Source organism: Pecten maximus, chromosome 11 (assembly GCF_902652985.1).
Source record: "Pecten maximus chromosome 11, xPecMax1.1, whole genome shotgun sequence".
Lineage (NCBI taxonomy): Eukaryota > Metazoa > Mollusca > Bivalvia > Pectinida > Pectinidae > Pecten > Pecten maximus.
Window position 1 is genome coordinate 25278306 of NC_047025.1, and position 284075 is coordinate 25562380.

The 284075-nt window shown below is 37.7% G+C and overlaps 9 protein-coding genes and 2 long non-coding RNA genes across 16 annotated transcripts in view; 7 read left to right on the forward strand and 4 right to left on the reverse strand.

Annotated features, from left to right (window-relative positions):
• Window positions 1-2471, forward strand: part of LOC117338648 (neuropeptides capa receptor-like) — a 6462-nt gene extending 3991 nt beyond the window's left edge. Inside the window, exons 1-2 of the mRNA XM_033900008.1 lie at window positions 1-2050; window positions 2091-2471. The exon at window positions 1-2050 is cut by the window's left edge and continues 3991 nt beyond it. The gene's annotated coding sequence lies outside the window, so the exon portion shown is untranslated. The remainder of the gene's footprint in view (window positions 2051-2090) is intronic.
• Window positions 1-59983, reverse strand: part of LOC117338520 (RAB11-binding protein RELCH-like) — a 238637-nt gene extending 178654 nt beyond the window's left edge. The window contains 21 exon segments of the mRNA XM_033899876.1: window positions 10106-10244; window positions 14201-14264; window positions 15091-15173; window positions 15767-15866; window positions 16697-16803; window positions 18285-18376; window positions 18685-18733; window positions 21860-21983; window positions 24052-24208; window positions 24420-24600; window positions 28510-28668; window positions 30052-30192; window positions 30925-30996; window positions 31394-31484; window positions 53989-54077; window positions 54312-54500; window positions 54963-55129; window positions 56808-56879; window positions 57214-57303; window positions 59694-59739; window positions 59741-59983. Of these exon segments, the coding sequence (XP_033755767.1) occupies window positions 10106-10244; window positions 14201-14264; window positions 15091-15173; window positions 15767-15866; window positions 16697-16803; window positions 18285-18376; window positions 18685-18733; window positions 21860-21983; window positions 24052-24208; window positions 24420-24600; window positions 28510-28668; window positions 30052-30192; window positions 30925-30996; window positions 31394-31484; window positions 53989-54077; window positions 54312-54500; window positions 54963-55129; window positions 56808-56879; window positions 57214-57303; window positions 59694-59739; window positions 59741-59983 (2455 nt within the window).
• On the forward strand, window positions 51024-52483 carry LOC117338649. Its single transcript, XR_004535006.1, has 2 exons — window positions 51024-52069; window positions 52429-52483. It is a non-coding gene; the product is annotated as an uncharacterized LOC117338649 (long non-coding RNA).
• Window positions 59984-60186: 203 nt separating the features above from the next.
• On the forward strand, window positions 60187-72793 carry LOC117338650 (DNA replication factor Cdt1-like). The gene is made up of 10 exons (XM_033900010.1): window positions 60187-60877; window positions 63747-63968; window positions 65325-65506; window positions 66039-66236; window positions 66847-66989; window positions 67210-67316; window positions 68659-68847; window positions 69560-69706; window positions 70015-70216; window positions 70575-72793. Exons 1-10 carry the CDS (start codon window positions 60323-60325, stop codon window positions 70730-70732), a joined length of 2103 nt encoding a protein of 700 aa, XP_033755901.1. The 5' UTR covers window positions 60187-60322; the 3' UTR covers window positions 70733-72793.
• Window positions 72794-90970: 18177 nt separating this feature from the next.
• Window positions 90971-93518, forward strand: LOC117338523. The gene is made up of 3 exons (XM_033899877.1): window positions 90971-91001; window positions 91536-91684; window positions 93253-93518. Exons 1-3 carry the CDS (start codon window positions 90971-90973, stop codon window positions 93397-93399), a joined length of 327 nt encoding a protein of 108 aa, XP_033755768.1. The 3' UTR covers window positions 93400-93518.
• Window positions 93519-96042: 2524 nt separating this feature from the next.
• Window positions 96043-101306, forward strand: LOC117337868 (proteasome subunit beta type-5-like). The gene is made up of 7 exons (XM_033899003.1): window positions 96043-96211; window positions 96767-96911; window positions 97732-97843; window positions 98846-98945; window positions 99584-99613; window positions 100095-100299; window positions 100872-101306. The coding sequence occupies exons 1-7, from the start codon at window positions 96071-96073 to the stop codon at window positions 100967-100969; spliced, it is 831 nt and encodes a 276-aa protein (XP_033754894.1). The 5' UTR covers window positions 96043-96070; the 3' UTR covers window positions 100970-101306.
• Window positions 101307-103044: 1738 nt separating this feature from the next.
• On the reverse strand, window positions 103045-119446 carry LOC117338123. The gene is made up of 18 exons (XM_033899332.1): window positions 119025-119446; window positions 116979-117068; window positions 116294-116416; window positions 115936-116043; window positions 115352-115429; window positions 114690-114776; window positions 112881-112964; window positions 112555-112647; window positions 111744-111860; window positions 111463-111576; window positions 111191-111364; window positions 110592-110684; window positions 109565-109654; window positions 108367-108486; window positions 107250-107369; window positions 106696-106797; window positions 105448-105528; window positions 103045-105016 (listed from the first exon to the last, which is right to left on the reverse strand). Exons 2-18 carry the CDS (start codon window positions 117066-117068, stop codon window positions 104483-104485), a joined length of 2208 nt encoding a protein of 735 aa, XP_033755223.1. The 5' UTR covers window positions 119025-119446; the 3' UTR covers window positions 103045-104482.
• Window positions 119447-119648: 202 nt separating this feature from the next.
• Window positions 119649-224736, forward strand: LOC117338122 (genetic suppressor element 1-like). Of its 2 annotated transcripts, XM_033899330.1 has the most exons (16): window positions 119649-122338; window positions 122891-122981; window positions 207375-207587; window positions 209370-209560; window positions 210070-210218; window positions 210357-210548; window positions 211058-211267; window positions 211522-211820; window positions 212493-212680; window positions 213989-214931; window positions 215663-215887; window positions 221043-221102; window positions 221625-221882; window positions 222436-222639; window positions 223555-223658; window positions 223911-224736. In XM_033899330.1, exons 1-16 carry the CDS (start codon window positions 120125-120127, stop codon window positions 224004-224006), a joined length of 5637 nt encoding a protein of 1878 aa, XP_033755221.1. In that variant the 5' UTR covers window positions 119649-120124; the 3' UTR covers window positions 224007-224736. The 2 variants fall into 2 exon arrangements, with proteins under 2 accessions (XP_033755221.1, XP_033755222.1); XM_033899331.1 differs by lacking the exon at window positions 221043-221102.
• Window positions 200183-202085, reverse strand: LOC117338124. Of its 5 annotated transcripts, none has more exons than XR_004534964.1 (5): window positions 201968-202085; window positions 201691-201809; window positions 201057-201124; window positions 200849-200916; window positions 200183-200236 (listed from the first exon to the last, which is right to left on the reverse strand). It is a non-coding gene; the product is annotated as an uncharacterized LOC117338124 (long non-coding RNA). The 5 variants fall into 5 exon arrangements; XR_004534963.1 differs by lacking the exon at window positions 200183-200236 and adding an exon at window positions 200557-200593; XR_004534967.1 differs by lacking the exon at window positions 200183-200236 and adding an exon at window positions 200753-200831 and having other exon boundaries at window positions 200883-200916.
• Window positions 224737-226915: 2179 nt separating the features above from the next.
• LOC117337368 (DNA replication complex GINS protein PSF2-like) lies at window positions 226916-231730 on the reverse strand. Its single transcript, XM_033898334.1, has 5 exons — window positions 231570-231730; window positions 230067-230181; window positions 229515-229614; window positions 228834-228960; window positions 226916-228364 (listed from the first exon to the last, which is right to left on the reverse strand). The coding sequence occupies exons 1-5, from the start codon at window positions 231657-231659 to the stop codon at window positions 228245-228247; spliced, it is 552 nt and encodes a 183-aa protein (XP_033754225.1). The 5' UTR covers window positions 231660-231730; the 3' UTR covers window positions 226916-228244.
• Window positions 231731-231802: 72 nt separating this feature from the next.
• Window positions 231803-240790, forward strand: LOC117337367 (transmembrane protein 143-like). Its single transcript, XM_033898333.1, has 6 exons — window positions 231803-231912; window positions 234949-235260; window positions 235737-235893; window positions 236405-236599; window positions 237440-238070; window positions 238513-240790. The coding sequence occupies exons 2-6, from the start codon at window positions 234983-234985 to the stop codon at window positions 238770-238772; spliced, it is 1521 nt and encodes a 506-aa protein (XP_033754224.1). The 5' UTR covers window positions 231803-231912; window positions 234949-234982; the 3' UTR covers window positions 238773-240790.
• Window positions 240791-284075: the final 43285 nt, after the last annotated feature.

Genomic DNA, 284075 nt, shown 5'->3' on the forward strand with positions numbered 1-284075 from the left:
AAGATTGTATATGTATGCTGTTGTCTCCATGGCAACAGAACAATACTGCACAAAATAAGATTATACATTCATGTTGTGGTAACCATGGCAACAGAACAATACAATAGATGATGTGATGTGCTCTTACTATCCCAAGGCAATACACTAGTAAACATAAAACCACATTGTATCCCTGTCTTTCTATCACAAACATCCTTAATCAAACAGCAATTAAATTATCATCACCAGCATCAACTGGTGTCTATATATATACTAGACCACTTATACAGGGAAAAGAAGCTGTTCATCTGAATTATCTAATACCAATGTATGCTTCTTCTAACTTAAATCTAAAGCAATGAAAATTAATAGACCCTAGACAAAATTTGGATGAGTATAAACATGTTTTAATCAAACTTTTTCAGCAGTTTACTTATGTGAAGTACATTTCATTATACCTCAAACTGCCAATTTTAAGAGTCAAAACATCCTTAACCCTTGTGGCCCCAATCACGACCCCTGACCCCAATTGCATAACCCTTGACCTCAATTACATGACCCTTGACCTCAATCACATGATCTTTGACCCTGATCACATTGCACATGACCCTAATCATCTCTGGCCTTAACCATCACTCCAAATACTATATGAATCCATATCATGACCATAACACCGCAAAAATAATATATTTCAGAGGAAATTAGCACAATTTAGTTTTTGTAGCATTTTACACCAGAATATGGCTTTATTATAATCAAGGAGAGATTGGTTCATGGCATTTTCAGAATGATGAAGGAATCCTCTGTATATCTGCTTATAAGATCTTATCCATTTCAGTATGCTTCAATAGCTTTTGTACCCCATTACCATTGTTTATGAAATACTGTGTTCATCAATCTTTTAACATTTGCCACAAAGATATGTAAAATATTACATATCCTGAGAGGGTTTATATCATGTAACAGATCATGGATATACAACACTGTATATGGGAAATATTCATTCATTGCTTTTTGCCATACAATTGTTTTTTCTCAGTGTTTGCATCAATATACTTTTTTTATGTAATTATTATCAATGACCGAGACCGCAAATTTCAGTTTTAACCTCAAATTTTACTTTTGCCCATTTGCCAAGAGGGCAAAACAGACCCAACTTTAAGCTGTGTTCCCTATTAATTACACAGTGTCTATACTTCTGACCTAATAACGGTCACTGTTAAATGTAGAAGTGAGGACATCTGCCTGTTTATACCCTCCTTAATGTAGAGGTGAGGACACCAGCCTCATTATACCCTCCTTAATGTAGAGGTGAGGACACCAGCCTCATTATACCCTCCTCAATGTAGAGGTGAGGACACCAGCCTCATTATACCCTCCTCAATGTAGAAGTGAGGACACCAGCCTCATTATACCCTCCTTAATGTAGAAGTGAGGACACCAGCCTCATTATACCCTCCTTAATGTAGAAGTGAGGACACCAGCCTCATTATACCCTCCTTAATGTAGAGGTGAGGACACCAGCCTCATTATACCCTCCTCAATGTAGAAGTGAGGACACCAGCCTCATTATACCCTCCTTAATGTAGAAGTGAGGACATCAGCCTCATTATACCCTCCTCAATGTAGAAGTGAGGACACCAGCCTCATTATACCCTCCTTAATGTAGAAGTGAGGACATCAGCCTCATTATACCCTCCTTAATGTAGAGGTGAGGACACCAGCCTCATTATACCCTCCTTAATGTAGAGGTGAGGACATCAGCCTCATTATACCCTCCTCAATGTAGAGGTGAGGACATCAGCCTCATTATACCCTCCTCAATGTAGGGGTGAGGACACCAGCCTCATTATACCCTCCTCAATGTAGGGGTGAGGACACCAGCCTCATTATACCCTCCTCAATGTAGAGGTGAGGACATCAGCCTCATTATACCCTCCTCAATGTAGAGGTGAGGACATCAGCCTCATTATACCCTCCTTAATGTAGAGGTGAGGACATCAGCCTCATTATACCCTCCTTAATGTAGAGGTGAGGACACCAGCCTCATTATACCCTCCTCAATGTAGAGGTGAGGACATCAGCCTCATTATACCCTCCTTAATGTAGAGGTGAGGACACCAGCCTCATTATAATTATAATAACGACAAAGCAATAAAGGTAATGTCATTCATATACTCATAAACGGCTTCATCAAAACTCATTTATTTCATCACGAACATTATTCTGGCTTTCTACCATAACTGATACTTAATCACCCCTAATTTTTAACATGAATCATTCTCTATCTATGTCCTGGTCCTGTCCAATCTAACTCCAGGGTGGTGACAGGGTTCCACCAGTGAACATACACAGTGCCTATATCATTTCTAATGATCAACATTTTCCATTAGATGTATGCTTATCTCTGTCTCATGTTGGTATCAATATTGTTTTCACTGTTATATCTACTGACTGCTAATCTCATCCTAATATTAAAGTTCCACAAAATATTTAGCTTGTTTGTTGTTTCTTTTAGATTTTCACAGGAATAAAATTGTGAGTTTGTTGTTGCTTGATATATTTTTTCACGAGAGGATAAACCATGTACTTATGTATAATGAAAGAAAACAGTATAGATAAATACATTTCCCTGGTGATGGAGATATGAGTAACTTTATGATGTACAGGTTAAATACTGATCTGTCATAAAGAAAGTATATCTCTAAAACTGACCTCTCTAATACTGACCTCTCTAATATCGATCTATCATAAAGAAAGCATATCTATTACTGACCTCTCTAATACTGACCTCTCCAATACTGACCTCTCTAATACCGACCTCTCTAATACCGACCTCTCTAATACTGGCCTCTCTAATACTGACCTCTCCAATACTGACCTCTCTAATACCGACCTCTCTAATACCGACCTCTCTAATACTGACCTCTCCAATACTGACCTCTCTAATACTGGCCTCTCTAATACTGACCTCTCTAATACCGACCTCTCTAATACCGACCTCTCTAATACTGATCTATCATAAATAAAGCATATCTAATACTGACCTCTCTAATACTGACCTCTCTAATACCGACCTCTCTAATACCGACCTCTCTAATACCAATCTATCATAAAGAAAGCATATCTCTAATACTGATCTATCATAAAGAAAGCATATCTCTAATACTGACCTATCATAAAGAAAGCATATCTCTAATACTGACCTCTCTAATACTTACCTATCATAAAGAAAGCATATCTCTAATACTGATCTATCATAAAGAAAGCATATCTTTAATACTGATCTATCATAAAGAAAGCATATCTCTAATACTGATCTATCATAAAGAAAGCATATCTCTAATACTGACCTATCATAAAGAAAGCATATCTCTAATACTGACCTCTCTAATACTTACCTATCATAAAGAAAGCATATCTCTAATACTGACCTCTCTAATACTTACCTATCATAAAGGAAGTATATCTCTAATACTGACCTCTCTAATACCATCCTATGTAGCAACATGTAACAACAATATATCACCTATATTGAATTGTCTATGATTCTTGGTAACAATTCATAACACCAGTAACTACCATTTCACAACCTCTCCTAACCTAGATAGTCAGCCACAAGCCTTTGTGATCATCTGTACTCACTAACCTAGATAGTCAGCCACAAGGCTTTGTGATCATCTGTACTCACTAACCTAGATAGTCAGCCACAAGCCTTTGTGATCATCTGTACTCACTAACCTAGATAGTCAGCCACAAGGCTTTGTGATCATCTGTCCTCACTAACCTAGATAGTCAGTCACAAGCCTTTGTGATCATCTGTACTCACTAACCTAGATAGTCAGCCACAAGGCTTTGTGATCATTTGTACTCACTAACCTAGATAGTCAGCCACAAGGCTTTGTGATCATTTGTACTCACTAACTTAGATAGTCAGTCACAAGCCTTTGTGATCATCTGTACTCACTAACCTAGATAGTCAGCCACAAGGCTTTGTGATCATTTGTACTCACTAACCTAGATAGTCAGTCACAAGCCTTTGTGATCATCTGTACTCACTAACCTAGATAGTCAGCCACAAGGCTTTGTGATCATTTGTACTCACTAACCTAGATAGTCAGTCACAAGCCTTTGTGATCATCTGTACTCACTAACCTAGAAAGTCAGCCACAAGCCTTTGTGATCATCTGTACTCACTAACCTAGATAGTCAGCCACAAGCCTTTGTGATCATCTGTACTCACTAACCTAGATAGTCAGCCACAAGGCTTTGTGATCATTTGTCCTCACTAACCTAGATAGTCAGTCACAAGCCTTTGTGATCATCTGTACTCACTAACCTAGATAGTCAGCCACAAGCCTTTGTGATCATCTGTACTCACTAACCTAGAAAGTCAGCCACAAGCCTTTGTGATCATCTGTACTCACTAACCTAGATAGTCAGCCACAAGCCTTTGTGATCATCTGTACTCACTAACCTAGAAAGTCAGCCACAAGCCTTTGTGATCATCTGTACTCACTAACCTAGATAGTCAGCCACAAGCCTTTGTGATCATCTGTACTCACTAACCTAGATAGTCAGCCACAAGCCTTTGTGATCATCTGTACTCACTAACCTAGATAGTCAGTCACAAGCCTTTGTGATCATCTGTACTCACTAACCTAGATAGTCAGCCACAAGCCTTTGTGATCATCTGTACTCAATGACCTAGATAGTCAGCCACAAGCCTTTGTGATCATCTGTACTCACTAACCTAGATAGTCAGCCACAAGCCTTTGTGATCATCTGTACTCACTAACCTAGAAAGTCAGCCACAAGCCTTTGTGATCATCTGTACTCACTAACCTAGAGAGTCAGCCACAAGCCTTTGTGATCATCTGTACTCACTAACCTAGATAGTCAGCCACAAGCCTTTGTGATCATCTGTACTCACTAACCTAGATAGTCAGTCACAAGCCTTTGTGATCATCTGTACTCACTAACCTAGATAGTCAGCCACAAGCCTTTGTGATCATCTGTACTCAATGACCTAGATAGTCAGCCACAAGCCTTTGTGATCATCTGTACTCACTAACCTAGATAGTCAGCCACAAGCCTTTGTGATCATCTGTACTCACTAACCTAGATAGTCAGCCACAAGCCTTTGTGATCATCTGTACTCACTAACCTAGATAGTCAACTACTCGTCGTGTAACCTCTATATCCATCAACTACTCGTCGTGTAACCTCTATATCCAACAACTACTCGTTGTGTAACCTCTATATCCAACAACTACTCCTCGTGTAACCTCTATATCCAACAACTACTCATCGTGTAACCTCTATATCCAACAACTACTCGTCGTGTAACCTCTATATCCAACAACTACTTGTCGTGTAACCTCTTTATCCAACAACTACTTGTCGTTTAACCTCTATATCCAACAACTACTCGTCGTGTAACCTCTATATCTAACAACTACTCGTCGTGTAACCTCTATATCCAACAACTACTCCTCGTGTAACCTCTATATCCAACAACTACTCCTCGTGTAACCTCTATATCCAACAACTACTCATCGTGTAACCTCTATATCCAACAACTACTTGTCGTGTAACCTCTATATCCAACAACTACTTGTCGTGTAACATCTATATCCAACAACTACTCCTCGTGTAACCTCTATATCCAACAACTACTCCTCGTGTAACCTCTATATCCAACAACTACTCGTCGTTTAACCTCTATATCCAACAACTACTCGTCGTGTAACCTCTATATCTAACAGCTACTCGTCGTGTAACCTCTATATCCAACAACTACTCCTCGTGTAACCTCTATATCCAACAACTACTCGTCGTGTAACCTCTATATCCAACAACTACTCGTCGTGTAACCTCTATATCCAACAACTACTCGTCGTGTAACCTCTATATCCAACAACTACTCGTCGTGTAACCTCTATATCCAACAACTACTCGTCGTGTAACCTCTATATCCAACAACTACTCATCGTGTAACCTCTATATCCAACAACTACTCCTCGTGTAACCTCTATATCCAACAACTACTCGTCGTGTAACCTCTATATCCAACAACTACTCGTCGTGTAACCTCTATATCCAACAACTACTTGTCGTGTAACCTCTATATCCAACAACTACTCCTCGTGTAACCTATATATCCAACAACTACTCGTCGTGTAACCTCTATATCCAACAACTACTCGTCGTGTAACCTCTATATCCAACAACTACTCATTGTGTAACCTCTATATCCAACAACTACTCGTCGTGTAACCTCTATATCTAACAGCTACTCGTCGTGTAACCTCTATATCCAACAACTACTCCTCGTGTAACCTCTATATCCAACAACTACTCGTCGTGTAACCTCTATATCCAACAACTACTCGTCGTGTAACCTCTATATCCAACAACTACTCGTCGTGTAACCTCTATATCCAACAACTACTCGTCGTGTAACCTCTATATCCAACAACTACTCGTCGTGTAACCTCTATATCCAACAACTACTCATCGTGTAACCTCTATATCCAACAACTACTCCTCGTGTAACCTCTATATCCAACAACTACTCGTCGTGTAACCTCTATATCCAACAACTACTCGCCATGTAACCTCTATATCCAACAACTACTCGTCGTGTAACCTCTATATCCAACAACTACTTGTCGTGTAACCTCTATATCCAACAACTACTCCTCGTGTAACCTATATATCCAACAACTACTCGTCGTGTAACCTCTATATCCAACAACTACTCGTCGTGTAACCTCTATATCCAACAACTACTCATTGTGTAACCTCTAATCCAACAACTACTCCTCGTGTAACCTCTATATCCAACAACTACTCGCCGTGTAACCTCTATATCCAACAACTACTCCTCGTGTAACCTCTATATCCAACAACTACTCGTCGTGTAACCTCTATATCCAACAACTACTCCTCGTGTAACCTCTATATCCAACAACTACTCCTCGTGTAACCTCTATATCCAACAACTACTCGTCGTGTAACCTCTATATCCAACAACTACTCGTCGTGTAACCTCTATATCCAACAACTACTCATCGTGTAACCTCTATATCCAACAACTACTCCTCGTGTAACCTCTATATCCAACAACTACTTGTCGTGTAACCTCTATATCCAACAACTACTCCTCGTGTAACCTATATATCCAACAACTACTCGTCGTGTAACCTCTATATCCAACAACTACTCGTCGTGTAACCTCTATATCCAACAACTACTCATTGTGTAACCTCTAATCCAACAACTACTCCTCGTGTAACCTCTATATCCAACAACTACTCGCCGTGTAACCTCTATATCCAACAACTACTCCTCGTGTAACCTCTATATCCAACAACTACTCGTCGTGTAACCTCTATATCCAACAACTACTCCTCGTGTAACCTCTATATCCAACAACTACTCCTCGTGTAACCTCTATATCCAACAACTACTCGTCGTGTAACCTCTATATCCAACAACTACTCGTCGTGTAACCTCTATATCCAACAACTACTCGTCGTGTAACCTCTATATCCATCAACTACTCCTCGTGTAACCTCTATATCCAACAACTACTCGTCGTGTAACCTCTATATCCAACAACTACTCATCGTGTAACCTCTATATCCAACGTTTACTTGTTGTGTAACCTCTATATCCAACAATTACTCCTCGTGTAACCTCTATATCCAACAACTACTCCTCGTGTAACCTCTATATCCAACAACTACTCGTCGTGTAACCTCTATATCCAACAACTACTTGTCGTTTAACCTCCATATTCTTTATTTATTTATTTCATCTTGCAGTAGATACATATCTTATTTGAGACATGAAAACCAATATATTTCACTCTCATATCAAATTCCCCAATAACATGTGATACAATGTACTGATGTATCATTCTGACAGACTGTAATGGTCCCTGTATCAACATATTCCATGGCAGTTTTTATTATCAGAACTGATAACACCACTACTTTGGTGACAGAAGTTTTCTTGCTAACAAAACTAAAATCTTCATGATTTTTGTTTTTTTTTAATTTTTTTCTGCAATAAATCATTCATGTCCTCTTACTGTTTTTACATTTTACATCTGAGAAGTACAAAACTCCCACTATATTTCATAAGAGAGCATAAACTTGTCATCTGAACATATACAGCAGAGGAAAGTACAAGGTGTGATCTCATCACATGCTGCCGAGGAAAGTGCAAAATTGTTGTTCCTTAATTTACTGTTAAGGAAAGCACAAACTTGTCATCGTTATATATACCGCCGAAGAAAGTACAAAATTGTCATCCCTACACATACTGCCAGGAAAGTACAAAATTGTCATCCCTACACATACTGCCAGGAAAGTACAAAATTGTCATCCCTACACATACTGCCGAAGAAAGTACAAAGTTTAAAGTGTCATCCCTACACATACTGCCAAGTGGAAGAGTTCTCCTGGGAACTAACAATGTAGTAGTAAACGCTGAAAACATGGCAATGCTTTATATAGGGAGGGCTTATATAGAGAGGGCATGTTTTATTAGCCACAGAAATGTTATAACTCAGTATGTCACTGTGGCTATAGATTTACCCTACATCTGTTATTAGTCAAACCACGGAAAAAATCACAAACCAAGCACAAAGACAAAGTTCAGTGGTGAGCACAGGCAAAACAATGCTTTTCTTTTTCATTAAATCCATAAATAACATATCACATTTTTAAAAGTTGACATTCTGCTAAATTTTCATAAATCAATAATGCATAATTTGAAAATAGTGCCCAAAATACAAATGTCCATTTCCTGGAGAAGCCAGACGGCAATGATAGTCCTATGAATGCCAAAGCCAGGATTAACCCATCAATTACATGTTTAGAGGATGAACTGGCTATAAAGCTGTGGTAAATGTGGTACTATGTGATGTTATGTTTGACAGGTGGAACTGGTTATGGAATGTAGATTATATTCCCCATTCAATACTGACTCAGGACAATAAACAAATAATAGTGATTCCAAAAGTTAAGGAAGTGGACTCCGAGTTCTCTCTTATGAAACACACCATGATGTCCGATGTATGTCTATAGTATTCGGTGAAGTCAATAGATTAAGAAATTATGGCCCTAACATTAAAAATGAACAAAGGGCCATAACTCTGGAATTTAAGAGGACATCAGTTCAAGATTAAGAATGAAACTCTAAATCATTACCCAAAATTGAGTTGTCCCTCCTGAAAAAAATGGACTTTTTTTTTTGTTGGACAATAGATGAAGTGTTTTAAGAACACAAGTATCGATTCAAACACATTTCAGTAACTTAAAAACTTTAAAAAAAATTCTGGGTTGACCAGTTTTAGACCACAGAGAGCTATAACAACCTAATTGACCCCTCAGGTATATAAATATACCCGATTGACCCCTCAGGTTTATAAATAAACCCGATTGACCCCTCATGTATATAAACATACCCGATTGACCCCTCAGGTTTATAAATATACCCGATTGACCCCTCAGGCATATAAACATACCCGATTGACCCCTCAGGTATATAAATATACCCGATTGACCCCTCAGGTATATAAATATACCCGATTGACCCTTCAGGTTTATAAATATACCCAGTTGACCCATCAGGTATACAAATATACCAAACTGACCCATCAGGTTTTGAAATATTTGTGAGTGATCGCTTAGTTTCCAGGTGTTTTAAAATGACCGAGACATACAAAAGTGGTCTAGTGCATGTTTACTGAATCAAATTATGTAAACAGTGTATTTTTGGTATCTTATATTTCATATAACTGAAAAATTCAAGAAAATGGAGCGAAAATTGTCGTTATGCACATGACACTTGTTTAAACCCTTTCACCCTCGTTTTCAAGGGTCTTGGCCTGATTTTTCATCATCAGAGATTGGCAACACTGTTAATTGTTTGTTGTATCTATCCAAACAATAACTGTATCTTCACAGAGCAAAAATATATCTAAAGTTTACTTAATGAATCAACATTAATTCTTGACTCTGACAAACTTTAAAATCCCACTTGACACCGTGAATGATACCATAGATTGCCAGTAGGACAGATACAACAGTGTAATCAAAGTAATACTCACATTCATCTCTAAAGCGAGGCTCTGCATTCGGTCCGACGCGGGCTAGAGTGCGAATCAGTTCTGTCTGTATGTTGTGTTCGTCTTTATACGCAGGGTCATCCATAAAGGTCAGAAACTGCATGTACACACGATCTAACATCTGTAAACAAACAAACATGAACAAATAAACAAACATAAATCACACAAGTAAACAAATATAAATCAACATAGATAAAGCATTCTCTTACCCTGGACAGGGATATCCGCAGTTTTACCGGGGTGAGATTTTCTTATCTCACCCTAGGGAAAAGACAAGCTACACATGCTCTGCTCACGTTCTCAACAATTGTATTTTGTCACGTCAACAATAGCATGACGTCACGGCAACAGTACAATGACGTCACGTCGACAATTCAATCACGTCACGTCAACATTTCCTTGCATTGATGTAACGTCAATACTGTAGACATAAGAGGTTAAACAGGGTAAGAGAAAAATAATCATTCACCCCCATGGACGTGAGACAGGGGAATCTCAACCCTCGGGGTAAGATTATTAAGCTGCCAAACACTCAGCAAAGCCTCGTGTTTGGCAACTTAAGAATCTTCCCCTCGGGTTGAGATTCCCCTGTCTCACCCCCAAGAGGGTGAAAGATTCTATTAATCTTTAGTGTCTGCTGGACAATGAGGTAGGTTGCCAGAACCTAATTATAAACAAGAGGGCCAGAGGGCATGCACCATTCACCTGGATATTTCGGTAATCATGCCAAAAATATTCTAAGTTACATTACAATTATTTGTCTACCTCTTTTTCTGCATCTTCCAACTATGGATTAAAATTGTTGTTTTTTTTTGGTTTATTTGTTTCTATTTTGCAACATTTCCCCTATCAGGCACCCTCTCTCTAGCCCCAAAGGATCCATACCCTCCATTTATACAACATCAGATCTCCTTTTCCCAGTAATGCTTCCGATTAAATTTCATCAAAATGTATTAAGTCATTTAGGAATAGTAGGGAATTAAAAGATTTACTGCAATTTCTCCTTTCGGGCCCCGGACCTCTGGCCCCAGGGGGTCAGAGTCATCATTTATGCAAAACATGTTCCCCTTTCATCAAGGATATTTCTGATCATGTTTGATTAAAATCAATTCAGTACTTTATGACTATATAAGTAGCGATTTAAAAAACTTAAATCTATTTCCACTTTTGGGCCCCACCCCTCTGGCCCAAGGGGGGTCAGTGTCACCATTTATGCAAAATCTGTTCCCATTCCCCTAAGAATGTTTCTGACCAAATTTGGTTCAAATCCATTAATGACTTTATGACTAGTAGCAATTTAAAGGAATTTCTATTTCCCCTATTGGGCCCCGCCCTTTGGGCCAGATGAGATAAAAATAACTTTCTATTCTTTTTTCAGAAATGAAGAAATAAAACAAACTTTCAAAATTTGTTTGAGAAACTAATTATAATTTTATTTTGCTATTCAAGGATTCTACATACATCTTTAACTTTAATTTATATTATAAGTTATATTACATATCCACAATACTCTCAGACCTCCCGCTAGTTTAAACTAGAGGAAACTCTAAAGCTGACTAGACCACCTCCTAGTGCAAACTAGAGGAAACTCTCATGTTGACTAGATCACCCCCTAGTGTAAACTAGAGGAAACTCTAAAGCTGACTAGACCACCTCCTAGTGCAAACTAGAGGAAACTCTCATGTTGACTAGATCACCCCCTAGTGTAAACTAGAGGAAACTCTAAAGCTGACTAGACCACCCCCTAGTGTAAACTAGAGGAAACTCTAAAGCTGACTAGACCACCCCCTAGTGCAAACTAGAGGAAACTCTAAAGCTGACTAGACCACCTCCTAGTGCAAACTAGAGGAAACTCTAAAGCTGACTAGACCACCCCCTAGTGTAAACTAGAGGAAACTCTAAAGCTGACTAGACCACCCCCTAGTGTAAACTAGAGGAAACTCTAAAGCTGACTAGACCACCTCCTTGTGCAAACTAGAGGAAACTCTAAAGCTGACTAGACCACCCCCTAGTGTAAACTAGAGGAAACTCTAAAGCTGACTAGACCACCCCCTAGTGTAAACTAGAGGAAACTCTAAAGCTGACTAGACCACCTCCTAGTGCAAACTAGAGGAAACTCTAAAGCTGACTAGACCACCCCCTAGTGTAAACTAGAGGAAACTCTAAAGCTGACTAGACCACCCCCTAGTGTAAACTAGAGGAAACTCTAAAGCTGACTAGATCACCCCCTAGTTTAAACTAGAGGAAACTCTAAAGCTGACTAGACCACCTCCTAGTGCAAACTAGAGGAAACTCTAAAGCTGACTAGACCACCCCCTAGTGTAAACTAGAGGAAACTCTAAAGCTGACTAGACCACCCCCTAGTGTAAACTAGAGGAAACTCTAAAGCTGACTAGACCACCCCCTAGAGTAAACTAGAGGAAACTCTAAAGCTGACTAGACCACCTCCTAGTGCAAACTAGAGGAAACTCTAAAGCTGACTAGACCACCCCCTAGTGTAAACTAGAGGAAACTCTAAAGCTGACTAGACCAACCCCTAGTGTAAACTAGAGGAAACTCTAAAGCTGACTAGACCACCTCCTAATGTAAACTAGAGGAAACTCTAAAGCTGACTAGACCACCCCCTAGTGTAAACTAGAGGAAACTCTAAAGCTGACTAGACCACCTCCTAGTGCAAACTAGAGGAAACTCTAAAGCTGACTAGACCACCCCCTAGTGTAAACTAGAGGAAACTCTAAAGCTGACTAGACCACCTCCTAGTGCAAACTAGAGGAAACTCTAAAGCTGACTAGACCACCCCCTAGTGTAAACTAGAGGAAACTCTAAAGCTGACTAGACCACCTCCTAGTGCAAACTAGAGGAAACTCTAAAGCTGACTAGACCACCCCCTAGTGTAAACTAGAGGAAACTCTAAAGCTGACTAGACCACCCCCTAGTGTAAACTAGAGGAAACTCTAAAGCTGACTAGACCACCCCCTAGTGCAAACTAGAGGAAACTCTCATGTTGACTAGACCACCCCCTAGTGCAAACTAGAGGAAACTCTCATGTTGACTAGATCACCCCCTAGTGTAAACTAGAGGAAACTCTAAAGCTGACCAGATCACCCCTAGTATAAACTAGAGGGAACTCTCAGGCTTACTAGATCACCCCCTAGTGTAAACTAGAGGAAACACTCATGTTGACAGACTACCCCCTACTGTAAACCACAGGAAACTCTCAGGCTGACCAGATCACCCCTAGTATAAACTAGAGGGAACTCTCAGGCTTACTAGATCACCCGCTAGTGTAAACAAGATAAATCTCTCATGTTGACAGACCACCCCCTACTGTAAACCACAGGAAACTCTCAGGCTGACCAGATCACCCCTAGTATAAACTAGAGGGAACTCTCAGGCTTACTAGATCACCCGCTAGTGTAAACAAGATAAATCTCTCATGTTGACAGACCACCCCCTACTGTAAACCACAGGAAACTCTCAGGCTGACCAGATCACCCCTAGTATAAACTAGAGGGAACTCTCAGGCTTACTAGATCACCCCCTAGTGTAAACAAGATAAATCTCTCATGTTGACAGACCACCCCCTACTGTAAACCACAGGAAACTCTCAGGCTGACCAGATCACCCCTAGTATAAACTAGAGGGAACTCTCAGGCTAACGGGACCAGCTAACTCCTTGTAATTGTTTATCTAGAAATGTTTAAGACAAGCAGAAGCTCTGCATCACTTCAGGGCGTCACTGGTGACAATATAAGACTTACATGTATCCTTTAATGCCATCTCACAATTTAATTATAAATTGTTTGCGTTTACAAGAAAATAATTCATTATGTAGCTGATAAAGATTCAATCCAGTAAGCAGACTGTAGAGAATGTAGAAGATTCCCCTGACAACACTTACTTTGATTTCCACAGACAAATACCACTACCGAGACACTCAAACTGTCACAGTGATGAATGGTCCTCCTGTGGACACTTTCATAGCAGGACACCATTTATACCAGAAAATGTCTGGCAGCTTCATAATCCACCAATCACCATGGTACGACATTACACCAACAGGCTGTGTAGACTTACCTCCCTTAGATTGATGTTTTCTATTATTGCACCTAAAGCTGGAATGGTTGACGTTCTCACAGAGCTACAAAAACAAAGGTCACAGTGAAAGGGCTATACCAATAGGTCAGAGGTCAAAATTATAGCATGAAAAGGTCACAGTACAGCCAGTTTCATCAATATTCCTTAACTTCAGAAAACTCCTTAAGTTAAGAGGTCACTAGAGGTCACTAGAGGTCACAATAGCTAACATGGTTAGCGTGCCTACTACATAACCTCAGGTGAAGATCTGAGGTGTGTAGCTTGATGCTCCCTACCCATGTTGATTTGTATATCTCAGGAAGCTGAGAAACAGGCTGGTCAATACTGTCATGGTTGTGTCCTTGGACATTTTACATTTATTGCTCTAGATGGTAAGTGACGGATGTTGTTCAGTAAGGTAGTCACCAACTACTATAAGGAAACCCCACCTCGAAATGACCCTGGTGGTTCAGGGAAACGATAAACCAAACAAACAAACAAACCTTAACTGATAATTTTCTATAGGAAAGTATTACAGTATTGAAGTAAATTTCCTTAGCCAAGATTTTGTCCTTAAATCCAATAATGATTTCCTATGGACAATTTTATGTTAAGGGATTTCCTTAAGTTAATTAAGGAATGTTGATGAAACCTGGAGTCAGATAAAGACACTTATAAATTGATGGTCATACATAAGCTATAGAAAATATTATACAAATACAGAAATTAGCATAACAATACTTCAGCACAAATCATTAATCATCAAAAGAGCTTAAAAAAGACTACTGCCTAATGTATACATATACATGACTGGAACACGCGGACTGAATCACAAGTTGTACGTATCTGTTGTAATTTTATTATCTAATACTACTTCATGCCAGACTTACATTTCTGGGTCATTGCCAAGAGTGACCAAGGCAGGAAAGACTCGAGTAGACACAAGGTTCTCACCAACTCCCTTCACCAACAGCTGAAAAACATGGACTTTACTCACAGACCAGAAAAATATAGGAATTTGATAATTTCATTTAAAGTTGTAGTATTCATATCAAAGAAAAAATTTCAAATGACAAAATATAAAAACAATATGGCAGCAGATATAAACTGGTGTATCCAACTGTGTAACATAGAGACCAACCAACCAATGGTTTTTCCATAGACTTTAGTGTTAACGTTTTGGAGTATATCATCTTAGGGTCTCATATAACACTTAATCAAAAAAAAAAGTTGGGTCCTTCAGCTCAAACTTTTTCCAGGGTAGCCATTTTGAAAATACAAAAATGTAGGTGAACTTAGCAGTTAAGATTTTCAAAAATCTGAAATGTTTACCTGTTAATTATTATGACCTTAACTTTTGAAAAAAATTCAATCGGACTTACAAAATTTATATCAACATTTCCTATAGATAGTTACCTATCAGGCTACATATCTATTTTGTAACTTTCATAATATACTGGCCAATCAGTGGCTGCCAGACATTTTATCCTTGGCTCAACTTTCTATATACAGGGGATGTTTCAAAAGTCTATTTTTTCAATTGGTTGGTTGTTATCAGATACTAACCTCAAAAAGACGAGCTGCTGTACTCCGCACCTGAGCTGACGTGTGAACTACACCTTCCCATAACACAGTCAACAGTAACTCATGGTTACTAGGATTTGCACTGAAATGTAAGGTCAAGGTCTTTAACATTAAACACCAAGGATATACAGTTCCAGCAATGACACTCATTGAAGTACATGGTGAAGGTCATACAGCATCAAATATCAAGGACATACAACCCCAGCAGTGACCATCATTTACTGGGATTCTCAATGTAATACAGGATCAAGGTCATACAGCATCAAACTTCAAGGACACACAACCCCAACAGGGACCATCATTTACTGGGACTCTCAATGAAATACAGGGTCAAGGTCATACAGCATCAAACTTCAAGGACATGCAACCCCAGCAGTGACCATCATTTACTAAGACTCTCAATGTAATACAGGGTCAAGGTCATAAATACAGGGTCAAGGTCATACAGCATCAAACTTCAAGGACATACAACCCCAACAGGGACCATCATTTACTGGGACTCTCATTTAAATACAGGATCAAGGTCATATAACTTAAAACATTAAGGACATAAGTTTCCAACAGCAACCCTCATTTACTGGGACTTTCATTCAAGGTCACCAAGAAAACCACAATCTTAAAGAAGTCAAATTTATAAGACAAATGCACATAGACCAATCACATTCAATGCTTCATTATTGATTATTGCAATTTTCAAAGCATTTTTGATTTCATTACAATTATAATACTGAAAGTTTCAAAATTATAACTAATGTATTATTTCATACACACTTCTAACATTAATAAGAGGGTATACATAACGATCTAATTAAGCTCCAAACAACCTGATGGTTGTTTTAACCAGTCTCACTAACAAGATGCTGACAAGATGAAGACAGCATTCCTGACCAGCGAGTACAAAAGACACTCTACCTAATCTCTGTAAAAGCTGCCTTGAGGCTGTCGAGGGGGGCCTGGTACACCGACACCATTGTCAGCATCTCCTGTAAAAACTGAGTCAACTGCTGTCGGTCCTCCTCCTGAAGGTCAAGGTCAAACAAATTATACAGCCAGAATTTAAATCTTTGTTTTGATATTATATGTTACCTCAAACAGATGAAAAAAATTCTTCTGAACTTTAGGCTTGTCTAGATGTGACATTTATGCTAAGGACATGCTGTGACAAAAACCCAGTAAATCTGATTCAATTTAAATCTCAATCATCAATGTGCTTGTAAACAGAAGCAAATACAGCATGTAGACACTGTCCCTCCCAATCTGAGACATACCTAGGTATAACATGTAACAGGTTTACTTTAACAATGAAAACAAAAACAAATATCCATATACTCACGATATATATACAGTAAAACCTCGCTATATCGCCATCTCCACGATTTTGGTGATATAACAAGATTGCATCAAATTGTACATAGATATGCTTTGATAACATATAAATATTTCTTGAGAATGCCATCATAATTTTCATCACATGATCTACATTAATCGTATCATGATTTTCAATGTTACCTCGTTTAACTCTGCATGTTCTACCGGGTGTTGAAAAATGTCTCAACTGTCATTTGTTTTGCCTTGGATTGACCAACTACCAAAACAAACTGTTGAAGACATAAATATTTCTGAATGTCTGATTCACATGTAGAATGCTTGTTTTATAGAAATTGTCTCACCTATAGTAGGGGGCGGGGCTATGTTCTTCACTGCCATCATCATCATCCGAGGTTGTTGTGGTTACAGATTTCACAAAGTCATTTTTCTTGACAACTTCACGCAGTGCTAACTTTTTGTCTAATAAAAGCCTCATCGAGAGGCGCAACTCTGTATCTAGTTCCAGTTCATCATGAATTATGTTTATAGATCTGTGTCTGGGGCTTCCTGTTTTGTTAACGATGCGCCATCATGTGATACGATACCGCTGTGTATCCAACACCTTACTATTGTCTCTGGAGCAACAGAGTTCCACGAGATTTTAACAAAGCGTGTAGCGGTATCTCAGAAGTGAGTTTTATTCCTCATAACTTCCGAAACTTACCTGTAGAAAGATTATAAAGGACTAGCCATGGTTCATTGATTCCATGTGTGTACACACGATCACGGTGTGTACAGCTATTTACCTGTCAGTCAGGTAACAAACCATAGCATCTAAACACACATCCTTCTGGACTCAATTTGGCGATAATAATGAGGTCAAGATGATGTTATTTTAACCATTTGCTCTGGAAATATGATGGCAGATGCATATGGCAGTAGGTGAGTTTGGTAGTAAAACGGGTGCAATAGCATGAGAGGAACTCTGTTCTGAATAAATTCATGGCGATAAGCGAGTTTGGCGGTATATCGGGTGTTGAAATAACGGGGTTTTACTGTATATAAACAAACACAAATATCATATACTCATGATATATATATAAACTAAAACAACTATCCATATACTCACGATATATATATATAATTCACTACTCCTGTATGCATAGCTAAGGTATTTTTGTTTTTAACTTACACTATTGAATGCGCTGAGGACGCCACCAGCGTACACCGGTACAATACACGTTGTCACCGACGTCTGTTTGGCATTGGCGTATGCCTGGTATTCTGTTGAAAAAAAATATATATATATGAACTCATGGCAGAATCTTTTCTACGAGGCTTTATTCACCTTGAGAATATTTTAAAAGACACATCAATCGTGATCTTGTTAATTGCTATCTAATAACTACCGGTAAGACCCCTCCCACACTTCCATCTGGGCCAACCAGTGTGACTGATATAAGTTTATATAAATTGTTTCACAATTGTTTTAAATTAAATAAAGTTTACCTTTTCTATAAACTTTTAAAACTTGATATGTTTACATATTTGAAAATAACCAGCACAGGCTACTGAAAAAAACAGTTACTTACCTACATGTTCATCTGTTAGCATCATTAGTTCAATGAATTTTGGTCGGATCTTAAAAAAGAACATTTTTGCTTTATTAGTATTAAATGAAAATGTGTATCTATTTAAATGTATTCGCTTATTTTCATTGGAAAAAAAATGCAATATCCTTGTCATCTTCTTAAAATTTCTGAGATAGATTGCATTAAAAAAATTTCAAGCCTTTAAAAGAGTATTTATCTACATCATTTTAAAAAACTAATTCCTTAAAACGACATAAACCCAACTATTTTTTTCAGAGGGCTTATTTGTTTTGGGGTTTTTTTTTTTGTCATAAACAAGAAAATTTGTTTTTATCCAACTAAGGGACCTAAATCCAAAGTCTCCCTCAATATGCTGCCATGCACGTAGAACGTAAGAATTGTACCCCTGCTGCCCCCATTACATGATTTGTAAGAGGCGACTAAATTTGGGATCTTGTTTTTTCTCTTTTTCTTTTTCCTAATGTCTCCCTTCACCCTTGTGAGGAAGACGTTGGGTTATGTCCCCTGGTGGAGACATACCATTCTACAAAAATGGTAGTTGTTACACCTGCTTAGCATTTAACATTTGTGGGAGTGGGACAGCTGGTTCTCCTGTTGTCAGTATAATGTGACTGGGTGGAGTGTCCTACTGGGTGTCAGTATAATGTGACTGGGTGGAGTGTCCTACTGGGTGTCAGTATAATGTGACTGGGTGGAGTGTCCTACTGGGTGTCAGTATAATGTGACTGGGTGGAGTGTCTTACTAGATGTCAGTATAATGTGACTGGGTGGAGTGTCCTACTGGGTGTCGGTATAATGTGACAGGGTGGAGTGTCCTACTGGGTGTCGGTATAATGTGACTGGGTGGAGAACCCTACAGGGTGTCGCTATAATGTGACTGGGTGGAGTGTCCTACTGGGTGTCGGTATAATGTGACTGGGTGGAGTGTCCTACTGGGTGTCAGTATAATGTGACTGGGTGGAGTGTCCTACTGGGTGTCAGTATAATGTAACTGGGTGGAGTGTCCTACTGGGTGTCAGTATAATGTGACTGGGTGAAGTGTCCTACTGGGTGTCAGTATAATGTAACTGGGTGGAGTGTCCTACTGGGTGTCAGTATAATGTAACTGGGTGGAGTGTCCTACTGGGTGTCAGTATAATGTGACTGGGTGGAGTGTCCTACTGGGTGTCAGTATAATGTGACTGGGTGGAGTGTCCTACTGGGTGTCAGTATAATGTGACTGGGTGGAGTGTCCTACTGGGTGTCAGTATAATGTGACTGGGTGGAGTGTCCTACTGGGTGTCAGTATAATGTGACTGGGTGGAGTGTCCTACTGGGTGTCAGTATAATGTGACTGGGTGGAGTCTCTTACTGGGTGTCAGTATAATGTGACAGGGTGGAGTGTCCTACAGGGTGTCGGTATAATGTGACTGGGTGGAGTGTCCTACAGGGTGTCAGTATATTGTGACTGGGTGGAGTGTCCTACTGGGTGTCGGTATAATGTGACAGGGTGGAGTGTCCTACAGGGTGTCGGTATAATGTGACTGGGTGGAGTGTCCTACTGGGTGTCAGTATATTGTGACTGGGTGGAGTGTCCTACTGGGTGTCGGTATAATGTGACTGGGTGGAGTGTCCTACAGGGTGTCGGTATAATGTGACTGGGTGGAGTGTCCTACTGGGTGTCAGTATAATGTGACTGGGTGGAGTGTCCTACTGGGTGTCAGTATAATGTGACGCGGTGGAGTGTCCTACTGGGTGTCAGTATAATGTGACGCGGTGGAGTGTCCTACTGGGTGTCAGTATAATGTGACTGGGTGGAGTGTCCTACTGGGTGGAGTGTCCTACTGGGTGGAGTGTCCTACTGGGTGGAGTGTCCTACAGGGTGTCGGTATAATGTGACTGGGTGGAGTGTCCTACTGGGTGTCAGTATAATGTGACTGGGTGGAGTGTCCTACTGGGTGGAGTGTCCTACTGGGTGGAGTGTCCTACTGGGTGGAGTGTCCTACAGGGTGTCGGTATAATGTGACTGGGTGGAGTGTCCTACTGGGTGTCGGTATAATGTGACTCGGTGGAGTGTCCTACTGGGTGTCAGTATAATGTGACTGGGTGGAGTGTCATACTGGGTGTCGGTATAATGTGACTGGGTGGAGTGTCCTACTGGGTGGAGTGTCCTACTGGGTGTCAGTATAATGTGACTCGGTGGAGTGTCCTACTGGGTGTCAGTATAATGTGACTGGGTGGAGTGTCCTAGGTGTCAGTATAATGTGACTGGGTGGAGTGTCCTACTGGGTGTCAGTATAATGTAACTGGGTGGAGTGTCCTACTGGGTGTCAGTATAATGTGACTGGGTGGAGTGTCCTACTGGGTGTCAGTATAATGTAACTGGGTGGAGTGTCCTACTGGGTGTCAGTATAATGTGACTGGGTGGAGTGTCCTACTGGGTGTCAGTATAATGTGACTGGGTGGAGTGTCCTACTGGGTGTCAGTATAATGTAACTGGGTGGAGTGTCCTACTGGGTGTCAGTATAATGTGACTGGGTGGAGTGTCCTACTGGGTGTCAGTATAATGTGACTGGGTGGAGTGTCCTACTGGGTGGAGTGTCCTACTGGGTGTCAGTATAATGTGACTGGGTGGAGTGTCCTACTGGGTGTCAGTATAATGTGACTGGGTGGAGTGTCCTACTGGGTGTCAGTATAATGTAACTGGGTGGAGTGTCCTACTGGGTGTCAGTATAATGTGACTGGGTGGAGTGTCCTACTGGGTGTCAGTATAATGTGACTCGGTGGAGTGTCCTACTGGGTGTCAGTATAATGTGACTGGGTGGAGTGTCCTACTGGGTGTCGGCAGAATGCTTCAGTGAGGTAGCACTATCACAAGGAGACAAACACGAACATACTACAGCCTCCCAAAAGACACATATTCACCACAAACATGCACCTTACGCACATGGGAGGCTGTCCTTAAATGACAATAGCTGTTGATAGGTTGTTAAACAATACAAACTAAACCTTCCCTAATACAGAAGGTTGGCAAGCATATTGTAGCAAAGTTTTATTCACAAGTAGAAATTGCTTAGAAAAAATATACCTGGTATGAATATAAATATGTATATCACTTCAATGTAGGCCATAGAAAAAATCTGTAGAATATGTTTAATAAATATAAAGTATATACCTTCTTCTCTGTGAATTTTTTGCCAAATGTCCGACAAATTTTAAAGAAGCATTTACACTGACATGTGGTGATACGAGGGGCTGACAGTCCAGCACCCATGGAGATCTCAATCAGACGTGGGATTCTGAAACACAGATATTACGTTAATTATAATGTAATAAAACTTTACACCGCGGAAATTTATACTAAACTGCAGTAGATCAGAGTGGGCTTATCACCACACACAAGAATATTTGTATCAATCTTAAATTTGACTTCATCCATAAGACATTCAATCTAATACACTGTAGTCAACAAAGACATAAATACATCAGATGTTTTAAATGTCAATTTTCTGGTTGTTCTAGGTGAAAGGAAATGCATACTTTCTCACAGATGGTACAGCAGTAATACCTATTACAGTACTGATACATACAAATTACATACATTGTAACTGACATTATCCCCCATTTTTTACAACAAAATAATATCTTTCTATTGAAAGGATTACAAACTATGAAAGCTCTAGGTCTTCTGAAAATACTTCATGTTTGTATTGGTATTGATATGACTAATGAAAAGTCTAACATATTTCTATAAGGCCATACCAATTTGATTTGTTGTTTGTCAGATTTACCGCTCGTGTTTTGAAAAATTGAAATTAAAATAAAATTAAAAATTTACCGCTCCTATTTTCGCGTCGACAAAAAATGACGAATCCGGAAATTTATTCGGCGAAGGCTTAAAACGTGTTAAGACAGAGATCTCAAGCGTTTGTTTGACATAGACACTTCTGTCAGAGCACGAAGAAACCATGAGGTACTGGCATCAATTTCAATGTGTCAAAATGGGTATTTTTGTTGTATCTGTCACTACAGAGTCAGGTCGTCATAATGTATTGGACAATACGGCAATGGAGCTTGAAGGCGATTTATCGTTCCTAGATTTGTATAATAGGGTGAATGAAACACAGTACTTGTTATCAGAAATTCGGATCTCGGGCAATCGCCCCACTTCATCGGATAAAATCGTCATTTCGTCCGCAGAAATGTCCATATCGGTATGTCAAGATTTAGGGATGAGATTTGTTGAATTCTTAGTGAAACCCCAACACGAGAAAGAGAAATCTACCAGTGACCCGGTTAAAATGTCAGCATTTCCTGTGCTTATGGAATCCCAAAAAAAACGCTTTCTCTTCCACCCCAACCAAAAGACTCCGCCAAACTTGTCGGTCCTCATAAACTGTATTGTGATTTTCAATGGTAAATTTTAGTTTTCATTTTTTATTGGTTGGGACCATGCTTTTGTTCTCATTAATAAATATTGTTAGATTTAATAGTCCATGTTACCAATTTTTTGTAGTTGTTTATTAGTTTGAGATTGGGGAGGGGACCATGTTTTTGTTCTCTTTCCAAAATATTGCTAGATTTGATAGCCAATGTTGCCAAAATATTGTAGTTAATTGGTTTCAGATTCTAGTCATTTTGAGACCTGTTGTTTGATACTTTTACATGCCAATCAAAGATGACTTTGTTAATTTTATCCAATTTCAAATACTATCAATGTTTAAACTTAATATTTAATAAAACACTGTTGATTTTGTTTGAGCAATGTGTTTGTTTTGTAATGGTCATCCCTTGATATTCGGATTATTATTTTTTATAGATGCACTAGCCAAAATATTTCCCTTTGGATATTTTTTTTCATTGGTATCCATAAAAGAGCATGCTTTGCATACAGTTTATGAATTCAAGCTTAAGCATTTCATCATTCATGGAGTGACCAATCATTGACATTGGGTATTTTAGACAAATTTTCTACTACATTACATTGTTTGTAACTTCTGTTGTTGATGTTCTTCTATTCAGCTTTTGCTCCCGAGCAGATCCATATATGTAGTTATAATTCAGCAACATCAAATAACTAGTTTGAATGATTTAAACATTTGTTGTTGCTGTATTTAAAGAGGAAAAGACATTGTTCTAATATTGCGTCTGTGAAAATTACGCGCTCGCTCCAAAATGTTAAGATTTCAATTTCTTTTTTAAATCAAAAAAATTTCGCTCGCTCGCTCCAATTTTAAAATGTCAAAATCCGAAGAACAATTTATCAAATTGGTATGGCCTAAGCAGAGGAGTTTTTATTAAAATGACTGTAAATTTCAAACATAATATGGTTTTTCTAACACAATAGCACACAAACTTCCTACTTACAGATTATTTACAACCCAGTTAAAGTTGTCCCATGGTTCAAACCATTCCTGAGATATGTGGTTCTCGTAGAGGCTCATAAGGGCAGACAACTCTCGTCCACCTCCCACTACGGTTTTCAGATCTGATAATGATGAGCTTGGTTTTGGAAACCTTGAAGCTGTATAAGAATTAAACGGGAATATTAGTGTTGTAGCATTTCATTAATTTAAACCTGTGTGTTCATTTGTCCTGATATACAGGTAAACAGGATACGGAAATGAGTCTGACATTATTTCTAAACGACATTGACCCTGTCATATCATCAGGGAGAGTCATATCTCATGATAATATAACAAATACAGGCCTCAACCAACAGATACATGACTTACCATCCACTGGTTCTGCAGAACCTAACACCTCACTCAGCTTGCTAACAAACGGGGCGGATTTGATCATTGATATAAATAGGAAGGGCACCAGTTCCTGAAGCGCCATCATGAGCAGGAGGAAGCGTCCCTCGTTCAGCGGTATCGTCACACTGTTGGACGCCTTCTGAGCTGCTAGTGCACACTATTAAAATAAGAGTAGCAAATGGTGTTAGGGTCAGCAATATCTTTCTTTTATATTGTCATGTACTATCATTATAACGCTCTGGTTTACTCTCCTTATACAAGCTCTGTTGTCATGGAGGCATTGTAATGAGGTAACCATGGCATTATAATGAAGGAACATCTAACAGAATGTTTGGCATGCAAAACAATAAAATAACAAACAAGAGATCAATGCATGATTTACACAGTAGTATGTATGTTTGAAATCAAAATCTTAACTACATTTAATCATGGATTTCTGTGACTTAATAACTATTACAATCATTAACATGAAGTGTTATTTATAGATGAACTGAGAAAACTACTTATAAATATTCAAACACAACTGGTACTTTAAGCGTGAGTACTCCTGTGAACAACACCATCAACAACGAGTCTGCATGAACAACATCAATAACTTTTCTGCATGAATGACTTCAACCTTTACCAACCCTCACATAATGAGTTGTACTGTCCATATCAATGGGCAGTAGAGTCCATTATGAGAATTGAAGGGTGACAAAGTTTTGTCAACATGGAAATCAAAAGTGTGCAAATGAACTATACATGGAAATAGAAAGCTATTTCAAATACAAAAATAAATTATGAAAATCCATCGATGTAATAATGCTGCTAATATTCAATCAGATTAAAAAAATTTTAAAAAACAATGAAAATGCTAGTTTTTACCAAGCTTTTTTTTAGAATAAAAAAAAATATATTAGCAAAGCTACAGGCTATCTACAATGTATACAATTTTACTGAAGGCTACAATTATACAAATATTGTCTGAATAAATAAAAAAAAACTGAGAGGATTGAAGCAGAAATGTTAAACGCTCTGGTTAAAGAAATATTTTATATGTAATGACCTACAGTGTTACAGACTACATAGACTGGGATAAACTTTGGATTATTTGATCACACAAAAGAAACAGATTAATATTAACAAACTGGTACCAAACGTTAAATATGATAATTGATAATATAGGAATAATAATTGAGCCATAAAGAAAGACTTTAGAAGTTCAGACAAGGCTTGATAGAAAGTTTTTACTTTTTTAACATTAATTCAAATTAATTCTTGTCTTTGTAGAGTATATTCTATTTAAGTAGAATTATTCAGTATGGAAAACATTTTTAATCTTCCAATCTGTCAATTTAAAGTACTGTGATGACAATGATTAAAAAAAGGACTCGACATTCAAAGTTTGGGAATTATCTTCACCACTCAAACAAAATACCGATTTGATCAAATTAAAATAAACTTTCAAAAACATTTCTCATTGTAATTTCAAAACTATTTGAAACAAAAACAAATCTGCTTTGAATACTGATAAACAAGTAGCTAATTGTATAATTAATGTAAGCCATAAAATCTGAACCACTTTCAGACAAATTGTGTAATAGACAACTACCAGGTAATCCCTCCACCATAAGAACCATACCTCTATGTGATAATACTCTTACAGTTTTCACTGTATATATTACAATATCAAATCCACATTGACTTTAAGTACTGGTAAAAAGAGATGAAATTTACCTCAAGCATGTACAAGTAATTTTTTAAAATAATGAACAGTTCTCTTTCCATTCTGATATTCCGTAAGGCCCATACTAGTATTTCTAATGTAAGATTACTAAATTTCATCTTTTTTTTTAAATTTACATAACATCTATCAATAACAGGTATGATTCTTGTAAAAATAAATGGTGTCAAAAGTTGGAAGCATCGGTTTGGAAAAACATGTCTTCAACACAGAATTTTGTCACCTTGGAAACTGAAAAACACTGGCAGCAGAAAGACAGAATTAAAACATGTATACAGTAAAAATTAATTATCAAACATTGGTCGTAATCAAATCTGACAGATATACTGGAGTTAAAATGTTTTGACAGAGATGATTTTAAAGTTTTGACAGAGATGATTTTAATCTTGCCATGATTTCAGAGCTCCCACAGATTTCAGTGTTTTCAGCAAGTTCAATGATCATCATGATTTCAGAGCTTGTCATGATTTAAGTGTTCTCAACGATTTCAATATTCGTCATAATTCCAGAGCTTGCTATAATTTCAGTGTTCTCAACGATTTCAATGTTCATTATCATTTCATAACTTGCCATGATTTCAGTAGCAAATTTGTGGTTATGAGAGAAATCTAATTTTTTAATATAAATTATTTTTTAGTTGTAAAAGTTTTGTGGGAGTAAACTTTTGCAATTTAGATGCCAGAATATATTTCACAGGGATAACTTTCTTTGTAGTCACTATCATAAGATTTCTATTCTGTTATCCCTGACGATTGTTTTCACTTAGTGTTTAAGATTCGTCTGAATGGGATCATCATGAAAACCACACAAATAATAGCGATACTGCAAGAATCAAATCTCCGAAATATTTTAATGTAAAAAATTCAGACAATTTTTTTTGTAAATCTGTCAAATATGAAACTAACACAATGACAGTTTAACAATGGAACTGACAGGTATAAATGGACAGTCAGTGTTGTCATTAAACAGAAGTAAAACTAGAGAACTGTGACGGCAGTGTGAATAAGATTCCAGATATTGTGTAAAATGATAGTGATAAGAACGATGGTCTAAAGTCATTATTTATTTTTATCTGTGGGTATCAGGTACTAATATAAATATGATTGTATAATTAGTTGATGAAGTGTGAAATCTGAAACAATAGAGTGTGATTATACCGCACACAAACTTTCTGGCAGGCGTCACTACCAAATATACTATACCTGTCGACTGGCCAACTGTAGGTAAACATCATCGTAGGCGATGTAGTCATTTATCACATAACGACAAAATCTCAGTTAACAACCTCTACTATACATTTTGTACATGTGTATGACTTTGAGTGTCAAAATATACTGAAATTCATATCCTAATTTAGATACTAGTTCAAATTATGTATGAACATCTAAATTTATACATTAATCTAATCCGTACAGACCAAAATTATGGTTTAACAGATGAATCCTAGATCTAATTTAATGAAATCCTGCTTTTGTTTTGTTGCATTTTTTTTTATTGAAGAAAATTTGTTTAAGATTTGTTTAACTTCTGACCAGTGTTATTTCCTATGGGAAAACCTGAATCACTGATTTTTAACGAAAAATTATCATATTATGTTATATAATATAAAATTAACAGTTATATCAATATCATATCGCCACACTTGTATATCACAATACTTTATATACAGAGACCTTGTACATGTAGTTCCATTGTTTGTAAGAATATAAATTATATATTACATCAAAGCACAATTAGATAGATAAAAAAAATAAATTAAATTAGATGAAAATATACCACACTAGCACTAAATTAATCAGAAAAGCATCCCCCTGTGTCATCTTGTCAGTCTCTGTATCAATGTGGGCAGACTCAATGTTTTAATAAAGAGACAAGCAACATAATTTCAATAAACCACGTACTACCATCATCAATCCTGTATCTGTGGCCAAGTGGTAATGAGACCTATTTCGACCTTGACCTTAAAAGATTTATTGCATACAAATGTAATTTTTTTCTTTTTGTATAAGTTTTACTATTCCATCCAATGAAGAATGTAAGTATACATTCTACTTGTTCTTCTGTTGATACCTATTAATATATCTACATTGCATAACTTATCTATCTGTTGGTAAATATTCCATATCAAAAGATATTTTTCTTGATGCCATGCATTAAATTCTATTTAATGATGGACAAGTTTTCAAACATGCACTTTTTAAAAGAATTTTTGTTTATTCAAATTTCTTTTTTTATTAAAAACATGCATGTTTTCAAGAGCCCTAATTAATTCGGGTAGATGACACAAGGTGGCGCTGGTGAGCCAGGGTGAGAAGCAGGGATATATGGAATTGCCTTAACTAGTTCTTCCAGATCCTTAAGGATGGTATTTATCAAATTGTGTTCCAACTTGTCAAGTTCCTGTGCCCAGACAGCAAACGCAGGAAGGAAGACTTGTTGTGCTGCGGTGATCACCCGCTCAGAGTTGTCCTTTAATGCCGTCTGCAACAGCTCAAACCCCTGTGGAGATCAAATGATACAACATCTAAAAACTTGAGAAATATTGGGATGAGACTTAAACAAATGCTCTGATGTTAAGTGAGTCTTTTTTTGTCTGGAAGGTAATTCAATTAAGTATAATTTAGGCATTTCATTAAAATCAGAATATCATCAAAAAATTCTGGACCAATACTCAATACACAATGTTACATGACCACAGACTTATTCATCATCAGTGTAGTTTATATGCTATCTCCCTTCTGTATCAAGTTTGAATGAAATAAGTTGATTATGATATTATATAGGGGAAAATGTTCTTTACCAATATGGAACCTTTATTTTGGTAGATTTGTAAACAGCGACAGACAGCCAGAAAGACAGTCAGACAAACAGACTGATTCCAACATTATGGGGATAAAATAATGTAACACATTACAGTATTCCCTACTCAGATGGTTAGCAGTGGACATAAAATAACCTCTGCTTAAACAAAATGACCTACCTGTACAGACTAATGCAGAATGATCTACCTGTACAAGATAAAACAGAATGACCTACCTGTACAAACTAACACAGTATGACCTACCTGTACAAACTAACACAGTATGACCTACCTGTACAAACTAACACAGTATGACCTACCTGTACAAACTAACACAGTATAACCTACCTGTACAAACTAACACAATATGACCTACCTGTACAAACTAACACAATATGACCTACCTGTACAAACTAACACAGTATGACCTACCTGTACAAACTGACACAGTATGACCTACCTGTACAAACTGACACAGTATGACCTACACTACACAGTATAGAACCTACCTCCTGTACAAACTAACACAATATGACCTACCTGTACAAACTAACACAGTATGACCTACCTGTACAAACTGACACAGTATGACCTACCTGTACAAACTGACACAGTATGACCTACCTGTACAAACTAACACAGTATGACCTACGTATAACCTACCTGTACAAACTGACACAGTATGACCTACCTGTACAAACTAACACAGTATAACCTACCTGTACAAACTAATACAGTATGACCTACCTGTACAAACTAACACAGTATAACCTACCTGTACAACTTACACAGTATGACCTACCTGTACAAACTAACACAGTATGACCTACCTGTACAAACTAACACAGTATGACCTACCTGTACAAACGGACACAGTATGACCTACCTGTACAAACTAACACAGTATAACCTACCTGTACAAACTAACACAGTATGATCTACCTGTACAAACTGACACAGTATGACCTACCTGTACAAACTAACACAATATGACCTACCTGTACAAACTGACCCAGTATGACCTACCTGTACATACTAACACAGTATGACCTACCTGTACAAACTAACACAGTATGACCTACCTGAGAAAATTTGTCTGTATCACAGATAAAGCCGAAGAGAAGACCGAGACTCCTGACCACTGCCTCCCGAACTTCCTCATCCTTATCATCACTCAGCATCTGTTGCAGCATAGACAGCACTAGTGAGCTCAGGATTTCATTCTGAAAGCAGAGAGTGAGGTTCACAGTCCAAACCAATAACATATGACCCAATCCAATGATAAAGAAGGAGAAGGGTTTTAAACCCTTGGGTTCAGATGACCTAACAAGGGGCATATGAAGCTTCAATTTTGTAACTAGGAAGCGATTTTTCAAAATAATTTTTTTTTCTGCAGTCAGCGGTAACACTGACAGAGTATCATTTCTATAGATCTTAATGTTTTAAGTGCTTTTTTTTCTTTTAAATTAATGGCTATGACCTGTGTGTTTCACTTAAGCACCATTTGGAATCTAACAGTTTTCTGGCCTATCGAAATACAATTTTCTGTTCTAGAGATGAAGTGATAACAAGACTGTCACATTGGTCCTAAATTTTATTATGGTCCTAGTGACTTATGGTTCAGTATCAACATCCAATAATAGTGATAAGTCAAGATATTCAACATGGCTTGCTACCATTGACACTGTAAACATACTTTACCAGTAATCTTATATAAGCACTTTTAGCAGTAATCTAGTAGGTTATGTCGAGATAGGGTTCATGATTAAGCTCTATCATGAGACTCAGAATATAGTGAACTTGTAACCTTGAGTGAACAATATTACATTAAGCTTTAGTACTAATATGTTTTCCCATTACCATGTTTCACAAGATCTGATTGTATGATATCAACAATCTACAATGCATGTACCATCCTATCAAATATTAAGCATATTATTCTATATTCTACTCACAGGTAGGTAGGAAGCTAGGGCTCCGCACGCCTCCGCCACAAGTATCCTCCTTTCTGCATACTTGTGGCTGATCTGAAGTCAAAATCAGCATTCACAACTTTATATACAAAAAACAATATGGAATAAACAATATGGAATAAACAATATAATATTGAACTCATTTCATCTAATATGTAAAAGTCTCAAAACTCTAAGGAATTGCAAAAAAAATTATATAACTAATTAGAAAACACAGTTAAGGAAATGAAAATTCAGCAGTTCTTAATGACATTTTCAGAAAAATTGACATTAAAACTGCATGATTCTGCTGAATTAAAGATGTCATTATAAAATCTCATTATAACATCTCATTATAAAATCACAAATCTCATTATAAAATCTCATTATAAAATCTCATTATATAATCTCATTATAAAATCTCATTATAAAATCTCATCATCCAGGTTGGTCATGTGTAGATACTATTTACCTGTTCCCAACACTGAGGAAGGAGCTCCTCCATGAGACGTGCTTGTCCCACATGTTGGGCGAAGGCTACACATCCTGTCAGGATCATCTGTCTGTGAAAATATAATTCAGTTAGTTACAATATTTATAGTGAAATAAACCCAGGGGGGTAAAACAACACCTGACACTATATCAGAGGGTAAAACATCACTCAACTCAATATCAGGGGGTAAAACACCTGACTCAATATCAGGGGGTAAAACATCACTTAACTCAATATCAGGGGGTAAAACATCACTTAACTCAATATCAGGGGGTAAAACATCACTTAACTCAATATCAGGGGGTAAAACATCACTTAACTCAATATCAGGGGTAAAACATCACTTAACTCCATATCAGGGGTAAAACATCACTTAACTCAATATTAGGTGGTAAAACATCACTTAACTCAATATTAGGGGGTAAAACATCACTTAACTCAATATCAGGGGGTAAAACATCACTTAACTCAATATCAGGGGGTAAAACATCACTTAACTCAATATCAGGGGTAAAACATCAATTAACTCAATATCAGGGGTAAAACATCACTTAACTCAATATCAGGGGGTAAAACATCACTTAACTCAATATCAGGAGGTAAAACATCACTTAACTCAATATCAGGGGGTAAAACATCACTTAACTCAATATCAGGGGGTAAAACATCACCTGACTCAATATCAGGGGTAAAACATCACTTAACTCAATATCAGGGGGTAAAACATCACTTAACTCAATATCAGGGGGTAAAACATCACCTGACTCAATATCAGGGGGTAAAACATCACTTAACTCAATATCAGGGGTAAAACATCACTTAACTCAATATCAGGGGGTAAAACATCACTTAACTCAATATCAGGGGGTAAAACATCACTTAACTCAATATCAGGGGGTAAAACATCACTTAACTCAATATCAGGGGTAAAACATCACTTAACTCAATATCAGGAGGTAAAACATCACTTAACTCAATATCAGGGGTAAAACATCACTTAACACAATATCAGGGGGTAAAACATCACTTAACTCAATATCAGGGGGTAAAACATCACTTAACTCAATATCAGGGGGTAAAACATCACTAAACTCAATATCAGGGGTAAAACATCACTTAACTCAATATCAGGGATAAAACACCTGACTCAATATCAGGGGGTAAAACATCACTTAACTCAATATCAGGGGGTAAAACATAACTTAACTCAATATCAGGGGGTAAAACATCACTTAACTCAATATTAGGGGGTAAAACATCACTTAACTCAATATCAGGGGGTAAAACATCACTTAACACAATATCAGGGGGTAAAACATCACTAACTCAATATCAGGGGGTAAAACATCACTTAACTCAATATCAGGGGGTAAAACATCACTTAACTCAATATCAGGGGGTAAAACATCACTTAACTCAATATTAGGGGGTAAAACATCACTTAACTCAATATCAGGGGTAAAACATCACTTAACACAATATCAGGGGTAAAACATCACTTAACTCAATATCAGGGGGTAAAACATCACTAAACTCAATATCAGGGGGTAATACATCACTTAACTCAATATCAGGGGTAAAACATCACCTGACTTAATATCAGGGGGTAAAACATCACTTAACTCAATATCAGGGGGTAAAACATCACTTAACTCAATATCAGGGGGTAAAACATCACCTGACTTAATATTAGGGGGTAAAACATCACCTAACTCAATATTAGGGGGTAAAACATCACCTGACACTATACCAGGGGGTAAAACATCACTTAACTCAATATCAGGGGGTAAAACATCACTTAACTCAATATCAGGGGGTAAAACATCACTAAACTCAATATCAGGGGTAAAACATCACTTAACTCAATATCAGGGGGTAAAACATCACCTGACTTAATATAAGGGGGTAAAACATCACTTAACTCAATATCAGGGGGTAAAACATCACTTAACTCAATATCAGGGGGCAGAACATCACTTAACTCAATATCAGGGGGTAAAACATCACCTGACTCAATATCAGGGGGTAAAACATCATCTGACTTAATATCAGGGGGTAAAACATCACCTGACTCAATATCAGGGGGTAAAACATCACTTAACTCAATATCAGGGGGTAAAACATCACTTAACTCAATATCAGGGGGTAAAACATCACTTAACTCAATATCAGGGGGTAAAACATCACTTAACTCAATATCAGGGGGTAAAACACTTAACTCAATATCAGGGGGTAAAACATCACTTGACGCAATATCAGGGGGTAAAACATCATCTGACTTAATATCAGGGGGTAAAACATCATCTGACTTAATATCAGGGGGTAAAACATCACCTGACTCAATATCAGGGGGTAAAACATCACTTAACTCAATATCAGGGGGTAAAACATCACTTAACTCAATATCAGGGGGTAAAACATCACTTAACTCAATATCAGGGGGTAAAACATCACTTAACTCAATATCAGGGGGTAAAACACTTAACTCAATATCAGGGGGTAAAACATCACTTGACGCAATATCAGGGGGTAAAACATCATCTGACTTAATATCAGGGGGTAAAACATCACCTAACTCAATATCAGGGGGTAAAACATCACTTAACTCAATATCAGGGGGTAAAACATCACTTAACTCAATATCAGGGGTAAAACATCACTTAACTCAATATCAGGGGGTAAAACATCACCTGACTCAATATCAGGGGGTAAAACATCACCTGACTCAATATCAGGGGGTAAAACATCACCTGACTCAATATCAGGGGGTAAAACATCACCTGACTCAATATCAGGGGGTAAAACATCACTTAACTCAATATCAGGGGGTAAAACATCACCTAACTCAATATCAGGGGGTAAAACATCACTTAACTCAATATTAGGGGGTAAAACATCACTTAACTCAATATCGGGGGTAAAACATCACATTACTCAATATTAGGGGGTAAAACATCACTTAACTCAATATCAGGAGGTAAAACATCACTTAACTCAATATCAGGGATAAAACACCTGACTCAATATTAGGGGGTAAAACATCACTTAACTCAATATCAGGAGGTAAAACATCACCTAACTCAATATCAGGGGGTAAAACATCACTTAACTCAATATCAGGGGGTAAAACATCACTTAACTCAATATCAGAGGGTAATATATCACCTGACTCAATATCAGGGGGTAAAACATCACATAACTCGATATCAGGGGGTAAAACATCACTTGACTCAATATCAGGGGGTAAAACATCACTTAACTCAATATCAGGGGGTAAAACATCACTTAACTCAATATCAGGGGGTAAAACATCATCTGACTTAATATCAGGGGGTAAAACATCACTTGACGCAATATCAGGGGTAAAACATCACTTAACTCAATATCAGGGGGTAAAGCATCATCTGACTCAATATCAGGGGGTAAAACATCACTTAACTCAATATCAGGGGGTAAAACATCACTTAACTCAATATCAGGGGGTAAAACATCACTTAACTCAATATCAGGAGGTAAAACATCACTTAACTCAATATCAGGGATAAAACACCTGACTCAATATTAGGGGGTAAAACATCACTTAACTCAATATCAGGAGGTAAAACATCACCTAACTCAATATCAGGGGGTAAAACATCACTTAACTCAATATCAGGGGGTAAAACATCACTTAACTCAATATCAGAGGGTAATATATCACCTGACTCAATATCAGGGGGTAAAACATCACATAACTCGATATCAGGGGGTAAAACATCACTTGACTCAATATCAGGGGGTAAAACATCACTTAACTCAATATCAGGGGGTAAAACATCACTTAACTCAATATCAGGGGGTAAAACATCATCTGACTTAATATCAGGGGGTAAAACATCACTTGACGCAATATCAGGGGTAAAACATCACTTAACTCAATATCAGGGGTAAAACATCACTTAACTCAATATCAGGGGTAAAACATCATCTGACTCAATATCAGGGGTAAAACATCACTTAACTCAATATCAGGGGGTAAAACACCTGACTCAATATCAGGGGGTAAAACATCACCTGACTCAATATCAGGGGGTAAAACATCACTTAACTCAATATCAGGAGGTAAAACATCACTTAACTCAATATCAGGGGTAAAACATCACTTAACTCAATATCAGAGGTAAAACATCACTTAACTCAATATCAGGAGGTAAAACATCACTTAACTCAATATCAGGGGGTAAAACATCACTTAACTCAATATCAGGGGGTAAAACATCACCTGACTCAATATCAGGGGGTAAAACATCACCTGACTCAATATCAGGGGTAAAACATCACTTAACTCAATATCAGGGGTAAAACATCACTTAACTCAATATTAGGTGGTAAAACATCACCTGACTCAATATCAGGGGTAAAACACCAATAAACTCAATATCAGGGGTAAAACATCACTTAACTCAATATCAGGGGGTAAAACATCACTTAACTCCATATCAGGGGTAAAACATCACTTAACTCAATATCAGGGGGTAAAACATCACTTAACTCAATATCAGGGGGTAAAACATCATCTGACTCAATATCAGGGGGTAAAACATCACTTAACTCCATATCAGGGGTAAAACATCACTTAACTCAATATCAGGGGGTAAAACATCACTTAACTCAATATCAGAGGGTAAAACATCACTTAACTCAATATTAGGTGGTAAAACATCACCTGACTCAATATCAGGGGTAAAACACCAATAAACTCAATATCAGGGGGTAAAACATCACTTAACTCAATATCAGGGGGTAAAACATCATCTGACTCAATATCAGGGGGTAAAACATCACTTAACTCCATATCAGGGGTAAAACATCACTTAACTCAATATCAGGGGGTAAAACATCACTTAACTCAATATCAGAGGGTAAAACATCACTTAACTCAATATTAGGTGGTAAAACATCACCTGACTCAATATCAGGGGTAAAACACCAATAAACTCAATATCAGGGGTAAAACATCACTTAACTCAATATCAGGGGGTAAAACATCACTTAACTCCATATCAGGGGTAAAACATCACTTAACTCAATATCAGGGGGTAAAACATCACTTAACTCAATATCAGGGGGTAAAACATCATCTGACTCAATATCAGGGGGTAAAACATCACTTAACTCCATATCAGGGGTAAAACATCACTTAACTCAATATCAGGGGGTAAAACATCACTTAACTCAATATCAGAGGGTAAAACATCACTTAACTCAATATTAGGGGGTAAAACATCACTTAACTCAATATCAGAGGGTAAAACATCACTTAACTCAATATCAGGGGGTAAAACATCACTTAACTCAATATCAGGGGGTAAAACATCACTTAACTCCATATCAGGGGTAAAACATCACTTAACTCAATATCAGGGGGTAAAACATCACTTAACTCAATATCAGGGGGTAAAACATCACTTAACTCAATATTAGGGGGTAAAACATCACTTAATTCAATATCAGGGGGTAAAACATCACTTAACTCAATATTAGGGGGTAAAACATCACCTGACTCAATACTGGGGGTAAAACATCACTTAACTCAATATAAGGGGGTAAAACACCACTAAACTCAATATCAGGCTGTGGGCTTATTACAGGACCAAAACATAGCATTTGTTGTTAATTTGATTGAATAACAATAGGGTTTGGCCATTTAAAAAATACAGTAAACCAAATGGGAAAAACCAAAACCCCTCCTTTTTTAAAACTTTTAAAAAGTTCCTTGTATTTATAAAAGTAAAACAATCATGAAGCAAAGCCTTTTGGTTTCTTAAAATTAAAAATTTTTAACAGTTTGCCTTTCCCCTTTTTTTTATAACCCCTACAGGTAAATTTTCTCCCCCAAAATAACATTGTCACATAAAAGTGGGGCCAGGTTTTCTTTTGGAAAGGAAATTTACCTGAAATAAAATATTTCCCATGACCCAGCCAAAATTTTTTTTTGGGTTTTTTAAAAAAAAAAGCCCCCACCTTAAATATAACCAAGATTAAAATAAAAGCTGTAATTTTGGTGATTTAAAATTTAGGGAAAGAAAAAAATAAACCAAACTTTAAAAGATAAACATTTAAACCAAAGGTTTTAAAATATAATTTGTGTGAAAAAAAAAAGGGGGGATCCCTTGCTTTAATCCCTTTAAAATTGAAAATTAAAAATTCCCCGTATATTTCCACATCCCCTTTAATTTTTCTTTTAAAATTCATGTTTCATCCCCTTTTGGGTAAAAACCCCCTCGGGTTTTAACGTGGGTTTTTAAAAAAGCCAAATTGAAAAATTCCCCCATATTTTTAATTTCCCCTTTAAATTTACCAAAAAAGGGGAAAATTTTTAATAAAAGGGCCCTGTTTTAAAAAAATTTGCGGGTTTAAATGGAAATGGTTTTGGACAATTAAAAGAAAAATGGCAGAGGACAAATTTATTCCAAAAATTTCCTTTTTTAAATAAAAATGCCCTTTGAATAAAGATTAAAATTTTAAAAAAAGGCATTTGGTTTTTTAAAATACAAAATCACCTTGCATCCTTTTTTAACTTTTTGTTTTTAAACTGAAAAATTAACATTTTCCCCTTACCTTTTTTAACTTTGGGGACAATTTTAAAAACATCGCCCAAAAAAAACCCCATTTTCCCTTTTTTTAAACCGCAAAAGAAATTAAAACGCAATGAAAAAATATCCCTTAATTATCAAGAAAAAAAAACAAAACATATTCCAAACTCTAAGAGTTGTTAAATTTTAAAAATTTCTTTATTTTTTTTTTTTCAAAATAAAATTACAACAATTTTTTAATAAAAGACTTTTACCAACAGAAGATTTTTAAATCTTTCTTAAAATTTTTTTTTTTTACCTTTTTTAATATTAATCCCAAATTTTAAAACCCAAAAAAAATTTCTTAAAAAATAAATTGTTTTAATTTTGATAAAAATCCCTTAAAATAATTAACTTAAACTTTTTTCACAGGTCCAAATATACCCTTTTTGTTTGGTATAAAACTCATCAAAAAATTTAAAATTTGGGGTGGTATTTGAAAGAAATTTTTTAGATTAATCAACTTTGTTGTTTTTTAAGTTTCTTTTTACTTTTAGTTTAAAACCTCTTCATTTAAAAAGGGCATTTTGAAAAATTTCATAAAATTTTAAATCAAATACCCCAATTTCAAAATCCAAAAACTAAAAATTGAAAAATTTAAAAAATTTATTTTTTTTAAAAAAAATACAAAATTTCATAGACACCAAAGAAAAAATTTTAAATTTTTTTCTTAAATTGTTTCTTCAAAAATTTTTCCCCGGGGGAAAAACCCCAATTCCCCTTAAAACTTTTTTAGATGTTTGTTTTCTTTGGTAAAAACATCAGAATTCCCAAAAAAATCTTTCATGATTCGGTTTTTATAAAAAAATTCTAAAAGGCCCTTCAAATTTATTTTTTTGAAAAGAAAATGGTTTAGAAATTTAACCTGTTTAGTTTGTGAATTGGGTTTTAAACTATGGATTTAAACTTTCGTGGGAACATGACTTTTTAAAACTTTTTTCAAATTAATTAAAAATGTTGAAAATTGTTTATTATAAAAAATTTTTTGTTTAAAAATATTTAAATTTTCCCCCAAAAATTTTTTTTTTAAAACTTATGAATTTTCTTTTTCTGAAATTAAATCCTTTTAAATTAATGTAAAACTTGTGGGGTCCCAAAATTCCCTCCCTAATTTTAATTAATCCGGGAAAACTTTTGATTTTAAATTTTTTAAAAAAGATTTGTTAAATTTTTTTGGACTTTGAAAACCTCCTGTTTCAGATTGAATGTTAACCCCTGTGTTACAAAGATTTGAACCCCCAACAAAAAACCCTTGACAAAAAAATTTTTAAAACCCTCTGTTTAAAATTTGAATGTTGAACTCCGTTACAAAATTAAAGTTGACCTCGTGTTCAAATTTAAAATTTGCCCCTCTGTGTTACTGATAAAATGTGAACCTCCTTTTTATAGATTAAATGTGACCCCTGTTTCTGATGAATTTGAACCATTTTTTACTATTAAAATTTAACCCCCTGTTTTTACTAATTGAAGTTAAAACCTCCTTTATAGATTTTTTGACCCTCTTGTTTTACAAATTAAATTTGAACCCTGTTTACCATTGAATTTTAACCCCCCTTTTTTTTAGATTTTGAAATTTTTTATTTTTTTAAAAAATTTTCTTTTTCCCCTCCTTTTTTCTTCTTTCCCTTTTTACTAAAGTTTTGTTACTAGAAAAAACCCCCCACTTTAATTTCCCTTTTTCTTGTTTCTAACCTTTTTTTATGATTGATTTGCCCCCAAACTTGTTGTTAACTTTTAAAGATAATTTATCCCGTTCACTTGTTTTTCCTCCACCATTGGATTTGATCCTTTTTTTAAAGGGAATTTAACCTTTTTACCCCAATTTTGAAACCCATTTTTAAAAATTAAAAATTTTATTTTTTTTTTTTTTTTTTTTTCTTTTTTTTTTTACTACTTTGGGTATTAAAAACAATCAAATTTTTTCAGGGTCCCAAACTTTTTTCATTAACGTTTGCCCTTATTTTTTCCAAAATTAATTTTTTTCCCAATTTTAGCACCTTTTTTTCCCCCCACAGGGATTTGTCTTTTTTTTAATAGTCAAAATTTACCTATTTTTTTGACCCCCAAAAGTTTTAAAATTTTTTTTTCTAAAAATAAAGGGGAAATTTCCCAAACAAACTGTTTGATTTTTCTAACCCCTATAAATTAGCCCAAAAAACTGTTTAAAAATCCTTTTCCCCTAAAGTTTTTTTTTTCCCTAGTTTTTCCTACCCCCCCTGGGTTTTTTTTTTTCCCTGACCCCCCTAGTTTTATTTTCCAACCCCCCGGGGTTTGATTTTTCGACCCCCCTGGGTTTTTTTTTTTTCCGACCCCCCCTATTTTTGTTTTTCGCCCCCAAAGGTTTTGTTTTTTTCTGCAACCCTATTTGATTTTTTCTGGCCCCCCCCCTAGGTTTTGTTTTTTTTTCCTAAAAAACCCTAGGTTTTTTTTTTTTCTGACACCCCCATTTTGATTTTCTGACCCCCCCCTATTTTGATTTTAAAAAAAATTTTTTTGACAACCCCCCTAGGTTTTGTTTTTTGCCAATCCCGGGTTTTATTTTTTTCTGCACCCCCAGGTTTTTTGTTTCCCCGAAAACCCCCTGGTTTTGTTTTTTTTCTGACACCCCCCTGGTTTTGTTTTTTTCCTAAACCCTCCCCGGGTTTTTTTTTCGCACCCCAGTTTGGCCTCAACCCCCAAGGTTTGCCGCCCCCCCCCAATTTTTTGGGGGGGGGGGGCCTGTAACCCGGGTTTTTTTTTAACCCCCCCCTTTTTTGAATTTCTAAAACCCCCATTTTTTATTTTTCTCCCCCTTTTTTTTTTTTTTTCTCCCCCCTGGGTTTTGATTTTCCTGAAAAACCCCCAGGTTTGTTTATCGTCATCCACTTTTTTTGGTTTTCTCTTCCCCCCAAAGGGGGTTTCTGTCACCCCCAAGGTTTTTGATTTCCGTCCCCCCCCCTAGGTTTTGATTTTTCTGACACCCCCTAGGTTTTGATTTTTCTGACACCCTCAAGGTTTTTTTTTTCTGACACACCCTAGGTTTTGATTTCTCTGTCTCCCCCCAAGGTTTTTTGATTTCTCTGCCCCCCCCCTAGGTTTTGATTTTCTAAACCCCTAGTTTTGATTTTTCACATCCCCTGGGTTTGATTTTTCGACTCCCCTGGTTTGATTTTTCCACATCCCCAATTTTTTGTTTTCTCTTCCCCCCAAAAGTTTTTTTTTCTCTGTCAACCCCTAGGTTTTGATTTTTCTGACACCCCCTAGGTTTTTATTTTTCTGACACCCCCTAGGTTTTGATTTTTCTGACACCCCTAGGTTTTTTTTTTTTCACCCCCCTGGTTTTGTTTCTCTGAAAAACCCCCTATTTTTTGATTTTTTTCATCCACTGGGTTTTTTGATTTTTTTCCCCCCCCCCCGGTTTTCTGTCCCCCCCCAGGTTTTGATTTCCTTCCCCCCCCCTGGGTTTTTGATTTTTCTTTCCCCCCCCTAGTTTTTGATTTCTCGTCACCCCCAAATTTTTTTGTTTTTTCTGATACCCCCAAAGGTTTTTGTTTTCTCTGTCACCCCAATTTTTTGATTTCTCTGTCCCCCCCCCTATTTTTTTGTTTTTTTCTGACACCCCCTAGTTTTGTTTTTTTCTGACCCCCCTGGGTTTTTGATTTTTCTGAAAACCCCCTAGGTTTTTTTTTTTTCTGAAAACCCCCCTGGGTTTTTTGTTTCTTTTTTGACACCCCCTAGTTTTTTTTATCTATTCCATAACAATTAACCCGTTTATTACCAGTTACAAGTAACCCAGTTTATAAATCGTATAACGAACCCTTTTTATGTATCGTTAAAACCGTCCCCCTTTGATGTTCAATACGCAAAACCCTTTTTATGTAATGAGTTTTTTACCGGATAAAACAAACCCCATTTTGTACAAATACCTTTAAACCCAGTTTATGTACCAGTTACAGAAAACCCATTTATTTTCATTAAACAACGTAACCCAGTTTTTATTATAACAAAAACCCCATTTAAATCAAAAACAAACCAAACCCCTTTATTATCAGTATACAACTAACCCCGTTGATTTACAAGTATAAAACTAACCCAGTTTATTTCTTAAAAACGTAACCCAGTTTATGTACCAATATCAACAAAACCCCCCTTTTATGTATCAGTATACATGTAACCCTTTATGTATCATTAAAACCGTAACCCATTTAAAATTACCATATACATGTAACCCATTTTATTATCGTATAAAAACAACCCCCTTGAGTACCTATACAATTAACCCATTTAATCATAAAAAACTCCCCATTTTTTATATATCAGTATCAACGCAACCCAGTTTATAAATCATTATACAACGTAACCCTTTTATGTTCTATACACAAAAAACCCTTTTTTATTATCAGTATACAATGTAACCCAGTTTTTATGTATAAACAATGTAACCCCCGTTTATGATCGATAAAAATGAAAACCCGTTTATGTACCAGTAAAAACAAACCCCGTTTTGTATCAGTATACAGTGGACCCGCGATAATCCGGACCCAAGTCCAAAACTCACACCCGGGACAAAATGCACGGGAAGGGTTTTTCCGTAACTTTTTGTACTCACCAGCCCGGGAAATTGGATTCCATTCCGAAGCCCTTTTTGGGACGGAACTACTTTTATTATAAATTTCCCTCAATAACCGGGACAATTTTTCACCCACGGGGAGAAAAAAATTCGGGGCAAGTCACCCGTGTCGACAGCTTAAGACTTCGCTTGACCTGTCTAGTCAAAGACCGCGGGCAGGTCTAGCCCCGGGTTTTTACCTGTGTTGATGTGAGCTTTTTTTTTTTAAACGGTACTTGCTTTTCCTCCCGCCTAAATGTTACAAAATTTAGCAAAAACATACAGCCTGATACAAAATTTAATCATCAAAATACATGTAAAAAATTTTGATCGGTAATTAACAATTAACCTTGTAAAATTGGGTAATCACGGATATCGGCTTGTAAAAAAACCCCGTTCGTAAAACGCGACTCATTAAAAAGATCATGTTTTTAAATTTACACACATTCACGTTTTAAAGCAGTGATCACAAGAACTGGGTTTATTACACACAAATTGTAAATATTCGTCTATTTTTAACTAACTCAATTTTTAAAGTAAATTTGGGGTTTAATAATCGCCCTTTTGGGTATTCCCCCGCTGGTGTCGCGTACTTTTAAATAGTATTTGGGGTTTCGGGTACGTAAAACAAAAAAAAAAAACATGGACTGACGGAAAAGTTGTAAAATCCGGGATTTTTTTAAGGTATTTAACGTTTGTAATTTTTCTACTTGATGTAACCTGGGGGATTTGACCATGTTTTTGTTTTGTGTACTTTTTCCCCCTTAAAAAAAACGACTTTCCTTTTCATGTTCTTTGAAAACATATTTTTTTTTACTTTTTTTCAAAACAAAAAAGAATCATATAAAACTAAGTATATTTTTGTTAAAAAAGTCTGAAAGTCTGACGTGTTTTGAAACTCCCGGATTGTATAATCAAAGGGGGGATAAATCTTACTGACAATTTTTTTGACCTTTACAAAAAAAAACAAAACCCCAAAAAACCCCAAACCGGGCGGTTTGGGACTGGGAACGAAGGTGCGAATTACGGGGCCCCCGTAAAACAATGTACCCAGTTTTATGTCCCCCGTTACAAAAAAACCCCCTTTTGATGTATCAGATACCCAACGTAACCCCCCAGTTTATGTAAACAGTTACAATGTAACCCATTTTGGGGGGACAAAACATTACCCAGTTTAGGGGCAGTATCAATGAACCCATTTTAAATCGTGCCCCGGTGGTCAAACTTTAAGCTACCAACCCTGTCATGAAGTGTTAGAGAACTTGCGCTTTGTATCGGTATAATGTTTTGTACAAAAGCCCCGTGTCATATAATGTCCTATGTACCTGTGTATATAGTTGTTTTTTGGTGACGTTTTTTGGGTGGCGCAAAGGGTTGGGTTGGTGTGTCCTTTACCCCAGACCCTAACCCTGGCCTTAACTTTACCTGGCCTTGCCCAAAAGGGGGAGTGCAGCACAACGGCAAACCCTGCCCAACTACACGTCTGGTATAAAACCTGTTTTGCTTTTTACGGGCCACAGTGCTTCATTTAATTTATTTAATTTAATCAAATATAAAAACCCTAAATTTAAGTAAATTTTTGCTTTTTGATATTAATACTTAAACTAATTTTTGGGATTTTAAATATCTGCCCTTATTATGTTAAAATTTTTTTTTTATAACTACACGGGGTCCCCGGGCTCCATGGGTCAAAGCTTTTTGGGAAAAATGTTTAAATAATGCTTTTGAAAAGTGTAATTAATAAATAGAATAAATATAACATTAAATAACCTAAAGAATTTTAATTGTTAAGTATTTAAATAATCAAAAATTTTCAGTTTCCCCCGTGGGCCCCCGGGAGAAGTTTTTTTTTTAGGGGGAGGGGGGGGTGGCGGTTTTTAGTTTAAATAAAAACCCCGGCCCCCCCAAATTAAGGTTTTTTGGAAAGAAGGGAAACCCCCCCCATAAAAACCCGGGGGAGGGGGAAACGGGTTTTTCTTTTGGAGGGGAGGGGATGGCCCAAAAAACCATGGGGGGATCAACGGAAATAGGGAAAGTGGGGGGAAACCCTTTGGAGCAAGAAAAGTGGCCCCAGGTTTTGGCGTTTGTCAACGTTTTCGCCGGGCCCCACTTTCGAGACTGGGAAGAAACGGGGAGTTTTTTTTTTCCTGTGAAAAGGGTTTTTGGTGGAGGAAAAGAAAAGGGCCAGGGGGAAAGGGGTTTTTTGAGTTTAAACCATTTTTGTTGGTTTAAAAGAAGTTTTAAAAAAAGGAATCGGGGGGCCAGAAAATTTTTAAAAAAGGAACTAGAAAAAATTTTTTACAGAATTTTTTTTTTCAGGTGGGTTTTATTTGTCGTTTAAAATTTGCATTCCTGTGTTTTTTTTATGGGGGAAAAAAATTTTATTAAATGTAAATGAAAAATCCCCATTTTCCCCCTTATTTAAATTATCGGAAAATCGGTTTATTTTTAGGAATTAAAAAAACCCAATTTTACCCTTTTTCTTAAAAAAAAACTTTAAGTGATATTATTTCAAAACTTTTATTTTTCTTGCATGCTTGGTTTTTTTCCCCGCTAAAATTCCGGGAACCCTAACCTTTCCCCTTGCCCTGGCCCACTGTCGGGGGAATCTCTTTGGAGTGGGGGAGTCCAAGTGGGTTTTTTTAAAATTTTCGTCCCTTTTTTTTATGACGCTTTTTAATTCTAATACTTAGAATTGCCCCTTACTATTTTTTGTATTTTTTGTTCAGTTAATTGTAGGTTTGTCATTTTGATCTTTTAATATCAACTGTCATAGGTTATATTTTAGTAAGTCCGAAATTTATTGTAATTTCCTAATGTTTTTATAAAAAAAAAACCATATTTTACCAATAATTTTTATAAAACATTTGGTTTTTTACAAAAATTAACTGATTTTTGGTTCCATTGAACCATTTCCTTTATCATTTCCTTCCGGGGGAAAACTGAACTTTTCCAATTAGGGTTGTTCTTCCTTTTTTTTTTTATGTGTTTTTATACATGTGACCCACTAAAGAAGGGAATTCATTATTTAGGGATCAGACTTTTTAAACTGCTATTGATTTGGGAGTTTGAAATTAAAAGTTTTATTTCCATAGGGCCCAATTTTTACGTAAGAATTTTTTGGGAAATCCCCATACTCTTAAAAGGTGGTAAATCCGGGGAAAAACCAAACCCATTTTTCATTCCAAACTCAAGACTCATTTTAAATGGGGGGAGTTTGAAAAAAGAAAACACTTTTCCCCCGACGAGGTCAATACTAATTCAAGTCTTGTTACCCCCTCATCTTAGGTTAGACTTAGTTAGGTCAGGAATCGAGAAAACCCCGGGTAATCCCCCCCCATCTCTTGAATTTTTTGTCTTACAAGATGGGATCCACCACCTCTACTAGCTAGGTTTGGATAAAAAAATTTTGTTTCAATTTGTACTTTTGGGTGTAAATATTCATACAAACCCAAAAATACTTGGTTTCTGGGGATATCTTGTATGCGTTTTCTTTTAAATTCCCCGTAGGGAGGGGTTGTCCCAAACACTTGGATACTGATTTCCTCTTAGTTCATTTTTAAATATATTAATTTGTAGTTTTTATATTTTTATTTATCTGAGATGGCAGACTCAAAAACCACCACAGGACCTCCAACTTGGGGGCAGGGAGATTGACCTCTGGCTACCTTTTGCGCCAGAAAAAAGTGCTATGTCCATTTTCCCAAAATGGGGTAAAAGCATGCTATTTTAAAATCCGGCTCTATCAAACCCTGCTTGTCGCAAGCTCCCCTTTTTTGTTAAAAACTGCGAGCAGTGACAAAAGGGATGGGAGGGGCCCAAGGTTCATTTAAAATTTATTTCGCGGGCTTGGGGATGGGGGGAATACCATTACTTTCCTTTACCCCCCTATTCAAAATTTTTCCATTTTTGGGTCTGGGGGGGGATTGGGGGGTTTCCCCTAACTCCATCGCTGAATAGGGAAAACACACCTTTTACCCCAGTTCCGAAAAAACCCTCATTTTCAGGAGATGATTTACCTCAAAGTGGTAAAACCCCATAAGGATGGGGATACGGGGGTCGGGGTTTTACATTGAACAAAACCCCGTCCGAAGAGCTTTTCTTCGGCTATAGGAAACCCAGGGTATCGCTGTCAGACCTTAACCTTTGGTCCATGCAACTTTGGTATTCTGAAAAATTGGACCCTTTTTTGGGAATGGCTTCTAAGAAGTTGTATTACACTTCTTTCTGCTACACCCAAAAAAAAGGGGGAATCGTCACCGCTTCGTGCAGACAAGGCACTTTGCAGCTTGCCATAAACGGGACATGTAACCCTTTAGCCAGGATGACATACCGATCCAATTTTGGACTGGCTTGCGCTGCACAGATTTTAAAAGGCCCGACCGTCACAAATATACTCTATTAAGTCATACACTTTCGTTAGGAGGGTTTAGAGCGGTGACCTAACCACCCACACAAAAAACGGCCCAAAACCCACAAAGGCAAGCCCAACAAGCCCTTACAAGTTTTTGGGGATGATAAAAAACTTGAAAGCTCATGAGCAGGGAAATGCCTTTAGAGCAAAAAAACAAATCCCCGAAAAGAAATTTAGGGTACTGTAATTTATAAAAAAAGGTAATGGGGAGGGGTATAAAAAAAAAGGAATCCCCCGAAGTCCCCCCGGGGGAATACCAAAAAGGTAATCCCCCGGAGGGCAATATTAAGAACCCAAGTAAATCCCCCAGAAGTCCCCTTTTAAAAAAGGGGGATCAAAGCCCAAAAAAGGGGGGGAAAACCCCCCTTTTGTAGGGGATGATTTAGGAGATTGATAAATCCGACCCCAGGTTTCGATGAACAAAATTTTGTCTCATATTGACGGGGTCCATTTAAAATGGGAAAGACAAAATTTGTTTTCCCCTTTCTGTCTATTGTATGTTTCCCAATTGTAAAATCCCTTAAACCCCAGCCTTTTGTTGGCCCAAAAATTTAAACGTTGGAGGTTCCAAAGTACCATTTTCTTTTAATTTGGAGGCTGTGTTCAGTTTTTTCTTCCCATGGTGGTGTTCCAATTACCCGTGCCCAATAACCCTAAAGTTTCCCTGGGGTTTAGGGTGGGGAAAATTTAGTGGTGGGAAAAAAGGAAACTCCTTTTTAACCTTTTTCCAAGGGTGCTTGGCGCCCTGGTGACCCAAATTTGTTGGTCTTTAAACCCAGGTTTAAACTTCCAAAAAACTTTTTTCCCAAGTTTCATGGGCCCCCAAACCCTTAAAGAAATGTCCCTTGGTTGGGGAGGGGGAATTTTACAAACGGGGGCCCGAACAGGGCAAATCCCCTGCATTTGGGGGAACCAAAATGGGGTGGGTATTTTTCCCCCCTTAAAAAGGTTTTTGGGGAAAAAAAGACTTGTCAAACCCGGTAAAACCTCCGGTTCTTTTAAACTGTCTAACCCCCGGGGGTTAAAAAACAACATCTTAAAATTTTGGGGACCTAAAGATTAAATTTTTGGAAGTGGGGCCCCAAAAAAAATGGGCCCCAAGATTTTTCTGATTTTTAAATCAGGGGGAAAAAATTGGTGACACCCTACCAAGGAAACCTCCCTTAATTGAAAGATACCGAACTGGCCGAGTCTTTCCAATCTCAAGGAGGAAAGACAAGGGGAAACATTTTTCTTTTGGACGGGTTTCTTTAAGAACCATTTTGGTCTAACAACCCCAGTTAAAAAAGAAGGTGGGGAAACCCCCTTAAGAATGTTTAAAATTTTCCTATGAATTCGATTTCGAAATTTGGCCCTCCCAAAAAAGGGTTGTTTTGAAGGGGTAAAAACACGGCTTAACCCCAAAACCCCCAAATGGAATTCTTTAAATTTCAAGTTCTAACTGGGGGTTTTTTCTGAAGGAGGAATTCGAATGACCCAATTTTTAAACTGCGCTTTGAAAACAAATGCAAATTTGGCCAAAAAACCGTCAATTTTCAAGGGAAAAACCCCCTTTTTACGGGTCATTCTGTTTTCACAAAGGGTTAACAGGGGAGGGTTTCAAAATTTTTAAGATCCGGATTTTCCCCCCAAAAAATCAAAAAAAAACCCTTTAAAGATCTTCTTGTTTTCCTGTCCCCAAAAAAAAGGGGCCAAAGAAAAGATTCCCTGGGTAGGGGATACCCCCCCGAAGGCTTTTGTACCATACATCTTTACTTTCCCCTTTTGAATCAGATTTTCCAACCTTCTTGTTAAACCAAAGGGCCCAGAAAGGGTTTTGGGTTGCTTCCCAAATAACCTTTTTTAAGGGGGGGTTTGGGTTTCCCGGGGGCCCGGGTTTTAAAAGGCCGATGAAAGAAATTTCCCGCCATTTTTGGAATTTCTTTGTTCTGGGCCCTACTGAAAGTTCCTTACCCGATGGCAACACTTTTAGGTACACAAAAATAAAAACCCCCCCCCTTTATTTGGGGAAAACAGCAAAACCGGGGGAAGAGTCAAAGGGGTTGCCTATTAAAAAATTTAAATTAGTTTTATAAGCGGGGGCCGTCTAAGGGGTTCGAAAAGGGGGGGTTTTCAAAAAAGTACAAGCAAGGGAAGTTTTTCCCCGATTTGAAGATTACCTTGCTTCTTTTTTCCCCGAGAGGGTTTTTTCCCCTTTTTCAGAAACTGTGGTTTTCAAAAAACCCCCCCGGGCCCAAACACCCTAAAAGGGTGTAAAACTCTCTGGTGTATTTGGGAAAAAAAAAGCCCAGAAAATCTTGGGGGGTTTGAATTTGCGGGAAGGGTTCCCCGAAAAAAAGATTAAAAAAAACCGAGGGGTGTGCATTATGGGGTTCGCTTTGGGCTACTTAAGGGGTTTTGAAGAAAAACACAGTAATGGTGACCCGTTTAAAATTAATTCCCCGGGATTGGGAAAAGTCCCAATGTTTAAGTGGTACAGGGGGGACCAAAACGTTGAACGGGTTTTTTTTGGCCAGGGTGGGAAATTTATTTTTTTTTTTTGGTTGAAACTTTTTAGGTGTTTGGAAAACCCCTACTGTCCCAATGCCCCAATTAGTCAGTTCCAAAGTTTCTCGCCAATGGGGGTTCTCGCATGGTATTTACCTTGGGAAAGGAAAGGGGGGGCTAGAAAACTTTTTGGGTTTCAGACCCTTTCAGTATGCCCAAACTTCCCAACCAGGCCAAATTAGCATCAAGCCAGGGTTGAGAAAAATTTAGGGCCCCCTAAAACCCTTTTCCTTTGGGCCCGATTCAGTACCAGGGCAGAATTTTGAAAGCAAAGTTATAAAAAATTTTCCCCAAGTACTGAGTGGGAGAAAACCAAATCCCCTAAACCCCTCCATGGGCGGGGTTTGAACGGGCAAACCCAAAAATGTTGGGTTAGGTTTGGGGGAAGAAAAAAGTTGGAATCCCCTTGGGTCCCTTTTTTCAGCAAAATCAACAAAAAAAAAGCCCAGGGAAAACTTTCTTAATTTTTTGGGGACCCGGACTTGGTAGGGCATTTCTTGGCACGATACCCCCTGAGATGTGGGAGTCTCAAAATTTGAAAAACTTAACTGGTTAACTTGCTACCAAAGTGCCTCGGGGAAATGAAAAAGGGGAAGGGTAACAAAGAAGTTTGAATGGGGGGTGGAAAAAGCTAATTAAATAACCGGGTTCTGATTAAACTTTATATTTTAAAAAAGTTTTCAGCTAAATTTGGGTAAGGAACCCCCCTTTCCTAGTTGGCCCCAATTTTGATATTTATACCCATCCAAAGGTCAAGGTTATAAAAATTTTTTAAACCGTCCTTTTTTTTCAGGGTTACCAAACAGCTGCCCCAACCAAGGGAAAAAAATATAAATGCCGGAATTTAGAAGTTGAAGTTTCCCCTCAAAATCTGACCCTGATAGTCGATGAGGGGGGACCAAGATTGTTATTTTCCTGCGGAGCCCAACCCGACGACTTTCTGGCCGCAGATGCAACCCCAACGTTTAGGGGGCCCGAAACGGTAAAAAAGGGGTTGTGTAAAACCCCATGCGGAGTAAATAAAAAAATAAAAACCCCCAATTGTAAATTTCTATTTGATGGGGGGGGCTCATTAACCTTTTTATTTGGGGTTTAAATTTTTCCAAAGGGGGGGGGAAATTTTACAAAAAAAATTTTTAAAAAAACTTTTTTTTTTTTTTTTTTTTTTTTTTTTTTTTTTTTTTTTTTTTTTTTTTTTTTTTTTTTTTTTTTTTTTTTTTTTTGGGGGGGGGGGGGGGGGGGGGGGGGGGGGGGGGGGGGGGGGGGCCCGGGGGGGGCTTTCCCCAAAAAAGGGGTTTTCAAAGCTTTTGGGTTTTAAACTTTTAAAGGTAAATTTATATTGCCTTTCCTTTTGGTTTTTAAAAAAAAGGGGGGGTTTTTAACCCTATGGAAAAAAAAATTTTGGACAAAATAAAAAAATAATTTTTAAACCCGAGCTTTTGCTGAGTCGCGACAGCCAGTGCAACCACATACTGTTGGTTCAGGGGATTCTCCGAAACAGGGTAATAAGGGTGTGTGTCGAAATTCCAACACTGCAGGCAGTGAAAGTCAGACACAAGACTCTATACCAGCTGCAAGGCCCAGGCGAGTCTGTAAATCTCCTAACTTGTATGGGGAATGGCTCATGGGAACCTTGGTACCGTCCAATTCTGGAGCTGAGGTCTACGTCTAGATACTCAGAGCAGTGGGAGAATGTCGTGGTGGACAAAGTTTACTTCAAATTGTGAAATTAATATTTAATCTCTACAGCTACTTGTGTGTATTACCTTATGGTTTACCATTAAATAAGTAGAAACTGCAGCATAATTGTAATTTACATTCAATTATAAAGTAAAAGATTAATATTCACATCAGGAAAGCTTTGTTCCACATGGCAGAGGAGAAAATCTCTAAGTAGTTATGGAATATATAATTATATTACCTTGGGACACTGGCCAAGGTGATAATTTCATTTTATACAGATGTTAATTTTAGATTTTTCATTCTATAGTGTTATATGAGCAGTTATCTTGTATTCCTCGTAGGTAGGGATTGCCCCAATCACTTGGATATTAGATAATTAGCTGCTCATTCTTTTATATTATTAGTAGATTCAACCATTGTGGTTGATATATTAGTTTAAATGCCAGGAGTCATTTTCCTTTGCAGGGGAGAATGTCACGGTGGTCAAACTTTAATAGTCTGACCAACACCTGTACATGTAAAGTGTGTATAGATACTTGCGCTGTGTATCGTGTATAATGTTTGTACAAGTCCCCGTGTCATATAATGTCCTATGTACCTGTGTATATAGTTGTTATGGTGACGTATGAGAGGTGAGCGCAAGGATTGGTTGAGTGTGTCACTTTGACCCTGCATGACCCTATACCCGTGCACGTGGAAAACTTTACCTGGGCCTTGCCCAGGTGAGTGCAGCCACAACGGCTATAGACCCTGCACCAACATACACGTCTGGTATAAGCCTGTGTGCTTTACGGCCACAGTGCTTCTAGGTAAGTTTATTTAATTTAAAATAATAATATAAATACATATTTAATGTATTTTAGCTATTTGATATATAAAATACATTAAACTAATATATTTGCATTTTAAATATCTTGCCCTTAATATGTTAAAATATTTTACATATGACGTACACGTGGTCGGGCTCCATAGGGTCAAAGCTATTGTAAAAATAATGTATTATAATTGCTTATTGTAAAAGTGTAACTATGGAATAAAATAGAATATAATATAAACATATAAAATATACCTAAATGAATATTTAATGCGTTAAGTATTAAATAATGTAATTGTCGGCATCGTTTACACGTGTCCGTATGTATTTTAGGTATTGTTCTTTTTATTTCAGGTCACTGTCTCCGTGTGTGTGTCTGTGTTTATGTTAAATAAACTGTGCTTCATTTGAACATTGTTTGTGCATAATTGAAGAAATACCCACATATTATACTACTCGTGTGACATCAGTATACAACGTAAACTAGTTTATGTATCAGTATACAACGTAACCCAGTTGATGTACCAGTATACAATGTAACCCAGTTTATGTATCAGTATACAATGTAACCCAGTTTATGAATCAGTATACAACGTAACCCAGTTTATGTATCAGTATACAACGTAACCCAGTTGATGTATCAGTATACAGCATAACCCAGTTGATGTATGAGTTTATGTACCAGGATACAACATAACCCCATTGATGTAGCAATATACAATGTAACCCAGTTTATGTACCAATATACAATGTAACCCAGTTTATGTATCAGTATACAACGTAACCCAGTTTATGTACCAATATACAACGTAACCCAGTTTATGTACCAATATACAACGTAACCCAGTTTATGTATCAGTATACAACATAACCCAGTTTATGTGTCAGTATACAATGTAACCCAGTTTATGTATCAGTATACAATGTAACCCAGTTTATGTATCAGTATACAACGTAACCCAGTTTATGTATCAGTATACAATGTAACCCAGTTTATGTATCAGTATACAACGTAACCCAGTTTATGTATCAGTATACAATGTAACCCAGTTTATGTATCAGTATACAACGTAACCCAGTTTATGTATCAGTATACAATGTAACCCAGTTTATGTACCAGTATACAACGTAACCCAGTTTATGTACCAGTATACAACGTAACCCAGTTTATGTATCAGTATACAATGTAACCCAGTTTATGTATCAGTATACAATGTAACCCAGTTTATGTACCAGTATACAACGTAACCCAGTTTATGTACCAGTATACAACGTAACCCAGTTTATGTACCAGTATACAACGTAACCCAGTTTATATACCAGTATACAACGTAACCCAGTTTACGTACCAGTATCATTACAGAGGTTCCCCTTATTATTTGGAAAGTAACCTGTGTTATATCACGTCCAAAAGAGAATTAAGGTATATTGTGTAAGAACTGGAATTAACATATTTTGGCCAGGTGCCACAACAGGAATCGAACCTGGGTCTTTGGTGGGATATTTCATGGCTCTACTGACTCATCCACAAAGAAATGCTCCATCAACTGAGTGATAGAGACTTATTTAACACTATGTACAACCCACTCCTTTTGCACTGTTCTGTTTTTCTTCCAAGGTTTCCCACCTCTCAATCAGACTCTCAATACAAACATCATAGGGTACACCAATGTAAAAAAAAAAAAACAGGAAAAAGTGCATTCCTTCTGAGTGCCCCAACAGGAATCAAACTCAGGTCTATGGAGTGAAAATCAAAACTCAACAAAATGAGCCAAAGAAGCATGGACACTATGTACAAAACACATCGACCCATTCTGTTTAACCTGATAAAACTCCCTGTTTTAATGTGTCATTGTACTATGGTGTATTTTGTCCCACAATCAAGTTACAATGTTTGCTATGTTAACCCCCTACCTGGACATTTCTGATAGCTGGTGCTCTAGATCTACTTTCTCTGTCTGTATCAATATTACTTGGTCCTCAAGTTCTTTGATCTGGAAATCCTGAAAAAAAAATCATTTAAATATTGAATTTAGATATATTCCATATTCCAAATGTGCATTCCAATATTCCACAGAAAATCAGAAACATTTACATAATTCTGTCCTTCCTTAACAACTACTAACAACTGAAACGAAGTAAAGAATATATCATATGTTACAGTAATTCCAGTGTATCTATAACATTGGAAAGTAATCACATGATAACAACAGTACATCAATATGTCTAGTCCTTACCAACTGTTCCTTCACTGTGATCCATTCTTGTTCTAGTTCTCCAATACGATCTTCTTCCAGATTTACCCAGCATTCCACATTGCTTGTTTCTACTTCCTGTGTAACATGACTTCCATAGTCCTTGTATAAATGTAAGAGGTCTGGAGGTCTTGGAATGTTCAATCCAACATCATCCCAGTCTTCAAAATCCTGTACAAATTTCAATTTCATTACTGAATAATCAATTTTGCATTGTTTGTATGCAGAGTGTGACTTTCTGCTTGGTTGAAAATTTTTTTCATACCTATATGAAAAAAATATCTGAAAATGGCACGAAAAATGTGACATCACAAAACCGCCATTGACGTTGCTTATTGATTAGTGAAAAAGAATCCCTTATAAGATCTGTTGAATTTTATATAAAACATGTTTTAATTTTGAAAATCAATTTCAAAAATTAATTATAAGCATTGAGGCTAATTATTTTTTTAGTTTCATAGGGATATGAAAAACATTTTGTTTGCAAACTGTATAAATCCGCGTAGCATCAATTCTTAATTGAATTTGACTATTAATGAATTGTGAAATGCAGTTTGATTTTTTTCTTTCTTCCTTTATTATTGTTTCTGTAGGTGTTTTTTTCTGATTGACACCCAATATTTACAAACTTACCTGATCCTCATTTTCTTCGCTGAATGTAACTGAAGTGAGTTTGTAGTTGTTCATCAGGAGATACTCGTTCACTAGATAATTAAGAGCTCGCTTGTCCAGGGGTCGTATTGGATCATCCTTACCCATCTGTGTAAATCCTTCTGTCACATTTTCTGTACATTCATTTTCTACAATTGATCAACAAACATTTGAATACAAAAGGGAAGACAATGATAAAATACTTGTTGTTGTTGTTAGTACATCACAGATTTGTAGATGAAAAGATTTACCCAGTGATTAATCACATTCTAACACAAGAGGCCCATGGGCCTTAATGGTCATCTGACAAACACTTACAGCAGGGACACACCCCTCAATCCAGCATCATTACCATTAATTATCTATACGCAGCCAATTATATTTCAGATCAAATCTTCTATTTATCCATTTTGGCTTAAAGTAGGAGCAGCATCTTAAAGCAAAATTTCAGCCAAGTTCCCATTTTTGGGGCATGCCCATCTGTCCCACCCATTGGGACAAGCCTCATTTATATCAAATAGGGATTTCCCTTCCCCAGTGATATTTCATACTAAATATTGTTGTAATCAATTAAGGCATTAATGTGGAGTAGCATTTTAAATCAATATTTAATCTAAATGCTCCTTTTGGGCGCCCCACCCTTCTTTCCCCAGGGCTCAGACCTGTCTCATTTATATAAATCATGATTGCTGTTCCCTTAGGATGTTTCAAACAAAATTTGATTCAATAAAGGCATTAAGAAGGAGTACAATTTTAAAGCAAACGTTTTGCTAAGTTCTCCTTTTGGGGCCTCGACCCTCTGTCCCCAGGGGCCCCATAAGCCTCATTTATATAAATTGTGATTGCCATCCCCTTATAATGTTTCAAACCAAATATGGATGTAATTCACCCAAGGATTAAAGAGGAGTACGGTTTTAAAGCAAAAATTGACCAAAGTTTCCCCTTCGGGGCCCTGCCACTGTGGCCCCAGGGGTCAGCCTGCCTGATCTATATAAAAATGATTGCCCTCCTCCAATGATGCTTCAAACCAAATTTGGAAGTAATCCACCTAAGGGTTAAGGAGGAGTAGTGTTTTGAAATCAAAAGTCTTACGCACAGCGGACGACGACGGACGGAACACGGACGGAACACAATGGATATAAGTCATCCTGACCCTTTGGGTCAGATGACCTAATAAAATGAAACAAAATTTATATTTTGCTCAGTGTCATATAATTTGTTTCTGTCATTATAAATAACCAACATAGTTTTTAGTTATCTTACATTGAGAGTGTGATCAAACACAATGAGATTGAGTTTAATGTCTATGTCATTCAAAGGATTTGTGTGGTACAAATATAAATGTAGCATTATGTTTTAAATTCAATGCGAAAAATGATTTAAAATCCTAATTAAGTACTCGGAATTCTGTTTTTTACAGCTGATGTATAAACCTGTGATACTAACAATGACACTACTATGAAATAAGTCCTTATCTACAGACATACTCTTATAGCATTGCTTACAATGCATCCTTTACTGAATTAGAGTTGTTTAAAGGAACACAGTAAAAACATTACTTTTATTTATTGGTCATAGTTTATATACTTCCATTTACATTTATATATGCTATCCAGATATTCACAGGCGATTTTCAAAGTGCAGCTTGACCTTCCAGATATTTTTCTGAGTTTTTCAGATTTTTTGTATTATGGACACAATACTGGGCATTTTCAATTTATTTTTGGAAAAACAAAAACAAAAATGCATTGGGAATGGGGCTGTTTTGTACACCCAGTTATATAGACAGGAAAAACACTGCATTGGTACCGGTCACTGAAGTTTTACCTGCTTCCTTAGTTAGGCTGGCTCGGAGTGACTTTATTGTTTCCTGTGCCTTTCGTAGCTCAAACTCAAGCACTAAGAAGATAAAAATGAAATAATTGTGTAAGTAAAATGTACTAAGATTCTTAAGCAACTCAAATACATGAATTTCTGGATTAATGTTTTAATTCAAATTTATGGTTTAAAAATTATCAGATATCATTATTATTTAACAAGCTTGTCACTTGTATATCAATTGTGTGTTATTGTTTAACAAGCTTGTCACTTGTATATCAATTGTGTGTTATTGTTTAACAAGCTTGTCACTTGTATATCAATTGTGTGTTATTGAGAAAAGAAACAGGGAGTACTTGAGATTATAATGACTATAAAATAAGTGTCAATTATCCCATGGAATCAGTATTGTCACCTGCGACTCGTTCATCCACCTGACCAGCTCCATCATCAGAGTACCTTGCAAAGTCAAGCGAATCAAATGTCTGAATGCTGGAGGTTCTTGCTGAAAATTGATAATAATGGACATCAACTTAAAAGTTACCTCATTATAAAAACTAAAATGAAACTAAAATATTTCTTTTACTACTTAACCTTTTATAAGTTTTGTGAATTTGGTCTCTAGTATCTTGTCAAATAGCATAGTGTTTGATATCAGATAAACCCCATAGGTACAAAAGGATGCTTTTAACAAAGACTAGTTATTTCTGCATTGAAATATTTACATTCTTAAGTTTCAGTGCTCAAAAAGTAGTAAATTATATCAAATATGAAAAGATTTTAAATAAGTTACAACCCCACTTGAAGCCATTTGAATTACAGTTGCTTATCATAACTTCAACATACATGTATATGCAATTGATAACTATATATATACATGTATTCTTATTTTTTCATTATGTTTCTAGAAATGATAAGGTTCAATCCCGAAAACTCTGGTTTACTAGATAGCCTGGTGCGATACTACATATATGTGGTACACATTATAACATTAACCAGTGATAACTTAGTGGACACTTGAATTCCTGCTAACATAATAATAATAATTATAATGCTTAGCTAGCTTATTCAGGTAAAAAAGCATATGATATAAACATAAAATACAAGAAGAAAACAAGGTATATTAAGATACAAACACATAATGATTTCATATTTAAGTTAATAATGATTATTATTTTGGCACTTGAATAAATGTAATTAGAATTATCATGGATAATAAATGGCAGATGACATGTGTAGAAAGTGATTGGGCATCCCCTACCTACAATACATACGCAGTCATCTACAAATTATGCGGTCCTACAAAAATAAGATAAATTGACAATATAAAATATCACAAGATATAAAAGATTCTTTATAATAATTTGAGGATTTTCTTATTAAAATGAGATAGACTAGGTAAAGACATTAAAGTTGAGTACCCTGGGTAGATCAAATGAATTTGAATAACTCAAAATAGTCAAAAAAAGATTTGCTGCCTTAACTTCAGATTGCCCTTGATGCCCTAAAGCTTATTTCCAATGGGGTCCATGAGTCACCAGTTGAGATGGACAGAAGATGAACATAAAAATAATTTAGCAGTTTACTATCAAATGAAATTAAAATATCACATTATTTTGGAAATCTCACAGTATAGCAGAATAGTGGCATTTGGCATATAATAATAGTACACTAGATAAAACAAAACTTAATAAGTAATAAAAATACTGGCAAACTCCACTCCTACTGCCCCCATGAGATGTTGTTTTATGAGAGATTTGAATTCATTTTTAGTAGCTGATAAAAAGTAGAGTTTTCATTTCCTTTAATAATATGGATTGTAACATTATATATACTAGTGTTAGAGGTTTTAAAAAATGCAAAGCCAGACCAGGGTTTTAACCCGGGACCTTCGAATACTAGTGGGATGCTCTTCCAATTCAGCTACCTGGTTGCAGATGAAACCCGATCCAGTTCCGCTACACTCTTCCTTCCCTTTTTAGTTTTCGACCCCGAAGACCTAATAACTCACAACCCAGGTTTGGGTATCCCCTTGTCAAGTATTCACCTCACTTGAAACAAATGTAAGAGGGGTGGGAAAATGCACTACCAGACCGAGGTTCGAGTCTGGGAGCTCCAAACTTTAAATAAAGCTGGATGCTCTACCAATTGAGCTTGCTGGTTCCTGATGATCGACCCGGTCCAGTTCTGCTACACTAGATTGAGTGTTGTGTTTGGTAGGATGACTTGTTTATTAAAATAATCTGGGCTTCTTCCATGAAAGATGTTAAAAACATGGTTAAGTCTCAGTTGTTTAACCTTACCGTATCTGGGCCCCTTCTCTTAGCAGACCCAGTCTTTGAAATTCATTGAAGTTTACATTTGCTGAGGAAAATTTAGGTTAAATCTTATATCTTTATCTTTTATCAATCTGCAGGGCTCAAAGCGGCGACTATTTTAGTGGCTATGGCGCCTTAAATTCACCATTGGCGACCAGTTATTGACCTATAATGCGCCTGCATGGCCACTAAAAAATTGTGAAAATTTGTGATGCAGAGGTATGTATGATAAGCATACATTCACAACATAATTATTAATAATTAACAATGTTTATTACCAGTCCCGCCCCTTTTCAGCTTAACATCCACATATATATATGGATCATTTATATGAAAGATGTGCATGAAATAAGCAAAAAGCACTGATTTTGTTAATGAATTGTGTTTTTTATCAATTATACTCTTAATTGTAAAAACGGACTTTCGGTCTTACACCGGTGTTTCATTTTTAAAATATTCAGTAACGTTCGGTTCGAACGAAGTGTTTTGGTGCAAACCAATGATGATAAACCAGTTGAAAAGGTCGATATTGAATGGCAATTACAATATTGATTGAACTATAATTATTTGTCCTTACGCAAACCGGGTGAGGTCAGGTCATCGCGAGTTCTCTCAAAATTTCCCTGGGTTTGAGAAATAGTCTCTCAAACGTGGAAGTTCTCTCCCGGACTCGATCAATTCTGTATGGAACTCTAACGCCGTAAGCATAAAATTCTCCCTCAATAATTTATGTGCAATCGAGTCCCATGATGATTCAGACGGCTCCATTGGCACTATGTCATTCTCTGTGTCATCTAACTGCTCTTCTATGATTATTTCTGGATCCACATCGCAATCGAAGGGATTGGTGTTTGTGTTGTCCGCCATTTTGTGGTCACGTGATACAAATCGCAAACAAATTATATATCTGTATACCGATGTACAAAAATTATTCCGATATAAAAGCGATATAAAATGATATATTCGAAGATTTTGATTATCATAATTATTAAATTTTAACGATAATTTACGAATACATATATTCTAAATAAAGTAACGGAAGTAGTGATCACATGATCCAGTGGCGCGAAATAGAAGTATCAACAATGGCGCAGCCTAGAGTCACGGAGTTCTTTTCAGCACGGAAACGTACAGCTGAATCACAGCCATCAAAACGCAGGAAAGTTGTGATTTTGTCGTCAAGTTTGGAAACGTTACCCGTTCATAATGAGAACGTTAGATCGACAAGGGACATCGTCTAGGAACAAGACTGTGGTGGATCCCATTCCTGACCAATTTACTTTCAATGCGAAGGCAGAGCCACTGGCCCAGAAATCAATAGAAAAATCAAAATCCGAGAAGAAATCGAGGACTAAATCGGTAAGAAGTGTACGCAAGGCAAGCACAAAATCATCTGACTTCAATCAAAGTAGTATTAAAGATGCATTTGAAAAGGCTAACAGAACCAGCAGTCCTACTGAAGATGTCGGCACTTCTGAAGAAGTGACTTCGGCTTGGGACGAACACGATGGGGTACCTTTGACTCCGTCTAAACGACCAAAGAATGGCGACGACTCGTCTGACTCCGATCAGACGGAGGCAACTAAGAAGCGCACAAGGAGGGGTAAAAGTAAATCTACTATTGCGGAAATCGAATCAGTCGTAACTCCATCAAAATCTGAAATGTACGAACCTACAAGAAAACCGAGACAGGCCAAAAAGAAGCTTCATCTTCGTCCAGTAATCGATTCGTCTAGCGAAGAAGGGAATTCGGAGACAGAGGTACAAATGGCGTTCACTTGAAGAAAATATGTATTTTTCACTTAAGAATGATCCAGACTAGTGAAGTCTTGTACCTAAAGAAATGCGATCAATTTATTCTGTATGTACTATAGACTATCAGGGGTTGACACTAACTTAATCGCCTTGACAGACCGCTGGGCTGCCAGGTTTCGAAATGAGGCAGCCCAGGCTGCCAATGTTGAAACCCCTCCTAGGGGATTTGGGGGAACGTCCCTAAAATGCAGTTCCCTGCTGTCTAGTTCATTCTGAGCATAAAAATATTAGATCTTACACCAACAGGTTTTATATAAACAGTTTTGAAAATAAAATTATTGAAGTAAACGACAATTTTAGCTGGACATTATACATTTGGCTGAAAATGTTGGCAGCCCACAGGGCTGCTGGTCTGGACATTCTAGCAGCCCGGCCAGATTTCAGGCCGCCCAGGGCTGCCGGGCTACTGTTAGTGTCGATCCCTGACTATACTGACCAGTGCTCGAACACTTTGTTTATTTTTGCTTCTCCTTTCCTAAATTGTACTTTCCGTCCGTTCTTTCCACATGATTATTATGGGGTGTAACAGCACTTTCTTTCCTCCGGTAGCGATAGCTCTCTATCAAGGGCGATAATCCAAATTTGAGCAGACGACAATGGTCATCATATAGTGTACAATCAAATATCAAACAAACATCGTTTCGGGAAAGGTTAGCATTCATGGAAAAATCTGTATTTTGAAAGAATTATAGCAAAATACATAATTTAAAAGAAAAGTAAAGATTCAATTGTAGATCTGACACAGTTTTGAAAAAAAATATCAAAATGACGGACAAAGACGGATTCTGGGTTAGGTGTGACAGCAGGTACCACTACGATTGTCTACCGTCACCTGTCCAAACAGAGGTTGACCTTAGCTTGATTGTCGACGAGTACCTCTGCTCACTCTAGGCGTAAAAATCCTTTAGCAAAAGTTGCTAAAATACCTTTTTTCTCTTTAGCAAATAAGAAATGGTTTTAGCAAGACAATGTTATTGCTTAGAATTTAATAACTAAATATAGCACACGGATATTTGTTTGATATATATATATTAATACAATGTGTTAAACTATGTTATTAGTAAAGGCAGGCATTAAAAGTGTTCATTATTTAAGAATTTATAAATTACAAAATACTGCCAAATATCATGTTTTACCTCAGCGTAAACAAAAAATATTCAACCAACTAAAAAAGCATTGTATCATACCAAAACAGTTGTGTTTTATAGCTGCTATTATTTTCATATTGAAAAAGGACACACTTGAGATTACACTGAAATAATGTTATTTTCAACTTTATTTTCAAACCAAAACTTGTGTTTTAATCTTATCGTTCCCGGAACTTTTTTTTTGTTTTTAATTTTCTTTTTGCGAAAATTGAATCGACTGTTTCTATTCATTTAGATCATATTGGTGATAATTATAAGTAATTGGATTTGGAGAATATCTGCTGCATAACCTATTCACAGCATTTCCAAACAGATGCATTTCCAAATAGATGCTTCATACATAAATTAATCACCCTGAACAAATAATTTTGCAACCCTGTCACAATGTGGAGTTTACCGTGAATTGTACCTTATGTAATATGTTCGTGATACAAGACATTGAATGATACATACTTGTTAAATACTAAATAATAGTGTACATACAATTAATGAAAGTTGAAATAACATTGAACAGACAATTGTCATTTTGTTTTTAGAGCAACGTAAGCTTGCGGCACAGGCAGAACATTCGTCTGCCATAGGGTCACAGCTGCCATGTTTTTGCCCAAGTTATCTAAACGCTTTACAAAGCATTGCCCTTCAAACAAACGCTCAAATGATTCAGATTTATTTAAGTACTTCCGATTCCGTAACAAACATGACATGTGCTAATCATGTAGTTCGATCATAGGATAAGTTAGATGCAATGACATCGTAATTAGTGAAAACGTAAGTGGCTGAATTAAAGATTTAAGACAGGGGGATATTTATGCAGTCTATAGTATGTCTTGGGTTAAAAACAATTTCGCAAAAGTTGCGAAAATACTTAATTACATTTTCGCAATTAGTGATTACATTTCGCGAAATGCGCAAAATGCGATCGATAGCGTGAGCACAGAGTACCAATGGCTGTGTACCAGATGTAGACAAGAGGAATAAGTTTTGACATTTCTAGCAAAATATAATAGGTATGGACATTTTTACTCGTTAATGCTACTATGATCTGAATCGGAAGACATGCGCACTGGTCCAAAATGTCAACTTCCGCTGTGTTCCGACTAGTTCCGATCTATTTTTATCTCACGGGATGTTTGATAATCTGAACAATATTTTTTTTAAGAAAGGATGTATGTACATTACAATATAACCGACTTTACCACAAAAAAACTGAAAACAAAAGTTTTATAGGGGTGTTCGAGCACTGGTCTGTACTTGCGTTAACACCCGCCATTGCACAGGTTTCATGTGACCTGCTGCCAAAAATAAACCAATGTGCAAAAGTCATGGTGATAGGCTTGAAATTACTAACGGTAAGTCTGTCCTGTATAATCACAACTAAACTTTAACTTTTCAATAGGTATTGAAAATAAAACAACAAAAAACTATGTTTTGTGTTCGAGCACTGGTCGGATGAGTCTACATCTTAATGTTGTTTCAAAGCAACAGTTTTGAAATTTCAGAAATTCAAACATACTTAAATGAAAAAAAAAGTTGTGCTTTATACAATTCAGCTGTACATTACATATATATAAACCAGGCTTTTTTGGCCATTACATGATAAATTTGATAGATGATATATTGGAAAGTATACTTAAATTAACCCTTGTTATAAATTTTCTTTTTAACAGGTTTCATCAGAAGAACCTTCCCAGCTGTCACTGCCACCAAAGACACCTCCAGCTATCTCTCCTATACCAGAGACTCCCGAGATTGTCCGCCAGCAACTGAAGAAGGGCCCAGCGAAACCAACATCAAAGAAAGTAAAGGCTGCTATGGCTCTCGTTAAGAAATTACAAGAAGGCACAGTCACCAAGGGACAAACTGTTTCCAAGACTACCTACAAAAATGATGTAAGACAATAAATAGTCTGTACTGTAACTGAAGACAAATTTAATAGTGTGGGCCTTTGTTGACACTGCAGTGATAATTTAGATGCAAACCTTGAGTCCTATAATCATAGAATTTGGATGGAACTCTCAGAATTTCTGGAAATACTCAAATTTAACATTGTGAAGGTCGCTTTTAGCAATAAAGTTGAAAAGGACTCGTGAAAGTAAATCGCAGATTAATCACTGACAGTGAGTGACTATGTACTTAATAATTGGCAAGACGAAACCTAGAAGTAGGCGGAGTCATAATGGTGCAGTAACTAACTACAGTCGTCGGGATACTGGCTATAGTCAGTGGGCGAAACCTAGAATAGGTGGAGTCGTGCAGGAAGTGCACCAGTAGCTAATTTAGTGAATGATTATTTTCAATAACATTTGTTTCTTGGGGATCAGGACTTTTTGTCTCGTTTTTGGAAGAAAATTAGCAAATTCAGGAGTAAGGTTCAAGTCTGGATAGTTTGACTCAAAAAAGGAAATAATTTATCAGCCAAGAATTGTGATGCTATTGCTTTTAATGTAATATTTACTTTGTATCATTTCAACATTGAAGTTCCTGGTAACTTTTTATAGGAGTCGGTATTTCACTTCTGATATCCATAGACTGCTGCAGTGCTTCAGATTGACGCACAACTTTGGTTTAACATTGGCTCACCGGCGCAATGCAAAAATATATCATTAAAATGACAGTAGAATGACATAATTGTCATTAAAAAAAAAGAGAGAAGTATCAGCAAGTAGATTCTTTGAGTTTAAGAATTATAGTCTGTTGTCGACTTGTCGGATATGTAAACGTAAACTGGAATGGCTATTTGCATTATCATAGATTTGTTTTGGCTTGTAGCCAATTGACCTGATTGTCACAATGTGGGTCAGTCGGTTTGGTGTTTAAATGATCAAGTACGAAAAGTGTTAGAAAACAGTACGCGACCAAATAGAAAACTTTGTCTTACCAATATTAGAGTATGTGAATCAAAGTCCGGAGTATCTGTGTCACATATATTTTGCTTTTGGATCCGAAATGGAGTCCTTGCAGCTGTCACCCGATGTTTAAAGTTTGATTTTAACAAAGTTCAGAAAGTAGACATTTTAGTTATGAGAAAACCCTATGAATCTCACTTTAGTTAAATCAGTTTGTCGCCCAAAATTATATAGTGAAGAATACAGTCATAAAAAAATGCTGGCCCATGGTTTGTGCGTTGGTAAAATGATAAAATGGCCCATACTTTCTGGTCTAGATGGTCCTAATGACCCATGTCAAAGCCAAGTCATCTGAAGATCTGCTGTTGTATTTCTGAACAAAATTTGTTTATTTTTCAGTTAAAAGAAACCATGACATCAGAAAACATCAAACAGAAATTGTCAAAAGTTGGGGGTCTAGAAGATTTGAAGGCACGTTTAGCAGACATGAAAAAGACTAAAGCCAGTCTGAAGAAGGATGTTCCAAAGCTTCAGAAGTTTGACAAAGTAGATGTTGAAGTGCCAGTTGTCACTGAGGAAAAGTATGTGTCCTGTAGTTAATACGTCAGTCTTGTGATCATTTATTGCAATAGTTTATTTTATAGATCTTGATACGTTTAAATTTTTGCCAACTAAACTATTAACTATTGCAATAAGTCTAATCCGTATTTAATGGAGAAAGAAAAACATTAAATCAGCTTCACAAAAAGTGGGGTCAAAATAGTGTTGTCCTGATGATCGTTTATAATCAACCTATTACCGACCACGAATTAGGAGATGTCAACATCAATGATTGTTTTCAAAACCGGAAGTATTAAGTTCTTCTTTCATTTTCACTAAGAGAACAGGAGGTCTATGTCATTTTACTCCCAACTCCAATTTCTTACCAATCATACTATCTAAACATATTTAATAGCAAAAATATAGAGAAGTATTCATCAATAAGAATGATTACGTTGAAATGGTATGATATGAAATAAAGATATAAAACTATGCAGCGTGACACCTTAGATCTAACCAATAAGTTAGCTTGCTCTTAAGTTTCAAATTCTTTGCATTCTATTGTCAACACAGAACAAAGAAAGCTCCTGCATATGAGAGATTTCATGCTTTAGCTACACCAGCGCCTCCTACTCTGACATTCCCATACAAGTACCGACTGCTGAGTGATATGTTCCGCAGCATGGACACCGTAGTGAGCATGCTTCATAATCGCACAGAGGCCTGTACATTCTCCAAACTTAAAGCTGCTGTACAGTCCATGACAAAAAGGTGAGGAAAGTTCATATTTTGATATGTTGGAAATGCAAAATTTACCAAATTGAGTGATAAGTATGTACTTGTTTTGGTACAGAAATCTTCCACTTAGTGAACATACTTTTATTGTTATTCAAAGAAGGGGGAGAGCTTTATGTTGTCACTCCTGTGTTAGCATTGGTTTCTGGTGCAAGTGTTGAAAGGCATTAAAACATTACTTTATAACTTGGGTACTATTTGACATTAGGTCCCTGTGGAGTTGGACTATCACATTTGGGAGTTGAACTGAAAGATATTGGAGGGGAAACATGTGCCTATGTATGTGTTGGGGATATGTATATTCCAGTTCCTTTCTCTCCCACTAAATTATTATTTTGAAAAATTCTTGCATAATGTCAAATTGCATTTGAATATATCCCTGTTGTCTATGTCTACATGTTTTACAATTGTGCCTTAACTTTATTGTTTTATCTCGTATGCGATTTATTCTGTCAAGTACACAATATAAGTCTTATTTATCCAATTTACAAGACAAGCTACGCTGTTCTACAACAGCTCTTGTAATGACAATATTGTTGATTTAATGAGTTTTGAAATAATGGTGCCATTTATTTATTACTCACAGAAATTTTGAGGAGAGACATGTAGGTCAGGTTAAGACGGTGTATCCCACAGCCTATACATTTCGTCAGCAGAAGGGGATCCCCGACTTCACTAGCAGTAAACCTGCCGGCTGGCAGCTTACCGTAGAGGCTAATATTAATGAAGGTAAGTCTTACTATGTATTGATTCAGTTACCATAGACTAGCATGTCACTGTCCAGGTTATACACCAACTCTCAATTCTTTACTCCATACTCTTGTTTTCTGGTATACCGGATACATCTTCTAACACATTACAGGTAGCCTTTCTATTGCTTTTAATGCAGGTTTAGTGAAATACCTGTCTGTCAGACAAATTATCTTCAATATTTTCCTTTAACTTACAGATGACGATGTAAAGCAGAAGAGAGTGAACTTCTCGGCAAAGGACTTGCTTAACAGACGCTGCGTCTTCCAGAACAAGATGCTCTCCATAGTAAAACGGCATCACAAGGTTTGTTACATTCTTTCATACATTTTTATCTCACCGGTTACAAGTAACTGAGAGCTAATGCTGTCAGGTTGGCGTCCCACCCCAAAAATAAAGTTTTTGGGATCAGTTTTTGGAAAGCTTCTAAGTCCAAAAGTATACACCTCACACCCTTTTAATTTGGTTTATACATTCATTAGAGGTCTAGGAGTAATGTTATGGCAAAATCATGCAGAAAAAATTTGAGATTTTTTCGCATTTTACCATTTTGTGAACTTAACTTTTTTAGCACCAAAATCCACTTTAAAGATTTTTGGGGTAAGTTTTGGAAAGCTTGTAAGTCCACGCCCTTCTTATTTGGTTTATACATCCATTAGAGGTCTAGGAGCGATATTATGTGACGTACAATTTCAAAATGACATGCCTATACATACATAAAAAATGAATGCAAAGTGTGATTGCTGCCACCGGTGAGCTTTCGCAATCATTGATTGTACTTGTTAGGTCACCTGAGATAAAGTCTCAAGTGACCTATTCTAATCGCATTTTGTCCGTCGTTGTCCGTCCGTAAACAATTTACATTTTCGACTTCTCCAAAACTGCTTAACCAAATTTAATGAAATTTATCAGAAAGCTTCTATGGCTGAAGGTCAACCAAAATTGTGAATCATATGGTCCCCACCCCCCAGGGCCCTGGGGGGTGGGGCTAAAAAGGGTCAAATTGAGTGAAATTTCAAAAAATCTTCTTCTCCACTCTCAGATATAGTAGAATCAAATACTCTTCATAGATGGAAGGGTCTTAAGGTGCTTTACCAAAATTGTGAATTTCATGACCCTGTGGTCTCACGTTTGCCCCTTTGGAGGGGGTAAACTTTACTATATATTATATAGGGAAATCACATTTTTGACTATTATTTGTTGGATTTGTATTGGAATTCATTCTAACCTGGTTAACATTATCAGCATGGGATAACAGTTTGATGGTATGCACATGTTGGCCCTGACTGACCCCTTGGATTGATGGGTGGGGCCAAAAAAGGGTCAATTAGATTAACTGAAATATTTCAAATCTCAGGTGACCGTTAAGGCCCATGGGCCTCTTGTTACTGATGTAAGAAAAGTTAATTTACAAATAGAAGTTATTATAAAACATTTTAAACAGAAAAAATATTTACATGCATATCTTGGAACACTAGTACACACACACACAGTTAGATATGGTTTTCTTTACTCTATATACTCTATTTATAAATAGTACAAGTTTTAAATCATTTGAAGTATATAAGGCCTTTGAAGTTTCCCTACTCCATGTTATTTATGAATAATATTCGATGTATATAAAAAATGATCATTATTTGATTTGTAGGAGTTCCTGGCCAAGTTGGACAAGCCCCTCTCCATCCCTGATGATATGATAACAAGATGGCACCCCAAGTTTTCTGTGGATGAGGTTCCTGATATAGAGGTTTCCGAGCTTCCCAAACCTGTCGTCACCCATAAGTACACCACTGCAAAGGATGTCCTGGAGGCGCGGCGCGGACAACTCCCAGTTAAGGTTGGTACAGTGTTACACAATGGTATATTATTGGGATACCTGGACATACAGGCCAGAGACAACACTCTCCGGTATCAAATCTATGCCAAATAAATCTTCCTCTTAATTATGATATTGTCAGTGTGTGTCTAAGAGTAGAAGCACTTATTCCCATGCATCAGTTGCAGTTTAAGGGGAGGGGATTGGAGCGTCATACCTGTTCACACTGTACCCGATAAAATAAATAAATCGGCTAACATGGTAGACATAATATCTTAAGCCATTCAAATGAACAAAATAATTATATTATAACTTGAAATGTGCATTAATGCCATGGTACACACATTTCAAATTGAAAGACATAATTTCAATATTAAGGCAGAAAGTTGCTTGAGAACTATCGAAGTGTAAACTTTCTGTGTCATGTCAGATTGCTTGAATTCAACCGTTTACCCTTCGATAGTTCTCAAGCAATATTTGGTATTTATCCTGATGTAGAGTTTTCACTCCTTCACTTCGTTGAGGTAGGCATGGGGAAAAACATGTTCAAAAGCTTCATGTAACACTGTTGTTATTTGTTGTAAGTTGTCAACATGTGTATCCAAAGTCCAACCAACATTATGAATGCAAGATGATTTTGATATGGACACCTGGGCATAATGGTGAAAACAGGTAATATTTTGGATTGTTTTCTAATGGTTTGTTGATGTTTCTTGTTTTTTAATTTGAATAGGTAGAAAAGGCGCTGGAGAATGTAGCACTGACATCTAAAGAGTCTGTAAAACAGGAAGATGTGAAAGCAGAGGCTACGAGTGTGGCTGACACCGGCTCTACATCCAATTCCCAGTACAAGGGTATACCTCAGTCACTCCTGGACAAGGTAATTCACACCACTAATGCTTATTGATATATTTAAATGTGTCTCGGTCTTAATGATTTAAAAGGCGGCACACAAAACTGGTGAATCCGAAGCTGAGGGTATTAATTACTTAGAGGTCACAAATTTCTCCAAAGCTGCAGTTGGTATTGAGGAACTGGTTAAATTAAAAGTTGCAATTGATCAGTGTCTAAGCAGGCCTGAAGCTGTTGTATCCAAATTTTTGGACCAGAAGTGTAGACTAATAGGGCATTTGTCTGACAGAGAAATACAGAAATCTTTCATATTTCTTTACTTATTTTTTTTTTCAGATCCGTGCAAAGGAGAACAAAAAGTTAACACTTGCAATGACAAGAAACCCTGCAGAAGATAAACGTATGGAGATGTTACAGAAGTTACCAGACCTGATGAGGATGCTGAGGTCTCATTTTGTCACAGAAAAAAAGTCTGCTCTTCTGTTGGAAAACGTCATTCAGAAACTTGGAGACAGTAGTCGTAATTTTATACCATATGGTAATTAATAATTTTAATATACTCTGGAAGGTACACCTCGCCTCCTTGAAAAGAAATTTTCATAGAAAGGCGATTTTTGTCATTCTGTTAGATGAGTTACCAGAATTTAACAGTAGAGTGTTGACTGTATGCATTGATATCAAGGATATTATTGAAAGTATTATTCTTTTTAGTAGGATTTCAATAAAGCATAGACATGAGGATGCTGTTGTCTGCATTCACATCCATGTTAGTTCAGTTTCTCGAAGAATAAGTTCTATAGCAACAGAATTTTATCTAGCATAGCTAAATCATTATGTTTAAAATTGAAATCATGATAAACTTACAGAACCATTAAATAAAACCTTTTGATTTACAGCTTCAATGGAAGGTCATGTGAAGTTGATGATCGAAGTCTTACCGAAGTGGCTTACCCTCGTAGAGATAAAGAAAGGAAAATATGTCAAGATGGATAAAAATTTAGATCTGCAAGTCTTGGTTGAAGAAGTGAACAAACTTTTAAAGAATAAGGGCTAGTTACATTTCGATGTAGTATGGAGAGAATGTTTGCTGTGTAGATCCGGAGTGGTAGGTTTGGGAGTACGGAGAAAATGTTTCGAGTGTTAGGACCAGTTGGATTGGTAGTATGGAGAGGAATGCAGAAGCGCAGTGAAGGTTGTAGAATGTTATACTTGTTTTTATTTTGCGTCAATGTCATTTTGCCTTGTTAAATTGTTATATCAAAACATGTTCTATTGTCATTTTATAGTATCTTGCCCGTTAAATAGAAGCTGTTATTTATATTTCGTCAGGAAACAAAACTATTCTATTGTTCTCATCCAAATTTACTATCCAAAGGTGGTGCATTCTTTTACAGATGTTCAGTGAGGTTTCTATTAGAACATTTTTGTTTAGATTAATGCAAAAAAATATGAACAATCTCTGTAATATACTTCATCTGAATATGAGTATTGTAGAACTTGAAAAATGATTCAGATTTTTCAGTTACAAGTTTGATTTTTGACTACTTGGTTGATTTTTCATAACATTCAGATCGTGTCCCGAGTGTCACATCCTTAAGATTGTACAAACTGTGGTTCTGTAAACTTTTCTTAACACTTTTCAAAGGTTGAAAATTGTGGACAATGTAGTGAAGCCTGAGTTTACCAACACATTGTGGGACTAGATCTATGTGTCGGATACAGTGAAACCGGACTTTACCAACACAGTATGGGATAGTGTCAATGTGTCGGGTACAGTGAAACCGGACTTTACCCACACTGTGGGATAGTGTCAATGTGTTAGGTACAGTGAAACCGGACTTTACCCACACTGTATGGGACCGAGTCAGTGTGTCAGGGTACAGTGAAACCTGACTTTACTGACACTGTATGGGACCGAGTCAGTGTGTCGGGTACAGTGAAACCTGACTTTACTGACACTGTATGGGACCGAGTCAGTGTGTCGGGTACAGTGAAACCTGACTTTACCCACACACTGTGGGATAGTGTCAATGTGTTGAATATGACAGTGTCTCTGTAAAGCCTGTGTGGGCAATGATAGTGGAGCATGTTGCTGTCAGATAGATATGGTCAGACGAAACATGTTGTTGAAGTGGATCGGTAAAAGTCGGGTTTCACTGATATCGATTTGTCAGTATCATGAATTCTTGAAAATAAGGTTAAAATGACCAATGTACAAGTTTGTGTAAAAATATTATGTAGGCATGTGTGCATGTAAGTTTATTTACATTAAAATTTTTAATTACGATTTTTTGATAGAATATAATGTTAAAGTAAGGTTTCATATTGACACAATTGTTTCTTGTAGTTTTGGGTTTGTTGAGATGTTTCATATTTCTCATGACAGGTAGTAAATTTGAAGCAATATCATTTCTTTTTGTGTCTAGCAGGTATTACAATGTAGTCTATATTTTGCTTTTAACTTGCATGATAAGATTGTCTTGCATCTAATTTATCACTTATGGGTGCAAACAAATATTGCTTAAGGAATGCAAAATTTTCTTTAAAAAGTAAAAAAGTCAAACTGATATAGATATTGTCCTCTGGTTCATGTGGTTTTCCTGGCAACAAAAAACTTTCCCCAGAGTTACAAAAGTTCTCATCGATACTAGAAGGTTCCACAGGTCCATTGTTCAAACTTTATAGTCAAAGTTACTCTTGTTGTAGGGAACTCGCAGTACATTGGATTTACTGTACTTGGTAATTTTTCAATTTTTATGTCATAATGTGCCAATCTTTACTAGTTTGCATGGTAATAATCTGTTTTATGTAAAAAAATTGAAATTTTGGATATTATTTGATTTTAGAGGCTATATTACAAGATTCCATAAGTTTAAACTTCTTTTTATTGATTTGGGTGACACTATTGGGTAGGGTTTTTTTCATTCTTTCTTGTTACATTTTTGATTTTAAGATGTTTTTTTACACAGCCTATTTAATGTCATTCTACCATATTTGGATTCTTGGAGGGCAGTGAACAAACCCATATAATCATCTGCATTATTTTTCCGTTCTTTGTCAGTTAATTATTTGTATATTCTAATCATTATTAAATTGTGTGTAATATTTATATATATGATACGAGTTTTCTTTTGTTGTCCAACACTTCGAAATGTACCAGAATAAGCAATGGCTTTTTCATACATCATTACCATTTTTACTCTCCAATCTTTAAAGTTCAGTATTCAAATTTTAGGAGGGTTTATTTAATGCGAACCACTTTTTGCTTACTATTTTTAAATAGATGGTTCTGCAAAAATTAAGCAGAGTGCTCATTATATTTGCTGATAATATGGTAAATAATATTCTTTGAAATTTATTAGCTCACCTGGTCCGAAGGACCAAGGTGAGCTTATGCCATACCGTAGAGTCCGTCAACAATTGACTTCTTCTGAGGGGCGGGGCCAAGAGGGGTCAATTTGGCTAAATTGATATAGTATTGCTCATATTTGACTCTGAGCATCCCTTTGGGGTCGGGATTCAAAATTGTACAAATGGTGGGGCCTACCGCCCTAGGGGCGGGGCCAAAAGGGGTCAATTTGGCTAAATTGATATAAACAACTTCTATGAAACTAAGCTATGAATATCTCTCATATTTGCCTGGTAGCACCCCTCTGGGGTAGGGATTCAAAATTGTACAAATGACAGGGCTGACCCCCGGGGAGCTAAGAGGCGGGGCTAAAAGGGGTCATTTTGGCAGAATTGATATAAACGACTTTTTCTCTGAAACTAAGCAATGGATATCTCTAATATTTGACTGGTAGCATCCCCTTGGGTTAAGGATTCAAAATTGTACTATTGACGGGGCCGACCCCCTGGGGACTGAGGGGCAGGGCCAAAAGGGGTCAATTTGGTTAAATTGATATAAATAACTTCTCTGAAACTAAGCATTGGATATCACTCACATTTGTATGGCAGCATGGTCATGGGTTGGGAATTCAAAATTGTACAAATTTTAAGGTTGACCTCCCCAGGAGGCTGAGGGGTGGGGCCAAAAGGAGTCAATTTGGCTAAATTGATATGAACAACTTCTCTGAAACAGCTCATATTTGACTGGTAGAATCCTTTTGGGTAGGGATTCAAAATTTTATAAAGGAAGGAACTAACCCCCAGGGGTGTAGAGGGGTCAATTGGTTTAAACAACTTCTTTTCTGAAACTAAGCAATGGATATCACTCAAATTTGTTTGGTAGCATCCCTATGGGGTTGCGCCAAAAGTCAAGTTTCATTTCATGGATTAATGCATTTTTTGGCATAAAAACTGCACGTACCCATATAAAATGCCTATGATATATTGACATAGCAATACCAGTGACAAATATACGTAATCATCATTCTTGTTTCATATCTCATGAAATCAAGGTGAGCGATACAGTGATATATTGACATAGCAATACCAGTGACAAATATACGTAATCATCATTCTTGTTTCATATCTCATGAAATCCAGGTGAGCGATACAGGCCCTCTGGGCCTCTTGTTCTTAGAGTTAACTAGGTTTTACTGATAATTGTGGCACATTACAATATCAATAACACTTTTGCTGGGGTGAAGTCCAGGAAAACTATTACTATACCGAAGTTACATAGATGGAGTCGGATGTCTGACTAGTTGACCTTGGTACGGACATAGATGGAGTCAGATGTCTGACTAGTTGACCTTGGTACGGACATAGATGGAGTCAGAAGTCGGACTAGTTGACCTTGGTACGGACATAGATGGAGTCAGATGTCTGACTAGTTGACCTTGGTACGGACATAGATGGAGTCAGATGTCTGACTAGTTGACCTTGGTACGGACATAGATGGAGTCAGATGTCCGACTAGTTGACCTTGGTACGGACATAGATGGAGTCAGATGTCTGACTAGTTGACCTTGGTATGGACATAGATGGAGTCAGAAGTCGGACTAGTTTACCTTGGTATGGACATAGATGGAGTCAGATGTCCGACTAGTTGACCTTGGTACGGACATAGATGGAGTCAGAAGTCGGACTAGTTTACCTTGGTATGGACATAGATGGAGTCAGATGTCGGACTAGTTGACCTTGGTACGGACATAGATGGAGTCGGATGTCCGACTTGTTTACCTTGGTACGGACATAGATGGAGTCAGATGTCGGACTAGTTGACCTTGGTACGGACATAGATGGAGTCGGATGTCCGACTTGTTTACCTTGGTACGGAAATAGATGGAGTCAGATGTCCGACTAGTTTACCTTGGTACGGACATAGATGGAGCCAGATGTCCGACTAGTTGACCTTGGTACGGACATAGATGGAGTCGGATGTCTGACTAGTTTACCTTGGTACGGACATAGATGGAGTCAGATGTCTGACTAGTTGACCTTGGTACGGACATAGATGGAGTCAGATGTCCAACTAGTTGACCTTGGTACGGACATAGATGGAGTTAGAAGTCTGACTAGTTGACCTTGGTACGGACATAGATGGAGTCAGATGTCTGACTAGTTGACCTTGGTACGGACATAGATGGAGTCAGATGTCTGACTAGTTGACCTTGGTACGGACATAGATGGAGCCAGATGTCTGACTAGTTGACCTTGGTACGGACATAGATGGAGTCAGATGTCCGACTAGTTGACCTTGGTACGGACATAGATGGAGTTAGAAGTCTGACTAGTTTACCTTGGTACGGACATAGATGGAGTCAGATGTCTGACTAGTTGACCTTGGTACGGACATAGATGGAGTCAGATGTCCAACTAGTTGACCTTGGTACGGACATAGATGGCGTTAGAAGTCTGACTAGTTTACCTTGGTACGGACATAGATGGAGTCAGATGTCTGACTAGTTGACCTTGGTACGGACATAGATGGAGTCAGATGTCTGACTAGTTGACCTTGGTACGGACATAGATGGAGTCAGATGTCTGACTAGTTTACCTTGGTACGGACATAGATGGAGTCGGATGTCTGACTAGTTGACCTTGGTACGGACATAGATGGAGTCAGATGTCTGACTAGTTGACCTTGGTACGGACATAGATGGAGTCAGATGTCTGACTAGTTGACCTTGGTACGGACATAGATGGAGTCAGATGTCTGACTAGTTGACCTTGGTACGGACATAGATGGAGTCAGATGTCCGACTAGTTGACCTTGGTACGGACATAGATGGAGTCAGAAGTCTGACTAGTTTACCTTGGTACGGACATAGATGGAGTCGGATGTCAGACTACTTGACCTTGGAAACGGACATAGATGGAGTCAGAAGTCTGACTAGTTGACCTTGGTACGGACATAGATGGAGTCAGAAGTCTGACTAGTTGACCTTGGTACGGACATAGATGGAGTTAGAAGTCTGACTAGTTGACCTTGGTACGGACATAGATGGAGTCAGATGTCTGACTAGTTGACCTTGGTACGGACATAGATGGAGTCAGAAGTCTGACTAGTTTACCTTGGTACGGACATAGATGGAGTCAGATGTCCAACTAGTTGACCTTGGTACGGACATAGATGGAGTCAGATGTCCGACTAGTTGACCTTGGTACGGACATAGATGGAGTCGGATGTCCGACTAGTTGACCTTGGTACGGACATAGATGGAGTCGGATGTCCGACTTGTTTACCTTGGTACGGACATAGATGGAGTCAGATGTCTGACTAGTTGACCTTGGTACGGACATAGATGGAGTCAGATGTCCAACTAGTTGACCTTGGTACGGACATAGATGGAGTCAGATGTCTGACTAGTTGACCTTGGTACGGACATAGATGGAGTCAGAAGTCGAACTAGTTTACCTTGGTACGGACATAGATGGAGTCAGATGTCTGACTAGTTGACCTTGGTACGGACATAGATGGAGTCAGATGTCTGACTAGTTGACCTTGGTACAGACATAGATGGAGTCAGAAGTCTGACTAGTTTACCTTGGTACGGACATAGATGGAGTCAGATGTCCGACTAGTTGACCTTGGTACGGACATAGATGGAGTCAGATGTCCGACTAGTTGACCTTGGTACGGACATAGATGGAGTCAAAAGTCTGACTAGTTGACCTTGGTACGGACATAGATGGAGTCAGATGTCTGACTAGTTTACCTTGGTACGGACATAGATGGAGTCGGATGTCTGACTAGTTGACCTTGGTACGGACATAGATGGAGTCAGATGTCTGACTAGTTGACCTTGGTACGGACATAGATGGAGTCAGATGTCTGACTAGTTGACCTTGGTACGGACATAGATGGAGTCAGATGTCTGACTAGTTGACCTTGGTACGGACATAGATGGAGTCAGATGTCCGACTAGTTGACCTTGGTACGGACATAGATGGAGTCAGAAGTCTGACTAGTTTACCTTGGTACGGACATAGATGGAGTCGGATGTCAGACTACTTGACCTTGGTACGGACATAGATGGAGTCAGAAGTCTGACTAGTTGACCTTGGTACGGACATAGATGGAGTCAGAAGTCTGACTAGTTGACCTTGGTACGGACATAGATGGAGTTAGAAGTCTGACTAGTTTACCTTGGTACGGACATAGATGGAGTCAGATGTCTGACTAGTTGACCTTGGTACGGACATAGATGGAGTCAGATGTCTGACTAGTTGACCTTGGTACGGACATAGATGGAGTCAGATGTCTGACTAGTTGACCTTGGTACGGACATAGATGGAGTCAGAAGTCTGACTAGTTTACCTTGGTACGGACATAGATGGAGTCAGATGTCCAACTAGTTGACCTTGGTACGGACATAGATGGAGTCAGAAGTCTGACTAGTTGACCTTGGTACGGACATAGATGGAGTCAAAAGTCTGACTAGTTGACCTTGGTACGGACATAGATGGAGTCAGATGTCCGACTAGTTGACCTTGGTACGGACATAGATGGAGTCGGATGTCCGACTAGTTGACCTTGGTACGGACATAGATGGAGTCGGATGTCCGACTTGTTTACCTTGGTACGGACATAGATGGAGTCGGATGTCTGACTAGTTGACCTTGGTACGGACATAGATGGAGTCAGATGTCCAACTAGTTGACCTTGGTACGGACATAGATGGAGTCAGATGTCTGACTAGTTGACCTTGGTACGGACATAGATGGAGTCAGAAGTCGAACTAGTTTACCTTGGTACGGACATAGATGGAGTCAGATGTCTGACTAGTTGACCTTGGTACGGACATAGATGGAGTCAGATGTCTGACTAGTTGACCTTGGTACGGACATAGATGGAGTCAGAAGTCTGACTAGTTTACCTTGGTACGGACATAGATGGAGTCAGATGTCCGACTAGTTGACCTTGGTACGGACATAGATGGAGTCAGATGTCCGACTAGTTGACCTTGGTACGGACATAGATGGAGTCAAAAGTCTGACTAGTTGACCTTGGTACGGACATAGATGGAGTCAGAAGTCTGACTAGTTGACCTTGGTACGGACATAGATGGAGTTGGATGTCCGACTAGTTGACCTTGGTACGGACATAGATGGAGTCAGAAGTCTGACTAGTTGACCTTGGTACGGACATAGATGGAGTCAGATGTCCGACTAGTTTACCTTGGTATGGACATAGATGGAGTCAGATGTCCGACTAGTTTACCTTGGTACGGACATAGATGGAGTCAGATGTCCGACTAGTTTACCTTGGTACGGACATAGATGGAGTCAGATGTCCGACTAGTTTACCTTGGTACGGACATAGATGGAGTCAGAAGTCTGACTAGTTGACCTTGGTACGGACATAGATGGAGTCGGATGTCTGACTAGTTTACCTTGGTACGGACATAGATGGAGTCGGATGTCCGACTAGTTGACCTTGGTACGGACATAGATGGAGTCAGATGTCCGACTAGTTTACCTTGGTACGGACATAGATGGAGTCGGATGTCCGACTAGTTGACCTTGGTACGGACATAGATGGAGTCAGAAGTCTGACTAGCTTACCTTGGTACGGACATAGATGGAGTCGGATGTCTGACTAGTTGACCTTGGTACGGACATAGATGGAGTCAGAAGTCTGACTAGTTGACCTTGGTACGGACATAGATGGAGTCAAAAGTCTGACTAGTTGACCTTGGTACGGACATAGATGGAGTCAGAAGTCTGACTAGTTTACCTTGGTACGGAGATAGATGGAGTTGGATGTCCGACTAGTTGACCTTGGTACGGACATAGATGGAGTCAGAAGTCTGACTAGTTGACCTTGGTACGGACATAGATGGAGTCAGATGTCCGACTAGTTTACCTTGGTACGGACATAGATGGAGTTGGATGTCCGACTAGTTGACCTTGGTACGGACATAGATGGAGTCAGAAGTCTGACTAGTTGACCTTGGTACGGACATAGATGGAGTCAGATGTCCGACTAGTTGACCTTGGTACAGACATAGATGGAGTCGGATGTCTGACTAGTTGACCTTGGTACGGACATAGATGGAGTCAGATGTCTGACTAGTTGACCTTGGTACGGACATAGATGGAGTCAGATGTCCAACTAGTTGACCTTGGTACGGACATAGATGGAGCCAGATGTCTGACTAGTTGACCTTGGTACGGACATAGATGGAGTCGGATGTCCGACTAGTTTACCTTGGTACGGACATAGATGGAGTCAAAAGTCTAACTAGTTGACCTTGGTACGGACATAGATGGAGTCAAAAGTCTGACTAGTTGACCTTGGTACGGACATAGATGGAGTCAGAAGTCTGACTAGTTGACCTTGGTACGGACATAGATGGAGTCGGATGTCAGACTAGTTGACCTTGGTACGGACATAGATGGAGTCAGATGTCCGACTAGTTGACCTTGGTATGGACATAGATGGAGTCAGAAGTCGGACTAGTTGACCTTGGTACGGACATAGATGGAGCCAGATGTCTGACTAGTTGACCTTGGTACGGACATAGATGGAGTCGGATGTCTGACTAGTTTACCTTGGTACAGACATAGATGGAGTCAGATGTCGGACTAGTTGACCTTGGTACGGACATAGATGGAGTCAGATGTCGGACTAGTTGACCTTGGTACGGACATAGATGGAGTCAGATGTCTGACTAGTTGACCTTGGTACGGACATAGATGGAGTCGGATGTCCGACTAGTTGACCTTGGTACGGACATAGATGGAGTCAGATGTCTGACTAGTTGACCTTGGTACGGACATAGATGGAGTCAGATGTCTGACTAGTTGACCTTGGTACGGACATAGATGGAGTCGGATGTCTGACTAGTTTACCTTGGTACGGACATAGATGGAGTCAGATGTCGGACTAGTTGACCTTGGTACGGACATAGATGGAGTCAGATGTCGGACTAGTTGACCTTGGTACGGACATAGATGGAGTCAGATGTCTGACTAGTTGACCTTGGTACGGACATAGATGGAGTCGGATGTCCGACTAGTTGACCTTGGTACGGACATAGATGGAGTCAGATGTCCAACTAGTTGACCTTGGTACGGACATAGATGGAGTCAGATGTCTGACTAGTTGACCTTGGTACGGACATAGATGGAGTCAGATGTCCGACTAGTTTACCTTGGTACGGACATAGATGGAGTCAGATGTCTAACTAGTTGACCTTGGTACGGACATAGATGGAGTCAGAAGTCTGACTAGTTGACCTTGGTACGGACATAGATGGAGTCAGAAGTCTGACTAGTTGACCTTGGTACGGACATAGATGGAGTCGGATGTCCGACTAGTTGACCTTGGTACGGACATAGATGGAGTCAGATGTCCGACTAGTTGACCTTGGTACGGACATAGATGGAGTCAGAAGTCGGACTAGTTGACCTTGGTACGGACATAGATGGAGTCAGATGTCTGACTAGTTGACCTTGGTACGGACATAGATGGAGTCGGATGTCTGACTAGTTTACCTTGGTACGGACATAGATGGAGTCAGATGTCGGACTAGTTGACCTTGGTACGGACATAGATGGAGTCAGATGTCGGACTAGTTGACCTTGGTACGGACATAGATGGAGTCAGATGTCTGACTAGTTGACCTTGGTACGGACATAGATGGAGTCGGATGTCCGACTAGTTGACCTTGGTACGGACATAGATGGAGTCAGATGTCTGACTAGTTGACCTTGGTACGGACATAGATGGAGTCAGATGTCTGACTAGTTGACCTTGGTACGGACATAGATGGAGTCGGATGTCTGACTAGTTTACCTTGGTACAGACATAGATGGAGTCAGATGTCGGACTAGTTGACCTTGGTACGGACATAGATGGAGTCAGATGTCGGACTAGTTGACCTTGGTACGGACATAGATGGAGTCAGATGTCGGACTAGTTGACCTTGGTACGGACATAGATGGAGCCAGATGTCTGACTAGTTGACCTTGGTACGGACATAGATGGAGTCGGATGTCTGACTAGTTTACCTTGGTACAGACATAGATGGAGTCAGATGTCGGACTAGTTGACCTTGGTACGGACATAGATGGAGTCAGATGTCGGACTAGTTGACCTTGGTACGGACATAGATGGAGTCAGATGTCTGACTAGTTGACCTTGGTACGGACATAGATGGAGTCGGATGTCCGACTAGTTGACCTTGGTACGGACATAGATGGAGTCAGATGTCTGACTAGTTGACCTTGGTACGGACATAGATGGAGTCAGATGTCTGACTAGTTGACCTTGGTACGGACATAGATGGAGTCGGATGTCTGACTAGTTTACCTTGGTACGGACATAGATGGAGTCAGATGTCCGACTAGTTGACCTTGGTACGGACATAGATGGAGTCAGATGTCGGACTAGTTGACCTTGGTACGGACATAGATGGAGTCAGATGTCTGACTAGTTGACCTTGGTACGGACATAGATGGAGTCGGATGTCCAACTAGTTGACCTTGGTACGGACATAGATGGAGTCAGATGTCCAACTAGTTGACCTTGGTACGGACATAGATGGAGTCAGATGTCTGACTAGTTGACCTTGGTACGGACATAGATGGAGTCAGATGTCCGACTAGTTTACCTTGGTACGGACATAGATGGAGTCAAAAGTCTAACTAGTTGACCTTGGTACGGACATAGATGGAGTCAAAAGTCTGACTAGTTGACCTTGGTACGGACATAGATGGAGTCAGAAGTCTGACTAGTTGACCTTGGTACGGACATAGATGGAGTCGGATGTCCGACTAGTTGACCTTGGTACGGACATAGATGGAGTCAGATGTCCGACTAGTTGACCTTGGTATGGACATAGATGGAGTCAGAAGTCGGACTAGTTGACCTTGGTACGGACATAGATGGAGCCAGATGTCTGACTAGTTGACCTTGGTACGGACATAGATGGAGTCGGATGTCTGACTAGTTTACCTTGGTACAGACATAGATGGAGTCAGATGTCGGACTAGTTGACCTTGGTACGGACATAGATGGAGTCAGATGTCGGACTAGTTGACCTTGGTACGGACATAGATGGAGTCAGATGTCTGACTAGTTGACCTTGGTACGGACATAGATGGAGTCGGATGTCCGACTAGTTGACCTTGGTACGGACATAGATGGAGTCAGATGTCTGACTAGTTGACCTTGGTACGGACATAGATGGAGTCAGATGTCTGACTAGTTGACCTTGGTACGGACATAGATGGAGTCGGATGTCTGACTAGTTTACCTTGGTACAGACATAGATGGAGTCAGATGTCGGACTAGTTGACCTTGGTACGGACATAGATGGAGTCAGATGTCGGACTAGTTGACCTTGGTACGGACATAGATGGAGTCAGATGTCTGACTAGTTGACCTTGGTACGGACATAGATGGAGTCGGATGTCCGACTAGTTGACCTTGGTACGGACATAGATGGAGTCAGATGTCCAACTAGTTGACCTTGGTACGGACATAGATGGAGTCAGATGTCTGACTAGTTGACCTTGGTACGGACATAGATGGAGTCAGATGTCTGACTAGTTTACCTTGGTATAGACATAGATGGAGTCAGATGTGAAAACAAAATGAGATAAGTTGGACTACAGGCATATGTGCATCATTACTGACCTCAATACAATCAAGAAAAAATATATATTGGATGTGGTCTCATGATTTACGTGTGTACAAATGTACATTAATTACCATACATACATGTATATAACCCAACTTTTTCATGATTTTAATTGTACTCGCTAAAAACCAACCAAATTATGTCACAAGTCTCAAAGGAGTCTGGTTTAGACAGAGACCACTGTAGATGGGTTCGACATTCCCTACCTGTATCGGTTTGTGTTTCTCTGAAAGCTGAGACAGATCAGTCTGTGCTGTCATAGTTGTGTACTTGGGCAAGACACTTTACCCCAAATAGGCCTCCTGTATGTTGTTCTCCAAGTTGGTCACACACTACTACAAGGGACTCGAAATGACCCTGGCATTTCACAGGGAGATAAACCCAGCAAACAAACAAATTGATATAGATGACCAACAAGGTGTTTTCTTTTATGGTTTAATATAGACAATAACAATGTTTCAACATTCTATATAAAGAATGACGAAATGCTGACACAATCAAAACTACAATTCTAGTTATCATTTACTCATGGCATTAAAATGAAATTTAAATAATTGGCTCACATTTGCTCCATTATTCATGACATTAAAAAGAAATTAAAACAAAAAATGGCTCACAATCATCTTTAGAATGCTCAACTGTAACATACACCCACTCTAAACAAACGGAACCATGACTTTACAAACATGATCAATTATTGGTGAAAAGCGAAAACTAAAACTTCTACCAAATTACAAAAGATATGCCACATTTCCTGAATTTTTTGCAACAAACAGTTATAAGAACACACAAACAGTTATTGGAACAAACATTCTTATTGCACGTTAGAATAAGCATTTTTGATCACAACTATGAAATGCTGCCAGTCTAAGTCTGTAATGACAGGTTTTGTAGGTGCAATTCTTATTATCTGGTTAATTTTTGCAACAGCACGTAGTTCGTACTTCCAACTCGAACAACAATGAATTCTTCCAAAACAGTTGTTGACCCTCAGAATATATTTGTATAGTTAGTCTATTTATCTGACTTCCCATGCTCATCATGGAGAAATTCCTGCTAAATTGGTACACAATTTTTCTTCACTCCTTAAAGGAAATGAAATGTTCAGATATTGAACATTATAACAAATTTCGTTTATGAAGATAAAAGTCTTTGCAGATGACACAATTCTTCCTTCAATCCCTTCTAACTTTTGATCTTGTTTTCCGTACTTTTTCCTCCTCTTTCTGGCTTTCTGATCCATTTGTTCCCAAAAGTTCACGCACAAACTTGAACCGAGACAAAAAGAGTTTCCACACTATGAACCAACCTGTCGAAAAAAATTATGACAAAACGTTATTTTACAACTCAACATAATATCTAGATTCGTTGCTATGGAATATATTATCATTTCCCTGACATTGCTACGAATTTTTCACTTAACCATATGATCAGGCGATTATTGACAACATCGTTAATCAGGGTTCAACTGATATACTTCCTCGTATGGAGCATTATTATCAGGTCCACTGACAGACGTCGTTCGTATCTGAAACCCAGAACACGTTACTGTGCATGGACGGGTCTTCATATTATACCACAGGTGCCGGGACTCGTTTTATAAAATAAAAACGTATAAGAGTACATGTAAATTAGAGGTACTCTTGTATGTTATTATTTCATTAAACGAGTCGGGCACCTGTGCTCAACAAATCATCGCTTGACACCTATGATCACTTCTTTGTTCTTTTTGTGGCAGGTGCGCGTTTAGATATGAACAAAGTGTTTCATTATCTCGTGTACAGTTAAACGAACATCTATCTCACCTAAAGCGATAAATAGGAACACAAATAACAGCGATACAACCAAGGAAAATATGGACAGTGCTATCTCTTTCATCGTAACATCAGCTGTGATTTTTCTGCAGACAGCTAAAACGACAACAGCTCCGCACTTAATAAGGATATTGTAAACGTAAAAGCGGAAATGGGAAAGGATAAAGTCGATCCGGACTAGTGACTGATTACAAGGTAAATGTATTTGTAATGACAATATGAGACTTACTGTATACACTACGTTAACATTTTAATCAATTTCAAAAATATACTGATACTTATGATCAAACAGAACATAACGTAGAACAAGATATGGGTTTAATCAGATATGGACTCCTGATACTATATCTCGATGGGATACAAAGAATCGCCATACTCTGATAATCACAGGTAGTTGTAGTTTTAAATATACCGAATAATAATAAAATACAATTAGATCCACGACACACGGAGTCTTTGTTAAAAAAAAGTAGCTTAAGGTTCATGGGATAATTAATATATTTGAAATGGCATTGAACCGTTTCAAGGTAACAAGCTAGACATTTCTGTGCAATAACTTGTAATCACCTAACATTCTGCGCCGACGACACACACGCTTGCATAGAATGTTCGTTTGGTTTATTTGGTTTATTTTGTTTAACGTCCTATTAACAGTCAGGGTCATTTAAGGACGTGCCAGGTTTTGAAGGTGGAGGAAAGCCGGAGTACCCGGAGAAAAACCACCGGCCTACAGTCAGTACCTGGAACTCGCAACCCAGAGGTGGTGGCTAGTGATAAAGTGTCGGGACACCTTAATCACTCGGCCACCGCGGATGTTCGTTACTGACACTTCATTGTGGTGATAATTTGAATATTTCAATCGTGCTACATTCAAAGTTCGGCTGAGTCAAAGTCATTCGTTTGGACTCCAAACCTTTATAGGCACAACATATTTTCTAATTATAGTAACAGTATGCTTAACCTTTGACATTTGGACCAGTAAAAAACAACACCATGCATGTACTTGTGGTAAGGAAAAGGGGATAACTACATACAAATTGAGTTTGAAAGGCACTTCAGATATCACAAGGAGAAAAAAACTTAGTAACAGTGACCTTGACCTTTGACTATCGCCCCTGAAAAGCAATCCCATGCAAGCGCTTTTAGTAAGGAAAATCTGCATGACGTTAGGGATTGATAGGACAGCGGGAACTTGAGTTATCGCACAAAAACAAGTTTTCTATTTTTAGTAACAGTGACCTCGACCTTTGACCTTCGGACCTGAAAAAACAATCCGAAGCATGCACTTTCGGCATGGAAGATCTGCAATTTGTTTGAGTATGGTCGGCCCAAGGGAACTTGAGTTATCGCAAGGAATCCTCTAGCTCTGCTGACAACGCCAAAATTGCCGACACAGTGATACCTATAAGTCTTCTGCTTTTTTTCACAATAAAATCAATGACCGTCCGTGATATGATAAGTAGCGATATTACGTCTATTTCGGCGATATTATAAGAAGCGATATTATGTCTATTTCCGTGATATTATAAGAAGCGATATTACGTCTATTTCGGCGATATGATAAGAAGCGATATTACGTCTATTTCGGCGATATGATAAGTAGCGATATTACGTCTATTTCGGCGATATGATAAGAAGCGATATTACGTCTATTTAGGCGATATGATAAGAAGCGATATTACGTCTATTTCGGCGATATGATAAGAAGCGATATTACGTCTATTTCGGCGATATGATAAGAAGCGATATTACGTCTATTTCGGCGATATGATAAGAAGCGATATTACGTCTATTTCGGCGATATGATAAGAAGCGATATTACGTCTATTTCGGCGATATGATAAGTAGCGATATTACGTCTATTTCGGCGATATGATAAGAAGCGATATTACGTCTATTTCGGCGATATGATAAGAAGCGATATTACGTCTATTTCGGCGATATGATAAGAAGCGATATTACGTCTATTTCGGCGATATGATAAGAAGCGATATTACGTCTATTTTGGCGATATGATAAGAAGCTATATTATCGTCTATATAGAGAATACATGGTCAGTGTCTTAAAATATAAGCTGTATTTTGGCGAGAGTAAAGAAAGATAAAATTGGCGAGCCACTTTTGTCTTTCTGTCCCGAGCCAAAAACACAGTTTATATTTTAAGACACTGACCATGTATTCTATTTATCCTGCAACAGTCATAAAAATAATCATCAAAAATAATCATTTTGAAATGAAACGTCAAAAATGACAGAAATATGTTCGCCTTTTAAACGTTGTTTCACTTTGAAGTAGGTCAGTCGAATTGTCGCACGTGCTAATATTCCAAAATATAGCTGTTTTCCGTCACTGCCGTATACAGCAAAAATATATACGGTGGGTGTATTCCGACAATGCGGTGGCAGTTGCAGAATAAACTACAATATACCAGCTATTGAATACATTAGAAATAAATCATTTCCTCTGATAAAAATGAGACCGACTTGAGAACAACATTAGAACTTAAGAAAAACGTCTGGTGGGAACTGCACGTGCTGTGACGTTTCTGCCGAACAAAAGACGAATTCCTGTGATTGACTGTGACATTGACTAGATCTAGATTAGAGTTTGAGAAAATTATCTACCGTAGGTGCCTATAGATAAATAAAATTGTACCGTGAATATGCCATTTTCTTTTTGAAGCTGCGAGCCGTAAAACACACACTGAGTTGTACAACTCCGCCAACAACAGTCCGTTCAGATTTCTTAATTTGTTATAATTAAAAGCGCATTATTAGGAAACAGAAACATATTTTCAGTCATAAGGTACATATGTACTTATGACCACATCACTGTCAGTGGAAAAGTTTCAATCAAGTCATCAGTCAAAAGTTCTATTCTCATTGTCAGTCGTAATGCCATCATAACATGGTCAGTCGTAATGTCATCATGTCATCGTCAGTCGTAATGTCATCATGTCATCGTCAGTCGTAATGTCATCATGTCATCGTCAGTCGTAATGTCATCATGTCATCGCCAGTCGTAATGTCATCATGTCATCGTCAGTCGTAATATCATCATGTCATCGTCAGTCTTAATGTGGTAAGTCGTAATGTCATCATGTCATCGTCAGTCGTAATGTCATCATGTCATCGTCAGTCGTAATGTCATCATCTCATCGCCAGTCTTAATGTCATCATGTCATCGTCAGTCGTAATGTCATCATCTCATCGTCAGTCGTAATGTCATCATAACATGGTCAGTCGTAATGTCATCATGTCATCGTCAGTCGTAATGTCGTAATGTCATCGCCAGTCTTAATGTCATCATGTCATCGTCAGTCGTAATGTCATCATCTCATCGTCAGTCGTAATGTCATCATGTCATCGTCAGTCGTAATGTCATCATGTCATCGTCAGTCGTAATGTCATCATCTCATCGTCAGTCGTAATGTCATCATCTCATCGTCAGTCTTAATGTCATCATGTCATCGTCAGTCGTAATATCATCATGTCATCGTCAGTCGTAATGTCATCATCTCATCGTCAGTCGTAATGTGGTCAGTCGTAATGCCATCATGTCATCGTCAGTCGTAATATAATCATGTCATCGTCAGTCGTAATGTCATCGTCAGTCGTAATGTCATCATGTCATCGTCAGTCGTAATGTCATCATGTCATCGTCAGACGTAATGCCATCATCTCATCGTCAGTCGTAATGTCATCATGTCATCGCCAGTCGTAATGTCATCATCTCATCGTCAGTCGTAATGCCATCATCTCATCGTCAGTCTTAATGTCATCATCTCATCGTCAGTCGTAATGTCATCGCCAGTCGTAATGCCATCATGTCATCGTCAGTCGTAATGTCATGTCATCGTCAGTCGTAATGTCATCATCTCATCGTCAGTCGTAATGTCATCATGTCATCGTCAGTCGTAATATCATCATGTCATCGTCAGTCGTAATGTCATCATGTCATCGTCAGTCGTAATATCATCATGTCATCGTCAGTCGTAATGTCATCATCTCATCGTCAGTCGTAATGCCATCATGTCATCGTCAGTCGTAATGTCATGTCATCGTCAGTCGTAATGTCATCATCTCATCGTCAGTCGTAATGTCATCATGTCATCGTCAGTCGTAATATCATCATCTCATCGTCAGTCGTAATGTCATCATGTCATCGTCAGTCGTAATATCATCATATCATCGTCAGTCGTAATGTCATCATATCATCGTCAGTCGTAATGCCATCATAACATCGTCAGTCGTAATGTCATCATGTCATCGTCAGTCGTAATGTCATCATCTCATCGTCAGTCGTAATGTCATCATCTCATCGTCAGTCTTTATGTCATCATCTCATCGTCAGTCGTAATGTCATCATGTCATCGTCAGCCGTAATGTCATCATGTCATCGTCAGTCGTAATGTCATCATGTCATCGTCAGTCGTAATATCATCATGTCATCGTCAGTCGTAATGTCATCATCTCATCGTCAGTCGTAATGCCATCATGTCATCGTCAGTCGTAATGTCATGTCATCGTCAGTCGTAATGTCATCATCTCATCGTCAGTCGTAATGTCATCATGTCATCGTCAGTCGTAATATCATCATCTCATCGTCAGTCGTAATGTCATCATGTCATCGTCAGTCGTAATATCATCATATCATCGTCAGTCGTAATGTCATCATATCATCGTCAGTCGTAATGCCATCATAACATCGTCAGTCGTAATGTCATCATGTCATCGTCAGTCGTAATATCATCATATCATCGTCAGTCGTAATGTCATCATATCATCGTCAGTCGTAATGCCATCATAACATCGTCAGTCGTAATGTCATCATGTCATCGTCAGTCGTAATGTCATCATCTCATCGTCAGTCGTAATGTCATCATGTCATCGTCAGTCGTAATGTCATCATCTCATCGTCAGTCGTAATGTCATCGTCAGTCGTAATGTCATCGTCAGTCGTAATGTCATCATGTCATCGTCAGTCGTAATGTCATCATGTCATCGTCAGTCGTAATGTCATCGTCAGTCGTAATGTCATCATCTCATCGTCAGTCTTTATGTCATCATCTCATCGTCAGTCGTAATGTCATCATGTAATCGTCAGCCGTAATGTCATCATGTCATCGTCAGTCGTAATGTCATCATGTCATCGTCAGTCGTAATGTCATCATGTCATCGTCAGTCGTAATATAATCATCTCATCGTCAGTCGTAATGCCATCATCTCATCGTCAGTCGTAATGTCATCGTCAGTCTTAATGTCATCATGTCATCGTCAGTCGTAATGTCACCATCTCCTCGTCAGTCGTAATGTCACCATCTCCTCGTCAGTCGTAATGCCATCATCTCATCGTCAGTCGTAATGTCATCATGTCATCGTCAGTCGTAATGTCATCATGTCATCGTCAGTCGTAATGTCATCATGTCATCGTCAGTCGTAATGTCATCATGTCATCGTCAGTCGTAATGTCATCATCTCATCGTCAGTCGTAATGTCATCATGGCATCGTCAGTCGTAATGTCACCATCTCATCGTCAGTCGTAATGTCATCATGTCATCGTCAGTCGTAATGTCATCATGTCATCGCCAGTCTTAATGTCATCATCTCATCGTCAGTCGTAATGTCATCATCTCATCGTCAGTCGTAATTTCATCATCTCATCGTCAGTCGTAATGTCATCATCTCATCGTCAGTCGTAATGTCATCATGTCATCGTCAGTCTTAATGTCATCATCTCATCGTCAGTCGTAATGTCATCATCTCATCGTCAGTCGTAATGTCATCATCTCATCGTCAGTCGTTATGCCATCATGTCATCGTCAGTCGTAATGTCATCATGTCATCGTCAGTCGTAATGTCATCATCTCATCGTCAGTCGTAATGTCATCATGTCATCGTCAGTCGTAATGTCATCATCTCATCGTCAGTGGTAATGTCATCATCTCATCGTCAGTCGTAATGTCATCATGTCATCGTCAGTCGTAATGTCATCATGTCATCGTCAGTCGTAATGTCATCATCTCATCGTCAGTCGTAATGTCATCATGTCATCGTCAGTCGTAATGTCATCATGTCATCGTCAGTCGTAATGTCATCATCTCATCGTCAGTCTTAATGTCATCATCTCATCGTCAGTCGTAATGTCATCATGTCATCGTCAGTCGTAATGTCATCATGTCATCGTCAGTCGTAATGTCATCATGTCATCGTCAGTCTTAATGTCATCATCTCATCGTCAGTCTTAATGTCATTATCTCATCGTCAGTCGTAATGTCATCATCTCATCGTCAGTCGTAATGTCATCGTCAGTCGTAATGTCATCATGTCATCGTCAGTCGTAATGTCATCGTCAGTCGTAATGTCATCATGTCATCGTCAGTCGTAATGCCATCATCTCATCGTCAGTCTTAATGTCATCATCTCATCGTCAGTCATAATGTTCCCGTCTCCTGCCCTGCAGGTAGGGCGTAAGAATTGTTCCTGCTGCCCCCACTGCATGATCGTAAGAGGCGACTAAATTTGGGATCTTATCTTTTCACTAACAACTTTCTTCTTCCTAATGTCTTCCTTGACAATGCCTCACTTTTGGCTTTTAGTTGAGCGTTCGCCCCTGTGAGGAAGGCTTTGGGTTCTGTCCCCTGGCCGAGACATACCGGAGTCTTTAAAAATGGTAGTTTCTATTCCTGCTTAGCGCTCAGCATATTAGGAGTGGGACGACTGGTTCGCCCGTTGTCAGTATAATGTGACCGGGTGGGGTGTCCTGCTGGGTGTCTTCGGCAGTATGCTTCAGTGAGGTAGCACTATAAATCGGCAAAAGTTCCGGCCTATCACAAGGAGACTTAACACGAACATACCGCAGCCTCCCAAAACACACATACGCACTCACCACACGCATGCATGTCGCACGCACGGGAGGCTGTCCTTAAATGACCTTAGCTGTTAATTGGACATTAAACAAAATAAACCAAACCAAACCAAGTTCCCTTCTCTTTAATTTCCAGAGGCCCACCACCGAGACCTTTCGGTTGGACTGAAGAATGACGTTGGTCAGGTAGCCGATCTTGAGCCGTACTTTGATTGGGCCCTCAACGAAGAGTGTATGGACTACAATGAGTGTGACCAGTATGGACCATTCCTCCACAATCATAAGGTCAGATTTCTTAGGCCGAACACATCATTTGTCTTGTCTCGTCATTTATCATTAAAGGGGCATCCCTTCGTTCGAGTGGAATATATTAGTTACACAGCGATTTATAAGATTTATAAATGAAAAAAGCTTACACTCATATTTTTTACTAACTGTGATGGAATGAATATCATATTTGTACAGAAAATACGAAAAATGCCGCTGTGCATCCGCACTGGAACATTTAGATATCACGTGACACCACATGTCATCGTTTTTGTTGTGACGATAAACCCCAAGTATTGCTCGTTTTTCTTCAATTACTTATGTTATGAGTTAATTATATCAAAACATTAAAAAAATCGTATACATCGAAATGAACTTACACGTGCACATAGTCGTTTGAATATGAGCATCACAGGGCACAAAACGTGTGACATACATGTTAATGACAGAAATGGCGACAGATTAAGTACAAATTCATGATTAAGACAAATACACAGTGTACTTGTAAAATCATTTATTGTGGTTCAATGAAGTATTATTTATGTGATTTGTTAGCACGGTGGTAAGCAAACCTGTCAGGTTGTCGAGTCGAGTATGCCGCAGACATGGTGCGAATTCCTGGATCGACTCGGCCTCATTCACTCTCGTCTATCTTTCCATCTGGTTGCCGATATATATTCGACTTTTTATGACGTTCGCTGTATTGTCGTGTCTTCATAGTCTTCCCGGTTCTGATTTCAGTTACCCAATAGCTAATCGCTGCCTCGGAGAGCCGCGGCCGCCATTTTCTTTTTGCTCGTGAAATTGTCTGCACATGCTCTTACACATATATAGTCGTTGGTGGCGATTAATTTTCGCAATTCGATCGAAGTTACATTTTCATAAACTTTTACTAGCTGAGAAAAATATAAGATTCCTGTTCACTTTTGTCTTTATAGCATAAACTCATTTCAACGGCGGCCTGCCCCTTTAACGGAATTATCAGTTTACATTTTTCTCACGTGTCTGTGGCTTAGCCGTCCGATTGATTTTGCCTACGATTGAAAAGTACTATCACTGATAAGATAAATTCCTAATGGTGTACGTACTATTGGATGGCGTTATCACAGTGTAACAGTAATGTATTTGACCGCTTTCAGTTGAATTTTGCCGATGAGCGTATCCTCATTTTCATTGTCAGTATAATTGTGTACTTCCGGTGGCAGTAAATGGCATGGTTTGTCATTTTTGTCAATATCATAGGTGTATTCCCGATGGCAGTAGATGGTCAGTCCTCAATAACATTGTCATAATCATGGTGTAGTTCCGGTGACGGTAGATGGTGCGTCCTCAAAAGCAATGTCGTTGTCGATGCACACTTCTTGTTGAAATAGATGTTGTACCCTCGATATTAGTGTCATTATCATGGTGTACTTCCGGTTGTAGATGGTGTGTCCTCGATATTAGTATCATTATCATGGTGTACTTCCGGTTGTAGATGGTGTATCCTCGATATCAATGTCTTTATCAGTGTGTACTTCCGGTGGTTGTAGTAGTGTTCAGTATGATATAGATTTCAGCACTATATCCTATATATATATTTTCAGGCTGTGTTCCACGTCCAGTATTCCAGCAAGAGCCACGGGTCCACCACGCGCAGTCACGTGTGCCACGCCTCGAACAATGACCGTCCCCACCAGTTCATGACCCTTATCAAAGAGAAACTGGTGACTGACTGGAGACTCGCTTGCTAAACTGAGACGTACTCTGTATTCTCAAATCGTGAACTTTTTATCTAGTAATTGTCAAAATATTCGTTTGGGTAAATTTGAAATACAATATGTACTATGAATAAACTGTTTTGTCAGTTTCGCTGGATGTGATGTTTTAATTATACCTGTACCAGAACAATGGAAGGACAGGGCAGCAAAATCAGACATGGAACATACATGATAGTAAGAGGTGTATATTACTAGCATCGATTTGTCTGTACGGATCATTATAACATAGTATACAATATGTAATAATAAAAGGACTTAAAACACTACGGGTATATTAGAATGTACATCAGAAAAAGAACGGACCCTGATTACACACGGGTCTAACCTTATATCCAACAGTGTAGCATAGCGGATTCTTACACAAGTTTGCAAACAATTTTTTTTTCATACCCCTATGAAACTAAAAAATAATTGACATCAACGCTAATAATTAATTTTTGAAAATTATTTTCTTATTCAAAACATGTTTTATGTACAATTTTACTGGTTTTATATGGGATTCTTTTTCTCAAATCAATACGCAACGTCAATTGTAGTATTGTGACGTCACATTTTTCGCGCCATTCTCGGAATTTTTTTCATTTCAGCATTGAACAGCTTTCAACTGAAAGCCGTTCAATGCTTATATTTACCATCTGCGATTTTGTATTTGTCGTGCGATTTTTTTTTTGAAATTTTCAAATTCAAATTTCAGTTGGCAGTTCATAAGCTGGTGAACTCGCAACTGAATTGGTAGGGTTATATAGTGGCAGTGCCATACAATGGTAAATATAGTGGTATGAAAAACAATCTCAACCAATCAGAAAGCCGCATTCTGCGTTCAAACAAAGAAAAATTAACTATTTAAGCATTTATGTCTTTTTTTTAGTTTCATCGGGGTATGAAACAAATTTTGTTTGCAAATTGTATGAATCCGCGTAGCGGATTCTTACAGAAGTTTGCAAACAAAATTTGTTTCATACCCCGATGAAACTAAAATAAAATTGACATCAACGCTTATAATTAATTTTTGAAAATGATTTTCCAATTTAAAACATGTTTTATGTACAATTTTACTGGTTTTAAATGGGATTCTTTTTCTCAAATCAATACGCAACGTCAATTGTCGTATTGTGACGTCACATTTTTCGCGCCATTCTCGAAATTTCTTTCATAGAAGAATAAAAAGAATTTTTCGACCAATCACATTTGAGTCTTTACCATGAAAACAAAGAAAAATTAATTATATGAAAATAAAAGAAATGATACGTGTAACTCGCGATTGATACCATGCCTAACATAAAACGACGTCGTTTTGGCAAAGATGACGTCACTTTCATGTATTACGTTACATCCTATGTTGAGTATTTTAACGTTTTGTTGATACGAAGAAGTATTTCTATTGACCACAGAATTATCATTTGATTTCTTAAACTCTATTTCTAAATATATATACAGGCATATAATAGCTTATTAACAGTATATGCCGGTACAAGTACACTATATTTGGTGTTTATCAATCAGACAAGTAGAATGGGCATTCCGTCGTTCGGACATCAGAAACATGCGGAATTTCTATTGATGAAATATATGTTCAAACGATGATTATATGAGTGTTTGTGCCTAAGTTACATGTAAAGAAATTAACGCCGAAATGTACAGGAAAAATGCGTGTCGTATACAAATACCGTATGTTTTTGCGGTAATTAGTGATACTTCGGGTCGAGTTAAGAACTTTTAGGACTTAATACTCGAAGAACTTGAGTTTACTTTGTGAGTAAAACTGCCGTATTAATGTAAAGATTATAACTTTTACAACTTGGAAAAAATACATATTTTCCAGTAACGACCTAAACTTTATTCAAACGAAGGACGCCCCTTTAAACAAACATTGGAGGAACCACAGGGATAAGTTCTCGGCAGATTATGTCAACTTTGGTAGTTGTACAGTCCTTCTCGTAAATTCATTCAATGGTAATCGGGTAATAGACCATTAACCATTACCGGGACACTATTTTTTCATTTTTTTTTCTTTATTTTATTTTTGTATTTTTCCCCCATATTTATCTGATTGAGTTTAGTCATGAACAAGATGTTCAAATACAAATAATGTAGTCACGTTGTTGGCCTTTCTGGCATGGATGGTAGAGTGGAAACGGATATTTAGTGGAAGATAGGAATGGAAAGGAGAACGACAACAATTAAAAGGCACGGTAGGCTATATGTGACGAACAATAGAATAGTTAAAAGCTATATGTAAAGTGGCCCAGTGTATCGATCTACCATACCATCAATCTATGAAAATCGCAAAGATGCCTCTTCACACATGACTGCAAGCTTTTAACGAGACCAAATACCTGCGAATTACTTGCAAATTACTTGCGAACTATTATTGCCCAGAGGTACTGTACAGTTCACAAAAATCGTTGTCATAGACATTCCGGATATTTCTCTCCGACAGTTTTCAGTGTTCGTTTATTAGAAAATGATAAATATTTTCTTTGCATTAGGTCCTATAGATAAATATCAAAATCTCGTGTAAAAGTAATCAACACTTTAGTGATAAAACATTTTCTCACTGACACAATGATGTGAATTTCAATATCATAAATTTTATAAGGTAGTAAAATTAAATTCACTGCGGGACCACTATACAAAAAAAATCATGGCGCTTGCTGATGTTTGTGGATTGAAGTTCCAGTCACTACAGAACACATCACTCTGTGGAGACAGCTCAAACTCGTCACGTTTAGTAGATTATGCTTTAATATCATCTCAGAATTTCACATTACCAAACAATTTTGACGTAAGTATAGGTATATCCCGGTTTTTATGAATCGGCATAAGGCCGTTGCAAATCTGCTGTCTCATTCCAGTCACAAGAGCGTATTTCTTCTCACAAATTACCAACCTATGGTCAATATACAATAGACAATCAACATGTATGGTATATACACACATTGGACTGATATTTTGTGACAAGTCCCTGTGTTTCTTACATCAAATCAAATCAAGCTTGTATGAAAATTTAATCTTTGATATTGTTTACTCATACGGTACATTCAGTAAATGATGTGAAATATTTTAAAAGTTTGACTACTGTATTGTAGAGTAGGTTGCGCTACTGACACTAACAAAACACCAACAATTGATTCAATGCTAAAGTGATGGACAATGGTTACACTAGTTTTCTCTTAAACAGATGACAAATAGCTATCAATATGACTACCTGGTAGTAGACAACAACTAAACAAAAATAACCATATCATTCACCCATTAATTTATATAATGGAAAAGAGGAGAGAGTCCTGATGATGACTATGAGTTTGTAATGAATTAATATCTTTGATTATTTTTTCAGCCAGTTGAAAACTTAAAAGCATTCACTGATCCAAAGAGTGGTGTAAAAATTCAATTTCACCATGGAACAACTACACTTGCATTCAAATTCCAACATGGTGTCATTGTGGCTGTGGATTCTCGAGCTACTGCAGGCTCCTATATTGGTAAGAAAAACAATTCAGACTGAGGGATGTCCCATTTTTTGGCCTACATATGATACATCAATTATTTGATATTTTTTTCATTTCAAAATATATTATTCAATCAAACATTTGAATTAATTTACAATTTTACATACAATATTTCATAATAAACATAGAATCTAGATACAGAAAAAAAAATTGATATTATCACTGACAGTTGCTGTACATGTCTTTATAAGTGTTAATAGGACGTTAAACAAAATAAACCAAACCAAACCTTTATAAGTGCTTCTACTAGTAAAACTAGCAGTATTATTATAGTTTCCATCTCTGACTGCCCATCTCACAATCTATCTTTCCCACCAGAAGTGTTTTCTAGGGCATTTTCATCATACTGTAAGAAAATGAGCTGAATTTTAGTGTTAGACAAAACTGTATCATGCAGGAATGAAAAATATATGTTATTACGTCGTGTACAGGATTGGTTGAAAAATGTCCTGCATACCAAGCATACACTTTGTTACTTCATCTGAAACTTAGTTTTAGTTAGAATAAGGGTTACTGTATAGCATGAAAATAATGTTGCTAATGTCTGTGGACATCAAGTAGGATGAACCATGTTTCATCTTATCTATATATACCATAGCACTGACAATAGTCAAACTTCTGGTAGACGTGTCTCTTGCAGTGTCTCAGTCTGGTATACTAATATTGGGTCACCTGACTCATAGAATTTTCTTCCACTTAAAAGTTTGGCCACAGAGGGTTGACTAGTATGAAATGCTTTTTTTAGAATAGTTCAACAATGATGTTTTTCAAAGTCTTTTTTTTTTTTGCACAGCATCCCAGACCGTGAAGAAGGTGATTGAGATAAATCCGTACTTGCTGGGGACCATGGCTGGTGGTGCTGCCGACTGTTCCTACTGGGAGAGGTACCTCGCTAAACAGTGCAGGTATACACATTGTAATAAACTCCTCTATTTTACCTAAAAGACTTAGATATTGTAGATAACTAGAGGAAGGTTCCTCAATCATAACTGAAGCCAATGGGTCTTTTAAGTTTGATGCTTCATGGTAAAAAAGGAAGTAATATCTATGGGGTAGAAATGTAGTATATGTGGGGTAAAACTGCAGTATCTATGTAGTGAAACTGCAATATCTATGGGGTGAAACTGCAATATCTATGGGGTGAAACTGCAATATCTATGGGATGAAACTGCAGTATATATATATATCTATGGGGTAGAAATGTAGTATCTGTGGGGTAAAACTGCAGTATCTATGGGATGAAACTGCAGTATCTATGGAGTGAAACTGCAATATCTATGGAGTGAAACTGCAATATCTATGGGGTGAAACTGCAGTATATATATATATCTATGGGGTAGAAATGTAGTATCTGTGGGGTAAAACTGCAGTATCTATGGAGTGAAACTGCAATATCTATGGGGTGAAACTGCAGTATCTATCGGGTGAAACTGCAGTATATATATATATATATATCTATGGGGGTGAAACTGCAGTATCTATGGAGTGAAACTGCAATATCTATGGGATGAAACTGCAATATCTATGGGATGAAACTGCAATATCTATGGGGTGAAACTGCAGTATATATATATATCTATGGGGTGGAATCTATGGGGGTGAAACTGCAGTAACAATCTGGTGAAACTGCAGTAACTATGGAGTGGAACTGCAGTATCTTGTCTGGAACCACATATATATTTTTTATACATATTGGGTGGATCTGTAATATCTATGGGGTGAACTATTTATCAGACATAGGATTATTCCTGTATAATTGCAGCATAATTGTTTATTGTTTATCATTTATAATGTCTTTGATATCCATATAGAGTTGTTACAGATTCTACAATACACTACATTCCGTTTTAACAAAGTTTTCAGGACTAAATTCAATTTAACACATTAAAATGGTATTTCCTCTTCAGAATCTACGAACTCCGAAACAAAGAAAGAATTTCAGTTGCAGCAGCTTCAAAAGTATTGGCAAACATTGTATATAATTACAAAGGAATGGGATTGTCTATGGTAAGTCTCTATACAACTTTGTATATAATAACAAAGGGAGTACAACTTTTTATACCATGGCAAGGGAGTACATCTTTGTATACAATTACAAGATCTAGAGAATACAACAACTTTGTATGCAATTACAAGGGAGTACAACTTTGTATACCATGGCAAGGGAGTACAACTTTGTATACAATTACAAGGGAGTACAACTTTATATACAATTACAATGGAGTACAACTTTTTATACAATTACAAGGGAGTACAACTTTGTATACAATTACAATGGAGTGCAACTTTGTATACAATTACAAGGGAGTACAACTTTGTATACCGTGGCAAGGGAGTACAACTTTGTATACCGTGGCAAGGGAGTACATCTTTGTATACGATTACAATGGAGTACAACTTTGTATACAATTACAATGGAGTACAACTTTGTATACAATTGAAAAGGAGTACAACTTTGTATACAATTGCATTGGAGTACAACTTTGTATACAATTACAAGGGAGTACAACTTTGTATACAATTACAAGGGAGTACAATGTACAACTATAAGTTATGTCTGTATCTGTGTTACAACACAGCACTGCTTCTGGAGACCCCACAGTTTTACAACTAATCATAAATGATTTATTTTTTCTCCTTTCCAGGGCACAATGATCTGTGGCTGGGATAAGAAGGTCAGTAAAATGTCACTTGAAGGCATAAATGTATGCCAGGATTTTTTTGACTGTTGGTACAATAGATGTCTCTTGATATTTTGATAGTAAAAGTAAATGTTCAAAGGATACCAATGTTATTGATTCAGTTATTCACTTCTTATTGCAAATTTATTTCTGTTTTCAGTTTGATCACTTGTTATGGGTGTTACAGAAATATTGACTAGATTGACCACCTGCTTCATACCTAGTGTTTATACAATATACATGTCAGGCTTTTTTTTATTGTCTCATGGAAAACTGGAATTGGACATTGAATTTGATATCATTTAGATATCTTGAAATGAAGGATAAGTTATAGTGACACCAAATGCACATTCAGATAGCTTAAGTTAACAGTTAAGAGCTTTATATTATTATGAAACTGAAAACATATAAATTATCTGAACACATTTCTCTACCTGTGTATTGACAGCCATCTTTGGTGACATTTTGTTGACAGGGTCCAGGGTTGTACTATGTGGACAGTGATGGGACCAGATTGACAAATAACATTTTCTCCGTTGGCTCTGGCTCAACTTACGCCTATGGTGTGTTGGACTCTGGTTATGCCTGGAACCTGACCGTCCCAGAGGCTATAGATCTTGGTCGCCGTGCAATCTACCATGCCACTCACCGAGACGCTTACAGTGGAGGAGTGGTCAACTGTAAGTCAATTTCAAGATATCTTAAAGACATAATCTAGATATTCCAACTTCTCTGTCACTCCGATCAGACACCTTAAAGACATCATCAAGATATTTCACCTTCCTTGTCACATTAAAGACATAATCTAGATATTTCACCTTCCTCGTCACATTAAAGACATAATCTCATCACATTATGATGGATTAAAACTATCTAAGGTCTGAGGAGATTTTGAGGTTATATGGTATTTTCACTGTGTTGGAAATGTTTCAAGTTTATCTGACCCAAAGGGTCAGGATGACCTATAGCGATAGTGCTCCACCTGTTGCTGTCCCCCGTTAGATTTTTACTTTTAAAACACTAATCCTCTTATACCTTTAAGTGAAATTCGACTAAATTTTGAAAGAGGGAAATGGTACTTTATATAAATGAAGCAGGTTTTACCCCTGGGGATAGAGGGACAGGGTCATATCACATAGACACTTGTGTTAGGTCCTCTTTATATAATGGTTCAGTTGTCAGATGACCTTAAGGGCCATGACCCTCTGGTTAATACCAATGTGATAGTGTAATGTATTTGGTATTTTTTCAGTGTATCACATGAAGGAGTCAGGCTGGGAGTTTATATCACAGACAGATACAGCAGAAATACACTACAAGTTCCAGGAAGAGAAGAAGCAGTCCCGGTGATTAGTGTTATCATAGACATACCCTCTCAGCGAGTCACTGGGTGGACAATGTCCTCTCAATGTGATTCGCCTCTACATTGATAGTCATCATTTATTTAAAGCAATGAAAAGTCTGCCATATTGTATGGATAAAGATACACAAGATTTATACAGACTACTCTGTTTTCACTTGTGATATTGTCATTTCAAAGAACTCACTCGGAGAGCCACAGTACTAACAATTCTGTTGACTTCAGTATAAGTGCTACAAGGGCAATGATGGTGTTGTAGGATACCTGTCTGTATCACAAGTCAGACTTGGATAAGTGTCTTACAAAATAAAAGAATTACCAAGACAATGCCTTCTTTATTAATTCTACAAAGGTTACATACCTTGTACCAATTTCATCAGTATTCTTTAAATTTCCATATGAAAGCATCACAGTATTTAAGGAAAGTTCCTTAACGTCTGTGTATACCTTACATTAATGACATTATCAGTCTTCCATATTTCTGTGGTAATGTTTGTTAAGTCTTCCATATTTCTGTGGTAATGTTTTCATTGCATCATTATGCAGGATCATAGTATGGAAAGTGAATAAACTAGAACTGTCGCCAGGATGGCTGACTAATACCCCCGCAATCTGCACGAGTCAATGGTGAATTGGAACTGTTAATTTGAGGCTAACTAAGATAACCCAGTAATATAGTGACCAGTTGCCATAGCAACCATAATTTTTTGGGGGGGAAGTAGCATGCACATCTACACATGGTCCTCTATATTTGTGTGAAGTTTCATTTAAATCAGCCCTTCGGTTTAGGAGGAGTTGTCCAGACAAACTTAAAGTTATGGTTCTTATCGGAAAACCTGTTTATAGTGACCAGTTGCCATAGCAACCATAATTTTGAGAAAAATAAAGTGGCATGCACATCTACACATGATCATTAAAATTTGTGTGAAGTTTCATCGGAATTGGCCCATCGGTTTAGGAGGAGTTGTCCGGACAAAATGCGTCTACAGACGGACGGACAGACAGACAACCTGATTCCAGTATACCCCCCCCCCCCCTAACTTTGTTGCGGGGGTATAACAAATGATATTTGTGGATACTATGCTAAATGTGTGTATGTATGGTACAAGTTAAGAGAGGATTCTAGTAAAAATGTGTGTCGGCAGTTATTGTTTTGTAAAATATTTAAATGATAAACAACAAACAAAGTACTTAATGCTTCAAAACAACTTTTATGAAATAAACAAGAAATTGCATTTAATAGTAAATAAACAAAAAATTGCACACAATCCCAGGTATAAGTGTAATAATGATATACCAGTGTAATATAATCCAAGATACCAGTGTAATATAATCCCAGGTATAACAAAGTGTAATAATTATATACCAGTATATATATAATCCCAGGTATAACAAAGTGTAATAATGATATACCAGTGTATATATATAATCCCAGGTATAACAAAGTGTAACAAGATTATTCTAATTCTAAAAGTGTCAATTTAGCCAAATTGACCGCTTTTGGCCCCACCCCTCAGCCCCCCGGTGGGTTAACCCCAACATTTGTACAATTTTGAATACCCACCCTATAACCATGTTACCATACAAATGTGGTTTTTATGTCAAAAAGTACAATTAATCCATGAAATGATAGGGATTGCCACCACACAAATGTGAGTGATATACATTCCTTAGTTTCAGAGAAACCAATTAATTGACCCCTTTTGACCCCGCCCCTCAGCCCCCATCAGGGTCAGCCCTGTCATTTGTACAATTTTTAATCCTTACCCCAAGGGGATGCTCCCAGTCAAATATGGTTTCAGAGGAGAAGTTGTTTATATCATTTAGCCAAATTGACCCCTTTTGACTCAGTCCCCAGGGGACACAGCCCTTTCATTTGTACAATTTTGAAACCCTACCCCAAGGGGATGCTACCGGGCGAATATGAGCGATATCCATTTCTTAGTTTCAGAGAAGAAGTCGTTTATATCAATTTAGCCAAATTGACCCCTTTTGGCCCCGCCCCTAAGACCCCCAGGGGGTCAGCACCACCATTTGTACAATTTTGAGTCCCCACCCCATAGGGATGCTTTTGCCCACATTTGGTCAAATTCCGATCTGTGGTTATGAAGAAGTCAATTGTTGACGGACAGACGACGGACGCCACGGTATAGCATAAGCTCACCTTGGAGTAAGAGTTTGATTATAATACAATAAGATAGCTCTCAAATATTCTACTCAGCATTCCTTTGTATCGTGCACAGGGGTACAACAGAGCAGTCATCGATCCAAGTGCTTACCTCACTCAGCATTGCTTCCCTGGTAACTTCAGTACAGACACTAACCCACACAGCCACAAAAGCTAGCTATTGGACTATACAACTGAAATGGCCATACATTTGAATCATCACATGGCCATACATTTGAATCATCACATTGACATATTACTGTTAATTTCATAACAGTGAAAAAACACAGGAAGACACCTCTCTCTCTATCATACTAATGGTCAAATTAACAAGTGTTGTGAACGTAATTCATCATATTGATAATCAATACACTGAGAACACAAAAATAATTCTGAAATGCAGATTTTATGATAATTATATCAAATTAGATATTCAAATACATGTAATTCTGAATTCTACTCTAAATCTATAAAACAAAAATTAACATTTCAAGTGTTTAAATGAAACTATACAAAAAAAGAGAAGATTTTTAGTATAAATTAAACTATCGTAAAAAAAGTTTTAAGGAAATGAATATTACAATGTTCAGAAAAAAAATCATTTTGTAGTGAAATACGTTGAAGATAAGATAAAAATATTACAGAAATCACAAACATATTATCAGGTCTCATAATGTAGCTCTATCAAAACACCTCAATCCTCTGTTGATTGTGTAGGGCAACCACTGTACACAGGTTTACAATTTGAATTTAACAAAATAAACCAAAGATGGAAGAAGTGATCTGGTGTTGCTTCCTTGTGACTTGGCTAAGAATTTCAAGGTCTGTATTAACACCTGAAGGTCTATCACAGTTAACAAAGTAGCGAGCCACATAAACAGATTTCGGTATTACTATGATAGATATACTGTAGAGTGTAGCATCTGGCCAGGGTGAGTTTAGTCTCATGGAACCTACAAAATGTCGATATTTACACTCCTACATAGTAGAACAAGTATTGTGTCCATCACATTCATATTAGGTATTTATGGGTGAAATATATTTAAATTTCAAACAAGAATTTAATTCCTTTGTGTTTGGCACTTCTCTGGCCGTTGTGTCCCTGTTTGAGCAAAATTCTGGCTATGTTACCAATTTTAACCCCACTCAACTTGCCTCCAAGTTTTCTCAATTTGATTCTATTTGAGCTGAACAGATCTTAACTATGCGTTAACATTGGAAATAAATTTGTTCATTTGGTATTGTGCCAACTTCAGAAAAATTTGACAAGAGTATTTTTGACAAATTGATGGACGGATTCAGCTCTGCATTTGATCACAAAATATCTAAGCATTTATTACAGTATTATGCATATATGTCCCTGTCTTCTAGACTCCTCCTCTACTAACTCCTCTTCATCATCCAAAAACTCATCATCTGATGACACATCTACATCATCGTCGTCTATCAGATATCTAGTTTCCACTTCATCATACTCACATCTATCTGGTTCAACGTCGTAGTCACTATCATCATAACACTTTGAATCAAAGTCGGAAAATGTCATGTTACTAGGATTTTCAGATAAATCAAATTTGTTTTCAGGAATTGTAGAAATGTTTGTAAATTTGCCAGTTTGAGACTTAGTTGTAGATTTTCGCTGCGAGACCAAGTTATAATCTGCTTGACCTCTGTCTTTGATTGAAAACATTTTCCTGCTTTGATCAATGCTTTTTTCTGGGATCATACTAGATATCTGTCGGAGGCTATCTGATTGGTTCAGCTTAATGTTTTTAGGTAAATGGTGGGCATGACCACAGTTCTTCATGTACCCAACCATGGGGATGGGTAGGGGAGATGTCCAAGGGTCTGGCTCAGGCTGGTGGAAATCCTGTAAAATATCACAAGATACATAAGAAAGTTGGAACAGTGGGTTGGAGAAAACAAAGAGGTGACATTATGGTATGAGGGAGTATTCATCTGGAGTTAAGGAGGAAGGAAGATGGAAAGTTACAAAAACCCAAGTTGGGAGAAAAGAAAGCATGATATGATATGATGTAGTCATCTGGATTTATGTGTATACCAGAGTTGAGAGAAAAGAAATAGTAAGCATTATAGTATGGAGAAGAGAAGAAATGGGGCTTGCATGTCCGCACGATGTTCTATGGATTAGGAGAGATTTCCAGAGTATGAACTCACCACTGGGTAAGTCACTATAACTGACCTGCCATATTTCTGTAATTATTGACTATTTCAGTTATGGTCGCATTAGTTTTAATATCTTATATAACTTATCCCAGTATTTAAAAGGTTGTAGTGTACCTGGATTAGCTGATAATGTAGCAGCTCCTTCATCTCCGCTAACTCACGACGATCCTTGAAGGCTAAAGGTGAGCGGCCATCCTGAGGTAAAAAATGAAAATACAAAATGTACTTAACAAACATACGTTGGAAAATGAACAGCACTTCTTACATTGGATGTTCATATGTACATTCAGGGTATGCCAAATATATACTTACTGGTTCAAATAAAGGGGTGTTTTTACTACTTTTCAATAAAATAGTACCATCAACTCATATTTGAGTGGCTTTTATATCGAAATACATGTACATGAGTATGAAAAAATTTCAAAACAAAAATAAATTTGGAAATTATCAGGTACTGATTATGTGAAAAGACTTAGAGAAGACTTAATCCAAATTGATTTAGATATTTGATGAAGATCAAATTGACGTTCCTTCTTTTGAAAATGCAATACATCTAATATCATAACCCTGGTATTATCTGTTATACATAAAAAAACTTTTTAAGATTTTTATGCATCTAATCCCTGCAACCTTAAGTGTAGGTCAAGGTCATTCATTTAAACTAACTTCATAGGTAGTCATCTTGTAATACTACTGGCTCAATATCATGACACTGGACCACTATATCAACACATTTGATCCCTTTGACCTTGATTACCAATTTGAATATCATGAGCCTGGGCCTCTTTGTTATTGAAAATTTCATTAAAGGAAACAAGAGGCCATCGCCCTTAACATCATCTGACAATTGAATCATTATATACAGAAAGCAAAATTTCATCAACGTTCCCCTTTTTGGGCCCCTCTGTCCCCAGAGGTTACACCAGCTTCATTTATATAAAATATGATTGCCCTTCTCCAATGATGTTTCAAACCAAAGTTGGTTATAATCCACCCAAGGGTTAGGGAGGAGTAGAGTTTTAAAGCAAAATTTCAGCAAAGTTCCCGTTTTTGGAGCCCCACCCCACTGGCCCCAAGGGTCAGACCAGCCTCATATATATAAAATATGATTGCCCTCCCCAATGATGTTTCACACCAAATTTGGATGTAATCCACCTAAGCATTGAGAAGAAATAGAGTTTTTAAGGACCCTTTGGATCAGATGACCTAAAAATTATGATTGACAGAAAACGGATGGACAACAGATGCCCCAAAGTGAGTTAAATTGGAAACCATTACCCTGGTAATAGACCGATTCACCATGAAATGTAACAGTAACCTAATGAGTGACTGACAGTAAAAGTTAATCTGTACAGTGGTCACCTTGTCCATGGTGAAGTCCGAGGCTCCGTGGTCCACCAGGATGTCCACTATTGCTTTATTGTCATCAAGTGCATAGGCATAATGTAGGGCTGTCCTGAAAAACTGACCAAATAAACATCAATTACTTCTTTTATCAAAAACCATGCTGATACATCTCTCCTCATCCTGTTTCATTTCTTTGTAATTTCACATACAAACAAATAACACAAATCTGTTTCTAACTTGGACGATAAAGTAATCTTCACTTGTCTAGGAGATTCTTGACATTCTTTTTCAAAAGCTTTGCAGAGCCTTACTACTGCGGTTAGACACCAAAGTGGATGGAAGTTTCTTTGTTCCACCCTCAAGGGAGGGAAAATCCCTTTTTTTGCCCAATTTACCAAATGACAAGATCATCAAAAACAAAGATTTCACAAATTTATACTGAAATGTTGACAACCTTAATACACAAAATAAATTCAAAACCAGTAACAAGATGTGACCTCCTGAACTGAACAGACTAAACTCCCCTGAAAAACTTAACTGAAGCAGTATGGTACTGTAGGGCGACATACCTGGTCCCTAAGAGAGTCCAGACGACAGCCCTGCTTATAAACAAGAGTTTCTGCTAGCAAGTGTGTGAGCTCAACATTCCTTCTCAGTACGACTTTGTGTAGTGCTGGCTGGCCTTCTCCCTAGTAGTAAACAAGTCAGTAGTTATACACAATCTGTATATAATTCTTCAAAATAACATACCATAACCTTCCAAAACACACATACAAAACATGTACATACACTACACGCATGCATCCTGCACACAGGGGAGGCGGTCCTTAAATTACCTTGGCTGTCAATAGGACGTTAAACAATTCTAAACCTAAACCTAAATCAAACTTATATAAATTTTTGTCAGGAAATAATACAATCTTTTCCTCGCTTACATTCTAACACTAAATATACTGTAAACACATACATTTTGGTGCACTCAAATTTTAGTGCACCACCAAATTACGACACATTATTAAATAGGGGTTTCCACAATACTCACCATAGAAAACAAGTACAGAAACTGCAATTAATGCCGTAGCAATTTAGCAGAATGCTTCCAGAGTAAAAATAACTAAAATAAGATTACCACTAAAATATGTACTATTGCAGTATCAGAAAAACTTTGGTAGATCTAGATGACTTTCATTATAAAATCATATTACTGCACTCATCTGTAGATAGTACTGCACTCATCTGTAGATAGTACTGCACTCATCTGTAGATAGTACTGCACTCATCTGTAGATAGCAGTCATAATTTACTCATTAGGGATGCCTTCAGTCAGATATGAGTGATATCCAGTGCATAGTTCTAGAGAAGAAGTTGTTCATAACAATATGTATAAATAAAGTTAAATTCCAATATGTGGTTCAGAAGAAGAAACAGTTGATGTCCAGATAACAGACAACGTATGGATGCCACAGCATGACATACGCTCACCTTGGTCCTTCAGACCAGGTAATCTAATAAATTTGGTTCTTCAGACCAGGTAATCTAATAAATGGATAACAAACTCATGTTTGGCCAAATGGATGAAAGGTAACCCTATATGCCTTTGCCACTTATTGTGGAATAGGTTCATGACCCCTTGTGGACAGGATGAAATCAAATCCCAAATCTGCAAGGGTTGTCACCTTAACTCACCTGTAGGCGACTGTCACACATAAACTCTTGGAAATTATCACAACCAAAGTAGGTGATACCCGCCTGTACTTGTTCCTCATCCTCCATTTCTAGAGCTTGGTGGAATTTATAGATGTGTTGCTGTAACATCAGACATACAACTGTACATTGTCATCAGTCTTATTCAGTATTGGTTTTGACATCATAAATATTATAACTGTCAATTACAGGTGTGACATTATAATACAAGATAGCTATATAACTGTTTATTACAGGTGAGACACTATACTACTAGATAGTTATACAACTATTTATTACAGGTGTGACATTATAATACTAGATAGTTATAAAACTGTTAATTACAGGTGAGACACTATAATATTAGATAGTTATAAAACTGTTTATTACAGGTGTGACATTATAATACTAGATAGCTATATAACGGTTAATTACAGGTGAGACACTATAATACTAGATAGTTATAAAACTGTTAATTACAGGTGTGACATTTTAATACTAGATAGTTATGTAACTGTTAATTACAGGTGTGACATTATAATACAAGATAGATATATAACTGTTTATTACAGGTGAGACACTATCATACTAGATAGCTATATAACTGTTAATTACAGGTGTGACATTATAATACTAGATAGCTATATAACTGTTAATTACAGGTGTGACATTATAATACTAGATAGCTATATAACTGTTTATTAAATGCATAATATTATAAATATTAGATAGTTATAAAACTATAAACCACTTTTTGCATGGGATTAATTTTCACATTAATATATGAGAAGAGTTAATCACGATTTCAAACTCTTCCTGACTATTTGTATAAAAATAACACCATTGGATGGCGGCCAAGCTACTGATATAGGAGTCTGGCAGAATCCATTACTATAACAGCTCATCATAGGCAAATTTAAAGTCATTTTTATATCTGCATTCACAAAATCAATTATTCATGATTATGTCTGAAGAAGTAACCTTGCGAAATAAGGACATCTGTATTAGCAAAATCTAAGTGATTTACAGTTACTGTTTTTGACAGTAACAGGTGTTACATTTTAATTATCAGATATACTGTATAACTGTGAACAAGACTCAATAACCTACAAGCTTTGAGTTACATGGACATTACGATAGATGGAGATTAACTCATTTAGACTACGTAATAGATTGATGTCTAGGTACGAGATGATCCCACCTGGTACTGAGTGAGGGATTCAGACAGCATTTCTCCACTGGCATCACACTCATGGTTGTCATGGTTACCAATGTCGCCCAGACATAGGACCTAGATGACAGAGAGAAAGAGCAGTACTGAAATTCTATCCTCACATAATTTTCATCCTAATCTTTATTAGACATACCATCTAATGTGAATAATTCATCTCATGTATCAAATGCAGAAAAATATCAAGCAAAAATATTCAAATAAATATACTCAAGAAATTTGAAATATAAACTTTATTTATCTTAAAACAATTGCAAAACAAGTTATATCAACTGATATTAATCACTCTTGTTGGCTAGGATGGAAGCACATGAGGGGTCTTAGTGTGGGAGAAAGCCAGAGGTGCCTGTGGAAAACCCACGTAGTCGGCCAGGTTATCTGAAGATTTCTGATGTTTTATCTGCCTTTTGAAAACCACCCAACCACCAAAGAATTTGATTGCTATGAATGCAATGAAAAATGTACTTAGATACCAACATAAATCATACATGTGTCCTAGTTGGTATTACATTGTATCATTTTTTCCAAAATATTTTCTGTAAACATTATTTTTTACCCATACTTCATATCATGTTAGTTGAGTAAAGGGACATAACTCTATATTGAGGGACTTTATAACAATTTAAGAATATGACACTTGCACTTCCTTTCTTTCAGAACATCACCTACATCCTGTCAGCCAGAAGATAGGGAAACTAAGTTGTTACCTGAACAAGAATGTAGCTCTAACTGGCTGACTTTGATATACACACCTCAACTCCTTCAATCCTATTGGAATGATATGTGTACTGTTCTGTACCCCGGGACAGCATTTTCGAAAGATTACCTTACTGACAGCCTCTTAGGGACAATATTTTAAAATTACATGTATTAATTTACTGATTCCTAGGATGCTATGTTCTGTCTCTTAGTAAAGTATGCTTTAGAAGATATCTTACTTTTCGCTGGGATGGGATGTTTTTTGTTCTGTCTCTCAGTAAAGAATTTTAGAAGTTACCTTACTGTCTGCTGGGATGGGATGGTAACTGTGAAGAGCCAATACTTTTCTGTTTTTGTCATTTGCCTTGTCTGTCCACCATTTATACACAAACTGTCAACAGAAACAGAAATAAAACAATGAGAAAAATCAATCAAAACATTTCTTTAAATTAATTTAATTGCCACTTGATACCCCGAAGCACAGTTTGGTGAGGATGGCATCAGCAGTTCCGGAGATTAGCTAGTTACATTGCTTCGGGACAGGACGGGATGGGTTGGGATGGGACAGGACGCAGCGCAATGGGAGGGGACATGACGGACATGGGTAACACTATATGCCCCCCCCCCCCCCCCCATTTCAAGGCGGGGCATAAAGGAAGGCACTTGTTCCCTTTCATTTACTTTTACACATACTTATAGTACTTATAAACTTGAATTGTACATTTCAAATTTTATACATTAAATTATTCTATAAAACCACAAATTATTCCAATCAATTACCAGGGAAAGTCTTTGAAAGGTCTGAGTTATACAGATTTATAGTATGTTTTACAGATTACCTCAGTCCCCATACCAACCTGCACGAGTCAAGTGCATAATATGACCTTGAGCTCTCACCTTGTCAATGACTTCTATAACAGCATCACAACCTTCTTTTTCTGCATACTCTCGAGCTGTTAGCCCACTCTCCTCTCTAGCTGTAACCATGGTTGCGGATGACACTTCCAAAATTGCCGTCACCACAGAGGAATCTACATCACAGTCTACACAGTGGAAGAGAATGTTTTTACCCTGAAAAAAAATTAGAATATTTTTACATGAACTATTACATTGAAAATTGATAAACTTCCGAGTCACCATGTGGATGGGTTGTCTGTTTTTAATCTTACCTTGTAATAGAGAGTCTCCACATGGACAGGTGTCTGTGGAATCAGTAGCTGGAGTGTGGATGCATGGACTTTTGGGTATTCCAACATCAAAGCAAACAACAGGGGCAGGTCTGTCTACAAACAAGGTGTTAGTCATTAGTCTGTTGTAAAAAGGTCCATAGTACCTGTATCACTCAATTGTTGCAATGGCTCACATTCCTGAATTCTGTGATTATAAAGAGAAATATTTAGGTAATGACTATGAAGAACATTGCCCATTAGACTGTGTGTGTTAACCCTACCTTGTCTTTCGTTGTCATGGTGCAGTGTACTCGAGCTCCCATTGATAAGAGCAATTTGATGATCTCTGTGTTGTTTTGAAGAGCAGCATAGTACAGTGGGGTTGTTCCTCCATCACCCTGAAGTATGAATAGGCTTGTAAGATTGTAAATTAATTAAGTTTTCCTAAAATGTTTCTGCTAAGAACTGCGATCTAAGACAATGAATGCACTGTTCAGTTCTGTATATGGCAAATCAGTAACAAGAGGACCAGGGGGCCTGTATTGCTCATCTGGATATGGCAGTGAACATGGGAAAACACTCTACATTTCTACAGAAAAAGGATTTTGAAGAATTTTCTTTATTTCCCATATTTGGTCTACTCATCAGAGCCAGGACCCACTGTTTATACAAAATTGGTTCCTCTTCACCCAATGATGCTTCAGACCAAACAGAAATAAAATCCTTTCATTTATGCAAAGAAGAAGGATTTAAATCAATTTGGAGCATATTTTCCCTATTTGACCCCGCCCCTTCAGGACAGACGAGAGCAAGGCCAACCATTTATACAAAACTAGTTCTTCTTCACTAAAGGATGCTCCATACCAAATATGGTTGAAATCTGCTCAGTGGTTCACAAGTAGTAGTGTAAAGTTGACAGACAACAGGCTCTGCGTCACAACAAACATTCCTTTGTTGACCATATGCTCTGAATTTTATCATTTAAAATTAAAATGCTGTTTAATCAGAAGACATCCCTGTAACATTTGTCAGAGAAACAGTGATGTTATGTATTTATTAGATTTCAACCAGTGATCAAAGGAGACAACTCACCAGGTTTTTCAAGTTCACATTGATGTTGCCTTTTTTTCTCAACAAATCCTCCACATATTTCACATCCCCAGCGAGTACCCCATGAGCTAGAGCCTTCAGTAAGAGATCAAGGTCACATTAAAGCTCACATGTTTTTAGCAAGTACCATGCAATACTCCGATACAAAATTGTTATTCTCTGTGTACGATTTCAAAACTATGCATTAAAACTAGAGAAATAAAATAAGACAGCTTAGCCATGTGGCATATGTTTTCTTCCATTAAACTAGTATAAATTATCTATATTCATTTAAAAAAGATTGTAACAGGAATGTTTGACAGTCTTACCATAGAGGTGTGGATTCCACTGATAATTCCTATGACGTTCTCTGTTCCTACATCAAATGTAAGGTGTAGTAAACTTTTCCCTTCCTGTAACAGTAGGATGGATAACCATTTGTTATAATATATTGATAACTACCAGTCTACCACTAATTTGCATCGTCAGGTACCCACGGTGTATATATTGATAACTACCAGTCTACCACTAACTTACATCACCGGGTACCCACGGTGTATATATTGATATCTACCACTAACTTACATCACCGGGTACCCACGGTGTATATATTGATAACTACCAGTCTACCACTAACTTGCATCGTCGGGTACCCACGGTGTATATATTGATAACTACCAGTCTACCACTAACTTACATCACCGGGTACCCACGGTGTATATATTGATATCTACCACTAACTTACATCACCGGGTACCCACGGTGTATATATTGATAACTACCAGTCTACCACTAACTTGCATCGTCAGGTACCCACGGTGTATATATTGATAACTACCAGTCTACCACTAACTTGCATCGTCGGGGTACCACGGTTTGTATATATTGATAACTACCAGTCTACCACTAACTTGCATACATCGGGTTTACCCATGTGTATATATTGATAACTACCCACTAACTTGCATCGTCGGTTACCCACGGTTTGTATATATTGATAAAACTACCCCAGTCTACCACTAACTTGCATCGTCGGGTAACCACGGTGTTTATATATTGATAACTTACCAGTCTACCACAACTTGCATCACCGGGTTACCACACGGTGTATATATTGATAACCTACCCGTCTACCATCTTAACTTGCATCGTCGGGTACCCACGGTGTATATATTGATAACTACCACTAACTTGCATCGTCGGGTACCCACGGTGTATATATTAATAACTACCACTAACTTGCATCAACCGTGTCACCCACGGTTGTATATATTGATTAACTACCCACTAACTTGCATCACCGGGTACCCACGGTGTATATATTGATAACTACCACTAACTTGCATCACCGGGTACCCACGGTATATATATTGATAACTACCACTAACTTGCATCGTCGGGTACCCACGGTGTATATATTGATAACTACCAGTCTACCACTAACTTGCATCGTCAGGTACCCACGGTGTATATATTGATAACTACCAGTCCACCACTAACTTGCATCACCGGGTACCCACGGTGTATATATTGATAACTACCACTAACTTGCATCGTCAGGTACCCACGGTGTATATATTGATAACTACCAGTCCACCACTAACTTGCATCACCGGGTACCCACGGTGTATATATTGATAACTACCACTAACTTGCATCACCGGGTACCCACGGTGTATATATTGATAACTACCACTAACTTGCATTGTCGGGTACCCAGTGTATATATATTGATAACTACCACTAGCTTGCATCGTCGGATATCCATGATGTACCATTTTTATTCCCCGATAAATACAAATTAACTAAAGAAAGTGATATGAATGCAAACTACCAAAAGGATTCACTAATTCCCCAAAATAAAGAATCTTAGAAAAGTTCCTAATACTTTACAATGTGTATACATGATACAAGATTTAGCTAAATAATGCACTGCAGTAAAAGGTTAGCTGTACTACTGGCCAGAATTACTGAAAGGAAAATCAATTTTTTTTTCTTTGATGTGAATGAATTAACATCATCACTAGATCTTGTGAAGCTACATCTGGAGTACGAGATGTGTAGTGCATGCATTAATTATTTTATTTGATGACTTTATGTAAAAGAGTTATTGCCCATGGTTCTTTCATCTATCTGACCTGTTCGACATCCACACGGCACCACTGGTTGACTAAGAAACGCACTTGGTGAACCTCATCAGCTGCAACTGCCCTCCAAATTCCAGGCTACAGTTCCAGTACAAACAGATGTATATGTTAAATAGCAGTGTACAATTTACCAACATCATCGTCTTTAATCTACTATACTGGAACTAATACCAGGTGTGGTGTTCAAATAAGATTTCATTAAATTCATGAAAAGATGGCTTACTTTATTGATATGCCAATACAATCTGATAGGTCTTTGTGAAAAGATGTTTTGGAGATGTGATCTATACACTATTTCTAAAATGTACATTTTCCCCCCAACTCTGATTTCACACATGAAACATATATACGAGAAAATAACTACTTCAGTGTTTTTTTTAGAAGAATCTTGTGTTAAGTTGAACAGGGCAATATGATATGTACTTCTGTTTATATCACTTTAACAGATAAGAGCAGTCTAGTTCTGAATCACAGAATTTTGAGTCCATGTCCAAAGGAGGCAAGACATCTTGTTTAATTTTGATAATACACAATAGACAATGCAGTAATGTAATCTCTATTAAGAGGCCACTCTCCATTAAGAGGCCGTTTTTCAACCTCCCTCGAGTGGTCGCTTAATAGAGATTCGACTGTACTACATTGTATATACATACCATATACCTCGCAAACAGTGTCTTGATTGACCGGCCAATGTGAGACTTCCGGGCTTCTTCATAAGCACATGTATTGTTCTGGCCAGAGTAAAGATTACAAATAGTACAAATGCACATGTACCAGGGTATATAGTTTTATTGCATCGTGAGAAGTTAATATATCTTTGTTCATCAAGGTAATATTGAATAAATCATAAAACAAAATATTTATGAGGCATAAAAATAAAATGTGTATGTGTGAAAACATATTCTTGCAAAGAACCCTAACAGGATTTAAACCTGGGTCTCCTTAGTGATAGGGCTCTACTTCCTGAGTCAAACAAACACGCTCCATAACCTGAGTGACAGAGAGAGTACAAGCCAGACTGAAATGTTTCTCTTACATTTGTATAGCTATAGGATCTCTCTGATACAATTATGAACCAAACCTGGAATCCTAACTCCCAGAGTTTGATTCCCTTTTTCTGCGTTGAGAGATAAGGTTCTCCTGCCGGACAACATTTGTTTTTTCCGGGTACTCTGGTTTCATCCAACAACAGGACCCTCTGTACACTTCCTAAGGAAAGTCACCACAGGAAAATTACCTCGTTTTTAATGAAGACATCAGCATTACATCTCAGCATGGCTTCTACCACATCGTCCTCCACCAAGTCACATGACAGGATGTACTGTAGTAACGGGGTTGTACCGCTCTGTAGTATCGAAAACAAAAACCATGAGTAAACTACCTGGTAAGTCATGTGACTATAACAAGGTTACAGTATCACTCTGTAGAAATTCACTGAAACATGTATTATTGAAAGATCAACTTTCTGTTTGGTTTTGTCCAATTGATCTCGGGTAAAGTGAATAATCGATGACCAGGTCCTGGTACACCCATATTACAATTAAATGATATCAATATTTTGTCAGTTGGAGCTAGGATTGATACTCTCAACATACCTTATTGATGTGATTTATGTTGTATCCATAGTTACGGAGTATGTAGATGATTTGCGTAGCCTCCTTGTGAGATTTGGGTTGAAGACACAAAGCATCCACAACATGATGGTACAAGGCAGGGTACTGGAAATAGGAATGCTTTGTTACTGACATTTTAACTGAACAGTTTGCTTATTTCAAGGGTTTATCACCCTGTGAATAACCAGGTTCATTATGATGCAGAGTCTTCTAATAGCTAGTGGCTACATCATGGGAAACCTACCATTTGCTATCCTAGCCTGGTTAAACAGAATTTCGGGGAATTATGATGATGATTATTATCATCCTGTTATCCAGTGAATTTCGTCGGTATAATATCTTCGCGTATACATGTCACCAGTGTATTGAATTATTTTTTTATAAAAATTACTGATGTAGATCAGACTAAATTGATCCATATCATAATCCAAGATGACAGCTGAAATTTTCCTTCTTGCATAGGGTCTTATCTGGGAATAAGTGACCACACCCCTCATTTGCCAATTTTCAGTGCATTAGCCCCCTGGCCTTTAATTCAAAGGTTTCTGATATTTCATCTGCCTTATAAAATCTTTAAAAAAGTCTCAAGAATAGAATGTAGAGTTGAATTCTGGATTTTAAACATAGGTTTTCATTCCTAGTGTAAACAATTGGTAGATATATTTACCTTTAAGACACCTTCCCTGATTACATCGGCAGTCAGCACCAGTAGCTGGTCTGGGCACAGCTGGTCAGTTACCTCAAGGATACTCATCATCTGTTGGAAAAGGCCAAAGGGACCTGTGTTTGACTATTCTACATAGAAAACTAAAATGAAACGTTTCCAGTATTTGAGACCATAGCAACTATCTCATATTTCTTAAACAATTTGAACAGACAATTGGTGCTGTACACATTATACAATCAAATAAAATCACTGATAATTCAGGATGTGCTAATGTCGGATTTTGATAGGTTCCTCACTGGTTATAAACCAACCAGCACCTAGTTTCTGATTGGTGCAATGGCTGCTTTCAAATCCAAGAGTTAGTAGACTTTACCTTGCTTCAACAATAGACTTGCATATGTAGTTAATAGACATCAACAGCCACATCAGTGACTAAAGTTTACTCGTAATACAAAAGGAATCAGTGAGCTAAATGAGACTACATGTGCCCAGACTCAATCTGAAACTCTTTATTACCTTATTACATATTAATGTATATCTTTGTATTTTTTGTTTGTTTTTGTTTTTATATGGTAGTGCTTAAGCTAGCTTGCTCAGAAAGCTTGTATTATTGAAAAATCAATAACATTTCATTTCTAACACAAACAAATATGCATGAATTAAGTGTCAGTGCCAGGAATTTTGTAAATAAAGACTTGATTCAGTTTCCAAACATGTAGCGGTCACCAAGATTCAGAATTCCTCTAAAGTAGATTGATGTCCCCACATTTAGGACATTGCTACAAGTTACTGTTTACTGTCTGTATATAGGTTGTGTTGTTTTGCTTGTTTGCACTATATAAACTGAAATTGGGCAAGGACAATGGTTAACCGATAGTAAGTTACTGTTTACTGTCTGTATATAGGTTGTGTTGTTTTGCTTGTTTGCACTATATAAACTGAAATTGGGCAAGGACAATGGTTAACCGATAGTAAGTTACTGTTTACTGTCTGTATATAGGTTGTGTTGTTTTGCTTGTTTGCACTATATATATACACTGAAATTGGGCAAGGACAATGGTTAACTGATAGCTCAGACTAAGGATCATTCTGGACCACACCAATGTAAAAGTGAAGAATAAAGTTCACCTTTAACACTAGCTCAGTCTAGCAGGAATATCCCTTTAGTCAAGTGTTAGAATGTGTTGAGTATATAGGTCCCCTTACTAGTTCAGTCTAGTGAGGATTTCCCTTTATCCTAGTGGTAGCTATAGGATGCTTGCATACAGAGAGCGAAAGGTCGCTATAGTTCAAAGGCTGGCACGGGCGGGGTATTTTTCATTTCTCCTTCCTATTAAAGATTTGATGCTGTTGACCTCTCTAAGTGAAAGCGTGGGAGACCGAGAGGCTTCCGTGGAGCTTAAGAACCTGGGTTGTAGTTGTCTTCAGGGGCAAAGACTTTGTGAAAGAGGGAGTAGTGTAAAAGTGGAGAGTATAGGTTACCTTACAAGCTCAGTTTTCCTTTAGCCTTGTGGTAGGATGCTTGCCTTGAGAGCAAAAGGTTGCTAGCTAGTTTGAAGCCCAGTATGGTATATGGGCAGGGTATTTTTCATTACTCCTTCCTATTACAAATACCAACTCAGTAAGACTATGTCGTTGTGAGGTTGCTGGGCAGTAGTCAAAGACTGCTTTTATAGACATATAAGTTAGACTATAATTTTTAGTATCATCATCTTATCAATTCATAATAGCTAGTAGATATTCTATATAGCTTATAGTCTTTTTTCAATATTATGGAAAAACCTCAATATATCTGTTCATCTTAGATATACAGTATCATAAAAATATGATGATATATCAACAAATTGCATATTATAAATCGCCATAATGGGTGTATGGATGTTATAGCAATGCACAAATGTAATGACGTACATGTTTATATACAGCGTTACAGTATAAGCTTAGCCTGTCTGGTTACTGATGAAAAAATCTCGCTCACACAGGAAAATCTGCACATTTCAGAAATTTTTGAGCAGAAAAAGTCATAATCACTGTGTTTATATATACCTCTGGGCATGTTTTCTGTCTGGTCTCGGGGAAGACGGTTATTTTGGCGCAGCATCATCAACCACTATCGATCAGCTTCAGCAACCGTGTAGGGGAAGTAACTCTAATTACAAGCGAATCGTCCGAGGCTCAGTGAGGGAATTTGAATAACAACAGGAATGATTCATTTGCATTATTTAAACAAGTAAAATGTTTGTTTAAATTCAGTGTGTTGGCCCCAAACAGAATGGCGACACATCATCTACTTTGCAGGTCTGACTTGGACAGATTAAACTTCCCTTCAGTAAAATTTAATTTAGAATTTAGGACCTTAATAACTTCTATCCGAAATATATTCTACATGCATAACTATAAATGTACAGCACAGTAGATATACCAAACATTTATCTTAATCATGTTAATTGACACTTCGGAATGAAGCCCAAAACTTGTCAACAGTTAGCTTTCGATACCCCCATCCTGCCCCAGAAAGGGATCAAATATCCCGCTGTATGCCAGATGGGAGGTCACGTGACACGCCAAACACAAAGAAAAAGGTTAATTCCTGTGGAGTTATTTTTAGCAGTGCTTCTCGCAGCTGTTTAGTGGCATTTTCCGGTTATGGAATTATGGGAAGACAGATGTTCAACATGGCGACCGAAGACAGGGGATTCCCTCCAAGAATGGTGCATTGTTCGAAGTTTCACATGACATAGCATCTAGAAGGATTGTTATGTGACATTGCACATGGAAGATGGAAAAATAGGTTGTAATACACAATATCGCATGCGTCATAGTAGCTTACGATGCATGTTATTACGATTTTTAATGACAGATCGTAGTGTTATTCCGTCGGAAAAAGTTTCAACAAGTTGTAAGTTTACAATTCTGGACCCGAATCACTTAATTACCGGACTATATGTGTGTTGTTTAGTGTCTTATCAGTCGTGTCGTGTCGTTTGACGATCACAGACGATTCTGCTTGTTAATAGAGAGAAAACTGTTGTGTTATGTCTTGTTTTGATGGGTAACCTGCCATGTTGTGGGTCCTAAATATAGACAGTTCAGCATGTAATGATGTTGTGTGTATGTCGATAGTCATGTAAAACTCCACTTAAACAATGCCGTCAGGAAGATTGATTTGTTTTGTGTGTGGAAGCCTAGGGGCAGAAACAATATTGAATATAAAACCACAGGAGAGGGGCCCCTACTTTCCATTTCTTGAAAATCATGACCCTCCAAAGGGATGCCGTCTCCCAAAGAAGGATGGACGTGTGGATTCTTGCAGAGTATGCTACATGTTTTTGAGTCAACAATGGGAAACTTATGAACGATCCAGAACCCCGGCAATTAAAAGGCTGTACTGGCTGAAGAGATCTGATAATGGGCACTTTACTGGAGCCGAGATGAGGATACAAGGGGAGTATATCGCGCAAGTGATGGGTTTACAGTATCAACCGGGTGTTTTTGATGGAGGAACGTCTCCAGGTGAAAGTCGCCCAGATAATTGCTCACCTGTATCTGTACAGCGCTCTGATGGAAGGCAGAGTTCTGATTACATTGCCCAGCCCCAGGTTGCAATACCTACAAATTTCAAGCAGTCACAGGCAAGTAAACCCTCATTTAGTCAAGAAAACAGACATCTTGTTTCACAAGGGTCCAATAATCCACCTCGGAATGCTGATACAATTCCACATCGTGGGACACTTGCTGATGGAGCCTTGGATTTGTCTGTTGCTGCTAAGAAGATGCCGGAAGGAGGTAGAGTGAAACTTGGTCATGAATCTGAAAGCATTAAACACATCTGTTGTTTTATTTGTACTAAAGAATGCAGCATTAATCAGAGCAAGCTTGTCAGCACCTGCCGACAGCCAACTAGTGAGCCTTACTTTCCTGTTTTGGGACATTTACCTCAGGCTAATAACCCAAATGCTTTAACCAAAAATGGTCAGGTTAGAGTATGTGTTGGATGTAAAAACCTGCTGTACCAGCAATGGCAGGCCTATGAGATGTCTGGCATCCCTATGCAACATAGGACTTACAAGCTCTATGATGATGTATCTCCTCTGACTGGAATGGAAGGGAACAGCAATATCAAACCAAGAGAAGATCAGGACACAAAACCGCCACAAGCTTTCCAACATGTCTGCTATCTCTGTGGACATCTGTATCCAAAGGAACTCATCCAGCCTTTGTATACCATCCCACCTGGTCATCAGTCACTTGGAACTCTTTTCTTTCCATTTATTCGAGATCTGCAGAGGCCACAGGGAGCACACCCTTTAAAATCTGATGGTACAGTACTGGCATGTCGAAATTGCTTTGGTGACTTGTATCAGCAATGGCAAGTATTTGAGTCTGAAGGTACACCTTTGTATCGGCGTCCATATTCACTGTCATTTCTCAGTAAAAAGATAACATCTGAATCTGGACATGTTGCACAGCCGAAAATAAAACAGGAAGTGGAGACAAATGAAGGGGATGGTGGCCCTTCTTCATCTTCCTCTGACGTTAGTCAACCACTCAACATTCAGATAACAGAGAGTTCTACTACATTAGAGAGCAGTACTTCCAAGTCCAACACTGCAGGCTCCCAGGGACTTCTGGCTATTGCTACCCCAGGCATTGGGTCTGTGACATCTAATCCCACTTGTTCAGAACCTCCCTCCTGGACTGTTGCGGAACAGATGAAGAAACAGCAAAATCAAGAACAAAAAAGTTTAACCGTCCCACACCCACTACAACAGGTGTCGTCAATTCCAAAAAAAATCTGCTTTTTATGTGGCACAAAATCAAGAATATCTAAAATGCATATTCTATGTTCATATCCAACTCGCCATGAAGCTAAGGGGGCGAACAGCCAGATGGTTCCCTTTTTTCCATTCTTGGCTAATAGAGATCCAGCATCTAAAGCAGAGTCTATGTCTGAAGATGGAACAGTCATGGCCTGTAACATTTGCTTTCACAGTCTTTTGAAACAGTGGAATGAACAGGAAGAGTCGAAAAATCCAGCAGAAAACAATCGTTGGCTGAGAAAATACACTGTTCCTGAAATGATTGGCTGTTATGTGTGTTCTAAAAATGTCAAGCGCAGGAACATGCAAATAATTAATATTTCCCTCTTCCCGAGTCTGAAGGATCACCCTGTCCCCGCCAATGCCCTGATTGTTGATGGTGGTGAAGGCATCACTGCATGTGCTACCTGCTCAAACAGCCTTGGACATCAGTATGCAGAGTTTGAGAGGATGGGGGTCCCCATCGAGATGAGGAAGTACAACTGGGTTAATGCCAGCCAGACTGACACTGCTGAAAATCAAAAGGCAGACCACCAACAGGTATTGTTATTATTACATTGATCTTGTGTATGATGTTAGCTTTTATCTACAATGTATTGTTTGGGCTTTCATTTTATTCAGTATCAGTATTTGCTAGATGATTTGACCATGTTACATGTATATCGGGCAGTAGTAAACACACAGTTAGCAGAGGGTGAATAGTTTTCTCCATTGAAATAGAAATGAAGTATGTGTTTACATTGTATGCATTTGTAACCTAATAAAATTGGGTATTAAGGAAAATCATTTTTTTCAAAGAAAAAGATAGCTTGCATAATTTGATATCTATACAAATATTACATGAATGTCACAGTTGAGTTTTCATCCATTTGAGGTTGGTGTATACATATAGTCCTGATGAGGTTTATAGGTGGATTGATATGGTATATAGGTGGATTGATACGGTATATAGGTGGATTGGTATGGTATATAGGTGGATTGATATGGTATATAGGTGGATTGGTATGGTATATCACTGCAAGACAGTTGATATCTTAATTGAATGGATAAGAGTTTTACCACAGTCTTTAAATTTGTATATTTTGATGTCAGGATGAAGATGATGATGATCAACTGCTTAATGTTGATGAGAACAGTTCTGACAGCCAGGGGAGTGGTGCCGGTATGAAGCAGACTGATGACAGTAAGTACAAATATTCAAAATGAACTCCAACCTTAGTCGCATACAAACCTACTTACATGTAATGTGCGTTTCTTTATCGGGTTGTACCGAATAGGTATGGTGCCATATAGTTGAACACAGTTGAATCTCAAATGAGTTCCCAAGAAGACTTCAAACATAAAAAAGGATTATTTTTCTTTTCAAAAATGTAATGAATGTAAAATCAATACCTGAATAGTTCCGTCATATATTGACATATATACAATTTATACAATTTGTCAGCAAATGAAGATTCCTGGATTCATTTTCATACTTGCCAACTTTTTAAAATTCTCATGGGGGAGAAAGTGCGTGAGCGACATTTTTGACCGGAAAACACATTTCACGTGCGACATACTTAGCAAACAAAAACTAAGGGGAGATAATTTGCTATTGGCAAATAAATTCCTTGCATGAACACTAAAGCTTCCTTCCCTCACTGAAGAAAAGGGAGGAAAACTTATTTCAAGCTTGGCCAATGATCTTTTTTATTCAAGTTTGGAAAGATAATTATATAAGCAAAAAAATAGCTGCAAAATTACATCATTTTTAATTATTTCTGGAAATGATTTAACTGACTGTTCACTCTAAATAAAAGTTTTTACTTAGATATGTTATGAAAATTATGTTGTAAGATAGATGTCAGTCAATTAAATGCAAATTATCACAATGATATCACTTTCTATCAAGCTTTCTCTCCAGCAGTAAACTTCAAAAGAAAATACCTAAAATGTCACGATAAATATCTAGAGTACAATATAATATCTGAATGAAATTTCAAATGTTTCCTTTGGATTACAACTAATACAATTTTTTTTTTAAGGGCTGTACCAGCAGTTGTAATCACTATAGGCTTACAACTCATTACTTTGTAGGTGGGGACTGATACTTAAATTCAAAGTTTTAACATGACAGTATTTAGTTTAAGAAAGTGAGTATTTGTGGACATGTTTTTTGTCTTTCAAAATGTGAATTGGGAAAGTTTCTGCCAAAATAAGTCTCTGCTAATTATATATAATTGACACTAAGTATGCTGATGATACGGTGATTGAAACAACGTTACCTACCGGCAACCAGGCCTTCGGTCTCTATGGTCGTTATTGTGAATTTATTTCCTTGTGCTAATTATCTAAAGATCAGCCAATGTTTAAATGTAGTTAACATTTCAATAAGTAATCTGTCAAATTTGATACTCCGTTGATAACATTGGCAGTGTTGTTTTCACTTTTTCTGTCCCGAGATATACTGTCAAGTAGAGGTCGTTTATGCGCTTGACATCAAAGGCAGTATACGAAGCCATTTACAAGCGTTTAAATAACCATGACTGACCTGCTACACAACCATCACCACGCGTCCTCAGCTTAATTGGTTTTAATTAATTGTTTATTTATCGGGGTATTGTCACCCTTGCAGTCAGTGAAGTGTCAGAATTTCGTTACGGTCTGTGAGCAGGTCAGTTAACTGACCAATGCCCCACACAGATGTCTTTCACCAGCCAGCGTTACCTGTCATAGGCCTAAGTGAATCTAACAAGATGAATAGGGGCTCCATACGGGGTTATCAAGACATATTCTCCAAAATCGGGAGAATACACTTTGTTTTATCTACACGATCGGGAGACGGGACAGGGAGTCTGGAATCGGGAACTTCCCGACTAAATCGGGAAAGTTGGCAAGTATGCATTTTTGACAAAACTAATTTGCATGTTCTAATACAATCACAGACAACAACAACGGATCTGTCCCAGCATAAGTAGTATGAACCTGATAAGCGCAGATAATCATGAGAAACGCAGCTAGGACACATCAGCTGTTGACTCTTATATGCATGATGATGACGGAATTTTTTAGAAAATGATGCATTCTGAGGTTGTTGACACAAGTGATCATGAAGTGACACCTTTCCTTTAGATCATGATGTATATCTGAAACCTTTAGATGTAATGGTGACCATGATGTATATCTGACACCTTTAGATGTAATGATGATCATGATGTATATCTGAGACCTTTAGATATCAATGTAATCTGACACCTTTAGATGTAATGGTAACCATGATGTATATCTGACACCTTTAGATGTAATGGTGATCATGATGTATATCTGACACCTTTAGATGTAATGGTAACCATGATGTATAACTGATACCTTTAGATGTAATGGTGACCATGATGTATATCTGACACCTTTAGATGTAATGGTGATCATGATGTATATCTGACACCTTTAGATGTAATGATGATCATGATGTATATCTGACACCTTTAGATGTAATCTGACACCTTTAGATGTAATGGTGATCATGATGTATATATGACACTTTTAGATGTAATGGTGATCATGATGTATATCTGACACCTTTAGATGTAATGGTAACCATGATGTATATCTGACACCTTTAGATGACATGGTGACCATGATGTATATCTGACACCTTTAGATGTAATGATGATCATGATGTATATCTGACACCTTTAGATGTAATGGTGACCATGATGTATATCTGACACCTTTAGATGTAATGGTAACCATGATGTATATCTGACACCTTTAGATGTAATGATGATCATGATGTATATCTGACACCTTTAGATGTAATGGTGTATATCTGACACCTTTAGATGTAATGATGATCATGATGTATATCTGATACCTTTAGATGTAATGGTAATCATGATGTATATCTGACACCTTTTAGATGTAATGGTAACCATGATGTATATCTGACACCTTTAGATGTAATGATGATCATGAGGTATATCTGACACCTTTAGATGTAATGGTGATCATGATGTATATCTGATACCTTTAGATGTAATGGTGACCATGATGTATATCTGACACCTTTAGATGTAATGATGTATATCTGACACCTTTAGATGTAATGGTGATCATGATGTATATCTGATACCTTTAGATGTAATGGTGATCATGATGTATATCTGACACCTTTAGATGTAATGGTAACCATGATGTATATCTGACACCATGATGTATATCTGACACATTTAGATGTAATGGTGATCATGATGTATATCTGACACCTTTAGATGTAATGGTGACCATGATGTATATCTGACACCTTTAGATGTAATGGTAACCATGATGTATATCTGACACCTTTAGATGTAATGATGATCATGATGTATATCTGACACCTTTAGATGTAATGGTGATCATGATGTATATCTGATACCTTTAGATGTAATGGTGACCATGATGTATATCTGACACCTTTAGATGTAATGATGTATATCTGACACCTTTAGATGTAATGATGATCATGATGTATATCTGACAGCTTTAGATGTCATGGTAACCATGATGTATATCTGACACCTTTAGATGTAATGGTGATCATGAGTTATATCTGACACCTTTAGATGTAATGGTAACCATGATGTATATCTGACACCTTTAGATGTAATGGTGACCATGATGTATATCTGACACCTTTAGATGTCATGGTAACCATGATGTATATCTGACACCTTTAGATGTAATGGTGATCATGATGTATATCTGACACCTTTAGATGTAATGGTAACCATGATGTATATCTGACACCTTTAGATGTCATGGTGATCATGATGTATATCTGAGACCTTTAGATGTCATGGTGATCATGATGTATATCTGACACCTTTAGATGTAATGGTGATCATGATGTATATCTGAGTCCTTTAGATGTAATGGTAACCATGATGTATATCTGACACCATGATGTATATCTGACACCTTTAGATGTAATGGTAACCATGATGTATATCTGGCACCATGATGTATATCTGACACATTTAGATGTAATGGTGATCATGATGTATATCTGACACCTTTAGATGTAATGGTGATCATGATGTATATCTGACACTTTTAGATGTAATGGTGATCATGATGTATTCTGACACCTTTAGATGTAATGGTGATCATGATGTATATCTGACACTTTTAGATGTAATGGTGATAATGATGTATATCTGACACCTTTAGATGTAATGGTGATCATGATATATATCTGACACCTTTAGATGTAATGGTGATCACGATGTATATCTGACACCTTTAGATGTAATGGTGATCATGTATATCTGACACCTTTAGATGTCATGGTAACCACGATGTATATCTGACACCTTTAGATGTCATGGTGATCATGATGTAATCTGACACCTTTAGATGTAATGTGACCATGATCTATATCTGACACATTTAGATGTAATGGTGACCATGATGTACATCAGACACCTTTAGATGTCATGGTAACTATGATGTATATCTGATACCTTTAGATGTAATCTGACACCTTTAGATATTAATGTAATCAGACAGCTTTAGATGTCATGGTGACCATGATGTATATCTGATAGCTTTAGATGTCATGGTAACCATGATGTATATCTGACACCATTAGATGTAATGGTGATCATGATGTATATCTGACACCTTTAGATGTAATGGTAACCATGATGTATATCTGAGACCTTTAGATGTCATGGTGATCATGATGTATATCTGACACCTTTAGATGTAATGGTAACCATGATGTATATCTGAGACCTTTAGATGTCATGGTGATCATGATGTATATCTGACACCTTTAGATGTAATGGTGATCATGATGTATATCTGACACCTTTAGATTTCATGGAAACCATGATGTATATCTGACACCATTAGATGTAATGGTGATCATGATGTATATCTGACACCATTAGATGTAATGGTGATCATGATGTAATCTGACACCTTTAGATGTAATGGTAACCATGATGTATATCTGACACCTTTAGATGTAATGGTGACCATGATGTATATCTGACACCTTTAGATGTAATGGTAACCATGATGTATATATGACACTTTTAGATGTAATGATGATCATGATGTATATCTGACACCTTTAGATGTAATGGTGATCATGATGTATATCTGACACCTTTAGATGTAATGGTGATCATGATGTATATCTGACACCTTTAGATGTAATGGTAACCATGATGTATATCTGACACCTTTAGATGTAATGGTGATCATGATGTATTCTGACACCTTTAGATGTAATGGTGATCATGATGTATATCTGACACATTTAGATGTAATGGTGATCATGATGTATATCCGACACCTTTAGATGTAATGGTGATCATGATGTATATCTGGCACCTTTAGATGTAATGATGTATATCTGACACCTTTAGATGTAATGGTGACCATGATGTATATATGATACCTTTAGATTTAATGGTGACCATGATGTATATCTGACACCTTTAGATGTCATGGTGATCATGATGTATATCTGACACCTTTAGATGTAATGATGTATATCTGACACCTTTAGATGTCATGGTGATCATGATGTATATCTGACACCTTTAGATGTCATGGTGATCATGATGTATATCCGACACCTTTAGATGTAATGGTGATCATGATGTATATCTGATATCTTTAGATGTAATGGTGACAATGATGTATATTTGACACCTTTAGATGTAATGGTGATCATGATGTATATCTGACAGCTTTAGATGTCATGGTAACCATGATGTATATCTGACACCTTTAGATGTAATGGTGATCATGAGTTATATCTGACACCTTTAGATGTAATGGTAACCATGATGTATATCTGACACCTTTAGATGTAATGGTGACCATGATGTATATATGACACCTTTAGATGTCATGGTAACCATGATGTATATCTGACACCTTTAGATGTAATGGTGATCATGATGTATATCTGACACCTTTAGATGTAATGGTAACCATGATGTATATCTGACACCTTTAGATGTCATGGTGATCATGATGTATATCTGAGACCTTTAGATGTCATGGTGATCATGATGTATATCTGACACCTTTAGATGTAATGGTGATCATGATGTATATCTGAGTCCTTTAGATGTAATGGTAACCATGATGTATATCTGACACCTTTAGATGTAATGGTGATCATGATGTATATCTGACACCTTTAGATGTAATGGTGACCATGATGTATATCTGACACCTTTAGATGTAATGGTGATCATGAGTTATATCTGACACCTTTAGATGTCATGGTAACCATGATGTATATCTGAGACCTTTAGATGTCATGGTGATCATGATGTATATCTGACACCTTTAGATATCAATGTAATCTGACACCTTTAGATGTAATGGTAATTACTCTGTTCAGGAAAAACTCAAAAAACACTTGATACTTGAATGGTTAAATAAATAAGTATGCATTCCTGAGTTAGTGTTCACTAGACAGATATTTTTGTATTACCTGAAATGTCACATGATGTATATATATTGTATCTTTATTTCTCCAGTGTATAAATACATGTATTACCGGTAATAGAACAAAAGTCTACTTGTCTGATGGACTATACTATTTCCTTTAAAAGCTATCAAATTTGCTTGGCTGTCAGCAAATGCATCTTGTCAAGAGGCCGGTCAGGCTGGACCCTGACATGGTCAATATATGTGAAATTAGCAGTTTTAAGTTTGTCAAACTTCACACACAAATCATTTGATAATACTGTAAACCTATATGTTTGATATGCTTTGACACAGTCAGGTTTTTAGCATATTAAATGGAAACAGATACACCCAACAATGAATATGTATGAGTTTATAAGCGTGATATAGAAAACAGTATGTAAAAACTTAATAGTGTACAGCTTAGTATGGTGTTTTAAGCAAGGAAGGAAATTGGAGTTAATGTTGAAATAGGTACATTTACAGGGTATGAGAACAAAACATGAATGTTTGAATATCAAAACCTATTTGTTTATTTCAGTTCTAATTTATGCGTAAGCATCAGCCATGAATGAATCATAAGATATTCCTACTGATTCATAACCAGGAAAGTTAGACGTGTTGTGTGGACGCACTTTAACCTCATATCAAAAACAAGGTCACTTACAAATGCAGTTGTAAATACAATTTTATTGTCATCAATTTGCAGACATCATTATTTTTTTGATTGTCATTAAACTTCACACAACATTACATGCAAAATCATCTAGATTATAGATATGGAAATGGAATTTTACTGCTGTCATTGCGTTACAGACATCATTGTTCTTCATATTGTCATGAAACTTCAAACATATGTTAAAAAGCATCACCTAGAATCAATATGTAGAGTTTAAGTTTCATGCAACACTGTGAGTACTTAACATTTCCTATATAGCTACTTACCTCTGACAGAAAGTTACGGTGTACAAAATGTATGTAAAAACCAGAATTACCAATAGTACTGTATCCCACTTGGACTGTCTTATTAAAGTTCTCATGAAGTTTACAAATAAGGGTAGAATGAGTATTGATATATCCTGTCAATACATTATATGATATGTGTCAAATCATATGTAAAAATAACATGTATGATTTAGATGGAGAAATCTCAAACCTGAGGGGAATATTTCTGAGGTTTACATCAGGCTTTATATATAATTACTAAGTGTTCACAGCTTTCAGAACATCAGCTTCAACTTTATTGTAGACTTCATGTCCTGTTGTTCATATTTCATCCTTTTTTCTGTTCCTTCTTAATCATTGTGTATCTATGTGTGAAGGGCAGACATCTATTTTGTTCTATAGCAAAAAATGTTATTATACTTATTTATGTGCTATACTTCATTAATTTCCCAGATTTGCTATGTTTTGTATGTGTCATGTTTATTCAATATCTTACTGATGGTGACCTGAATTTGTAAAGGAAAATACACTAATAAAGGTTATGTTTTTTGCCAATATGCTGTTGTTTCGTGGTTCAAGAATGATAGAGGATTTTGATCAATTGATTTCCTTGTCATTTGCTATAGAATATACTCAGGGCTTTTTCTGAGGGCTTTCTGGGGCCGTTAATAGGCCCCATTCCCAATTGGAATTATTTCATTTTAAAGCCAAATTCACAAAATTTGCAGTTTACTCCTGAAAAAGTCTTTCCCAATTCACCACTTTTCTTCCCAATATGAGACAAAAAGGACCCTTCCCAAACTAGTGAGAAAAAGCCCTGATACTTTCAATATTTGTCATTTCTTATAGAATTTACTTATATTTGTCATGTATTACAGGAAATGATATTTTTAATGGTACTTGACGAACAAGTGTTATTGGAGGTACTGATGACTTGATGAACTTTCCAGATTTACTACATTTGTTATCCAACATGTTTATTCATTATCCTGCTGACAAAGTGCCTAATTTAACACTAATAAAGCTATTACAGTTAGAGTTGTTCCCCCTGACTACACATACCTGGTATACTGTTGTTTCCTGGTCCAAGAATAATTGAGGGTTACTAATTGTATCTTGTCATGTGTTGTGGAATATGATATCTTTATAATGGTACTAGACTTAAGGAAGGATACAACTGGTTGAGAGTGTTGATATATGCTGTCAACACATGTTATGTGTCATTTATATTATATGCAAAAAATGCTTATACAAAGGAATCCATTTAATTTTTCATAATCTGCCTATTTGCATAAAACTCTCAGGTCCTGATTTTCTTCTTCTTTGTCTTTTTATTTAATTTTAGCTCCAGGTATTAGCACAGACTTTAACACTGAAAATTCTGAAAAAATATATATTTTTGGGGAGTAGTTTTCAGGAAATATAATGATCTTTTGTTTCTATTAAAGTTCTGATCTAGTCCATAAAACATTTTGATTAAAACATTTAAAAGCACATTTATTATGGAGATTTATTTGGTACATCATCATACATGTAACTCGCTCTGCGTTGGTGAAACCATACTTTTACTACCGCTGCCATGATACGATTGTTTATCATACACATGTGTAAGGAAGGACAAATCACACCAGAGTAAGGTAGCATGTCACTGTTTACAAATGTTAATGACTAGCAATTGTTGTATGATGATGTATGTAAGGAAGTTGTTTAATGTTTTAAAAATGCACTTTTTTTTGGAATTTTTAATAATGTACAGTAAAGATTTAGTACTTTACTGATGTGTTTAATGTGTACTCGGAACCATACACATGTTTTTCATCAACTGTTGCTTCCGTTTTGAAACCCAAACAAACTTAGATACTAACATCATTAAGGCTAAATTGTACAAATCCTTTGATAGTTCTTATTCCAATATTAAACAACTACAAGCTGTGATGATTTAGTTATATTTAGTCATGAAGAATATTTACTTATTGAACAACCACAATGTCTGCAACAAATGCAGATTGACACAATGCAGAACACATTTCAATTAATTCATTTTTTGAATCATACTATAAAAGCACTTTGATTCTTGCAAATATTATTCCTTATTAATAATTCATTTTGTCTTGCAAATGATCGACATATGTAGCTAGTGCACATTTCAATGTCTACTGGGTGATGCACACGTGTCTAGGAAGAAGCCAAATCCTGCTAATTTACATACTGCACTTATTTGCTTATTTTCACATGGGAAAAAAGCATATGCAAATAAGTGGATTTCTCTGTATTAGGCAAAAACAAAAAGATTTGTTTCCAGTTACTGTACTTGCTTGAACAAAATAGGGTAGGTCGAAAAAAAGGGGTGAAAATGATCATATCATTGCCGTAAACAGTTTTGTGCATTCTCAAAAAAAGAGGATTAGTGAGATAATGTATGATATGGTTTTTGTCCTCATCAAACCATCAGTGGTACTCGTACATGTGAGAACTACTGGTATATGGATTACACCCCCTGAAACTAAGCTCAGAATGTTTAATAAGAGTTGCCTCCCTTCTGTCAGCTCTCCAGCAAACTGAGATGTTCTAATCTGACTGACGGCTCTAAAGGATATACTGTAGGCATAACACAAAGACAATGAACATCAAGAGTTTTTGTCAGAGAAATCGATCGTCAGCACCCTTGAGACTTTCCTACATAGGCCTCCACCAGGGCTGCAAGCACACTACAAGGAAGTATGCAGAACGTACATATGTAAAACTATCACACACATATGCCTGCTAGCTTCACTTGACCCCTGAACTTCGACATAGGAACCTCTGACCTCATGGGGTCAGAATTGCATGAAACCTACACGTTTGTCACATATCGGTCCATTACAGGAGCCTGGAGGGTATTAAGTGATACGGCATTAGCCCGACACATAATTATCCCCTTTTATGTAGTAGCTATTGATTTTTTTAGCAGAGTTTGCTTCCTATTGCAATCCAGTCTATCAACAAAGAACTTATTTTTGGTGTTAAGGCTGTTTGACTCGACGCTCCTAACGTGACTTGGTGGACTTGTGACTTGGTGTGACAGTGATGTAGATTAATCATTTAAGTTGAGATCAATATCATTGGCAAATTTACCGCAGGAATTTATTTATACTGAACACATGGGCTTTCACTCTCTGTCGCCGGCCTTTACAGATTTATATTTATTCAGATATTGAGTAGCTGTGTACATGTTTTTAGATCAGCAGCGTCGAGTCAATTTGTTATTTGAAGGTCATGATGATATTGCCTCGCCTACAGCAGGAGCTTATTAAAGGAATGGATTTTAGATCTGCAGTAGATTTATTTAACGCTGTATAGATTTTCAAATTAGGACCACTTTGATAGTGGTGGAACAGACAGGTTTTTTCTTGTCTGATTTCTGTTGCCTGGATTTGCTTGATTACAGTTGAATCTCGTACATTCACATTAATTTTTTTAAGATTTGTTTATTTCCTTAGTTAACAGAAAGCTGAAGTGACAAATTGCAATTGTATCATTGTTTAAGGAAGTAGTCATTTAGATTAGTTTTACAAAGAAAAAATAATGATAATAAAGTAACAGTCATTTTGAAATAGATGACAACTTAGTCATGTTTGTTATTCTGGAAATAATTCATATTAATATCAGTGGCTCCAGTAATAAAGGGTTTTAATAATAATTTTTTTTTTTTAAACTTGTGGTAGGAGACCAAGATCTGTTCACCATGGGATCCACTCGGACTAAATTGTAGGATCCATTGAAATACTTTAGGGGTCAGAAACTTAAGTTTTAGGGTTAAAACCTCTTAAAATATTGCTTAAAATGTAATACAAAATGACTATATCTTGACAGTAGTTGAGGTTTTAAAAGTGAATGGGTTACAATGTGTATGCCAGCTGTTATATTTTTGGTGTTGGACCAGCCAGTAGAAGATAATTATAACTTGGTTATCTGTACATACCCACTCATAGCTCAGAAATTATATATTATAATGTTTTTAACTAAAAAAAGGCCCCGGTTTCATCCTGCTGTGACTTTAAGATATTTGTGAATTAGTGTTAAAATATATTTTGATAGTGAAATAATTAAATGTTATTTGGAATAATGTGATTTCAACATTTCTAATTAAGGACTTTTAATTGAAAACATCCAACGGAGTGAAGTTTTCATTAAGATCTATGCTACATGTGTGTTATATTAACATCTAATTAAAATAAACAACTCTGTGTTGTGATAAATATTTGTATGTAACCAATGTAGGACTATTTGTATGTAACAGGCACAGAACTGTATGTAACATGCATAGGACTGTATGTAACAGGCACAGGACTGTATGTAACAGACACAGGACTGTATGTAACAGGCACAGGACTGTATGTAACAGGCACAGGACTATGTAACAGGCATAGGACTGTATGTAACAGGCACAGGACTGTATGTAACAGACATAGGACTGTATGTAACAGACACAGGACTGTATGTAACAGGCATAGGACTGTATGTAACATGCACAGGACTATGTAACAGGCATAGGACTGTATGTAACAGGCATAGGACTGTATGTAACAGGCACAGGACTGTATGTAACAGGCATAGGACTATGAAACAGGCATAGGACTGTATGTAATCAACACAGGACTGTGTGTAACAGGCATAGGACTGTATGTAACAGGCACAGGACTTTATGTAACAGGCATAGGACTATGAAACAGGCATAGGACTGTATGTAATCAACACAGGACTGTGTGTAACAGGCATAGGACTGTATGTAATCAACACAGGACTGTATGTAACAGGCATAGGACTATATGTAACAGGCATAGGACTGTATGTAATCAACACAGGACTGTGTAACAGGCATAGGACTATATGTAACAGGCATAGGACTGTATGTAACAGGCACAGGACTGTATGTAATCAACACAGGACTGTGTGTAACAGGCATAGGACTATGTAATCAACACATGACTGTGTAACAGGCATAGGACTGTATGTAATCAACACAGGACTGTGTGTAACAGGCATAGGACTGTATGTAATCAACACAGGACTGTGTGTAACAGGCATAGGACTGTATGTAACAGGCACAGGACTGTATGTAACAGGCATAGGACTGTATGTAACAGGCACAGGACTATGTAACAGGCATAGGACTGTATGTAACAGGCACAGGACTATGTAACAGGCATAGGACTGTATGTAATCAACACAGGACTATGTAACAGGCACAGGACTATGTAACAGGCACAGGACTATGTAACAGGCATAGGACTGTATGTAACAGGCACAGGACTGTATGTAACAGGCATAGGACTGTATGTAACAGGCATAGGAATGGAATTCAATAAAACTTTGTGGGAGGGTGGTTGCAAGATGAACTTTAATTTTGTATAAACAAAGTTTTAATTAAAGACAAAAAATGGTCATAATTTATACTTTGTCCCATTTAGATGAAGTTTAGTATGTAGGAGAAGTATGGCACTGCAAAAACACTGATGGTGTTAATTTTTGGAAAAAAATAAATGTCCGCCATATCCTGGCCTCTGCTTGGTCGAAATTTAAATATTGTCCGATATTGATGAAGTTTGGTGTATATGTTCACAATTGAACACTGTTTACTTTTGCAACCTCAGTTTCATATTTTAAGAAATGGCCACAATTTACCGACTTCTGATCGGTCAAATTTTACATATTGTGTGATTTCAATGAAAAGTGGTTTATAGGGGTATTCGGGACTGCAAATTCAACTGAATGGGTTTCGTTACCATAGTAATGACACTGAGACTTCTGATTGGTTGAATTTAAATATTGTCCAATTTTGTTGAAAATTTGTTTATAGGGGTATTAGGGGACTGCAAATTCAATTGTGTGAGTTTGTCTGCCATAATAACCACATGGAAGCTTCTGATTGGTCGAAATTTAGATATTGTTTGATTCCAATGAAATTTGGTATACATTTGTATATAGGGGTTTACTTATAAGGGACTGCAAAATTAAATTCAACCGCATTGGTTTCTTTGCCACAGAGACCACATTTGCATCTTTGGGAATATGTATGAGTTGGCCCCCAGATGACAGTTCTAGTTTTGTTTTGAACTGGAAAATGAAAAGAAAACATCACCAGTTTTACAACAGATTTGTGACAACTTGTTTCTTGTCATACTACAAAGGGAGATAACTGATGTTGAAAACAAGTATAAGGCTGTGAAATCTTCATACTGTTGTAAATTTATATTCAATGCAACTACCAATGGATTAGATCTAGAGCTTTAAATATAAGTGAATATATACAGTATATATGATATAGTTACTTTTTTTTTATTTGTACAACATGATGAGGAATGACTGTCTCCTAATAACTTGTGGGAACCTGAGAAATGGAAGGTGTCAAAACTCGGAGTAATACAAGGTCATGTCTTCAATGCCGATTCATTAATATTTTTTTCTCCACTCTGAAAAAAGTGTCATTCTGTCAAAATTTAAAGGGTTTAAGTGGAGTGTACTGGCTCAATCTGATCGTAATATGATAGTGATGATTTAAAACACAGTATAGCTACAGAAAGTGAGGGAAGGTGTCAACATGGTGTTTTAGATGGATATCTCACTGAAATATGTTATGTACAATAATAAATAGGCGTTGAGTTTAAAATATCTCAAAGTTATACATATTTTTTATAAAAGGTTTTGGTGTCTTAAGGGAAAATGATTTTTTTAAGTTTCATTTATATATCATCCCAAGTGTCAAGAATTCAGTAAGTCTGATCTCTTGACACCAGGAGGTAAGGTGTAAAATGTCACCCCTTACAAATAGCTACAGGTGTTGTAATAGAATTATAGTGCGATAGAAACACACTTAACTAGTGTGTATACCTAACAATAAGATTTTATAATCTATTACTGCCATGCTCTACGTTGAATTTCTTTAGAACTTTCAGTGCAATTTTAAAACCCAACAAGTTTTTGGCAGAGTATTGGGATTAGCAAAACTAGAACTCAATTGATTGAAATTGTAAGTTGATACAACATTTTTATTTCTCCTAATTTAAGAAAAGGGGGCTTAGGGAATAACCCCTAAATCTGTGTTTTGCTGCAGGTTTAAGTTTTGCTGCAAGTATTGAAATGTTTTAGTGTATGTGATTAGATATGTGTACGGTGATGCTGAAATTAGGTATGAGGGTAGTTTTGGATCAGACAATTCATTTATAATAAGAGTGAAAGAGGAATTTTCTTTGTCTTTTTCCTCGGAGACTAGGACTTGAACTTCTACTCTGTTTAGTTGTGTATCTTAGAATATTGATTGGTATTCACAATCAGTTCTTGTAATACACCAATTTTAGATTGAATGTATATTTTAATTTAGCTGCAAATAGTAGAGTTTGATATGGCATTAAGTTATGTACAGTTTAGAATGCCAATGAATTAATTTTATGAGGTTGCATGGTTAAACATGACAAAAATTCCATTTATATAGTTTATTATGGCATTTGATTAAGGTTGCATGGTTAAAAATGACAACAAAATCATTTATTTAGTTTAATGTGGCATTTTGTTGAAAAAGACAATCACAGTTTATAGATGGCTATGGCAGTGAATCTATACTTGTGTACAGCAAAGAGTTAATGTTCTTATACATTGAATTGGATTTGAATTGTAAGAGTAAACTTGGTTTGGAATTTTACATTGATGAATATGATTGTGATTTTTTTTTCTGTAAATGAATACTGTACAGTAAATCCAGGTTGTACAGTTGAATGCGTTACAGAATCATCCTTGTTCATTTGTATGCCAGAGCGCCCCAGCCTTGACTGAAGCATTGTATTGCACATGTCTGACTGTACATATATACATTGACATAAACACCTTCATGTGCTGTCAAATTACTGTGAAAATTGATACCAGGTCAGAGGTATCCCGGACAAGTTTTAATTTGATAGTTTTTACCAGAAGTCAGTAGTAAAGAGATAGTCGGTAGTAGACTGTTCAATGTATTCTATTATTTATACTGTATATTGGTATCATGTAGGGGTTGATAGGCAATACGAGGAAATGTAATTCTATAATTGAAAGCAAGGTCTCTCATGCTGTTTGTTCTTCCTAAAATATTTATCACTCCACATTAGAAAAATCAATTATCTCCCCTAGTGTACAAGCAGACTCCATCCGAATGTTTATATACGTACTGACTCCATCCGAATGTTTACTATACGTACTGACTCCATCCGAATGTTTAATATACGTACTGACTCCATCCGAATGTTTAATATACGTACTGACTCCATCCTAATGTTTACTATACGTACTGACTCCATCCGAATGTTTATATACGTACTGACTCCATCCGAATGTTTAATATACGTACTGACTCCATCCGAATGTTTACTATACGTACTGATTCCATCCGAATGTTTAATATACGTACTGACTCCATCCGAATGTTTATATACGTACTGACTCCATCCGAATGTTTATATACGTACTGACTCCATCCGAATGTTTAATATACGTACTGACTCCATCCGAATGTTTACTATACGTACTGACTCCATCCGCATGTTTAATATACGTACTGACTCCATCCGAATGTTTAATATACGTACTGACTCCATCCGCATGTTTAATATACGTACTGACTCCATCCGCATGTTTACTATACGTACTGACTCCATCCGCATGTTTAATATACGTACTGACTCCATCCGAATGTTTAATATACGTACTGACTCCATCCCAATGTTTAATATACGTACTGACTCCATCCGAATGTTTACTATACGTACTGACTCCATCCGAATGTTTACTATACGTACTGACTCCATCCGAATGTTTAATATACGTACTGACTCCATCCGAATGTTTACTATACGTACTGACTCCATCCGAATGTTTACTATACGTACTGACTCCATCCGAATGTTTACTATACGTACTGACTCCATCCGCATGTTTACTATACGTACTGACTCCATCCGAATGTTTACTATACGTAAGACTCCATCCGAATGTTTACTATACGTACTGACTCCATCCGAATGTTTATATACGTACTGATTCCATCCGAATGTTTAATATACGTACTGACTCCATCCGAATGTTTATATACGTACTGACTCCATCCGCATGTTTACTATACGTACTGACTCCATCCGCATGTTTATATACGTACTGACTCCATCCGAATGTTTATATACGTACTGACTCCATCCGAATGTTTACTATACGTACTGACTCCATCCGAATGTTTACTATACGTACTGACTCCATCCGCATGTTTAATATACGTACTGATGTATCCAGATAATAAGATGTACAACTATATAAAGATTTCCTTCATTATGACAATGATACAGGACTGTAAAGTTGATCTTAACTATCCTACAAATAATGTATAGCTATAACAAGGATTTCTACTCTGATGTAAATGATGTATAATTTTAACAAGGAATTCCCTCCTGATGTAAATGATGTATGACTTTAACAAGGAATTCCCACCTGATGTAAATGATGTATAATTTTAACAAGGAATTCCCTCCTGATATAAAACTGTAACAAGGAATTCCTTCCTGATATAGAATTGTAAGAAGGAATTCCTTCCTGATATAGAATTGTAACAAGGAATTCCTTCCTGATATAGAATTGTAACAAGGAATTCCTTCCTGATATAGAATTGTAACAAGGAATTCCTTCCTGATATAGAATTGTAAGAAGGAATTCCTTCCTGATATAGAATTGTAACAAGGAATTCCTTCCTGATATAGAATTGTAAGAAGGAATTCTTTCCTGATATAGAATTGTAAGAAGGAATTCCTTCCTGATATAGGATTGTAAGAAGAAATTCCCTCCTGATATAGAATTGTAAGAAGGAATTCCTTCCTGATATAGAATTGTAAGAAGAAATTCCCTCCTGATATAAAATTGTGACGGAATTCCCTACAGGTAATAATTTTTAACTTAAAAATTTTCTTACATAGCATTTTGAAACCTTTCTGGATTCTCCTTTTTGTTCAAATGATATTTGTCATTTTTGCATTTGAACCACTTATTATTGTGTAAAATTGGTTTACATTCAGATAATAATCTGTATTGTCAATTTGAAAATGAAAAAGTTATTTTTATGGAAATCATACTTTCATCTGACAGATGACACATTAAATGTACTGTTCCAATGGTAGCCAATCCAATGCAAGCTGCTGCAAGTCGAGTATAGTTTAGCTTTTCCAGGGCAAAATATTTCAAGTCCACTTCAGTTTATTCTTTCCAAGGCAAATCGTTAAAAGCCATTCATATGAAAAAAAATTTTGAAGACCTTCACACTATTTTCTGATCATTTGTAGAAAACATTCTGTGTATAGAAATGTACAATCTTATGACATGCTTTCACATTTTTCATAGAGCTGAATGTAATTTATGAGTTTACATAACTCAAGTCGGCATTTAAATGATGAGAGATGACTGTAAATGAATATGACTTTGCTGCAGTGAGTCGACTTTTTCCGGAACAAAGGCTCATGAAGTCGAGAAGAAACATTATCAATCATACTGCGATTTTCAAAAGCTATATTTCTTTGTCAGTTACGTGGCTTTTGAGTGGCAAAAACGAGGCCATATTTTATTATTGAGTACAAGCTATTAGAAGAAGCATACTGGCTGTCTTATTACACCTTACACAGGCCCTGCTGAAGCTGCTTACTGCAGACACATGGACGACCATGATACCGTGTGGCTTTTTATTTCTAAATGGATAAAATCGGAGGAACCTGCGTCATGGGGTTGTAACATTACTCAATGTGATAAGCACTATTCCTATAAAAATGCATAAAAAGTGGTTAGATGTATGCAACGATGAGAAAATCCTAAAGCAAGCCTGCTCGCTCGGTCATGCAATTCACCAGCAGCTGAAGCCGAGAGCTGACACATGGATCAATAACAGTATGTTTCACCAACAATGAAAATGAAACTTATAACCCAACAAAATAGGAAATGTTACAACAAGCATCAATATTTGATAGAGCTATCAAACCACCTACATACATCCACAATCATACCGTATTACGCTGTAGCAAGCGGCGCTATTTGCAGGTTGGGGATTATATTTCCATTGTCTAATAGTTTTACTTTCCGACAACTACTTTTGATCGCTGTAATGCAATTGCTGGGTGGCACTCGATTTTCTTTGGATGATGAATGATTGATCCGAGATTGTTTTTCGCCATGTTAATCACTGGCTCCACAATACTTTGACCTTTGGTGAAAGTAGCTGCTTAGTTTATCATTACTTTAAATTTGTTCAAATGTGTTCTTCTGAAATAAGTCAGTCTCAGAATCAATCTTGCTTTTGTCTCTCTTTTTCCTTGCCTAATGGAAGAGTTATGGCCGACATGAAAACCATTTTCTCTTGAGATAGAAATGAAAGTGGCTCCTTTTATCTGAGTTAGTTGGAATTGGAAGATTAATGCCTATGTTCCCTGACAAGGTTCAACTAACCTATCCCATAATGCTAGCTTGATGATTTTAATATTTCTTGACATTTTTAAGCTTTTATTTTGTCTATTGTTTCTTTAACTTGATCTTTTTATGACATAATCACACGCGACACTGTTATAATTCCTGCTTTTGTATGACCATGTTTCTGCCAAGGAGCCTACTGTCCATTCCCCTACGGGTGAAACTGGGGGCATTATAGGTTTCCTCTCTGTCGGACTTGTACGGATGTAACTCTTAAGTTTGTCAGCACTCTACCAGCTTCATTCCTGTAGTGATTTTGATCAAACTTCACACTATGATAATTAAAGGACCATAATACCTCGGACAAGTTCAAGTTTCAGGGTTTTTGGTTCAAGGTCAAGGTCACTGATACTATTTTTAGGGGGGACATCTAGGGGACATGTATTGCTTTACCATGTAGATAAATGTTATATATAATACCAGCAGATTTGAAAACAGTCTGTAAAAGGCCATTGTTTCCTTATATTGACAGTAAATGCTTTGCCAAGTGTGTTTGACACCATTTTATGCTGATGTCCAGATGTCGATTTGGCTTGTTTGAATTTACATTTATTTATTCAGGTATAACAATCCTGTTTGATTTAGACAGGGGTCAAGACTTTCTCTTCTGTTTTATTTGAACTGAAGAGAAGTTATCCAGATGACAAGTAGCATGATAGTTATTTCTGGTCACATGTCTAGTTATATTGGAGAATATGTGAATGTTGTAAGTCAAGTTGTGGGATACCTCAGACTGATTCCACAGCTAGTCATGTGACCAACAGGAAGGTCACTCTAATGGTCAACAAACCTGCTGGGAGGTCATGATCATACCACAATTTGAGACCAAAATCAACCTATAGATGTGTGGTGTTACTTGCTGTGACAGTAGTTGAGAGTCTGGTGATATTCTACGTCACTATTGAGGTTAATCTTCATAGTGAACTAAACCTGCCATGAAGTCCTTGCCATTGTTTGTACCAACAACAGTGACCACAGAAACCTCCCTTCTTTATGGTGATCTAAGAAGATAAGAGAGTTTTCCATCCATTGGTTTAGTTTTGGTTTATTTTGTTTAATGTCATATTAACAGCCAGGGTCATTTAAGGACATGCCTGGTTTTGAAGGTGGAGGAAAGCCAGAGTACCCGGAGAAAAACACCGGCCTGCGGTCAGTACCAGGCAACTGCCCCACATGGGTTTCGAACTCGCAACCCAGAGGTGGAGGGCTAGTGATAAAGTGTCGGGACACCTTAACCACTCGGCCTCCCGAGAGGTTCCAATACAGACTGTACCATTGCAAGGTCAGCGATGCTACTACCCATGCTAGTCTGTCATGACTGTACAACTGGTTGCAAGTTGTGCCACTTGAATAGAACATCCTCACAAGTGCAGTCATTGAGATTCAAGTCCATATAAAGACCTTCTCATGATACTAAGTCATAGGTCATCATCCTCACAAGAGCAACCATTTACATTAGTCCTCTATAAAGACCTACTCATGACTGCTAAATTTCAGGCCATGACTAAGAATCTTACTGTGGCTATTTTCTGTTTTGGGGTCAATAATGCAGGATGTCTGTCCATACAGGATGTCTGTCCATACAGGATGTCTGTCCATACAGGATCTCTGTCAATAAAGCATATATGTCAATATATGAAATGCAGTATCTCTGTCCATACAGGATGTCTGTCCATACAGGATGTCTGTCCATACAGGATGTCTGTCCATACATGATGTCTGTCCATACAGGATGTCTGTCCATACAGGATCTCTGTCCATACAGGATGTCTGTCCATACAGGATCTCTGTCCATACAGGATGTCTGTCCATACAGGATCTCTGTCCATACAGGATGTCTGTCCATACAGGATGTCTGTCCATACAGGATGTCTGTCCATACAGGATCTCTGTCCATACAGGATCTCTGTCCATACAGGATCTTTGCCAATACAGGATCTTTGCCAATTCAGTATCTCTGTCCATACAGGTTCTCTGTCAATACAGAATCTTTGCCAATTCAGTATCTCTGTCATTACAGGATATCTGCCAATACAGAATCTCTGTCATTACAGGATCTCTGCCAATACAAGATATTTGTCAATACAGGATCTCTGCCCATATACAGAATCTCTGCGATTACATTATCTCTGCCCATATACAGAATCTCTGCGATTACATTATCTCTGCCAATACAGGATATCTGCCAATACAGGATCTGTCAATGCAGGATATCTTCTGTTACAAGATTTCTGCCATATAGGATCCCTGCCAATACACCTGTATCTTGGTGAATAGATTAGACTAACCTTGTGAACTTTTAAACGGCCTCGTGTTTTGGTTATATCAAGGCCTTCCTTTAATTGATGTGGCAATAGAATGGTGACTGGTGCTTAGAAAATTAGTCCTAAAAAAGAATAAATTGTTTTAAAGTCAAAGAAAATAAATTGGTTAATTTTCATTTGTAAAGACCCAGCATATGACATTTGAAGTTTTGTAGAGAGAACAGAAAAGATGGTATTTGTCTGTAAGAAATCTTCTTTTTCTGCTAAAAAGGTTGTAATTGACTCCTCTTAGGTCGATAAACAGGTTTCTGTTTTGATGGAAAAGGTGTTGTACATGTCCTCTACTTTTCACACAGATAGGAAGTGGATTGTATACACCTAAGGATATTTAGGCTGTGGTTTGTGTTTGTATCCCACAGAGGCTGTGGTACAAACCAATAAAATATTTGTGAAACTCAGTAGAAAAAAAATCAATATTTGCATGGACATACTAATCACTGTAATTTTTTAAGACCTCTGGAGAATATTTCTGTGATGATTAGAGTCTGTAGAATCAGATAATAAACGTTAATTTATTGAGACAGATTGTACGATCTGTGGCAGAGAATTTGTAACATCTGGTGCTGATACGGAGGTCAATAATACACACTGGTAACATTGTTACTGCCTCTCATTTCAGATTCATTATGTCAAAATTAATTCTTAATTCTGATTCCAGACTTGCATAATTTGTAACACAAATTTTGATCCATTATATTCTATGTATGAAGAAATACATTTCTGCTGTCTTAACAAGGATTAAAAAATAATATTGACAAAATATACATTAAAACCCGTATTTAATTATTGGATATCAAATTTTATGGTTGCAACCTGCACGGTATACCATTATAAAAATAGATTTGTTGAATTGTTCTTTTGATAATCACATGGAAACATATAATATATAATTAATATAAGTTTTGTAACTGATCATGGTTTTATTAAGCTCTCCCTTGCTTTGTTTTTGTACCATGACCTTATTAGGTCAAGTGGATTGTTGAAAAAATGATTTTCCATATTATAAATTGATGTTCTGTCTGATAAAAATTTGCACAGGTAATGCATTATTATATTGACTAATTTATTCTTGCACTTAAGTCCTAAGAATGGTGCAGTTAGTCAAATAGTTTTACAGCATTCCAAACGGCTTTCTTCCCATTCATTTTCAAAACAAAATACCAAAATTTCAAGTTTTGGCTGATTAATCTAAAGTATACCTTTATCAAGATCGAATTCTCATCAGTTCTCGATCTCCCTAAATACCCAGTAGCACTGTGTTACTTGACCTTATTTGGGTTGCTCTCTGCAAGTTGTAATTAAAAGCTTTCAAATGACTTTTGTATTTGACAACAGCAAAATAGTTTTCTAGGTATTTATGGTTTGTGATATTTTTAACCTAGATCTGCTAATTACAGTTCTCCCTGGCTTTGAGTCAGGAGTTTGACCTTGTTTTCCCCAAACACCTTTATTGCTTAGAGTTTATGTGAGAATGTGTACAAGCTTATTCATTTGATACAGATTCTAGACTGATAATACAACAATAAACATTTAATAGTTTAAAAGAAAAATATTGCTTGTTATCTTAATGTCCTAACTTTGATGCTGTAGCAATACAGATGTGATGGTATTGTAATATTAATAATTGAAAACTTGATACTATTGGCTGGTGTGTGGCAGGCCCAGAGAAAGAAAATAATTATCTATCCACAGCTCCACATCCTCTCTAAGAAAAAGTATTGATTTTAATGAAAGTAGATGTTGTATGCAGCCTACATAATGATGTGTCTGTCAATAAACTGGAATAGCATTGAGTGTCTTAAGTATTGAGATCACTGCAGGCAGAATTCATGCAAACATTCTTGTTTTTAATTTCCTTCATTTACTACTAAACTGTATTTCAGCTTTTAATGAAGACGGTAAAATTGGTCTGCAAAGAGTTTAATGTTTTAGAATCAATCATATTGAAATGGCAGTTTCATGCCCATCATCAACTGCTTCTGCTATCTAAATTTTCAATCTCATCAGTAATACTGTTAAGGCTACATGTTTCTCAACAACTATACTGCTCTACCGAAGCTGCATATACCATGCCAGATGTACTGTTGAAGGTACAAGAACCTAATTGTCAACTACGGAGCTGAAATCTGTGTTACCTCATCAGCTTTGGTGCTGAAGCTGAAGCTACAGGACCTTGTCAGCTATGCTGCTGAAGCTACAGGGCCTCGTCAGCTATGCTGCTGAGGCTGAAGCTACAGGACCTTGTCAGCTATGCTGCTGAAGCTGATGCTACAGGACCTTGTCAGCTATGCTGCTGAAGCTGAAGCTACAGGACCTTGTCAGCTATGCTGCTGAAGCTGAAGCTACAGGACCTTGTCAGCTATGCTGCTGAAGCTGAAGCTACAGGACCTTGTCAGCTATGCTGCTGAAGCTGAAGCTACAAGAACCGTGTCATCTGTGCAGCTGACATTACATTACCTCATTAGCTGTGCTGATAAAGCTTCGAGGGCTGATTGATTTGTTGTGAGCCTCATATTGAAGGATTTGGATTTTGCCGGACATATTGTATTATTTTTCAACATAATCCCATTCATTATCTATACACTTTTGTCAGCAGTGTTTAAGGGCCTCAATGCCACTTTTATAGAACTCCTTTTCTTGGCTGTTCAGAAAGTCATTTAAAGCCACAATCGTGAATGGCAGTCATGGCAATGACAGACTCTTTCACCCTAACCCTAACCCTAACCAGTTTTGTCCATTTTGCAAAAGCTGCTTGTCGTATGTAGTCAGAGAATAGTAGGACTTAAAAAGGACATCTTTTTGAGTACCTCCTTCAATATGAGGCTCACAACTTATCAATCAGCTCTAATACATGTTAGCTCATCAGCTGTGTTACTTAAAAAATTGTACACATTATAATAGTAAGTTAAATTATATCTGATAAGGAAACCCCTTTGTAAATCAATCTCTTGTCATTTCTCACTGCTGAATAAAAAAGTGTGAGCTAAAAACAAATTCCTTCTGTGGATATTAAGTTGCATGTTGCATAAACCATCCTGTTCACAAAACCATTGTGAGAAGCCAGGAAATATACAGTAAATGGCCTTAATTGATTCAGTAAAGAGCAGATAACTTGTTTTGTTTTTGTTTGTATCAAGTGTCGTTTGTTTAAGCTTGTATGCATGTGCTTTGTCATGTCTCCTCTGATTGACTTGAGCCGAACACAATCTGCAAAAGCTGATTTGGCCCTGATTTCCTGTCGTATCACGCTTGATTGGTTCAAGTTTAAGCACCATCCTTGAAAGCTCGTTTAGACTGTGATCTCATCTATTTAGCCTTAGCTACATAGCTCTGGCCACTTCAAAGAGATATACTTTTTTGTTGTTGACGGTTGTCTTGGTTACATTGTCTCCATGTTGTGTTGATGCTGGAATTGCTATGGCTGTTATTAGAGGCTCATTAAGGGAAATTCTTATCATTAAACTTTCCGCATTTGTTAAAACAAAATTTGTTTTCAATGTTGAATTGTAACTTAATGGCAGGAAAAAGAAAATGAGTTTCTTTGTTTTTATTCAGTCTGTAAATTTGTATTACCAGGTAAAATTTGAGATCGTCGGACCAAAAGGCAATGTGAGATTGAATTTATGACAAAACTGTTTATCACCCATGCCATCTATTGGTTGACTTGGCTTTTAAATGCTACTAGTCCAGAATAGCTCAGTAGATTTTAACCAAATTGGCTGGGTATTTTTATGGTGAGATAGCAATGTTTTTAATTAACAGTTAGTAAAGCCTGATTATATAAGGGCAGAAGAGCATACCCATTGGGAAAATATAGGAAACAATTACATCTTCTTGTAAAAGGCTTGAAGAGATGCATACAATCATGCTATCAGGTACGATCCTCACCAAACCAAGAAAATGAGGACAAAACCTAGAGACATTGGCACATTCCATTTCAGATGTTTCTGTCTGTTCATTAGCAGCCAGTTTCAACTTTAATCTCAGTTCATTGATACAATTTCATTCTAAGATCCTGTGAGGATTCTTCTTTCAGTATCCAATCACCTTTAGAATGAAAGTGTTGTCTACTTAATTGATACAAGGGAACAGCAGGTGTAAGAAATGTAAAAGATTGGGAAATGGTAGCACTGTCAGATATATACTGATGATTCTGGTGGGAGAAATACTTATTTTTGAGTCATTAAAACAGCTGTATCAAGAACTAATAGAAACCCAAGTCATTAAAACACCTATAACTTGGAATAATGGAAATGTTTACATGTCGTAGATTAAGAGATGATTCCCAAGAACGAGCCGTGTTTTTGCTGGCAGTTTCAGTAATTGCAAGACACGAGTGAGACTTAATGTGGGCATTGTATTACAGTTATAAAATGTCAAAAACACAAAGCGCTATGTAGATTTTAATTGGAATATTTCCCTACTATGTTTATGGTAATTGGTTTCATTGTTAATGTAAAATATAATTTTATTTTCCTATAAACTTGTCACAAATTATTTTGTAATAAAGTTCTTAGATATTTAAATTGATGCAAAACCATGGCTCACAGTTTTATTTGGCAGAAGATGACTTGTGAAAAAGACAAATATATTAAACTAGAAAGTGAATTTTCATGTCACTAATTCAATTGTAGGCTTATCTGTTCTTTTTGGAAGGTTAACAACATTTTTTAATAGTGTATGCAACCATTGTATTGGTGTTGAATTATTCCTCAACTGTATCACCTGGGTGAATTTATTTTTGTCTGAATACAGCCATGATATCAAATATAAATTAATTTATTTAAAGATAAATGATGAAGAAAAGCAACAATTGAAATTATTTTTCTCCCAAAAAAAATGTACTAACTTTATTTATTTATTTTTTCAAATCAATTTGTATTAATTTTACAAAGTACAGAGTCCATACAAATTTTTCAAATCATGTTTGTTTATGTACTGTAATATATACGTTAAAATAGGAGTAATGATTAGTAATCAGTGGCGACACTGCACCTGATTGGACATAAAGGTAACTGATGTAGTTACAGCACTAGAAATGACAAATTGCTCCTGAATTGTCCTCACTAACCGGCTTAGTGTCCTTGCTGTAACTGTGTTGTCACTGAAACCATCTAAGTGTCATCAATGTTACCGTTGTATAATCAGTGTCATCACTGGAACTGTCTTAGTGTCATCACTGTAACTGTCTTAATGTCATCACTGTAACTGTCTTAGTGTCATCACTGGAACCGTCTTAGTGTCATCACTGTAACTGTCTTAGTGTCATCGGAGTAACTGTCTTAGTGTCATCACTGTAACTGTCTTAGTGTCATCACTGTAACTGTCTTAGTGTCATCACTGTAACTGTCTTAGTGTCATCACTGTAACTGTCTTAGTGTCATCGCTGTAACTGTCTTAGTGTCATCACTGTAACCGTCTTAGTGTCATCGCTGTAACTGTCTAAGTGTCATCACTGTAACTGTCTAAGTGTCATCACTGTAACTGTCTTAGTGTCATCACTGTAACTGTCTTAGTGTCATCGCGTTAACCGTCTTAGTGTCATCGCTGTAACTGTCTAAGTGTCATCACTGTAACTGTCTAAGTGTCATCACTGTAACTGTCTTAGTGTCATCGCGTTAACCGTCTTAGTGTCATCACTGTAACCGTCTTAGTGTCATCACTGTAACTGTCTAAGTGTCATCACTGTAACTGTCTTAGTGTCATCACTGTAACTGTCTTAGTGTCATCACTGTAACTGTCTTAGTGTCATCGCTTTAACTGTCTTAGTGTCATCACTGTAACTGTCTTAGTGTCATCACTGTAACTGTCTAAATGTCATCACTGTAACTGTCTTAGTGTCATCACTGTAACTGTCTAAGTGTCATCGCGTTAACCGTCTTAGTGTCATCGCGTTAACCGTCTTAGTGTCATCACTGTAACTGTCTTAGTGTCATCGCTGTAACTGTCTTAGTGTCATCGCTGTAACTGTCTTAGTGTCATCGCTGTAACTGTCTTAGTGTCATCGCGTTAACCGTCTTAGTGTCATCACTGTAACCGTCTTAGTGTCATCACTGTAACCGTCTTAGTGTCATCACTGTAACCGTCTTAGTGTCATCACTGTAACTGCCTTAGTGTCATCACTGTAAATGTCTTAGTGTCATCACTGTAACTGTCTTAGTGTCATCACTGGAACCGTCTTAGTGTCATCACTGTAACTGTCTTAGTGTCATTACGGTAAATGTCTTAGTGTCATCACAGTTACTGTCTTAGTGTCATCGCTGTAACTGTCTTAGTGTCATCGCGTTAACCGTCTTAGTGTCATCACTGTAACTGTCTTAGTGTCATCACTGTAACTGTCTAAGTGTCATCACTGTAACTGTCTTAGTGTCATCACTGTAACTGTCTTAGTGTCATCGCGTTAACGGTCTTAGTGTCATCACTGTAACTGTCTTAGTGTCATCACTGTAACTGTCTTAGTGTCATCGCTGTAACTGTCTTAGTGTCATCACTGTAACTGTCTAAGTGTCATCACTGTAACTGTCTTAGTGTCATCACTGTAACTGTCTTAGTGTCATCACTGTAACTGTCTTAGTGTCATTACGGTAAATGTTTTAGTGTCATCGGAGTAACTGTCTAAGTGTCATCGCGTTAACCGTCTTAGTGTCATCACGTTAAACGTCTTAGTGTCATCGCGGTAACCACCTTAGTGTCATCGCGTTAACCGTCTTAGTGTCATCGCGGTAACCACCTTAGTGTCATCGCGTTAACCGTCTTAGTGTAATTGCAGTAACCGTCTTAGTGTCATCGCGGTAACCATCTTAGTGTCATCGCGGTAACCATCTTAGTGTAATTGCAGTAACCATCTTAGTGTCATCGCGGTAACCGTCTTAGTGTAATTGAGGTAACCATCTTAGTGTCATCGCGGTAACCATCTTAGTGTCATCGCGGTAACCATCTTAGTGTCATCGTGGTAACCGTCTTAGTGTCATCGTGTTAACCGTCTTAGTGTAATTGAGGTAACCATCTTAGTGTCATCGTGGTAACCATCTTAGTGTCATCGCGGTAACCGTCTTAGTGTCATCGCGGTACTGTAACTGTCTAAGTGTCATCACTGTTACCACCGTAATGTTGTCACTGTAACCGCTATAGTGTTGCCACTGTCATCGTCATAGTGTCCTCCATGGTTTCCTTGCTGTAACTGCCGTAGTTTTCTTGCTGTAACCACTGTGGTGTCCTCACTGTAACGTCTGTAGTGTCCTCACTGTAACCCTGACATTGTGTGTGTTACCCTGATAGTGATAACATCTGATACCAGGCCGATTTGTTGAGCAATATAATCCACTGAGCAGTTCATATGGTTTTGTTTTTTAAGTGAAAAATTGACATGTTTACTGAACATTTTATTGCTCTGATGAAATAGGATATTAGCTGTTGAGCACATTTAAAATGAACTAATCAAGTAAATGAGGCAATAACATACCTTTAACATTTAATTTAATATCCGGCTAGTTTTATGTTATTCTCATATTTAATATCTTCAATGATATTCTGAAAATGCTGAAATTCTTTAAAATTGAGTAATATAAATGACATTTCTTTCTTTCTGATAATTCATAAATTTTACAGTTGGCCTAAAAGATGTAATAAGATAAACGCGAGGATGATAGCAGTTATACAGTAAATTTATTGTGTGTTGAAGACATATTAGACTCAACTATTTGTACCAGCCAGGATCGTATGTCGATTTTTTTTTATTTGGTTAGTGTAGTATTTACTGTGAATTAGCCAAATCCCGGATATTTAGACCTAGTAATGTACAGTTGAATGGCCAGTTAAATGTTAGCGAGGGGATACTGCCATTCACAACATAACAATTCCACTTTGATTAATGTTAAAGTCGTTATAGATGTGGGGGATCAATAGTAGAGAGTGTTGCCCACAACCTCACAGCCCTCCTCGATCAATCATCTTAACGCCAACAATTCCAGGCCGCATATTTATTCTATTTAGAAATCTTATTCATAAACATGTGTTCGTGCTTTGAGAGCACAAGGTCAGATTAATATAGTTATTGAAAGCACCAGTTTAAAAAAAAAAAATTGTTGAGAAATAATGGATCGAATGTCTAGTTGTGAGATGTTAAGCTGACATGACGACAAGATTGTAGATCTATCGTTTACACTCAGCCCCCACAACTGGCCGAGTATTAAATATGCGTGATTAGTTGAACAGTGTGATCTTTTGAGAAGTTAAACATCTGCCATATGTACATATGTGTACATCAATATACCTGTGATAGGCTACACACAGTCATTGTGCTGGTATCCTGAACAAGATACCTTTAACGAGGTTTATAGGGATCAGTCCACACTTCTTCAAGATCAGTGAGCAGAGGCAGTGAAGGAAACCTGATAGCCTGGCTGTTGATATAGACTAGGGCTAAAGGGGGTGGTTATCTAGATAGAGTGGGTGACAGAGGTGTCAATAGGGGTCAATGTCATAACATTTGTATGGGCAAGTTATGTACAGATAGACACTGTGTATTGTATTGTATACAGTGAGCACTGCGCCACCACAGCGTACACAACGTTCAGCTCCATGGCCAGTAGTTATCAACACCTTTTCTCGGCTGGCTGATTGGCTCCGTGTAAGATATAGTATTGAGGGTGGCAGGCGCGGCATGATTAGTGGCTTGTACATCAATTAGACAAGAACAGCAGGCTCGCAATATGAGAAACATCAACATACTGAGGGTGGCAGCGATTGTGTAGTTGTAAGCGAGGTATGCCATGGAGGCGTGTGGCTGCTTCACTGAGACAGTGCATCGCAGTAGTGGCACGGTGCACCCATGTTGGTGTTTCATCAAGTAGGCAGGCTATAGACGTTAGATCGCGACTTTTGTGCATGTACGTACTGTGATATCATAAGTTCTAACCCGCAGTCACAAAACGGAGCTGCTGGAAACGTACAGTACGGAAATGGAAAAATTGTAGATTGTGTTGTTTGAGGGATTAGTAAAAGGAAGTACATTAAGTATGTACAAGTTGTGGGATTTTATGTTAGAGTCTCTGATGTGTGATTATACATACTGGTAAGTCGACTGGAGGCTTTCGCTCATGTGCAGTTTATATGAATCTATGTCTCCTTCATCAATTCGTCTTTCTTCCCTCAACAAACACATGGTTTGTTGTAAATAACAAGTCCAATTGACCCGGACCTGGACACCGATCTTTTTGATGAGTCAAAATGGAGAAGAGATCAGCAGCAAGTGAGTGAAATAAATGGATTAGGCCCACTATTGGTAAAAATGAGATACTTGCTGTGAGGTCAGTGTTGATTGACGATTCCTTCAGCACTTACACCATACCATTGTGTACTGATAAAGGTATCTATCGCCACCCAGTGTACTGATGGTAAACTGACATCTCCTCGTTTACCCATAATACCTGCCATTGTGAATCGGACAGGGGGCTGGCTTACATTGAAATCGGTAAATTTACATTTTATATTGTCTGTGTGACTTTGGAATGTACTCCTGACTACGATATATTGACATGGTACATGTTGTTTGTGTGATGTATTGGAGACGTCTGTATAATACACTACTAAAATGATCGGATAACCAGCAGCTGTCACACTGTGTGTATTGTTGTACTTCACCATGTCTATAAACAACGGAATGTACCCCCCTGGGCTCATGAACCGGATGGAGGCCTATCTGATGGCTCAGTTCCCACCGGCGGGGGCGGTCCCACCCTCGGGACTCTATCCTCTAGTACCAGGTATGTACAAATTCTCCATTGTACATGTAATTCAAAATCAGTTGGATCCTGTATTGCAATGAAATATGTTTAATTGTTCGATTGTTAAGGAGTTATGGTTTTTACTTGTTTTCTCTTTAATTTCTTTAATTTAAAAAAAAGAACTAAAAAACAATTATTCCAAATTATTCAGATGAATGTTGCTTTTACAATTTCTGTCAAAGTTTTTACAATTTCTGAATATAACATTGTTAAAATATAAGTTTTGGCTGGCTAAGTTAAGAATTTAAACTGTGGAATTCTCTTTTTCTTTTGTTTAAATTTTCATATTTTTCCTAATTTTCTAATTACAATTTTTGATGGAAAACATCTCTATAGCCTATTTCAACAATTTCATAGAAGTGCCACTACCTGAAAAAATATTTAACTTCAGATAACTTAATGTAGGAGTGAAAAAACTGAGAGTGTTGGAGAACGGGTTTCCCAATACTAAATGGTAACACAGACAGACACAGGTTACAGAGGATACCAACAGAGGTTAAGCAATGAAAACAAACCCAGGAGTAATAGGTGGAGACTAGACAGCTGCTTGTTTACATAGTCTTACCACAGCATAACAGACCCTCCCTAGTCATAATTAGCACCACCAATCTAATTACCTTTCATAATTGCTCGCTATCAACAGTTATCTCCCCTGGATTTATACCCCTGAAACAGTTATCTCCCTTGGAGTTCTCTTTTGGAACACGGTATTCTCCCCAGAGTTATTTTGACCATGAGCCAACATATCTACCCTTATTTTAGAAAGATGTCCCCCAAAACATTCGATAACCTTCAGTCACGAAAAACAGTTCCATTGCATGTTTCCTTTGTGATATTGCATCATAACTGATATATTTATGACAAATTTGAGGTAATGATAAAAGTATTGATGGTGGTTGAGCACACCCCTGTGGGGTATATCTAGGAACTGCCAGGCAGATATACCTGCTGTACATTGGGATACTGTATTGACTGTTGAAATATGGTCCATTTTAGTGTTGTACGTATCAAATTACAATATATAACAGACAATATCGGTATTACAGGTAAGATCCCAACCTGTATACGAGGATCAGTTAGTTGTGTCTGACCTTCAGAAGCTATAACCAAGGATACCCCTATAGCAATTATACAGGCCGTTTTATCTAGCTTTATCTATCTTTGTTTACCTTTTACCTTGTCAATGAAGATAGCATGTAAACCTATGATAGTCAGTGCTTTAACTCATCTGAAATCAATACTGCTGGCTCAGTGATGTCTCCAAACACTCTGGCAGTCTATAAATCAAGTACAAGCTGTTCCAATAAATGTATTATATATATATATATATACCTGTGGACTATGTGGACTTTTCAAATTGATTGCTGTGCTGATGATGTATAGAGCATTTCACACAGATAGATAAATGTCAGATTTGTTCTCCTCAAATAGCCTGGTTCTTTTTCCTTTTCTATCTCCTGTTTGCATGTTACTACCTACAGAATACAAATTAAAAAAAAATTGTACTGTTGATGAATATTGATCTTTTAACATCTTCTGTTGATGGTATTATCAAGCCAAACTCAGTTGTCTTCAGAAGGCAGAAATGGCTTTAGTATGAAATGATTTGAAAACAAGTAAAGAACTAAAAAGAAGTGTGACCATGCAACCAATTTGATGTCTGTGTCCCATCAGATTCTTAGAAAATTTGTGCTTAGAAGTTAGAATAGAAAACATAATTTGAGTTGAAATGGCAGTATTTTTCCTGACTGTTTTGTGAAATTGACACCTGGGGGAAATGGGAATTTAAAAAAAATTAGGGGGGGGGGGGGGGGGGGGGGGCTGAAAAAGCATTAAATTAGGGAGGAAATGGGGAACATAATACATAATTATGTTGCTGGATTTTGTGTCCATGCATGAACAATACAGTATCTAAATATCTTGGAAATGTTCATCACTTCATTGGCAAAAAATAAATAACACACATACAACTGGAAATGGGGCCTAAAATTAGACACAAATATATAGACAGGAAAAATGCTCGGGTATAAATGGTAAAATTCAGTCATATTAACATCATGGCTGGTTATATGGAGGATGACTAAATTACATAGCAGTCAAAGAGTTAATCAGATACATTAGGGGACATAAGGAGGTACAAAAAAGGGCTTTGACTTGGATTATAAGGGGTCAGGTGTAAATTTGTAACAGATAACCAGTTACCTATGTCAACCTATCAGGGTGATAATTTTTAACCAACCAATATGTTGACTTAAGTAGCAAGTTGTTTGTAATGGGCAATTTTGTAATCTCAAAACTTTAACACCTTGAGAAAATTAGCTTGTACTTAAACTCATTTTAGACTGTACAGAAAATCAGATCTGACAAAAATGTAAAAGTATGGCTACATGCCAGTATTGAGACTTCAGAAACAACCTTGAATATCCTAATAGATTGGATATGAATTTGAATTATGGCAGGGTTTTTAATTAAACTACTACAGGATATCAGTGTTAAACGATCCCCTGTGAGAAAAGGTCACCCCCTCCCTGAGAAATACACTGATTACTTGCTATTTTAGTATACCAAAATGTCAATAATATCAGAATATATAAAGGAAGTATGTAATATGTAAGTCATAGCTTCTTAATTTATGGAAGAAAATGGTAGATCTCATACACACTAGTATTCCATATGCTGTCCGAGATTTTGAAGGTCACCACAAAGTCACTGGTACACAATGTATTATAAATAGAGATCTGCTTTTAAATAAAAGTAAAAAAAATAATGGAGAAGACGGGACTAGTGTATTACATGTTTTGATAGTATTACATATAAAAATGGTGAATTTCTAAGTTTTGTAAGCATTTCAATTTAAACATATATTGTTTCTATTTGCGCTATATCACTAGATTCTTATCATTACGGTGGTCACCATGTCTGTACATTTGATTGTTAGGTAATTTTGAAGTACTTGTCTTGTTTTTATCTCTTTAATTTTACACGCACAAAACTATGTTGAAAACCAAATGTTCCAAATAAAAACTGGCAGTAAATTGATAATTTTGTGAATGAATTTTCATAACTTAAACCTAAAATGTACTTTGCATTAACAGTCATTTGTTGTATTGATTGTAAAAGTTGTAGGAAAGTGTCTAGCATAGATCTCTTACTTCATCAAGGTTAATATCATTATCATTCTAGGAAAAAACAATTGTTTGCTACACAGCAACGTTTTTTTCCTGTTCTGAACGATTTTGCTGATAATAAGTTCAACCAGGGAAATCATTGGCTAATCATGTTATGCAGTATTTAATATTTTTGTTATGAAGTTTTATTTGGACTTAAATAAAATGTTCAGAGGTCATGCCGTTGTCATGGCAACTAGTCCATACCAATTGTATTACATCTATAGTGAAACTTCCGAACAAATTTCATTTTACATGAAATACAGACAGGAAGGTCATCTCTGAAGTATTTTTGTAAAGAATCCAATTTTTTTTTGTTTCTTTGATTTCTTCTTCTGATGTGAAAATGAGATTGAAAAGGTTGTCTTTTTTTCTGTCTGTGATATGAGTAGTAATGACTGTTATAGAACAAGATTGCCCTTTAACTCGCTAGAGATCTTCTGCTTTTTATGCTCAATTTGCAGAATTGTAGGGAAAACTAGTTACAAGTAAAATAGTTTGTGGCTATAATTCAAAAGTTAAGTACCTTTCAACTCTATATAATGGACAGTAGGATTGATTCAGTTCAGCCTAACAAGTCTCATAGGGTTGAATAGGTCCACACATCCATTTCTTATCACAGACCATTTTTCTCCTGGCTGCATTTTGTCTGACGCTGGGCTCTATTGCTACAAAATGCGTATTAAACTGTTTGTGCCCTGATCTTCAAAGCAGATCATGTGAAATTAAAAGCCTGAATTCGCGCAACTGTGTAGCTACGGATTGGTAGGCATATAGTTTATTGAATATATTTAGTGATCATAATTATACTCGGCTCTAATGCACCGTGTGTGCGCAAACCACGCATGAAATGGCAGATTATCAGCATTATAAAGCTATGTGACCGCCATATATATCGGTTGCACATTATGAGCTTAAATGTTGGCAGATAAAGAAACATCATGAGTTTGAGGGGTGAAGATGTAATAAAGAGTGAAATGCTGGCAGACACAAGATATGTTGGGAGCATGAAGGGCAAAGATGTTGTAACATGTATAAAACAGATTATTTTACGTTCCCTATTTTGTAAATATTATGTGATGAAATAGCTTTGACAATTCAGTTTTATGATTTTTTAGTCAACCATGGGTGGTCCAAATAACATGATTTCTGTTTCTCTGTCTACACCTTTATGGCATTTAGCAAAGGCTGTAACCTTTCTGCCAGGAATACTGGTAAAGGTTCTCTAGTAGGTAGCTAAAAACAACAAACTTGTGTGAATGACTCCTATTGAAATGAAGCTGATCTTCATTACTTCCTGTTATTCTGCCTGTCTTTGTTCTTTTTATGTTCCACTTAAATCCAATAACTTTCTTCGTATTAATTCTCAATGTCTTTGTCTCTTTTTCCCTTTATATCCCTTCTGTCTGTTCTTATCTATTCTGTCGCTATACTCATTCTGTCAATCCCATGTCTTCTATCCTCATCCCTACCTTTCTGCCCCTCACTCGATCCCCTACACATCCAGTCCATTGCCATGTCTCCACCATTTCTCTGAACCCTTCTTTCTTTCTCCTCCAAATCCATTCTTCTCCATGTGTTTCTTTTCTGCTCTTCTTTCTTTCCTCTCCATATCCCTTTCCTCGGTTCTACCCCCTTTCTTTCCTCTCCATATCCCTTTTCCTGGTTTCTACCCCTTTTCTCTCCTCTCCATATCCTTTTTCCTCGTTTCTACCCCTTTTCTCTCCTCTCCATATCCTTTTTCCTCGTTTCTACCCCTTTTCTCTCCTCTCCATATCCTTTTTCCTCGTTTCTACCCCTTTTCTCTCCTCTCCATATCCTTTTTCCTCGTTTCTACCCCTTTTCTCTCCTCTCCATATCCTTTTTCCTCGTTTCTACCCCTTTTCTCTCCTCTCCATATCCCTTTTCCTCATTTCTATCCCTTTTCTCTCCTTACATCTTGTATCCTCACCACCTTTCTTTCCTTCCTGACCTGAAAATTTTCCCTCAATATTTTGTCTCTTTGCATTCTCTGTTTTCCTTAACAAGTTTCCCCTCTATAGCCTTCTTGTCTGCCCCTCCCTCTTTTCTAACTAACCTTGCACCCCTCCCTGACTCCGCCCAGTTCCACCTCTTTCCTGAAGCCTTATGGCGTTGTAAGATTTCCTGGAGATATTGATACTTGAAGAAGATTTTGATATCCAGATATCAAAGATTCAAAGTATGTGCTGATTGCTGTAAAGATATTGAGTTTCATTTCCTTTATATAGCCTTGATCCTGTTTAAAAAAGTTTGGGGCTTTATACAGCTGCTATGAATATCCTGTACTATTACCAGAATACTTGAATCTCTCCCGGACCCATCAGGCATCAACATATGCTATTCTTATCAATGCTTTGTATGGGGTGTTTAAGATCAAGGGGTTAAAAGCGTTTTACCTGAGTTTATTGAGCTTCTCTTGACACTCCACTGTATCACCTTTACCCAATACAGGTAAGAATTACTATTGAAATAGTTTTTATCACGCTAAGTAGACCCGCAACATTAGGCATGCTGAATGATCATGGTAAACAGCGTCGGGGACCATCAGAATGTGTGGCTTATTCATGCCTTCACAGGATAACAAGGGGAAGGTGTATCTTTTAATATGGCAATGTCATTAAAATGTTGTGATTTACAAATCATCTGAGACGACTATCTTACGCGACCCCCAGAGGTTGGCCGTTGTATTACAACACTTTAACACTTGGCTAGGTAAACACAAACACAGGTAGGGGGGTATGATTGGGGGAGATGTTACGGTGTGATAAGGTCGCCCCAGTGGTAAAGGTGTGTGTGACTCTGTCATCACCTTTATGTGGTTTGGTAGCCCATCATGTAATGCTATTCTATACCCCTGTCTAGAACAGCCACACACTAGGGTCAACACATACACAAGACCTCAATGAAGGTTTTGTCTTTCTGTCTAGTGATGCCCTTGTCTGGCGATGCCTTCTGTCTGGTGATGCCCCTGTGTAGTGATGTCCCTATCTAGTGATGCCTTCTGTCTGGTGATGCCCCCTGTGTAGTGATGTCCCTATCTAGTAATGCCTTCTGTCTGGTGATGCTCACTGACTGATGATGCCCCCCTGTGTAGTGATGTCCCTATCTAGTAATGTATTCTGTCTGGTGATGCCCCCTATGTAGTGATGTCCCTATCTAGTAATGCCTTTTGTCTGGTAATGCTCACTGACTGGTGATGCCCCCCTGTGTAGTGATGTCCCTATCTAGTAATGTATTCTGTCTGGTGATGCCCCCTGTGTAATGATATCCCTATCTAGTGATGCCTTTTGTCTGGTGATGCCCCCTATGTAGTGATGTCCCTATCTAGTAATGCCTTTTGTCTGGTAATGCTCACTGACTGGTGATGCCCCCCTGTGTAGTGATGTCCCTATCTAGTGATGCCTTCTGTCTGGTGATGCCCCCTGTGTAATGATGTCCCTATCTAGTATTGACTTCTGTCTGATGATGCCCCCTATGTAGTGGTGTCCCTATCTAGTAATGCCTTTTGTCTGGTGATGCCCCCTGTGTAGTGATGTCTGTGTATATAATTATATATCACTTCTCTAATTTGGCAACACCTGAAGAGGTCACTTATCATTAAATGACTTGTCTAGATATGTCTCGTCTTTAATGGATAGTATCTTTTTTGTCACCCATATAATAATATTCTAAATTGATATATTTTAAAGTCTTCTCACCCATAGGACCTAATCTATAATTACAGATACAAATGTACAATCACCCAGAGAGGGTACTACGGTAACAATGGATAAACGATGATCAACATGTCACATTTGGTCTGATGCTGTCCGTACAATATAACGCTTATTAAATTTCAGAGATATCATAAACATGTGCGTTGACGAATCGATCAGTTTAATAAGAATAACATACACAGCCGTAAATTGTTAAAAGGCCCACAGTAATTGATATATAATTGATTTTCTTGTGGAGTCCTGGGAATTTGAAAAGCAACTTGCTGTTAACAGTCATCTTAGCTATGCTTTATCATATCCCAATCAAATACTTAAACTAGCCTTGAAATAGATTACCTGTAGAAATAAGTCAGTACCTGTGTATTAGTGAACGGCCCTGTATCTAAATTTATTAGCAAGTTATTATGTAGCTGAAATGCTATACTGTTTAAATACTTAACAGGTAGATCATACTCTTTGATCTCCTGTACAGGTAACTGTTTAATTTCCAATACAGTGGTATCTTGTTTGTTTACAATTTAAATAAATCCAGTCTTGTGATATACCTTAAATACCTGAGCATGATAAGTCTAAATTGGCTGTCAAGTTGTTAGAGCACATTAGGCTGTTTTAGAATTTTAAATAAATTTAATACAGCACAATGATAAAATCTGGTTAGGAGTAGTACATGTGTTGTGGCAATACTAGCTTGGTGTCATGAACAGGAGGCAAACCTCTGCCTAAAAACAGCCAATACTCCAAACAAAAATAACCAAAAATGTGCAGTCAAGAATAAAATTATCAGAAATTATTTGAATTATCGTAAATATTTGCGTATAGTGAAAATATCCACTGTGCACTATAGACAAGAACAAGCCTTTGCCGGTCAGACACATTGATGTCATGAATGTGATATGAGATTTGTAATCGTTTGCCTCGTCAGTAGGATTATGATTTAATACTTAGATATATAAAGTATTATAGGTATAATGTTCCGTTATTATAGCCCAGGATGTTGTATATGATTGTACTCAGGGGTGTTTGGTGGGACACCAGGTATTTGGTAGGATTATTTCTACCCCTGGGTCAGGTGTTATGTGGGAAATATCTTCTAGTTCTTCTTTTTTACTGCAGAGATATTCTGTGGGACAGTTAGTATGACTTGAAGGGGTACTTTCTGAGACTAAAAAAAACAAGTAATTGATCAAGATATTTTTCAACATAAAAAATTAACTAATTACTGGATCAGGCCTGTATTTCTAGGTGTCTGTTGGCCAGCTTATGACTATTTAATTCCAGCGTGTGTACTTGTGGTTAGTAATGCCACTGTTACTACATTGTATGTTCTTTCTTTTGACTGAGATGTTGTGAATGAAAAATAAATTGATAATTTAAACAACAGATATTTCTATACAAAATCTTAAAAGCTAGGGTCCAGCATGTAAATGTTGTCAATGGAATGATTTGTGTTAGTGTGGTATGGCAGTGAATCTTTGGACAGCGTAAGCTTGTCAATGTTTAATGGTTGGAATCGCCTGGATACTGTTAATGTGTTGTAAATTATTGTACAAAGAAACATTATTATGGGTCAGTGGTGAATAATTCATCAGGAAAGCGCCGAGCAGAGGTCTCCTCTAAGTTGTTGGTAGTGCATTGTGCCTTGAACAAGCCGATTTGTCTCATTATGTGGCCATGTTTATAGACATGACACATACTATTATAGTGCACATACTGTTATGACGCCAATCACAATGTAGACTAATGAGATAGAGAAATTTACCACAGTCAGAATTTTTTATTGACTGGTTCGAGAATTATCTTTCTGTCATAAAGATTAAAACTAAACATTAAAAACCCCTGGCTGTGAACCAGTGGCCTGAGGCTACAGCTGCTAATTGAATTAGATTTATCGGGATCACTTTGATTTCATTGTATCACTGAGTTATACTGATGGTTGATTATTCACCCGAGCCGATGTCGTTACAAGACAGATATTTGTCACACCTTTCTTCCCTAGTTTTACGATTCCTGTGTGCGTAACTAATGATAAATTACTAGAAATTTGTAGAGAGAAATTTTGTCTGGGTTTTAAGGGTGAGTTGTCGGTCTAATGCTTTGGAACCTTAGTGAGATTTGTTGCCATGGTAACCTGGTATCAGATGTAACTGCTATTAATTACAATAATGGGATGGATAATGTTTTATTTCATAGTTATTTGTTTTGCCAGAAATTTTGTGGTGTATGTATTCATGTGGACAAATGAAAGAGGACTGTGCAAATAGAAAGTAACGTCTTTGGGTTTCTATGTGTCGCAGGAAGTGTTGAAATGAGTCATTCCGTATGCCACATACGAAAACCTATAGGAAACTCAAGTCAAAACATTGATGCTTGGGGAGTCTGTAAGGTTTTGTCTTTTTGAAGGTTTGTTACATTTTACAGATTCAATGAGGAGGTTTAACAATGGTCTGTTGATGTAGACATATTCCAGCAGTTCGGTGTATGTGCCTCGATCACAATATTATTCTCAAACATGTTTATTCAGGTAGGATAATTGATGGCCACTATAGGAATTAATGAGGAGAAAAGTGCTAGTGACCAATATTTTGATACTGTATTTATTTTACTTTCTGTACCATTAAATATTCATTCAGGAAGTCCCGCTAAAACTTCAATAAAATCTTGTCTAGTGCAACATTGAACAGCTTTGGTTTTCCTACTTTACCATTTGTTTGTTTTTTATCTTTGTGTGAATTTGTTGTATCTGAAATGAAAATACTTTGATGATTATATATATATACTGCTGCCATTGCCAGGATCAATATAGATGAGGTTGTCGTCTGCTCGCTCACGGGTGAAAAGGCTAATGTGGTGGGCTAAAAATGTGATGATAAGTTGTCATCTTACATATTTTATGTAGTTGGTATTGATTGTGTTTGCGTAAATTGAATATATATTCTACAAATATTCCTCTGTAGACCCTCCTGAGACCCTGGTATCATCTCGTTTGGAGGCAGTCACACTTGTATCTGATAACGGGCTTGTGTCTGGATGATAGCAATTGAGTGCTTCAGAGTAAAAAAAAAAAGAAGTGCATTTAAAAGTTGTTAGGCAATATTCCCAAGTCTGTATCTATGATTCTCGATAGAGGGATTTTAAAATGGTAATTTCAGCTATTGAAAGAAAATCATTATTGAAAATTTGCACTTCTGTTGAGGTTGTGGAAAATTAAATTCAATTGTACCTACACAGTATACAATTTCAAATTCGGTATTGTTGATAAGAAAATATCAGATTCTATTTTTTTTTATATTTGAATGTTTAATTATTTTTGAGAAAATTGGCACAGTTTTAAGTCTTTAGAATTAATTTCTGTAGTATTTCTATTCTGAGCATTATCAGTAAATACTCTCAGTTTCTGGTGAGTGAGGTTTTGCTTTTAATCATTCTTTTCAACAGTTAATGACTGGCAAAAATCATGTGATTTTGGTGAGGTGTTAAAATTTGTTTCACTGCAAAACATTGTTTCTGTGGTGATATAGTTGATCAATTTATTTCAATTTATTTATCTAAAAAAAAAATTGCATAGTGTCATTGGGTAACACAATAGTTTGTTTCCATTAATTATTAATGACTATAAGTATTTCTGCAATAGAATACAATGTATCTGTGGGACAGTTCTAAGTGTTGCTCATTGTGCTGTTCCCAGGATGATTAATTGTCATCAATCATCAGAACATCCTAATTGATTTCATTAATCTTTCGATCTTGGTGAAAAATTGACCAGAAAGAGGCAAAGAAATTTGATGTTAGTTTCAAGAATGTGTGTTTTCTGGTCAGATTATAATCAGTCAGATTCTCTGTAAGTAACAAAGGCCATTTCTGAGGGAATGTATGTCTTGACTAGATTTCAAAGATGTGTCTGGAGGGTGTGAGGTATGGTATGCTAAGAATACCATGTTATTGTCAGACTGTCAAACCTCATGATATGTGGTTAAACACTTTAGATGGAGTGTGCCAACATTAAGACAGTCCCAACACCAGATAGGGTACGCTACAATAAGGCACCTTGTCTATCGTAGGTCAGCCAACGCTCTACTCACATCTGGCCAATACGACATTTACTGTCCCAGCATGCATGCACGCCCACAGTTATCTCCCTTTCCATGAAGGGTCGGTCCCGTCAAACATTGGGAGTGATTGCTGACTCTGAGGGGTAGGTCGGGAGTGTAATAACTTGGGGAACTCAAACACATCGTGTTGTAAATGTGTGTGATAGTTACGACTGGAGATCTTCCCTCAACAGCATGTTCCTCATGGTGACTGAGCTCTTGTTTCCAAGTTTGCGTATTTTTAACACGTACATGTGTATACAATAGAGCACTACAAAGACTAGGAGAGTGTAATGGGTACACATAGCTTCTTGTTGCCCATGTAAATGTCTCCACTTTGCATATATCACATGTAATGATGCCGACTGCTGGTAATTTGAAACATCACCAATTTCAGCAGGAAAGATGTTGTAACAGATAATTTAAGGTTTTGAACTATCTTTACTTTGGCTAATATTTTATCATTTTGTCAAGTCATGATCCATACCAAGTTTTGTAAGGCAGGCCAAGTCACGACTTACACCAAGTTTTGTAAGGGCATTCAAGTCACGACTCGCACCAAGTTTTGTAAGGCACGCCAAGTCACGACTCGCAACAAGTTTTGTAAGGCAGGCCAAGTCACAACTCACACCAAAATTGTAAGGGCATTCAAGTCACGACTCGCACCAAGTTTTGTAAAGGCATTCAAGTCACGACTCACACCAAGTTTTGTAAGGCAGGCCAAGTCCTAACCCACACAAGTTTTGTAAGGCCATCCAAGTCACAACCCACACCAAGTTTTGTAAGACAGGTAAAGTCATGACCCACACCAAGTTGAACTGGGCACAAGTGTATCGGGCAGTTAAGTATCCAATATATAATTCACATATTCAGGTACAATTATACACTCCTAGCAACAGCCCTGCCACATTTTGTAGAACAGTCCATGTCATGAAGCACAGAGTTTGGTTAGACCTATGACCTTGGAAATGTATTTTTTTTAATTTGTAAGTTGTTTTATCTAGCTCCATTGAAACCAAATGTAACAGAAATCACTTCAGAAGAAACAAAGTTGAAAATTCCAATAATCTTGTGACATAATTTTTACTATGATATCTATATGGGTTGAATTAACACCACAGTAAAAGGTTTTAAGCAATTAGTACAGCTTGAGTTTATTTGTTAACATCAATCTGACACAAAAGAGTGTAGCTTTTAAGTAAGGGGCCTGTTAGTTTGATCTCCTCCGAAGTTAGGATAACATCAACATGAAACAAAAGCTTGAGATCTGGCTGCTCCACGCAGCTCCAGGAATCAACAGAGCCACCATTATATAGCATGGAGGGAGTCTGTCTTATGTATTTATGCCACATAACCATGAAAGTGTGTGCACTCAACCTTTGACCTTTAGCTGTTAAAAGCGATAATGTGGCATGCAAGATGCCTAGGATTAGAGCATATCCATGTGTTATGCACATGCAACAGTTGCATTGGGGGCTGACATTGTAAATGTGTAGGCTTTGACTGGCCCAGCCTTGCCTCCCATACATTTCCCTGGGGTTGGTGGTGTATATACATCATCAGTGGTAATCACACACAATCATTATGTGGCATGTTGTTTTACTAAGGATATTGCACCTCGGTAACTTATCTGCATCACATAGTTGTTTCCCTTTGTAATGATATGACAGAAATTTCAAGAAAAGTGAATATCAATGATTTCATAAGAAGTCTTGTAGTAAAGGCCTACATTGATACTGGTGGACACTAACTTCGTTGATGTAATTGAAGTCTGGCCTAGTAGATGTAGGTTTAGCCTTGATTTATAGGTGGCGTCAAGGACAATAGTTATAATTATATATATTTATAAGTAGAGCCTAGATTTGTAGGTGGAGTGTTGGGGACAATAGTAGTAGGTAGAGCCTAGATTAGGAGGTGTAGGTAGAGCCTAGATTAGGAGGTGTAGGTAGAGCCTAGATTAGGAGGTGTAGGTAGAGCCTAGATTAGGAGGGTTAGGTAGAGCCTAGATTAGGAGGTGTAGGTAGAGCCTAGATTAGGAGGTGTAGGTAGAGCCTAGATTAGGAGGTCTAGGTAGAGCCTAGATTAGGTGTAAGTAGAGCCTAGATTAGGAGGTGTAGGTAGAGCCTAGATTAGGAGGTTTAGGTAGAGCCTAGATTAGGAGGTGTAGGTAGAGCCTAGATTAGGAGGGTTAGGTAGAGCCTAGATTAGGAGGTGTAGGTAGAGCCTAGATTAGGAGGTGTAGGTAGAGCCTAGATTAGGAGGGTTAGGTAGAGCCTAGATTAGGAGGTGTAGGTAGAGCCTAGATTAGGAGGTGTAGGTGGAGCCTAGATTAGGAGGTGTAGGTAGAGCCTAGATTAGGAGGTGTAGGTAGAGCCTAGATTAGGAGGTGTAGGTAGAGCCTAGATTAGGAGGTGTAGGTAGAGCCTAGATTAGGTGTAAGTAGAGCCTAGATTAGGAGGTGTAGGTAGAGCCTAGATTAGGAGGTTTAGGTAGAGCCTAGATTAGGAGGTGTAGGTAGAGCCTAGATTAGGAGGGTTAGGTAGAGCCTAGATTAGGAGGTGTAGGTAGAGCCTAGATTAGGAGGTGTAGGTAGAGCCTAGATTAGGAGGGTTAGGTAGAGCCTAGATTAGGAGGTGTAGGTAGAGCCTAGATTAGGAGGTGTAGGTGGAGCCTAGATTAGGAGGTGTAGGTGGAGCCTAGATTAGGTGTAAGTAGAGCCTAGATTAGGAGGTGTAGGTAGAGCCTAGATTAGGAGGTTTAGGTAGAGCCTAGATTAGGAGGTGTAGGTAGAGCCTAGATTAGGAGGTTTAGGTAGAGCCTAGATTAGGAGGTTTAGGTAGAGCCTAGATTAGGAGGTGTAGGTAGAGCCTAGATTAGGAGGTGTAGGTAGAGCCTAGATTAGGAGGTTTAGGTAGAGCCTAGATTAGGAGGTTTAGGTGGAGCCTAGATTAGGAGGTGTAGGTGGAGCCTAGATTAGGAGGTGTAGGTAGAGCCTAGATTAGGAGGTTTAGGTGGAGCCTAGATTAGGAGGTGTAGGTGGAGCCTAGATTAGGAGGTGTAGGTAGAGCCTAGATTAGGAGGTGTAGGTAGAGCCTAGATTAGGAGGTGTAGGTAGAGCCTAGATTAGGAGGTTTAGGTGGAGCCTAGATTAGGAGGGTTAGGTAGAGCCTAGATTAGGAGGTGTAGGTAGAGCCTAGATTAGGAGGTGTAGGTAGAGCCTAGATTAGGAGGTTTAGGTAGAGCCTAGATTAGGAGGTGTAGGTAGAGCCTAGATTAGGAGGGTTAGGTAGAGCCTAGATTAGGAGGTGTAGGTAGAGCCTAGATTAGGAGGTTTAGGTAGAGCCTAGATTAGGAGGTTTAGGTAGAGCCTAGATTAGGAGGTTTAGGTAGAGCCTAGATTAGGAGGTGTAGGTAGAGCCTAGATTAGGAGGTGTAGGTAGAGCCTAGATTAGGAGGTGTAGGTAGAGCCTAGATTAGGAGGTTTAGGTGGAGCCTAGATTAGGAGGTTTAGGTAGAGCCTAGATTAGGAGGTGTAGGTAGAGCCTAGATTAGGAGGTGTAGGTAGAGCCTAGATTAGGAGGTTTAGGTAGAGCCTAGATTAGGAGGTGTAGGTAGAGCCTAGATTAGGAGGTGTAGGTAGAGCCTAGATTAGGAGGTGTAGGTAGAGCCTAGATTAGGAGGTTTAGGTAGAGCCTAGATTAGGAGGTGTAGGTAGAGCCTAGATTAGGAGGTGTAGGTAGAGCCTAGATTAGGAGGTGTAGGTAGAGCCTAGATTAGGAGGTGTAGGTAGAGCCTAGATTAGGAGGTGTAGGTAGAGCCTAGATTAGGAGGTTTAGGTAGAGCCTAGATTAGGAGGTGTAGGTAGAGCCTAGATTAGGAGGTGTAGGTAGAGCCTAGATTAGGAGGTGTAGGTAGAGCCTAGATTAGGAGGTTTAGGTGGAGCCTAGATTAGGAGGTTTAGGTAGAGCCTAGATTAGGAGGTGTAGGTAGAGCCTAGATTAGGAGGTGTAGGTAGAGCCTAGATTAGGAGGTTTAGGTAGAGCCTAGATTAGGAGGTGTAGGTAGAGCCTAGATTAGGAGGTGTAGGTAGAGCCTAGATTAGGAGGTGTAGGTAGAGCCTAGATTAGGAGGTGTAGGTAGAGCCTAGATTAGGAGGTTTAGGTAGAGCCTAGATTAGGAGGTGTAGGTAGAGCCTAGATTAGGAGGTGTAGGTAGAGCCTAGATTAGGAGGTTTAGGTAGAGCCTAGATTAGGAGGGTTAGGTAGAGCCTAGATTAGGAGGTGTAGGTAGAGCCTAGATTAGGAGGTTTAGGTGGAGCCTAGATTAGGAGGTGTAGGTAGAGCCTAGATTAGGAGGTTTAGGTAGAGCCTAGATTAGGAGGTGTAGGTAGAGCCTAGATTAGGAGGGTTAGGTAGAGCCTAGATTAGGAGGTTTAGGTTGAGCCTAGATTAGGTGTAAGTAGAGCCTAGATTAGGAGGTATAGTCTAGGACTGAGGCTATGCCTATGTCAGTAGATGTAGGTGAATTAAGCCTAGTTTTGTAGATGTGGAACCAAAACTATTAGTTTAATGCCACGGCTGACTGGTGTATCATATATGTATTCATCTTGTGTTTAAATTACTGCTAAGCTCATCCCAAAAAATCACTTACTATCACAAGCTGTAACATAGTGAACCCTAAGCACAGTGAAATCAGAAATCAATAAGATGATAAAGACAAGTTGGCATTAGCCAAAGATAGGAATGCTTATTTTTTATAGACTAAAGAGGAACGATTCTAGCATCTTAATCAGTCACATGAAAAACATGTCTCCAGGAAAACCAGCGATGCATTTTATAGACAGTTGATTGAATTAAATGTTAGATTTGAAAAATGTTTCCTTTAACTTGATTGAATTATTCTATTTCAGGGGATGGGATTTCACGTAGACCTCTGTATTATGTGCATTGTTGTGAAGTGATCAATTCATGATGTAAAAAAATAATTGAAGAAAACAAAAAAAATCTTTTTGATAATATTGTTATATAGGAAGTTTTAAAGGAGTTGAATTGCACTTAAAGATGTTGAAGTGAGTTGTTACACGTGGTCGTAGATCTGTTCTGGCTGCATTCTGCAGTTATACATCAGAAAAAGTGGGAAATTGATAGAGATAATCACCTCCTGTACGGACCACAACTCACAGCCGACCCTCCCTCGGTACCACGCATCATGTTAAAGACGACATGCTTTAAGATTTCAATTGTAAATTGTTTTAAGATGGGTCCCCATGGAGATAACGTGATTTGATTTTCGTAGGCGCGTGATCGGTGCGTTGTGACAAAACCTTATTTGGTTATAACTTGTCATGTGCTGTAAATCAGTGGGGACTGTTAGCGCTGTGGGTAAATGAGAAACAATGTAGGTCACCTTGGTTGTTACAGCCAGAAAACATAAATTTACTTGTTTCTATTTGCAATGGGATTGGTACTCTAGCTGTTTAGAACATGACTTCACTGTAGAAATCAGATTTCCAATTTTGTTTCCTTGATTTGGTTCTCTATATCATTATCAGGGTTTATACCGCATGTTTTAGACAAAATACCAAAACAGTGCAGGAAGTCCTAAGGGAGAAATTTTACTTTTTTTTTTTTGTGGGGCTATAGTGATGAGAGAAATGGTACTGTTTGTTAGAATATTGACTTGAGATATCAATTGTCACTTTTGCATGGATATTTATTTGCTGAAAGTACTATTGCAAAAAAAAAAGATGATATATTTGATATTAAAGATATACACGTATTGAAAATATTTTTCTTAATCTTGGGAATGTGATTGTTATCCAGTTATGGATTTCAGATGGCTAGTAGGCCTGTATGTCTAACTCTGAATTAAGTAACAACAGTTCTACTGAGAGAGGTGGTGTAACAGTATTGCAGGTCTATTTATAGACAAGTCATAGGTCATATGACACCGAGTATAGTGGTCAGATGTTATATATCACTATAGGCCTGTTCACAGATAGGTCATAGGTCATAGGTCTTTGGTTTGGTTTGTTTTTGTTTAACGTCCTATTAACAGCCAGGGTCATTTAAGGACGTGCCAGGTTTTGGAGGTGGAGGAAAGCCAGGTACTAAGCCGGAGTACCCGGAGAAAAACCACCGGCCTACGGTCAGTACCTGGCAACTGCCCCACGTAGGTTTCGAACTCGCAACTCAGAGGTGGAAGGCTAGTGTTAAAGTGTCGGGACACTGAGTATAGCGGTCAAATGTCATATATCACTAGGCCTGTTCACAGATAGGTCATAGGTCATATCACACATGAGTATAGTGGTCAGATGTGATATATCACTAGGCCTGTTCACAGATAGGTCATAGGTCATTTCAAATGATTATTTAGTGGTCAGATGTCATAATTAACACCAGGACTGTTCACAGACAGGTCATAGGTTATCTTACACTGAGTCCCTGTTATAAACAGTTTATAGAGGAGGGCATTGGTTATATTACCTTGAATATAGAGGTCAGAGGTCAAATTTGGATAGGTCATACAGGTCATATTATACTGAGCCTATAGAGATCAGGTTAGGTAACACAAGGTCTGATATGGGTGATAGGTATTGTCCATTTGATGATTCATCAAACATCTTTACTCAGCAACAGCTTTCCATTAGTATGGTGACACCGTACATCACACAGCCATCTGTGCCGCTCAGACGTGGAAATACATGCCAGAAAGCTGCTTATGCGCATGTTCAGATTGGGGTACAAGTGTCGAGCGTTAATCTGTAGCGGTAATATCAGGGCATGTCACTTGGGCATATAGAGGCCGAAGCATAACCAGTTATTGAACCAACGTTTACAAAAACAACTGACACATATACACGACACATAAAAGTTGTTAGGGAAATCAATACCAGGGACAGAGGAGGAAATGTTAGAGCTTGTATTGTTAAATATAGACCACTTATTTGGGTGTCAAGTCCATATATGGATGTGGTTGATGAAGAGTATTGCTTATGTAACTCTTTCACATATAACAGCTTGTTTTAAACAAAGGGGAAGATAAATTAGGGACAGCAATACTTCATGGTAAATCCTATTATATCCTTGTCATGATAGTAATATCATATAGACCTGATAGGTCTAGTATACCTAGCTGTACAAATAGGTCCTAGCATATGCTGGGAAGTATCCTTATTGTAAAAGGATCAAGGCCATATGTCTGTTGAAATTCACATATTTGACATATTTTAGGTTAATATATTCATATTTGACTACCCCATATTAAAGCTAGAATTAAAATAAAAATATTTCAAGATTTTGTAGTGAGATAATAACTTGTATAATATTGTTTTAGCACTGCCAGTATAACATGTAATATACACTTGTGAGAGATTTATCTATATACTGATCTGTGATCTTGGGTGTGTGAATACAGATTGGATGAGGAGGAAGTTTGCTGTTAAGAGGACATCAAGGTAGCTTGGTCCAATCACTTGACTTGTATATTTGGTGGAGGAAATCCTCCCTCAATCTACTTCCACACTTAACACTTCACTCAAGGACTACACGCTCTCTTCACCCCACTCCAGATTGCATTGTTTCAGTGGAGTGTTTCAGCCAGAATAGTTATAAAATAAGCCCGGATCTGTATGTATCTGTATGACTAAGACAATGAGCATGATAGATAAGGTCATACTTTCAGGGCCATATCAGAGGTGTTGTTTAATGTCTTCAACTTCCTCATCAAGATATAAACTACAGCATGTGATATCAGTTTAGATTCACCTTAGGCTTGATAAGGTTTATACAAATATTTTGAATCTAATTGATAAAAAAATTGTTATGAAACTTAAGTTACATTGAAATACTTATACAGGCCACCAGTCCTTAAGTTTTTGTAAATAATTGCCCAGCTGAATTCTAATAATTGATTATCTCCCCTAGTTTGAAACATATCCCAGAGACCAAAATTATCAAGCTCAAATTTTATTTATAATTTCAATATTTAGAGACAGAGCCTGTCTATGAAATGCGAAGTGACATTTAATTGCTTTGTCAAGGTCAAATCTAATCAATATCTGACAAGTAATTTGACAGATGTTGAGCACATTAAGTCTTTAAACTGTAGCTATGGCAATACAACATATAATTACAATAAACAGTGTGGATTTCAATACCAGGACAAAGGAAATGTGTTGGTATGGAAAGCCAGTAGGGGAGATAACTGCTCATTGTAGTGAGCTATTGTGAAAACACATTACAATTATTTCTGGAATGTATAAATTAATGTAAACAATTTGTTTTAAATGTCAAAGAGGCATTTTTTTCAGGACTATTCAGTTGAAACAATAAGAAGAAATAAAGAGCTTTGTCTTATGAAATTATCAAATTAGATATGGAAACCAGAGAAGAATCTCATAAACAACTCATGTGAAGTAAGGTAATGAGGTTATTATTGTAGGAGAGAAAGAATATGAAACAAAAAATATTTTATGTGAACACAAGCTTGTTTGAAAAGTGTGAATAATTTATCGAATATTAAAGGAAATTCAATAAATATCTTAATCTGTGTCAGTTTTGACCAAGTAAAATAGGGATTTAATGACATTTCTATCAAGTTTTTCATATCATGTTTCCTCAACACAGAATTATTCTCTATCTCCACAAAAAAAACCAGGAAATTTATTGAGGGTAATTTCACAGCTTGTCATCAAACGGTCCCCTGAAGCAGTCTTAAAATGACGGACAGGTTGTGTTTCCGACTGGAGATGCTAGGAATATTGATCCAGAAAATAAACGGAAAACATTAAATCTCATTAGGAACAGAAGAAACAAAATTGTCTCATTTACCACGAGTTTTACTGTCTTGACAAAATGGCACAAAATAAGGGAGACAAACTGTTGAAAGTGGTATTACTCATGGTATTGCTGTGTGACCAGCACACTCGTAAGAATCCAGGATGTGTAATTAATATCCGTGGAAACCAGATGATAGAGATCATCAGGCTCATTGTCTCTGCCATTGTTTTCCCCTTAACCCTAACACCCCTAGCTTCATTCAGTGGATCATTCTTTTTATTGATTCGGGAGTCCTTACAACAAGCGTTAGGGGCCAAAGTGTGGCTGTTTGAGGAGAGATTGGAAAGGATTTTGATGTTAATCTACAGCTCCTTCAGCAGAACGTTTACTTGATGTTTCATCTACCAACCTACCTCGGGGGTAAGTGCTGTATTTAAATACAGATTGTTTTAAGTCTCAGCGGTTTAAGGTTTATCTGTATGATGAGCTTAGAATGGTGTGTATATCCCTATGTGTAAATCCTCAGGGTTTTATTAGATGGTGAAAATCAGGCATTGATTTTTCTGGCTGTCAAATAATACAAGTGTTGGTGGTGTCTATGATGTAGGTGGTGACACCTGGTGGGTGATCAACTGTTTTATCTACCTAGTGATATTGTAATGTAAGGTAAATTATTTACTTACTTGCTGACAATATGTAAATGTAATTAATATGGTAAATAAGTGCTCATAAGTAAAACAAATCAAAAAGAATTAGACATTTGTAATAGAAGATGGCTAGATAGTCTCACTGTAATAGAAGATGGCTAGATAGTCTAACTGTAATAGAAGATGGCTAGATAGTCTCACTGTAATAGAAGATGGCTAGATAGTCTCACTGTAATAGAAGATGGCTAGTTAGTCTTAACTGTAATAGAAGATGGCTAGATAGTCTAACTGTAATAGAAGATGGCTAGATAGTCTCACTGTAATAGAAGATGGCTAGATAGTCTAACTGTAATAGAAGATGGCTAGATAGTCTCACTGTAATAGAAGATGGCTAGATAGTCTAACTGTAATAGAAGATGGCTAGATAGTCTAACTGTAATAGAAGATGGCTAGATAGTCTCACTGTAATAGAAGATGGCTAGATAGTCTCACTGTAATAGAAGATGGCTAGATAGTCTCACTGTAATAGAAGATGGCTAGATAGTCTAACTGTAATAGAAGATGGCTAGATAGTCTCACTGTAATAGAAGATGGCTAGATAGTCTAACTGTAATGGCTAGATAGTCTAACTGTAATAGAAGATGGCTAGATAGTCTCACTGTAATAGAAGATGGCTAGATAGTCTCACTGTAATAGAAGATGGCTAGTTAGTCTTAACTGTAATAGAAGATGGCTAGATAGTCTAACTGTAATGGCTAGATAGTCTAACTGTAATAGAAGATGGCTAGATAGTCTAACTGTAATAGAAGATGGCTAGATAGTCTAACTGTAATAGAAGATGGCTAGATAGTCTAACTGTAATAGAAGATGGCTAGATAGTCTCACTGTAATGGCTAGATAGTCTAACTGTAATAGAAGATGGCTAGATAGTCTCACTGTAATAGAAGATGGCTAGATAGTCTAACTGTAATGGCTAGATAGTCTAACTGTAATAGAAGATGGCTAGATAGTCTAACTGTAATGGCTAGATAGTCTAACTGTAATAGAAGATGGCTAGATAGTCTTACTGTAATAGAAGATGGCTAGATAGTCTCACTGTAATGGCTAGATAGTCTCACAGTAATAGAAGATGGCTAGATAGTCTTACTGTAATAGAAGATGGCTAGATAGTCTAACTGTAATAGAAGATGGCTAGATAGTCTAACTGTAATAGAAGATGGCTAGATAGTCTAACTGTAATAGAAGATGGCTAGATAGTCTCACTGTAATAGAAGATGGCTAGTTAGTCTAACTGTAATAGAAGATGGCTAGATAGTCTCACTGTAATAGAAGATGGCTAGATAGTCTCACTGTAATGGCTAGATAGTCTAACTGTAATAGAAGATGGCTAGATAGTCTCACTGTAATAGAAGATGGCTAGATAGTCTCACTGTAATGGCTAGATAGTCTCACTGTAATAGAAGATGGCTAGATAGTCTAACTGTAATAGAAGATGGCTAGATAGTCTAACTGTAATAGAAGATGGCTAGATAGTCTAACTGTAATGGCTAGATAGTCTAACTGTAATAGAAGATGGCTAGATAGTCTCACTGTAATAGAAGATGGCTAGATAGTCTAACTGTAATGGCTAGATAGTCTAACTGTAATAGAAGATGGCTAGATAGTCTAACTGTAATAGAAGATGGCTAGATAGTCTCACTGTAATAGAAGATGGCTAGATAGTCTAACTGTAATAGAAGATGGCTAGATAGTCTCACTGTAATAGAAGATGGCTAGATAGTCTCACTGTAATAGAAGATGGCTAGATAGTCTAACTGTAATGGCTAGATAGTCTAACTGTAATAGAAGATGGCTAGATAGTCTCACTGTAATAGAAGATGGCTAGATAGTCTCACTGTAATAGAAGATGGCTAGATAGTCTAACTGTAATAGAAGATGGCTAGATAGTCTCACTGTAATAGAAGATGGCTAGATAGTCTAACTGTAATAGAAGATGGCTAGATAGTCTCACTGTAATAGAAGATGGCTAGATAGTCTCACTGTAATAGAAGATGGCTAGATAGTCTAACTGTAATAGAAGATGGCTAGATAGTCTAACTGTAATAGAAGATGGCTAGATAGTCTAACTGTAATAGAAGATGGCTAGATAGTCTCACTGTAATAGAAGATGGCTAGATAGTCTAACTGTAATAGAAGATGGCTAGATAGTCTCACTGTAATAGAAGATGGCTAGATAGTCTAACTGTAATAGAAGATGGCTAGATAGTCTAACTGTAATAGAAGATGGCTAGATAGTCTAACTGTAATGGCTAGATAGTCTAACTGTAATGGCTAGATAGTCTAACTGTAATAGAAGATGGCTAGATAGTCTAACTGTAATAGAAGATGGCTAGATAGTCTAACTGTAATAGAAGATGGCTAGATAGTCTAACTGTAATAGAAGATGGCTAGATAGTCTCACTGTAATAGAAGATGGCTAGATAGTCTAACTGTAATAAAAGATGGCTAGATAGTCTAACTGTAATAGAAGATGGCTAGATAGTCTCACTGTAATAGAAGATGGCTAGATAGTCTCACTGTAATAGAAGATGGCTAGATAGTCTCACTGTAATAGAAGATGGCTAGATAGTCTAACTGTAATAGAAGATGGCTAGATAGTCTAACTGTAATAGAAGATGGCTAGATAGTCTAACTGTAATAGAAGATGGCTAGATAGTCTAACTGTAATAGAAGATGGCTAGATAGTCTAACTGTAATAGAAGATGGCTAGATAGTCTCACTGTAATAGAAGATGGCTAGATAGTCTAACTGTAATAGAAGATGGCTAGATAGTCTAACTGTAATAGAAGATGGCTAGATAGTCTAACTGTAATAGAAGATGGCTAGATAGTCTCACTGTAATAGAAGATGGCTAGATAGTCTAACTGTAATAGAAGATGGCTAGATAGTCTAACTGTAATAGAAGATGGCTAGATAGTCTAACTGTAATAGAAGATGGCTAGATAGTCTTAACTGTAATAGAAGATGGCTAGATAGTCTAACTGTAATAGAAGATGGCTAGATAGTCTAACTGTAATAGAAGATGGCTAGATAGTCTAACTGTAATAGAAGATGGCTAGATAGTCTCACTGTAATAGAAGATGGCTAGATAGTCTCACTGTAATAGAAGATGGCTAGATAGTCTCACTGTAATAGAAGATGGCTAGATAGTCTAACTGTAATAGAAGATGGCTAGATAGTCTAACTGTAATGGCTAGATAGTCTAACTGTAATGGCTAGATAGTCTAACTGTAATAGAAGATGGCTAGATAGTCTAACTGTAATAGAAGATGGCTAGATAGTCTCACTGTAATGGCTAGATAGTCTAACTGTAATAGAAGATGGCTAGATAGTCTCACTGTAATAGAAGATGGCTAGATAGTCTAACTGTAATAGAAGATGGCTAGATAGTCTCACTGTAATGGCTAGTTAGTCTCACTGTAATAGAAGATGGCTAGATAGTCTAACTGTAATAGAAGATGGCTAGATAGTCTCACTGTAATAGAAGATGGCTAGATAGTCTAACTGTAATAGAAGATGGCTAGATAGTCTAACTGTAATAGAAGATGGCTAGATAGTCTAACTGTAATGGCTAGATAGTCTAACTGTAATGGCTAGATAGTCTCACTGTAATAGAAGATGGCTAGATAGTCTAACTGTAATAGAAGATGGCTAGATAGTCTCACTGTAATAGAAGATGGCTAGATAGTCTAACCGTAATAGAAGATGGCTAGATAGTCTCACTGTAATAGAAGATGGCTAGATAGTCTCACTGTAATAGAAGATGGCTAGATAGTCTAACTGTAATAGAAGATGGCTAGATAGTCTCACTGTAATAGAAGATGGCTAGATAGTCTCACTGTAATAGAAGATGGCTAGATAGTCTCTCTGTAATAGAAGATGGCTAGATAGTCTAACTGTAATAGAAGATGGCTAGATAGTCTAACTGTAATAGAAGATGGCTAGGTAGTCTAACTGTAATAGAAGATGGCTAGATAGTCTAACTGTAATGGCTAGATAGTCTCACTGTAATAGAAGATGGCTAGATAGTCTAACTGTAATGGCTAGATAGTCTCACTGTAATAGAAGATGGCTAGATAGTCTAACTGTAATAGAAGATGGCTAGATAGTCTAACTGTAATAGAAGATGGCTAGATAGTCTCACTGTAATAGAAGATGGCTAGATAGTCTAACTGTAATAGAAGATGGCTAGATAGTCTAACTGTAATAGAAGATGGCTAGATAGTCTAACTGTAATAGAAGATGGCTAGATAGTCTCACTGTAATAGAAGATGGCTAGATAGTCTCACTGTAATAGAAGATGGCTAGATAGTCTCACTGTAATAGAAGATGGCTAGATAGTCTAACTGTAATAGAAGATGGCTAGATAGTCTCACTGTAATAGAAGATGGCTAGATAGTCTCACTGTAATAGAAGATGGCTAGATAGTCTCACTGTAATAGAAGATGGCTAGATAGTCTAACTGTAATGGCTAGATAGTCTAACTGTAATAGAAGATGGCTAGATAGTCTCACTGTAATAGAAGATGGCTAGATAGTCTAACTGTAATAGAAGATGGCTAGATAGTCTAACTGTAATGGCTAGATAGTCTAACTGTAATAGAAGATGGCTAGATAGTCTTACTGTAATAGAAGATGGCTAGATAGTCTAACTGTAATAGAAGATGGCTAGGTAGTCTCACTGTAATAGAAGATGGCTAGATAGTCTAACTGTAATGGCTAGATAGTCTAACTGTAATAGAAGATGGCTAGATAGTCTAACTGTAATAGAAGATGGCTAGATAGTCTTACTGTAATAGAAGATGGCTAGATAGTCTAACTGTAATAGAAGATGGCTAGGTAGTCTCACTGTAATAGAAGATGGCTAGATAGTCTAACTGTAATAGAAGATGGCTAGGTAGTCTCACTGTAATAGAAGATGGCTAGATAGTCTAACTGTAATGGCTAGATAGTCTAACTGTAATAGAAGATGGCTAGATAGTCTTACTGTAATAGAAGATGGCTAGATAGTCTAACTGTAATAGAAGATGGCTAGATAGCCTCACTGTAATAGAAGATGGCTAGGTAGTCTCACTGTAATAGAAGATGGCTAGATAGTCTAACTGTAATAGAAGATGGCTAGATAGTCTCACTGTAATAGAAGATGGCTAGATAGTCTAACTGTAATAGAAGATGGCTAGATAGTCTCACTGTAATAGAAGATGGCTAGGTAGTCTCACTGTAATAGAAGATGGCTAGATAGTCTAACTGTAATAGAAGATGGCTAGATAGTCTCACTGTAATAGAAGATGGCTAGATAGTCTCACTGTAATGGCTAGATAGTCTTACTGTGATAGAAGATGGCTAGATAGCCTCACTGTAATAGAAGATGGCTAGGTAGTCTCACTGTAATAGAAGATGGCTAGATAGTCTAACTGTAATAGAAGATGGCTAGATAGTCTCACTGTAATAGAAGATGGCTAGATAGTCTAACTGTAATAGAAGATGGCTAGATAGTCTCACTGTAATAGAAGATGGCTAGGTAGTCTCACTGTAATAGAAGATGGCTAGATAGTCTAACTGTAATAGAAGATGGCTAGATAGTCTCACTGTAATAGAAGATGGCTAGATAGTCTCACTGTAATGGCTAGATAGTCTTACTGTGATAGAAGATGGCTAGATAGTCTCACTGTAATAGAAGATGGCTAGATAGTCTCACTGTAATAGAAGATGGCTAGATAGTCTTACTGTAATAGAAGATGGCTAGATAGTCTCACTGTAATAGAAGATGGCTAGATAGTCTAACTGTAATAGAAGATGGCTAGATAGTCTCACTGTAATAGAAGATGGCTAGATAGTCTAACTGTAATAGAAGATGACTGACTGGATGGGTGCCATTTGTACATAAGTCTGTCTTCTAATTTGGTGATGCCCCCACTAGACGAATTGTTTCACAAATAGTCTTACTAGGAGATTAATAATTAGTCTCATGGGAGATGCCCTCATCTAGACCAGTGTCCCACTGGGAGATGCCCTCATCTAGACCAGTGGTTTGACTAATACTTTGTCTCACAGGGAGATGCCCTCATCTAGGCCAGTGTCTCACTGGAAGATGCCCTCATCTAGGCCAGTGTCTCACTGGGAGATGCCCTCATCTAGGCCAGTGTCTCACTGGGAGATGCCCTCATCTAGACCAGTGTCTCACTGGGAGATGCCCACATCTAGACCAGTGTCTCAATGGGAGATACCCTCATCTAGACCAGTGGTTTGACTAATACTTTGTCTCACTGGGAGATGCCCTCATCTAGGTCAGTGTCTCACTGGATGTTTTAACTAATACTACTTTGTCTCACTGGAAGATGCTCTCACCCTGACTAACACTTCAAAATTTGGCTATATACAGTTAGTCTTATTGGTTGATGCACCCACTTAGACTAATGTTTTGACTAGACAGTGAGTCTACTGGGAGATTAACAGTTGTTACAGAGATGGCCACTGTTAGGTAACATCCTCGCTGTATTGGATATATCAGTTCAGGTAATTGTGATCAGAAGTGATCTTTGTACAGGTATACTGATCTGTTAACAAGATCAGCAGCTGGTGTCTGTTTGTGTGTGTGTGGGCTATACCTGTTTTAACCAATCAGCAGCTGTGTCTGTTTGTGTGTGTGGGCTATACCTGTTTTAACCAATCAGCAGCTGTGTCTGTTTGTGTGTGTGGGCTATACCTGTTTTAACCAATCAGCAGCTGTGTCTGTTTATGTGTATGGGCTATAACTGTTTTAACCAATCAGCAGCTGTGTCTGTTTGTGTGTGTGGGCTATACCTGTTTTAACCAATCAGCAGCTGTGTCTGTTTATGTGTGTGGGCTATACCTGTTTTAACCAATCAGCAGCTGTGTCTATGATGCTCATGGTTACATCTCTTTCCAGCTGTTGCAAATAGATTTTACCAAAACCAGAAATTATCCAATTTGTGAAGCTGATGATGATCATTCCAGTTTTAGTTCTGAGAAAATATATACAATAACCTATCACCCCTTTGAAGCCTGGGTTGTAAGACCCTGTTAAGTAATGAAGACTAATCCATTGTGGAAGTACAGGGGTCATAGGACTCCTGTCCAGGTCACTAATTTGTAAGATTGGTGATCAGTTGATAATCCTGTATATACCTATCAGTGTAATTGATTTTGTACATTGGATGGAGGGCTCTATCAGACTTAACCAGATAATTTTACAGGCGGTCATTGGACAGGTGACATATTAGGATGTTCATGTAGTCGGTGTACTGTCTAGGTGTCAAGGATGAGATTTAGTTTATGTGCAGTATTAAATACAATTGTTATGTGAGGTACTGTGATAGTTTCCCAGTCTCCCTGACATCTACCTTGTTATGTAGGTACTATACTGTGATAGTGTCCCTGACATCTACCTTGTTATGTAGGTACTATACTGTGGTCCTGGCATCTACCTTGTTATGTAGGTACTATACTGTGGTCCTGATATCTACCTTGTTATGTAGGTACTATACTGTGGTCCTGACATCTACCTTGTTATGTAGGTACTATACTGTGATCCTGACATCTACCTTGTTATGTAGGTACTATACTGTGATAGTGTCCCTGACATCTACCTTGTTATGTAGGTACTATACTGTGATAGTGTCCCTGACATCTACCTTGTTATGTAGGTACTATACTGTGATAGTGTCCCTGACATCTACCTTGTTATGTAGGTACTATACTGTGATAGTGTCCCTGACATCTACCTTGTTATGTAGGTACTATACTGTGATCCTGACATCTATCTTGTTATGTAGGTACTATACTGTGGTCCTGACATCTACCTTGTTATGTAGGTACTATACTGTGATAGTGTCCCTGACATCTACCTTGTTATGTAGGTACTATACTGTGATAGTGTCCCTGACATCTACCTTGTTATGTAGGTACTATACTGTGGTCCTGACATCTACCTTGTTATGTAGGTACTATACTGTGATAGTGTCCCTGACATCTTCCTTGTTATGTAGGTACTATACTGTGATCCTGACATCTACCTTGTTATGTAGGTACTATACTGTGATCCTGACATCTACCTTGTTATGTAGGTACTATAATGTGATCCTGACATCTACCTTGTTATGTAGGTACTATACTGTGATAGTGACATCTACCTTGTTATGTAGGTACTATACTGTGGTCCTGACATCTACCTTGTTATGTAGGTACTATACTGTGATAGTGACATCTACCTTGTTATGTAGGTACTATACTGTGGTCCTGACATCTACCTTGTTATGTAGGTACTATACTGTGATCCTGACATCTACCTTGTTATGTAGGTACTATACTGTGGTCCTGACATCTACCTTGTTATGTAGGTACTATACTGTGATAGTGTCCCTGACATCTACCTTGTTATGTAGGTACTATACTGTGATCCTGACATCTACCTTGTTATGTAGGTACTATACTGTGATAGTGTCCCTGACATCTACCTTGTTATGTAGGTACTATACTGTGATAGTGACATCTACCTTGTTATGTAGGTACTATACTGTGATCCTGACATCTACCTTGTTATGTAGGTACTATACTGTGATAGTGTCCCTGACATCTACCTTGTTATGTAGGTACTATACTGTGATAGTGTCCCTGACATCTACCTTGTTATGTAGGTACTATACTGTGATCCTGACATCTACCTTGTTATGTAGGTACTATACTGTGATAGTGTCCCTGACATATACCTTGTTATGTAGGTACTATACTGTGATAGTGACATCTACCTTGTTATGTAGGTACTATACTGTGATCCTGACATCTACCTTGTTATGTAGGTACTATACTGTGGTCCTGACATCTACCTTGTTATGTAGGTACTATACTGTGGTCCTGACATCTACCTTGTTATGTAGGTACTATACTGTGATCCTGACATCTACCTTGTTATGTAGGTACTATACTGTGGTCCTGACATCTACCTTGTTATGTAGGTACTATACTGTGGTCCTGACATCTACCTTGTTATGTAGGTACTATACTGTGGTCCTGACATCTACCTTGTTATGTAGGTACTATACTGTGATCCTGACATCTACCTTGTTATGTAGGTACTATACTGTGATAGTGTCCCTGACATCTACATTGTTATGTAGGTACTATACTGTGATAGTTTCCCAGTCTCCCTGACATCTACCTTGTTATGTAGGTACTATACTGTCTCCAGTCTCCCCGACATCTTGACAGTGATATTTCTGTTTTGATTACCTCCCTTCATCCCTTCAGTATCTCTTCCTAGGACCTGCCTGAACCCCTGACCTGTAGCTATTGTAAGGATCATTGCCTGTCAGCTAGAGATCAATACTGCTATGATGAAGCAACATTATTTATAGATAAGGTTGTGTATCTCCTGTCTGTGGCGGATCACTTACAAACACCAGCCTGCTTCCTTTATGGCCAGGAGCAAATAAATGATAAAATTAGAATTATGATACTGTACAATTTTGAGATGAAAACAATCCATTTACAATAATGAATCAGGTTATATATGTGGGAAGTGAAATAAATGTTCAGACGAGATGTTATCCTGTACATGTATTGTTTTATTGTTGGGAATTCACATCCATATTTGTGTTTGGAGAAGAATGATTTTGATTTCTTTTGAACAAAATTTTGAATTGAAATTAAAAAAATATTTGTTTCCCCTGTGATTGCTATTTACTGTACTAGACTATTTACTCCATCGTTAGACCAGTGAAGAACTTCCTGTCATGTGACCTTTAGATCTCTTTCTGCTGACTGAAATAATTATGTCATTACTTGTATAATTCGAGATAAACAGAATTAGTTTTTAACAAATTTGCATATATATGTAATGAAAGAAAAAAAGTTTTTAAAGTACATGAAATAACTAAATGTCAGCCTTGCCTATCTGGCATTGTTGATGTATTATGGGATAAAAGATGGCAGATGAATGTCGTGGTGGAGTTTAGTATCGTAGAGGCTAAGTTTACATTGATAACCTTTTGATTTGGGTTTAGCCATGTTGATGCGAGATATTAAATGACATTTGGAACAGTCCTTCCCCCTGATTACATCATACACAGTGCTTAAAAAGTGTTTAAAAAACATTCTTAACTTGTGTAAGTTCTCAAAAATGCTAATATCATAGTTATAGAGGTTCATATGTGCTTCATGCACTATACATGTCCTTTAGTGAGCTTCATTGATTGCATCAGGCATTTTAGTGAGCTTTGCTATAGACTGTAATTAGATATATGTATAACGAGTCCCTGTGTCTTAGGGACATCGGAAAATTAGCAGATAACTAGACCCTGTGTCTAAGGGACATCAGAACATTATAAGATAACTAGTCCCTGTGTCTTAGGGACATCAGAACATTATTAGATAACTAGTCCCTGTGTCTAAGGGACATCAGAACATTATTAGATAACTAGTCCCTGTGTCTAAGGGACATCAGTATATTACTAGTCCCTGTGTCTAAGGGACATCGGTATATTACTAGACCCTGTGTCTAAGGGACATCGATATATTACTAGACCCTGTGTCTAAGGGACATCAGAACATTATAAGATAGCTAGTCCCTGTGTCTAAGGGACATCAGTATATTACTAGACTCTGTGTCTAAGGGACATCAGTATATTACTAGACTCTTTGTCTAAGGGACATCGGTATATTACTAGACCCTGTGTCTAAGGGACATCAGAACATTATAAGATAGCTAGTCCCTGTGTCTAAGGGACATCAGTATATTACTAGACCCTGTGTCTAAGGGACATCAGAACATTATAAGATAGCTAGTCCCTGTGTCTAAGGGACATCAGTATATCACTAGACTCTGTGTCTAAGGGACATCAGTATATTACTAGTCCCTGTGTCTAAGGGACATCAGTATATTACTAGTCCCTGTATCTAAGGGACATCAGTATATTACTAGACTCTGTGTCTAAGGGACATCAGTATATTACTAGCCCCTGTGTCTAAGGGACATCAGTATATTACTAGACCCTGTGTCTAAGGGACATCAGTATATTACTAGACCCTGTGTCTAAGGGACATCAGTATATTACTAGACTCTGTGTCTAAGGGACATCAGTATATTAATTACTATAGACCCTGTGTCTGAGGGACATTAGTAAATAACTAGACCCTGTGTTTTGACTATGGAACTGTGGGGGTTGTGGTTGGAAACAGGATTAATCATTGATTAGTAAGTTGAAGGCAGGGGTTAGATATATATTTACATATCCTGTGTGTGGTTTGGGTGTACTGTAAATTATGGCAGGTGCCTGAGTCAGGGTATATGTGCATAAAAACAATATGATTTGTATGGGTATCCCATCTTGGGTCTTGGTAAATGATGAGAAGCAGACATGTAGAGTAGGGTCTGTCTAAACCATGTTTTAGTATGTGCCTTGTTTACCAGCCTGGTGGCAGGGATAAAGACAGATATCAGATGTTGATGAGGCCAGGGGTGAGGTAATTAATAGACTGTTTAATTGGTGTTGACTGCTGATTGACAGATGACCACTGTAGGGCTCTGGCAGGTACACCTTCTGCTGTATAGTTATAGACTTTTATCAGCACGATACATATATCTACAGGTTTTGATGGTGAGTCGGGAAGTGACAGGTACAAATGTAACCAAGATTGTAAGATGGCTGAGAATCAGTATCTAAGAGTTAGAGAAAGATGAATGGCTGACTGACTTTTAAAACCTGACCAGACAAAATCAACTCTGTGGGTTTCTATCTCCAATTATAATTATCTCCCCTTGACAGCTGGGACAGTTTGATAATTTCCTACACTTGACAGCTGGAGCTGATGTGATGTGACCAGGGAGGGATGTCAGCCTCCAGTTGTTGGACTCTCTAGGTCTCAACAATCAAATCTCTGTCCTGGCAGCCACTTCAATGGAGGCATGGTAGTCTAGTGCAAGGCTTCATGACCCAGTTGCTAGTTCGAGTCCCAGCACCAGTATATCCATGAACAAGATGCTCAATTTACTCTGTTGTATTCCGGTCGACTCAGCTGTAAATGAGTATGTGATAGGGCAGTGCAAGAAATGTCAGTGTGTGGGGTGGACTCAGCTGTAACTGAGTATGTGATAGGGCAGTGCGAGAAATGTCGTGTGTAAGCTGTTAGTGTTGTGATGGCAGCTCCTGCTGTATGCTCTCCAGGGAGTTGAGAAAGACAATGGCTGGTTGATAAAGGTCAAATTACCACAGATAATAATTTGTGAACCGATTTGAGACAGCTATGGTGCTGTGATAAAATGGTATATAAAACTCCAAATTATTTTTAGTATCAACATTTCATCATTGGTCACGGTTTTCAGAGGACATGTCATCACAGTTGACTTGGCAAAATTTGTCATGTTCTGCATAGCAACAAAAATCTAAATTTGTCATCTACTTAGCAACAAAATCAAAATTTGGCATGTTCTACATAGCAATAAAAATCAAAATTTGTCATCTACATAGCAACAAAAATCAAAATTTGTCATCTACTTAGCAACAAAATCAAAATTTGTCATGTTCTACAGAGTAGAATTAGTTAAATTACAGATGGTGTTGTCTTGTTGACAACTGAAGTAAGTTGTATGGTTGACTGGTATGTGGATAGCCAGTCATATGGTCTATTGACCTTTTGACAACCAGATGTATGAGATTGTATGATGATAACCATACACAGTTGCAACAACCAAAGTTGAGTGATGGAGTTAAGTTTGATATTTTATTGATGTATATTGATCTGATGTTACCTGCATTTAACAAGAAACAAATTTTTCATGTTTATATATAGAAAACTGATAACCAAAACATTGAGATTTTGTACAATTAATATATAATCTATTGTCCTTGTCTGTACTTGTGTGAGAAATATTTATCATTTGGCTAATATTTCTCACCACTCAAATCTGTAGAGCTATACCTATTCAAGTTGTAGATAATCAAAGCTAATATTGATAAAATAAAATAGTGCTATTTTTCTTATTGACCTAACTGACATTGATGTGCTGGTTGAGATTGAACCTGACAAGAGTCAGATATTGACATTTGTGACACATTTAGAATTTACCATTTGCTGTTGTACTCATCTCAAGATCACAATTATCAATAAAAATCAATCGACAACACAGGCCAGGTCTAATATGTGGCCCATTTTGGTGATAAAGCCAGTTTTATTAGAGGTGTTTTATAAAACATTATATATTGATCTGGACATGATTGATCTAGTGACAGACTAGATTACCATTAAATATTCATGGCACATGAAAACTAATCGCCTCGTCAACTCACTAGCGAGAGTTCTATATTTATCTGTCATACAGCCATTAATCACCTGTTATAAATTGGATGGTTCAGCCTGACTTTACACAAAGGCGATGGTGCATTTGGAAGTGTTGATGGAAATCATATGTATTTGATTCGAGAATGTGGGTTTATCATGGTAAGTTAAATATTTAACGTGCTTGAAAATTGTTATGATTCGCCTAGGTGATCATAGCTGTTAAAATAGAAGTATATTTGTTAAAAACTATGTTGAAACACCTTTATTTGATGGAGCATGTTTTCACAGGTAAAATGCGTGTATAGAGTCATTGTTGTCGGTGTATTTAACATTACATTAACTGACAATGATAATAGGAAACTGGAGACTTGAATATGATAAGGAAATATAAAAGTGAAGATTGGGGTCATGTAGGATCATGGTGGACTATAGTGCATCAACACAGTATATGATGTGATGATATGTAACATTTGGGGGTTGGGGTAAGAGGTTGGGAAGGGGGTTGGGGTGAGGGGTTGGGGTAAGAGGTTGGGAAGGGGGTTGGGGTGAGGGGTTGGGAAGGGGTGAGGGGTTGGGGAGGGGGGTTGGGGTAAGAGGTTGGGAAGGGGGTTGGGGTGAGAGGTTGGGGTAAGAGGTTGGGGTGAGAGGTTGGGGTAAGAGGTTGGGGTAAGAGGTTGGGGTAAGAGGTTGGGGTGAGGGGTTGGGGTGAGGGGTTGGGGTAAGAGGTTGGGAAGGGGGTTGGGGTGAGAGGTTGGGGTAAGAGGTTGGGGTAAGAGGTTGGGGTGAGGGGTTGGGGGATGGAGAGATATGGTCATGTGCAATTATCAAATGAAAAAAAGGTAAGAATTTAGTGACCACTGAAATGTTTGCCTGGTAATAAACCAGAGGTCCCACCCCACCCCTCACTCCCAACCCCCCAGTATAACTATACATACAGTAGTACTGAATGACCTGGTGGGAGGGTAAGGATTTCCTCTACACACTGTGTACTTAGTAATTGATCAAGTATTTATCTGTATGAATCATTACTGTAATGTTTATATTGTCTGGTGACCCAGGTTAATATCAATCTAATGTCAACAGTACTTCAATACTAGTGTGGACATGTCCCCCATAGAGGGTAATCCTCTCAGTGTGGACAGGTCCCTCATAGAGGGTAATCCTATCAGTGTGGACACGTCCCCCATAGAGGGTAATCCTCTCAGTGTGGACAGGTCCCTCATAGAGGGTAATCCTATCAGTGTGGACATGTCCCCCATAGAGGGTAATCCTATCAGTGTGGATAGGTCCCTCATAGAGGGTAATCCTCTCACTGTGGACAGGTCCCCATAGAGGGTAATCCTATCAGTGTGGACATGTCCCTCATAGAGGGTAATCCTCTCAGTGTGGACATGTCCCCATAGAGGGTAATCCTATCAGTGTGGATAGGTCCCTCATAGAGGGTAATCCTCTCACTGTGGACAGGTCCCCATAGAGGGTAATCCTATCAGTATGGACAGGTCCCCCATAGAGGGTAATCCTCTCACTGTGGACAGGTCCCCATAGAGGGTAATCCTATCAGTGTGGACAGGTCCCTCATAGAGGGTAATCCTCTCACTGTGGACAGGTCCCCCATAGAGGGTAATCCTATCAGTGTGGACATGTCCCCCATAGAGGGTAATCCTATCATTGTGGATAGGTCCCCCATAGAGGGTAATCCTATCAGTGTGGACAGGTCCCCCATAGAGGGTTATCCTCTCAGTGTGGACAGGTCCCCCATAGAGGGTAATCCTATCAGTATGGGACATGTCCCCCACAGTCTGTAAGTTGTAGAAGTGTGGGAATGTTAGTCATTTTAGGGATGATAAGAGGAGACATCAGTTGACATAAGTAATTCTGTAGACCTGCATTAATAACTGAGGATCATATTGCATTCCTGCTATAAATTTTGCAGGTGGCCAATTCCTCTATGCACTTATCTTGAAATTTCATGATACAGTAAAATTTGAGCACTCCAAAATATGCATGATTACAGTATGTAGTGAAGATATAGGAAAAAGGAAAGTGGTATAGTTTGGGATGTTTTATCCACTTGATGTTGGGACCTTAGTGCTTTGGTTGTTTTGTAGTATTAATATTGTAGATCTTCAGTAATAAGGTTGTGAGAACTGTAGCCTAGTAGAGTCAAGATCAATACTTACCTGTTAAGGACAAGATTTTCCCTGTAATGTGTCATATATGTAGATCAATGCTTTAAATTTTAAAAACTTGTTTGGATGAGTAGTCAAAGTTATTTTTGAAGTAATTCTCCTAAGCTTCCCAGGCATGAAAGGCTAAGGTAGGGTTTAATAGCTGTGTGTATTTGTCTGTGTTAATCAGCCTCTCCTGAAGTCATCACCTGTCTATACACAGATTACATGTCTGTACACAGGCCAATCACAAGGCACGCTTAAAGTGGTTCTGTGGGGTCTACAGGTATAACTAAGGTATAGTGTCTACAGGTATAACTAGGTATAGTGTCTACAGGTATACCTAGGTGTAGTGTCTACAGGTATAACTAGGTATAGTGTCTACAGGTATAACTAGGTATAGTGTCTACAGGGATAACTAAGGTATAGTGTCTACAGGGATAACTGAGGTATAGTGTCTACAGGTATAACTAGGTATAGTGTCTACAGGGATAACTAGGTATAGTGTCTACAGGTATAACTAGGTGTAGTGTCTACAGGGATAACTAAGGTATAGTATCTACATGTATAACTAGGTATAGTGTCTACAGGGATAACTAGGTATAGTGTCTACAGGTATAACTAAGTTATATTGTCTACAGGGATAACTAGGTATTGTGTCTACAGGGATAACCAAGGTATAGTGTCTACAGGTATAACTTAGGTATTGTGTCTACAGGGATAACTAAGGTATAGTGTCTACAGGTATAACTAAGGTATAGTGTCTACAGGTATAACTAAGGTATAGTGTCTACAGGTATAACTAGGTATAGTGTCTACAGGTATAACTAGGTATAGTGTCTACAGGGATAACTAGGTATATTGTCTACAGGGATAACTAGGTATTGTGTCTACAGGGATAACCAAGGTATAGTGTCTACAGGTATAACTTAGGTATTGTGTCTACAGGGATAACTAAGGTATAGTGTCTACAGGTATAACTAAGGTATAGTGTCTACAGGTATAACTAGGTATAGTGTCTACAGGTATAACTAGGTATAGTGTCTACAGGTATAACTAGGTATAGTGTCTACAGGTATAACTAGGTATAGTGTCTACAGGTATAACTAGGTATAGTGTCTACAGGGATAACTAAGGTATAGTGTCTACAGGGATAACTAGGTATAGTGTCTACATGTATAACTAGGTATAGTGTCTACAGGGATAACTAGGTATAGTGTCTACAGGGATAACTAGGTATAGTATCTACAGGTATAACTAGGTATAGTGTCTACAGGTATAACTAGGTATAGTGTCTACAGGTATAACTAGGTATAGTGTCTACATGTATAACTAAGGTATAGTGTCTACAGGGATAACTAAGGTATAGTGTCTACAGGGATAACTAGGTATAGTATCTACATGTATAACTAAGGTATAGAGTCTACAGGGATAACTAGGTATAGTATCTACATCATATGATACCCATAACTTGTTAGTCTACCCGGCCTATTGAAATGTTATCCACTATAGGTGTGAGTAATGGTGTGTAATATTTGTATGGGTGTTTTATCGACTATGAGATTTCTATAGGTTATCAGAATGTGAGTGTCTATTTGTACACTGTCAATACTGACTGACTGTATATTGGCCAGACTTTAGGTAGATAAACAGGATTTGTATGTTTGGGTATAAACAGTTGTGTATTTACAGACTGTGGTCACTGAGTGGTTTTACCACAAATATACCCCCTTGTTATTGGAAAGTAGTGCTTTAAATACCAAATCACCTGTCTGTCTGCTTAATGGCTTGTCAGTAGTATACCTGCTTTCTTGTATATCACATATCATATATAAAGAGTTTCTTTAAAATATATACAATATATACCCTTGAATTTGAAATTGAGGTATCAAAGTAGCAAATTAATGCATTATTTTGGGAAATATTTATTTATAAGAATTATTTTGCTAATGTTAGAAGTATAATGAAAAGATCTTAAAGCTGACCATCCTTGAACACTGCTGGCAATGAGGTGTCTTAATGGGGTGATTTGTAATGTGGCTCTCTAGCTATTGGTGATCAGCTGGCCATGGCATAGAGTCGCCAGTTTCCTGGGCTTTGTCCATCTTATTGAGTTATATATGTGGAGATAGCTTACAGCATTTTACTGATCTGGTCAGATTCAGACTGGAGTGACCAATTATTACTGCTGTGGTCAACCTGGGTGACCTGCCATTACTGTGGTCAGCCTATCTGCAGTACTGGTCAGTGTTCAGTGTTGTATCCAGAAGATCATTACTGACCTGTTACTGCCAAGTGGACATTGTCCAGTGACTGGTCCTGACATTGTGAAGCTGTAAGGATTAGCTGTGGACTGGACAGGAAAGCTGGTGAATTGGTCTGTGGATGGATGGATCCGTGGGTAATGCTTGACCATATAGAAAAGTAAACAAAGGATCTATATCTGTTGGAATTTTCACATTTCACAATATTCATCAATGGATTAGGGTACAGCAGGCACTCCTCGCTTTTGATATATCTCATGCTTTCTGATATTACTTCTACATACTAGTGTTACTGTACACACAAACTAATGTTACTATAACATACTCAAGTTACTAGATGTGTTACTAGACACTGTAACTAGGTACCAAGGAGAGACATAGTTTTAGTATTAATTACAGACTACCGGCCACTAAATGGCCAGTTGAATTCTAATACTAGTTTATCTTCCCCTAGAGTTTCTTTAAAATATATACAATATATACCCTTGAATTTGAAATTGAGGTATCAAAGTAGCAAATTAATGCATTATTTTGGGAAATATTTATTTATAAGAATTATTTTGCTAATGTTAGAAGTATAATGACCTTATGGTCTCTAGAATGAAACCTACATGTATACATAAGATCAAGATTAATTCTGGTTTCTAAGATTCAATATTGTAGAGGTAGTGTGTAACAGGTACAGGTTAGTTTGTGGAGACCTGTTAACTACAGTGGCTGTATAAGTGGAAGGATTTAGGTTCCACCAGCTGGCCAGTTTATTGTAAATATTAACATGGCAGACACAGATCATTTAACCAGCCTCTAGCCACCAAACCTTTCTTCTCTTTTATCTTCTACATATTTGTTATATCTTTGATAAATGTTCATGTCTCTGATTCCTTCAAACTGCATCATTAGTAAAAACATCCGACAGATTATAGCTCTCAGGTAAAATCAAATCTGGTATCCTAGACAACTGCATTTCTGTACTAAATTTTGTTTATTTAGTTGACTTAGAAAATTACATGAACACCATTAACAGGAATCAATTGAATTTTAGCTCCGGTCTGTTATTATATTGTTTACTTATCTGTTAATTATCATACAGAAATGTTTACCTGTGCTATTTTAACTGTCAACATTTATTGCAATATTTTGAGCTTAATTACTACTATTGGGTAGCCGTACAGGTATGGCTGTAGTCACGACGCCTGTTTAAACCCAGCTCTATTACTTCTCCTAATGACACTACTTCAATTTTACTACTGATAATAAGGTATTGGAGCTATGCATTACTTGACATCTGCTGTGGTCTTTGAAACTCTTACATTGGAAGCATTTCTATATGGTAAATAAAGCTTGGTATCAGACAACTAATTTATTATATTATATTTCAAATTAAAAACATGTAAATTATATTAAAAAATGTTTATTACCATGAAATTATATTCACATTTAATTTGATCCCCCTTAAAGATACCATAACATTTTGCTTGAATCTTGCAATGTTTGCCTTGGAACAAATTCAGTTTCACTTTCAGAAAAAAAAAATCATAAACGTACATAGGCTGTGTGAAGTAAAACATTCAGACAGATGGAGTTATTTTCAGGAAATGATAAATTACAGGCTAAATGTCATAACATTTGACACAGAAACATAACATGGAAGATGATACAGTAACTCAGAAGTGACATTTAACAGGACGCTGTATTGGTTTGTTACCATTAGATGTTTAGTGATCAACAGGAAGGGTAAACGGTGACATTATGTTAGAATGCTGTGTAACAGGATGGGGAATGAAATAATACGAGGCAATACTGGTATATAGATATAGGATCTGAAACAAGTTTTTATGAACCAAGTTTTAAATTGGTTGTTTTTGTTTTTTGGCAAGTCAAAAATTACAACTTCAATTCAACTTTCATAACATCACATATGAAATGAAAACAAATTCAAGATATTATTTATCATATGACGCAGAAAACAGGTTTGAAAGTCAAAATTTTCAAGCGTTAATCAAATGACACAGCTATTGGTTGGGCCATTCACAGTTCATTTCGTCACATTATTGTCTTTATTATGACATCACAATTGTTTTCTTGCTGGCACAGCCAATGAAAACTGCTCCAAGGTATATTAGTTACACGGCAGTAATGCAAAAATATTACAGGGGTGAATTCACTTAAAAACAGACTGATTAGGTGATAAAGTAATATTATTCATAGTATGAGGTTCATGCTGCTTGTGCTCAAGCTTCCTTTAAAGTCAGAGTGAGTTTTGTGATCATACTGAAGCAATATGCTTCAAAGAGAATGCTTTAAAGGAAAGGAATTGGCAGAGAGCTTTGATATTGAAGCATGCTGTAAAAGGAAAGTGACTCTGTGCTTCAAAAAGAAGGGGTAATGATACACACTTTCATTATTTTGAAAAAAAATTGGTGGTGCACCCTATATCATAAGTGTAAGGTGGAGGGGGGGTGTTACTCTATATCATAAGTGTAAGGTGGAGGAACCTTTTCTTTGACAGAAGTTTGAATGTGTTGTGTATACAAATTAAATATATAGCCGGAAATATCTTTCTTGTTGAATTGAAACTGTCCATAAAATTCTGATAATTTTTTTTTCGGAAGGAAATGCACATTCTTCCTAAATCTGTAACAGTTGGTAGCGAATATGTCAGTTAATTCAAATGGACGTTTAACAAGGTAGAAACACATGTGAACTTAAAGTATACCAATTTTCTACTCGGATAACTCATAGACAGTCTAAGGGGAAGTTGACCTTTTAATTTAGTCGAGACAAGCTGTACACTCATTTACACATACATTTTGATGGTGTTAATGAAATATGTTAACCTGATACTTCCTGAAGCGAAACATTGGCTCCTTTATATGGCAGTTTGGTCTGCTCATCTTTTATACTGATGTGATATTAATCCAATCGGAGAGAGTTCACAGTATAAAAAAATGAGTGTAATTAAAACAGTATGGCTACAGATTGGAATACAAACTAGAGTAATTGCTCCATAATTTGTCAGATCTTACTAAAAACTGAAAATTAATCTTGTCGGTTAGTGTTTCTGTGTGATATCATCACTCTAGACATTTTTTTCCCTTACCATGTGGACACAGACCAAGTCAAATGCAGCCCTTTTTGAAGGAGTCTCAGTGAGTAGCTCCAACTGCCCTCTGAACTGTGTTGCCTGTTGTACTTACATGTTCTCAGAATCCAGACCTTTTGTGATCCTTTATCTGGAAAAGGGGTTACAGAATCTCAGGAAGTTATAAGCACTAAGACCATGTGTCTGTGTACAGAATTTTTATAGGCTTTTGAAATTAAAAATACTTAAAACTTACTTAAACATACGTATTAAATAGTCTAAAACATTTGAGATTTGTTTTCAAGCTGATACTAATGTCCCTGGAGGTAAACTCCCAAAATTAATTACATTCTACAATCATTGTTTTCCATCTACCTGAATTAACTAATTTGTGTCAATTTAAATTGGATATATTACTAACCCAGCCCTATAGATGGTAGATATGGAAGAAAAAGCTAGAGAGAGACAGGGATGACAAGTGTGGGTAGGGAGCATGTGGTGAAGAGTAGAGCTATTATAAGAAATCTGATAGTCGTAACACCCACCAAGGAAGTGCTTCCTGATGGTGTTAGAATGATAAGGGGGCATAGGTCAAATGGTGTCAAAGATCATACAAGTTCAAAGGTCACACAGTATACACTTTGATGTGATACTGGTTTTCTGCCAGAACATGTGAATTTTTATCTTGTTTGTGTTTATAGACGTTTAGTGATGATGGTTCCTCAGCTTTCCATGATACATTCACAAGTCTGGACCTCCTGTCTGATAAGCAGTAGTCTCCGTCAGATATTAGAATCCAGTTACATCATATGGAATGATTGTCAATATAGGAAAATATTCAAGCCCTAACTATTCAAAAACATATTAGTTTCACTCCTATTAGTAAATTGATAGTAAACAAATTTATTTTGTTGTCTGTTTACATCTGTTTAATTAATTGCTTGAGGAGGAGATGAGCCTTGGGTTTCTGTCTGGTTTATAACCTCAATAGATGGGGAGATAAGTGTCTCTATCTGTGGTAGATTACATGACCAGACCACAACTGATTTGTACATAGCAGAATGATTGGGGTGTTTTACTTTACTTTCTGCTCACAAAAGGTTGGAGACTGATGTAGAGATGATCTACTGTTGTTCCTGTATGAAATCATAATCTAGCTTATTGATTGTGATGTAATAATGTTCATTAATTCATGATCATCACACCTGTGTCTAGAATGTTAATTCATTAATCTGTTATTTTACTTATTTAGGTGTTTGATCTAAAAACTATAAGGCAGTTTCTATAAGAAAACATTGAGATTCAAAGTATTTATTAGGTTTTAGATAAAGAGAGAGTGTTTGTTGGTCAAACTATCATTTGTTACTATAACCCTATATATTCCTCGTAGGGGGTCAGTAACTGTTTAGTTTGTGAGGGTTTCAATATGTATGTATGTCTATAATTACAGGGAGGGCAGGAAATCAGCTGATACTTTAGCCACACTGGAGCCCCAACATTACACAAACTATCTCAATATGTCACCTTGGTTGTAGTTACTACATCAAGGTCATGTTTCTAGTTAGTGGAAGGCCCTTATTGATGTAGACTAGTATTTAGTACTTTGTAACCACAGGAATACGAGTTGATTAGTTTGGAGAAATCAGTATACTATTAAAATCAGACTCTTTGATCAGGTTATTATATACTGTATACAGGGTAACCTTTGCCATTTTCACCCAATAAGAAGAGGGTGAATTAAAGGATGTAATGAAAAGTATCACAACTTCTTACTTTAGCCAATTTCAAACTTGTTCTTTTCACTTTCAACTATAACCAGAAACTCCACGAACCATGTGGTACTGACCATGTTAACCCATCTCCCAACAAGGTGAAGTCATATTGTTGTCACTGGGTGGATATTAACAGGTATATACAGTTTTCAGATCAATTTTGAGGTCAGGATGAAACAAAACATGAATTTGTATGAGTCATTAAGGGTACAACCATACATTAGGGTGCAATAAGGAATATGTAAGGGTGTGACCAGGGTACCATAGTTGATATGTAAGGGTGTGACCAGGGTACCGTACGGGTGTGACCAGGGTACCATAGTAAATATGTAAGGGTGTGACCAGGGTACCATACGGGTGTGACCAGGGTATCATAGTAAATATGTAAGGATGAGACCAGGTTACTGTAAGGGTGTGGCCAGGGTACCATAGTGGATATGTAAGGGTGTGACCAGGGTACCATAGTTAATATGTAAGGATGTGACCAGGGTACCATAATTAATATGAAGGGTGTGACCAGGGTACCGTACGGGTGCGACCAGGGTTCCATAGTTGATATGTAAGGATGTGACCAGGGTACCATACGGGTGTGACCAGGGTATCATAGTAAATATGTAAGGATGAGACCAGGTTACTGTAAGGGTGTGGCCAGGGTACCATAGTGGATATGTAAAAGTGTGACCAGGGTACCATAGTTAATATGTAAGGGTGTAACCAGGGTACCACAGTGAATGTGTAAGGGTGTAACCATGGTACCATAGTGAATATTTAAGGGTGTGACCAGGGTTCTATAGTAAATATGTAAGGGTGTAACCATGGTACCATAGTGAATATGTAAGGGTGTGACCAGGGTTCTATAGTAAATATGTAAGGGTGTGAACAGGGAAAGTTAGCATAGTTAATATGTAAGGGTGTAACCAGGGTACCACAGTGAATGTGTAAGGGTGTAACCATGGTACCATAGTGAATATGTAAGGGTGTAACCATGGTACCATAGTGAATATGTAAGGGTGTAACCATGGTACCATAGTGAATATGTAAGGGTGTAACCAGGGTACCATAGTGAATATGTAAGGGTGTGACCAGGGTTCTATAGTAAATATGTAAGGGTGTGACCAGGGTACCACAGTGAATGTGTAAGGTTGTGACCAGGGTTCTATAGTAAATATGTAAGGGTGTGAACAGGGAAAGTTAGCATAGTTAATATGTAAGGGTGTGACCAGGGTACCACAGTGAATGTGTAAGGTTGTGACCAGGGTTCTATAGTAAATATGTAAGGGTGTGAACAGGGAAAGTTAGCATAGTTAATATGTAAGGGTGTAACCATGGTACCATAGTGAATATGTAAGGTTGTGACCAGGGTTCTATAGTAAATATGTAAGGGTGTGAACAGGGAAAGTTAGCATAGTTAATATGTAAGGGTGTAACCAGGGTACCATAGTGAATATGTAAGGGTGTAACCATGGTACCATAGTGAATATGTAAGGGTGTGACCAGGGTTCTATAGTAAATATGTAAGGGTGTGAACAGGGAAAGTTAGCATAGTTAATATGTAAGGGTGTAACCAGGCTTATATAAAGTCTACTGTGTTACGAGACCATTGAGGGATTGATAACACTGTGGCCTGTGCATGGTGTTGGAAACTTGAGCTGATACCTTCAGAGATAACACCCAGCGAACTCCCCCCACATTTCCCTCACAAATTTCCTCCTGCTATGGTGATATGCTGAAGCCCTGTTTCACTTCTGGAGTTATGTAATATATACAGGAATGTTTGATATCAGGTCTTTCTCCATAGGAATTTAAAATTCTACCCAGTACTTGATTTATTTGACAATCTGTAAAAGCATGCTTTACACCCTTTGACCTGGTGTGTACCCTATCTCCATAGAGCTTTAGTATTGGTGTAGCCCTTTCCGGAGTTATCATAGATTGACATCCAATAACCTTTTTGCACCATTCCTCATATCAAAACCAAATATTTCTATAAAACAGACATTACTTTTATCTATAATCATGACAGTTCAAATTCATACACCTACACCCCTGTACCACCTACTCCTTTATAACACCTACACCCCTGTACCACCTACTCCTTTATAACACCTACACCCCTGTACCATCTACTCCTTCATAATGCCTACACCCCTGTACTACCTACTCCTTTATAACACCTACATCCCTGTACCACCTACTCCTTTATAATGCCTACACCCCTGTACCACCTACTCCTTTATAATGACTACACCCCTGTACCACCTACTCCTTTATAATGACTACATCCCTGTACCACCTACACCCCTGTACCACCTACTCCTTTATAATGCCTACATCCCTGTACCACCTACTCCTTTATAATGCCTACATCCCTGTACCACCTACTCCTTTATACTGACTACATCCCTGTACCACCTACTCCTTTATAACACCTACACCCCTGTACCATCTACTCCTTTATAACACCTACACCCCTGTACCATCTACTCCTTCATAATGCCTACACCCCTGTACTACCTACTCCTTTATAACACCTACATCCCTGTACCACCTACTCCTTTATAATGCCTACACCCCTGTACCACCTACTCCTTTATAATGACTACACCCCTGTACCACCTACTCCTTTATAATGACTACATCCCTGTACCACCTACACCCCTGTACCACCTACTCCTTTATAATGCCTACATCCCTGTACCACCTACTCCTTTATAATGCCTACACCCCTGTACCATCTACTCCTTCATAATGCCTACACCCCTGTACTACCTACTCCTTTATAACACCTACATCCCTGTACCACCTACTCCTTTATAATGCCTACACCCCTGTACCATCTACTCCTTTATAATGACTACACCCCTGTACCACCTACTCCTTTATAATGACTACATCCCTGTACCACCTACACCCCTGTACCACCTACTCCTTTATAATGCCTACATCCCTGTACCACCTACTCCTTTATAATGCCTACATCCCTGTACCACCTACTCCTTTATACTGACTACATCCCTGTACCACCTACTCCTTTATAACACCTACACCCCTGTACCATCTACTCCTTTATACTGACTACATCCCTGTACCACCTACTCCTTTATAACACCTACACCCCTGTACCATCTACTCCTTTATAATGCCTACATCCCTGTACCACCTACTCCTTTATACTGACTACATCTCTGTACCACCTACTCCTTTATAACACCTACACCCCTGTACCATCTACTCCTTTATAATGCCTACATCCCTGTACCACCTACTCCTTTATAATGACTACACCCCTGTACCACCTACTCCTTTATACTGACTATACCCCTGTACCACCTACTCCTTTATAACACCTACATCCCTGTACCACCTACTCCTTTATAATGCCTACATCCTTGTACCACCTACTCCTTTATAATGCCTACATCCCTGTATCACCTACTCCTTTATAATGCCTACACCCCTGTATCACCTACTCCTTTATAACACCTACACCCCTGTACCACCTACTCCTTTATAATGACTACACCCCTGTACCCACAACTCCTTTATAATGCCTACACCCCTGTACCACCTACTCCTTTATAATGCCTACATCCCTGTATCACCTACTCCTTTATAATGACTACACCCCTGTACCACCTACTCCTTTATAATGCCTACACCCCTGTACCACCTACACCCCTGTATCACCTACTCCTTTATAACACCTACACCCCTGTACCACCTACTCCTTTATAATGACTACACCCCTGTACCACCTACTCCTTTATAATGCCTACACCCCTGTACCACCTACTCCTTTATAATGCCTACACCCCTGTACCACCTACTCCTTTATAATGCCTACATCCCTGTACCACCTACTCCTTTATAATGCCTACATCCCTGTATCACCTACTCCTTTATAATGACTACACCCCTGTACCACCTACTCCTTTATAATGACTACACCCCTGTACCACCTACACCCCTGTACCACCTACTCCTTTATAATGCCTACATCCCTGTACCACCTACTCCTTTATAATGACTACACCCCTGTACCACCTACTCCTTTATAATGCCTACATCCCTGTACTTTACTTTACTTTTACTTTAAACATATTTTATTTCAATTAAGGAAAAGGGATTAGGCACAAGTTATTGCAACTTACTAAGGCCTTCTCCCATGTACATCCCTGTACCACCTACTCCTTTATAATGACTACACCCCTGTACCACCTACTCCTTTATAATGCCTACACCCCTGTACCACCTACTCCTTTATAACAACGTACCTACACCCCTGTACCACCTACACCCCTGTACCACCTACTCCTTTATAATGCCTACATCCCTGTAACACCTACTCCTTTATAACACCTACACCCCTGTACCACCTACTCCTTTATAATGCCTACACCCCTGTACCATCTACTCCTTTATAATGACTACACCCCTGTACCACCTACTCCTTTATACTGACTACATCCCTGTACCACCTACTCCTTTATAATGACTACACTCCTGTTCCACCTACTCCTTTATAATGACTACACCCCTGTACCACCTACTCCTTTATAATGACTACATCCCTGTACCACCTACTCCTTTATAACACCTACATCCCTGTACCACCTACTCCTTTATAATGACTACACCCCTATACCACCTACTCCTTTATAATGCCTACACCCCTGTACCACCTGCTCCTTTATAATGCCTACATCCCTGTACCACCTACTGCTTTATAATGACTACATCCCTGTACCACCTACTCCTTTATAATGCCTACACTCCTGTACCACCTGCTCCTTTATAATGCCTACATCCCTGTACCACCTACTCCTTTATAATGACTACACCCCTGTACCACCTACTCCTTTATAACACCTACACCCCTGTACCACCTACTCCTTTATAATGACTACACCCCTGTACCACCTACTCCTTTATAATGCCTACACCCCTGTACCACCGACTCCTTTATAACAACGTACCTACACCCCTGTACCACCTACACCCCTGTACCACCTACCCCTTTATAACACCTACACCCCTGTACCACCTACTCCTTTATAATGCCTACACCCCTGTACCACCTACTCCTTTATAACACCTACACCCCTGTACCACCTACTCCTTTATAACACCTACACCCCTGTACCACCTACTCCTTTATAATGCCTACACCCCTGTACCACCTACCCCTTTATAACACCTACACCCCTGTACCACCTACTCCTTTATAATGCCTACATCCCTATGTCCCTTACTCCTTTGTATGACCCTGTACCATTATTCCCCCTATGCATCACCTCATGCCTTTATCCATTTAGTACCAAATTAATTATACATCGGAAATCCACTTACATGTGATAGCCTATCAATTCCAATACATCCCCTGTGAACCAGAAATGGACTTGTATTTAGTATTGACAAGGAAGGTTCAAAATTGATGGTAAGGGATGTTAGGAGGTCAAGTGGAAGCAAACAGGATTGACTGCCAGTTGCAATATTAAAGACAAATGTATATTGAGCATAACCGCAGAGGATCAATACTTCTTGTTTAACAGTGTAAGGATAATGGGTGTCTCTTCACATCCTGAGCAAGGGAACACTGAGGTCACGCCATGGGCTGGGGAACAATACAGATTACGCCGAGGGCTGGGGGACAATACAGATTATGCACTGGGCAAGAGGGACAGTAAAGGTCCCATACAGGGAAGGGAGAGAGCGGATAGAAATCACTCCCTGGGCTGGGGGACAATACAGACCATTCCTGGGGTGGGAGGTGAGGAAGAAATACAGATCATGCCCTGGGAAGGGGAGACAGTAAAGATCCCATCCAAGGCAGGAGTGACAGTAGGGAGCAGGCCTTTAGCAGACCCAGGACAATACAATATACAGGTCCCGCCCTTGGCAGATAAATGGTAGAGATCTCACCCAGGGCAGGCATGGCAGTAGGGATCGTGCCCTGGACAGAAGGACAGTGCCTTGTACCCTGAACAAGGTACAGCAGAGTTCAGGGTAAATGACACCCTGGGCAGGAAGATGATACCTCATACCTGACCAGGACAAGGGACAATTGAGGTCAAGGTTCATCACACTAGGTGTTACCAATAACAGTGTATTTACTGTGAACCTGTCACACCCTTTGTATGCTGGATAGATCTGACAAGGTCAATTTAAACTGGATACAGAGACAGTTTACCAGGTGTGGTGGTTCCCACAGAGTGGATGATCTCTAATTGAAACCTAGATGAGGTTGTTAGCATGTCCTAATGTTTCTCTAGGTCATTAATCAGAGGCGGCATGGAATTAGCTGGAGCAGACCTATAAAACTTCCAATGGATTTGTGAAATATTTATAAGGCTGTAGCTGTACAAGTAACACTATTGATTTGCTAGTTATAAGTGGTGGCAAAGCATAGCGATCAGTGCCATCACTGATGAGTGGCATCATGGACCAATAGAGCGGGGTAAATGCCACTTTATTTATGTGTCTGTGGCAAACACCTTTTTTGTCACAGTAAGGACACAAGGGGGAATAACTCTCTCTTTTTTGTTATTTTCATTACTGAGATGAGACTTTGATTAGGTGTGTGAATCTTTTGATTATTCATGATTTGTCATATAACATTACAGAATTAGAAAAATCAATTGCATCATTGTTTTTTTATTTTTATTTCAAGGCTATAATTGCAAAGATACCTGCCTACCTGACTTTTACACCTGAGAAATTGACATCCTTATGCATAATTAACATGTTCTCTGGGAAAGGTAAAAACTGATACTTTAAGGCCACAGACATGGAACTGGTACTGTAGAACATATGCAAGTCTAACATGATGCTAGTAGACATTAACCATTCCTTTGTCAATAATTGATGTTGGAATACTGTAAGAGTCATGTTTTGGTTTCACTGCCAGCCTGAAGCTCGGAGATAGTACAGGGCTTCAGCCATTAGCAGTTTATTTAGGCGTGATAACGGCAGCATATTGATCAGTGGTCGATTTACAGTGTGACATGACGGTCATCAGGCTATGGATATTGGTATATAGGATGTCCTGTGTGTTTGACTGTTGATGATACTCCAGGGACAAACAGTTAACTATCTGTGGTCGTTTCTTCTGTGAACAAATCAGGATAGTCACGCATAAATCTAATCACTTCAGAGCTCATTGGCAATTTTAGAAACCACTGATGAAGATATTACAGGTATTTATATGTCTCGTATAGTATAACATTGGCAGTGTGTATCTAGCACTTGTTTACTTTGTCTGTAATTTGTCTTCCACAATTATAGCTCCAATCATTATAGGAGTGATAACCAGTGTGGGGAGATGTAATTGGATTCAGGAGATACAGGACTCCTGGGTTTAACATGGCTGGGTAGGAGTAGAGGGTGAGGGGAGGTCAGAGGTCAGGGGTGGTATGGAGTAAGTGGGTTTAGTATGGGTGGAGCTAATCTATGTGAGGGTGATGAAGAATTGGCTGTGATTATGGAGTTAGTTGTCTGTTAATGAAAATGAAATAATGAGAAAGGGTAATGTTGATGAGAATGGGAGTGGAGAAAAATCTGGATGATAAAGATGGGATTGAGTGTAGGGTCTTACAAATGTTGTGGCTCACACCTGTATCATTGTGTATATATACCATACCTGTACATTGTATTGATCTAGTTTTTATAAGCCTGTCCTACAAGAAGTACCTGTACATTGTCTAGATCTAGTTTTTATAAGCCTGTCCTACAAGAAGTACCTCTAAGTGCTTTTGTTTAACATTTTTATTTTGCTGAGATAAATTTTGAATTCTAAAATATTTTTAGAAACAAAGTTCTTTGTATTAGCTGGTTTATTTTCTGGACTTTTTCCCAGATAGAGGCATTTGTATACAGTAGGTTAAACAATATGAGAATAGTGTTATTTACGTAACACAAGAGATGTTTAAATGTGCAGTGTAAAACAGCTGACATGGCATCCTACCCTGCACAGCAGTAATTCTACAAACACAGGCAACAGTTTTAGTTAAAGATAATAAGCTGGATAATTATTCTGAGTTTTGGCATTCTGAGACGGGGATGTCTGTTTTGTGTGATTTGTGAATAGTGGACGAGAATCTTCAAAATATGTGGTATTAATTTATACAATTTTCCTCACATGGAATTATTGTTTTAAAAACTGAAGGTGAAATTATTTATGTTGCATTTCAAAAGAGTTATGTTAATCCATGTTTTAAAATGATATGGAATTTTGATGTCGTATAATGTAGAAGAAGGCTTGGCATTGAGTCTATCATGACATCAGCCGTAATGAAGAACCTATTTGTCTACCTAGCTTTTTATCTACAAGTTACTTCAGTCAGGAATTCAGAATTATATCACTGGATCTACTTTCACTTTTGTCCTAATAAAAAATAACAGAAAATTGTTTTGTTGGGGAAGATTAAAGTCCCATTTCAGAGCAATCTGGATTCTATTGACCTTGCTTGTCTGGTCGGCTAGGGTCACTTATTGTTTGTGAGTTTTTGTCCAAAAAACTAGAATTGAGCGGCCTGGCTGGTGTAATGTAGTAACAGTGTGTTATCTGTAGGAGGGGGGAGTTATCATTGCTTTGACCCGTAACACACACCAGGCCTGCTCAGCCCATATGGAATCCATTTGGTACAACTTACAACAAAAGACTCTTAGAGCAGTTTTAATTCATGTGTCTCGACTTCTGGGGAGCCCTACACTCAGCAGAACACACTCCACACTAACAGAATGTTCTGGAAATCATTACACTTACATTCCATTTATTAAAATCTTCATAATATGTTGAATGAATAGTGTTGTACTCTAAATATAAAAGTTTCTAAAATTATTTCTGATCAAATGATGATAAAATCATTCCTGGCATATTTGAATTGAAAATTCTTGCTACAAGTGTTTATGTGCACATTTCTTGCTTATAGAAATAAGTACTGTGAAGTTTTCTAGTACAACTGATTTGGTGTCGTCTTAACATTTAGAAATTATTAACTTTCATTAACCGTGACTAGAAAAAGTTTTTGTTGTCACGGTAATAGGACCTGCTCCCATTAACAGCCCTTCTGGGGTAGGGGGTCTCCTTCAGTGATTTATTTTCAGCTACATCCCCCAGAATGGAGCAGCATTGCTGAGCCCTGTGGTGGTGTAAGATGCTTAGCTAACCACATGGTCTGTTACATAAAAAATGCTCCTTCATAAGCCAGCGATATTACTAGATATTACTACGGCTTGGTGCACCCGCTCATTGAACTTACTGAAGTTGAAAATTTGAGCAATTTGGATTGTAATGGAAACCGATTACTAGTTGATAGGACAGAGCAGGATGTCAGACAGGCCACATAGTTTTACTTAATAACAGAGAGTTGTCGGTCCATTGACGCTGGATTGGTATAATGTGAGATATGTATTGATGTGAGGTAAAGCAAGGCACCAGTGTATACACAGATCCTCACACCAATTATTACTTGGCTTGGCAGTTCTCACCATTCATTACCAGAAGGCCTTGGGCATTCAAAAAAGCAGTGCATGTGAAAAAAAAATCAGGATCTATACCAAGATTCGTGGGATGATGTAAGGATTGGTTGATATAGTAATTGTTTTCATTTATGGGTAGCTGTAACATGGTTTGTTGCCTGTAAGTGTACGCAGACCAGGATAACAAAGGGTCATCAGAAAGCATGTGTGTTGTGGTAGTGTCTGCCATGTTTAAGGAGAACCCAGCAGTTTGAGGGGGTCTTGTTGTAAGACACGGATCCTTTTGTGTGTAATGGGGTAGAAATTGATGAAGTGTGTTTGCACCTTTGATAGTGGAGATTGCAGAGGCCTATGTGAAGTCTGCGATCCTACTAAGACAGGAGACTGATAGGCCTTGTTTCAATTGCCGAGGAGATAATACACCTTTTTTGTTCCATGTACGCAAATTGTTGATTTGGAGTATTGCAGCATCTCTTATCTTTCACACTCTAAGCCCCCAGGCCTAGGTTTTTACCCAGCAGCATCTGATAACCTTACACCATCTACAAAACACATTTTCACTAGAATTTTATTAGAGAATATTTACCTTAAACCATAAAATGTTTTCGCACATTGATACCATACGATGTACCTTTCCTGAAGATAATGGTGTTAGAATTGTAAATATGGCAGTGTACAACGCCTGGCTTCTGTGTCATTATAGCACATTACACCTGGCAGATAGGCCTGTAGTAGGAAGTGATTGGTTTTGATGTCAGACTGTTGATGTCCCTATGTTGTGATGTTCAGCGGTAAAAAAACCTCCTGTCATATCATGTAATGTCTGACCTCATATATATATACGATAATATACTTAGTTATAAGAAATATTTTCCAGTGCTTTAAATGAAAATACAGAATTACTTGTGGTGTTTGAGATACTGCCATCTTAAAGTTTTCTCATAATATTTTTATTTTAAGTATTAGTGATATTAGGAAATATGCCACTATTGATGTTTTTTTTATCATTCTGTACTTGCCAGGTTTGGGCCAGGGCTCTAAGCCGCCTCCTTTGACAATGATCAGCCCCGCGGGAGCCAAGTTATCTAGGAATACTGCTACTGTACCACCACTGAACCAAGTATCTCCAAGCAACGGCGTCACATCCATTGGGGCAAACGCTGCCCTCAACGCCACAAGGACGTCCAGTTTTGCCGCAGCTCTCCGTAAACTAGCCCACCAGGCAAAAGATCCAGGTAAGTTTGGGCACTATAGTTTACATGTATCATTTTAAACATTATCCAGCAAAGAGAGGGATAGAAGGAAGCAATTAAAGTTTGGTAGGGTGGGGATGAAAATATATGAGAACACAGTAAGTGTTGTTACACTTCCCAGTTTTCAACCTTGATATCTAGACTATAATTGTAAAGATTCTACTTATGAAGTTCTCGTATATAGTTTATAGAATTTGATAAATTGGGTATTTTTCACCTAATTAATTTTCTCTTAAAACATAAACATTAACCAAAGTTTCATATAAGTACCAACAAGTATAATATATAACCTGATGTACACCAGCTTTTTCTTTGTAACATCATAACAACTTATCAGAGTCCTAACAATACAAAATCTAACTTAGTGTAGAAGGTTGAGAGAAAAACAGGGGAGATAATTAAGTGTGAGAACCTGTATGTTACGGATCAATGGCAGACATCTGTATCACACTGTTGATCTGTACGCTATATTCCTGGTACATGTACATCAAACACCACTGATACAATGGCGAGTGTTATCTGTCTACCATCAACACTTATCTCAAACCCAGAGGTGGATTTTGTCAAAATTCAGCAAAATCTCATTGATATTGACAAGTAGACCTGTATATATTTGACTGCTTTTCAAGGAGAGATGATTAAGTTGTGACTTTTGTTAGTGCTTTGGGAAGTAAGAGTCTCGGAGCTGAGGGAATTAGTCTTGGTTTAGATCATGATATCAGGTAGTGCTTTGGTAAGTGAGAGTCTCGGAGCTGAGGGAATAAGTCTTGGTTTAGATCATGGTATCAGGTAGTGCTTTGGGAAGTGAGAGTCTCAGAGCTGAGGGAATTAGTCTGAACTGAGGGAATTAGTCTTGGTTTAGATCATGATATCAGGTAGTGCTTTGAGAAGTGAGAGTCTCAGAGCTGAGGGAATTAGTCTGAACTGAGGGAATTAGTCTTGGTTTAGATCATGATATCAGGTAGTGCTTTGAGAAGTGAGAGTCTCAGAGCTGAGGGAATTAGTCTGAACTGAGGGTATTAGTCTTGGTTTAGATCATGATATCGGGTAGTGCTTTGAGAAGTGAGAGTCTCAGAGCTGAGGGAATTAGTCTGAACTGAGGGAATTAGTCTTGGTTTAGATCATGATATCAGGTAGTGCTTTGAGAAGTGAGAGTCTCAGAGCTGAGGGAATTATTCTGAACTGAGGGTATTAGTCTTGGTTTAGATCATGATATCGGGTAGTGCTTTGGGAAGTGAGAGTCTCGGAGCTAAGGGAATTAGTCTGAACTGAGGGAATTAGTCTTGGTTTAGATCATGATATCAGGTAGTGCTTTGGGAAGTGAGAGTCTCGGAGCTAAGGGAATTAGTCTGAACTGAGGGATTAGTTCTGGTTTAGTTTGTGTCCATTTCACAACAGGAGAAATAAGTGTCATATCTTGTGTTAATTGTATTGAATACTTATGTATACATGGATACTTACATATACAAGTCATGTTTTAGATAAATGATGACCTGTGTTCAATATGTGTTTCTCCAGTATTACAAACTTTTGTTTACCTTTATGTATGTTTTACTTAAAGTTATATAATTTTTGTAATAAAATATCAGAAAACACGGGCATATTGGGCATGGTGGTATAACTGAAGACCTACACAGTTTCTGTTTCAGTATTTTAAATGTATCTTTGTTATATTTTATACCCTACATCACTTTGTTATATTTTGTACTATACATCACTCCTTCATTCACCAGTTTTTTTATTCCTGTATGTTTTGTGTTACAGAAGAGGGAATTAGCAGTAAACATCCCCCTACCCCGGGGAGTTCCAGCACCAGCCCCCGGGCCGTCACACCAAAGCGAGGTCCCCCACCCTTGGTTTACAGTAGTCACTCCTCGTCACTCACCTCACCACCTGTCGTCACCATAGCACCCACACAGTCACACCCCACCCTTGTCAGCAGTGAGGCAAAACAGGTATGTACAGTATGTCCAATCCCTACATCTCTAGTTTTACACAAATGTAAAACAACTGGTTATATAGTTAAAAAATGATGTTATTCAATATTCAGCATGTGTTTGATAATAATTATGCCAATATATATATATATATGCATTTAATGGGTAGTCCATTTGTCCATCCATTTGCATCCCATCTCCTTCCGAATCAATTTCATAATCTCGATAACTCCTCAACAGATTTGATTCATATTTACACCATAGTATCATACCATCAAGTTCTATACCTGATCAAATTCTGGTAGTCATTGGCATGATGTATATACCCTGTATACAATGTCTGCATGAGATTTTCTAGTTTATTTACAAGGATAATAATCAGAAATCCCACTTATTTTCTCTATAATTATCTGTCAAAGGAGGAAACTTAAATGTCAGAATTAAAAAGAAAAAATCCTTAATGAAAAGCTGTAACACTTAATCAGGTGAATGTTTTACTATCCTTTTGTGATTTTCATTGATTGCAGAGTCTGGAGCGAGCACACTCAGTACAGAGCACGGCTTCATCTGTCTATGACCCTCTCAGTATCAAACAAGATCGGGATAGACCTCAGTCTACTCACTCCAATCGGGACGATGATAGGGGGTCAATAAAGGACGCAGCTCAGTCACGAAGGTGAGATTGATGAGATGGAACATGAAGAGTTATATCATCTTTTTACTGGTGTAAACTTTATGATCATTTTATCTTTTAAATACAATTCCAGTTAAAGTATTTCTGTTTAGAATTATTTACAATACTTTGATGTTTCAGACCACATTCTGGTCACAGCTCAACATCTCCGGCAGCTAGCAGAGAGGAACTGGGTAGTCGTGGTTTCCAGCCGTATCGCCCGGGTGAAGATCTGCGCCACCAGCTACCACCTACGATGTTTGGACTTGACCCAGCAGCCTACCCTTACCCCACGGCCTTTATGCCCTCTCACTTCCCACATCCTGCCTTCAGGTAAGGGAGACAACTCATAACATAGTTTGTACCATGAGAAAGATTAGGCAAAGTTATGCAAAAAGTATGAATTTAATTTGACGTCATGTACCTATCTATCTATACATTTTCTGACTATATACCTATGAAAACCTATTTGCAGGTTTTTCATTGATGGTATATATACTTTAAGTGAATCTTGTCCTCATAAAGCAACCAGTTCATTATATATCATTGAACAAAACAGTATATCAGTTACTTCAGGTATTTGCTAAATTAATACAATCTGTTTTAAATCATCTGGTCTAAACAATTTGATTGGCTACCACATGCTAAATTAATACAATCTGTTTTAAATCATCTGGTCTAAACAATTTGATTGGCTACCACAGACATTCAGAATAAATTGTTTGTGAATCTTGGATATACCAGTCTATTTCTGAAATGTTACATTTAAAATTAAAACATCAGATTTACCCACACAAATGAACAGCCTCCCTTATTTCTTGATTATTTCTCTTTATCTAAAGGTTTGATGACCCTGTATTACTGGAGCGGTACCGGATGATGCAGCCACCGTACCTCCAGTTTCCACATCCTGGGATGATCCCTCCTCCAGGGGTCCACCCATTCCTCGCTGCTGGCAGCAGGTACCCCTCAGAGCTCCTTCATCAGCAGTTCGCATTCGGGTCCCAGTCGTCACGCCTGGGTGAACACATATCACCAGCCTTGTCTGAAAGGTAAGTCAATCATGGTGAGATCCTCATTTGATAATTTTTTTTCCATATTTGGTAAAATTAAAGTCTAAAAATTCTAAAAATCACATTAGGCTGGTAGACATTACGATTAATGGATATTATGTATTATTCTTTAAGTCTATTCTATGAAATAAGGATATTTGGCCACACCTGTCTACAGATTAATCACACTCTTTGTTCATATATTTGCATGATATTTAGCATTGTAAAATAAAAATGCAATTTTTTTCATACAGACAACGATTAGAAGAAGAAAGAATACGAGAGATGGAACGAGAGAAAGAAAGAGAGCGGGACCGAGAGCGTGAGCGAGAGAAGGAGCGTGAGGCAGTGTTACAGAGAGAACGAGAGCGAGCTCGTGAACGTGAGAAGGAATATGACAAAGAGAAGGCAAGGGACCTGTACTACACTCACCAACACCAGGCAGAGCTCCGACTCGATCCCCGAGCACAGGACAGAGACTCCCGGGGGCGTGGTGAGGGGTCACATGGCATGGCCAATCAGTCCCGTCTGGCAAAGGCTGAGGACAGCTCAGGTAGGAGATATTCCTGTATGACATTTGTATATATTAAAGGTAGAATCTTAGATCAGGGAAGAGAAATTATTCAGGTTCATACATACCAGTTAGTAAGCTCAAACTATACATACCTTTTAGTATTAATGAACTCAAACTACATGTGTTTCATTTAATAAACTCAAACTACATGTGTGTCATTTAATTAACTCAAACTACATGTGTTTCATTCAATAAACTCAAACTACATGTGTGTCATTGAATAAACTCAAACTACATGTGTGTCATTCAATAAACTCAAACTACATGTGTGTCAGTTAGTTAGCTCAAAGAAGATGTAGGGTAGATGGTGTAACTCGTATGAGCTATATAGAGACACCTGAAATGAGATGTAGGGTAGATGGTGTAACTCATATGAGCTATATAGAGACACCTGAAGTGAGATGTAGGGTGGATGGTGTAACTCGTATGAGCTATATAGAGACACCTGAAGTGAGATGTAGAGTAGATGGTGTAACTCGTATGAGCTATATAGAGACACCTGAAGTGAGATGTAGGGTGGATGGTGTAACTCATATGAGCTATATAGAGACACCTGAAGTGAGATGTAGGGTAGATGGTGTAACTCATATGAGCTATATAGAGACACCTGAAGTGAGATGTACTGTAACACAAGAGACTATTTGATTGTAGGGTCTAAATACAGTTCTATGATGCACGGGAGCCAGCGAGATATGTACAGTGACCGAACAGAAAAGGTGCATCCCTACAATGACCACCCACCGCGGATGGAGGCAGAAAGGGATAAATATGGCCGCGAGTCGGGTTACGACAGAAAGTCAGACATTCATCCTCATTCCAGTGAACAAACTTTGCTCAAGGTAAGTTATCTTATCTGAGAGTAATACTCCTCTAGCTAGCGTACAGAAAGTATCCTACATCAGGCGACAGATCAGACGATCTGTATCTTTAAGTGTTGTTATGTAACTGTTTTGATAAGCATTACAATCAGGAAAAGGTGATTTATCAGTTTTGATGAGGTGAATATGTGGTTTCATGGGAAATTTTCATTTATTGGTTGGACTAGAGTTATACATTTATAGAATAAGAATGGACCTAATGGACCATTTTCATTTATTGGCTGGACCAGAGTTGTACATTTATAGAATAAGGGTGGACCTAATGGACCATTTTCATTTATTGGCTGGACCAGAGTTATACATTTATAGAATAAGAATGGACCTAATGGACCATTTTCATTTATTGGCTGGACCAGAGTTATACATTTATAGAATAAGAATGGACCTAATGGACCATTTTCATTTATTGGCTGGACCAGAGTTGTACATTTATAGAATAAGGGTGGACCTAATGGACCATTTTCATTTATTGGCTGGACCAGAGTTGTACATTTATAGAATAAGGGTGGACCTAATGGACCATTTGCATTTATCGGCTGGACCATAGTTGTAAATTTATAGAATAAGGGTGGACCTAATGGACCATTTTCATTTATCGGCTGGACAGAGTTGTACATTTATAGAATAAGGGTGGACCTAATGGACCATTTTCATTTATCAGTTGGACCATAGTTGTACATTTATAGAATAAGGGTGGACCTAATGGACCTTTTTCATTTATCAGTTGGACCATAGTTGTACATTTATAGAATAAGGGTGGACCTAATGGACCATTTTCATTTATTGGCTGGACCAGAGTTGTACATTTATAGAATAAGGGTGGACCTGCTTTGAATCAAGCCTTGACAAAAGACTTTCAAGGCCAGCATAAACATCTTTGGGTTTGTCAAGATCTATGCCTGAAATGTTACATTATGATAAACAAATAGGCCCCTGATCATGAGAAACCGATATCAACAGAAACAAGGTTAAAAGATCAGGTAACTGAAACGGCTTCAGTATTTAGTATATAATTAGTATTAGCTATCATTAAATGATATGAAACATTACAAAACATTAGAGTGACACACTTAGGCATTATAGAAAGAATATTGACTTGTCTCTAAAATTGGAACACAGTTTCAATGTACTGAAACATTAACATGCAAATGACTAGGTCTAGTCAGATTTCAGAAATTTTGAACGAGTCACCATTATCTGTATAGTATGACAACTTGAACACCAAAAAAAGACAATATCTTATATGTTGGATTTATCTTACATTTTCAGAACATGGACAAACATGAGTTTGAGAAGAGGGCATACTCATTAGCGTTTGCAGACAAACAAAATATGGCAGAGAGAGATCGACACTCTTCCTCATCCCATCCCCCATCATCACAGTACTCATCTCTTCACCATGCTGATCTCGCACACAAAGCCTCCAAAGACTTCTTCCGACCGTTCGACACCGCCAACATTCTAACCAATGGCTTCAACGGTTCTCACGACTATGATAAATACTCAGTTCATTACAGCAAGTCCAGCGAAAGGACAAGCAAGTCTCCGGCCGCTGTGAGTCGTTCTAGTCTAGAGGCTAGTCAGGAGCGACGGGCAATACTTGAGGAGTCTGTCTTGCATATGAAAGGTTCACGTGACAGTCATCTGGCTCAGAGACGAATGTCTGAGGAGACATTGTCTTCTGGTCGAAAGTCTGGAGAGGAATCGTTACTGCTGAGGTCAACTGAAGAACTCCAACGGAGATTCTCAGGTGTCGATCGGCGTAATAGGAGGACACCGGAGGAAGTGTCGACAAATGCCAGCCATAATGAATACAAAAACTTTCTTAACAATAATATCATAATGAACATTGAAAAAAATAATCAGGATTCTAAATCCTCACAGATCATGTCAGATTCATCAAATTACCAAGGAAATTCCAATTTTGATCACAAAAATTCAACAGCTTTACCGTCAACATTTCATCACCCGTACATGAAACATATCCACTCAGTGATAAGTCGACTTGATATGGAGGAGCGTAAACTCAGGGAGCAGCGTCTACATACTGACTACAATAGTGATGACAGTGACGTCGAATCAGAGGACGAGGAATCTAAGCGGCAACGACTTTTATTTATTCGTTATGGACCTTCTCTACCACTGGATACCTCCAAACCAAAGATGAAGTTTTTAAATCAACTAGGCCTTACATCGCATCGAGTCAAGAGAGGTATGTAATATAGCATTGATATGTTGGGAGCTAGATAGCATTTTGTGTGAATAAAGTTTGTCATTATTCTCAACTGTAAGATTATATCAGTTGAATTGTAAAAATTCAGTTATGCTACATATATCAATTGAATTTGCTATACGAGTAGGAAATGACTAAGGCATGGGACACTGGTATTTTGTCCATATTTTGGTGGGAACAGTGGACAGTCCATTTCCTTACAAATCAGGGCAGTACCCAGCCTAAGTTACTTTGTAGGGGTGGATGGTACAGAGGTAACACAATTAATAGAAGTTCGCAATTGATGTAAAATAAATTCAGTCTACATACTGTTAATTTGTATTTGTATCTAATGTACCAAGGTAAATGTCATATTCCTATCCTACAGTCATAGAATACACGTTTTACTTGATCGTACTCTTTTCAGTTTTCAAGCCTAATCTAAATGTACATAAAGCATTCCTTTAGATACCACTGTAAATGATTTCACATATCTTAATGGGATAGATGACACAGAAGTTCATTGTATTTCAAGCACCTGCAGATTAAGATTACAATAAAAACTATTAAGTCTTTATCCAAAAGATTGATTAAAATAATCAGCATTAAAATCAGTTTGATATTTGAACTTCATAATTTTTGGATTTATGAAACTTTATCATTCTTCATGAATGGCTAAATAAACAAGTGTCCTGAAATCTACCAAACAAAAATTTTAATGACTTTTTCAGATTTAGAACATCAGAAGCAGCGTAAGCGCAGACGGTCTCTCCGCGAGCGCAGCGTCAGTCCAGTTGTGATGGTCGATGGGGAAGCAACAGAGGATTCTGCCCCAAATCTCACCATTTCTCAGGATCTCAACTCTGACGCCCTGTGTCAGGAACAGGACTACCCAGAGAAATGCTCCTTCCTCAGCTCCATGAAACTCAGTACTATAAGTCCTGACAAGAAGAAGGGTAAGGGAGACCACTCTTATAGAATTAACATCTCATACTGTCAGAGATATCTCTTACAGTTAGGACAGGATAACTGGGATGTTACCCTCTCACAGTGGTATAATACAGGGGGTACCTCTTACAGTTAGGACATGATAACTGGGATGTTACCCTCTCACAGTGGTATATTACAGGGGGTACCTCTTACAGTTAGGACATGATAACTGGGATGTTACCCTCTCACAGTGGTATAATACAGGGGGTACCTCTTACAGTTAGGACATGATAACTGGGATGTTACCTCCTCACAGTGGTATAATACAGGGGGTACCTCTTACAGTTAGGACATGATAACTGGGATGTTACCCCCTCACAGTGGTATATTACAGGGGGTACCTCTTATAGTTAGGACATGATAACTGGGATGTTACCCTCTCACAGTGGTATAATACAGGGGGTACCTCTTACAGTTAGGACATGATAACTGGGATGTTACCCTCTCACAGTGGTATAATACAGGGGGTACCTCTTACAGTTAGGACATGATAACTGGGATGTTACCCTCTCACAGTGGTATAATACAGGGGGTACCTCTTACAGTTAGGACATGATAACTGGGATGTTACCCTCTCACAGTGGTATAATACAGGGGGTACCTCTTACAGTTAGGACATGATAACTGGGATGTTACCCTCTCACAGTGGTATAATACAGGGGGTACCTCTTACAGTTAGGACATGATAACTGGGATGTTACCCTCTCACAGTGGTATAATACAGGGGGTACCTCTTACAGTTAGGACATGATAACTGGGATGTTACCCTCTCACAGTGGTATAATACAGGGGGTACCTCTTACAGTTAGGACATGATAACTGGGATGTTACCCTCTCACAGTGGTATAATACAGGGGGTACCTCTTACAGTTAGGACATGATAACTGGGATGTTACCCCCTCACAGTGGTATAATACAGGGGGTACCTCTTACAGTTAGGACATGATAACTGGGATGTTACCCTCTCACAGTGGTATAATACAGGGGGGTACCTCTTACAGTTAGGACATGATAACTGGGATGTTACCCTCTCACAGTGGTATAATACAGGGGGTACCTCTTACAGTTAGGACATGATAACTGGGATGTTACCCTCTCACAGTGGTATAATACAGGGGGTACCTCTTACAGTTAGGACATGATAACTGGGATGTTACCCTCTCACAGTGGTATAATACAGGGGGGTACCTCTTACAGTTAGGACATGATAACTGGGATGTTACCCTCTCACAGTGGTATAATACAGGGGGTACCTCTTACAGTTAGGACATGATAACTGGGATGTTACCCTCTCACAGTGGTATAATACAGGGGGTACCTCTTACAGTTAGGACATGATAACTGGGATGTTACCCTCTCACAGTGGTATAATACAGGGGGTACCTCTTACAGTTAGGACATGATAACTGGGATGTTACCCTCTCACAGTGTAGGAGATATAATACAGGGGGTACCTCTTACAGTTAGGACATGATAACTGGGATGTTACCCTCTCACAGTGGTATAATACAGGGGGTACCTCTTACAGTTAGGACATGATAACTGGGATGTTACCCTCTCACAGTGGTATAATACAGGGGGTACCTCTTACAGTTAGGACATGATAACTGGGATGTTACCCTCACACAGTGGTATAATACAGGGGGTACCTCTTACAGTTAGGACATGATAACTGGGATGTTACCCTCTCACAGTGGTATAATACAGGGGGTACCTCTTACAGTTAGGACATGATAACTGGGATGTTACCCTCTCACAGTGGTATAATACAGGGGGTACCTCTTACAGTTAGGACATGATAACTGGGATGTTACCCTCTCACAGTGGTATAATACAGGGGGTACCTCTTACAGTTAGGACATGATAACTGGGATGTTACCCTCTCACAGTGGTATAATACAGGGGGTACCTCTTACAGTTAGGACATGATAACTGGGATGTTACCCTCTCACAGTGGTATAATACAGGGGGTACCTCTTACAGTTAGGACATGATAACTGGGATGTTACCCTCTCACAGTGGTATAATACAGGGGGGTACCTCTTACAGTTAGGACATGATAACTGGGATGTTACCCTCTCACAGTGGTATAATACAGGGGGTACCTCTTACAGTTAGGACATGATAACTGGGATGTTACCCCCTCACAGTGGTATAATACAGGGGGTACCTCTTACAGTTAGGACATGATAACTGGGATGTTACCCTCTCACAGTGGTATAATACAGGGGGTACCTCTTACAGTTAGGACATGATAACTGGGATGTTACCCCCTCACAGTGGTATAATACAGGGGGTACCTCTTACAGTTAGGACATGATAACTGGGATGTTACCCTCTCACAGTGGTATAATACAGGGGGTACCTCTTACAGTTAGGACATGATAACTGGGATGTTACCCCCTCACAGTGGTATAATACAGGGGGGTACCTCTTACAGTTAGGACATGATAACTGGGATGTTACCCTCTCACAGTGGTATAATACAGGGGGTACCTCTTACAGTTAGGACATGATAACTGGGATGTTACCCTCTCACAGTGGTATAATACAGGGGGGTACCTCTTACAGTTAGGACATGATAACTGGGATGTTACCCTCTCACAGTGGTATAATACAGGGGGTACCTCTTACAGTTAGGACATGATAACTGGGATGTTACCCTCTCACAGTGGTATAATACAGGGGGTACCTCTTACAGTTAGGACATGATAACTGGGATGTTACCCTCTCACAGTGGTATAATACAGGGGGTACCTCTTACAGTTAGGACATGATAACTGGGATGTTACCCTCTCACAGTGGTATAATACAGGGGGTACCTCTTACAGTTAGGACATGATAACTGGGATGTTACCCCCTCACAGTGGTATAATACAGGGGGGTACCTCTTACAGTTAGGACATGATAACTGGGATGTTACCCTCTCACAGTGTAGGAGGTATAATACAGGGGGTACCTCTTACAGTTAGGACATGATAACTGGGATGTTACCCTCTCACAGTGGTATAATACAGGGGGTACCTCTTACAGTTAGGACATGATAACTGGGATGTTACCCTCTCACAGTGTAGGAGGTATAATACAGGGGGTACCTCTTACAGTTAGGACATGATAACTGGGATGTTACCCTCTCACAGTGGTATAATACAGGGGGTACCTCTTACAGTTAGGACATGATAACTGGGATGTTACCCTCTCACAGTGGTATAATACAGGGGGTACCTCTTACAGTAAGGACATGATAACTGGGATGTTACCCTCTCACAGTGGTATAATACAGGGGGTACCTCTTACAGTTAGGACATGATAACTGGGATGTTACCCTCTCACAGTGTAGGAGGTATAATACAGGGGGTACCTCTTACAGTTAGGACATGATAACTGGGATGTTACCCTCACACAGTGGTATAATACAGGGGGTACCTCTTACAGTTAGGACATGATAACTGGGATGTTACCCCCTCACAGTGGTATAATACAGGGGGTACCTCTTACAGTTAGGACATGATAACTGGGATGTTACCCTCTCACAGTGTAGGTTTAATAGGAATTGAGATCAAGAATAATGATTGAAAAGTGTTTTGAAGTGATTCATTTGAAATCTGTAAAATTTAGCACCACAAAACTTAATTTTATTGTCAAAAATGCTGTCTCCATGCAGATTTATTTTGAGTGATACGTCTTGTGAAGAATTCATAGTTAGTATTTAGGTTACTCCTGTGAATTTGCATGCTTCAGTCTGATTACTTTGAATGAGCTACTAATTTTTTACGAAAATATCTTGTTATATACACATGTTTTAAGTAGCTGCTGCAGCCTGATCAAGTAGTTGTTTCGGATATCTTTAGAAAGCATTATCTTTTAAAACTGTCCTAGTATACATACAACCAGAGTCTATCTCGTATTTATTTCTGGATATCCGGTTTATAATGCCTAGTTTATGTATCCTGTTGTTGTCTTTGTAAAAATTTATAATGTTACATCAGCAAATATATTATACGTTTTATCATGTGACCATGTAAAAAAGTGTTTCAATGCTCTTGAGAATAGATATGTAGACACATAAATGGATATTTCTTATCATTAAAGATAAACACATATATATCATGTTATACTGTATAGAGGTTAAATCAGTAAAGATAAACACATATATGTCATGTTATACTGTATAGAGGTCAAATCAGCTGTCTAATAGTAGATACATCAAAATGTCACACTGTTAATAAATGTGTCATTTATAATTATGTGTCATTGATGATTACAACCATTAGCATATGGTAATATAATAATGTAAACAATTAACTCTATAATCTGCTCCCACTTAAGACCTCAATTAACTGTTAATTGAGACCAACATCAGCACTAAAACAATAAGTCTCTTGGTTCAGCTCATATACATGTAAAAAAACACTTATTTAAGTTATAAGCTTCATCTTAGTTGAAACATTTGCCTTTAAAGGATATGTCATCGTATATAACTCTGTCGGGGATCTTATTTACATACAATATATAAAACCAGTCAGCTAGTCTTTTTTTGTGTGCAAGGTTTGCCTTTTGTGGTCCTCTCAACATTTTATGGGCCATTATACAAATACAGGTGGTAATATGGACATTTTTTTCTCAAATAAAAAGAGGGAAAAAACCCAAGGAACTACCATAAAATATGTAGAAAGAAGGTTGTAATAAAACATGTTGTATCAGAAAAGGGGTTACTTGTCCAATGTACATGTATATGTGTCAATTCCACTGCTGATTTGTAAAGTAGTCTATTGTTAGTCTAAACATAGGCAAGTAATGTCGTCATAGAGTGTGATTAGGGCACAGGGAGTGATGTCTATGGCAGATACAGAACAGATTTTATTTGGGGGGGGGGGGGGGGGGGGGGGGGAGAAAAACTAATAAGAAAGTGACAATTTCGGGGGGAAAGAAGGATAACCAAGGGGAAAGTGACTTTTTTTTCTCATTATGAGCACATATCTCAATTTGCCAAGGTGGTATTTTATTTCTACCAATGATATTTTTCCTTCATTGTTCTATTTTGATTTTTCGCCCCTTGTATAGCTTTCTTTATCAGTGTTTAAGGTACTGGGATTATTTTAGTGTCTATTGTTCTTGCAGAAATGAACCACATCCAGCAAATATGCGAGGTGGACAGGTTAAGGCGGCTAACAAACTCAGGTAGTTACAAGCTCCATAAACCGACTTCATCTTTAAGTTTTTATAAGTCATTATTTAAACCACTGTATCTATTATTATTTAAACCAAAGTATCTATTTTATATTTAAGCAGTATTTACATTAAAACATGGCAATAAATTGATTCTATTTGTTACCATGGTAATATACTAGCTGCATCCTTACATCACGGCTCTGAAGAATTCCTCTTTATCTCAATAGGTATAACATCAGAAGAGTAAGATATGGGTCCTGGGTTTGATCCGGAGGCATTCAGATAGATAAATTAATAATGACCTCTGTTATCTGCAATAGTAGCAATACGCCCTTTAAATATCAGGGAATGCAACATTGATTGGCAAAAAAAAACATGGAAACATAATTTGTGACAATATATGAAATATTGACAGGAATGAAATCAGTGTTGCCAAACTTATTTATATTTGTCAACCATTGTTTCAGCCATGCAGTTGTAGAATTTTAAGTGGGACTCGTAGTTGAAATTAGTAACATTGTATATTTACAGGTGTGAAGAGGAAGTCCAGTGAAAACTCAGCTGAATACAGCATTGGCTCAAAGGTGTTAGTCCTGGACAAGGAGGGAAGTAGAGCAAGGTCTCAGAACAGTCTCATGTCTGGCAATACATTCAACATGGCAACAGACAAAACAGCCATTTTGTTCCCAAACAAGAACAAAAAGAAGATGCTCAGTCGAGAATTTGCTCAGGAATTCCATGAATCTGTCCTTCAGACAACACGACAAAAGGAACTTAATAATCGACTAGGTAAATTTAATAATCGACTAGGTAAATTTAATAATCGACTAGGTAAATTTAACTATGTAAATCTGTCTTTCAGATAACAGAAACAACTAAATATAAACTTGATAAAATAAAATAAATCTGTCTTTCATACCACACAATGAAAGGAACTGTACTGTGGCCTGGATGGGTACTTTGAAAAGGAAGGAAAGGAGGAAGAAAGAAACAATAAATCATTATTTCTAATTCTTGTAGTCACTTTTGTGCAAAAAGAAAAGCTGACTTTTCTCTTGCTGGATGAGATAATAAAGCTTGTTGTAGGTTGGTAAGACAATTCTGCTGTTTTGTATTATTCCTCAGACTTGCAGAGGTTCTAAATTAGATTTATAAACCTGTGTGTAACTGCCATCTCTTATCTGTAAGGTACATCAAAAACATTTAATAAAAAAAAATAAAAGAGGTGGTGCCAGCCAGTTTGATTTTATGCCATGTTCCATAACAAGTGACAGGCATGGTTACATCTATACAACATTATATAATTTTATAATATGTAACTTATTCTGTTTATTTGTCTCAGGAATGACACCGAATCGACCTGGAGAGGTAAAGACGTATCCAGGTAAAGGGGACTTAACTAGTATGTCCCGACTGGTCAGTAACTCAGGCAGCACAAAGACTGGAGGGTCAGCTGGGTGTCGGACTGACCACGATACAAACGGAGGTGTACAGCGGTGGCCTGGTGTTGACAGTCTGCTTGAGGCGTACCAGCACCACTCAGATGGTGAGTTAGCTCAGGGTCCTCGTGTATATTGGTGCAAGGGAGACAACTCAGATCATACAGGAACTTTTTTTATCACATTCCTGTGAGTGACCAACTCATACATATGATATTAGTTCTTGGGCAATATTAGTTCTTGGGCAATACATGTTAAATATGTATTCACAGTAAAAAAAAAGTGTGTGGAAACAAGAAAAATTGGGAAAGTAATCTAGGATCTCAATTACACGTATTATAAAAGTGGAATTAGAATAGTATAAAAAAGGAATTAAGACAGTTTGTCAATCGATCATCTTAGATTTAAATTTAGGTTTAGATTTAAAATCTTTCCCTGTAGTTATTTGTAAGTGTAAGTCATTAGCTCACCGGTTACGAGTAACCGAGAGCTAATGCTGTCACCCCGGCGTCCGTGTCTGCTTCCCACCCCAAATCTTTAAAGTTTTTGGGGTCAGTTTTTGGAAAGCTTGTAAGTCCAAAAGTGTACACCTCATGCCCTTCTTAATTGGTTTATACATTCATTAGAGGTCTAGGAATGATGTTATGGCAAAATCATGCAGAAAAAAAATTGTGATTTATTTGCATTTAACCATTTTGTGGACTTAACTTTTTTGACACCAAAACTCACTTTAAAGTTTTGATGGTAAGTCCAAAAGTATACACCTATCACCCTTCTAATTTGGTTTATACATCCATTAGAGGTCTAGGAGCGATATTATGTGACATACAATTTCAAAATGACATGCTTATACATACATAAAAAATGAATGCATAGTGTGATTGCTGCCGCCGGTGAGCTTTCGCAATCATTGATTGCACTTGTTTAATAGTTGTTGTCACCCTTTCCTTTTGATACTAGGTATTGGTTCAAATGATAAACTTGATAAGCTAATCTTACCGTTTGTATTATTCCTTTCGCAGAACAAAAACTGGAACGAGGAATTTTGATGGAACGTTGTCACCATCTTCAAGCTGATAATCAGGATCTCAACAGGACAGCCGAGAGTCTCAGCAAACGCATGGCCGTCAGTATTTAACAACAAGGCTCCTACTTCTCTTAGCCTTTAGTATTAATCAAATTTGTTATATTTTGGATCTTGGTTCATGGTATTTTCAACTATTCATTAACATATCCCTTATCAGAAAATGGTTACACAAACAGAACTGACAAAATACTATTAAGTTACGTACATTCGGTTGTTGAAAACATTTTATATATTTGATTGATGTTGTTGTGAGGACAGGAAAGTTATGAGGTTTTCTTTTGTGTGCTGCAGGAGTTGATGGAACAAAAGCGACAAGCAAGCAGTACGAGGAACAAACTCCAGGAGTCTATAGACAGTCTGAAGAAATGTACACGAGACATTCGGTGATGATTGGAGTCTAGATCTACAAATTACCCTCCAATGTGATAGCGCAATATCTTAAAAAGTGGACCATGTGCAAAATTACTTTTAAACAACCTATGAAAAAAGACTACTGAAGATTTAATGTTGATGCATATATAAAATATATATATACCAGTGAGTTATTCCAGATTGGATTAATTCAATCATCTTTTACTTTTCTGAATTTTATTTGTTGTGTATATGTGATTCTGGATCATGTTTTCATCGTAATTTATCGGGAGCCTAGATCAATGTCACTGCCTAGCATAGAGGACATCATTGTGTGTATCATCATATTTAAAACCATTGCTATAGTACCGGGTATGTGTTGGAACCAAAGGTTTTAGTTCTTTCAAGGATCATGGATTTATGTCTACAGTATATTGTTTTGCAAGAAAATTATCATGAATTGTTTTTGTATCTCTTTATAATTTTAATTTCTACAAAAAATGTGTTGAACATCGAGTTAGTGAATATGAATAGCTAGACTTTTATGCCGTCTACCTGCATGTCTCGACTCGATTTTATTTCTTTTATGAGTGATAATGTAATGCTGCAATTGTATTGCTGTATTTAAACATTTTAAGTCTTGAAATGTTGCGACGAAAATAGCGTTGTTAATATAACTCTTTTAAAGGAGATTTCACTGTGCTGGTGTACAAACCAAGAATGGAATAGATAATGGGCGTTTCCATTAAAAAACATTTCTTTGGAATTTCAATGAGTTTGTTTTCCTTTGTGTCAGAGAGGTTTGTATTTGGCATGTTGATTCAGTGTCCGACTTATCTTATTGTTATTATACCCCCGCAACGAAGTTAGGGGGGTATACTGGAATCAGGTTGTCTGTCTGTCCGTAGACGTATTTTGTCCGGACAACTCCTCCTAAACCACTAGGCCGATTCCAATGAAACTTCACACACATATTAATGATCATGTGTAGATGAGCATGCCACTTTCTTTTTCTCAAAATTATGGTTGCTATGGCAACTGGTCACTATAAAGTGGTTTTCTGATAAGAACCATGACTTTAAGTTTGTCCGGACAACTCCTCCTGAACCGAAGGGCCGATTTCAATTTTCTCAAAATTATGGTTGCTATGGCAACTTGTCACTATATTACTGAGTTATCTTAGTTGGCCTCTAATTATCAGTTCCAATTCACTATTGACTCATGCAGATTGCGGGGGTATTAGTCAGCCATCCTGGTGACAGTTCTAGTTGTGAATGAATACATATGATCTTAATTGATACGCGAGAATAGTGGCTAAAGATTTCCCGTTAATAAGATGCACATTGGCACAACAGTACTGTTATACAATTATTAACTCAAGTTATAAAGTTATAGAACTTTTCTCCATTGACTGTTCAATTCTGAGAAGATTTTGCAGCATTTCCTTTTTAAATCAAAACAGTTGTTAATTAGTAGCTTATTAATTGAAACGCCTGTCTATTATTATAGTAGCACATGTACTGTATAGCCAGTTAATTCTGCAAATTTCCTTTAAAATGAAAGAATCAATTCCTAACAAATTAAAATTTAGCGATCTGGTAATGAGAGGATATCCTAATGTTTTACAGGTTTTCCACTCTGCTTTATTTAGCATTCAAACACGAGCATGTTTCAACATTGTTAAATAATGATGTATGCTTGTAAACAAAAATATTCTGTAAAACCATGTTATTTTTGTAATGATCTGTTTTGATCAATCCCTATTGTTGAAATAACCAATGACGATATCGAAAATGTAAATTGCAGGATTTTGCAGTTGTCATTTTTATTATTGCACAGGCCAAATTTTCCCTGACTCATTGGCCCGTGAAATAGCAAAATAACTAGTTATACAGTATAATTGAAACACTCGTCTATTAGTAACACATGATTAAAACATGTCTATTAGTAACATGATTAAAATACCTGTTCTATTAGTAACACATGATTAAAATGCCTGTCTATTAGTAACACATGATTAAAACATGTCTATTAGTAACACAGGATTAAAATGCCTGTCTATTAGTAACACCTGTTCTATTAGTAACACAGGATTAAAATACCTGTCTATTAGTAACACAGGATTAAAATACCTGTTCTATTAGTAACATGATTAAAATACCTGTTCTATTAGTAACACAGGATTAAAATACCTGTTCTATTAGTAACACAGGATTAAAATACCTGTTCTATTAGTAACACAGAATTGAAATACCTGTTATATTAGTAACACGGGATTAAAATACCTGTTCTATTAGTAACACGGGATTAAAATACCTGTTCTATTAGTAACACAGGATTAAAATACCTGTCTATTAGTAACACAGGATTAAAATACATGTCTATTAGAAACATGATTAAAATACCTGTCTATTAGCAACACAGAATTAAAATACCTTTCTATTAACACAGGATTAAAATACCTGTCTTATAGTAACACCTGTCTGTGATAAGATTAAAACAGATCTATTCATAGCACAGATAATTAAAACACATCTCTGTTAGTAACAAAACACCTGTCTTATAGTTGAACATATGATTGAAAAGATACTACTTTGCCAGAAGCCTATCAAGCTCATTTAAGGTAAGAGCTAGAGGTCAATGTGCCAAAATCTTAAATGATTCATTTCTGAATATCAAATACTCAGTGGCATATTCAATATCTACACCAATTACCAGAAAGTGAATTCACGAGCTAATGAACAGAACGATTTTAACACTGGTTGCATTGAAAATAGGCGAGTCATTCTAACAAACTTGGTTAGTTTTTCACCTAAGCATGTAGCCCAATATCACGATCCATGACCCTCTATTGTGGAATTGTTCAAAGTTGACGACAGAATAGGTACACTGCACGTCGTCAGCTCACATGCCACTCAGGCAAGCTAAAAATAGGTAAATGCATATCTGGTACATAATGTTTTTATTTACACTGAAGTACACAATTAGTACATTGGAGAAAACAACTGGATCCCCTTGTGTAGTCACAAAGTCACTAACAAACAAATTGTATGTATGGTTACATAGAAGGTGGTAGTTAACAATAACACAAGTCATTATCTAACATCTACCAATGGTGGCACTAACAACTGTCACCCATTTATAGTATTTTTCCATACAGATCATCAAACAGCAAATAATTTAAAATCTGTGACCGGCACGTCATGTAACAAACAAGCATCAGTTCAGAAATTTATAATTTAACTACCAGTTGTTCAAAAGGTGATTAGCCTAACCACTTGATTAGTGAAAATCTCATTCCTCCTTTACTTCAAACCCTGTGTGTGTATCATTCTTCAAAATAAGCAGATAGTAAGAGACTGATGAGTTATATTTTCAGAAAATTTTGTCAACATTTTTTTAAAGAAATTATTTAGTCAGGACTTTAATATTGTTGTTAAACTGTGATTAGCCGAATAACCTTTTGAACAACTGGGCCCTGGACCCAGTTGTTCAGAAGGTGATTATAGCTTAATCACTTGATTAGTGAAAATCTTATTTATCCTTTTAATACTGAAAAACCTTTTTGTGTGTATTCCTTAAAATAGGCAGGAAGGAAGAGACTGACAAGTCTTAAGAGCATTTCGTCAAGTTTTACCAGAAATGATACTATCAGCATTTTGTAATTGTTTGTGAAGTTTTACCAGAAATGATACTATCACGATTTTGAATTTTTTATTAAACTGTTAGGCTGTTAATCACCTGTTAAACAACTAGGCCTTGTTGATTGCCCTAAGTTGTTGCTGTAGTTAATGGTTCTGTGACAAGAATACAGCAACTGGTGTTTATTTGAGAACAGGAAAACTTACTCACATACATCTGTTAGGACAGATTTAACCAGTAGCGGTCTGGAAATATTTGACACATTTATCCAAATTTGCATTCAATGATATGATCAATATTTCATTTTATAACTTAATATGCATACAATAGTATTACCAGTACTGCACAAAATCTACAAGAGCTCCGCAAGCGGGAGCATGATACGCCTGTCATATTATCTAATTTTAGACTAATTAATGTCACAGTTTTTTCAAAGTAGTAGGTAAGATCAATCAAATTACTTTAAAACTTGATGTTAATTTAATCAATATTCCTGAGATGTAAAAGGTGTTGTACACAGCATTGTCCATCAGTTATACTGTTAACATTTAACACTGATCGGTGTACACTGGAAGTGTCATCTTTCTTGGCCATTAAACCTGCTTGGACGTATTGTTCTTTCCTGACCAGTTCTACTCTTGAGAAGCTTGAGCCTGTCCACTCATGGTTGACCGCAGAATGTGCATTTGATCAAGTGCCTGTGTAAGGAATGGTCGCACAGTGTTCAGCTCCATCAGGGTCAAGTGGTTCAGCTATCAACACAAAACACGCCAATATTAAACGTATCACTATCAACATCATAATTATTATATATCATCATCGGTACTGAAACAAGCACTGCAGAACCCAACAATATATGTCTGTTTCAAGTCAAATTTAAAATACTGGTATCAAACTCAAAAAAAATATCAAATTGTAACAAGCATTGTCAAATCAAGCCAGTACTCACGAAAGAAAAGCACACCATGGCTGAAGACCTAATAAAACCTCCAGATGGAATTGAAATTATGATTAAAAGAAGCAAAAGGTGGAATCATAAACGTAACAAGTTTGGAAGAGATAGTTGACAAATGAGAATGGAAGTCTACAAACAATGAACAGCGGTAGACTGACAAAACTACATATCTAATCTTATATCCGAGACTGAAAAGGATATTTGTAAAATAATAAGCAATACAAATGTCAACACTTGCCTATAAGTATTTGCACATCTTCACTCACCTTAGCATGTGTTGCCTCACTTTTTACAAAAGTGTCAATACTGCTCCGTAATTTGGCAATCCTCAAGTCCCAAATATCTTTGACAAGCGTTCTGATCTCATCAGCATGAGGAATGTCATCAGTGGCACTAAAACACAAATAAATACAAAGCTGTCTGCATTTTGTCCAAGCTTGAAATTTATACTTTTAATCTTGTGCTTTCTTAAACAAAAAATTACTTTTACACAGACTTCAAAAGGATTTTTCTTCCCAGTGTATCTTTCCTCCATATACAGAAATCCTTCATTCAATGTTGAATTTACATTCATAATAATCAGCAAAATTTTCCCCATTTCAGAATATAACTCAGGCTAATTTCATCAAGCACTTCAGACCTTTACTCAAATTTAATTTTGACAGAGAGAATCCACTGTAAAACACCCTTGCAAAAGTAGTTACATGTTTTGTTATCTAAGAAAGAACGATTCATCTTGTAAACAAGTTTCTGACACACTGTCCTGAAGAAATTCTAACACTTTGTTATCATTTACAATTAATTATTTATATGTGGTTATTGTTTATATTTTTTATAAACAATTGTACAAAGATTAATTAAAGCCTTTGTCAACATTTTTTAATTGAACTGTAGTAGAAATGGCTGGGTTTATTACCAGGCATGGATTACTATAGTACAGTACATACTATTTGAGTAAAAGTTGGGTGATTTCCATGTAATGTGGAGAAGGCATGGCGGTGAAAAATTTAGATTCTGTCTCCTCTTGTTTCTTCTCTTGTAATTGTTCTGAAATACACATGCACATATACAGAGTAAAATAGAAAGATTTACCCTTGTACAGTGAGACAGCCATTCCTACTTCCTAGGCTACAAATTTTAAACCTCAGTGTGGACACTAGACATGTAGTGTCAGGACTCAGTTGACCTTTAAGCAATTTCAGAATTCAAATCACTGGTTAATTATAACTAGAAATCTGAAGGATAAAAAAAAATATGCCAAACAGACATGTCCCATCAATGTTACAATGTTGGTCCGGAACATAATCATTATTTCATCTCTCACATCCGTATCATATTTCTCACACATGTACATATTACCAATTAAGTGACCTCAACTAAAATATATTCAAGACTGGCTGGGATAAGTTAATATACTCTGATTCACAAGGGAGACCCAAAACCTAACAGCAATTCTTGTTTCACAAAATGGGATCAATGTATCATTTCTATCTTCTTACCTACATCCATCCAGGTAGGGGGTGTTAGTCTGCATTTCTGTGACTGTTTGAGATTGATAGCCATCCACAGAGGAACTTCTGCTGGTAACCCTGGGCTGAATGGACCTATATCTCCCTGTGGAAGACAAAATAATTTATAAATATACTCTCAGGAAATCCCAATTAATCTGAAATTAACCCAGTTAATTAAATAACCATGCCTTCCCAGTACAACATGGCAACCTGTAGTAAGTATAATTTAGTGGTGTTGATCTACATTAAAGGGAGAATGGCACAATCGACTGATTGCTACATGTAGTGATTATATATTTCTTCTATATATATATATGATAAAGTTCTGGATTTTGTATATATAAAACTTTAACAATTAACATATACAGCTAATTTAAATTATATAACTACATGTAGCTATATAGGTATCAGTCTATTCGAGTACCAGCAGGGATCGACACTAACCGTAGCCCGGCAGCCCTGGGCTGCTTGGAATCTGGTCTGGCTACCAGAATGTCCAGACCAGCAGCCCTGTGGCATGGGCTGCTAACATTTTCAGCCAATTGTGTAAGATCTAATACTTTTATGCTCAGAGTGAACTAGATCGTAGAAAACTGCATCTAAAATTCAATTTTTTGCTCAGAGTTGGTTGTTATTAGCTATAGGGGCTGTAGGGACATGCCCCCAAATCCACCAGGAGGGGCTTCACTATTGGCAGCCAGCTGGGCGGCCTCATTTCAGAACCTGGCAGCCCAGTGGCTCTGTCAGGGCGATTAAGTTAGTGTCAACCCGGGCCTGACCAGTGTCTTTAAACTGCATAAACCCAGAGGAAATGCATATAATACAGTTTGCTTAAAGTAAGCAGATGTAAACATAAAGTGTCTGTGTGTATACACATCCGTAGAACATGTGCAGTACACAGCGACATGCATATGCCTGGCCTTATATTGATGATCATTCTCGCCTCCCCCCCACCCCCCATCAATGTTTTTGCTGTAATAGCAGAGTGACACAAAGTAAAATTATAATATTATAGATAGATTACATATCGTATAGATAAGAATATTAATTATAGTGATACAATTTAATTTTAATACCAAGAAATACTTGTATTAAGTAATTATAATTAAAGAATTGATATATTGTATCTATACAAGACTAGACATATAGATCTATGTAGTGCATATGGTACAATTTGAGAGAACTTCCATAGAGAGCAAGATCACAGGTATTCTCACTATTTTACCATATGAAATATCACGGTACTAAATCTGTAAATGTTAAATTTGGGTATGAAACGGCAATGGTACCATACAGTTAGGTTACAGATTGACTTTAATTCGTGTGTTATTGGTCGCCGACTGTGCAGTTTATTGACTTTGTGGTGTATGTAATTTACGATATAACATAATCTGGTACTGTACTGTAGTAACGAAATTAACCGTCAACTCAAAGTAACGAAACGTAACCCGACCTTTCCACGATTCTTATAGCCTATATAGATCTACTTACACCAATAAGATAAATTTTATCTTGTGCGAAATTAGGAACAATTGAGACAGTTTCCTTTTCCGCCAAAAATTCGACTTCAGCTGTGTCCATCTTCAGATCATCACTTCACCATTTCCGACAAATTATTTGTCAACATCAGTTGGACATTAAAATTTCGCGGGAAACAGTCCCTTCATCAAATCCGTGAAATGTTTGAATCGACTGATTATGGATGGTTAAAGTGAAAGTAGACGATTGACGCAGATGTTCAACAAATATGGCCGCTCGTTTGCTCGTGAAGGATGCCGGTAGGCCGGTCGTCCGGCAGTTATTCGGGGCTACATCCACAAAACATGTGAAGCAGGTGTTTATCACACTTTTCAATGTTTTAAGATTACACGAGGAAGTTTAATCATGTGCAGTTGCTTAGCATTTCTGGATGTCATTTTCAGGAAATACAAATATCGTCCAAGGGCAAGGGTAAAATATCCGCTTCGCTCTTCGTCGACACCGATGTTAACTTTTAAGTAGCTAATGTGACTGAAGGCAAATTCTTGGAAGAACACTGTTAATCACCTGACCCTATGACCGTTTGTAACCAGCATGTACAATTTGTACAATAACTTAAAATTAAAAATTACTATCTCTTTTTGATACACTGTTAATCATAAATATGCAATACTATATATAGTTCTACGTTACTTGTGTGTCAAGAGGTTGACACAGTCAGATTTTTTTTTATTATGAAATTTATTTATATAACACAAGTTTTGGGAAAATTCTATGATAAATTTTAAATTTGCATGCAACTACTGAAGTTAATATCACCCACTTCGAATACAAAATGTATACAGAGAATATTGAATCGTTTCCCATGAAATATCACATATTGTATAATTTCACAGACATAAATTAGAATATTGAAATATTCTGTCTTGTAAGTGAAATAGATATGATATTCCACAGAAACCCATGCAGACAATTTTCATCTTTTATTTACTTCATATATGTACAATGAAAAGCTTACATAGTAAATCAGTAATTGGTAATTAAAAACTGTAATTAATACTGCAGGTGCAGCAAAATAAGCTGTTATTCTCTCGCTTCATTTTGATCTGCACTGAAAACTACATGGGTTACCATTAATAAAGGTAGTCAACAAAATATCTCAAGCTTATCAAATTCACCGAATACATTTACCTTGTCTGTCAAAATGAAAATAGAAATGATAACTTTTAAGTGAACCAAGCCTATACATGTGTGGATTTTTCAAGAAATAAGTAATTTAAACTGATTTTCAGTTATTTGTATCAACGAGAGAAATAATTTAGCTCTCGCTGTGTAACACAATTTCAAAGTTGAAGGGGTATAGTATTGATTGAAAATATGGCTTATACACACGTTGTCTTAAACAAAGCTTCGCAATGAGCTGCACTCATAATAGTGACACATCTTGGTTCGCTAAGATGCAGTTAACAGATTGTACATGTAGCATAAAATCTCGGATAAAACTTGGACGGTATAATGTATTTTTTTTAAATGTGTTAGATGAGACTTAAAACAGTTAAGAGATGGAGCTTCTACTACTACTCTCCTACTTAAAATGTTTTGAGTAACCCTGTTCCTGCTCTGTTTTTTTAGACTATTTTTTTATCTCCCATATTCACAACATAGTTATGTAGTGCCAGTGGCCAAGTAGCTCAAATAATTTGTTTTTTTAGACTATTTTTTTATCTCCCATATTCACAACATAGTTATGTAGTGCCAGTGGCCAAGTAGCTCAAATAATTTGAGTGTTTGTCTCAAGTTAGAGATCCCGGATCAGAGTACCGGGCTGGTCATTATATTTTCCTTTCCTTTTAAATTTGTTACTCAACGAAATACCTACGGAGGTTGTATAGGGTCTTGTGTGTGTGTTCGGGGTCAATGACTTGATTGAAGGAGGGAAGAATTAAATGTAGACGAAGTGGACGGGACTAAGTACTGGTAGCCATGCAGGTAGCTCAAATGGTTGGGGCGTTCGTCTAGAGTTCGGAGGTCCCAGGTTCATGTCCCAGTCAAGCTGTTGTATTTTTCCTGTCCAGTTACAGATAAACATAGATGTATACATATATGTGTGTGTGTATTGTGGATATTAAGAGTTCTTAATACGAGATAAAAGTGCCTGTGGTAAAGACAATATTTAAATTGTTACAGTATTTAACTATTAGAGACATACATTAATAAATGGACTGAGTCATAAACACTGTTGAAACCAATGTCATAAATTGAAGGTTTTTTGTAGATATTAAAGTGGTTATTGTAATATATGTAAAAGAGGACATTATGAATTATATTTATTTCAATGCCTCCAGTCGGGGTTGAATCCAGAATCCTTTGCTGAACTAGTCTCGGACACTCAACCTGATTGAGCTAAAGCTAATGTCTTCCTTGCCAAATCAGTAGAAAGTAGCTAAATGATACCAGAGTGACATAGATCTGATATAAATGTAGTGTCAACTACTGATTTGCTCAGCAGAATAGTAAATTCTTATTGATACATCCTTTGAACTCCCAACACATACAACAAACTTAATCTTTCCTAATATATATATATAGGCCTACCATAAGTGGAAAACCCCAGAGATTCCAGGTCCAATCCCTTGTGGGAATAATTGAAAAAATAATTACCTCTCTTCAGTAAAAAACACATTGTTTGACACCAGTTGTAGTACTTGTATAAATAGATAACCAGTGCATGTGCAGATAAAAAATAGATTGTAAAGTTAATTTTTAAGAAAGGCCTGAGGATTACTTTAATCCTATTATGAAGTCAATTAATGTTTCTTTCAAAAGGAAAAAAAACACTTCTTTCTTAGTAAGAGCCTCTACTAGAGAAGTAAACATGTTATAGATTTGTTTCTAGATGCACAATCAAAAATAAATGTTGATGTATTCCTTCTACCACCCCACATGTCGATAAATGAGACGTCACATTTTTAGGTCATCTGACCCTTGAGCCTCTTGTTCCCCATAACATTCATTTTGAAAATCTTACTATAATTACTCCTTTAAATGGAGATTCCAAACAAACACCTATATATTATCAGTTTAGGGGTAAGGCTTATCAGTTTAGGGGTAAGGCTTATCAGTTTAGGGGTAAGGCTCATCAGTTTAGGGGTAAGGCTCATCAGTTTAGGGGTAAGGCTTATCAGTTTAGGGGTAAGGCTTATCAGTTTAGGGGTAATACTCATCAGTTTAGGGGTAAGGCTAATCTCACTAAAAACTCCAAAGTGGTCCTGAATGAAAATAATTGAAATGTTTCCAAAATTGTCACCATAATTATCATATTCAAAATATTGTTGTCGTTATACCTAAGATAAATTTGTTTCTGTTAATTCAGTGCTAATTTTTACTGCAGGTTGTTCATTTCGGAAAGTTTGAAGTGAGTCTTCATGGTCATCAGCATGCCAGAGCATTATCAACTACTCTCAGAGTCTGTGGTACAGATGGGAAGATTGGAAATGTCTCAAATTGAAGGAAAGAAAAAGGACGCAAAACAATCTGTTGGTTCTAACGATAGTAAAAAGACGGAAGTTGTCACAAAGGAAGACAAGAAAGATGTCATAAAACCATCTGTTGTTACTACAGATGTGGTACCTAAAGAAATGCCAAAGCTGACTGCATTAGCTAGAAAAGAACTTAATGCTGAAGAGGAATATTCTAAATATAGGTGAAGTACACTTTTACTTGAATCTATAGCTGTATTTTTTGGGAAAACGACAACACCCTATTGAATTTTCTTCACTACCAAATTTTCTTTTTTTAACATTATGTAATTCTAAAAATATTTTACAGAATCAATGCCAGGATTTTGCATCTATGAGTGAATGGATCCTGAACTGGCAACCTGTCACATATCTGATTTATCTCAATCAGGTGGAATACCTGATACTTGGCATTTCTGTAATAATTGTTCAGTACTCAGTACTCATATGTCTTATAAGCTGGACCCAAAACTTTTTTGAGTTTTCTAAAAGATTCATCAGATACCTAGATCACTCCTCTGATTTTGGATCATCAGCATCATTGCATCTCCTCAGGTGGAATGTTTTAGCTCTTTATTTCATTGATACCAGTAACTAAATATTAATCAATTTCAGTCTCAAGGGGAGACAATCTAACATTTATAAAATTTAATCTTTTCAGGGAGAAATATATTCCCATCACACGGACATCCATAGTACGTCACATCTTGCAGGAAAACTTTCTAAATGATGAGGAGAGAAAGATTTTTGAGGATTTCGCTTTGTGCCTGGACAAGTCAATCCGCAATAAATACTATGGTGTGCTACAGCAAGCAAAGGTACGAGTTGTTGCAAGAGGGTGGGTCAGTTGCTATTAGAGGGGAGATTCATTTTTATTAGAGAGAGGTTGAAGTGTGGAGAGGACAGTTCAGACTTGTGTTTAGTTAATTGGCGCGTTGAGTGAGGATGAAAGCTGGTAGGTCTGATATGAAGTTAATACACTTATAATCAAAATGTGGAAGGGGCTGACATTTTAATTTTTAGGGTGTTTTCAGGGCTGTTGTGGATGGAGGATTTGCAGTCTGATATAAAGTTATCATTAAAGTGTTAATGGGCAATACATGGAACTGAAATTGGAGTTGAGTTGGGTATTCATGCTTCAAGGTATGTTGGATGTTGTTGAAAGTTGGTATGTAACTTCAATATGAGTAGCTACAGATCAAGTTTGAGTTTCAGGTTTTGTTGGGTCAAGGTCACTATTACTATTTTTATCAGGGGCCGGTAGAGGACATGTATTGCTTTACCCAGCATGTATGTTGTACCTAAAGTTTGATGTTTTCCATTGTGCAGGAGATGTTTGACCCCCTGAACCCTGACAAGGACACTATCCAGACTCGGAAATGGAACAAAGCTGAACGTGTAGATAATGAGTTCTGGCTGACGCAGCGTCTGGAGAAAATCATGGAGAAGGCTAATTTCCACGAGCTCCCAAAGACTGTCCTTGCTAAGGCCATGGAGGAACATGAAGTTGGGGTCGGAGTTAGAGTAAGTCGGGTTTTGTCCTCACTAAAGACTGAAGAGGAAGATTAGATAAGGATTGTTGTCAGTGTATATCAGCAAACCAATAAACTTAGGGCTTTAAAAAGTACCTGTGTTTCTGCTCATCCGACCGACCCTATATTTTTTATGCCTTCTCTGAAGTTTTTTTGGCCATTTTCAAGGAAGGACTATTAAAGTCCAGATTTCTTGTATGTACATGTATAACCTTAATGAAAACTATTTGGAAAAAGAAAGATTTCCCTTTTAATCTTTCCTTATATATATATATCTGGCATGTTAGCTGTAGCACATGTACAAAAATGTAATATTTTTTAGGCCTGACTGTAACCCCACCTTTTTCAAGAAAAGAGGATGGATTGCTAATTGAAACATAAAAAGTTCCAACATAATCTTTATGATAATTTTATCCAAAGACACTGGAGTGTTTTTTCTACATAAACATGTGTAAATCCACCCAGACTTCACATGGAAACCTGTACATGGTTTTATTAACCACACCCCTTTTGTGTTTTTTTAAGTGCACAGTAAGATTATTAGGTCAAATACAGTATAATGTTATCTAAAAACTTATAGTGAACATGCCAGGTCAAAAGTTCAGACAGAGGTTAAGGTCACTTTTATGATAAATAGAAAACTGTTTTCTGAACAATTATTGGAGTTTACTTGGCCTGATCTAAATCTAGCTCAAATCTCTATTTTTTGTACAATCAGGAAACATCAATTTTTTAGGAAATTCGGTAAATTGACATTTTTGTGAATGAAATGATAATTTAGAAATTATTTTTTGCATGTTCAATTTCTGTTCTTGTTCTTATTTTCTTTTAGGTAAGCCATGACTCGACCAAGTTTGATGTCCTTCGTATTTGGGCACTAGGAAAGACGTTACCCAAAGAGAAACCACCTTTCTATCTACGAGCTTGGTACTACCTGTTACCAAATCAGGCTCCAGGGCCTATGGAGAGTTTATACTACAAACGTGTGGCCCTGGCCATGAGGCTGAAGAAGGATCAGAAACTCTTGCTCAAAGGCTTCAAAGATGTGCCCAAAAACTCTCTAGAAATGCTGATGCCTGATGTTAAGATAAGAATGACAAAACTTGATAAGTTATGGCTTGGAGGATCTGTCACCACATTTGCCATAAGTCTGATGATGAAAGCGTCGCCATTTATGTCTGGTCTACAGAACTGGACACTAGGATTGACCGGCGTCACATTAGCGGTGGGTGGGACAATGTATTTCAGGTATCAGAACCGTCGTAATGCCTACCTGGCAGAACTCTTCCAGATGTTGTACACTAATAACATTGCAAATAATCGAGGCCTCCTGACGCTAGTTGTTGACCGAGCTGAGGACGAGAGCTTCAAAGAAGCCCTGCTTGTGTATTCCTTTCTCCTAGCCAACCGTTCAGCTGCAGTGAAGAATAAATCCATGGCTGACATGGCCCCAGAAGAACTGGGTAAGAAATACAGGGCTTTGTATATATGTCTGTTGATTTTCATTGTAAATAGGAGAATCCCCAATTACATCATTACTTCATTAGAAGTAAAATAAATCACTCGTCTTTATGGATGACTGCAAAATTGTAAGGAAGTTTCTTTGTATAAAGAATAAGCCTGTGGTCCTGTATTATCTGAATGATTTGGGGGGCTGCTGATAGAAATTTGAATTTTTTTCATATTTAAATCAAATTCAAAATATTTTCAGCTTACGATTTACAAATTGTTTTTCCAACCTTATTCAAAAGGAAAATGAAAGGAATAAATTAAAACATCAAGAAAGTATTTACTTTTGTCAATTCCTCAGAGTTGATTGTTCAAATGGATCAATATCAAGATGAAATATTACCAACTATTTTGTAACAAAGATTGTCCCTGTAGCTGCTCTTTTGACTGTTGTAGGAGGACTGACTGAGGCTGAACTGAAGAGAAAGATAGAGGAATGGATTACTAGTAAAACTGAGGTGAATGCTGAATTTGACTCCCAGGAAGCTTTGTCGCTGCTCAAGAACTACGGGATCGTCAAACAGTCGGGAAATAAAATTCATGTTGTTTCCTTGGCAGCAGCCCTCCGCTGCATGCCTCAGCGCCCGGACACTCTACTTATGCGAGAATTAGAGTCTGACCGTGTGGAAGACCACGATGATGAGAAATTTACGTGATGTTGTGTTGGTGGTATAAGGTTATTTATATAGGAATGACAAGTTGTGAGAGTATCTTTTGTTGTTTTCAAATAACCTTGATTTACCATTAGGTAATGTGATATTAATAACCACTTTCATAGAGAAATTTCTGTTTTGCTTATGGAACATTTGGCAATAAGTGACACACAGTTAATTTGTTACCCATTACTACAAGAAAATAGATAAAACATGATAACATATGTCAAACATTATCAGTAGATAGTAGTAGATAACAAATTCATATATATGTATACAGTTTGTATGTTTGTACATGTGTTTATTGTGACATCTACCTTTTATGAAATTCTGCTTTAAACAAATTCTGCTGGAATTTTTATAGTGTAATATATAAACAGTTAGGAATTTGAATTTAACATGTTTTATCATTAAAACAAATTTGTTTATTCTGATTTACTATTCACATACAATATTATACCTTATTTTGAGTATGATCTCCTTTCAATCTAATCAAACTTCAATCATGTTTTGTATGTTTCGTTTGAGTCGACCTGGATGATATGCTGTGCAGTTGTGCCAAAACAAATAGTTTTATTATGGTGATATTTTTGGACTAAGTGTATGATGTCTGCTGAGTTTGTTGAATGTTACACACAAACTTTATTTGACTTCTGACAATATTACCTTATATCCAAAGTTGTGTTGGTTGTTAGACATATGACAAATCAGTTTTAAGGTTAATTAAAATACCTTTGAAATTTTATTAAAATTCAAAACCCTGGTCCTGCACTGTTAACATACACTTTATAAGTATGTAAGATATAGTTACCTAAAATAGAATTGTTTTACCTGAATAGGTACGTAAAATGTAACCTATAACTACATGTCTGTGAACATCCTGTGGTACAGAAACCACACGTGGACACAAATACAGATACTTTATAACAGTCTCGCATTTGGTATTTACATTAAAACTTTGTTATACATGTAAAATCATTTAAAATTTCATCACGAAAGCCACTCTAAAAGAGTTAGGAGAGACTTGAGATTTAACATGATTATGCTATGTAACACTAATAATTTTGTTTACATCAGGTTAAAAATATCATCAGTCTCCAGAGAGTAAAACATTTCAACAGTAAATTCAATTCCTTGAATGGTCTAAAATATCAAGAGGTGAATTGTTATGTAATGTTTGAAGTGCCTAAAGCAGATTTTTTGGGGGGGAATCGCAGAATATACACTCATAATTCATTGCTTCATGAAATATTCACTATACAGGAGAAAGATCAAGGTTAAAAGCGAAATGTAGATACACGTATTGGGTATATATATAAAAAAACGTTATCAGAGGGCAAGTTGTCTCCTAAAAGCTATGAAGGGTATACTGATGAGAGATGATTAATGAATTCATGCACTCTTCATACGTTTTCTTTAATATGTGTCAAACTTATGTATGTTGGGGGTAAAGAAATTGGTCCTAAAATGGACTGGATAAAATATACCATATTGAAAATAATAGTTGTCATTATAGTGACTTGTTTATTTTCAATTGTTTTATGCAAGAAGTAGTACTGTAAAAAAGTTCCATGGACCCATGGCTGTTTATCACACTCCATATTGACAGACCTAGTGATTCTATGTTGCCTTTGGATAAAACAACAAAGACTTTCAAGGACTTTTTCAACATCTGCATGTCCATCAAGATATATACCTTGGGTCCGTCAAGATATATACCTGAAATGTTACACAAGAAAATTGACAAGCCGATTTGACAGGCCAAAAGTGCTAAGGAAGGGAGATAACTTTGAAAGAAGGTGAACGTTTTGTATATTTCACACTTTGACTCATCTGATAGCATGTTTAAGTGACAAAACTTTGTGATAAACTACAGAAGCATTTACTGACATAGCCTTTTGAGGAACTATACAATGATACTGGTGAATTGTAGTATGTTTTTATCATTTATTGCAGCATTTGATCTTTGCTCTTGGAATTGATGAGAGTGTAAAAAAATAATAAAATCAATCATTTTGAAATGCATTTGGTCTTTTTAGATATAATGTATACCACATACTATTTTTATATGATTATTCCTTCAAGAATTAGAGTTACCTCCCTGCCCACAATCTGCAGGTAGTCGGATTACGATACCAGTATAGTAAATGTGACAGTGATTTGTAATTTTTTTTTTTTTAGCCCACCGTCATCAAATTTGCTTTTAATTCTCCCTTGGAATTCCCCATTATCTGTCAATAATCACTATTTAGATGAAGTCCATTATGGCGAGTCATTTGTGAGTTAACAATTTACATTTTTGCTTCTCAGAAACACCTAGTGACTGAGGGGAACCTGCATGTAAAGTTTGAGAAATATCCCTTCAGTATTTTATGCCAAAACCATCATCAGATGTTGGGCTCTTCAAACTGCCCTACATAGAATGTACGTCCATGGTTCGTGGTCCATCTGTTCATAAACAATCTGTATCACTATTTCTGTGAAAGTAAAACTTAACATGCAAGTTTCCCTCTGTCACTTGTGCCAATTCAATTTTGATTTTGATCAGGATAACAAAATGACTGATTTTCTGTCTTCATAGATTTTGGCAACTTAAGCTTGTTATTGTTATTTCTTGAAAAGCACTGCAGGGATATTTCTCAAACTTCAATTCATATGTATGTTCCCCATTCAATTGTGAGTCTGATCAGCCAACTGACAAGATAGATTTGTTATTATCATTACTTGAAAAGTTTTTCTTACATCTTTGTTAGATTTCATGTGAAGATTTTCCTAGTTATCAAATGATTAATAGGAAAAGAGGAAATAATAGAAAAGCAGAAAATATCTTTCATAGAACCATTAAAGATATAGTTGACTTCAAAAATTCTGATCTGTTGTTAAAGAAATAGCAATATATGGGTTTGGTGGGGCATGACAGTCCTGTCCTATAGCTGGGATTCTTCAAACTTGTGTAACCTTGACTTCCCAGCAATGAAAATACATGAAACCAAAGATGACTCTGACAAGTCTTAACTACATCTGTCCATTCCTTTTCCAGGCACGAACCACACTGACCTGGCACCCCGATCAGGATGCTGAATTTCTTTACTTGTACCAGATTCATGTCTGTACCAGGAGTTAAACATCACAAGGAAGGGATGGAACAGAATGAGAAATGAGTGAACCATATGAGATTCAAACTATCTTCATTGCTAGTTCATCTATCTAGAGCTAGATCACGCTCGCTTTAAACCCCCAACCTGGTGAATGTCCTGACATTGGACAATCCCCTGCAAATAGCATTCTTTATGTCGGTACCAAAACTTGAAAAGACAATTCAGTGAATTAGTCCCCATCATACAGGAAGTTATATGCCAAGAATGCAAAAATTGATAGATTTGTAATAAACAAGCTTGTTCCATGAGATACAACCCCAACAATCTTTTTCTTTGATGTAGGTCAAAGGTCAAAATGTGGGCCAGAGTGACCTAATTTTGACAGATGACACCCTGCCTCACTTGAGTGAATCCATGCACAAAACTAGAAACTATAAAAACTAGTGACCAAGGGGGATATACAAGCGAAGTTGAGAAATATCCTTCCAGCACTCCAGTAAAAAACGATAAACTTCAATTGTCAAAATCCAAGATGGCTGCCTCAGTAAGGGATATACAATACTCGGTACAGGATACTCGATACGGGACACATGATACTTGATATGGAATATATATGATGCTCGGTAAGGGATACGCGGTATGGGATACATGGTACATTGCACAAGATACACAATACATAATAAAGGATATGCGATATTCGGTATGGGATACAGAGTACATGATAGGAGATGCACGATACATGGTACAGGATTCACGATATTAGGTACAGGATACACAATACACTGTAATGGATACACGATAGTATAGTAGTAATACACAATATGTAGTAAGTAATACACGATACTCGGTACGGTATACATTAATGGATACACGGTAATTAATACGGAATACACGATATATAGTACGTCCAGAATGCACGATACTTGGTACGGGATATACGGTACACTGTATAGTGTACAGGATAATTGGTACAGGACATATACAGTATTGGATACACGATACACAGAATCGGATATATGGTACGGGATACACGATTCTCGGTATGGTAAACACAATACACGGTACAGTATGCACGATACACAGAACAGAATATATTGTACATGGTACGGGATACGCGATACTCTGTATTGGATATACAATACACTGTATAGTATACACGATACTCAGTCAGGGATATACAATACTCAGTCAGGGATACACGATACTCGTTACAGGATATGGGATACACGATAAACAGAACAGGATGTATGGTACATGGTAAGGGATACGCATTCCTCGGTATGGGATATACATTACACTGTATAGTATACACGATACTCAGTACGGGATATAGGATACTCAGTACAGGATACACGATACTCAGTACAGGATACACAATACTCAGTATGAGATATACGATACTCAGTACGGGATACACAATACTCAGTATGGGATATAGGATACTCAGTACGGGATACACGATACTCAGTACAGGATACACAATACTCAGTATGAGATATACGATACTCAGTACGGGATACACAATACTCAGTACGAGATATACGATACTCAGTACGGGATATACGATACTCAGTACGGGATACACGATACTCAGTACGGGATACACGATACTCAGTACGAGATATATGATACTCAGTACGGGATACACGATACTCAGTACGGGATACACGATACTCAGTACGAGATATACGATACTCAGTATGGGATATACGATACTCAGTATGGGATACACGATACTCAGTATGAGATATATACGATACTCAGTACGGGATATATGATACTCAGTACGAGATACCGATACTCAGTACGATATACACGATACTCAGTATGAGATACACGATACTCAGTACGAGATATACGATACTCAGTACGGGATACACGATACTCAGTACGGGATACACGATACTCAGTACGAGATATACGATACTCAGTACGGGATATACGTTACGATACTCGGTACGGGATATACGTAACGGTACTCAGTACGAGATACACGATACTCAGTACGAGATACACGATACTCAGTATGAGATACACGATACTCAGTACGAGATATACGATACTCAGTACGGGATACACGATACTCAGTACGGGATACACAATACTCAGTACGAGATATACGATACTCAGTACGGGATATACGTTACGATACTCAGTAAGGGATATACGTTACGATACTCGGTACGGGATATACGTAACGGTACTCAGTACGAGATACACGATACTCAGTACGAGATATACGATACTCAGTAAGGGATATACGTTACGATACTCGGTACGGGATATACGTTACGATACTCGGTACGGGATATACGTAACGGTACTCGGTACGGGATATATGGTACTCGGTACGAGATATACGATACTCAGTAAGGGATATACGTTACGATACTCGGTACGGGATATACGTTACGATACTCGGTACGGGATATACGTTACGATACTCGGTACGGGATATGCGATACCCGGTACGGTACACACGATACCCGATATGGGATATGCGATACTCGGTAAAGGATACACGGGTACACGGTATGGGATATAAGATACATATAGTACGGGATATACGATACATATGGTACGGGATATACGATACATGGTATGGGATACACGGTTCATGGCACATAATATTGTTTAACTTTCTAGAATACTTTTACGTGAAAGTTACAGAATTACGATTTGATTTTGAATTCCTATTTAATACAAACGAAGTATTTGTGTTAACATTGTATATAATGCATAATTATGTTAATTAAGATCCGTTTGATAATTTAGTGGAAAAAAAAATTGGTTTCTTTAATTTTTTCATAAAACTGCAAAACAAATTTAAAAAATGGAACTCCAGCCCCACTTTTGACGACTACATGCATGTAGATGTATTCAGGTTATTACCTGATCACGTGAACCTTTACACTTTTATTTCTATTACACTGCTGGGTCAAAAGTTCACACAAAGTTCCGCACAATCTAATTTTGCATTCTTTCAAAGAATTTCCCTGAATTTGTTGATAGGCCGATTTTAACAAAAAAAAATGTAGGGCAGGTTGGGGGGGGGTATTCCTAAATATGGAGCCCCCAGGGTTGATCCACTCACGGGTACCGGAGGGGTCCACTTCACTAGCGATACCGCTAGGGGGTGTTGTCCACCTTGGGGACCCAGGGGACAGGTAGAACTTTGGAAAAAATGGGGGGCAGGGCCTTGGATTGCAACCACTAAGTATGCACGGAGGGGATGTATGCCATCTCTGATACCGGGGAGGCACTGGTGGGTCATTACAGGCGGTCAGGAGATATTGGAAAGAAAGTGAGAACCCTCTCAGGATCTAGTCATAATTGGGTTGAAGCTGTGGCCATATTGTTCCGTCATAGGGGAGATAATATGTAAAATGGAGATTAAAGTTTATATGAATTAAATGGTATGTGAAATTTGAATCTGTCTCTTTGTATTGTTTTAATTCCACTTAATTCCATTTTCCCTTTGCATTATACACTGTACCAAGATGCAAACCAATCAACCCCAAACTGGCCTCACATCTCATGATCATTGAACTGATGAAAAACACTTTCAGCAACACCTTTTTTTTACAATTTTACTAATGAAATCGGCACAATCTTACGCTTTCGTTGTCCGATGTTCCAGTATTCTCAAAATACCGTAAAAAGTATCGATATCTACCGGCTAAAACAGCATACTCTGTACAGGACCCATGTATTAATCTGATTTCAGTACAAACCCTCATACAATAATATCACCTTGACATTTGCACTTTGCACGACTATAAAACAGCCTTGTCAACAACCACTTCTGTAAAACGAACTAAAAACCTAAAACACTTCTTTTATTATCATCACTCAAGAAAAACCAAGATGTTGTGTCTGAGGAGGGTACACATATCGAGCCAGCCATTCTTTACAATTTACCAAAGCTCTACGCAAATCATCGTATTTCACAGTCTGTTTCCACTTCTCTAAGATATATTATTAACCGAACCCGTTGTATAACTTGCACGAGAATAGACATATTTAGCACGCTTTTTGCCGTGGCGTGAATCCTTTTTCGGTCGATCTTTCAATCTTTTCACCTCCTTTTCCTCTGTTAATTAGCTGCGCTTATTTATTTCCCCGACTGTCTGATCAGGAGTAAAAATCTCTTCATAGTACTCAAACTTCCAGATCGATATTGTCCACATTTGATTCAAATCCTTAAAAATGTCAGCATTGAAAGAATGTTGCTGTTAGTTACCCTCACGTCTCCATACTATCAGAGACTTGTATCTACGTCTCTGATACTATCTCCTTGGCGTCCTTTACCTTTTCCAAATCCCGGGACACGTCCTTACTGGTTTCTATATTAGAAAACCTGGTATCTTGATAATCCTTAAACTCGTTCTTTTGCTCCTTCAGCTGTTTAAAAAAAGTCATTTAAATTCACTCCACCTATATTTCCACTTCTTTCCTAGTTTTGCGTTTCAATTAAATTTGCGCGTCTATCTTTTTGGCTCTAGTTTGATAACTCGAATCATCAGTGTGTGGCAATTTAAATTGCTAATTTGCAGCCAGTTCGATTTTTGTTGCACAACCCTGCATTGTTCAATATAATGAAATTAACATACAACAATATGGAAATTTTACATTTTTGATATGTTTTTTTTTTTGTTTTTTTTTTTTTGACAATTCTGGCGTAAATAAAGCACCCTGGATTACCTTTATGGCTGTTTTAGGACGATTAACTTTTTCGGCATAGCCGTATAATATTCTTTTTGCCCCGGATATGACGCGACAGGTGGCGTTACTGGTCAAGATGAAGTATGTGATTGGTCAATGTAGCGGTAAATGCAAAATGCAGACATGGAGTTCAAAACGAAACAAAGTAAAGATTGAATGCAAGCTGAATAAATGGATGTATCTTTTCAAATGACACATTGATAAAATTATATTCCTGATTCAAATACAGTCTTATTATCACCAAAAATGATTCAAACTGATATAATTTTGTTATCCGTGCTGAAACGCATTAAATCGTTGATTTATTTCACCAGCAGTTTTATATTATAACCATGCACCAACATTAAAACTATGCCGTTTATCTTTTTTAAAGATATTTCTTGTTTCTGTTGATCTGCTAAATTTTAAAAGGTTTAATATAAGAACTTTTTATATACAACGTCAAATCTGCAAAAATAATGAAAAATGAGTATTTTTCGTTTGAAAATTACGGGGTAGGGGTAACTTACATTTCTATTCTAAGTTGAATGAATAAGTTATAAATATAAACTTCCTTAAAAAATTCCTGTGACGTCATCCTTTGTGTACAGTAAATGTATAGTTTCACTATCCAATGATGGTCAGTTCGATATTTCACAATCCAATGGTGTTAACCGTTGGATAGTCGTATATCCAACTGAGAGTGTAATGAGAACAATAAAATCAAACTGCAATGCTTCATTTTAATACTGTAGGAATATCAGTATCAATATCGTATTTACAACAAAATCCAAATTAGATTGTAATGTAGGAGTCCTCCCCTTAGCGCAAAATTCAGACCCAAAAGGTACAGAAGAGTATCACGTAGTTTGTCCGGAATATCAGAACTTAAAATACCACATTTTATCCTCATCATCGACAGAAATAACATGTGATTGTTGTTTGTCTATCCCAACACCCTTTGCTGCCAAATCTTTCATTTTTTTTGTCAGGTTTGCAACGCATTCCTTCAAATTCAGCATCACCTAACAGTGTTACAAACTTCCAATTTTCACGCAAGAAATGCTGAATGGCAACGATAATTTCATTAAAAGTGTTACCTCGATATTCACCTCCATTTCCTTTGCGAATTTCAAAAATAAATGCACCAAGAGAATAATCCAGGTTTCGGGGTCCATGGATAACAAATCCCCGTGTACATACGCGGGACACGAATCCATGGCCACCCAGTTGCTGAAAAGATTGACAACCCATTTTGATTTTGCATCAGGTTTTTTTTTCGCAAATCTGGTTTTAGACAGTTTATCCCTTTCCTGATCTGAAATTGGATCAACAAAACGCCTTTGTTCAATTGGTGATGTAGTGTTTTCATTAGATTCTTTCAATATCTTATCAGTAGAATTTATTAGCTCCTAATCTGAAATGTCACTGAAAAAAAAAATATATATAGGGCTTTTTAAAGTGAAATCCGGAATTTGTTCCTGATTTGATTCCAAATTCAAAATGCTGTCAATAACGGAATCCGTGTCAATTTCCGAGCTGCATGTATCCTCCTTGAATTTAATCGGCGTAACAAATAAATCATTTTCGCTATCACTAGGTGTAGGATACATACTGCTTTGATGACAATATGATTGTGATATGACAAATGTAATGTACGTGTATATACCTTACCTGTGTACTTATTCAATCATGAGATAAGCAAGATTTTTACCTGTGGTACCAATGGAGATCTATTAATCTATCCAACAGTTGGATAGTTGAATAGTGTGCAATACCTGAAGGGGTCCGAAAAAGGGTGTGAATTTTTTAAGTAGGACAAACCACGAGTTGGTGAAGAATAGGCCAGAGAAAACACCCTATCTCGGGCCTTCAGCCCTCGATAGGTGTGTTTTCTCTGGCCTTCTTGGCCCGAGATAGGGTGTTTTCTCTGGCCTTCAGCCCGAGATAGGGTGTTTTCTCTGGCCTATTCTACACCAACTCGTGGTTTACCCAATACATAATTTAAAAGAAAATAGTATTTTTGTCAGTTCTGCAAGCATCAATACATATCTGTCAACATATATGGAAGATACTGTTTGGATTTGTCCTGTGAAATGTCAAAACAGCAAATTCACTTAGAATCACATTATATATTTGACCGATCGTAGCTCAAAAACGACGCACACGAACATATAATTCTTCTTAGATTTTCTGCCATGCTATTAACTACAATTTCCAAAAATGTATATGAGAATAAAACTTTAATAAAAGAATATTTTGACATCACAGATGTGTATATCCTTAAATGTTCCAAACTTCGTTTTGGTCATCGGCGAGATATCAGAGTCACGGCTAAAGTCACACTGATACATTCACTAGAAGATTTACCTCGTATCTAACAACACTAAACAGTATATGGAAATGCTGATTTAATATAAGATGGTATTTTCCCGATTTTTTTTTTTAACAACGTTTACGTAATATGTCATAGAGGTATTATGTGTACATTATATTTACATGAGGCGTTTTAGGCACACTGTGTATACCCGTACACCGGAAATTGGTACTACCGAAGCGAAACTGTTGGGTGGACACAGTCCAACACACGTAAGTTTTTCAGTGTTTTTCATCGTTATATATTTTTACACGGCATATAAATTGTTCCAATGTCAAGCCTATTATATAAGCATGCCATAGAACCTCCGTATGTGACATTTTCTTTCAAAACATGCATGTTTAACCTTATAACATGCTGCCTGGTACCGTTAAAATGCAAAGTGATAACATCAACAGGTAACGATAATTCATTTTACCGCACGTTTAAAACGTCCGGGGGGGGTTGGGGGGGGGGGGGTTAAGGCTATAAAAATGTTTTCCTCATCCGAAAAACGGGGGGGAGGGGGGTCCTTGTGGTCAGCCCCCCCCCCCCCCCCCCCCTTTTTTATAGCCGCTAGTAGTGGGGGGGGGGGGGGGGGGGGGGGGGCGCAATAATATATGAGAGTCGACATGAACAAAATGGGTGAGCGAAAAAAAGACGTAAAAATAAGATGAAATTGAACAAAGAAGCAACAGAAGACTTTTACTTATAATACAGAGGCGTTAACTTAAAAAGAAGGGAACAAACTGCAGCTGTCTTATACTTGTGAAAGTAATTTGTGAGAGTACCTATTCTCAGCTTATCTAAACAGGTTACATTTTAACTACATATTAAGTTTGAATAAGAAAAAGTTTAAAACACAATTTTTTTTAAATGTTTGTTTAACATAACAGATAATGATATCCAACATCAGGAATAGTTGTCCGAACTGATATGTATGCCAAACAAAAAATTATGAAAAAGTTGCCAGGCTGGCAGAGCCCTTCAGTGTCGGATCCTGCCAAAAATATGTATAATAGATTATTCATGTATGAATTAAAAAAAAAAATTGGGTGAAAGATGTCAGTGTTTCCTGAGAGTTGTCTCCCCTGGTCCACTCCAGAATTATCAATTATCTTCTTAGGGAAAATAATTGATGTACATAATGTTATTAGTAAACTGATTAACTTTTATACTGGTAGGCCTACGGGAAAAAGACTGGGACCGCAACAACTAGAGCGCCACCTATAAGACCATTCAGGGGCAGTAACTGACAATTGTTAGCCATTTCAATGATATTTTACAGAACCTTCCATGGCCAAAGGTCAACCAAGATTGTTAATTGTATGGCGCTTTCATCCTAGGGGCCTGAGAGGTGGGACAAAGAGGAGAAAATCAACTGAAATTTCAAAAAATCTTTTTCTCTTGATCCATATATGTTGGAATCAAATACTTATTATAGGTGGGTCTAAAAAGGTGCTTTTATCAAAACTGAATATCATGACCCTGCTAGGGTCTTGTGTTCCCCTCTGGAGAGGGGGTAAAAGTTTATATAAAGAAATAATATTTTTGAGCATCATTTCTTGAGTGGCCATTGCAAATGATTCAATCCATTGGTTTGGGATAACACTTTGACAGTATATGCATATATTGGCCCTGATTGTCCCACAAGGGCTGATTAAGGGCAAAAATGACCCATATTGGCTGAAATTCAAAAAAATCATCTTCTCAGGACCAAGATATGGTTGAAACAATACTCTTCATAGATGGAAAGGTATTTGGGTGCTTTATCAAAGCTGAATTTCATGACCCTGGTTACAGTTTGCATTGTTGAATTACCATTGGAAATGGTTCAGATATGGTTAGAATTATCAGTTTGGGGTGGTAGTTTGATGTTTTGTGCATATTGGGCCTGACTGACCCCCAGCAGCTGATGGGCCGGGCCAAATTGAGTCAAATTGACAGAAATGAGGTAACCGTTAAGGCCCATGGGCCTTATGTTTTTAATTGCTGTTTTTCAGAAGTTGTGCAAGACCAATTTTAAGACTAATCAGATAATTAAAAAATTGGCCAGTAGGCAATTATCTTGGATTTAACAATTGAAATTTGGTGTGTACATTGCTACATTTATTCTACAGAAAAATCTGTATTGACCTTTCTCAAACATGAAGTGTAGATTCCTCTTGATCTCTAGTTGTGGTTGTTCAATTTTGAGACTGGGCAAACAAAATGGCGAACAGGCAGAAATCTTGGATTTAACATTTGAAGTTTGGTATAGCTTTTTCTCAGAAAGCACTCTATTGATCTTTCTCTGATATATGTGTTGGTTTCCCTTATTGTCCATATTTGATATTGAGGCTGATTGTAAAAGCAAAATGGCTGACAGGTAGCCATCTTGGATTTTGCCATTTGAAATTGGTTGCTGCCATTTCGCAGGAAATACATGCTTTATCAGTCTTTCTCAATTTCATATGGTATATAGATTTCCCTGATGTATATACACATGAAAATTGTTTTGAGACTGATCAGAAAAAACAAATGCTGGACATATGACCATCTATGATTTTGATAATTGAAGTTTTTTATTGCAATTTGATTTCTCTGTTGATTTTCTTTAATTTATGTGTAGGTTTGTTGTCTCTGCTGACGGATCAGAATAAAGTGAAGGTATATTTTATGAATACCACATGCTGATAGAACAGATCATTAATAGGAAATGGGAGAAAAATACAGAAAAGAACTTAATAGAATCAATAAAAATCATATGGAAGGTGCCATAATCACTTTGGGACCACATGTAATTCCTAGCTATTTCTAAAATAAGTTAGGCATGTATGTTTGGTTGATAATGAACATGTTGTACTTGATAATGCCTTTAATGGATTAGATCTTATTAGATATCTCAGTGTTATATACCTGTATTTTAGTGTCCATATACTGATTTCCCTAGACATTTATGTCTCCTGAAGCCAAACTATTTGTTTGTAGCATGTTTATCAACAGGTATATAAGTCACATCAAACAAACCAAACCATGCGTTACAGTATTACAAGTTTTTGAATGACTCTAAAGAACAACTCTGTCATTCCAAACAGCATCACACGTTACAGCATTACAAGTTTTTTAATTACTCTAAAAATTAACTCTGTCATTCCAAACAGCCCCATGCAATACAGCATTACAAGCTTTTGAATGACTCTAAAAACCAACTCTGTCATTCAAAAGAGCACCATGCAATACAGCATTACAAGCTTTTGAATGACTCTAAAAACATGCAACTCTGTCATTCCATCTGTGTATAAATTTCCTGTTTCTGTCCTATGTAAATTATATTAACCAAAATCAATAAAGTATACAAAAGGAATCTCAATTATTTCATATCGAGGTGTTCTCAAGAATTTGATTTAATAGGCAATGGTCATAAACTTTCTAAAAATAATTATTTACCCCACACATTTACAAAAAATAAAATTGTCATTCTAATCAAATCTGGCCTTCAGTTTTATCAGGCAGGAAATGTATAATGTACCTGATACAGAGGTAGTGGTTAAGTTCTTAAAGTGCTTACAGATAGATGTCATATCTGACAAATCAAAGTAAATTTACCTCACAAGTAAAACCTGTAAACCACAAACTCCAAAGGACAACTAAATTAAACTCTGGTCTATAATTCATCTGCCTGTGTTACGTTAACGCTATAATGATCTCATCAATTCATATCAAATTCTTTTCCTAAAAGCCACTCCCCTCTACCAGCCAGTCATCTTTACCAACCACTCCCCTCTACCAGCCAGTCATCTTTACCAACCACTCCCCTCTACCAGCCAGTCATCTTTACCAACCACTCCCCTCTACCAGCCAGTCATCTTTATCAACAACTTCCCTCTACAAGCCACTTCCATCTACCAATAGTTCCCTCTACCAGCCATTCCCTTCTACCAACATTTCCATCCACCAGTCACTCCCCTCTACTAATAATTCCCTCTACCGCAACTCCCCTCTACTAAAATTTCCCTCTACCAGTCATTCCCTCTACTAATATTACCCTCTACCAGCCATTCCCCTCTACCAATATTTCCCTCTGCCAGTCACTCTCCTCTACCAATATTTTCCTCTACCAGCCATTCCTTTCTACCAATATTTCCCTCTAACAGTCACTCATCTTTACCCAACCACTCACCTCTACAAACCACTCATCTTTACCCCCCCCCCCCCCCCCCCTTTACCAACCACTCCCCAATACCAACCACTCACCTCTACAAACCACTTACCTCTATAAATCACTCAACTTTACCAACCACTCACCTTTACCAACCACTCCCCTTTACCAACCACTCACCTCTACAAACCACTCCCTCTACCAACCACTCCCTCTACCAACCACTCCCTCTACCAACCACTCACCTCTACAGACATTTCACTTTATTAAACACAAACCTTTACCAACTATCCATCTCCACCAACCCTCCCCTCAACCAACATTTCCCTCTATCAACCACACCCCTTTACCAACATTTCCCTCTAACAGTCACTGCCCTCTACCAACTACTCACCTCCACCAGCATTTCCTTCTACCAGTCACTCACCTCTACCAGTCACTCACCTCTACCAATATTTCCCTCTATCAGTCACTTACCTCTACCAGCATCTCCCTCTAATCCACTCACCTCTACCAGCATCTCCCTCTACTATCCACTCACCTCTACCAGCATCTCCCTCTACTATACACTCACCTCTACCAACATTTCCCTCTACTATACACTCACCTCTACTATACACTCACCTCTACCAACATTTCCCTCTACTATACACTCACCTCTACTATACACTCACCTCTACCAATATTTCCCTCTACTATACACTCACCTCTACCAGTCACTCACCTCTACCAACATTTCCCTCTACTATACACTCACCTCTACCAGCATCTCCCTCTACTATACACTCACCTCTACCAACATTTCCCTCTACTATACACTCACCTCTAGCAACATTTTCCTCTTCCAGTCACTCCCCTCTACTATACACTCACCTCTACCAACATTTCCCTCTATCATCCACTCACCTCTACCAACATTTCCCTCTTCCAGTCACTCCCCTCTACTATCCACTCACCTCTACCAGCATCTCCCTCTACTATCCACTCACCTCTACCAGCATCTCCCTCTACTATACACTCACCTCTACCAGCATATCCCTCTACTATCCACTCACCTCTACCAGCATCTCCCTCTACTATACACTCACCTCTACCAGCATCTCCCTCTACTATCCACTCACCTCTACCAGCATCTTCTTCTACCAGTCACTCACCTCTACCAGTCACTCACCTCTACCAATATTTCCCTCTATCAGTCACTTACCTCTACCAGCATCTCCCTCTAATCCACTCACCTCTACCAGCATCTCCCTCTACTATCCACTCACCTCTACCAGCATCTCCCTCTACTACCCACTCACCTCTACCAGCATCTCCCTCTACTATACACTCACCTCTACCAATATTTCCCTCTATCAGTCACTTACCTCTACCAGCATCTCCCTCTAATCCACTCACCTCTACCAGCATCTCCCTCTACTATCCACTCACCTCTACCAGCATCTCCCTCTACTATACACTCACCTCTACCAACATTTCCCTCTACTATACACTCACCTCTACTATCCACTCACCTCTACCAGCATATCCCTCTACTATCCACTCACCTCTACCAGCATCTCCCTCTACTATACACTCACCTCTACCAACATTTCCCTCTTCCAGTCACTCCCCTCTACTATCCACTCACCTCTACCAGCATCTCCCTCTACTATCCACTCACCTCTACCAGCATCTCCCTCTACTATACACTTACCTCTACCAGCATCTCCCTCTACTATCCACTCACCTCTACCAGCATATCCCTCTACTATCCACTCACCTCTACCAGCATCTCCCTCTACTATACACTCACCTCTACCAGCATCTCCCTCTACTATCCACTCACCTCTACCAGCATCTCCCTCTACTATACAGTCACCTCTACCAGCATCTCCCTCTACCAACATCTCCCTCTACTATACACTCACCTCTACCAACATTTCCCTCTTCCAGTCACTCCCCTCTACTATCCACTCACCTCTACCAGCATCTCCCTCTACTATCCACTCACCTCTACCAGCATCTCCCTCTACTATACACTCACCTCTACCAGCATCTCCCTCTACTATACACTCACCTCTACCAGCATCTCCCTCTACTATCCACTCACCTCTACCAGCATCTCCCTCTACTATACACTCACCTCTACCAGCATCTCCCTCTACTATCCACTCACCTCTACCAGCATCTCCCTCTACTATACACTCACCTCTACCAGCATCTCCCTCTACTATACACTCACCTCTACCAGCATATCCCTCTACTATCCACTCACCTCTACCAGCATCTCCCTCTACTATACACTCACCTCTACCAGCATCTCCCTCTACTATCCACTCACCTCTACCAGCATCTTCTTCTACCAGTCACTCACCTCTACCAGTCACTCACCTCTACCAATATTTCCCTCTATCAGTCACTTACCTCTACCAGCATCTCCCTCTAATCCACTCACCTCTACCAGCATCTCCCTCTACTATCCACTCACCTCTACCAGCATCTCCCTCTACTACCCACTCACCTCTACCAGCATCTCCCTCTACTATACACTCACCTCTACCAATATTTCCCTCTATCAGTCACTTACCTCTACCAGCATCTCCCTCTAATCCACTCACCTCTACCAGCATCTCCCTCTACTATCCACTCACCTCTACCAGCATCTCCCTCTACTATACACTCACCTCTACCAACATTTCCCTCTACTATACACTCACCTCTACTATCCACTCACCTCTACCAGCATCTCCCTCTACTATCCACTCACCTCTACCAGCATCTCCCTCTACTATACACTCACCTCTACCAACATTTCCCTCTTCCAGTCACTCCCCTCTACTATCCACTCACCTCTACCAGCATCTCCCTCTACTATCCACTCACCTCTACCAGCATCTCCCTCTACTATACACTTACCTCTACCAGCATCTCCCTCTACTATCCACTCACCTCTACCAGCATATCCCTCTACTATCCACTCACCTCTACCAGCATCTCCCTCTACTATACACTCACCTCTACCAGCATCTCCCTCTACTATCCACTCACCTCTACCAGCATCTCCCTCTACTATACACTCACCTCTACCAGCATCTCCCTCTACCAACATCTCCCTCTACTATACACTCACCTCTACCAACATTTCCCTCTTCCAGTCACTCCCCTCTACTATCCACTCACCTCTACCAGCATCTCCCTCTACTATCCACTCACCTCTACCAGCATCTCCCTCTACTATACACTCACCTCTACCAGCATCTCCCTCTACTATACACTCACCTCTACCAGCATCTCCCTCTACTATCCACTCACCTCTACCAGCATCTCCCTCTACTATACACTCACCTCTACCAGCATCTCCCTCTACTATCCACTCACCTCTACCAACATTTCCCTCTTCCAGTCACTCCCCTCTACTATCCACTCACCTCTACCAGCATCTCCCTCTATCATCCACTCACCTCTACTGACCACTCCCATTAACCAACTGCTCTTTTCTGCTATACTTCTGGATCATGTCAATTATTTTTCCAATTGTAGCATCATATGACATCCAAGGGGAAAGAAAACTAATGGCCATTAAATCCGGTGCTTTATATGCCAGTCAGACGGAATGAATAATGACATGGCATTGTCTGGCTGGTGTTCTCCCTGGAACAATATATGTTCCATCATTTCCCTGGTAGTCTATGGTGGTTTACAAAACTTGTCATAATTACATTGTGAATGTACATATGACAAAAAGGCAAAATGTTGATGGTCCTTTCTTTATTCTTATCTCCAAAGCTTGTCTATGGTAGAAGATTCTTTATATTCACCAAACTTACATTTATATGAATATTGGGAAAGCATACTAGATTAGGGATCTGTGCCAGTTTACATGTATATATGTCCTATTTATATCAGCAGTATGTCATGCCTCCAGGTGACAACCCATCCTAACTGTAGCAGTTCATTCAAAATGCCAACAAACACAATTTAACAGCTCTTTAATACGCTCTCTCACCTACCTGGTATATCGATTCAGCCATTTTGTATTGGCCCACTGGGTTTACCTCAGGAAGAATACTGTATATATAGGCATAGACCTTTGTTTATTTTTTTGATACAATATTCATGTCAAAGCTTTCCAAACTTGATAAACATTTTGTTAATATATTGTGGAGGCGTAAATAAAATGTACCATAATCTGATCTTTGCTTTGTAATATACACATGTACATGTAATATTATGGATTGTGGCCATTTTCTCATTTGACAATGCACCAAAATTTGTAGACATTAATTTCCTTGCCATTTCACCCATGTTCAACAAACTATATAGGCTTCCTCCCTGTCTGTCTCAGTTTTCTGCACTTTTCTCAGCCATGCGTCGAGGTATGTTGGCGAAAGTTGGTATATGTAACTTTAGTATGAGTAGCTACAGATCAAGTTCTCCATTGAATGAGTTTCAGAGTTTTTGGGTCAAGGTCACTGTTACTATTTTTAGCGCAGGCCGGTAGGAGCAGCATGCTTGTTTAACTATGGATTAGTACAATTCGGGATTTATATAGGACTGTCCTATGAATACAGGGCTTTTTCTGGGGCTTTTTGGGGCCGTTAATGGGCCCCATTCCCAATTGAAACTATTTCATATTAAAGTCAAATTCATAAAATTTGCATTTTCCTCCTGAAAAAAATCCTTTCCCAATTCACCAATTTTCTTCTCAAAATGAGACAAAAAGGCCCTTTACCAAAAACCAGTGAGAAAAAACCCTAGAATGATTTCTTAATGGTCCTATTGTTTCTTTGTAGTGTCATTGTTGATGGGACAAACACAAAGCAATATTATCTTTTCAAGTTAAATTAGTTAAACTAATTTAGCAGAGGCATAAGATATCCTTATTGTGTAAAACATTATCAATAAAAACAAGATATGATGCACATGAATATGTATCAGTGTGGAAGATCAAGGCATGTATTTTACATATCAATAAATGCCATTAAACCCAGACAAGAGTTTGAGAAAACATATATCACCACTGTGTTTATCAGTATCTCACTGCCTGGCATTTGATTGATAGCCTATTTCCAGCTCTTATTCTGATACATCATAATGCCTGCAATTACATGAAAAGATTTTCCAAATTTACATCCCAAACACCGAAGAACAGTATGTTTTGATTGATTACCGTATATGTTTTGATTGTTTACCGTAAGTACGTGTCTTGCTGTTTTATAAAAGAAGGCATGCACATTAGATTTGGAATTTGATGCCTTACATTGTTTTCTGTACAATAGAGATGGTCTATTGTAGTTATATTGTTTTCTGTACAACAGAGATGGTCTATTGTAGTTATATTGTTTTCTGTACAATAGAGATGGTCTATTGTAGTTATATTGTTTTCTGTATAATAGAGATAGTCTATTGTAGTTATATTGTTTTCTGTACAACAGAGATGGTCTATTGTAGTTATATTGTTTTCTGTACGATAGAGATGGTCTATTGTAGTTATATTGTTTTCTGTATAATAGAGATGGTCTATTGTAATTATAGTGTTTTCTGTACAACAGAGATAGTCTATTGTAGTTATATTGTTTTCTGTATAATAGAGATGGTCTATTGTAGTTATATTGTTTTCTGTATAACATAGATGGTCTATTGTAGTTATATTGTTTTCTGTATGATAGAGATGGTCTATTGTAATTATATTGTTTTCTGTATGATAGAGATGGTCTATTGTAGTTATATTGTTTTCTGTATAACAGAGATGGTCTATTGTAGTTATATTGTTTTCTGTATAATAGAGATAGTCTATTGTAGTTATATTGTTTTCTGTATAACAGAGATGGTCTATTGTAGGTTATATTGTTTTCTGTATAATAGAGATGGTCTATTGTAGTTACAGTATGTATATTGTTTTCTGTATAACAGAGATGGTCTATTGTAGTTATATTGTTTTCTGTATGATAGAGATAGTCTATTGTAGTTATATTGTTTTCTGTATAACAGAGATGGTCTATTGTAGTTATATTGTTTTCTGTATGATAGAGATGGTCTATTGTAGTTATATTGTTTTCTGTATAACAGAGATGGTCTATTGTAGTTATATTGTTTTCTGTACAATAGAGATGGTCTGTTGTAGTTATATTGTTTTCTGTATGATAGAGATGGTCTATTGTAGTTACATTGTTTTCTGTACAATAGAGATGGTCTATTGTAGTTATATTGTTTTCTGTACAATAGAGATGGTCTATTGTAGTTATATTGTTTTCTGTATAACAGAGATGGTCTATTGTAATTATATTGTTTTCTGTATAATAGAGATGTTCTATTGTAGTTATATTGTTTTCTGTATAACAGAGATGGTCTATTGTAGTTATATTGTTTTCTGTATGATAGAGATGGTCTATTGTAGTTATATTGTTTTCTGTATAACAGAGATGGTCTATTGTAGTTATATTGTTTTCTGTATGATAGAGATGGTCTATTGTAGTTATATTGTTTTCTGTATAATAGAGATAGTCTATTGTAGTTATATTGTTTTCTGTACAACAGAGATGGTCTATTGTAGTTATATTGTTTTCTGTACAATAGAGATGGTCTATTGTAGTTATATTGTTTTCTGTACAATAGAGATGGTCTATTGTAGTTATATTGTTTTCTGTATAATAGAAATAGTCTATTGTAGTTATATTGTTTTCTGTACAACAGAGATGGTCTATTGTAGTTATATTGTTTTCTGTACAATAGAGATGGTCTATTGTAGTTATATTGTTTTCTGTATAACAGAGATGGTCTATTGTAATTATATTGTTTTCTGTATAATAGAGATGGTCTATTGTAGTTATACTGTTTTCTGTATAACAGAGATGGTCTATTGTAGTTATATTGTTTTCTGTATGATAGAGATGGTCTATTGTAGTTATATTGTTTTCTGTATAACAGAGATGGTCTATTGTAGTTATATTGTTTTCTGTATGATAGAGATGGTCTATTGTAGTTATATTGTTTTCTGTATAATAGAGATAGTCTATTGTAGTTATATTGTTTTCTGTACAACAGAGATAGTTTATTGTAGTTATATTGTTTTCTGTATAATAGAGATGGTCTGTTGTAGTTATATTGTTTTCTGTATAATAGAGATGGTCTATTGTAGTTATATTGTTTTCTGTATAACAGAGATAGTCTTTTGTAGTTATATTGTTTTCTGTATAATAGAGATGGTCTATTGTAGTTATATTGTTTTCTGTATAACAGAGATGGTCTATTAATTATATTGTTTTCTGTATAATAGAGATAGTCTATTGTAGTTATATTGTTTTCTGTATAACAGAGATGGTCTATTAATTATATTGTTTTCTGTATAATAGAGATAGTCTATTGTAGTTATATTGTTTTCTGTATAATAGAGATGTTCTATTGTAGTTATATTGTTTTCTGTATAACAGAGATGGTCTATTGTAGTTACATTGTTTTCTGTATAATAGAGATAGTCTATTGTAGTTATATTGTTTTCTGTATAACAGAGATAGGTCTTTGTAGTTATATTGTTTTCTGTATGACAGAAATGGTCTATTGTAGTTATATTGTTTTCTGTATAATAGAGATGGTCTATTGTAAATCATTTAGCTTTGTTTTGCCATTATGAAATATGCTGCAATATTGATTATGAAAAGTCAAGTGATTCAATTTTTACACAAAAATGGTTCAAAGAAAAAGAGCAGGATGCATTTTATGGAATTTCATCTGTGAACATTAGTCATGCTTTATATCTTGTCATTCTAAATAGCACATAAAACACATATTTTTGTATTTATTCCAAACCTTTTTACTCCTTCAACTGTTGACAATGTACAGGGACCGATGAGTTAAGATTCCCCTCCCACCCACCAGAATATATGTGGACCCAGGATAATGGAACTGTGTGCTAGAGCTCCGCTGGCATTCAGCCAATCTGAGAATTCTCCGAGGAAGAATAAAAGGGCATATTGCAGCCTATCCATTCATAGGCATAATGGTGATAGGGCAAACTTCGTCAATAAGTGCAAACGAGTGTTCTCCAGGGTTGACGGATCCTACTGCTAATTGTCTGCAGTTTTGATAGTTATATTTTTCTTTCCTGACTATAGAGATGATTTAACTATGTTTTAATGGAGAAGTAACACATAATTCTCATCAGATTTAGGATCTATACTAGTTCAATAAATTACCTGGTTATCCAAGTTCCATATTGAACTCTCCAGCTTGATAAAGTGTGTATAGACCAAGCACAGTGAGATGAACATGCCGCTGTGGTATAACTCATTTCCTGAGAGTATAATGAAAACTTTCATCACTGCTTACCAAAGGTACATGTAGCTCTCTCTGAAGATCTTAAACAGTATAATACATTTGTCTGTATATGTAGCTCTCTCTCTCTGAAGATCTTAAACAGTATTACACATTTATCTGTACATGTAGCTCTCTCTGAAGATCTTAAACAGTATTACACATTTGTCTGTACATGTAGCTCTCTCTGAAGATCTTAAACAGTATTACACATTTGTCTGTACATGTAGCTCTCTCTGAAGATCTTAAACAGTATTATACATTTGTCTGTACATGTAGCTCTCTCTGAAGATCTTAAACAGTATTACACATTTGTCTGTACATGTAGCTCTCTCTGAAGATCTTAAACAGTATTACACATTTATCTGTACATGTCTTTGTAAGCTTCCCATAGTGTCAGTTATATTAAATTAATTTAAGGTTATATTGGCTACTAACTTATGTATATCTAATTGCTGAAGATTCTAATATATTATCCATGATAATATAATACATTTTGTCCAAGTTTCTATTACATTGCCCACCTTTGTGAAATTATTCTGATTGCTACCATATTGTCACATATTCTATCATATCACCACAGTTTCTGTCATATTGTCACAGTTTCTGTCATATTGTCACAGTTTCTGTCATATTGTCACAGTTTCTGTCGTATTGTCACAGTTTCTGTCGTATTGTCACAGTTTCTGTCATATTGTCACAGTTTCTGTCGTATTGTCACAGTTTCTGTCATATTTTTACAGTTTCTATCGTATTGTCACAGTTTCTGTGACATTGTCACAGTTTCTATCGTATTGTCACAGTTTCTATCGTATTGTCACAGTTTCTATCGTATTGTCACAGTTTCTGTCATATTTTCACAGTTTCTATCGTATTGTCACAGTTTCTGTCATTTTGTCAAAGTTTCTATCGTATTGTCACAGTTTCTGTCATATTTTCACAGTTTCTATCGTATTGTCACAGTTTCTGTCATTTTGTCAAAGTTTCTATCGTATTGTCACAGTTTCTATCGTATTGTCACAGTTTCTGTCATTTTGTCAAAGTTTCTATCGTATTGTCACAGTTTCTGTCGTATTTTCACAGTTTCTATCGTATTGTCACAGTTTCTGTCATTTTGTCAAAGTTTCTATCGTATTGTCACAGTTTCTATCGTATTGTCACAGTTTCTGTCATTTTGTCAAAGTTTCTATCGTATTGTCACAGTTTCAACATGGTACCCAAGCTTCTATTATAGTGTTTTCCAGGTCTCTTCTTTTCTATATATTGCCTGAAAATGTTTAAACTATGTTGGCACAATCAAATTTTACCGTATAACCAACTTTTAACAGATAAGCACATGTACTGATAAACTGTCACATCCACAATGTTTTCCATAACAAACAATATAGGCCAATCCTTAACAAAATCATAATTCACCTGAATGCTTTCGCTGCTAAGCTTCTAAAAGGATTACGTCAAAAATATGTTCTGGCGAAACCTCACTCTTAGAGGCGAAAGTTGTCAGTGTTAATGAAAAAAAACACTCTAGTGTCTCTTGGGGTGTCTTATGATTGGAACTTCCTTTATTAGAATACATTTAGTTTACAATATATGAGAGGAAGGCATGCTGGGAATCCTGTTGGTTCTGTATCGTAATCATCTTGGTCGGAATGACATGTATAAGACTATAAAATAAAGCTTCTATTTCAGTGATAATCATCTAAGCCAATATCTTATTAATGATTATGGTAGTTTTGTTTAAGACCTGGAAATTAAAATGGCATCTCGTGTCTGGCAAGCCGACATGTATGTGATGATGGGGTGGTAAATTAACTATAAAGAAGCTCAGTGGTAATTAACCAGGTTTACCATCCCATCCTACATACTTACTTTTAAACTCAATCAATAAAGCTGATGAAATGTATAGGCTGTCATGTGACATGTCAACTGACTACCTGATAAACTATTGTATATACTGTATGGTGAATTATTTCCCACGATTAACAGCACAGACAAGATGTATATTAGGCTGAAACTCATTAAACTCCTTGGTAGTATCACCCTGGTAAAATACAAGTCACATCTTACAGCCTCAGTCAGGGAGTATGTCACCCTGGTAAAATACAAGTCACATCTTACTACCTCAGTCAGGGAGTATGTCACCCTGGTAAAATACAAGTCACATCTTACTGCCTCAGTCAGGGAGTATGTCACCCTGGTAAAATACAAGTCACATCTTACTGCCTCAGTCAGGGAGTATGTCACCCTGGTAAAATACAAGTCACATCTTACTGCCTCAGTCAGGGAGTATATCACCCTGGTAAAATATAAGTCACATCTTACTACCTCAGTCAGGGAGTATATCACCCTGGTAAAATACAAGTCACATCTTACTGCCTCAGTCAGGGAGTATGTCACCCTGGTAAAATACAAGTAAAATCTTACAACCTCAGTCAGGGAGTATGTCACCCTGGTAAAATATAAGTCAAATCTTACTGCCTCAGTCAGGGAGTATATCACCCTGGTAAAATACAAGTCACATCTTACTGCCTCAGTCGGGGAGTATGTCACCCTGGTAAAATACAAGTCACATCTTACTACCTCAGTCAGGGAGTATGTCACCCTGGTAAAATACAAGTCAAATCTTACTACCTCAGTCAGGGAGTATGTCACCCTGGTAAAATACAAGTCGCATCTTACTACCTCAGTCAGGGAGTATATCACCCTGGTAAAATACAAGTCAAATCTTACCACCTCAGTCAGGGAGTATGTCACCCTGGTAAAATACAAGTCACATCTTACTGCCTCAGTCAGGGAGTATGTCACCCTGGTAAAATACAAGTCACATCTTACTGCCTCAGTCAGGGAGTATATCACCCTGGTAAAATACAAGTCACATCTTACTGCCTCAGTCAGGGAGTATGTCACCCTGGTAAAATACAAGTCGCATCTTACTGCCTCAGTCAGGGAGTATGTCATCCTGGTAAAATACAAGTCAAATTTTACTGCCTCAGTCAGGGAGTATGTCACCCTGGTAAAATACAAGTCCCATCTTACTGCCTCAGTCAGGGAGTATGTCACCCTGGTAAAATACAAGTCACATCTTACTGCCTCAGTCAGGGAGTATGTCATCCTGGTAAAACACAAGTCAAATCTTACAACCTCAGTCAGGGAGTATGTCACCCTGGTAAAATACAAGTCACATCTTATTACCTCAGTCAGGGAGTATGTCACCCTGGTAAAATACAAGTCAAATCTTACTGCCTCAGTCAAGGAGTATGTCATCCTAGTAAAATACAAGTAAAATCTTACTACCTCAGCCAGGGAGTATGTCACCCTGGTAAAATACAAGTCACATCTTACTGCCTCAGTCAGGGAGTATGTCACCCTGGTAAAATACAAGTCACATCTTACTGCCTCAGTCAGGGAGTATATCACCCTGGTAAAATACAAGTCACATTTTACTGCCTCAGTCAGGGAGTATGTCACCCTGGTAAAATACAAGTCGCATCTTACTGCCTCAGTCAGGGAGTATGTCATCCTGGTAAAATACAAGTCAAATCTTACTGCCTCAGTAAGGGAGTATGTCACCCTGGTAAAATACAAGTCGCATCTTACTGCCTCAGTCAGGGAGTATGTCATCCTGGTAAAACACAAGTCAAATCTTACTGCCTCAGTCAGGGAGTATGTCACCCTGGTAAAACACAAGTCAAATCTTACTGCCTCAGTCAGGGAGTATGTCATCCTGGTAAAATACTAGTCAAATCTTACTGCCTCAGTCAGGGAGTATGTCACCCTGGTAAAATACAAGTCGCATCTTACAACCTCAGTCAGGGAGTATGTCACCCTGGTAAAATACAAGTCGCATCTTACAACCTCAGTCAGGGAGTATATCACCCTGGTAAAATACAAGTCGCATCTTACTGCCTCAGTCAGGGAGTATGTCACCCTGGTAAAATACAAGTCGCATCTTACTGCCTCAGTCAGGGAGTATGTCACCCTGGTAAAATACAAGTCACATCTTACTGCCTCAGTCAGGGAGTATGTCACCCTGGTAAAATACAAGTCACATCTTACTGCCTCAGTCAGGGAGTATGTCACCCTGGTAAAACACAAGTCAAATCTTACTACCTCAGTCAAGGAGTATGTCACCCTGGTAAAATACAAGTCAAATCTTACTGCCTCAGTCAGGGAGTATGTCACCCTGGTAAAATACAAGTCACATCTTACTGCCTCAGTCAGGGAGTATGTCACCCTGGTAAAATACTAGTCAAATCTTACTACCTCAGTCAGGGAGTATGTCACCCTGGTAAAATACAAGTCACATCTTACTGCCTCAGTCAGGGAGTATGTCACCCTGGTAAAATACAAGTCAAATCTTACTGCCTCAGTCAGGGAGTATGTCACCCTGGTAAAATACAAGTCAAATCTTACTGCCTCAGTCAGGGAGTATGTCACCCTGGTAAAATACAAGTCAAATCTTACTGCCTCAGTCAGGGAGTATGTCACCCTGGTAAAACACAAGTCAAATCTGACTGCCTCAGTCAGGGAGTATGTCATCCTGGTAAAATACAAGTCACATCTTACCAACTCAGTCAGGGAGTATGTCATCCTGGTAAAACACAAGTCAAATCTTACTGCCTCAGACAGGGAGTATGTCACCCTGGTAAAACACAAGTCAAATCTTACTGCCTCAGTCAGGGAGTATGTCACCCTGGTAAAACACAAGTCAAATCTTACTGCCTCAGTCAGGGAGTATGTCACCCTGGTAAAATACAAGTCGCATCTTACAACCCCAGTCAGGGAGTATGTCACCCTGGTAAAATACAAGTCACATCTTACTACCTCAGTCAGGGAGTATGTCTACCTCGTAAAATACTAGTCAAATCTTACTACCTCAGTCAGGGAGTATGTCACCCTGGTAAAATACAAGTAAAATCTTACTACCTCAGTCAGGGAGTATGTCACTCTGGTAAAATACAAGTCACATCTTACTACCTCAGTCAGGGAGTATGTCACCCTGGTAAAATACAAGTCAAATTTTACTACCTCAGCCAGGGAGTATGTCACCCTGGTAAAATATAAGTCAAATCTTACTACCTCAGTCAGGGAGTATGTCACCCTGGTAAAACACAAGTCAAATCATACAACCTCAGTCAGGGAGTATGTCACCCTGGTAAAATACAAGTCACATCTTACTGCCTCAGTCAGGGAGTATGTCACCCTGGTAAAACACAAGTCAAATCTTACTACCTCAGTCAAGGAGTATGTCACCCTGGTAAAATACAAGTCAAATCTTACTGCCTCAGTCAGGGAGTATGTCACCCTGGTAAAATACAAGTCACATCTTACTGCTTCAGTCAGGGAGTATGTCACCCTGGTAAAATACTAGTCAAATCTTACTACCTCAGTCAGGGAGTATGTCACCCTGGTAAAATACAAGTCACATCTTACTGCCTCAGTCAGGGAGTATGTCACCCTGGTAAAATACTAGTCAAATCTTACTACCTCAGTCAGGGAGTATGTCACCCTGGTAAAATATAAGTCACATCTTACTGCCTCAGTCAGGGAGTATGTCACCCTGGTAAAATACTAGTCAAATCTTACAACCTCAGTCAGGGAGTATGTCGCCCTGGTAAAATACTAGTCAAATCTTACAACCTCAGCCAGGGAGTATGTCACCCTGGTAAAATACAAGTCACATCTTACTACCTCAGTCAGGGAGTATGTCACCCTGGTAAAATACAAGTAAAATCTTACTACCTCAGTCAGGGAGTATGTCACCCTGGTAAAATACTAGTCAAATCTTACCACCTCAGCCAGGGAGTATGTCACCCTGGTAAAATACAAGTCACATCTTACTGCCTCAGTCAGGGAGTATGTCACCCTGGTAAAATACTAGTCAAATCTTACTACCTCAGGGAGTATGTCATCCTGGTAAAATACAAGTCACATCTTACTGCCTCAGTCAGGGAGTATGTCACCTGGTAAAATACAAGTCAAATCTTACCACCTCAGCCAGGGAGTATGTCACCCTGGTAAAATACAAGTCACATCTTACTGCCTCAGTCAGGGAGTATGTCACCCTGGTAAAACACAAGTCAAATCTTACAACCTCAGTCAGGGAGTATGTCATCCTGGTAAAATACAAGTCAAATCTTACTACCTCAGTCAGGGAGTATGTCACCCTGGTAAAATACAAGTCACATCTTACTGCCTCAGTCAGGGAGTATGTCACCCTGGTAAAATACCAGTCAAATCTTACTGCCTCAGTCAGGGAGTATGTCATCCTGGTAAAATACAAGTCAAATCTTACAACCTCAGTCAGGGAGTATGTCACCCTGGTAAAATACAAGTCACATCTTACTGCCTCAGTCAGGGAGTATGTCACCCTGGTAAAACACAAGTCAAATCTTACAACCTCAGTCAGGGAGTATGTCACCCTGGTAAAATACAAGTCAAATCTTACTGCCTCAGTCAGGGAGTATGTCACCCTGGTAAAACACAAGTCAAATCTGACTGCCTCAGTCAGGGAGTATGTCATCCTGGTAAAATACAAGTCACATCTTACCAACTCAGTCAGGGAGTATGTCATCCTGGTAAAACACAAGTCAAATCTTACTGCCTCAGTCAGGGAGTATGTCACCCTGGTAAAACACAAGTCAAATCTTACAACCTCAGTCAGGGAGTATGTCACCCTGGTAAAATACAAGTCAAATCTTACTACCTCAGTCAGGGAGTATGTCACCCTGGTAAAACACAAGTCAAATCTTACTACTTCAGTCAGGGAGTATGTCACCCTGGTAAAACACAAGTCAAATCTTACAACCTCAGTCAGGGAGTATGTCACCCTGGTAAAATACTAGTCACATCTTACTACCTCAGTCAGGGTGTATGTCACCCTGGTAAAATATAAGTCAAATCTTACTGCCTCAGTCAGGGAGTATGTCACCCTGGTAAAATACTAGTCAAATCTTATTACCTCAGTCAGGGAGTATGTCACCCTGGTAAAATACAAGTAAAATCTTACTGCCTCAGTCAGGGAGTATGTCACCCTGGTAAAATACAAGTCACATCTTACTACCTCAGTCAGGGAGTATGTCACCCTGGTAAAATACAAGTCACATCTTACTACCTCAGTCAGTAGTTCGTTGGAACAATGATTATGATTAGATGCTGATTTTGTTATAACTATTTTGATTGGATAGTTGATTGTTACAATGATTATGATTTGTCAATCATCTGAGACTTTGATTGAAATTGGTTACGTTTAAATTTGTTCTTGTTGAATGATCATAATTAATTATCTACTTGTTACAAGTCATATGATTGGCTGACTAGTCATCATTTATAACAATGATTATGAGTTCTCTGTAACAAGGATTTAGATTGGTTGATTCTTTGTAGAAATGGATGTTATTGGTTGGTTGTCTTTAAAATGATTATTTTGGTTGGATCTCTGTTACAGTTAATCTAACTGGATGAATGATATTTTGTTTAGTTGCTTCTTTTACTTACATTGTGATTTAATTTGTTGTTTTTCTGATCTGTTACAATGATTCTGATTGGCGCAATAATCACCAACATCTTTCTCTTTTACACTGATCACACTTAACAATGGTAGATTATCTTGTCTGTTGTGTCCAGATCTGGGATTGGTAGAATTCTAGGTCATCCTGCCCTTTAATTTCCTACCACTCGATAATGCACTGTATTATCTTTTTGGAGGAAGTTTGCCTCTTTTCAGAAATATGGATATGACAGTTGAATTCATATAGCTTTATTACATTGGATTTTCTCTTGACGGTTATTATTAGATTTCAGAGAAATATAATGACTTTCAGCAAATGTGTGTCATTTAATAGACCCTATATATCTAGTGAAGGAAAGCAGGGAATAATGATAAAGAACATTGATGAAGTTTTATCGTAATTTCGATAAGCGTCTTTAAATGGCAGAATCAGTGATCTTGTAAACTGCACCAGGAGTACACTGGTCAACGGAAAAAAGTCATTCAGTCCATGCTTGGTCAGAATTGCTTACCATTGTATTGAGTTAAGGACGATCTGCCAATCTGGCAATCATTTACGTCTTAAGTCTGTTGTTGAAACCAATTATATGGCTGTCAAGTTTAGGTGGTGCCAATATTCTGTCAATGACCTGATGTCTGTCTATGTCTTTGGCTGTATCACTGCTGTAGTTCACAGCCTTTCTCACCTATAAATACCTCCACCTCTGTATCTCTATTGTAGTTCACAGCCTTTCTCACCTATAAATACCTCCACCTCTGTATCTCTATTGTAGTTCACAGCCTTTAATTCTCACCTATAAATACCTCCACCTGCATGGTTAGCTGGCCAATAGCCTCTCACAGCAAGAGAGGGGTTGGCCCTGGATTAGTTAAATTCTTTGTTATTGCAATTTCAAGTACTCTGAAGCCTCACTTTCGATGATGTCATTGAAACATTACCAGGGCACTGACCTTATTAAGGCCGCACTTTGAAGAAAAAGAAGAAGAGTAATCTATTTGCAGTAAATTCATTCCATTTAATATCATGAGTTTGCTTGTAAATGGACCACTTTAGCTACATATATCTAAAAAAAAAACAAGATATGGTCAGCTATTTACAGAATACATCATGCTCAATATAAGGTTTATTTTTTGGTTCCTTGTAGTAGCTGGTGGCTACCTCACTGAACAATATACAGGAGACCTGTCACATGCCATCCAGGGCAGTTAGAGTGTCTTACCCAAGGACACAACCAGCACAGAGTTTGGTCTGTTTCTCTGAGCTCCCTGAGAAACAGAGACAACCACAGGTAGGGACTTTCACTATGTAATACTAGGCCCCTCAGTTCTTCTCCTTAGAAACAGAGACAACTACAGGTAGGACTTTCACTATGTAATACTAGGCCCCTCAGTTCTCCTTAGAAACAGAGACAACCAAGGTAGGGACTTTCACTATGTAATACTAGGCCCCTCAGTTCTTCTCCTTAGAAACAGAGACAACCACAGGTAGGGACTTTCACTATGTAATACTAGGCCCCTCAGTTCTTCTCCTTAGAAACAGAGACAACCACAGGTAGGGACTTTCACTATGTAATACTAAGCCCCTCAGTTCTTCTCCTTAGAAACAGAGACAACCACAGGTAGGACTTTCACTATGTAATACTAGGCCCCTCAGTTCTTCTCCTTAGAAACAGAGACAACCACAGGTAGGACTTTCACTATGTAATACTAGGCCCCTCAGTTCTCCTTAGAAACAGAGACAACCACTGAGGTAGGACTTTCACTATGTAATACTAGGCCCCTCAGTTCTTCTCCTTAGAAACAGAGACAACCACAGGTAGGGACTTTCACTATGTAATACTAGGCCCCTCAGTTCTTCTCCTTAGAAACAGAGACAACCACAGGTAGGACTTTCACTATGTAATACTAGGCCCCTCAGTTCTCCTTAGAAACAGAGACAACCACAGGTAGGACTTTCACTATGTAATACTAGGCCCCTCAGTTCTTCTCCTTAGAAACAGAGACAACCACAGGTAGGACTTTCACTATGTAATACTAGGCCCCTCAGTTCTCCTTAGAAACAGAGACAACCACAGGTAGGGACTTTCACTATGTAATACTAGGCCCCTCAGTTCTCCTTAGAAACAGAGACAACCACAGGTAGGACTTTCACTATGTAATACTAGGCCCCTCAGTTCTTCTCCTTAGAAACAGAGACAACCACAGGTAGGGACTTTCACTATGTAATACTAGGCCCCTCAGTTCTTCTCCTTAGAAACAGAGACAACCACAGGTAGGGACTTTCACTATGTAATACTAGGCCCCTCAGTTCTTCTCCTTAGAAACAGAGACAACCACAGGTAGGACTTTCACTATGTAATACTAGGCCCCTCAGTTCTTCTCCTTAGAAACAGAGACAACCACAGGTAGGGACTTTCACTATGTAATACTAGGCCCCTCAGTTCTTCTCCTTAGAAACAGAGACAACCACAGGTAGGACTTTCACTATGTAATACTAGGCCCCTCAGTTCTTCTCCTTAGAAATGGAGACAACCACAGGTAGGACTTTCACTATGTAATACTAGGCCCCTCAGTTCTCCTTAGAAACAGAGACAACCACAGGTAGGACTTTCACTATGTAATACTAGGCCCCTCAGTTCTCCTTAGAAACAGAGACAACCACAGGTAGGACTTTCACTATGTAATACTAGGCCCCTCAGTTCTTCTCCTTAGAAACGGAGACAACCACAGGTAGGGACTTTCACTATGTAATACTAGGCCCCTCAGTTCTCCTTAGAAACGGAGACAACCACAGGTAGGGACTTTCACTATGTAATACTAGGCCCCTCAGTTCTTCTCCTTAGAAACAGAGACAACCACAGGTAGGGACTTTCACTATGTAATACTAGGCCCCTCAGTTCTCCTTAGAAACGGAGACAACCACAGGTAGGGACTTTCACTGGTGCGGCGTCCGTCGTCTGTCCGTCCGTCCGTCCGTCCGTCCGGCGTCAATTTTTCATTTAAACAACTTCTTCTCAATAACTAAGAGGCCCAGGGACTTGATATTGGACCTGTAGCATGCTGGGGTGAAGGGCTACAAAGTTTTCTTCAAAGAAATGACCTTGACCTTCATTCAAGGTCACATGAGTCAAAAAGGCTTTAATCTTCCAACGACTTCTTCTCAATAACCAAGAGGCCCATGGACTTGATATTAGGCCTGTAGCATGCTAGGGTGAAGGGCTACATAGTTTGTTCAAAGAAATGACCTTGACCTTCATTCAAGGCCACAGAGGTGAAATAGGCTTCAAACAACTTCTTCTCAATAACCAAGAGGCCCAGAGACTTGATATTTCACCACTGTGACCATGAAATCGGCTTAAATCTGTAAACAATAATTTTGCGATAGCCAAGAGTCTCTGAAACCTAATATTAGGCAAATATTATGCTGGAATGAAGGACTAGAAAATTTATTGATATGAAAAAGCAAGCATACACTGATATTTGAAAAAAGAGGTAATCAGCATAGTATGTGTAGAAATGACCTCAATCAACGTCAAAGTTGGTGTAGAGCCGAGTGAGCGATACAGGCCCATTGGGCCTCTTGTTCAGATTTCAGATTTCAGATTTTATTGATCGCTCAGACACACACATGTGTGTTACAAGAGGTCAAACATAAACAGTACATTTTATACACCTACACTAGTCATCATAATTGTTTACCCTACATTAATATGTAACAATATGGAATTATTATGTTATGACACAATATCATTGTAAGGTTGAGAGTTTATTACGAATGTCGTTCTAATAAACAGCCATTTCAATCTGTACAAATTGGTTAAGTTGTTTATGGACTAGTGAACAAGCTGGCAGTTTGACTGATAGTGTAAGAAGCAAGCAGCTGAACATAAATACCATTACATTTCAAAAGTATGACAAATTACCAAAATTGATGATAAGGGAAAAGAACACGCAAGCTAAAAACATATATGTAGTAGATTTTGCCATACACCTGAAATATATTCTACAATAAAATTATCAAATTTTCTGTTCAATTTATTTAAAAGATTCAAAGAAAAGAAAATAACTATCAAAAGAGCATTAAAAATGATTCTATTGCATGAAGTGATATATGTCACATGTGAAAAATGGCATGCGATTTAGTAAATATGATGTCGTGCCAGAAACAATCTGTCCAGCATTTATATGTATGTTTGTATTGATCAGATAGTAAGTGTCTGATTGTGTCGCAATGGTCAGATACAATCAGTCAATTACCAGCGGTCTGTCCTGATGGTCTGTCCTGATGGTCTGTCCTGATGGCCCTCCACTGATGGTCAGAGATGTACAGTAAGGAGTACAATCAGATATATAAATCATTATCATCAGTTCAAGGAAGCAAAATCCCTATCATTTCAACAACAAAAAAACCAGAGTTTACATAGACGGGCCCCAACCCCTTATCAGGGAATGTTGTATGTACCACTGGTATTTCATTAATACTATGACATCGAAAATTTCAAAATTGGTCCAGTAGATCCATTTCCATCAAATCTAACGAGTTTAGGGGTTGATGTTATTTAAGCAATGAACAGTGGTTTTAATGTTGTTATAATCGATTATAAAAACATTAAAACCGCTGTTCAATACTTATATTTACATTGTCTTACCATTTTTGTCACCTTTAAAAAAAACTGAACCAACAAAAAAAAAATGCCACCTTTTTTAATGTCACATGACCCACTGAGTGTTATAGCCTGAGGCACTGGGTGTTATAGGCGTATGGTGGCAACTGCCTCTTAGCATTGTGTCAATGGAGAAATGTGGAGCAATTGTAAATATAGCATCATGTGAATACATAGTGTGGTCAGATAGCACAGTGGTGATACACTTTCACCTAGGCGGGCAGGGTTTGATTCCCCAATCTGATGTGAATAGGTGTGGGTGCCCTGCCCAACCACACATGTTTTAGATCTGTTAGTACTTGTTTCCTACGACTGTAACACCCCTTGTACGCTTCCACGGGCAAACACACATGATTACCAGGCAGTATGAGTTGATATAACTTGTTTTACAATTGTTGTAAAATAAATAAAGTTTACATTTTACATACATTATGAACTAAATCCATTGAAGGGTTCATGAGACTGATAATATCTTTTACACAAGCATTTTTCTCTTTTATGTTTCATGACAAATATTCTGTTTCCAATAAAATTGAGCTAAGGTTGTACAAATATACACTGTTAAACCAAACTCTATTTCAGCGTCTGAAGTCTGTGTCAATAATGACATATTGGACTGTTCTGAAGTTCTGCCCTAGATCTTACCAATATTTACTGGACTGTTCTGAAGTTCTACCCTAGATCTTACCAATATTTACTGGACTGTTCTGAAGTTCTACCCTAGATCTTACCAATATTTACTGGACTGTTCTGAAGTTCTACCCTAGATCTTACCAATATTTACTGGACTGTTCTGAAGTTCTACCCTAGATCTTACCAATATTTACTGGACTGTTCTGAAGTTCTGCCCTAGATCTTACCAATATTTACTGGACTGTTCTGAAGTTCTACCCTAGATCTTACCAATATTTACTGGACTGTTCTGAAGTTCTGCCCTAGATCTTACCAATATTTACTGGACTGTTCTGAAGTTCTACCCTAGATCTTACCAATATTTACTGTCTGGTCCACTAGAGTGTAGGGTAGGCTGTGTGATATGTCAGGCCGTTATAAACCTACCCAATCATTTTCACACAAAAATGTCTGGCTGTGTGATTTTGTCTGTAATTACAATTTTATTCCTGGAAATCAATATTTCCTCTTGGTCTATATTTGTTACCCTGTGAGTCTCAGTCTTGCTGTGTGGGTTTTGGTGTATTAATCACCTAAGAATCATGGCTAATAGTATCCTTCCCTATCTAATTCATTTTTTCTTCGTATACAATTGTATAGTGAACGCTTTCAGAAAGAGAACATAGTTGTGAATTGCATGGCAGCAATAAAAACAATTTTTGTTGTAGGTACCAAGATATCAATCAATATAGTTACTTTAAGAATTCTGAGAACACAGCCTCCGAGAGTTTAGGGCATCGATGTGTAGTAAAGCCTTCAAACCACATTGTGTCTCCAGGACATCAAGGCACAATAGTCTCCAAGACTACCAAGAACATTGTGTCTCCATGACATCAAGTCACAATATGTCTCCAAGGCTACCAAGAACATTGTGTCTCCAGGACATTTGACAACATTGTGTCTCCAGGACATCAAGGCACAATAAGTCTCCACAACTGCTGAATACATTGTGTCCAAGTATTCTAAGAACATTGTGTCTCCAAGTCACATGTATCCAAGTATTCTAAGAACGTTGTGTCTCCACGTCACATGTATCCAAGTATTCTAAGAACATTGTGTCTCCAAGTCACATGTATCCAAGTATTCTACGAAAATTGTGTCTCCAAGTCACATGTATCCAAGTATTCTAAGAACATTGTGTCTCCAAGTCACATGTATCCAAGTATTCTAAGAACATTGTGTCTCCAAGACCTTTAAGAACATTGTGTCTCTTTGACATCAACACATGATATGTCACCAAGACTTTTGATAACATTATGTCTCCATTACATCATGTTACAATATACATGTATCTCCAAGACTTCTGATATCATTGTGACATCAAGACACAATATCTTTGACATCAATACGCAATAAATCTCCAAGACTTTTGATAACATTGTGTCTCCAAGTCACATGTCTCCAAGTCTGATGAAAACATTGTTTCTCCAAGACACATGTCTCCAAGTCTGATGAAAACATTGTGTCTCCAAGTCTGATGAAAACATTGTGTCTCCAAGTCACATGTCTCCAAGTCTGATGAAAACATTGTGTCTCCAAGTCACATGTCTCCAAGTCTGATGAAAACATTGTGTCTCCAAGTCACATGTCTCCAAGTCTGATGAAAACATTGTGTCTCCAAGTCACATGTCTCCAAGTCTGATGAAAACATTGTTTCTCCAAGTCACATGTCTCCAAGTCTGATGAAAACATTGTGTCTCCAAGTCACATGTCTCCAAGTCTGATGAAAACATTGTGTCTCCAAGACACATGTCTCCAAGTCTGATGAAAACATTGTGTCTCCAAGTCACATGTCTCCAAGTCTGATGAAAACATTGTGTCTCCAAGTCACATGTCTCCAAGTCTGATGAAAACATTGTGTCTCCAAGTCACATGTCTCCAAGTCTGATGAAAACATTGTGTCTCCAAGTCACATGTCTCCAAGTCTGATGAAAACATTGTGTCTCCAAGTCACATGTCTCCAAGTCTGATGTAAACATTGTGTCTCCAAGTCACATGTCTCCAAGTCTGATGAAAACATTGTGTCTCCAAGACCTTTTATAAGCACAATGAGTCTCTTTGACATCAACACACAATAACTTTCCAAGACTTCTGATAACATTGTGTCTCCAAGACATCAAGTTACAATATGTCTCCAAGATTACTAAAAACATTGTGTCTCTTTGATATGAATGCACACTATGTCTCTATGACCCCTAAGAATGTTGTGTCTCCAAGACATTGAGACACAACATGTCTTCTTGACATCAAGAAATGAAATGTCTCCAGGACATTTATGGAAACATTATGTCTTAAAGACAACCGTGGCGATGCTACGTCTACATGATTTCTGAAAACATTGCATCACTAGGACTTCAAGACACTAAGGAAAGACATGAGGTCAGGATGTAAAGTGTCTCCCAATACTTCCGAGCATAAACTCCAATAACACTACAGTTTACGGCATATTTCATTTTACCATGCCATGCCACATCCTGTGAATGAAATGTCAAGACACACATGCAGGTTTGTAACTAAAGTAACAATTTCCACAAAATTCAAATCTAAACAAACAGAAACAAAAACAAAAAAGAAAGCACAATATTAATGAATCTAGCAAATTCTTAGGGCAGAAATTTCTCCATTGACATTTTGAAAATAATTAAGCCTAACAACCATACTGATATACATGTATATAGTAAAACCTGTACAGTGACCTACCTCCCTTATCTGGGGGTATTCATACATGTACTATCCTGAACACCATTCTTAGATTAGCAAAATACAGTAAATATTGTGTTTCCTGGAAGTCAGGACACATTATGTTTCCAAGATGTCAATGTGCACTTTGTCTGGGGAACATCAAATTTGCAACTGCTGTGACTGAAATTTTATGCTCATTTAAAATATTGCTGATAAAAGTTCACAACTTTTTTTCACAAGATTTGAACTTGCACCTTGAGAATTGTTCATCTCAAACTGCAAATTCACTTTCCTTTATAGAACATATTTATTTATTCAAATATTTGAAACATTTATCAGATCTACTATCAATACTATTCAGTATATGATGTTACTGTTGGCTGGGTAACTGGACACTCAGTGTTAGATGTTACTGTTGGCTGGGTAACTGGACACTCAATGTTAGATGTTACTGTTGACTGGGTAACTGGACACTGAGTATTAGATGTTACTGTTGCCTGGGTAACTGGACACTCAGTATAAGATGTTACTGTTGGCTGCGTAACTGGACACTCAATGTTAGATGTTACTGTTGGCTGGGTAACTGGACACTCAGTATTAGATGTTACTGTTGGCTGGGTAACTGGACACTCAATGTTAGATGTTACTGTTGACTGGGTAACTGGACACTGAGTATTAGATGTTACTGTTGACTAGGTAACTGGACACTCAGTATTAGATGTTACTGTTGGCTGGGTAACTGGACACTCAGTGTTAGATGTTACTGTTGGCTGGGTAACTGGACACTCAGTATTATATGTTACTGTTGACTGGGTAACTGGACACTCAATGTTAGATGTTACTGTTGACTGGGTAACTGGACACTCAGTATTAGATGTTACTGTTGGCTGGGTAACTGGACACTTGGTGTTAGATGTTACTGTTGGCTGGGTAACTGGACACTCAATGTTAGATGTTACTGTTGACTGGGTAACTGGACACTCAGTGTTAGATGTTACTGTTGACTGGGTAACTGGACACTCAGTATTAGATGTTACTGTTGACTGGGTAACTGGACACTCAGTATTAGATGTTGCTGTTGGCTGGGTAACTGGACACTCAATATTAGATGTTACTGTTGGCTGGGTAACTGGACACTTGGTGTTAGATGTTACTGTTGGCTGGGTAACTGGACACTCAGTGTTAGATGTTACTGTTGGCTGGGTAACTGGACACTCAATGTTAGATGTTACTGTTGACTGGGTAACTGGACACTCAGTATTAGATGTTACTGTTGGCTGGGTAACTGGACACTTGGTGTTAGATGTTACTGTTGACTGGGTAACTGGACACTCAGTGTTAGATCTTACTGTTGACTGGGTAACTGGACACTCAGTATTACATGTTACTGTTGGCTGGGTAACTGGACACTCAGTATTACATGTTACTGTTGACTGGGTAACTGGACACTCAATGTTAGATGTTACTGTTGACTGGGTAACTGGACACTCAGTATTAGATGTTACTGTTGGCTGGGTAACTGGACACTCAGTATTAGATGTTACTGTTGGCTGGGTAACTGGACACTCAGTATTAGATGTTACTGTTGACTGGGTAACTGGACACTCAATGTTAGATGTTACTGTTGGCTGGGTAACTGGACACTCAGTGTTAGATGTTACTGTTGACTGGGTAACTGGACACTCAATGTTAGATGTTACTGTTGACTGGGTAACTGGACACTCAGTATTACATGTTACTGTTGGCTGGGTAACTGGACACTCAGTATTAGATGTTACTGTTGGCTGGGTAACTGGACACTTGGTGTTAGATGTTACTGTTGGCTGGGTAACTGGACACTCAATGTTAGATGTTACTGTTGACTGGGTAACTGGACACTCAGTGTTAGATGTTACTGTTGACTGGGTAACTGGACACTCAGTATTAGATGTTACTGTTGACTGGGTAACTGGACACTCAGTATTAGATGTTGCTGTTGGGTGGGTAACTGGACACTCAGTATTAGATGTTACTGTTGGCTGGGTAACTGGACACTTGGTATTAGATGTTACTGTTGACTGGGTAACTGGACACTCAGTATTAGATGTTACTGTTGGCTGGGTAACTGGACACTTGGTGTTAGATGTTACTGTTGGCTGGGTAACTGGACACTCAGTGTTAGATGTTACTGTTGACTGGGTAACTGGACACTCAGTGTTAGATCTTACTGTTGGCTGGGTAACTGGACACTCAGTGTTAGATCTTACTGTTGGCTGGGTAACTGGACACTCAGTATTAGATGTTACTGTTGACTGGGTAACTTGACATACAATGTTAGATGTTACTGTTGACTGGGTAACTGGACACTTGGTGTTAGATGTTACTGTTGACTGGGTAACTGGACACTCAATGTTAGATGTTACTGTTGACTGGGTAACTGGACACTCAGTGTTAGATGTTACTGTTGACTGGGTAACTGGACACTCAATGTTAGATGTTACTGTTGGCTGGGTAACTGGACACTCAGTGTTAGATGTTACTGTTGACTGGGTAACTGGAAACTCAGTGTTAGATGTTACTGTTGACTGGGTAACTGGACCCTCAATGTTAGATGTTACTGTTGGCTGGGTAACTGGACACTTTGTGTTAGATGTTACTGTTGACTGGGTAACTGGACACTCAATGTTAGATGTTACTGTTGGCTGGGTAACTGGACACTCAATGTTAGATGTTACTGTTGACTGGGTAACTGGACACTCAGTGTTAGATGTTACTGTTGACTGGGTAACTGGACACTCAGTATTAGATGTTACTGTTGACTGGGTAACTGGACACTCAGTATTAGATGTTGCTGTTGGGTGGGTAACTGGACACTCAGTATTAGATGTTATTGTTGGCTGGGTAATTGGACACTTGGTGTTAGATGTTACTGTTGGCTGGGTAACTGGACACTCAGTGTTAGATGTTACTGTTGACTGGGTAACTGGACACTCAGTGTTAGATGTTACTGTTGGCTGGGTAACTGGACACTTGGTGTTAGATGTTACTGTTGGCTGGGTAACTGGACACTCAGTGTTAGATGTTACTGTTGACTGGGTAACTGGACACTCAGTGTTAGATCTTACTGTTGGCTGGGTAACTGGACACTCAGTGTTAGATCTTACTGTTGGCTGGGTAACTGGACACTCAATGTTAGATGTTACTGTTGACTGGGTAACTGGACACTCAGTATAAGATGTTACTGTTGACTGGGTAACTGGACACTCAATGTTAGATGTTACTGTTGACTGGGTAACTGGACACTCAGTATTAGATGTTTCTGTTGGCTGGGTAACTGGGCACTTGGTGTTAGATGTTACTGTTGACTGGGTAACTGGAAACTCAGTGTTAGATGTTACTGTTGACTGGGTAACTGGACACTCAATGTTAGATGTTACTGTTGGCTGGGTAACTGGACACTTGGTGTTAGATGTTACTGTTGACTGGGTAACTGGACACTCAATGTTAGATGTTACTCTTGGCTGGGTAACTGGACACTCAGTATTAGATGTTACTGTTGGCTGGGTAACTGGACACTCAATGTTAGATGTTACTGTTGACTGGGTAACTGGACACTCAGTATTAGATGTTACTGTTGACTGGGTAACTGGACACTCAGTATTAGATGTTATTGTTGGCTGGGTAATTGGACACTTGGTGTTAGATGTTACTGTTGGCTGGGTAACTGGACACTCAGTGTTAGATGTTACTGTTGACTGGGTAACTGGACACTCAGTGTTAGATGTTACTGTTGGCTGGGTAACTGGACACTTGGTGTTAGATGTTACTGTTGGCTGGGTAACTGGACACTCAGTGTTAGATGTTACTGTTGACTGGGTAACTGGACACTCAGTGTTAGATCTTACTGTTGGCTGGGTAACTGGACACTCAGTGTTAGATCTTACTGTTGGCTGGGTAACTGGACACTCAGTATTAGATGTTACTGTTGACTGGGTAACTTGACACTCAATGTTAGATGTTACTGTTGACTGGGTAACTGGACACTTGGTGTTAGATGTTACTGTTGACTGGGTAACTGGACACTCAGTATTAGATGTTACTGTTGGCTGGGTAACTGGACACTTGGTGTTAGATGTTACTGTTGGCTGGGTAACTGGACACTCAATGTTAGATGTTACTGTTGACTGGGTAACTGGACACTCAGTGTTAGATGTTACTGTTGACTGGGTAACTGGACACTCAGTATTAGATGTTACTGTTGACTGGGTAACTGGACACTCAGTATTAGATGTTGCTGTTGGGTGGGTAACTGGACACTCAGTATTAGATGTTACTGTTGGCTGGGTAACTGGACACTTGGTATTAGATGTTACTGTTGACTGGGTAACTGGACACTCAGTATTAGATGTTGCTGTTGGCTGGGTAACTGGACACTTGGTGTTAGATGTTACTGTTGACTGGGTAACTGGACACTCAGTATTAGATGTTACTGTTGGGTGGGTAACTGGACACTCAGTATTAGATGTTACTGTTGGCTGGGTAACTGGACACTCAGTATTAGATGTTACTGTTGACTGGGTAACTGGACACTCAGTATTAGATGTTACTGTTGACTGGGTAACTGGACACTCAATGTTAGATGTTACTGTTGGCTGGATAACTGGACACTCAATGTTAGATGTTACTGTTGACTGGGTAACTGGACACTCAGTATTAGATGTTGCTGTTGGGTGGGTAACTGGACACTCAGTATTAGATGTTACTGTTGGCTGGGTAACTGGACACTCAGTATTAGATGTTACTGTTGACTGGGTAACTGGACACTCAGTATTAGATGTTACTGTTGACTGGGTAACTGGACACTCAGTATTAGATGTTACTGTTGGCTGGGTAACTGGACACTCAATGTTAGATGTTACTGTTGGCTGGGTAACTGGACACTCAGTATTAGATGTTACTGTTGACTGGGTAACTGTACACTCAGTATTAGATGTTACTGTTGGCTGGATAACTGGACACTCAATGTTAGATGTTACTGTTGACTGGGTAACTGGACACTCAGTATTAGATGTTACTGTTGGCTGGGTAACTGGACACTCAATGTTAGATGTTACTGTTGGCTGGGTAACTGGACACTCAGTGTTAGATGTTACTGTTGACTGGGTAACTGGACACTCAGTGTTAGATGTTACTGTTGGCTGGGTAACTGGACACTCAGTGTTAGATGTTACTGTTGGCTGGGTAACTGGACACTCAGTGTTAGATGTTACTGTTGACTGGGTAACTGGACACTCAGTGTTAGATGTTACTGTTGCCTGGGTAACTGGACACTCAGTATTAGATGTTACTGTTGGCTGGGTAACTGGACACTCAGTGTTAGATGTTACTGTTGGGTGGGTAACTGGACACTCAATGTTAGATGTTACTGTTGACTGGGTAACTGGACACTCAGTATTATATGTTACTGTTGACTGGGTAACTGGACACTCAGTATTAGATGTTACTGTTGACTGGGTAACTGGACACTCAGTATTATATGTTACTGTTGACTGGGTAACTGGACACTCAGTATTAGATGTTACTGTTGGCTGGGTAACTGGACACTCAGTGTTAGATGTTACTGTTGGGTGGGTAACTGGACACTCAATGTTAGATGTTACTGTTGACTGGGTAACTGGACACTCAGTATTATATGTTACTGTTGACTGGGTAACTGGACACTCAGTATTAGATGTTACTGTTGACTGGGTAACTGGACACTCAGTATTAGATGTTACTGTTGGCTGGGTAACTGGACACTCAGTATTAGATGTTACTGTTGACTGGGTAACTGGACACTCAGTATTAGATGTTACTGTTGACTGGGTAACTGGACACTCAGTATTAGATGTTACTGTTGGCTGGGTAACTGGACACTCAGTGTTAGATGTTACTGTTGGCTGGGTAACTGGACACTCAATGTTAGATGTTACTGTTGACTGGGTAACTGGACACTCAGTATTAGATGTTACTGTTGACTGGGTAACTGGACACTCAGTATTAGATGTTACTGTTGGCTGGGTAACTGGACACTCAGTATTAGATGTTACTGTTGACTGGGTAACTGGACACTCAGTGTTAGATGTTACTGTTGACTGGGTAACTGGACACTCAGTGTTAGATGTTACTGTTGGCTGGGTAACTGGACACTCAGTATTAGATGTTACTGTTGGGTGGGTAACTGGACACTCAATGTTAGATGTTACTGTTGGCTGGGTAACTGGACACTCAGTGTTAGATGTTACTGTTGACTGGGTAACTGGACACTTGGTGTTAGATGTTACTGTTGGCTGGGTAACTGGACACTCAATGTTAGATGTTACTGTTGGCTGGGTAACTGGACACTCAATGTTAGATGTTACTGTTGGCTGGATAACTGGACACTCAGTATTAGATGTTACTGTTGGGTGGGTAACTGGACACTCAGTATTAGATTTTACTGTTGGCTGGGTAACTGGACACTCAGTATATGATGTTACTGTTGGCTGGGTAACTGGACACTCAGTATTAGATGTTACTGTTGACTGGGTAACTGGACACTCAGTATTAGATGTTACTGTTGACTGGGTAACCGGACACTCAATGTTAGATGTTACTGTTGGCTAGGTAACTGGACACTCAATCTTAGATGTTACTGTTGACTGGGTAACTGGACACTCAATGTTAGATGTTACTGTTGGCTGGGTAACTGGACCTTCAGTATAAGATGTTACTGTTGACTGGGTAACTGGACACTCAATGTTAGATGTTACTGTTGTCTGGGTAACTGGACATTCAGTATTAGATGTTACTGTTGGCTGGGTAACTGGACACTCAATGTTAGATGTTACTGTTGACTGGGTAACTGGACACTCAGTATTAGATGTTACTGTTGGATGGGTAACTGGACACTCAGTATTAGATGTTACTGTTGGATGGGTAACTGGACACTCAATGTTAGATGTTACTGTTGACTGGGTAACTGGACACTCAGTATAAGATGTTACTGTTGACTGGGTAACTGGACACTCAATGTTAGATGTTACTGTTGACTGGGTAACTGGACACTCGGTATTAGATGTTACTGTTGGCTGGGTAACTGGACACTCAATGTTAGATATTACTGTTGGCTGGGTAACTGGACACTCAGTGTTAGATGTTACTGTTGGCTGGGTAACTGGACACTCAGT

Excerpts from the sequence above, each read along its gene's own strand:
- LOC117338650 (XM_033900010.1), top strand. The coding sequence starts at position 60,323 with ATGAGAACGTTAGATCGACAAGGGACATCGTCTAGGAACAAGACTGTG. Across the intron at positions 66,990-67,209 it reads AGAGGCTAATATTAATGAAG|ATGACGATGTAAAGCAGAAG; the intron begins GTAAGTCTTACT and ends TTTAACTTACAG. Across the intron at positions 68,848-69,559 it reads GCGGACAACTCCCAGTTAAG|GTAGAAAAGGCGCTGGAGAA; the intron begins GTTGGTACAGTG and ends TAATTTGAATAG.
- LOC117338523 (XM_033899877.1), top strand. The coding sequence starts at position 90,971 with ATGTTCCCGTCTCCTGCCCTGCAGGTAGGGC. Across the intron at positions 91,002-91,535 it reads TCCTGCCCTGCAGGTAGGGC|AGGCCCACCACCGAGACCTT; the intron begins GTAAGAATTGTT and ends TTTAATTTCCAG. Across the intron at positions 91,685-93,252 it reads CATTCCTCCACAATCATAAG|GCTGTGTTCCACGTCCAGTA; the intron begins GTCAGATTTCTT and ends ATATATTTTCAG.
- LOC117337868 (XM_033899003.1), top strand. The coding sequence starts at position 96,071 with ATGGCGCTTGCTGATGTTTGTGGATTGAAGTTCCAGTCACTACAGAAC. Across the intron at positions 96,212-96,766 it reads CATTACCAAACAATTTTGAC|CCAGTTGAAAACTTAAAAGC; the intron begins GTAAGTATAGGT and ends TTATTTTTTCAG. Across the intron at positions 98,946-99,583 it reads AAGGAATGGGATTGTCTATG|GGCACAATGATCTGTGGCTG; the intron begins GTAAGTCTCTAT and ends TCTCCTTTCCAG.
- LOC117338123 (XM_033899332.1), bottom strand. The coding sequence starts at position 117,068 with ATGATGAGTATCCTTGAGGTAACTGACCAGCTGTGCCCAGACCAGCTA. Across the intron at positions 116,417-116,978 it reads TCAGGGAAGGTGTCTTAAAG|TACCCTGCCTTGTACCATCA; the intron begins GTAAATATATCT and ends TCCTATTTCCAG. Across the intron at positions 111,577-111,743 it reads CCATGACAACGAAAGACAAG|ACAGACCTGCCCCTGTTGTT; the intron begins GTAGGGTTAACA and ends CCTTGTTTGTAG.
- LOC117338122 (XM_033899330.1), top strand. The coding sequence starts at position 120,125 with ATGCCGTCAGGAAGATTGATTTGTTTTGTGTGTGGAAGCCTAGGGGCA. Across the intron at positions 209,561-210,069 it reads TCAGCAGTGAGGCAAAACAG|AGTCTGGAGCGAGCACACTC; the intron begins GTATGTACAGTA and ends CATTGATTGCAG. Across the intron at positions 210,219-210,356 it reads GACGCAGCTCAGTCACGAAG|ACCACATTCTGGTCACAGCT; the intron begins GTGAGATTGATG and ends TTGATGTTTCAG.
- LOC117337368 (XM_033898334.1), bottom strand. The coding sequence starts at position 231,659 with ATGGACACAGCTGAAGTCGAATTTTTGGCGGAAAAGGAAACTGTCTCA. Across the intron at positions 230,182-231,569 it reads ATAAAATTTATCTTATTGGT|GGAGATATAGGTCCATTCAG; the intron begins GTAAGTAGATCT and ends TGTCTTCCACAG. Across the intron at positions 228,365-228,833 it reads GTGAGGCAACACATGCTAAG|CTGAACCACTTGACCCTGAT; the intron begins GTGAGTGAAGAT and ends TTGTGTTGATAG.
- LOC117337367 (XM_033898333.1), top strand. The coding sequence starts at position 234,983 with ATGGTCATCAGCATGCCAGAGCATTATCAACTACTCTCAGAGTCTGTG. Across the intron at positions 235,261-235,736 it reads GAGGAATATTCTAAATATAG|GGAGAAATATATTCCCATCA; the intron begins GTGAAGTACACT and ends TAATCTTTTCAG. Across the intron at positions 238,071-238,512 it reads CATGGCCCCAGAAGAACTGG|GAGGACTGACTGAGGCTGAA; the intron begins GTAAGAAATACA and ends TGACTGTTGTAG.